The sequence below is a fragment of the Ursus americanus genome, chromosome 16 (genome assembly GCF_024610735.1).
Source record: "Ursus americanus isolate L20-20 chromosome 16, mUrsAme1.1.p, whole genome shotgun sequence".
NCBI lineage: Eukaryota > Metazoa > Chordata > Mammalia > Carnivora > Ursidae > Ursus > Ursus americanus.
In genome coordinates, this window is record NC_142142.1 from 22,752,892 (window position 1) to 23,041,249 (window position 288,358).

Consider the following 288,358-nt stretch of genomic DNA (forward strand, 5'->3'; position numbering starts at 1 on the left):
ATTGAGCTCCATGTGTGCCCCAAGGGGAGCTATGCAGTACCTGGCTCTGATAGAACCCTGTCATTTATCATTGGTAATAAATAGCCCATAATGAAAGTTAAATTAATCGTATAAAAGAGTACGTAGCTTTTATTCTTGTGTTTAGAAGAAAGGCATTCTCTAATTAGTCTTTTCAAAAATCTTTGTGTTGCGAAGTCCTAAGTTACAGACCTCCTCCATATTTGGGGCTGTGATAACTTCACCTTATTCTTGCTGACAAAATCCACTACCCAGAATGTACAAACCCATAGTAAGCTATACAAATAATGATAATAATAATAATAAAGATGTCCTAACTATTGAAACAGCCCAATACCTATGGAGGTAGCATAAACACCTATGCCACTTGCTTAATAATTCAAATTATTTTCCTGTGTGCAGAGGGTTTTTTTTTTTAAGATTTATTTATTTATTTATTTGAGAGAGAGAGCACAAGTGTGAGTAGAGGGAGGGAGAGGGGGTGAGAATCTTCAAGCAGACTCCCTGCTGAGTGCGGATGCGGAGCATCAAGTCCAAAGTGAGACTCAATGCAGGGCTCGATCTCACGACTCTGAGATCATGACCTGAGTTGAAACCAAGAGTTGAATGCTCAACTGACTGAGCCACCCAGGTGCCCCTCCTGTATGCAGAGTTTTAACTGAAAAATAGAATTTATCTGGGACGACGAAATCCAAGAAGGGGTCTTTCTGTCAATAACTTACTCCATCTTAATGAAAAGTCAGAAGTAAAAATGGGAAGGGAAAATGAATATTTATTAACTCAATTCCCCAAAGAGAAATAAAATAACTTAAAAATGAGAAAGTTATTTTGACCTTTTAAGAATCTTGGATTCACATCCTAATAAAGTTATGTTTCCCTTCCCCCTGCTTCCCATTTTACCCTATAATATAGCATATGTTGCCCTGGAGCTTCTGAATGAAGGGCATAACTCAGTTCTATTTCATATCTATAATAGTAAATATTCTGGTCTTGCAATGCCCAGGTGGCATTTGCGGGGGGGGGGGGGCTCCATGCCCAGTGTGGAGCCCAATATGGGGCTTGAACTAACGGCCCTGAGATCAAGACCTGAGCTGAGATCAAGAGCAGGATGCTTAACTGACTGATCCACCCAGGTGCTTCTTAGTGGGAACCAGACATCTAGCTTCCTAACCTTGACAAAAAATAAAGATAAATTAATAAAGGCAGACTCCTCTTCTATTGAGTTATTTGGCTTGGCTATAAAAATTGCAATATCTGTCCAAAATACTCACTACTTATGCCTAAGCACAAAACACAGTAATGATTGCATGTACACCACAGATAATTTTATTTATATTTTATTCTGTAACCAAAACAAATCTTATCATATATATCTACCCTCATAGTTCGTTGCTCACCTAACATTTCATTGATTTCCATCTGTCCGTGTAAACATTTATCACAGCCTCAGTCATATAGCAAATAAGAAATAACAGTTATGATTACATTGTTAAATCTTTTAAGTATATAAAATCACAGTTCTTGATTCCTGCCTTAGAGTTCTTTCCGTTAAACAGCAAAATCCATTGGAATATGAATAATATATGCTCATGAGAAAAAAATAAATTCCAAATATCCAGGTAGAAAAACAGATGGAATTGGGCAGCTTTCCCAAGAAACAGGAAGAAGAGTAGGTACAAGAGATGGGAATTATGGGGTGCCTGTGTGGCTCAGTCGTTAAGTGTCTGCCTTCAGCTCAGGGCGTGAGCCCAGAGTCCTGGGATAGAGCCCCACATCAGACTCCTCCACTGGGAGCCTGCTTCTTCCTCTCCCACTCCTCCTGCCTGTGTTCCCTCTTGCTGGCTGTCTCTCTCTCTCTGTCAAATAAATAAATAAAATCTTTAAAAAAGAGAGAGAGAGAGAGAGAGAGAGAAAGAGATGGGAATTAGCATTCTAAGCAGAGGCTAAACTACAAAAGAGTATCTTGGCAATCAATGGCAGAAATGCCTTTTCTTCTGGAATCTGAAACTACGTTACAACTCTCTCTTCGTCCTTGTCCAGAGGGTAAAGGTTTATTTTGCAGGGCAACTCCCAGTTTCCACTTCTTACCAACTTTCTTCTTACTGGGCTTTCCAAAGAGGATCCTCCCTCACTGGCTTGCCTCCTTAGGAATAAGCTGTTCCTCTATGTATTTAGGTCTGAGATCTGGAAATATTCCTTGTCCTGTCTGGTCAGCTAGGACAGAGCTAGAGTTCTTCTAAATTGTACTAAAAAAGATTTTTAAAGGAGAAAATTTTAAAAAACTAGAACAAAAAGACATATAGAAAGAAATTCTAGTCCGAATGTGTTTTGACTGGTTGACTAATTCTTCAGTCTTTCTGGAAAATATCACGTTGAAATCCTCACTCTCAGGGCTCTGTCACACTTCTCCCATAATTCTCTGTTCTCCTTTGACTTACCTGCTAAGGGGAGGAGCTGGAACAGAAGAACAGATCAAATTCCTCACCAGAAAGGGCAAGAAACAATGAAATGAATTGTCAAGCATATATCAATGTACGTCATCATATGATCGTGTCAGAATCACGGGTGGAGAAGTCAATCCTGAGGAACAGCATATTTTCCTGCCATTTCTGAAGGCAAAAGAGGTCTTTCTCCCACAAGGCTGTCCTAGCCAGTAACCTTATCCCATACAAAAAACTTATTTGCATATTATTGGTCAGTAGCTCAAAAAAACATTTAAGTTTAGCTCTTGGCAGAAGAAAAGGTGGACACATTAGGTGTTTCTTAACCAAGATACAGTACATACTAGAAAAGTACAGAATCATAAGATAGATATTTCTGAAGAAAATAGCAAAATATTTTTGCCTAAGAGGGCATCAAGGCCCCCAATATAAAAAGTGTGAAATAGCTCACGACCTTTTCTAAACCCTCAAAGGGTTGGTTAACAAACTCCTACTCCAACAACAGCAAACAGTCTTTATAAACCTAAATAAACGACTTGCACTAGAGCATATCTTTGGCAAGAGACCCTTTCTTTATACCCACTGGACTTGAAGGAATCCAAAATCTCAAACTGATAAATGAGCAGTGCTAAGTTAATTAAACCAGGAGACCTTTAGACTGATGTGGTTCTAATGCCATGGCAGCCTTTATAAGCAAACCCAAATCCAAGCCTCAAGGTTAAGAAATCAAAATCCTAAGGACAGGCGCACCTAGGTGTCTCAGGCTGGTAAGTATCTGCCTTCTGCTCAGATGATGATCTTAGGGTCCTGGGATCAAGCCCTGGGATCAAGTCCCATGTACCCTGAGTGCCCAGTAGAGGGCTCCCTGCTCAGCTGGGAGTCTGCTTCTCCCTCTGCCCCTCCCCCCACACACGCACACACGGAGCTCTCGTGCTCTCTCTCTCTCTAATAAATCAATAAAATCTTTAAAAAAAAAAAGCTAAGGACAACCAATCACAATCAGCCAACTGGTCTTTAAGTTATAGCCAATCAGTTATTTCCTCTGCCTTTTCTCTGTAAAAAGCCTCTCACTATGCTCCTGTCAGTGGAACATTTCTAACCACTTCCAGTTTGATGCTGCTTGATTTGAATTGGTTTTTCTTAAGTAAACTTAAAATTTTAATCTGCCTCAGTTTATCTTTTAATAAGTTCTGGTGTCATAAGAGGGGAACCTCACCCCGCAAAGGCTCCCAGGAGCAATGAGCAACCAGACAAAGGTCCCTGCTGAGCCTCTTGAGTGCTGTTTTCTGGCTGCCTCTGGAGGTGATGCCGGCGGAGAATGGGGAACTAGAGCTGAATGAATGATGAGACTGGAGAGCTTAATTATTCAGGATTCTAAGCAAGAGAAACCAACTCCAGTTAGTTTAAGCAAAAAAGAGACTGAATAAGGGAGCCGGGGTTTATTTAAAAGATTCAAGAGTATCTCCCAGAACTCAAGAGCAGGAAGGACACTGGGTCTCTAGAAACACTGGAACCAAGATCTTGAAGGTCAGGAATTAGGGCATTGACTCCATTTCTGATACTATCTCTGCTTTCTCTGGACACTTGCTTCCTTCTACTTTGTAGTTAATCCCCCTTTCTCTGTTATTGTATCCGTGTGATAGGCAGAAGCTGACTGGCCACCTATGTAACACTTCCAGCCACTTCAAACTCCAATCCAACACCTCAGCAAAAGATTTACCTCGAAGCTGAATCGAGTGTCTATTCTTCATTCAATTAACTGTGCCCAGGGACACAAGGTTTTCAAAGTTGATGTCCACTACAATGGATTTGGGTAAGGTTTTGGAAAAATGTGCAGATCTTGATGAAGAATTTAAATTTTATTTTGTAGGGGGAAAACAAGTAAAGGCAAAGATTTTCAAACAGAAGATTGAGATGATGGTATTTATTTTTTAGGAGACACTGGTGGTTGGTAATTGGGTAGGAGTAAAAGAGGTAATAGGAAACAAGTCTACTTCATTTATGGTTGTGTCTGCTGCACCTAGCATAGTCCCTGGCACATAGGAGACACTAAATAAATATTTCATGAGTGAATAGATGAAGAATGACTTAAAATTTCATCCTGAACATCAGTGGAGAGTGGTGTCATTTATTCAAATAGGACAGACAGGGAAGTCTAGCAGGGGGTGGGAGTGGTGTTGGGATGTGGTATTATAGTTAATTTTATGTCAGCATGACTATGCTAAGGAACACCCAGATAGCTGGTAAACATTATTTCTGATGTGTCTGTTAGGTTATCTCTGGAAGAGATTAACATTTGATTCAGTAGACTGAGTAAAAATGATCTTCCCTCACCAATGTGATCAGGGCCCGAATAAAACAAAAAGATTTGAAAATGGTAAATTCCTTTTCTTTCTTCTTGAACAGGGGCGTACATCTTTTCCTGCCCTCTGACTTCAAAGCAACTGCATTTTGGGCCTTCAGAATAGGGTCTTAAACCAGAGCTATCCTTTCCCACCCAACACCCCTTCTCAGGGCTTTTGACTTGGACTGAATTATACCACTGGCTTTCCTGGGTCTCCAGCTTGCAGACAGCAGATTAAGGGATTTTTCAGCCTCCGTAGCCATCTGAGCCAATTCCTATAATAAATCTTATCTTATATATAGTTGTGTGTATTTTTTTTAATCAAAAGGCAATTTTATTATTGTCATCATAAACCCAGAACCCTTAAAGAAGCCATGTGTTAGAAAAAGTAACTACGGGTCTCCTGTGGACGGAAGAATATCAGTAAGCACCGTTGTGTGGGTGAACTCTTTCCACAGAATGAAATTTTATAGGTTACATTTCCAGATTTTTTTGAAGGTTTTATTTATTTTTTTATTAACATACAATGTATTATTTGTTTCAGGGATACGGGTCTGTGATTCATGAGTCTTACACAATTCACAGTGCTTACCATAGCAAATACCCTCCCCAATGTCCAACACCCAGCCACCCCATCCCTCCCGCCCCCCTCTATTCCAGCAACCCCCAGTTTGTTTCCTGAGATTAAAAATCTTTTATGACTTGTCTCCCTTTCTGGTTTCATCTTGTTTCTTTTTTTCCTCTCTTCCCCTAAGATCCTCTGCCTTATTTCTCAAATTCCACATACCAGTGAGATCATATGATAATTGTCTTTCTCTGATTGACTTAGTTCACTTAGCATAATCTAGTTCCATCCACATCATTGCAAATGGCAAGATTTCATTTATTTTGATGGCTGCATAATATTCCATTGTATATCTTCTTTATCCATTCATCTGTTGATGGACATCTAGGCTCTTTCCATAGTTTGGCTATTGTGAACATTGCTGCTATAAACATTGGCTCTTTCCATAGTTTGGCTATTGTGGACATTGCTGCTATAAACATTGGGGTACACATGCCCCTTCAGATCACTACATTTGTATCTTTGGGGTAATACCCAGTAGTGCAATTGTTGGATCATAGGGTAGCTCTATTTTCAACTTTTTGAGGAAACTCCATACTGTTTTCCAGAGTGCCTACACCAGCTTGCATTCCCATCAACAGTGTAGGAGGGTTCCACTTTCTCTGCATCTTCACCAACATTTGTCATTTCCTGACATTAATTTTAGCCATTCTGACTGGTGTGAGGTGGTATCTCATTGTGGTTTTGATTTGTATTTCCCTGATGCCGAGTGATGTTGAACACTTTTTCATGTGTCTGTTGGCCATTTGGATGTCTCTGGAGAAATGTCTGTTCATGTCTTCTGCCTTTTTCTTGATTGGATTATTTGTTTTTTGGGTGTTGAGTTTGATAAGTTCTTTTTAGATTTTGGATACTAGCCCTTTATCTGATATGTTATTTGCAAATATCTTCTCCCATTCTGTCAGTTGTCTTTTGGTTTTGTTGACTGTTTTCTTTGCTGTGCAAAAGCTTTTTATCTTGATGAAGTCCCAATAGCTCATTATTGCCCTTGCTTCCCTTGCCTTTGACGATGTGTCTAGGAAGAAGTTGCTGCAGCTGAGGTCAAAGAGGATGCTGCCTGCGTTCTCCTCAAGGATTTTGATGGATTCCTGTCTCACATTTAGGTCTTTCATTCATTTTGAGTCTCTTTTTGTGTGTCGTGTAAGGAAATTGTCCAGTTTCATTCTTCTGCATGTAGTTGTCTAATTTTCCCAACATCATTTATTGAAGAAAAATTATTATTTTTCCATTGGACATTCTTTCCTGCTTTGTCGAAGATTAGTTGACCATAGAGTTGAGGGTCCATTTCTTGGCTCTCTATTCTGGCCCATTGATCTATGTGTCTGTTTTGTGCCAGTACCATACTGACTTGATTACAGCTTTGTAACAGAGCTTGAAGTCTGGAATTGTGATGCCACCAGCTTTGTTTTTCTTTTTTAACATTCCTCTGGCTATTTGGGGTCTTTTCTGGTTCCATGCACATTTTAGGATTATTTGTTCCATTTCTGTGAAAAAAGTTGATGATATTTTGGTAGGGATTTCATTAAATGTGCAGACTGCTCTAGGTAGCATAGACATTTTCACAATATTTGTTTTTCCAATCCATGAGCATGGAACATTTTCCATTTCTTTGTGTCTTCCTCAATTTCTTTCATGAGTATTCTATAGTTTCCTGAGTACAGATTCTTTGCCTCTTTGGTGGACTTATTCCTAGATATCTTACAGTTTTGGGTGCAATTGTAAATGGGATTGACGCCTTAATTTCTCTTTCTTCTGTCTTGTTGTTGGTGTATAGAAATGCAACTGATTTCTGTGCATTGATTTTATATCCTGCCACTTTATTGAATTCCTGCATGAGTTCTAGCAGTTTTGGGGTGGAGTCTTTTGGGTTTTCCACATAAAGTATCATATCATCTGCAAAGAGTGAGAACTTGACTTCTTTGCTGATTTGGATGCCTTTTATTTCTTTTTGTTGTCTGATTGTTGAGGCTAGGACTTCTAGTACTATGTTGAATAGCAGTGGTGATAGTGGACATCCCTGCCATGTTCCTGACTTATGGGAAAAGCTCTTAGTTTTCCCCACTGAGAATGATATTCGCTGTAGATTTTTCATAGATGGCTTTTATGATGTTGAAGTATGTACTCTCTATCCCTACACTGTGAAGAGTTTTAATCAAGAAAGATGTTGTACTTTGTCAAATGCTTTTTCTGAATCTATTGAGAGTATCATATGGTTCTTGTTCTTTCTTTTGTTAATGTAGTATATCACATTGATTGATTTATGGATGTTGAACCAACCTTGCAACCCACTTGGTCATGGTGAATAATCCTTTTAATGTACTGTTGGATCCTACTGGCTAGTATTTTGGTGAGAATTTTTGCATCCATGTTCATCAGGGATATTAGTCTGTAATTCTCCTTTTTGATAGGATCTTTGTCTGGTTTTGGGGTCAAGGTAATGCTGACCTCATAAAATGAGTTTGGGAGTTCTTCTTTTTCCATTTTGGAACATTTTCAGAAGAATAGGTATTAATTCTTCTTTAAATGTTAGGTAGAATTCCCCTGAGAAGCCATCTGGCCCTGGGCTCTTGTTCGTTGGGCCATTTTTGATACTGTTCAAGTTTTCTACTTCTTCCTGGTTCAGTTTTAGTAGTTTATACATCTCTAGGAATGCATCCATTTCTTCCAGATTGTCTAATTTGTTGGCATATAGTTGCTCATAATATGTTCTTATAATGTTTGTATTTCTTTGGTGTTGGTTGTCATCTCTCCTCTTTCATTCATGATTTTATTTATTTGCCCTTTCTCTTTTCTTTTTGATAAGTTTGGCGAGGGCTTTATCAATCTTAGTAATTCTTCAAAGAACCAGCTTCTAGTTTCGTTGATCTGTTCTACTGTTCTTTTGGTTTCTAGTTCATTGATTTCTGCTCTGATCTTTATTATTTCTCTTCTCCTGCTGGGTTTAGGATTTATTTGCTGTTCTTTCTCCAGCTCCTTTAAGTATAGGGTTAGGTTGTATATTTGAGACCGTTCTTGTTTCTTGAGAAAGGCTTGTATTGCTATATACTTTCCTCTTAAGACTACCTTTGCTGAATCCCAAAGATTTTGAACAGCTGTATTTTCATTTTCATTTGTTTCCATGAATTTTTTAAATTATTCTTTAATTTCCTGGTTGACCCATTCATTCTTTAGTAGGATGCTTTTTTGCCTCCATGTATTTTAGTTCTTTCCAACTTTCCTCTTGTGATTAAATTTAAGTTTCAAAGCATTGTGGTCTGAAAATATGCAGGGAATGATTCCAATCTTTTGGTACTGGTTGAGACCTGATTTGTGACCCAAGATGTGATCTATTCTGGAAAATGTTCCACGTGCATTAGAGAGGAATGTGTATTCTGTTGCTTTGGGATGGAATGCTCTGAATTATCTGTGAAGTCTATCTGGTCCAGCATATCATTTAAAGCCCTTATTTCCTTGTTGATCTTTTGTTTAGATGATCTGTCCATTTCAGTGAGGGGGTGTTAAAGTCCCCTACTATTTTTGTATTATTGTTGATGTCTTTCTTTGATTTTGTTATTAATTGGCTTATATACTTGGCTGCTCCTATGTTAGGAGCATAAATATTTCAACTGTTAGATCTTCTTGTTGGATAGACCCTTTAAGTATGATATAGTGTCTTTCCTCATCTCTTATTATAGTCTTTGGTTTAAAATCTAATTTTCTGATAAAAGGATTGCCACCCCAGCTTTCTTTTGATGTCCATTAGCACAGTAAATGGTTTTCTACCCCCTCACTTTAAATCTGGAGGTGTCTTTGGGTCTAAAATTAGTCTCTTGCAGACAGCATATCGATGGGTCTTGTTTTTGGTTTTTTTGGGTTTTTTTTTTTTTAATCCAATCTGATACCCTGTGTCTTTTGGTTGGGTCATTTAGCCCATTTACATTCAGGGTAACTATTGAAAGATATGAATTTAGTGCCATTTGTATTGCCTGGAAGGTGACTGTTACTGTATATTTTCTCTGTTCCTTTCAGCTCTATGTTACTTTTAGGCTCTCTCTTGGCTTAGAGGACCCCTTTCAATATTTTTTGTAGGGCTAGTTTGGTGATCACAAATTCTTTTAGTTTGTCCTGGAAGATTTTTATCTCTCTTTCTATTTTCAATGACAACCTAGATGGATATAGTATTCTGGGCTGCATATTTTTCTCCTTTAGTGCCTTGAATATATCATGCCAGTCTTTTCTGGCCTGCCAGGCCTCTGTGGATAAGTCTGCTGTCAATCTAATGTTTCTACCATTGTAGGTTACAGATCTCTTGTCCCGAGCTGCATTCAGGATTTTCTCTCTGTCTCTGAGGTTTGTAAGTTTTACTGTTAGATGTCAGGGTGTTGACCCATTTTCACTGATTTTGAGGGGGGTTCTCTGTGCCTCCTGGATTTTGATGCCCGTTTCCCTCCCCAAATTAGGGAAATTCTCCACTATAATTTGCTCCAATATACCTTCTGCCCCTCTCTCTGTTTCTTCCTCTTCTGGGATCCCAATTATTATAATATTGTTTCACTTTATGGTATCACTTATCTCCCGAATTCTCCCCTCGTGATCCAGTAGTTGTTTATCTCTCTTTTTCTCAGTTTCTTTATTCCCCATCATTTGATCTTCTATATCACTAATTCTCTCTTCTGCCTCATTTACCTAGCAGTTAGAGCTTTCATTTTTTATTGAACCTCATTAATAGCCTTTTTTATTTCAACTTGGTTAGATTTTATTTTTCCAGAAAGGGATTCTCTAGTATCTTCTATGCTTTTTTCAAGCCCAGCTAATATCTTTATAATCATCATTCTGAACTCTAGTTCTGACATCTTACTAATGTCCATGTTGATTACTGCCCTTGTTCAGTACTGCCCTTGTTCCTTTTTTTTGAGGTGAGTCTTTCTGTTTTGTCATTTTGTCCAGAGAAGAACAGATGAACAAGAGAACAAACTGCTAAAAGGATAACAATGATCCCAGAAAAATATACACTAAGCAAATCATAAGAGACCTGAAACTGGGGGGAAAAGGGGAAAAAAAAGAATATGATCAGGCTGGTGATTAGAACAGAGCCACATACTAGATTTTGGCTGTATTTTGGTCTGTTAGGACAAAATGCCTCCCAAAATTTTAAAGAAAGAAAAACTTATATATATACACAAAAATAAGGGTAAATACAATGTAGGGTTGGAATATGACTGTAAAAATGAAAATCAAAGATTTTAAAAAGGAATTGATAAGAAGTTGGTTGAAAAAGGAAAGAAGAAAAATTCAAAAAAAGAGAAATAGTAAAAGAAAAAAATAAAGAAAATTTAAAAAATTAACTTTGAAAGACTAAAGAATCATGGGGAAAAAGCCATGAATTCTATGTGCTGTATTCCTGTAGCGCTGGAGTTTTGCAGTTCTCATTGATCTGTAAACTCGGTTGTGGCTGCATGTTCTTGCTGATCTTCTGGGGGAGGGGCCTGTTGCAGTGATTCTCACATGTCTTTGCCCCAGGCAGTACTGCATGGCCCTTGCCAGGGGCCAGGCTAAGTAATCTGCTTGGGTTTGCTCTCAGTAGCTTTTGTTCCTTGAAGGCTTTCAGAGCAGCTTTTTAGAGGATAAGACTGAAAATGGCAGCCTCCCAATCTCTGGCCCTGGAGATGCCAAGAGCTCGGGGCCCACTCCTCAGTGAGCTCTCAGAGAAAAGCAGTCAGTCACTCCTCTCTCTTTGGTCTCTGTCCGCACTCCGCACTCACCGGGCCTGTGACCAAGCTTTTCTATCTCAGGCACAGGACCCCATTTGGAGTCTCCAAGCCCAGCAAGCTCCTGTGCCATGTTCCCATGCCACTTCTCCTAGGGGAGGAAGGAGAGTCTCCCCAGATCTGCTGCTTATTGGGCCCCTGTTCGAAGAGCAGTGGCCCAGCTGTGCCACAGTTTGCAGTTTATGGCAACCCCAAGCTGAGAGCCCCGTCCTCGGCTCACTCTTTGCAGCCAGCTTCCCCGCTCTGATACCTGGGAGCTCTGCTGCACTCAGGCACCCTCAGTCCTTCTGTGACCCCGAAGGTCCTGAGACTGCACTGTCCCAGCAAGGGTTCTACCCCCCTCCCCTTAGCTGCCTGAGTGACATCCCTCACCAGAGCAGACTTCTAAAAGTTCCGATTTTGTACTTCTCTGTTCTATCACTTGCCTGTAGCTGGCTGATGAAAGCTCCCTCACCCTGTGGTCTATCTTCCCACATATCACCTCAGATTCACTTCTCCGCACATCCTGCCTTCCAGAAAGTGGTCGCTTTTCTGTTCATAGAGTTGCTGCTATTCTTTTCTTCAATCTCCTGTTGAGTTCATGGGTGTTCAGAATGGTTTAATAACTATCTAGCTTTATTCCTGGGACCAGACAAAATTTAGGTCTCCTAGTCCTCTGCCATCTTGCTAGCCCTCAGTCGTGTGTATCCTACTGGTTCTGTTTCTCTGTTGAACCTTGACTAATACAGCTGGATAGTAGACCAACTTCTCTTTGATTATGTGAAGTTTGAGTGGCTGAATAGACTTTTAGGTAGAAATCTCAATTCAGCAATTAGATATTTAATTATGGATCTCAGGGGTGTGAAGTCTAGGCTGGCAAAAAACGTGAAAAAATGGAGGATTCTATCAATATCAGTAATATTTAGTGGCACCAGCTGTTGTAACAAAGAAATCCATTTGGTTCCAAAAAAATAGAAGTTTATTTTTCACTTCTTTGAAGTCCAATTGGACATTCTTGATTACTGGTCACTCCTCCAAGAAATGATTTAGGAATGGATGTTCTTTCCATCTTAAGGCTATACCATCCCGTAGAGCCTTGGATCCTCTCTTAAGATTGTGTGCATTCAGTCAAATGATTAATGTGAGGAGGGAGAGTGGAAGATTGTACAGGAGGTTTTTAAGGGCCAGGCCTGGCAGTGCCAGACATTACTTTCTCCTGTATTTTAGTAGCCTTACATAAGAAATTGGCTTAGCTAGTTTTAAGGGGTACTGAGACTTGCAGTCTAGCTATGCGCCTAGGAAACAGGGCAATGTTTGGTGAAACTCTAGCCAGTTTCTGCAAGAGCATACATCGTACTTGGAGTTTGAAATCACCTTAATGGCTACTATAGAAAGAAGATAACATAGGGCCAAAGGCAGACTTTTGAGACACTCCCACATTTAAAGGACTGGCAAAGGAGGACCTGGCAAAAGAAACTAAGGATTGCCAGTATGTTTGAAAGTGTCATCTAGTTTAAAAGTGAAAATGTTAATTGGGGAACTAGTAATTAACTTTGCTAGACACTGTGACACTTTTTTTTTTAATGTTCTCAAGGGCAGGTTTTATATAGAAAAAAAATATTCAGAGTTTTACTTTAACTTTTACAACCAGTATTTGGTTGATTGAAGTTAGAAATTTTTAAAAAACCTTATTCTTCCTTAGTGGCTTTACTTTCAGTGTATGTATCTCATTCTATTTATAAATCTAATAAATTTTAACAATAACTATGGGACTTTTTTAAATTTTAGTCTTATTTTACATACTTGATTAAACACTATTAAACATTTTAAATAGCATTTATACATTTAATGGATTCTATTAATTTTTAGGCACTTCAATCATTTAACAAAAATTTTCAAGTGCTTAAATGTAATTCTTATAAGTCTAATAAATTTAATTTATAATTATGGGGAATCTTAATTTCTTTTACATATTCCAGTAAAACTGCATATAAATATACTAAGTAATTTCAATTTAAAACCCAAAAGGTGAACTCAATTACTTGATTATACAGCTGAAATTTAGAATTAAGTTTAATTGAATAGTCCAAATTATCTCAAATATCTCACATTACATTTTTTGAAATACAAATTTCTTTTAATTAATGGGCTCAATTACCCATACATTTCTATGTTTAATTCTAAATATTCTGGGGTTAAAAAATATGCTTTTTCACAAAGGAAACACCGGGGTCATCACAAAGAGTCTTCAAGGATACTCTTTTAGATGTTTGGGATTTTCATAGTTATCTGAGATACTGACCAGGGGTTCTCACATCTGTGCCTGTGATGCCCTGTTGTAGTCCCTATATCAATTCACTAAATGGTTGTATAGATTTCAAAATCCATGCAGATTACATGCTTAGATCTGGATTTAACCTAATTCTTCTAGTAAGACTCTGCAAACCCATTTAGGTGGCTATATCGCTGGAACTAATTTTCTTTGGTTCTTATGTTATTTAAAATGTCTTCTTATGTAAATCAAAATACCTGTGATCTTGATGGAAAGCTACACTTTTGTCATGTTTTTCCTATTTGGCTGGAACAGATGTCTTTATGGGTCTAGATAACTCTCATAGCTATATAGTGCCCCAAGGTTCAGTCATTCCACTGAGAGGGCATGGGGGAAGAGGGAGAGAGCGAGGGGTGAGGTGGACAGAGAAAGAGAATTGAGGAGTAATTTGGTAACTTGGTAACTTTGAGGAGATGTACTTTGCATATTTGTATGTGGAAGTATTTGTGTCTTCTCAATAATATTTGTTGTTGTTTATTTATTTATTTTTTTAGATAAATACCCTAAATGAATCTAAGATTCAGCATTTTAGAAGCCGTATCTTTATTCATTTGTTCTTTTCTTTATAATCTGGGCCTTTTCGCATCCTTTAGTTTTTAGAATTGCTACCTAGTTTGTTTTTAAAATGGTGGTGAGAATATTTAATATGAAATCTATGCATTTAACAGATTATTTATTTATTTTGCTTTTTGTTTTTGTTTTTATTTTATTTTTTATTTTTTAATTCCAGTGTAATTAACATACAGTGTTATATTTACCTCAGGTCTACAACATCTGATACAACAATTCCATACATCACCCAGTGCTCTTAATCTCCTTCACCTACTTCATCCATGCTCCCTACCCTTCTCCCTTCTGGTAATCACCAGTTTGTTCTCCATAGTTAAGAGTCTAGGGATTTTATGTTTGTTTCTTTTTTACTTTGTTCATTTGTTTTGTTTCTTAAATTCCCCCATATGAGTGTGAGCATACCGTATTTGTTTATCTCTGACTTATTTCATTTAGCATTATACCCTGTAGATCCATCCATGTTGTTGCAAATGGCAGATTTCATTCTTTTTATGGCTGAGTAGTATTCCATTGTATATCTATACTTCCTCTTCTTCATCCAGTCATCTCCTGATGGACATTTGGGTTGCCTCCATATCTTGGTCCTCTTTTAACAGATTTCTAAGTGTGCAAAACAGTATTGTTATCTATACCGCACAAAGTTATCTATAGGTGCAATGTTGTGCACCATTTATCTAGATCTTTTTCATCTTGCACAACTGAAATTTTATAGCCCTTGATTAGCAACTCCCTGACAACCACTGTTCTAGTCTTTGCTTCTTCAAGTTTGACTCTTTTAGATATATAAGTGAAAGCATGCAGTATTTTCCTTTCTGTGACTGGTTATTATACTTAGCAGAATGTCTTCAAGGTTCATTGATGTTGTCACATATTGAAGGATTTCCTTCTTTTTCAAGGCTGAATAATATCTCACTGTATGTATATACCATATTTTTTTAACCCATTCATTGATTGGTGGACATTTAGGTTGTTTCCACATCCTGGCCATTGTGAATAGGGCTGCAATAAACATGACAGTGCTAATATCTCTTCAAGATTCTGCTTTCAATTTTTCTGGATGAATATCCAGAACTGGGATTGCTGGTAGTTCTTTTTAAATTTTTGAGGAAACTCCATACCATTTTTCATAGTGGCTGCGTCATTCTGCATTCCCACCAACAGTGTACAAGAGTTCCAATTATTTAAAACAAAACAAAATAAAACAAAAACAGAGATTCTAGCTTTTAGTTTCTAGTTTGGCATAAACAATGTAATATCCCTCCATTCCCTGTTCCTCCCATTTCCTAATAAAATTGCATTTTAATTGAATCTTCAGTTTCTTCTCCACCATATTCTTTTTTTTTCTTTTTAAGATTTTATTTATTTGAGGGAGAAAGAGAGAATGAGTGGGAGGGAGGGGCAGAGGGAGAGGGAGAAGTAGACTCCCCGCCAAGCAGGGAGACCAATGTGGGGATGCAGGGCTAGATCCCAGGACCTGGAGATCATGACCTGAGTTGATGGCAGATGTTTAACAGACTGAGCCACCCAGGCACCCCATTCTTTCCCCCATATTCTGTCAGAAGCTTTGAAGAAGATCTTTCTTCAGCCACACACTAACTCGATTCCCTTCAGTTTTGAACTCAATATATTTTTCTCTGAATTCCCATTACAGACTTTCAAAATGGTAAGTGCCTGGGTGGCTCAGTTGGTTTTGTCTGACCCCTGATTTTGGCTTAGATCATGAACTTTGCACTCAGAGAGTCTGCTAGAGAATTCTTTCTCTCCTGTCAGTCTGTCTCTCCACCCCCTGCCTTGCTCACACACACACTCTCTCTAGAATAAATAAATCTTAAGAACAAAAACAAGAACAACTGCAACCTTTGCCAAAATTTATTCCCAACAGCTTCTGGCTGAGTTCTCACTTTTATACTTTTATATTCCAAATAAATCTCAATAAGTTTTCACTTTGCTCTGTACAAATCACACACACCTTACTTCTTACCACACTGAAATCACTAACATTCTCTGATTATTCTGCTGTGTGTGGAATATGTCTACTTCATCTGTCTCGAGAATGCTTTCTCATATTTCGAGTTCTTCAAGGGCTACTCCCTCTTTTTAAATGTTTATTCATGACAAAATTTGTGGTGTTACTTTTCAGAACAGATTTTAGCTTTAATTCAATATATTAAGTTCTTATGTGAATCAGCTACACAGAAATTTTTGGTATGCTTAGAATGAAAATTGCATTCTTCAATCTATCCTTGAAAATATTATAACACTACTAAAAAACAATAAACAAGATAATTTATATATTGATATGAAAATCTTCATTATTGAGTAAAAAAATTTAAAAATTATAGGCATATATATGTTCAAAAATTCTTACAAAACAAAAAGAAAAAAGCAGGATACTCAATAGAAAATAGCTTCTTACTTTTTCAGAAAAACCACATTTGTCATATTTAAGTAAAATGCAGTATTTTTCTGTTAATGTTTATTACTACATAAAAACTTGTTTATTATTTTAAGAAATATGTATAGAAGTATAGGAAGTAAGAAGCTCAAGAAAATCTTTTACGCCCATCTCTTCCTGACCTCACCGTACCACCCTCCAGAGGTAAACACTGTAAATATTTCCGTACTAATCCTACCCAGACATTTTTCTATGCACACACACAAAATATTTCAAGAAATACAAAATGAGATCACGCTATGCCTTTATTTTTTTAAGAAGGTTTTAATTGTTGTATATACACATGCAAAAAAGTACACAAGCCACAATCTTACAGCTTCAGGATGCTGAATTATCAGAGTTTGCACTTCGTAAAACCTCCCGAAGCTGATTGGTTCAGAGTAAGCTACAACTATTCTAGGGCGGAGAAACGAGTCCCGCGCCAGGCGCGCCGCCTTCTAGCCCGCAGTAACTGATAAGCGCGGCGTAGGTGGGAGGAAGCCGCTGTCCCGCTGTCCCGCTGTCCCGCTGCCCCGCTGCAGGGGGGCCACAGCAGAGGCCCAGGTCCCAGGAGGCCCCGCCGGCCGCGCCGAGATGTGGAATCCCCTGCACGAAGCCGACTCGACCTTTGTCGCTTGGCGCCGCCCGCGCTTTGGGACGCTCGTGCTGGCCGCCGGCCTCTTGATCGTCGGCTTCCTCTTCGGTAGGGGGGCGCAGGACTCGCACATGCCGGAGCCTACCCCGCGGCCCCGCGGTTCCCGGGACTCGCGGGCCGCTGCCGAGTGCGGTCCTGTTGCGTGTTTACCCCAGGGACGGTGCTTTGGGTTGCGGGAAGGTGGGGAACGGGCTCCGGCGCCTTAGCTGGGGATCGCTGGAGGCGAGGGCACAGTAGGGTTCTGGACAGGCTATGGTAAGACAGTCACCCAGGGTAAGGAGTGGAACGCAGAGACCCTGAAACAGGACTTCAGCAGGTGCCACCCGCTCGAGCCCTTTGGGAAACTGGTACGTATTATGACCAGCGGGGCAGTTGAACTAGGTCGTCCAGGAAGCTTTGCGGGATAGGACTCTAACCTGTTTGGGGTCTTTCGTCGTGTGCCTGAGCTGCTTCATGTATACAGTAGGTGGACGTCAGGGCATTGTTGCACGGGGGCTCTTATCTCTCCTCATTCTTTCGTCCTTGGGAATTAAATAATTAGAGGAACATTTGAAAACTGGCTATTATTGTCAGCGCTCTGAGCAGATCTTTGCCGGTAGGTCTTTTGCGTTACTCTGTGTACTGATTCGCACACTTAACCCAACTTCCTAAAAATCCAGGGGCAGCACTGACAAGCTCAGACTCTTAAATTTTAATTTTGACTCTGCTACTTCTTCGTGGCTTTGAACAATTTACTGAGTCTTTCCTGGCTTCAGTTTTTCAATCCTTATGATAAGAATATCTGTAATTTATTCGGAATGGTAAATGAAAGAGCATCCGAAGCTCCTAGCACAGTGTTGGGTTGCTGGCACTTTTCTTTACTCCTTCTTGATGAGGAGATGCTTCTAATTGGACGTTGGTGCACAGGACTAGTTTAAGGTAGTTCACCCCTGCTCTGAATTCACTGCCCAGTGGATGACACAGAATAAGTTCTTTATTAATTGTAAATTTTTTCTTAGGATTCTCTGCTCTCCTTTCCCCCCACAGGCCTCCCACCTCTTCATTTTGTTCGTTTTTCATCTCTCAATTCAAGCATTTCATCCTCAGTGTGTCCTGCCCTGATCCCAGTCTAATCCAAGTCCTTTTGTTTTATGTACCAGTGGAATTGTATTTCCATTTGCTGCCACCTATTTATTTCAATATGCATGTATATATGCGTGTGTGTATGTTATGTATATGATTAATAACTGGAAATTTCCACAAAAGCTGGATGGGTGATTTTGGTAACTATTTTACGCCCAGATCATATCATTTCTCTAAATAAAGCCTGTAAAGATGCCTCATTTCCCCCAGAGTGAAAGCCAGCTACAAGAGCAAAGTGCTCCACGTGATCTGGCTACCCATTCCTTCTGGTCTCTGTGCACTGGGCATCTTGCAGAGCCTTTGGGTGAATTGTAGTTTTCTTTTTTCTTTTTTTTTAATTGTAGTTTTCTTCTAGCTTTCTAAAGTTCAAAATCTCAAGCCTGCTTCAATTGGAAACACAGAATCTCAATACATTTTGTTTTAGTTTCTGAAACAAATTGCAAGTCTGAGTTTCCTTCAACTCTGAAATAATTTATGTACTTGAAATAGATTCATCATTAATTCATTATAAACATTTACTAAATGCTTATTCTGCGTCAGCAGAGGAGCAGTCACTGGGGATAGAAGCTTTCAGGAGAAAATAGGTAGATCTCCTTTTTGCCTTAACCTTTAAGAGATCTTGTTTATCCCCATTAGTTGAAACGTATTTAATTTTATTGGTCCTTTGCTTATAAAACATTTCGTTTTTTAAAATCACAGCAACATCTGTCATTGAAATTATTTTAAAAAAGTATGTTGTGGGGCGCCTGGGTAGCGCAGTCGTTAAAGCGTCTGCCTTCAGCTCAGGGCGTGATCCCGGCGTACCGGGATCGAGTCCCACATCGGGCTCCTCTGCTATGAGCCTGCTTCTTCCTCTCCCACTCCCCCTGCTGTGTTCCCTCTCTCGCTGGCTGTCTCTCTGTCACATAAATAAATAAAATCTTTAAAAAAAAATAAAATAAAATAAAATAAAAAAGTATGTTGTGACTGATCTGTATTTGAAAAGTGTTTCCATGATTTTTTTTCTAGTGAAACTGGGCAAGAGAAATTAAATGTAAAATAATCTCAGTTAATACTGGAGGTCATTGATACTTTGTGTTTCATGCATGATAGATACAATAATAAGGAAAAATAGGTCCTGTTTGTGAACTCATGTCTTGTTCCTATCTTTGTATGTATTTTACAGGATGGTTTATAAAATCCTCCAATGAACCTACTAACATTGTTCCACAGCATAATGTGAAGAAGGTATTTTTGGATGAATTGAAAGCTGAGAACATCAAGAGGTTCTTATAGTAAGTATATACTTGATGGCTTATATGGGTAATTTGTTATTCTGTTCAGAAAGTTTTGATTAAATATTTCATATACAGGAACTGACTTTTAAAAAAAGTTTTATTTGTTGAAAACACTGTATCATATTTCATCTAGACAGGATTATACTTTAAGCTAAACTGTATCACTAGAGACAATTTTGGGCAGGAGTCAACAAACTATGTCTTATAAAGGACCAGCCCCTGTAGGCCAGCCGATCTCTGTTACAATTACTCAGCTCTGCTATTGTAGCACAGAAGAGGCCAGAGAAAATACATAAACATACAAGAGTAGCAGTTTCAGTAAAACTTTATTTATGGGCACTGAAATTTGAATGTCATATATGTCACAAAATATTTTTTTTTTGCTGTTTATAATGTAAAAACCATTTCAGCTTGTGGACTGTACAAAAATAAGGAAGTGGGCTGGATCTGGTCAGTGGAACAATTTGCTGACTCCTGTTTAGAAGACAACATTATATTTTAGGCAAAAAGAATAAACTTGGACTTTGCACTCAGATATACTTTTTTTTATAATAATTTTTTATTATGTTAGTCACCATACAGTACATCATTAGTTTTTGATGTAGTGTTCCATGATTCATTATTTGCATATAACACCCATGCAATACGTGCCCTCCTTACTACCCATCACCGGCCTACCCCAGTCCCCCACCCCCTCCCCTCTGAAGCCCTCAGTTTGTTTCCCAGAGTCCATAGTCTCTCACGGTTCATTCCGTGGACTCAGATATGCTTGAATTTAAATTACATCTTTGCCCATTGACAGTAAAATGACTTGGAGTGAATACTTAACCTTCCTGAGCTTTCATTTCCAAATCTGTAAAATGGGAACCATGATATCACTGTGACAAGGATGAATTAGAGAGCGCATATATGACATGGTTTGAAAACTAGCTCTCTGTTTCCTGAAATAGTTATTTGTAGTGTAGAGCAAAAGGTGTAAATTAGTAAATTTAAAGAGCATTTGCAAAGCAACTAAAAATAAAACACTTGTGTAGAATGACTGTATGTAACTGATTAGACTACTTAGCTTTTCCAAAGCAAAATACTTGGAGGTCCTGATAGTGATTGAAGCATTCCTTAGTGAATACAAGTTAGAATTTTATGTAAAAGACAGTTATACACACACACACACGCATAGATGTACACACACATGATCATACAAACACATATGTCTATTTTATTTATTTATTTTAAAGATTTTATTTATTTATTTGAAAGAGAGAGTGAGCTAGAGAGAAAACACAGCAGGGGTTGCGGCAGAGGGAGAGGGAGAAGCAGGCTCTCCACTGAGCAGGGAGCCGAGCCAAAGCAGGGCTGGATCCCAGGACCCCAGGATCAAGACCTGAGCCAAAGGCAGACATTAATGGACTGAGCCACCCAGGAGCTTCCTATTTCAATTACAATAGAATTAAAACTATGAATAAAAATTTGCTTGGGCACCTTCCAGTCTTTGGAAGGGCCATTTCAACTGAGAGACCTGGAAGCTTAAATTTTGTGGAAACCCCTCCTCTGCCTCTAGGACTTCTTTCACTATAATTCTGTATAATAGATAAAGTAAAAGTGGAGCTCTGGCAAGATATAATGTTCACTTCTAGACAGAGCTGCTGTCCCTGCTTCCTTTCCTAACCTGTGACATGGACTGACTGGCAGAGAACAAAAATGAATGCCTTCATTTCTCTTTCTAGACCCTGAGTAAAATTAAAGCAATCAGTTTCTTGCTTATTCTCCATGACCCCAGCAAAACGCCTCTCATTGTTTAGAACTCAAGGATTTTCACCATTAGCACACACAAAAAAAGAAATTAAGAGAACCCAACTCATCCCTCCAAGGACCACAGAATTACCAGAAACCTCCTGGACTCTCCAGATTTCCCATTTGCCATTCAGCCATTAGAGAGCTTTCAATCTAATTCTACCCATAGACCAGGGGTCGGTAAAGCCTCAGATCTTCCATCTTATCTTCCTTTGCTCTGCTTCTAAAGGTCCTCTCTACTTCCAAGTTGTCTGCCTCTCCATAGTGGCTGGGAGGATCAAAGTAGGGGCTGTTTTTTTCAGCCTCCTTTGGGATAGGGGTTGTCCTGTTTCCCTTCTGGTTTTTTTTTTTTTTATTATATTATGTTAGTCACCATACAGTACATCCCTGATTTTTGATGTAAAGTTCGATGATTCATTAGTTGCGTATAACACCCAGTGCACCTTACTACCCATCACCAGTCTATCCCATTCCCCCACCCCTTTCCCCTCCATTGAATTCTCAGCTCTGTTCACTACTTTGCATCTCCTTAAGGAAACTTTCCTTCTATTCTGGTCCGGTTTTGAAAGACAAGATTATTTTAGAAAACTCTTGTAGACCTGTGGGCTCAGAATTTCCCTGATAGGCCTTTGAGTACCACTTCTGCTTTTACTAGCTGCTTTCCAGGCATCTAGCTCCTGGAAGCACTGTTCCATCATTTGTAAGCCAGACAGCTCTCTTTATTAATTGAGATAATGTAATGATATGTGGCACTTTTCTAGCCAGACAGAGATATGTGAGCCCACTTTTAAATACAAGTTGTTGGCTATTTGGGATGGTTTGTAAATTATTATTTTTTAAGAAAACTTGATATTTTAGTAGGATTGACAAATTATTTGCAACACTCTTCGTAATTGAATAATACAAGAAAAATTAAGAGTTGCAGTTTAAGTTACCCAATTGAGCTACGGATCTTTGGAAAGTAGTGAGGTAGTAATATTCTCCGAGGGTGCAGATGAGAAACTAAAGATTTAGCCAGGATTACACAGGTTAGTGGCAAAGCCTCTACTATACCACTTATAAGATTTTATGCCAATTTATTTATCATTGGAAATGGATTTTTTCCTACTCTTCATTAGGATCAGCTTTGCTCCACATGAGTGGGTTCCAGCCCTAATTGTAGCACACTCTTGTATCCTCATTGGTAATGACAACACTGTTACAAGGAATTTCACTTGTAATAGCCAGGTTTGATAATTATCAATTCCTCCCTCCCTCGCTCGCTCCCTTCCTTCCTTCCTTTTTTGGTGGTAGGGAGAACAGGTTCAAGACTCCCTATTGGTAACTGTTCTTTTTTTCTTCCTTTCATTTTTATTTATTTATTTTTTTAAGTAAACTCTACCCCCTAAGTGGGGCTCAAACTCACAACCCTGAGATCAAAAGGCACATGCCTTATCAACTGAGCAAGCCAGGTGCCCTATTTCTTAACATGTAGGGACAGTTATCACTCTGACTTGAGGAAATATGCATAATCTGCATTCACTTTAGTTACAGTTTGTGATCTGTATTATATAGAAAAAAAATTGCAACGTGTTGGCTCTTTTTCTGTTATCTCTGCAGGTATTCATTGAAAAGATATAAAGAAACCTCAGCTGCCTCTTGTGTTATTTTTGTTATTACTTTTTGCAAATACACATTAGAAATTTTGTGTAAGTTGTTGTAAGGGAGCAAGAATGTCCTATCCCTTTCAAGGTCCTACTAGCAGGACTAAGAATTAAATTGACACAAGAGAGATTCACAGGAGAAAATCAGATTTAATAGTGTATGTGTGGGGAATCCGTATAGACATGGGAATTCCAAAGACAGGCAAAATGAGGTATATGAAAGGAATCCACTTTGCAGGGTGATTAAGAAGAGCAGATGTTTGGTAATTAGGTAGATATTTGTCCTGCCATACAGATGGATCACTCAGATAAAATTTATCTCTGCTAATAACCCTTATTTTGAGAAAGATCACCAATTTAGATTCTTCTATTTTGTTAAGGGAGTGGCAAAAGTTTCTTTTGATCCTGTAGGGTTTTGATGGCCTTCAGCTCAGAATAATGTTCGTGCCAAAGTGGCCCATCTTGGGCAGTCCACTTTGGCTTCTATAGTGTTAAGCCCTTAAGCATTTTTGAATAAGGATTTTGATACTATCTTTGTAAATACAATTTAAATTATTCCAATAGAATTATAAAAAAATAATCACAAGAACTCCATTTTTTTAAAAACTGAGAGTTATGCTTCTTGGCAGTTGATTTTCCAAGTCAAAAATTAAGATAAATTACCATAAAAGTAAACATTTGAAAATGGAATTATCATAATCATGTTGCCTATTTATTTGTTTTTTAAAAAATCCCTATAAGGATGGACATGTGTTGATTTTAGAAAAACCTACATATTCAGGAGCAGAAGTTTGTGAAGATCTAGAAGTAAATGTCTTTTTATGATACATGATGCTTTTTGGCATGTGGATTTTTTTTCTCTAAGTGATTTGAGACCAAAATACCAAAGAGCTGAATCTTCAGGGAAATAACACATTTCCAGGAGAGAGAGAGAAATTTAAACAAACAAAAGCACCAGTATCCAGACATATTAAATGAGAAAGTAGTAAACTCATGAAAATATTTTTAGTAGCTACCCTCATAGCTTATTCATTAGAGATATTCCTGGTCAGGCTAATTATAATCATTGATTTTTAAGTGTATTACTATGCACAATGAACGGAGTACAAGAGATTCAGTCTGAGCTTCTTGAAATATGTTTAGATTATTCCTTAATGAAGATACTTTATAAAGGTTGCTAATCAAAAGCTTTCTCACTTGGCCATAACTTGGAGTATTTAAAAATAAATGTAATTATCAATCATTCTTGGCTCGTCACAACTTGGTATTTTGTATGAAAATGTTTTTTACCTTCTAAATCTGTTTCACAAGTGAAATAAATAATTCCATGAAAATTCTAAGACGCATGAGTCTTAAGGAAAGAATAGGACACTTTCCTCATCTACTATATGGGGACACGCCCACAGGATTTCATATAACAATTCTCTACAAAGATCAGTTTCTCCAATTTTTCGTTTGAATGAGTACAAATTAGAGCATGAAAACTTCAAAATAAGCTTTGAAAATCTATTTGATGCAATAATAGTACCACTTTGCTTCTTTAACATATCACATTTCAAAGCACCTTTGAAATGTCAATCTGCCTTCCTTGGTTGTTCATTTGGGATAAAGGCAGACTAAACATTAATTTCTAACCACTTTCAATTTTTGTTCACCAGTAATTTTACACGGCTGCCACATTTAGCAGGAACAGAACAAAACTTTCAGCTTGCAAAGCAAATTCAATCCCAGTGGAAAGAATTTGGCCTGGATTCTGTTGAGTTAGCCCATTATGATGTCCTGTTGTCCTATCCAAATAAGACTCATCCCAACTACATCTCAATAATTGATGGAGACGGAAATGAGGTAAAACAGATAAGAAACTATCCTCATCTCTATTCTTTTCAAACAGCTTTTATGAAAGAATGTCCTATACATCTCTAATTATTGATAGAAATCAATGTTATTGAAACTTGTGAATGATGTCTTTAATATCTCATTACCAATGTCAACTCCTTTCCTATGATGTTTGAATTTAATGTGATGTTGGAAAAAGTCTGAGAAATTAATGCTTGATGACAGTTGTATTTTCTGTTTTTTAGTATTGTGTGCTAATACAAAATATGATATATTAATACTTCCAAGCAAGTAAAATATACACATTTTTGATAGGTTCAGACTATAAAAGATACTGTATGAGTCTGGGGATGTGAGGAAACTCAAGACATCTGGTGTGCAGTTTGAGTCTGCAGCTTTTTACTGGTACATAATGATATGACTCATATGATCATGTGTTCAGCTCTGTGCCCAAAACTTGGATGTGGGCATTTAAAGGGGAAGAGAATTTGGAGAGAATGTCTATAGAATGATTATCTAAACAATTTACAATCTTGTTTGCAAGTTAGGGTACATTCTTGAGGAAGAAAAGAATACAAGTAATTTGAGATATTTCTTATCATGATATGTATTCAATATGAAACTCATAAAATAAAACTCATTTGTTTAACCCTGTTTAGCATACCTTAGTTTTAGAGCTACTGTACTGAAATAGCCCCTTTCAGTAGAGATAGTTTCCTTCAGTCGTTTTGTTACTTGAGCCTTCTCAATTGTATATAGCTTTAGATATGTCCAGATTGATCAGTGAACTGAAAATGTCATGTGATTTAAATATATATAAATTTAAAATTTTTTTCCTAATATGTCAATCACATTCTATCAACTAATGAATCAGTCTTTTAATGGCAAATATGCTGTTATGTTTTGCTGTTAGTGATGTAATGCCATGCTAAATTTCCTAATATGATTTAAAACTTTCCATATTAACTACTATTTTAAATTATTGTAGTTAATAGTTAATCTTTTTAAAATATTAAACTACCTCAAAATTTAAAAAGTATTTTTTAAAAAAGGTTATGTGGAACAATATACAGCATATGGTCCCATAATATTTGTTAAATAAGTGGGGGCATATCTATATAATTAAGTACTAAGGAGTCTATAAAAGTATGTTTAGGAAAGTTATTTAATGATGAAATAAGATATTGATTATGTTAATATATATGTTCATATATGTGTATAAAATCTCTGTCTTGATCTGTCGGATTTGGGGATGATCTATCCAGTGAGGAAAATAACAAACTTGCGCTTCTTTTTCTTTTTTCTTTCACCTCCCAATTTTGACTGTGACTTTGCTTTTATTATTCCATTTCATTATTTGTTTTGTCATTATAAGCATTTATTAAATTCTTCAAGTCTGACACCTAATATAAAGGTATCATGTAGAAACATCATTCTGGAGATTTTCTGGAATGGTGTTAGCTGTTTCTTTTGGCTTCCTAGACTAATTTCTGTTGGAATGGGGAGTGTTTTCCCCACACATCCAACAAGCAATTCTCAAACACCAGTTGGGTGTCCTATGATTCAACTCAATTCTGACACTATTTCCCCAGAGAGAGCATCAGATTCCATCGGTAACAATTCAGTCTCATAAGACTGCCCTCTTCCCCACCCATTCAGATGCCAGTTGCAAGCCTAGGTTGTTAACCTGTGTTTCTGACCTACCAACTATAGACTGGAGGTTCCAATGACCCCATTCAACTCAGGATGCCAGTTTGTTCATTGTACTTCTGACAGATGGGCAGAAATTAGAGGTTCCTATGATCCCCTCCTCAGGATTGATTAATTTGCTTGAGCAAATTAACATTTGCAAAAAACATTTTACATTCCAAATTACTGATTTATTGTAAAAGGATGATAAATGATACAAATCAATAGCCAGATGAAGGATGCATAGGGCAAAGTATGTGGGAAAGAGCAGAGAGCTTCCACACCCGCTCTAGGAACCCCAGTCCCCCTCATCTCCAACCGAGAAGCTCTCTGAACCCTGTCCTTTGGGTTTTTATGGACGCTTCATTACATAGGTGTAATGATTAAATCTTGGCTCTTGTGATTGATTCAACTTCCAGCTCCTCTCTCCTGGCTGGGAGGTTAGCAGTGGGACTGAAAATTCCAACCCTCTAATCACTAAGTTTGTTCTCCTGGCAACCTGCGCCCATCCTTAAGTGGGGTCCAAAAGTTACCTCGTTAACATAACAATAGACAGCTTTGTTGCTCTTATCAGGAAATTCCTTTTAGAACATTTTAGGAGCTCAGTGCCAGAAACGTGATGAAGATCAAATATATATTTATCATAAATCTCAATATCACACTGCCTAAAACTTCCTAATTTTTAAAAAGCTGTATCATTAGTCCATTTTCCTTTTTTATTTTCATCCAAAGTACATCTGAACATAGTCACATACTTCTCCAAAGTGCCTTGTTTTCTCCCTATTTCTCCTTTTCCTGAAGCAAGCTGTGTCAACTGTTGACACAAAATGAACAAACCTTTTAAATTTTAAAGGAAAAGGAAAAGAGTTTTATTTGAGCCCAAGTTAAGACAGCTGCCCAAGATACATGATTTTCACGAAAGAAAAAAGGAGCATTGGGGGGGAAAGGAAGAGTAAAAATTACATAATAGGAAAGTAAAAGTGACTTAAGTGCTGTGTATCAGTAATTAGAAAAAAAAATTAAAGGAAAAAACTGATTTAAAACATAGCATGTCAAACTAAGTAAAATCAGCTGTGTACTATTTTATAAGGAGTAATTTGAACACAACATCACAACAAGTTTGAAATTAACTGAAAAACTGAAAAAGAAATACCAATTAAATATTGACTTAAAAAATGGTTTTATCTTATAAAGTAAGTTTTAGGACAAAGTTAAAAACCTCATTAAGAGATAAAGAGGGTCACTACCTAAGTTTTTCAATTCACCAACAATTCTAAATTTGTTTTTATCTGTAGAGGAAAAGTTACAAGAGGCCCCAAATGGAGTTACTTCTACTGAGCCCCCTTCAGCAACCCAAGACTTAATACCTAACCTAACAGTTTCAGCCTCTCCCAGGAATGTGACCTTTAACTAGTCAATCTGAAATTATCTGGTCAGCACTGATGAGGTAATCCACCCGATGACCCCTTTTGTCCCCTAAAGGACAAAGATCAATAAGGAAAAATACAAGGAAAGCATAAATAAATACGGAGTGAAAAACAGAGGCATATCTATTGATGCTGTGCAGATTCAAAGAGATAAGAAAATTCTAGGAAGAAGGATGCCAATAATTCACAGCTGAGACGAAATGGAAAAAACATGAAAATTGACACAAGAATGCTTTTTTTAAAAATCCAAATAGTTCTATAAGATTAATTAAATTGAATTAGTACTTCAGAAACTCTAACAACACAGAGCATCAAGACCAACTGGTTTTCCTTTAAGTTTGAAAGATTGAAGTTAAAGATCATTTAAATATAACACAACCTATTTCAGAGAATATTAAAAACTCAATTCATTTTTTAAAGCAAGTATAATCTAGAAATGATAACCCAACAAGCAAATTGCAAAAATACAGGCCAAATGTGTAATGTGTATATATATGGATAATATAATTATCGTTATGAAAAAGAAAAATTGCATACTCATCTCAAAACATATCCAGCCCCCCCCAAAAAAGTTGAAAAGTGAAAAATAAATTCACGATAAAAACTCTTAGTAAACTTGGAAAGGAAGTTAATTAACATCACCTGATAAAGGTCACAGCAACTATCAAAATTAATGGTGAGACATTAAAAACATTCCCTTTGAGTTTGGATATCTATCACTACTTTTCAACACTGTACATGGCCCTGGTCCTGGGCAGGGGTACAAACAGTGATGGGAGACCAAGAGTGAACCTGACATTATGTTATACCAACTAGAGCACTAAATATCTACCTTTTCTGAGGCACACAGAACCTAACGTGAAACCATATCAACTACTACCCTTCAGAAATGCCCACATCCTCCATATAGCCCATAATTTTTCTGTAAACCACATAGGGTATGAAACTCATCTGAATCATTGGGAAAGATTCTAAAAGAAACTGTAGTAAAGTACAATACAAATCCATCCAGAAACAAAGTCCTTGCATCAGCACGTCTTTCAGCCAAGGGAGTATTCAAGTTGGTGTCACTCAATTTGCCTATATGGATGGTAATCTACAATTTTACAGCCTCTCTGAACAAGGGGATTTTAGAGCAAGTTAATGAGTTATTCTAACAAGTAGGAAAAATTTGTAAGGTCAAGGAAACAACTTTTTTGGGTGACTTTATCAAAGGTAGACTATATAACAGAGAGCATTGCTCACTTTCCAGAATTCACTAATATAGCCTCAAATTATGTATCCTGAGTATAACTAAAACAGTTTAGTTTACAAATTTCTATTTACCTTTTGTGGCATAAAAAAAGGCAATATATAGTTCAATCTATATCATATGTTCCCTCTATGTGAACAAAGATAAGATAATGTGTCTGTATATATTTAAAATATTTCTGGTAGAATTTATAGAACAGTAGTCATATTTCTTGCCTGTGGAAGGAGGAACTTGTGCGTGTTGTGCAGGAGACTAAAAGTTTACAGTTTACCACAGAACTCAGCTCTGAATAGTCACAATAATTAAATTACACTGGGAGATGGTAATAGTACAAAAACATTCACAAGTGGGGCAGAGGGACAAAAACAGTTGAACTGTTGCAATATTCATAGATAACACCTAAATCTGAAACATAGCATGTTATTTAAAGAAACAGAGGTAAATATCCCCCAAATCAACTCCTGGTTGTGATAAAAGAAAGGGAATTTTCAACTTTTCATGTTTGTGGGTCCTACTCCTGGGCTCCCAGAGAAGCTATGCTTGAATGTTTACCAAGGTCAAAATGACTCCGCAAAACCTTGAAGTATGAATGGTCTCTGTTTTTGCCCTGAGCACACATTGTACATCTGCTTCATTAAAAAACCAAAGAGAAGCATTCCAAACATAAGGACAAGAAAAAGAAAGAAACCTCCCAGATTCCCATAAGATTAAAATCATGCAGACTTGCACATACTAAAAATATAAGATAAAGTCTATAATTTTCTGGAATGTCCTTTGTCATAATGATTTCTAATTCTTTTCCCCCCCTTCCCTTCTTCTTCTTCTTTTTTTTTTTTTTGGATGGTTAATCTTGCCAGTTTCATTTTTTAGTAGTTTGGAAACTAAAAAATCTGATCCCTACTTAACAATGTCATAATTGATCAATATTCCTATAATACAAACATACAAATATCTTAGAATATTTTCACTTTGGTCATACCCTACCAATTTATGCCCGTAATTCTAATCCAATCTTGTTCTTGTCAACTTGAACAATACTTGACTTTATTATTACATACAGTGCATATTTATTCATTTTTTCCACATATTCAGGACACCTTGCTTACCGGTCCTTCTTGAATCATCTTAGAGCTTCTTTTAGAGGCTTTATTTGTTTTGTTGAATGATGTCATTTAGAGATTTTCTTTAAGTGAATATCCATTGACTCCGAACTGTTAATTTTTCATAGGAGAATGTGTCTTTCATTTCATTTTTTCTTTTCATTTCCTCCCTCCCTTTCTTTTTCTTTTTCTTTCTTTCTTTCTTTCTTTCTTTCTTTCTTTCTTTCTTTCTTTCTTCTCTCTCTCTCTCTCTCTCTCTTTTCTTTCCTTCTTCTTTCTTTCTTTTATAGAGAGAGAGAGAGAGAGAGAAAACTCATGCCTGCGTGCAAGGGAGGGGAGGGGCAGAGGGAGAGAGAGAATCTTAATCAGGCTCCATGCCCAGCTGTGAGCCCAATGCGTGGCTTAATCTCATGACCTGATATCATGACCCGAGCCGAAATCAAGAGTCAGACGCTTAACCAATTGAGCCGTGCAGGTGCCCCCATTTCATTTTCAAAAGGAAGGATGTTTTTGTGGGACCTAGATTTGTAGTTTGACAGTTATTGTCCCTTTACACATGGAGAGAATATTTGACAGCATTTTGGCTTCCATTATTACTGTTGGGAAATTAGCTGCCAATCTAATTTTTATTCTGTTTGGGTTTCTTGTATAATCTCTCTTTTGTAACTTTTGACATTTAAATAGTATATTGAATATCATAATTTTACTATGATGGGTCTGGATGTAAGTTATTTTTTCGTTAGCTTGGTCAGTAGTCATTGGACCATCTGAATCTTAGAGTTCATAATTTTTATCAGAAATTTTATTTATCAAAATTTTATTGAAAAATTCTTATTATATATTTAAATTTAGCTCCTCCACATTCTTTCTATTCTCTTCTCTGTCTCTCTCTCTTTTTTTTTAAAGATTTATTTATTTTTTATTTTTTTAGAGAGAAAGAGAGCTAGTAGAGAGAGGGCAGAGGGAGAGAGAATCCCATGCAGACTCCGTGCTGAGTGCAGAGCCCGAGATGGGGCCCAATCCCACAACCCTTGAGACCACCACCTGAGCTGAAATCAAGTCAGATGGCCAACCAACTGCGCCACTCCAGCGCCCCTCTATTCTCTTTTACGAGTCCTCATATACACATCCAACGGGTTTGTCTCTAGTGTATCCTTAACCCTGAAGGATGTTGTTCTTTGGCAACCCAGCTTTATGTAGGGGTGTCTTGTTTAGACTCCATTATTTCCATTATTTGGACCATCTCAGAATTTCGTCAAACTCCTGTGCCTCTGTTTTGGCTCTGAGAGACCCAGTTAAGGCAAAGGCAGACTTTAGTGCAGCCTTTCAGGATTCCTGATTTCATGCCATTTTTTTGGCTTCTGAGTATTCCTCACGTTTTTTTCCCAATTTGATGATACATTTAAAAAGGTAATATTTTATATTTGGTTCAGCATCTTTAGTTATTTTCAGTGTGAATGTTGTTCAGTGTAGATACTATTAGATATGGATCCCCCCAAAATGTAATATTTTTATTGAAGCGAATTTGGTATTTAATTTGTTGTTAAATAATTATCTTAACAATGTTATAAAGGATTAAGATTACAATACAATGTTACTCTTTATTTGGGTGTTAACATTTTCCTCCTAAATCAAAACCTGGTGCTTGATAGATCCTCTCTGGGTCTGTGGTTTATTCTAGGACAGTGCTGGGTATTTGATTTTTGTATTTTCAAAATACAAAATAAAAATCCCTCTACTGACAAAAATGGTAATGTACATTTTTCCTTGTTTGCTTATAGTAATCAAACTTCACCTGACTTAGTTTTGACTATTCTATTTTGCTTTTCCAGATTTTCAACTCATCATTATTTGAACCACCTCCTCCAGGATATGAAAATGTTTCAGATGTTGTGCCACCTTTTAATGCCTTCTCTCCCCAGGGGATGCCAGAGGTAAAAATGCAATACGATAAAATATAAATAACAAACAGAACCCCTCATACATGCAGACAATAAATAAACAGTTATAAGGAGATATTTGATATAATCCAAATTTTTAAATAAGAGAGAAAATACTATTTTTTATTTTCAAATGTATTGGATTTATTAACTTATTTATAATTTAAAAATTCTTGCAAACTTTGAATGAAAGTGTATTTTCCATGGTTATATGAAATTTACTTCAAATGATTAGTTTACATCTTAATGGTATAATATTAGAAAAATTCTTTCTAATATTTAGCACATAAACAGAATGCTTGCAATCATAATTATTTCATAATTGATGGTTGAGCTAGGAATGAGGCATATAACTATTGGTAGTGAAGAGATAACATATTTTATATCTCAGGTGTACTGTGGTCACTTAGGCTTATTCCACAGGTTAAGGTGCCTTACCATCATGGACCCATGTATGATTCTTAATTTCCTTTCATTTCTTTTCGTTTTTTCTTTTCTTTCCTTTTTTTTTTCTTTAGAGAAGGAGAGAGCAGGGGAGGGGTAGAGGGAGAGGGAGAGAAAGAATCCTAGGCAGGCTCCATGCCCAGCAGGCCTAGATCTCACAATGCTGAGATCATGACCTGAGCCGAAAATCAAGAGTTGGACACTTAACCAACTGAGCCACCCAGATGCCCCAGCATTGTATATATTCTTGAAATTTTTTAATTTATGTAAATAGCATTTAAAATTAGGTCTTACTTGATCTCTTACTCTTTTCAATCAATGGCCTTTAAAAACTCTTTCCATGTTGCTTTATGTCATTACTTTTTACTGTTGCTTATTGTTCCACGTTATATGCACACCACATGTAACTTACCCATTCTTTTTGTGGTGAGTCAGCTTTACTCCTAAATCCTCATCACCACCGTGTTGCAGTGAATATCCTCATATGTGTCCCCTTCTGGGTTTTTAAGGGTTTCTCTATTTACAGTAAACCGGGGTGGTATTGCTGTTTTGTAGGAATATTTAATTTCACAGTGTCCAGACTGTAGCAGTTGATTGCTTCCATTGACACTCAATGAGTGTTCCTTTTTCCTCATATATTTTCATCAACACTTGAAACTATGTAACTTTATGACTTTTGCCCTTATTTTATTCTAATTCACATTTCTCTGATTACAACCGAGGTTGCTCATCTCTAAACATATTTATTTATTAGCCGTTCTGGTTTTTATTCTGTACAATGACTAAGTATAGCCTTGTCTTCTTTCTGTTGAATTTCCAGCCTTTTTCTTATTAAATTTAAGGGTTTCTTAAATATTTTAATTATTTATTCCATATTGGTTTAAATATTACAAATACCTTTTTCTCATTTTTTACTCATTTGCTCATGTTATCTAAGCTGCCCTTTATTTATTTTTTTAAATATATGAATATATATATATATATATATATATATTTGATTTGTGAAAGAGAGATCATGAACAGGGAGAGAGGCAGAGGGAGAGGGAGAGACAGATTCCTTGCAGAGCAGGGAGCCTGACATGGGGCTTGATTCCAGGACCCTGGGATCATGACCAGAGCCAAAGGCAGATGCTTAACCAACTGAGCCACCCAGGTACCCCAAGTTCCCCTTTATTGAAAAGATATCTTTAATTTTAATATTGCCCAATTGTTCTCCTTATGTTTTTATACTTTGGGTCTTTTTATTAATTCTTTTCATTATTTACAGTGATATCTGTATAACCAGAATATACAAAAAACACTAATACATCATTATTTAAAAATAGCATTAATATTATCAGATTAGAGTTAAGTATATATGGACAAATAGTGTATAATGACAGAAAATATAACAAAAAATTTAAAATAGCCATAAAATATAAAATACACTTTAAAAGTCTTCACTGAGTGTGATGTAGTTGAAGAACACTGTGAAATTTATTAAGCAGTGAAAATATTAAGTGTAAAGAAACAGATTATGTTTCCAGGTGATAAGAGAGAGTGCTATAAGGAGAAAATTGTTCCCACATGAGTTTGTGGGTTTAATGTATAATCAATTGAAATCTCCCAAGTAATTTTTGGACTTTGACAGAATTATTCTACTTAAACTCTTCTAGATTAACGGGAAGATAGAAAGAGTCTGTGATTCTGCATGAGATTCTTGTTTGTGTTCAAATATTAGATGAGTTTGTTGGCTGATGTGCTTCATTGGGTCACCTGTAACTCAGCCAGTGCGATGTTAATTTTTTTTAAAGTTAGATATGTCTGTGCTTAAGATATTTCACTATAAGTAATCTTTGGATCTGAATTCTCTGGAGTGTGAAATACTGGGCTCTGCTTTAGGCTATTTGAAATGAGCAATTCGATAATGTCTTATAAAAATATAATCTAGGGATGTCTGGGTGGCTCTGTCAGTTAAGTATCTGTCTTTAGCTCAGGTCATGATCCCAGGGTCCTTGCTCAGCAGGGAGCCTGCTTCTCCCTCTGCCTGCTGCTCTCCCTGCTTGTGCTCTTGCTCTCTCTCTCTGACAAATAAATAAATAAATCTTTAAAAAAATTAAAATAAAATAAAATAAAAAATCTAATCTAATTTAGTGGTTCTCAAACTTCGGCATGTACCATGATAATCCAGAAGACTTATAAAATACCAGTTCTTGTTCCCACCCCCTTGAGTTTTGGTAGGTCTTCATAGTTCATTTCCAACAAGGCCCTAGGTGACTGATTCTGAGGGCTTACGAACCATGCTTTGGGAGCCACTGGCCTTGTCTCCCGATTCTGTTTCAATTAACAAGAGCAAGAAGATGGAAGCTTGAAAGAAACGGAAAATTCTAGGCTAACAGTGCAAGATTGTATGTATTCCCAGTCATAGAACAATGGTACAGTGTAAACTTTACAAGAAGATCATTGTCTGAAAACAAAGCTTTTTTCTAACTGACAGTGACAACTTGCATTTGTGAAGTGCCCAGAGGATACATCTATCACCCTTGTTTTATTTTCAAAGTCACCCTTGTTTTATTTTCAAAGTGTACTGTCATTTTTCAACTAATGTCTCCTCCTATCTCTCATTTGTCTTGTGAGGATTGCAGATTATGAAAAGACAGCCACAGCTTGCAGACATTTAAGGAAGTAGTCTCCCCAAAATTAGTGATATTAAATAGGGATCAATTTCAAGTAGGACACTGACACTAAGACAAAATTCACTGAAATTAAATTCACTGAAATTGGTTAATAACTCTATATTCACAGAATAAGAGTGAGCTCCAGAGAGGGCTAACAATTATAAATGAGACATACAGTGCAGTCATTAATAGTGTGTTAATCCTGCATTGTCAGAGAAAAATATAAGAGCTAAAAGCAATCCCTTTACTGAAGCAAAGATTCAAATGTCACCTTCTCAGTAGACTTAACTTTTTTTCATTTAAAGTTGCACTCGCCCAAGTACTAGTTTACTATTTGCCTATCCTATTTAAACTTTGAAACAATTTTCTACAGCACCTGTCACTTTTTAATATACTATGTAATTTACTTAGTTATTATTTTTATTATCTTATCTTTCTGCATTTCAGGTGAATGTAAGTTCCTTCAAGGACAGGAATGTGCTGTATCCCTAGTTTGTAGAACACTGCTGGATCCATAATGATACATTTTCAACAAGTTTGTCAATTGAATCCTAGAATTAGCTTGCAAACCACTTAATTTTAGCATGTGTTATAAATTTATTGTGCGCAAGCTAGGAGAAATGTAGCAGAAGAGGGAAACAATAAAAATAAAATTATAGGATATGAGAAATTTTCCTGCCCAGGGAGTTCAAACTAGGATGTATGAAGACTTTACAGAGGCAGACATGAGATCATTTTAATGAAATTGGTTTCCACCACCAATTTCTCAGTGTACAATTACATTGGATTGAGAACTACCCCATGGTCAGGTCCTGCTGGTACTTTGTTCCCACTTCCTTATTTATAATAATTTTTCTCTTATTTTTACAAATGAAAGACATCTCTCACCCACCCTAAAACAATATGAAGCATATCTCCAAGTCGTAAAAATCTCTGAGGTTCTGGACTAAGAGACAATAGTGAAAGATTCTCATAAATGGATAACAAGAGATTTGGCAAGTCAAATGGTTTGCAGTTGAACAAAATTAGATGAGCCTAGTTGAGCATCTAGCTGACATCATTAGAATTAACTCAGATAATAGATCAGTGTGTGTGATTTGGGCATTGTAATTTGGAAGGAGTTTAAATAACTTCATGATAATTCTGTAACAAAACTTCTTTCCTTTCCATCTCAAAGTTTCTCGAAATTATGTAAAAACAAGACGTGTGAATAGAACTAATGTGGAGTCCTGTCTCATTCTAGCAATAATTTATTCATCCAGTGACCTGATGTTTTAACATCTAATAGCTTTAAGAGATATATTTCAAGTAAAATTTTATGCTTGGGTATCATTTATGTAAATTGGTAATATTATTAGACTTAGTCTGATACTACTAATAATTAGCTTACTCCTAAAGAATTTTCTTCGTGCATACATCCTGTCACAAGACATTTTAAAAAATTCTCTCTCTTTCTCTCTCTCTCTATATATATATTTATACACAGACATACATAAGTATATACACACTTACATATGCACATATACACACACACACACACACACACATACACATATATGTATATTCTTAATCAAGGGAAGTTTGGCAGTGATCAAGGAAAGACTTCCAAACTTTCCTGGATTCTAGGTGACAGAAACTGAGATGGAATGTAGCATCCTAGATGTTAATTAAGAAGTGTTCTCTTGGGATCAATAGTTGTGTCAGGGGAGGGAACCTGGATTGAGCAGAGGGAGCAGTGACCCTCAATGGTAGCTCAGGGACAGCCTCTGCTGATCTGAAGGGCATTTCTAGAGTCAGCAGCCCTTCAGAGCTGTCCTGGGTTGGACTAAAATGTCCAAGGCTTTATACTCCCCACTGATCAGTCATGGACTGTGTGACATCCCAGGAAGGGGCATGACTTTGAGCAGGGTGGTTGTCTGTAGCTGAGGAAATTCCTGAAGAGGCTTGAGAACTGAAGGCTGTCTGCAGAGAGCCTTTCTTGCAACTGGAGCAAGAACGTCTTCAGCGAAGGGGGATCTGGGCAGCACATCCCAGTGTCCAGCACAAATATATTCTACTCTAGAATAAAATTCTTTGGGGAAAGGGGGACAAGATAGAAGCTCGAGGAGAAAAGGCATGATAAAATTCTGACTGAAGAGTGTCTTCCTTTTTAAATGGATGATGTAAATCAGTATAGTGTGTATATTCTTTTGGGTTACATACAAAAAGTGATGTAAAATTGCTTGTCAAAATATTAATAGTTATAATATGTTGGAAATTGCATTTGTTGTAGCTCCTTAAAGGTATGATAAGCAATTTTAGATGTCAAGTAAATATATGAGGGGTGTGTTGTTTTTCAAAATTAATTTAGGGAGTAGGTGAGAAAAAAAAATGAAGGATACTGGTTTAACAGGTCATTTTGCAAATGAGAATACTGAGACTCAGATGTTATTAAGACTTGCACATAATCGTATTAATAATATGAAAGCAGACCCATAAGGCAGTTATACTACCTGACCATTCTTCCTTACCTGGTGTTAGAGGAGACCCATTAGGCTACTAGTTGTGAATGTACTTCTAAGAATAAAACTCTTGTCAAGTGTTTCTTAACCTAGGGTGCCTGGACTCCTTCAAACTGCATGCGGCAATGTGTATATTCATATACATTTTGGGGGGAACACTTCTATAACGTTATAACCACTGTAAAGGAGACATAAAAACAGAGCTTACTGTTAAATTCATATGTCTGTAAGTCAGCCAATTGCTATAATTCAGGCTCATTTCTCCCTTGCATCTCTTATGTGAGACTGATGCTTTTCTGGCCCTCTTGCATGCTCTTGCCTCTTTCCTCATTCAAAGATGTGAAACAGTCATGCAGAGGAACCTCCTTGTATTAAATCATACTTATATTAAATCATTCCGATCTCAACAGGGTGATCTCGTATATGTTAACTATGCACAGACTGAAGACTTCTTTAAACTAGAGAGGGACATGAAAATCAATTGCTCTGGGAAGATTGTGATTGCCAGATATGGGAAAATTTTCAGAGGAAATAAGGTAAAAATCATTTTTTTCCTTTTCTCCCAATATAAAAAATATATCATATCTTACATATGTAGAAACATATCCTTAAAACTTTCTGAGAACCATGATTCTCTCATATTCTGTAACACAGCCACCTTATGGGGAGGACACATTTACTGGCTTATAGACAGGGGTTTTAAATGGGGTCATTGGAGTTTGGACCAGTGTAGAAGTTCAAGGAGAACAGAGCAGATTTTTCCATACCTGCAAGTTATGCCTGTGGTATACATAGAAAGCATTCATTGGGTTTGTTGTTGCCATCAGTATCTTTGTTTTTTAATATTATCTTTGAAAATATTTACTAAATTCAATTTTAATGTGAATTGTTATTATAGGTAATCAGAGAAACCAAATTCTACATAGCAGTTTTAAAAAATTACTATCACTTGATCTGTTCATTTTTTTCTTTTTTGTGAGAAATTAAATTTCAAAAATATTCCCTTCCAGCCATAAAAGATATAGGAATCTGGTCTGTAGAGTCTGCTTTTTTTCTTGTACATCTAGACTAGTGAAAGAAACAGAAAGTACTTGCTATCACTACTATAGACATTTTCTAAAGCTACAGCTCTGAGGGATGATCCATTCCTAGAAACCCATTTTTATCTTTTTTTTCTCCTAGAAACCCATTTTTAGAACTTGAAGTAGGAAAAAGCAAAAGCTAGTTCTCTATGAAATGTCCTTATTGTAGGTCCAATGATAAGAGATTGAAAATAACATTTGACTGTTCATGTAAGTGTAATTTCAGAAAAGATTGATATTATCAAATCTGGAACAACCAAACTGAATTAAGAGAGACATTGTGCTTTCCAGGTTAAAAATGCCCAGCTGGCAGGGGCCAAAGGAGTCATTCTGTTCTCAGATCCTGCTGATTACTTTGCTCCTGGGGTGAAGTCCTATCCAGACGGTTGGAATCTTCCGGGTGGCAGTGTCCAGCGTGGAAATATCTTAAATCTTAATGGTGCAGGGGACCCTCTCACACCTGGTTACCCAGCAAATGGTGAGTGATTGGGCCTTAATCATCATGGGAAACTTAAAAACATTTTTAAGTGATTTTATTAAAGGTTTTCCAGATGAAGTATGTCTTTTTAAAATTCTCTTTCCATCTAAGAAGTACGTTAAAGAGTTTCAAATTCTGGAAATTATTGGCTTAGGTCCCTTATCTCTTATTTGGAACCCTTGGGCCTGATTCAGATATTTTCAGATATTTAAAAGTAATGTGAGTCATATCCCATATATTGGCTGACACTCAGGAGGCTAGGATAGAATACAGGAAGCAGGCATATAAATATTTTTTGCAACAAAATATATGAATAATCATACTAAGCAGAGGTAAATAATAAATAATAAAAATAAATAATATGGATAACCACATATTTACTCAAATTAGATTTTGCTGTCAAATGAGTTTGCATCAAATCAGGTTTTGATGCCAAGCAAATTCCCTCCAAATTTATGGTTTTTACAGTTTTTGGATTTCCTAGTTGTAGATTCAGGATAGCAGAAAAGAAGTTCTATAAACCCCCAAATTGGCACATTTAAAATTTAGTGTCCAGGGGTGCCTGAATGGCTCAGTCAGTTAAGCCTTTGACTCTTGATTGGGGCTGGGTGTTGTGAGATTGAGTCCCATATCCTGCTCCGTGCTCAGCACAGAATCTGCTTGAGGATTCTCTGTCTCCCTCTCCCTTTGCCCCTCTCCCTGCCTGCACTCTCTCTCTTAATAAATAAATAAAATCTTTTTTTAAATAAATAAAATAGAGAGTCCAGAAAATGCTTATTGCATCTTTGCTATGTAAATACAATAGTGATAACTTTCTAAATTGTTTCCTGAATTAACAGCTTTGTAGTTTTACTGCCTCTGCTTGACCAGAAGAAAGGGAGACAAGAGGGCGGTCTGCCCAGATCACCACACCACTGAGTGAGGGGTGGGATTCCACTTCAGGAAGCCTGGCTGGAGATGCATATGCTTGTATAAGGCTGAAATGCTCCCCTGTAAAACTGTGGATCATTAACAAAGGGAGCCACTTAATTTTAATGTACTCAGCTATTTGATAAAGTTTATAAAAATCTGTGATGGTTGAGTTTATGTGGGTTTTTTTTTAAGATTTTATTTATTTGAAAGAGAGAGATAGCAAAAGAGAACACAAGCAGGGGCAGAAGGAGAAGCAGACTCCCTTGAGCAAGACCCTGGGATTATGACCTGAGCGGACTGCAGATGCTTAACCAACTGAGCCACTCAGGCGCCCCTGGGTTTCTGTGGTTTAAAACTAGTTAAGGTGTATAACTTGGATAATGAAGATAATATTTATTCCTCATCTGATTTTTTTGTCAAATTGTAGACTCCTTTAAAGCTTATGTGTTTTGGCTTTATAAATCTTCTTGGAACATAGTACACTGTCATAGATTTTTTATACAACACATATTTTATTTTAAACATATTTTATTTTAAAATATGTATTTTTTAAACAATACATATTTTTAAACAACACATATTATCCTATAATAAAATTACATAAACACACCTGAACTTCACTTCTTTTTTCCCCCAGACTAAAAAAATATACTTCTCTTAATCTCTGTTTTACAAAGCTAAAATTATAAACATACAATGAACTTAACTAGAATATTTCTGTTAATTATTCTCAAATTTAAACAGTATTTGGGGGAGGAAAGTGGTATCCTTGGTATCCCTATGGGGCTTGCACTTATTAAATTCCCTTTTGTACCCTGTTAATTTTTTTTAATTTTATTTTCCTTTTAGTTTTGCTTTTTATTATGGAATAGTTCTAACATACACAAAAATAGAGATAATTATCAACATATTTTATCAATCTTGTTTCATCATCTCTTCATCCTCCCTTCTTTATTGTTACTTAGGAAAATTTATTTTTTTATTTTTTTAAATTTTTTAAAATGTTTTTTTATTATATTCTGTTAGTCACCATACAGTACATCCCTGGTTTCTGATGTAAAGCTCTATGATTCATTTGTTGCGAATAACACCCAGTGCACCATGCAATACATGCGCTCCTTACTACCCATCACCAGTCTATCCCATTCCCCCACTCCCCTCCCCTCTGAAGTCCTCAGTTTGTTTCTCAGAGTCCATAGTCTCTCATGCTTCATTCCCCCTTCTGATTACCCCCCATTTCGTTATCCTTTTCTTCCTGTACCTATATTCCTAGCTCTTATGTTCCACAGATGAGAGAAATCATATGATAATTGTCTTTCTCTGCTTCACTTATTTCATTTAGCATTATCTCCTCCAGTGCCGTCCATGTTGCAGCAAATGTTGAGAACTCGTTCTTTCTGATAGCTGAATAACATTCCATTGTATATATGGACCACAACTTCTTAATCTAGTCATCTGTTGAAGGGCATCTCGGTTCCTTCCACGATTTAGCTATTGTGGACAATGCTGCTATGAACATTGGGGTGCATATGGCCCTTCTCTTCACTACGTCTGTATCTTTGGGGTAAATACCCAGTAGTGCAATGGCTGGGTAATAGGGTAGCTCAATTTTTAACTTCTTAAGGGACCTCCACACTGTTTTCCATAGTGGCTGTACCAACTTGCATTCCCACCAACAATGTCGGAGGGATCCCCTTTCTCCACATCCTCTCCAGCAATTGCTGTTTCCTGCCTTGTTGATTTTTGCCATTCTAACTGGCGTAAGGTGGTATCTCAGTGTGGTTTTGATTTGAATTTCCCTGATGGCTAATGATTTTGAACATTTTTTTATATGTCTGTTAGCAATTTGTATGTCATCATTGGAGAAGTGTCTGTTCATATCTCCTGCCCATTTTATGATTTGTTTATTTGTTTCTCATGTATTGAGTTTGAGAAGTTCTTTGTAGATCTTGGATACCAGTCTTTTATCTGTAGCATCATTTGCAAATATATTCTCCCATTCTGTGGGCTGCCTCTTAGTTTTTTTGACTGTCTCTGTGGCTGTGCGGAAGATTTTTATCTTGATGAAGTCCCACATGTTCATTTTATCTTTTGTTTCTCTTGCCTTTGGAGATGTATCATGAAAAAGATTGCTTTGGCCGATGTCGTAGAGGGTGCTGCCTATGTTCTCCTCTAGGATTTTGATGGATTCCTGTCTCACATCGGGGTCTTTCATCCATTTGGAGTTTATCTTTGTGTATGGTGTGAGAGAGTGGTCAAGTTTCATTCTTTTGCATGTAGCTGTCCAATTTTCCCAGCACCATTTATTGAAGAGACTGTCTTTTTCCCACCGGATGTTTTTTCCTGCTTTATCAAAGATTAGTTGCCCAAAGAGCCGAGGGTCCATCTCTGGGCTCTCTATTCTGTTCCATTGGTCTATGTGTCTGTTTTTGTGCCAGTACCATGCTGTCTTTGTGATCACAGCTTTGTAGTACAGCTCGCAATCCAGCATTGTCATGCCCCCAGCATTGTTTTCCTTTTCAACAGTTCCATGGCGATTCGGGGCCTTTTCTGTTTCCATCCAAATTTAAGGACTCTTTGTTCCAGTTCTTTGAAAAATGTCCTCAGTATTTTGATCAGGATAGCATTGAAAGTGTAGATTGCTCTGGGAAGCATGGACATTTTAACTATGTTAATTCTTCCGATCCATGAGCATGGAATATTTTTCCATCTTTTTCTGTCTTCCTCAATGTCTTTCAAGAGTGATTTATAGTTTCTAGAATATAGACCCTTTACGTCTCTAGTTAAGTTAATTCCAAAGTAACGTATGGTTTTTGGTGCTATTGTAAATGGGATGGATTCCCTACTTTCTCTTTCTTCAGTCTCATTGCTCAGGTTTAGAAATGAAACTGATTTCTGAGCATTGATTTTGTATCCCACCACATTACTGAATTGCTCTATATCTTCTAATAGTTTGGGAGTGGCTTCTTTTGGGTTTTTCATATAGAGTATCATGTCATCTGCGAAGAGAGACATTTTGACTTCTTCTTTGCCAATTTGGATACCTTTGATCCCTTTTTGTCGTCTGATTGCTGTTGCAAGGACTTCTAGTACTATGTTGAATAATAGTGGCGAGAGTAGGCATCCTTGTCGTGTTTCTGATCTTAAGAGAAAGGCTTCCAGCTTTTCCCCATTGAGAATATTTGCTGTAGGCTTTCCATAGATGGTTTTTATGATATTGAGGAATGTACCTTCTATCCCTACAATCTGAAGGGTTTTAATCAGGAAAGGATGCTGTATTTTGTCAAATGCTTTTTCTGCATCTATTGAGAGAATCATATGATTTCTGAATATTTCTTTCTGGATAAAATCCAAGACCCCGATCGATTTGCGAATGTTGAACCACCCTTGCATCCCAGGAATTAATCCCACATGGTCATGATGGATAGTCCTTTTAATGTACTGTTGGATTCTATTAGCCAGGATCTTGTTGAGGATTTTGGCGTCCATATTCATTAGGGAAATCGGTCTGTAATTCTCTTTTTTGATGGGGTCTTTGCCTGGTTTGGGGATCAAGGTAATATTGGCCTCATAGAATGAGTTTGGTAGCTTTCCTTTGTTTCTATTTTTTAAAATAGCTTTAGGAGAATAGGTATTATTTCTTCTCTGAATGTTTGGTAGCATTCCCCAGGAAAACCATCTGGGCCTGGAGTTTTGTTTTTTGGAATGTCGTTTATCACTGACTCAATCTCTTCCTAATTAATTGGCCTGTTTAAAAAATCAATTTCTTCCTGCTTCAGTCTTGGTAGTTTATAGGTTTCCAGGAAGGATTCCATCTCTTCCAGATTGCTTAATTTATTGGCATAAAGCTTTTGGTAAAAGCTTCTAATAATCCTTCCAATTTCATTGGTGTTGTTTGTGACCTCTCCTTTTTCATTCATAATTTTATTAATTTGGGTCCTTTCTCTATTCTTTTGGATAAACCTTGCCCGTGGTCTGTCAATTTTATTGATTCTCTCAAAGAACCAGCATCTAGTTCTGTTGATCTGCTCCACTGTACTCCTGGTTTCTAATTCATTGATTTTTGCTCTAATCTTGGTCAACTGCTTCCTCGTGCGTGGATTAGGCCTGTCCCTCTTTTGCTGTTCCAGCTTCTTGAGGTGAGAATATAAAAACTGCATTTTAGATTTTTCTGTTCTTTTGAGTGAGGCTTGGATGGCTATGTATTTCCCCATTAGGACTGCCTTTGCAGTATCCCATAGGTTTTGGACCATTGTGTTTTCATTCTCGTTGGTCTCCATAAATTGTTGAAATTGATTTTTGATTTCGTGGTTTATCGAATCATTCCTGAACAGGAAGGTTCTTAGTCTCCAAAGTTTGAGTTTCTTCCAAATTTTTCTTCCTGGTTGAGTTCCAATTTCAGAGCATTGTGGTGTGAGAATATGCAGGGAATAATTTCAGTCTTTTGGTATCTGTTGAGACCTGTTTTGTGTCACAGAACATGGTCTATTCTTGAGAAAGTTCCATGGGAATTAGAATAGAATGAGTATTCTGTGGTTCTGGGGTGTAGTGTTCTATATATATCTATGAGGTCCAACTCATAAAGTATGGCATTCAAAGCCCTTGTTTCTTTGTCAATTTTTTGCATGGGTGTTCTGTCTATTTCTGATAGTGGAGTGTTGAGGTCACCTACAATTAACATATTTTTATGTATGTCTCTTTATTCTGGTTAAGAGTTGGCTTGTGTATCTTGCTGCTCCCTGTTGGGGGCGTATATATTTATAATTGTCATATCCACTTCTTGGATACATCCTTTAAGAATAATATTGTGCCCTTCTGTGTCTCTAACTATAGTCTTTAGTTTAAATTCCAATCTATCTGATATGAGAATTGCTACCCCAGTTTTCTTTTGAGATCCATTTGCATGAAAGATGGTACTCCATCCATTTACTTTCAGTCTGAATGTATCTTTAGGTTCAAAATGAGTCTCTTGTAGACAGCAAATGGATGGGTCATGTCCTTTTATCCAATCTGCAACCTTGTGGAGTTTATGGGAGCATTTATGCCATTTATATTGAGACTGATTATTGAGAGATATGATTTTAATGATGCCATGTTGCCAGTAAAGTCTTTGTTTCTATAGATTGTGACTTTCTGTTCTGTATCACTCTTGGGGCCTTTTTACCTTTATAGAACCCCCCTTAATATCTCCTGTAGGGCTGGTTTCGTGGTTACAAAATTGGTCAATGACTGGCGATTCTGGATGGTCTTTATTTCTCCATCAATTCTGAATGACAGCCTTGTTGGAGAAAGGATCCTTGGCTGCATGTTTTTCTCTGAAAGAGGTTTAAAAATGGCCCCCCAACCCTTTCTGTCATTCCAGGTCTGTGTAGACAGGTCTGACGTAATTCTGATACCCTTGGCTTGGTACATGAGAAATTTCTTTGCCCTGGCTGCTTTCAATACTGTATCCTTGGATCTAATATTTGCAAAATGCACTATGATGTGATGTGGTGTAGGTTTGTCATGGTTGAGCTTGGTAGGGGTCTTCTCTGCCTCTTGGACAAGAATGTTTGTTTCCCTTGCTTGATTAGGGAAGTTTTCAGCTACAATTTGTTCACATTTCTCTTCTAGATCTCTGTTTTTCTCCACCCTCTCGGGGATGCTGATGATTCTGACATTGGAACGTTTCACTGAGTCAGTTATCTCTCGTAACCTACGTTCCTGAGCATGGATTTTTTTGAGTCCATATTCTATTTTAGCTTTTTCTTATGCTAACCCATCCTCCAATTCACTTTCACGTTCTTCTGCCTCATTCACCCTGGTCGTCAGAGCCTCTAGTTTTGACTGCATTTGGCTCATAGAATTTTTAATTTCTGCCAGATTCACTCTCATTTCTGCCCTTAGAGATTCTATATTCTCATTAACATTTTCGTTAATACTTTGTTCAAGTCTACACATCATCTTGACCATTGTTACTCTGAATTCCATTTCTGATAATTTGGTTATACCCATAACCATTAGTTCTGTGGCAGAGGCCACAGACTCATTGTCTTTTCTTTGCTGCGGGTGATTTCTCCTTCTTGTCATTCTGATGAGGAGAGGTTGCGGGGTTGTCCAGAGCCCAAATTATTGACTGGGACACAGGCTGTGCACCCTTGTTTTATAGGGATCTTAGGGATGTGGGCTTCTTGATTTTTCAGCCTGCCTTCTGGGGGAGGGGCCTGCTGTGCCGATACTCAGGCAACCCTGTTTGGGTAGAGTCTCCTTGTCCCCTGCGAGGGGGGATGGATATGGGCACACTGTGAGATGGTATTTCCAGGCTTTTGTTCTCTGGAAGCTTTCCCTGGCGGTTTGCTCTTCCTCTTCTGAGAGTCAGATCAGCAGTGGCCGAATCTCAACCTCTGTTTCAGAACTGGGATCGCGGACCGTTCTCCACTGATGTTCTAGCCACTTTAACTCTGTTTCTGTTGGTGCTGCTCAACCCTGCGGCGTTTCGGGACGTGTGCCCCACACCCTGCGTCCCAGCCCTCACTTCCAGGGCTGGCTCTTTTCTGTCCTTTGTGTTTCTAACACCGCCAGCCACCAGCCACCAGCCACCCCCGCGCGCTCCCGGAACTGCTGGTCTCAGTCTGGTTCCAGTGAGTGCACCGGAGGTCCAGTTTTCAGACCGGTCGTGCATGTTCCCTGGCTCACGGTCTCTGTCTGCTGTCTCTCAGGTGCCGGTCTCCGAGTCCACCCACTCCCCTGTGCAGGTGGCTACCACTTCCCGGTCCCTCCCCCTTCCATTAATCTTCCAATATCTGTTGGCAGTTTCATGGCTCCCCTCTTTGTACCTCAATACTCAGTGCTGGAGATGTTCATTTGTAGAGATCCAGATGTATCTTCCTGCGTCTCAGGCTGATTCCGTGGATGTTCGTGCTGGTCTGGTACCTACCCAAGTCGACTCAGCGGACTGGCTGAAAAAGGGGTCCCCTACTCCTCCACCACTTAGGATACTTTTAAAATAAATTCCACATAACCTATCATTAATTCATTTTACCCATAAAAAGAATACACTTTTAAAATCACCTAAAGTTCTTATTAGATAATTTAAAATTTGGAGGAAAAGTGGAAAAATAACATATTTTTTAAATCTGAAGAAATTACAGTATGTTTTTATTTTTAAGTAGAGTTTACATATAATAAAATACACAGTTCAATAAAATTTTTTAATTGCATATATCTGTGTCACTCATAATAAAATACAGAACATTTTCATGACTCCAGAAAGTTCTCTTGTGCTCCTTTTTCTGATCAACTGCCTTCTGGTATTTCTCACTATTGATCAGTTTTGAATTTCATATACATGGAATCAACATACATTCTCTCTCTCTTTTTAAGATATTATTTATTTGAGAGAGAGAGAGAGCATGGAAGGGAGGGTAGAGGGAGGAGGAGAAGCAGGCTTCCCACTGAGCAGGGAGCCCCACATGGGGCTCAATCCCAGGACGCTGACATCATGACCTGAGCCCAAGACAGACGCTTAACCAACTGAGCCACCCAGGTCCTCTCAGTGTCTATTCTTTTGTACCTTGCTGCTTTTATTCAGTATGATGATTTGAGATTTATCCGTGTTATTGTGTGTACTAATCATTTGGTCATTTTAATTGCTGAGAAGAATTCTGTGTGACTATACTACAGATTGTTTTGTTTTTTTTTTTTTGTTTGTTTGTTTTTTTTTAAGATTTTATTTATTTATTTGACAGAGATAGAGATAGCCAGTGAGAGAGGGAACACAAGCAGGGGGAGTGGGAGAGGAAGAAGCAGGCTCATAGCAGAGGAGCCTGATGTGGGGCTCGATCCCAGAACGCCGGGATCACGCCCTGAGCCGAAGGCAATCGCTTAACCGCTGTGCCACCCAGGCGCCCCTGTTTTGTTTTTTTTTTAAACAGAACACTTCACAAATTTGCATGTCATCCTTGCACAGGGGCCAAGCTAATCTTCTCTGTATCATTCCTATTTTAGCATACGTGCTGCACCAGATCATTTATTCCTGCTGCTGTTGACAGACATCTGCACTGTGTCCTGTGTTTGGCTGCCCGAATGCAGCTGCTATGAACAATTTTTACAGGCCTTTTTGTGCACATATATTTTCCTCTTCCTTGGGGAAATACCTATGAAAGTAATTTTGTGTCCTCGTGCACAATTCCATATAACCTTATTTTCAAAAGAGTTATCCAAAGTGACTGTGTATTTTTACACTCTTGGAAGGAATGTGGGAGAGTTTCACTTGTTCCACATACTAACATTTGAGATTGTCTTTTTAGTATGACAGTTCTAGTAGATGCAATATAAGAATGTGTTTAAGATGATTTACAGAAAAAAACTTTTGAATGGGACTGAATTTTTACTAATGTGTGTTCCACTTTTTTTCAGAATATGCTTATAGACGTGGAATCACAGATGCTGTTGGTCTTCCAAGCATTCCTGTTCATCCAGTTGGATACTATGATGCACAGAAGCTCCTGGAGTAAGTTTGTGAGAAACAAACAGATGGCTGTTTGGATATTGCTCTTTATTGGCAGTCTTCAACTATCGGCAGTATTCAACACCTGAATATTTCTTCAATATTCAGAAATACGGAAATTCTCTTAAATGGTAGAACCTACAATTTTATCACCATTTTAAAGAACAGTTGATCTATTCTGGAATTTACTTTACGTAGTGGTATCCAGTGTGAGAGTCATGAAAATGAGACTTTCAGTTCTCCAACTGCAGGGGGCGTGATTGATCAATGGAACTAGCTACTGTGCTTTGAAGTCTGTCACTCTGTGTGTGTCAAGGCCATGCTTCCCACAGGCATTCCCCTCAGTGACTGGTTGCAGCAGGGTCACTAAAACAAGCCCATTACTGGGCGGCGCAGGGCTCCTGTCATGGGAGACTTTAGCTCAGGATTCCACAGCAGGCTTGCTCAACTAGATGCCGCCACCCACCACCCTTTTCTTCCTTCTCTTTCTCCTTCACTCCACATGAGACGTGCATTGTAGTCTGTTGGATTTTTCAGCTTTGTCCTACCCCCCACCTTACTATTTCTCTCACAGGCTTTTCCCCTAAGAAATCTCTTACTCATCTCATCCTCATATTGTCCACAACTTGAGCGACCTGGAATAACACAGTGTGAGAGCAATTCCATCTTATTTTCCTCTTTATGCCTCTTCCCCCTTTGCTTTTCTGACATTGGAGCCCTTTCCCCTTTCCTGCCATGCTTTCTCCCATCTGCATGTCCCTTCTTGTCCAGTCTCCTTTAGGAAGGAGAGAGCATGACTTCTCTGTAAGTAGAATTGTGAGAGAAGCATCTGGCCAGGTAGTACCGTTTCTCAAATAAGAAGGCATTCTTAATCATTTTATTCCAGTCTCCATAAGAAGACTTTTCATGACCTAAAGCAGTGCCCTTCTTTTACAGTTGAGGGGGCTGACATTCAGAGAAGTGGAAGGATCTGTCCCATTTAAGGGCAGACTAAGGAATAGCACCTTGGTCTTTTTTGCTTTTGAGCTCTTAGCTTTGCCACATGGGTTAGAATTCAAGATCCAGGCACAACTTTTGAGGGCACTATGGCTATGTGTTTATCTAAACATATTTATAAAGTCTCAATATTTGTGATATTTAAAAAGATGAACGTGATTGTAACTACTTATAATAGTTGAAAACTACAAATAACGCAAATCTTCAATAATTGGTAAGTAGTCAGATACATCACTGGCTATGATAGTGCATGGGGCCATTAATATATGTGTTGTGCAAGAATATTTAATGATATGGAAACACAAGTATGCTATACTACTAAGTGGAAATGGCAGGTTTATCTAGATATCTAGAAATCTATAGATATATTTATATATAGACATGCAGAGATATAAAGAGAATAATCTCAATTATGTAAACGTTTTTTAAAAAATGAACTTGTATTATCTTTGTAATTAAAAAAGAATGCATGGAAGGAAAGAAGGAAAGATTATATAGAATTGATTTTGAGGTGTACTTAACTATGTCTACTATTTGCTCCAATTAACTAGGTCAATGTCACCTATGACCTAAATGTGGACTAGAATTACTTGATCAGAAAAAAATCACAAATGCAGTTTGCCTCTAATGTATTTAGTTTAGCCTCTTTAAGCCATCTTATAAATGCAATCACCATTAATAACATAACTTCCATGGAAAAGTGCATTTTGTTTTGAAAACACCATAATTAAAAATGAACTTAGAAAGCACAATCTACTTGGATAAGGAGATGATCTTTATATATTAAAAGCAGGAAGACAGGTCCAATTTCTTTTCTTTTTTTTTTTTTAAGATTTTATATGTAAGTAACCTCTACAGCCAATGTGGGGCTCAAACTCACAAACCCAAGATCAACAGTCACACGCTCCACTGACTGAGCTAGTTGGGCCCCTCTCCTATTTCATCTTCCACACTTTCTAACATATAATGAAACATTCTACATGATTGGAATTTAGTCTTATACATTTTTTTCAAAGAACATATAATTTGTTTATGATTTTCACTGTGTTTATTTACTCCCTTTGCACACTTAGGTTAGGAGTATGCTCACTGTCCCTGACAGTCAATTCTCAGATGCCCACAAATGGTTAGCCATTTAACATTATGTATTAATTGGAAAAGATGTTTTACAAGTTGGATACATCATAAAATGAGAGTTTCTTAAATGTATGAGAAGATGAGGAGAGATATAAAATCATATTAATGGTCCAAGAATGCTGAGAATTTCATATCTGAGATGTGAGTTAAAGTAAAGCAAAAACACATTTACTTGGGTGGGAGGGATTCCCATCTATACTGAAGGGAATGTGATTAAATGGTTTTCATTTGCCTCCCTGAGTAACAACTAGGATTATGATAGCAACGCCAACAATAATGACAGCAATAATAATAGCATCTATCATGCTATTATTTGTCAATTTTGTTGATCTTATCAAAGAATCAACTTTTGGTGTCATGGGTTTTCTCTGTTTTTTTCCTCTGTTCTCTAATTATCTTTGTTACAATCTTTATTATTTCCTTTCTTATGCTTGATACAAGCTTCCTTTTTTTCTTTATTGTCCAGTTTTTTAAGGTGGAAGACTAGTTTATTGATTTGATGTCTTTCTACTTCTTAAATATAGATGTTTATGGCTATACATTTCTCTCCAAGCACGGCTTTAGGTGCATCCCATAAGTTTTGATATATTGTGTCTTCATTTCCATTCATCACCAAGTATTTGCTAAGTACTCTTGTGATTTTTTCTTTCAGCCATTGGGTATTTAGGAGTCAGTTGTTTGATTTCCATATTATTTGCATATTTCCCAAATTCCTGTCTGTTATTGATTGCTTAATTATTTCTTTTGTGGTTGGGTTAGTAAACAGATTACATAATTAATTAAAGCATTGCATAATCTCAGTCATTTAAATTTATTTAGACTTATTTCACAGCCTAATATATAGTCTATCCTGGTAATATGTTCCATATGCACTTGAGAAGAACGCGTATTCAGCTGTGGTCAGATAGAGTGTTCCAGATGTGCAACAGGACATTTCTGGCTTGCTAGCTTCTTCAGCTTCAAGTCTGGGGAAATAAGCCAAAAAGGAAACTGAAGGAATTCACCACTGTGTCTTTTCTTGTACTCTGAGATCCCAAGTTAGTTTGTTTTCTTCTCTCCACCCTTCAGAGCCTAATGTTTGTTTTCTGTATACTTATGGTCCAGAGAATTTAGTTGTACTTAGCAGGAAGAATAGGGTAAAGCACATCTCCATTTTTCCAGAAGCAAAGTTTTACTCCTTTTCAAGCTTCTGTCATGGTACCCTGGTTATCTTATACCACAGCCAAAACAATCACCATACCTTACATTTGCTCTATACTTTTCTGCATCTGTACCTCTTTATACCATATTTTGTACCTGGAACGCTCTTCATGTCATCTTCCCATGCCCAGATCTTAACTCATCCTTTAAAATTCAAACAAGTAAAACCTCTAGAAAGTGTTCATGATCCTACAAGCTAAATCAAGTTTCCTTTTGTCTATATTCTTTACCACTTTTTCTATCATTTGTCTTGCTTTGTTTTATACTATAGTTGGCTTTATACGTATTTTCTTCTGATTAACTTCTGACTATACTCTTTGGTAGAACCACGATGTCATGTACATATCTGTGTTCCTTAGTGAGTAGAACACATTGTCTTGAACATTGTAGACAATAAATCTTTGCCAAATGGACAAATAAAAATTAATTTGCTACAGGATATAGATTTTAAATGCAATGCTTTTTATACATATTTGTTGAGCATCCCTTATCTGATTAAATCTTTTCTGAGACATTTTCAACACTTACTTTTATTTCCTGAAGTTTTTATGGTCTGAAAGTTTAATATTCAACTTTTTAATGTTCTTGGAATTTATGTTTTATTTATAAAGTGAAGTAAGTACCTAAAGAAACTTATATCCTTAATTATATCAATAATATTTATTGACTAAAACTTCTATTCTCCATAGATGTATGATATTTCCTAAACTGATACATCAGATTCTTACATACAGCTGTTATATTCTGTTCCAATCATCTGTTTACTTGTCCTTGTGGGGCACTACAATTTTGGCTTTATATTTTATTATTTTGTGGGAATATGGACTATTCATTACCTTCCTTATGTTATAATACACAATTGACTGTTATTCTTCCTGATGAATGTACCTTCTTTTGTTTCTCATATTTTTATTTTGAAAAGGAAATAACATTTACACAGTTCAAAATTCAAAGGAGTATACAGTAAAAGGTTTCCATCTTACCCATTTACACCCCAAAAGCAATTAGTATTGTTAACTTACAATATCTCATTATAGAAATATTTTATGTATAATCAAGCATAGGTATATCTTTCTTCACTTATGTTCTACAACATTTTTGCGTACTTAATGCTCTGCTGTTTTGACTGATTATGCTTTCTACCCATGTAAAGTGTCTCTTCACGTTAGTTGATGCTCTTTGTGTGAAATTTTATTATAAATAGATAAACAAATTTTATAGTATGTTACTTGAATTTATGTTTATTAGCCAAACTCCTGAGTGAGATAGGGAAAAAAGTAAGCATTTACTCTCAGAGCATTTTAAAACAGAATATTACTTGTAATTAGTTTTTTATGAGAAGATAATTTAATAGATTAGTATTGTGTGTGCAGTAGATTCTAGGTCAGGTTGAACTGTTCACATGTCCTCGAAGAGGCAGACAGGGAACAGCTGCTGTGTGTAGGCACAGCACAAACGAGGGAGCTGCAGAGCGTGCTCCGCTGCGAAGCCTAGGGTGTATGGGGGTCTGTGAGGACAGATAAAGTCATAAAGTATAGATTGATCTTTTCCATGCTCTTAATTTTCCCCTGAACCACATTCTTCTGTTAGCTCCAGTTTAGCAAGGGGACATTTGGTTTCCGTGCCTAAATCAAGAATAAGTCAATCAGTGCTCTTAAAAGAGTCATCATCCTTCCAGATATGTTGAAGTAAAACCACAAGAACCCCTTCATTCCATACACATTATCATATTATCTTTCTCAGCCACCTGCTGAAAAATAACCAGGGCTAGTGGCATGTGCTGGCAAATCTGCCTGAATCTTTCTACCTTTTTACATTTTTTTAAAGATTTTTATTTTTTAATTTATTTGACAGACAGAGAGCACAGGCAGAGGGAGAAGCAGGCTCCCTGCTAAGCAGGGAGCCTGATGCAGGGCTTAATTCCAGAACCCTGAGATCATGACCTGAGCTGGAGGCACTTAAACTACTGAGCCACCCAGGCTCCCCTCTACCTTTTTAAATTAAAAAAAAATAGAATGAAGCTTTTAGGGCCTGATAATTGAAGTGTAATCCTTTCCTTTGCTCTTCTTCACTCCCTAATAGATGTGTGTGAAAGGACTTTGTAAAAGATGACCATATGCATATTTGGGGATATATTTATCAGTGAGAGAAATAATAAAATAGAAAATCCCAGAGTTTGATGTCAGAACTCTTCCCCCAGTGTGTGCCCTGGAAAGCACTTTTTGTAAACTAGCTTTCTGTTAGAAACTGGGAACGCAGAGTCTAAATTCTTACCAGATGTTTGACCCGCAGCTGTGCCACTTACCAGCTGCATGACCTCAAGCATGTTACCTGTCTCTCTAAGCTTCAGGCCTCTCATCTTTGAAGTGGGAGTAACAGTAGATGCCACCTCATAAGAGCCATAGTAAGGGGTAAATGGCATATCCCTGACTCATAGAAGCCATTATGAGCAGGCACTCCAGAAAGCAAGCTCACTGACATTTTAACTGTTAGCTCCAAAGTGTTCCTTCAGCTAATACTTTTTGCGTTCAACAGGAAAATGGGTGGGGCAGCACCGCCAGATAGCAGCTGGAAAGGAAATCTCCAAGTGCCCTACAATGTTGGACCTGGCTTTATTGGAAACTTTTCTACACAGTTAAGAGATTATTTCTATTGTAACTCTCTTTGGGGGGAGGAAACCTTTTTTCAAAAAAAAAAAAAAACAATTACGTAGGATAACAGAAAAAGTAAAATACATCTAGTACCAGCAGGAAACAAAACCACAGGTTGTACAGGGGGATACATTTAAATCGTATCAGACAACTGGACAATGGAATCCTTGCATGTGTACATTTAGAAATGAAGCATGGGAGACTATGGACTCTGAGAAACAAACTGAGGGCTTCAGAGGGGAGGGGGGTGGGGGAATGGGATAGACTGGTGATGGGTAGTAAGGAGGGCACGTACTGCATGGTGCATTGGGTATTATATGCAAATAATGAATCATCGAACTTTACATCAGAAACCAGGGATGTACTGTATGGTGACTAACATAATATAATAAAAAAACATTAAAATAAAAAAAAGAAATCTTTAGAATGATGTAAGAGTTAAAAAATTGTGGGTCTCAAAGCTTTAACCAGTATTTTCAGAATGTGTCCTTTATTTTTGCATTAGAAAAGTCAAGATGCACATCCATTCTAACAACAAAGTGACAAGAATATACAATGTGATTGGAACTCTCAGAGGAGCAGTAGAACCAGGTAAATTAATCATTTGCTCAGCAAATATCAATTGAGCAATTCTTCTGGGCCAGGTACTGTTCTGAGCTCTGGGAACACAGGGTGAACAGAGCACAGCAATTCTTTTTTTTTTTTAAGATTTTATTTATTTATTTATTTGACACAGAGAGAGAGATAGCCAGTGAGAGAGGGAACACAAGCAGGGGGAGTGGGAGAGGAAGAAGCAGGCTCCCAGAGGAGGAGCCTGATGTGGGGCTCGATCCCATAACACCGGGATCACGCCCTGAGCCAAAGGCAGACGCTTAACGACTGAGCCACCCAGGCGCCCCAGAGCACAGCAATTCTTTGCCCTAATGGAACTTACGTAAACACAGAATACATAAATATGAGGTAATTTTGTATTGTGATACATGTTGTAAAGAAGAGGAAATGTGGGGTTAGGTTGATTAGATGCCCAAATGTTAGTTAATGTTAAGCTGTGCATGCTTCAATTAAAGGATCAAGGGAGGAAGGGCAGGGAGAGGTCATTTTGAAGTATTTTCTCAGGATTTTCTGGATTTGCTTACCATGTATTTTGCCTGGGGAAATATCTTCATGATAGCTACAAGCATCTATATAAAAGATAACACTCTTAGAAAATTAAGGTAACCTTGGGGTGCCTGAGTGGCTCAGTCAGTTAAGCATCCAGCTCTTGACTTCGGCTCAGGTTCTGATCTTAGGGTCATGAGATCAAGGCCCGAGTCGGGCTCCATGCTCAGCTTAAGAGTCTCTCTTCCCCTCTTCCTCTGCCCCACCCCCTCAACCCTGCTCATGTGCACTCACTCTCTAAAAAATAAAAAAAGAAAGAAAATTAAGGTAACTTTGAATTAATTAATCCTTTACATAATTTTATTTTCCATTGAAGTTCGTGAGATATATAGACACATGATTTCCACAAAATTTCAGATGACCTACAGATTAATACATTTTATAAATAGTCTTCATTATGTTTCAGTTCCTTAGGAATTATGGTTATATATTGGTTACCAACAGGCATACAGTTAAATCACATATTTTTCTTAGAAGCAGCCAATGCTTTCTTTCAGGGGTAAAGAATATTGGTATGCTTTCAGTGAGTACTAAATAATATGTAATGGACAATTCATTGAATCTTCCTAAGTACCTGTTTTGTGCCAGCTCTGTATTAGGCATGAGGAATGGAGGGGTAAAATGAAGACATGAGCCATGGATAAGAAGCCATATATTCAAGTGTGGTAACTGCTTTGTCAGATATGATAGGATTGCTCTAGGAGCTGGATTGTGGGAGCAGTTTCTTCCCATTTGGAAGCTAGGAAAGAGTCACAGAGGGGGAGAATCGCTGAGCTGTACCTTGAAAATTGAGCAGAAGGAATAGGAAGTGGAGAACTTACTACGTGGCCACTGCGTTCTCTTACTCTGAAAATACTGGAAGCAAATTGATAAGTAGGTAAGAGAGGAGTATCAGAGAATTATAAAAGGAGGTGCATAGAATAATTTCTATACTTTTATACTTATCATTACTTCTATACTTATGATTACTATCATACATTGAAGTATATATTTGCTTATCACATTCATATTTTCTTCATACATCAAAATCAGAAAAAAATAGTATATTTACACAGGTCTTCAGGAACCTTGGTATCTTTCTTTGAGTCATGAGTGCTCTGTATTTGGTGCTCTTGAGTCATTTGCAGTTTGCTCCACTGTTGACCTGGTATGACAAATAATTTTGTAATGATGCTTTCTAGACAGATATGTCATTCTTGGAGGTCACCGTGACTCATGGGTGTTTGGTGGCATTGACCCTCAGAGCGGAGCAGCTGTTGTTCATGAAATTGTGAGGAGTTTTGGAACACTGAAAAAAGAAGGTAATATAAACAAAGTAAAAAGATCGGCCTCTCTGAATCTCAGTGTAGTCTTCTCTAAAGTGGGTAAAATTACCACCTTCTCACAGGATTGTATGAAGGGTCAACTGAGAGGATGTGTGCAAAGTATACCATCTTAGTAGCATCAAGTACTTAGTAATACCTATTAGCATAGAACAGCTTTCAATAACTAGTGGCTATATTACTCATCTGGGTTAGTTAATTATATTGTTTATTTATTTTTGCTTATTTATAGAATGTTTACATTATTGATATTCATAAAATTATAATCTGAAATAAAGGAATTCTGCTGTTAAGGGTTGCTCTTGACAACAAAGAAGGTGGAGATGGGTTTCTTCACAGGAGAGGACAAACCAAAACAGGTCATAAGCCAAATTGTACTGATCAGAGAACTGTCCTCGCACCCTTCTAACCTCACACGTCAGGTCAAGTGTCCCAAGTAAGGAGATGGAAGCTTTCTCAGAAAACTACTGGTCTCGCTGCCTAATAGGATTTCTCGAATCTTTGCTGTTTGCATTCCCACACCCCCAGCCTTGGTTTGCCCTCTCAAGATTTAGGTTTCTTCTCCTAGCACCAGTGCTTTAATTGTTTTAGAATCTTCCTATGAAAACAAAGATAAGATTGATTTCAAAAGGCTACTTTTTAAAACATATTACACCTTGAGAGCAGAAAATCTACTCTGTGTACTGACCCTGCAAATGAGGGTTCGGGGCTGGAAATGTGATCTATGATTTTTTAGCAGCAGTAAAAACAATGGCAAAAATATGTTAAGTGTGCATTGTACTCGTTTCCTCAGAGAACCAGTGTTTTCACGTGTTCTCTGTTTTGAACTCCTAGCAACCAGGGAGAAGTTTAGTTATTTCTGTTCTCACATCACCAATAAGCTAAACAAGGTTTATAGAATCCAGTTGTATAGCTAGTGAGTTGTGTAGCTGGTGTGTGGCAGAGTCAGAGAATCAGGGTTTCAACTCGAATTTCTGGCTACCAGTCCACAAAGCCACGTCTCTCTTTAAAACAAAATGGTAAAGAGCTATATTCTTTTTTCCGCACAGCCATCTTATATTTTAAAGACACAAAATTATGAAGGCTTGAATCTACATAGCTCATGAATTAGCTAGTGTTTAATAGCAGTGTAAAACAATGCCATGATTTTTCAATAAGATTCCCTATGATGAATACAAAACATCACAGTGACAATGATAGCATGCCAAAAGAATGCAATGATAAGGAATAACAATTCATAGGAAATTTGAATAATATCATGAACAAACTTGACAAAAATAAAACACTGGACTCAGCTGTAGGGATACACATTCTTAAGAAGCACAAATGAGCTATTTACTGAAATAATGACAAGTTTTTGGAGCATGCATGAAGTACTATATTTGTAAACATGACTCCATTCAATCTTCCCCCAAATCAAGTAATATCTTCATCTTTACCTTGCTATTCCTGGGGTACAGATGAGGAAAGGGAAACAGAGAAAGCTTGCGTAACTTCCCCTCAGTCCTACTGCTAGTAAGTGAAAGAACTGGGAATTGAAATAAGATCTTTCTTTAACTCCAAGGTCAGTGTTTATAACTCCCAGCCACATCACCTCCTTGTTGAGTGATGCTTAATTATTGTAGCAGCCACAGACATCAGTACTGCTAACTGAGCTTCTGTTGACAAATTCTGGCAGAGAATGGAGTGAAATCACACAACCAGCTGACACTGAACAATTGTTTGTGTGATGCCAGAATGTGGAAGAGTTGTAAGGAATTTTCTCTCAGTTCTATCTGCTCTCAGAACACAGACCACATCTAACACTTTCTTCTTTCTCTCCGGCAGCTGCAGAGCCAGATGGCTGCCTGTGTGTATCTAATCATTATATATCAGTTAGAATATTATGACTTCACAGAATTTTTGCTGTGTCTACATTTTCCCCCTTTTTAGTGCAAATGTGCTCTTTGTATTGACAAATCAGCTTTAAAATCTCACAAAAGGAAATTATATAAGTCAAAATTCTCACCAGAGTTCACCTTTCCTAAACAACCAATGAAGTTTTAGGGTTGTTTTTCTGTGGAGTTTTACAATGTTTTGGATATATTATGCATTTTCCCAGCATTTATATGTATTCACATATATTTTAGGATGGAGACCTAGAAGAACGATTTTGTTTGCAAGCTGGGATGCAGAAGAATTTGGTCTTCTTGGTTCTACTGAGTGGGCAGAGGTTAGTTGATAATTTGCTACAATATAAATTTTCATAATAGCAAAGCAGTTAATACTTAATTCTCAAAAATGTAAAAATAACAATTGAATTCAGTGAGGATATATTCAGACTTTTTTCTAAAATCTGAAATAACACATCCTTGTTTAAAAATAACAATTCTTTGTATTGAAGAACTGTTTTGTTTGAACTTTTGAAGCCACTTAATGTCAATTGTCAAAATGATTTATCTTCATTTTCTGGGAGTGTGATAGTAAATAAGTAATTCACTAGAAACCAAACATCAAAATAAGATATCACATTTCTATCGCCATTTCCAAATTAGCTCCTAAAGCTATCCACATTTAAATCCCCCCCTTGAGCCTGTACAGTAGTTGCCCCCAAACTGGACAACCTAGAAGAAATGGATAAATTCTTAGAAACATATAATTTTCTTGGGTCCATAGCCTCTCATGGTTTCAGAGGGGAAGGGGATTGGGGTGAGGGGGGTAGCAAGGTGATGGGTATTTATGTTCCTTATATGACTGACTCTGAATTAAGTCATGGTAAAAATGAGACAGGAAGTCTCACTGAAGAATATTTGATAGGCCCCTTTAGAAGTAATTTTACCTTTACACTGAAGATGTTATATACAAACCAAATGGTAACCACAGATCAGAAACCAGTAATGGATATGCAAAAAATAAAGACAGGAATCTAAGTATATCACTAGAGAAAGCCAACTAACCACGAGAGAAAAGAGCCAAAGAAGAAAGGAACAGAGAGGAACTACAAAAACAAACATAAAATGAGCAACAGAATGGCAATAAGTATATCCCTATCAATAATTACTTTGAATTTAAATGGACTAAACATTCCTATCAAAAGACAAAGGGACAGAATGGATAAAAAAAGCAAGACCCATCTACATACTACCTACAAGAGACTCATTTTAGAGTTAGAGACACATGCAGGCTGAAAGTGAAGGGATGGAGAAGCATTTATGCAAATGGCTGTGAAAAGATATCTGGGGTAGCAATACTTATATTGGACAAAATAGACTTTAAAACAAAGACTGCAACAAGAGACAAAAAAGGACACTATATAATCGTAAAAGAAACAATCCAACAAGAAGATATAACAATTTTAAATATTTATGCACCTGACATGGGAGCATCCAAATACATAAAGCAGTTAACAACAAACATAAAGGAACTAATTGATAGTAATACAATAATAGTAGGGGACTTTGACGTCCCATTTACATCAATGGATAGATTATCCAAACAGAAAATCAACAAGGAAATAGTGGCTTTGAATGACACTTTGGACCAGATGAATCTAACAGATATATTCAAAACATTCCATCCTAAAACAGCAGAATACACATTCTTTCCAAGTGTACATGGAACATTCTCCAGAATGATCATATCTTAGGTCACAAAATAAGCCTCAACAAATTCAAAAAGATTGAAGTCATACCATGCATCTTTTCTGACCACAGCACTGTGAAACTACAAGTCAATCACAAAAAAAAAAAAAAAATCTGAAAAGAACACAAATACATAGAGGTTAAGTAACACGCTACTAAATAATGAATGAGTCAACCAAGAAATGAAAGAGAAAATCGAAAAATACATGGAAACAAATGAGATTGAAAACACAATGGTCCAAAATCTTTTGGATGCAGCAAAAGCTGTTCTAAGAAGGAAGTTTATAGCAATACAAGCCTACTTCAGGAAGCAAGAAAAATCTCAGATAAACAACCTAACCTTACATCTAAAGAAGCTCGAAAAAGAAGAACAAACAAAACCCCAAATCAGTAGAAGGAAGTCACTATAAAGATTAGAGCAGAAATAAATGAAATAGAAACTAAAACAAAAAAAAAATAGATCATGAAACCAGGAGCTGGTTCTTTGAAAACATCAACAAAATTGATAAACCTTTAGCTAAACTACATCAAAAAAAAGAGAAGACTCAAATAAACAAAGTCAGAAATGAAAGAGAAGAAATAGCAACCAACACCACAGAAATACGGATTATAGGAGAATATTATGAAAAATTATATGTGCCCCAAAACTGGACAACCTAGAAGGAATGGATAAATTCTTAGAAACATATAAATTTCTGGGGTCCATAGCCTCTCATGGTTTCAGAGGGGAAGGGGATCGGGGTGAAGGGGTAGCAAGGTGATGGGTATTAAGGAGGGCACATGTTGTGATGAGCCCTGGGTGTTATACGCAACTAATGAATCATTGAATACTACATCAAAAACTAATAATACAGTGGCTAACTGAACTTAATAATAATAAAAAAAACAAACATATAATTTACCAAAACTGAATCAGGAAGAAATAAAAAATTTGAATAGACCAATTATCAGCAATGAAAGTGAATCAGTAATCAAAAAATTCCCAACAAACAAAAGTCCAGAAACAGGTGGCTTCACAAGTGAACTGTACCAAAAATTTTAAAAAGATTTATTAACTATTCTTTTCAGATTAACCCAAAAAATAGAAGAGGAAAGAAAGCTTCCAAATTTATTCTATGAGACCAACATTACCCTGATACCAAAACCAGAGAAAAACACTACATAAAAAGAGAACTACAAGCCAATACCACTGAGGAACATAGATGGAAAAATCCTCAACAAAGTATTAGCTAACTGAATCCAACAATACATTTAAAAAAAGTCATTCGCCACAATTAAATGGTATTTAATCCTGGGTGGTTCAATATTTGCAAGTCAACCAATGTGATCCACCACATTAGCGAGAGAAAGGATAAAAACCATATAATCATTTCAATAGATGTAGAAAAACCTTTTGACAAAGTACTACATCCATTCATGATGAAAACCCTCAACAAAGTAGTTTAGAGGGAACATACCTCAACATAATAAAGGCCATATATGAAACCCCACAGCTGACATCATGCTCAGTAGTGAAAAACTGAGAGCTTTTTTCCTAAGGTCAGGAACAAGGCAAGGATGTCCACTTTCACCACTTTTATTCAACATAGAACCAGAAGTCCTAGACACAGCAATCAGACAAGAGAAAGGAATAAAAGGCATATACATTGGTAAGAAGGAAGAAAAACTTTCACTATTTGCAGGTGACATGATACTATAGGAAACCCTAAATTCCACCAAAAAACTACTAGAACTTATACATGAATTCAGTAAAGTTGCAGAGTACAAAATCAGTAGGCAGAAATCTATTGCATTTCTATACACTAATAATGAAGAAGCAGAAAGAGAAATTAAGGAAAAGCAATCCCATTTACAGTTGTACCACAAATAATAAAATCCTAGGAATAAACTTAACCACAGAGGTGAAAGACCTTTACTTGGAAAACCTTAAAACATCGGTTAAAGAAATTGAAGATGACATAAACAAATGGAAAGAAATTCCATGCTCATGGATTCGGAGAATAAATATTGTTAAAATGTCCATACTACCCAAAGCAATAAACAGATTTAATGCAATTCCTCTCCAAATACCAGCAGCATTTTTCACAGAACTAAAACAAACAATCCTAAAATTTGTGTGGGACCTCCAACGGCCCCAGATGGCCAAAGCAGTCTTTATTTATTTATTTATTTTTTTAATAATGATTTTTTATTTTATTATGTTAGTCACCATACAGTACATCCCCGGTTTCCGATGTAAGGCTCAATGATTCATTAGTTGTGTATAACACCCACTGCACCATGAAATACGTGCCCTTCTTACTACCCATCACCGGCCTATCCCATTCCCCCACCCCCCTCCCCTCTGAAGCCCTCAGTTTGTTTCTCAGAGTCCATAGTCTCTCATGTTTCATTCCCCCTTCTATTTACCCCCCCTTTCTTTATCCCTTTCTTCCCCTACTGATCATCCTAGTTCTTATGTTCCATAGATGAGAGAAATCATATGATAGTTGTCTTTCTCTGCTTGACTTATTTCACGTAGCATTATCTCCTCCAGTGCCGTCCATGTTGTAGCAAATGTTGAGAACTCGTTCTTTCTGATAGCTGAGTAATATTCCATTGTATATATGGACCACAACTTCTTAATCCAGTCATCTGTTGAAGGGCATCTCGGCTCCTTCCACGATTTAGCTATTGTGGACATTGCTGCTATGAACATTGGGGTGCATATGGCCCTTCTCTTCACTACGTCTGTATCTTTGGGGTAAACACCCAGTAGTGCAATGGCTGGATCATAGGGTAGCTCAATTTTTAACTTTTTAAGGGACCTCCACACTGTTTTCCAGAGTGGCTGTACCAACTTGCATTCCCACCAACAATGTAGGAGGGATCCCCTTTCTCCACATCCTCTCCAACAATTGTTGTTTCTTGCCTTGTCTATTTTTGCCATTCTAACTGGCGTAAGGTGGTATCTCAGTGTGGTTTTGATTTGAATTTCCTTGATGGCTAATGATTTTGAACATTTTTTCATGTGTCTGTTAGCCATTTGTATGTCTTCATTGGAAAAGTGTCTGTTCATATCTTCTGCCCATTTTTTGATTTGTTTATTTGTTTCTCGTGTATTGAGTTTGAGAAGTTCTTTGTAGATCTTGGATACCAGTCCTTTATCTGTAGTGCCATTTGCAAATATATTCTCCCATTCCGTGGGCTGCCTCTTAGTTTTTCTGACTGTTTCCTTGGCTGTGCAGAAACTTTTAATCTTGATGAAGTCCCATAAATTCATTTTATCTTTTGTTTCTCTTGTCTTTGGGGATGTATCATGAAAAAGGTTGCTTTGGCTGATGTCGTAGAGGGTGCTGCCTATGTCCTCTTCTAGAATTTTGATGGATTCCTGTCTCACATCGAGGTCTTTCATCCATTTGGAGTTTATTTTTGTGTATGGTGTGAGAGAGTGATCAAGTTTCATTCTTTTGCATGTAGCTGTCCAATTTTCCCAGCACCATTTATTGAAGAGACTGTCTTTTTCCCACCGGATGTTTTTTCCTGCTTTATCAAATATTCGTTGCCCAAAGAGCCGAGGGTCCATCTCTGGGCTCTCTATTCTGTTCCATTGGTCTATGTGTCTGTTTTTGTGCCAGTACCATGCTGTCTTTGTGATCACAGCTTTGTAGTACAGCTCGAAATCCGGCATTGTGATGCCCCCAGCTTTGTTTTTCCTTTTCAACAGTTCCTTGGAGATTCGGGGCCTTTTCTGTTTCCATCCAAATTTAAGGACTATTTGTTCCAGTTGTTTGAAAAATGTCCTCGGTATTTTGATCGGGATAGCATTGAAAGTGTAGATTGCTCTGGGTAGCATGGACATTTTAACTATGTTAATTCTTCCGATCCATGAGCATGGAATATCTTTCCATCTTTTTATGTCTTCCTCAATGTCTTTCAAGAGTGATTTATAGTTTCTAAAATATAGGTCCTTTATGTCTCTGGTTAAGTTAATTCCAAAGTAACGTATGGTTTTTGGTGCTATTGTAAATGGGATGGATTCCCTAATTTCTCTTTCTTCGGTCTCGTTATTCGTGTACAGAAATGCAACTGATTTCTGAGCATTGATTTTGTATCCCGCCACGTTACTGAATTGCTCTATAACTTCTAATAGTTTGGGAGTGGCTTCTTTTGGGTTTTCCATATAGAGTATCATGTCATCTGCGACGAGAGACATTTTGACTTCTTCTTTGCCAATTTGAATACCTTTGATCCCTTTTTTGTCATCTGATTGCTGTTGCAAGGACTTCTAGTACTATGTTGAATAATAGTGGCGAGAGTGGGCATCCTTGTCGTGTTCCTGATCTTAAGGGAAAGGCTTCCAGCTTTTCCCCATTGAGAATAATATTTGCAGTAGGCTTTTCATAGATGCCTTTATGATATTGAGAAATGTACCCTCTATTCCTGCACTCTGAAGGGTTTTAATCAGGAAAGGATGCTGTATTTTGTCAAATGCTTTTTCAGCATCGATTGAGAGGATCATATGGTTCCTGAGTCTTTTCTTGTTGATCTGATGTATCACGCTGATTGATTTGCGAATATTGAACCACGCTTGCATCCCAGGTATGAATCCCACTTGATCGTGATGGATAATCCTATAATGAACTGTTGGATTCTATTAGCAAGTATCTTGTTGAGGATTTTGGCATCCATATTCATTAGGGAAATCGGTCTGTAATTCTCCTTTTTGAGGGGGTCTTTGCCTGGTTTGGGGATCAAGGTAATATTGGCCTCATAGAATGAGTTTGGTAGCTTTCCTTCTGTTTCTATTTTTTGAAATAGCTTTAGGAGAATAGGTATTATTTCTTCTTTGAATGTTTGGTAGAATTCCCCAGGAAAACAGTCTGGGCCTGGAGTTTTGTTATTTGGAAGGTTGTTTATCACTGACTCAATTTCTTCATAATTAATTGGCATGTTTAAGAAATCAATTTCTTCCTGTTTCAATCTTGGTAGTTTATAGGTTTCCAGGAAGGATTCCATCTCTTCCAGATTGCTTAGTTTATTGGCATATAGCTGTTGATAAAAATTTCTAATAATCCTTCCAATTTCAATGGTGTTCGTCATGACCTCTCCTTTTTCATTCATAATTTTAATAATCTGGGTCCTTTCTCTTTTCTTTTTGATAAATCTTGCAGAGGTCTGTCAATTTTATTGATTCTCTCAAAGAACCAGCTTCTAGTCCTGTTGATCTGCTCTACTGTACTTCTGGTTTCTGCTTGATTGATTTCAGCTCTAATTTTGGTCAACTGCTTCCTCGTGTGTGGATTAGGCCTGTCCCTCTGTTGCTGTTCCAGCTTCTTGAGGTGAGAATATAAAAACTGCATTTTAGGTTTTTCTATTCTTTTGAGTGAGGCTTGGATGGCTATGTATTTCCCCCTTAGCACTGCCTTTGCAGTATCCCATAGGTTTTGGACTGTTGTATTTTCATTCTCATTGATCTCCATAAATTGTTTAATTTGATTTTTGATTTCCTGGTTTATCGAGTCATTCCTGAGCAGGATGGTTCTTAGTCTCCAAGTGTTTGAGTTTCTTCCAAATTTTTCCTTGTGGTTGAGTTCCAATTTCAGAGCGTTGTGGTCTGAGAATATGCAGGGGATAATTTCAATCTTTTGGTATCGGTCGAGACCTGTTTTGTGTCCCAGAACATGGTCTATTCTTGAGAATGTTCCATGGGCATTAGAATAGAATGAGTATTCTTTGGTTCTGGGGTGTAGTGTTCTATATATATCTATGAGGTCCAACTTGTCGAGTATGGCATTCAAAGCCTTTGATTCTTTGCTTAGTTTATGCCAGGGTGTTCTGTCTATTTCTGATAGTGGAGTGTTGAGGTCCCCTACTGTTAATGTATTTTTATTTACATGTCTCTTTATTCTGGTTAAGAGTTGGCTTGTGTATCTTGCTGCTCCCCTGTTGGGGGCATATATATTTATAATTGTCATATCCACTTGTTGAATACTTCCTTTAAGAATAATATAGTGCCCTTCTGCGTCTCTAACTATAGTCTGTAGTTTAAAATCCAATTTATCTGATATGAGAATTGCTACCCCAGCTTTCTTTTGAGGTCCATTTGCGTGAAAGATGGTACTCCATCCCCTTACTCTCAGTCTGAATGCATCTTTGGGTTCGAAATGAGTCTCTTGTAGAAAGCAAATGGATGGGTCATTTCTTTTTATCCAATCTGCAACCCTGTGGCACTTTATGGGAGAATTTAAGCCATTCACATTAAGACTGAGTACTGAGAGGTATGCTTTTAATGATGCCATGTTGCCAGTAAAGTCTTTGTTTGTATTGGCTGTGACTTTCTGTTCTGTATCACTCTTGGGGCCTTTTTACCTTTATAGAACCCCCCGTAATATCTCCTGTAGAGCTAGTTTCGTGGTTACGAAATTGGTTAGTGACTGGCGATCTGAAATGCCTTTATTTCTCCATCAATTCTGAATGACAGCCTTGCTGGATAAAGGATCCTTGGCTGCATGTTTTCCTCTGAAAGAGCTTTAAATATGCTCCCCCAACCCTTTCACTCATTCCAGGTCTGTCTAGACAGGTCTGACGTAATTCTGATGCCTTTGCCTTGGTACGTGAGAAATTTCTTTGCCCTGGCCGCTTTTAACACTGTATCCTTGGATCTAATATTTGAGAAATGCACTATGACGTGACATGGCGTAGGTTTGTCGTGGTTGAGCTTGGGAAGGGTCCTCTCTGCCTCTTGGACACGAATGTTTGTTTCCCTTGCTAGATTAGGGAAGTTTTCAGCTATAATTTGTTCAAATATCTCTTCTAAACCTCTGTTTTTCTCCACCCCCACGGGGATGCCGATGATTCTAACATTGGATTGTTTCATTGAGTCAGTAATCTCCCGTAACCTACATTTGTGGGAGTGGATTTTTTTAAGACCATCTTCTATTTTCATTTTTTCCTCTATTAACCCATCCTCCAATTCACTAACCCTTTCCTCTGCTTTGGTGACCCTGGCCGTCAGGGCCTCTAGTTTTGCCTGCATTTGGCTCATAGAATTTTTAATTTCTGTCAGATTCGCTCTCATTTCTGTCCTTAGGGATTCTATATTCTCAGTAACCTTTTCGTTAATACTTTTTTCAATTCTGCTCATCATTTTGACCATCGTTACTCTGAATTCCATTTCTGATAATTTGGTTACATCCATATCCATTATTTCTGTGACAGAGGCCACAGACTCACTGTCTTTTCTTTGCTGGGGGGGTTGCTTCTCCTTCTTGTCATTCTGATGAGGAGAGGTTGTGGGGTTGTCCAGAGCCCAAATTATTGACTGGGTCCCAGGCCGTGCCCCTTGTTTTATAGGGATCTTAGGGATGTGGGCTTCTTCTTTAAAGATTTTATTTATTTATTTATCTGAGAGAGCGAGACAGACAGTCAGCAAGAACGGGAACAGAAACACTGGAGTAGGAGAGGAAGAAGCAGGCTCCCAGCAGAGGAGCCCGATGAGGGACTCCTTTCTGGAACGCTGGGATCACGCATTAAGCCAGAGACAGGCGCTCAATGACTGCACCACCCAGGCGCCCCGGGTTGTGGGCTTCTTGATTTTTCAGCCTGCCTTCTGTGTTCTGGGGGAGGGGCCTGCCGCACCGATACTCAGGCAACCCTGTTTGGGTAGAGTCTCCGTTTCCCCCGCGAGGAGGGATGGGGATGGGCACGCTGTGAGCCGGTATTTCCAGGCTTTTGTTCTCTGGTGGCTTTCCCTGGCGGTCAGCTCTGCCTCTTCTGAGAGTCAGAGCAGCAGAGGCTGCATTGTCACAGGACAGAGGGATTGCAGCCTGTTCTCCACTGATGTTCTGGCCACTTTAACTCTGTTACTGTTGGTGCTGCTCAACCCTGCAATGTCCCAGGATGTGCGCCCCACACCCGGTGTCCCTGCCCTCACTTCCAGGGCCGGTGCGTCTCTGTCCTTTGTGTTTCTAACGCCGCCAGCCACCGGCCGCCCCGCGCACTCCCGGGTCTCCCAGTCTCAGTCTATGCCAGGTGAGCACACTGCGATTCCGGAGTTCCGTGAGAAGCCTGGTGGCGCGCGCACCCGGTTCAGGGTCTCAGTCTGCTGTTCCGCGGGTGCCGACCACGAGTCTGCCCGCTCCCCTGTGCAGGTGGCCTGCCAGCCGCCAGCTGCCCCGCGCAGGCTCCGGGAGCTCCCGGTCTTAGTCTGGATCCCGTGAGCACACCGGGATTCCGGTGTTCCGCGAGAAGCCTGGTGGCGCGTGTTCACGGCTCACTGGTCTCAGTCCGCTCTCTCGCGGGTGCCATCCATGAGTCCGCCCGCTCCCCCGTGCAGGTGGCTGCCGCTTCCCGGCACCCAAACGCGGTGGCTCCCTCCCCCTTCCGTTTATCTTCTGATATCTGTGCCCAGTTTTATGGCTCCCCTCTTCGTACCTCAATACTCAGCGCTGGAGATGTTCATTTGTAGAGATCCAGATGTATCTTCCTGCGTCTCAGGCTGATTCCGTGGTTATTTAGGCTGGTCTGGTACCTATCCAGCTCGACTCAGGGGACCGGCTGAAAAAGGGGTCCCCTACTCCTCCGCCATCTTAACTCCCTCCAAAGCAGTCTTTAAAAAGAAAAAACGGGAGGTATCACTATTCCAGGTTTCGAGTTATACTACAAAGTTATAGTATGGCATTGGCACAAAAATAGACACATAGATCAATAGAATAGAATAGAGTGCCTGGAAATAAACACCACAATCATATGGTCAATTAATTTGACAATGCAGGAAAGAAGATGCAAAGGGGAAAAGACAGTCTCTTCAACAAATGGTATTGGAAACACTGGACAGCTACATGCAAAAGAATGAAATTGGGTCACTTTCTTATACCATAAACAAAAATAAACTCAAAATGGATTAAGGACCTGAATATGAGACCTGAGATCATAAAAATCCTAAAAGAGAGTACAGGCAGTACTTTTTCTGACGTTGGCCATCGCAACATTTTTCTAGATATGCCTGCTGATGCAGGGGATACAAAAGCAAAAATAAACTATTGAGATTATATCAAAATAAAAACCTGAACAGCAAAGGAAACAATGAACAATACTGAAAGCCTACTGAATAGGAGAAGATATTTGCAAACGACTTATCTGATAAAGGGTTAGTATCCAAAATATATAAAGAACTGAACAGCTCAACACAGAAAAAACAATCCAATTAAAAAGTGAGCAGAAAACATGAACAGATGTTTCCCCAAGAAGATATACAGATGACCAGTGGACACATGAAAAAAATGCTCAACATCACTCATCATCAGGGAAATGGAAATCAGAACCACAATGAGGTATCACCTCACACCTGCCAGAATGTCTGAAATCAAAAACAAAAGTGTTGGTTAGATGTGGAGAAAAAGGAACCTTGTGCACTGTTGGGGGGAATGCAAACTGGTGCAGCCACTGTGGAAACCAGTATGGAAGTTCCTCAAAAAACTAAAAATAGAATTACTATATGATCCAGTAATTCCATTACTGAGTAATTACTCAAATAATATGAAAAACAATAATTCAAAAAGGTATATGCACCCCTATGTTTATAGCTGCATTATTTACAATAATTATTTACAATAACTAAGTTATGGAAGCAGCCCGTGTCCATCAATAGATGAATTGATAAAGAAGATATCTATATCTATATCTATCTATCTATCTATCTATCTATCTATAAAGGAATATTATTCAGCCATAAAAAGAATGAAATCTTGTCATTTGCAATAACATGGGTGGACCTAGAGAATATAATGCTAAGCAAAATAACTCAGAGAAAGACAAATACCATATGTTGAATTTAAGAAACAATGAATGGGTGGGGGAGGGAAAGAGACAAACCAAGAAACAGGCTCTTAAGTATAGAGAACAAACTGATGGTTACCAGAGGGAAGGTGGGTGGGGTAATGGGTAAAATAGGTGAAGGGGATTAAGAGTACACTTATCATGATGAGCACTGGGTAATGTATAGAATTGTTGAATCACTGTATTGTACACCTGAAACTAATATAACAATATATGTTAACTATACTGGATTTAAAATTTAAATTGCATATATTTGAGCTTGCATATATTGTTGGCTTTGTGGAATGGAATAGCTGTAAATATATGCAAAGTTAATGTTTATCTCATTAATTTCCAGGCATGCTGTAAAACTTATTTGGCTTCTATTATATACTTTAGGAAGTAGGAGAAGCCATGTAAACTTCCATTTTCTTTGGGTGGGAAAGAAAGCAGTGCTCCTGAAGACAGGAAGGATTTATGGTGGCATCAGAAAGAGCCTAAATATTTTGAGGTTTGTCCCTTACAGATTATTTTCACCACCTAGAGTTGCAAGTTTTTTCCACTTCCTTTCTTACTGTTGGGACGCTTAGGAAATTACATGTTTGGAGATTCAAAATCCACTGGATAGCTTAAAAACCAAACAAACAAATAAAACAACTCTGCTACAATTTTTGTCAGCATTTTACTATTGTGCAATGATCAGTCTTGACCAGTGGGTGGCGCCATCCTACAGAAGAATGTCATGCTTCTGAGTATAGTATGGAAACTTCACATATTTTTTAACCCATAAATTTGAAATTATTCATTCCCTGAGAATCGGACGGGATTCTTGGCGCCTGGGTGGGTCAGTTGGTTAGGCGTCCACTCTTGAGCTCAGATCAGGTCTTGATCTCAGGGTCATGAATGAGTTTAAGCCCCATTGGGCTCCATGCTGGTCTGGAAGCCTACTTTAAAAAAAGAGAGAGAGGGAGAGAGGTTTCTTTCTTAAGTCATTCATGTTTGCTAAGAGAATTTCTTAAAGGATAAACCATGGCATGGTTAAGGAATCAACTCCTTCTCTATTTACCACATTAAGAATATGAGCAGTTTCGTCTTAAATTTTAATCTTAAAAATGTTTTGCTTGTTATTTCTTAGAATAATCTTTATTGGAATTCTTTCAAACAAACTCTGTTTGAGAATGTTATATATCAGTTTTGTGGTCAGCTCACTTCAGAAATCTGTACACAGTACATGTAGATGTACATTGTTTTAGGGGGCAGTTATGGTATATGTTTATGGTTTTCTTTCTTTTTTATTATAGGAGAATTCCAGACTCCTTCAAGAGCGTGGTGTGGCCTATGTTAATGCTGATTCTTCTATAGAAGGTAAATGATGTTGGTCTCATAAGAAAAGATGTGATCTTGGTAGTAGCAGCCACTTAGTTCATAAATGATGCTCCAGTAAGGAGGGCAAATACAGTAATGTGGTTAGGGACTCTGCTGCTGGTGGTTCCAGCTGTGCCCTTGCCTCACAGCAGCTGTGAGCCCAAGATACTAATTTGGGAGAACAACCCTTTCTGATTTGCTTCATCTGGCAAATTACCTTGTCCGTGCTAGGGATCATAAATACCTGTTAAATGGATAAATAAATCATAGAACTAAAGATTTCTAGTTAAGTGAATAAGTAAATCACAGAACTAAAGATTTCTATGGTTTTAGAATGGAATAGCAAAAAAAGTATAATTTAAATGTAATCTTAGTTTTATCATATCACGCATATAGATTTTGGAAAAAAATACTGATGTCCAAGTATTTTTTTTATTAATTTTTTTCCCAATTCACCAAATAGTTATTGAGCACTTCTCTATGTAATGTATTTTCCAGTATTTCAAAGGAATCAGAGGTTAGTAAAGAACAGTCTTGCACTCAGGACTTTGTTCCTCAGTACAAATGATAAATTAGTCCAGGATTTTAATATATGCAGGTACTATGAAAAGGCCATAAGGATGCCTGGGTGACTCAGTCGGTTAAATGTCTGCCTTCGGCTCAGTGTCTGCCTTTGGCTCAGGTCTCTCTCTCTCTCTCTCTCTCTCTCTCTCTCTCGAATAAGTGAAATCTTTTAAAAAATCATATTACTATATTTTTTAAAAAGGCTATAATCAGACTGATCTGGAAGTTCAGAGGAGAGAATAGTAGTAAGTTCGGGAAAGGCTTGAGAAATGACATTTGAGACTGGCCTTTAAGAACAGATTTGCTTTTGATAAGCAGAGATTTGAACAAAAGGGCATCGTCAGATCTATTTCCAAGATCAAGCAGTCCATTGCCACTACCCTCCACACCCACTCATCTTTCTGTTTTTGACCACATGCACCTTCCCGGCCAGTGCAGCTGCTGTTTCCAGTACTCAGATGACTGTTCAACACACTCTACCTGTTTAATTCTTATCATTACAGCCTCCCCTGAACTGTTGCTTTTTCAAGGAAGCCCTGTCTTTAGCACTCATCGCTGCCATGGCTAAACAACTATTTGCTTTACAAACTACTTCTGTTACTAGGCTGTATTCTTCAGCCAGGAGCAGACAGAATCTTGATAACTCGTGGCTTCCTTGCTAAAGAAACGTGTTGTACAGGTGCAGCAAATGAATGAGTCAATGAATGCAGGGTGGTCTTTTAGAATTTTCCCTTTAGTGTAGGAGTAAACTTTCATATCAGCAGTAATTGAGACAGTGCATTTTGCTGGAGGCAAGTTAACATGTACATTTCTTCTTCATCCACCTGTCTGAGTTACATCGTCCCAGAAGGTACTCATGCACTGCATGTCAGCCATGCTGCCTTCCTCCTCTGATGTTCCTGGTGAAGAGCCTGGCCTTTCTCGGGGCACTGCCACTTCTTAGTTGTGTGACCTCAGGTTGTGACTCACTTTCAGTGTCTCAGTTTTCTCACCTCAAATAGAGTTACCGGGCTGCCTGGGTGACTCGGTTAAGTGTCTGCCTTCAACTCAGGTCATAATCCTGGGGTCCTGGTATCAAGTCCCACATTGGGCTCCCTGCTCAGCGGGAAGTCTGCTTCTCCCTCTCCCTCTCCCCCTGCTTGTTCTTTCTCTCTCTCTCTTGCTCACTCTCTCTCTCAAATAAATAAATAAATAAATAAATAAATAAATAAATAAATAAATAAAATCTTTTTAGAAAAAGAAGAAAAACACTTAAAAAAATAGAGTTACCATAGCACGTATCTCCAAGGCTCTTGTCAGGCCATAGCAGTTAATATTTGCAAAACTCCCAGACCTGTCCCTCTCACAGAATGAAAGTTCAAAAATATTAGCTTTGGAACTATTACCTTACTTTGAAACACATAATCGGATGAAACACCTTTGGTATACAGAATAAGTTCTTACATGTATCTTTCAAAAGTAGAATAATGTTGTCTTTATTGCTAGTTTTGTTTGTAAGATTTGATTTTTAATGCTTTTAAATCATTGGAATTTGCTGATGATGTCACTCACTGCCTAAAATGCTGCATTGTCTCCCCATCATTTTCAGGATCAAGAGCACATGACACCATGTTACTCAATGCCTAGGCCATTTTTCTTACTTTGTTTTATATTTAAAATTTTGTTAAATATTTGTTTTTAAAATAACACAGTAAGTGATACATTGGCTTTCTCATGGTAAAATGCAAAATTTATAAATAAAGCAAAAATAGTATCACTCTCAAACTCAGCCCTCTCTCCAAAGGTGCTACTGTCCTCAATTTGGGATGTTTCTGTGACACTGACATTCATCTATAGAATTTAGCTCCACAAACCATCAGTGGTGTTGAAGGTGCTGTCTTAAATGCTTTACATGTAAACATTTATTTAATCCAATAATCCTGTAAGGTAGGTACTTCGTCTCCCTTGTATAGAAGAGGAAACCACCAATTCAGAGAGATTAAGTAATTTTCTAAGGTCATACAGCTAGTAAAGGATTGAGCTGAGACAAATCTAGCTAGTCAACTTCATCCTTTAAACCACTATATTGTGTTGCTCCTCACTACCTTATACAGGTTTTCATTACATATTACATATTACATGTTACATGTTACATGGTTCTGCATCTTCTCCTTTTCCATTCAACAGAATTTATGGAAAACTTTCCATGTCAGTATATATAGATCTATCACTTGAAAACAAAAACTTCTACAGTGATTTTGACAGAGCAGTTTATGTCTTAACTCTCCAGTGGATGGTCACAGATTGCTTCAATTTGTTGCAGTAAATATCTTGTTTATTTGCCTGCCTTGCCTTTTTCTATACAAGCAGAGAGTGGAGGGCTACATGGCTTGGTCATGATATATGTGCATTACGTGGTAATACATACTGCCAGACTACTTCTCTGACTCTCTGGTTTGCACTCCAGTAGCTCTTTATCACCTTTTAAAATGGCAGTGGCTAAAACTTGTACATACTTATTCTTCCAGTTGAATTTTAGAACCGGCCTTTCAAGTTCCATGAACAATTCTGCTGGGGTGTCTACTTATTGTTAAAGCCTCAACTTTTGCTGTTCCCAGACATGAAACTGAAGCTTTGAAATAAGAGTTGCTGGCCATTCTCTGAGTACATCATGTACTTTTATATTTCTGGGCATTTGTATAGACTATTCCTTGATGAAGTTGTCTTAACTTCCCCTTCCCCAGGCCACCATCCTGCTTTAGCCTCCCCTCCCTGTGCTCCCACAATTTCTTGAAGGCACCTTTCCTGGCTAGTTCACATGATTCTCAAACTCATCAGACAGAATTCCTGAGGAATGGGAATGCCATCTCTGCTCTCTATTCAGAACTAACTGGAGAGCATATGCCTTGTAAATGCATTTTTAAAAAGATTTAATTATTTTAATAGCATGTGTGTGTGCACACATACATGTGGGTTGAGGGGCAGGGGGTGAGGGGCAGAGGGAGAGGGAGAGAGAGAATCTCAAGCAGACTCCAAGCCGAGCATGGAACCTAATGCAGGGCTGGATTCCAGGACCCTGAGACCATGATCTGAGCTGAAATCAAGTCAGATACTTAACTGACTGAGCCATCTAGGTGCCCCCATAAATTCATTTTTACAACAAATATTTATTGGGTAAATGCTAAAGGCCAGGACTGTGCTAAGCCCTGAGGATAGGGCAACAAATAAAAGAGAATACCTGCTCCCATGGAACTTCTAGTCTGGTGGGAGGATAGAAAATAAAAAGGCAAATATTTAACATGTTTGAGAGATAACTAATGAGAAAAATAAGCCAAGGTCAAAAGAGAAAGAGTGGCTAGGATAAAGGGAAGAGATGATGTCCTCTAGGTAGGGTGTTCAGAAGAAAACTCTCAGAAGACATGACATTAGACTAAGGGGGAGGTTTAAGTCATGCAGACATAATGCAGAGACCTGTTCCAGGCTGAGGGAACTGTATATGCAAAGCCCCTGAGTAGGAGTCAGCTTGGGCAGAGTGGGAGGTGAAGATTTGAAGTGGTGACAGGGGTTGTTTCGTGCCTGGAACTGAGGACTGTGGTGAGCGTGATGGCTTTTATTGAGCAATAAGTTGGAGAATCTTTACTGGATCTAGGTTTTAAAAGGATCCTTCTGGCTAAAGAGTTAAGATTCATCTTTGATTGAAAGAATAAAGTAAATGAAATAAAAAACCACCCTCTCTTTATCTTTAAGGAAACTATACTCTGAGAGTTGATTGCACTCCACTGATGTACAGCTTGGTATACAACCTAACAAAGGAGGTAAAAGTAATTATGTATAATTTTAGAAAGTTCAAGTTCTACAAATGATGTTTTCTTGAGGTACCATTATTATGTTAAGCAGCTGCATGGTTTTATAACTTTTTCTCTCATATAGCAAATATTCTGTCTAATAAACTCCAGAGAACATAACATCTAATAAACTCTTCACACATTACCCCATTTTTCCCAACTACCCTGAAGCAGCTTTGGGGTGGCATTGTGTCCACCATCCCCATTTGAAATCGAGAAAATGGAGATTAAAAAGCATTAACCCCCATATGCACCCCAATGTTCATAGCAGCATTGTCTACAATAGCTAAATTGTGGAAGGAGCTGAGATGCTCTTCAACAGATGACTGGATTAAGAAGATGTGGTCCATATATACAATGGAATATTACTCAGCTATCAGAAAGAACGATTTCTCAACATTTGCTGCAACATGGACGGCACTGGAGGAGATAATGCTAAGTGAAATAAGTCAAGCAGAGAGAGACAATTATCATAAGATTTCTCTCATCTATGGAAAATAAGAACTAGGAAGATCGGTAGGGGAAGAAAGGGATAAAGAAAGGGGGGCAATTAGAAGGGGGGATGAAGCATGAGAGACTATGGACTCTGAGAAACAAACTGAGGGCTTAAGAGGGGAGGAGGGTGGGGGAATGGGATAGGCTGGTGATGGGTAGTAAGGAGGGCACGTATTGCATGGTGCACTGGGTGTTATATGCAACTAATGAATCATGGAACTTTACATCAAAAACCAGGGATGTACTGTATGGTGACTAACATAATATAATAAAAATATTATTATAATAAAAAAATAAAAATAAAAATAAAAAATAAAAAGCATTAACCCCCATAATCACACAACTCATGCAGTAGCTGAACTGGGACTTGGTCCTGTGATTTAACTCCTTAATTTTAAAACTGATTTATGCTCCTTCCTGTAATGATATCAATTAGCCCAGGACACAGAGAGAGTTAAAGTTTCTAAATGATTGAGAAGGAGTATGTGTAAAAACACCAAGCACTGATTCCAGGGTCAAATCAGTTTGGGGCAGAGGCTAGGTAAGACCATGTACCCCCCTTCCTGACTTCCAGCCTAGAGCTGCACTCCACTGAGCCCCCCTTGAGCTGGGCTGACAGCTGAGGTCCTCTTAATTCTTTTTTTTTAAATTTTATTTTTTAAAAAATTTTATTTATTTATTTGAGAGAGAAAGAGAGGGAAAGAGCATGTGGGGGTGGGGGTGCAGAGGGAGAGGAACAAGCAGATTCCATACTGAGTGCAGAGCCCCATGTAGGGCTCCATCCCATGACCCTGAAATCATGACCTGAGCTGAAATCAGGACTCAGGCACGTAATTGACTGAGCCACCCAGTTGACCCCATAATCTAAATTTTATTTTTTATTTATAATTTTTTAATTTTTAAAATTATATTATGTTAGTCACCATAGAGTACATTCCTAGTTTTTGATGTAAAGTTCCATGATTCATTAATTGCGTATAACACCCAGTGCACCATGCAATACGTGCCTTCCTTACTACCCATCACCAGCCTATCCCATTCCCCCACCCCCCTCCCCTCTGAAGCCCTCAGTTTGTTTCCCAGAGTCCATAGTCTCTCATGGTTCATTCCCCCTTCTGTTTACCCCCCTTTCTTCTCCCCTTTCTTCTCCTACTGATATTCCTACTTCTTATGTTCCATAAATGAGTGAAACCATATGATAATTGTCTTTCTCTGCTTGACTTATTTCGCTTAGCATTATCTCCTCCAGTCCCATCAATGTGGCAGCGAATGTTGAGAAATCATTCTTTTTGAGGGCTGAGTAATATTCCATTGTATATATAGACCACATCTTTTAATCCAGTCATCTGTTGAAGGGCATCTCGGTTCCTTCCATGATTTAGCTATTGTGGACAATGCTGCTATGAACATTGGGGTGCATAAGGCCCTTCTCTTCACTACATCTGTATCTTTGGGGTAAATCCCCAGTAGTGCAATGAATGGCTGGATCATAGGGAGCTCAATTTTTAACTTTTTAAGGGACCTCCACACTATTTTCCAGAGTGGCTGTACCAATTTGCATTCCAACCAACAATGTAAGAGGGATCCCATCTCTCCACATCCTCTCCAACAAATGTTGTTTCATCCCTTGTCAATTTTTGCCATTCTAACTGGTGTAAGGTGTTATCTCATTGTGGTTTTGATTTGAATTTCCCTGATGGCTAATGATTTTGAACATTTTTTTGTGTGTCTGTTAGTCGTTTGTATTGACTTCATTGGAAAAGTGTCTATTCATATCTTCTGCCCATTTTATGATTTGTTTATTTATTTCTTGTGTATTGAGTTTCAGAAGTTCTTTGTAGATCTTGGATACCAGGCCTTTATCTGTAGAGCCTTGCAAATATCTTCTCCCATTCCGTGGGCCACCTCTTAGTTTTTTTGACTGTTTCCTAGGCTGTGCAGAAGCTTTTTATTTTGATGAACTCCCACAAGTACACTTTTTCTTTTGTTTCTCTTGCCTTGGAAGATGTGTAATGAAAAAAGTTCCTGTAGCCGATGTCACAGAGGTTGTTGCCCATGTTCTCCTCTATGATTTTGATGGATTTCTGTCTCACATCGAGGTCTTTCATCCATTTGTTGTTTATCTTTGTGTATGGTGTGAGAGAGTGGTCAATTTTCATTCTCTTGCATGTAGCTGTCCAGTGTTCCAGCACCATTTATTGAAGAGACTGCCTTTTTTCCACTGGATGTTTTTTCCTGTTTAGTCAAAGATTAGTTGCCCAAAGAGCCGAGGGTCGATTTCTGGTTTCTCTATTCTGTTCTATTGGTCTATGTATCTGTTTTTGTGCCAGTATCATGCTGTCTTTGTGATCACAGCTTTGTAGTATAGCTTGAAATCTGGCATTGTGATGCCCCCAGCTTTGTTTTCCCTTTTCAACAATTCCTTGGCGATTCAGGGCCTTTTCTGGTTCCACACAAATTTAAGGGCTGTTTGTTCCAGTTCCTTGAAAAATGTCATTGGTATTTTGATCGGGATGGCATTGAAAATGTAGATTGCTCTGGGTAGCATGGTCATTTTAACTATGTTAATTCTTCCAATCCCTGAGCATGGATTATTTTTCCATCTTTTTGTGTCTTCTTCAATGTCTTCCAAGAGTGATTTGTAGTTTCTAGAATATAGATCTTTTACCTTTCTGGTTAAGTTAATTCTGAGATAACGTATAATTTCTGGTGCTATTGTAAATGGAATGGATTCCCTAATTTCTCTTTCTTCAGGCTCATTGTTCATGTATAGAAATGCAACTGATTTCTGGCATTGATTTTCTATCCCGCCACATTACTGAATTGTTCTATACCTTCTAGTAGTTTGGGGGTGGATTCTATTGGGTTTTCCATATAGAGTATCATGTCATCTGCGAAGTGAGACAGTTTGACTTCTTCTTTGCTGATTTGGATATCTTTTATCCGTTTTTGTTGTCTGATTGCTGTTGCAAGGACTTCTAGTACTATGTTGAATAATAATGGCAAGAGTGGACATCCTTGTCGTGTTCGTGATCTTAAGGTAAAGGCTTCCAGCTTTTCCCCATTGAGAATGATATTTGCTGTAGGCTTTTCATAGATGGTTTTTATGAAATTAAGGAATGTGCCCTCTATCCCTACACTCTGAAGTGCTTTAATCAGGAAAGGATACTGTACTTTGTCAAATGCTTTTTCTGCATCAATTGAGAGGATCACATGGTTCTTGACTCTTTTCTTGTTGATATGATGTATGACACTGATAGATTTGCGAATGTTGAACCACCCTTGCATCCCAGGGATGAATCCCACTTGGACATGATGGATAATCCTTTTAATGTACTGTTGGATTCTATTATCCAGGGTCTTGTTGAGGATTTTGGGGTCCATATTCATTAGGGAAATCAGTCTGTAATTGTCCTTTTTTGTTGGGGTCTTTGCCTGGTTTGGGGAATAAGGTAATATTCATCTCATAGAATGAGTTTGGTAGCTTTCCTTATGTTTCTATTTTTTGAAATAGCTTTAGGAGAATAGGTATTATTTCTTCTTTGAATGTTTGGTAAAATCCCCAGGAAAACCGTCCAGGCCTGGGGTTTTGTTTTTTGGAAGGTTGTTTATCACTGACTCAATCTATTCCTAATTAATTGGCCTGTTTAAAAAATCAATTTCTTCCTGTTTCAGTCTTGGTAGTTTATAGGTTTCCAGGAAGGCCTCCATCTCATCCAGATTGCTTAATTTATTGGCATAAAGCTGTTGGTAAAAGCTTCTAATAATCCTTCCAATTTCATTGGTGTTGGTTGTGACCTCTCCTTTTTCATTCATAATTTTATTAATTTGGGTCCTTTCTCTATTGTTTTGGATAAGTCTTGCCAGTGGTCTGTCAATTTTATTAATTCTCTCAAAGAACCAGCTTCTAGTTCTGTTGATCTGCTCTACTGTACTCCTGGTTTCTAATTCATTGATTTCTGCTCTAATCTTGTTCAACTGCTTCTTCGTGCATGGGTTAGGCCTGTCCCTCTTTTGCTGTTTTAGCTACTTGAGGTGAGAATATAAAAACTGCATTTTAGATTTTTCTGTTCTTTTGAGTGAGGCTTGGATGGCTATGTATTTCCCCCTAGGACTGTCTTTGCAGTATCCCCTAGGTTTTGGACTGTTTTGTTTTCATTCTCATTGGTCTCCATAAATTGTTGAAATTGATTTTAGATTTCCTGGTTCATCAAATCATTCCTGACTGGGAAGGTTCTTAGTCTCCAAAGTTTGAGTTTCTTCCAAATTTTTCTTTCTGGTTGAGTTCCAATTTCAGAGCATTGTGGTCTGAATATCCAGGGAATAATTTCCGTCCTTTGGTATCAGTCGAGACCTGTTTTGTGACCCAGAACATGGTCTATTCTTGAGAATAATCCATGGGCATTAGAATAGAATGAGTGTTCTTTGGTTCTGATGTGTAGTGTTCTATATATATCTATGAGGTCCAGCTTGTTGATTATGGCATTCAAAGCTCTTGTTTCTTTGCTGATTTCTTGCTTTGGTGATCTGTCTATTGCTGATAGTGGAGTGTTGAGGTCCCCTACTATTAGCGTATTTTTATCTATATGTCTCTTTATTCTGGTTAAGAGTTGGCTTGTGTATCTTGCTGTTCCCCTGTTGGGGGCATATATATTTATAATTGTCATATCCACTTTTTGGATACATCCTTTAAGAATAATATAGTGCCCTTCTATGTCTCTAACTATGGTCTTTAGTTTAAAATCCAATCTGTCTGATGTGAGAATTGCTACCCCAGTTCTCTTTTTAGGTCCATTTGCGTGAAAGATGGATTTCCATCCCTTTACTTTCAGTCTGAATGTATCTTTAGGTTCAAAATGAGTCTCTTGTAGACAGCAAATGGATGGGTCATGTCTTTTTATCCCACCTGCAACCCTGTGGCACTTTATGGGAGCATTTAGGCCATTTACATTGAGAGTGATTATTGAGAGATAGAATTTTAACTATGCCATGTTGCCAGTAAAGTCTTTGTTTCTATAGATTGTGACTTTCTGTTCTGTATCACTCTTGGGGTCTTTTTACTTTTATAGAACCCCCCGTAATATCTCCTGTAGTGCTGGTTTCGTGGTTACAAAATTGGTCAATGACTGGCGATTCTGGAAGGTCTTTATTTCTCCATCAATTCTGAATGACAGCCTTGCTGGATAAAGGATCCTTGGTTGCATGTTTTTCTCTGAAAGAGCTGTAAAAATGCCCCCCTTCTCTCATTCCAGGTCTGTGTAGACAGGTCTGACGTAATTCTGAAACCCTTGCGTTGGTAAGTGAGAGATTTCTTTGCCCTGGCTGCTTTCAATACTGTATCCTTGGATGTAATATTTGCGAATATGCACTATGACGTGATGTGGTGTAGGTTTGCCGTGGTTGAGCATGGGAGGGGCCCTCTCTGCCTGTTGGATATGAATGTTTGTTTCCCTCACTAGATTAGGGAAATTTTCAGCTATAATTTGTTCAAATATCTCTTCTAGACCTCTGTTTTTCTCCACCCCCTTGGGGATGCCAATGATTCTGACATTGGAACGTTTCATGGAGTCAGTAATCTCCTGTAACCTACATTCCTGTGTGTGGATTTTTTTGAGTCCCGATTCTATTCTAGCTTTCTCTTCTAGTAACCCATCCTTCAATTCGCTGATACGTACTTCTTCCTCATTCACCCTGGCCGTCAGAGCCTCTAGTTTTGACAGCATTTGGCTCAGAATTTTTAATTTCTGCCAGGTTCACTCTCATTTCTTCCTTTAGAGATTCTACATTCTCATTAACATTTTCGTTAATACTTTTTTCAAGTCTACACATCATCTTGACCATTATTACTCTGAACTCCATTTCTGATAATTTGGTTATCTCCATATCCATTAGTTCTGTGGCATAGGCCACAGACTCATTGTCTTGTCTTTGCTGGGGGGGACTTCTCCTTCTCGTCATTTTGATGAGGAGAGGTTGCGGGGTTGTCCAGAGCCCAAATTATTGACCGGGACCCAGGCCATGTGGCCTTGTTTTATAGGGATCTTAGGGATGTGGGCTTCTTGATATTTCAGCCTGCCTTCTGGGGGAGGGGCCTGCCACGCTGATACTCAGGCAACCCTTTTTGGGTAGAGTCTCCATGTCCCCTGCGAGGAGTGATGGGGATGGGCACACTGTGAGCCGGTATTTCCAGGCTTTTGTTCTCTGGCGGCTTTCCCTGGTGGTTTGATGTGCCTCTTCTGAGAATCAGAGCAGCAGTGGCTTAATCTCAGCCTCTGTCTCATAACAGAGGGATCACGGACCGTTCTCCACTGATATTCTGGCCACTTTAACTCTGATTCTGTTGGTGCTGCTCAATCCTGCAGCATCCCGGGATGTGCGCCCCATACCCGGTGTCCCAGCCCTCACTTCCAGAGCTGGCGTGTCTCTGTCCCTTGTGTTTCTCACACTGCCAGTCGCCAGCCACCAGCTGCCAGCCGCCAGCCATCCCCACGTGCTCCTGGAGCTCCCGGTCTCATTCTTGTTCCAGTGAGTGCATGGGAGCTCCAATTTTCAGACTGGTCTTGCACCCGTTTCCTGGTTCACGGTCTCAGTCTGCTCCCTCACGGGTGCCGGTCCGTGAGTCCGCCCGCTCCCCCGTGCAGTTGGCTCCTGCTTCCTGGTGCCCAAATGTGGCGGCTCCCTCCGCCTTCCCTTTATCTTCTGATATCTGTGCGAGGTTTCATGGCTCCCCGCTTCATACCTCAATACTCAGCTCTGGAGATGTTCATTTGTAGAGATCCAGACGTATCTTCCTGCGTCTCATGCTGATTCCATGGATGTTCAGGCTGGTCTGGTACCTATCCAAGTCAACTCAGGGGACTGGCTGAAAAAGGGGTCCCCTACTCCTCTGCCATCTTAACTCCCCTCCTCAGATTGGATTTTTTTGAGCCAAGTTTCTGTTTTAGCTTTCTCTTCTACCATCCCATCTTCCAATTCACTAATTCGTTCTTCTGCCTCATTTATCCTGGCCGTCAGAGTGTCTAGGTTTGACTGCATTTGATTCATAGCATTTTTAATTTCTGCCAGATTCACTTTCATTTCCACCCTTAGAGATTCTATATTCTTATTAATATTTTCATTAATATTTTTTCAAGTCTACACATCATCTTGACCATTGTTACTCTGATCTCCATTTCTGATAATTTGGTTATATCCATTTCCACCAGTTCTGTGGCTCAGGCCACAGGTTCATTATCTTTTCTTTGCTTGGGGGGGATTTCTCCTTCTTGTCATTCTGATGAGGAGAGTTTGCAGGGTTGCCCAGAGCCCAAATTATTCACCAGGATCCAGGCAGTGTGCACTTGTTTTATAGGGACCTTAGGGATGTGGGCTTCTTGATTTTTCAGCCTGCCTTCTGGGGAGGGGCCTGCCATGCTGATATTCAGGCAACCCTGTTTGGATGGAGTCTCCCTGTCCCCTGCAAGGGGGGATGGGAATGGGCACAATATGAGCTGGTTTTTCCAGGCTTTTGTTCTCTGGCAGCTTTCCCTGGCAGTTTTCTGTGACTCTTCTGAGAGTCAGAGCAGCAGTGGCTGTATCCTAGCCTCTGTCTCAGAACATACAGATCTCAGTCTGCTCTCCACTGAGCTCTCCTGGCCTCTTTGACTCTCTTTGTTTTGGTGCTGCTAAAAACCCTGCAGCCAGCATCCCAGCCCTCCTTCCAGGGCCGGCATGTCTCTATTCTTTGTGTTTCTAACACTGCCAGCTGCCAGCCGCCCCCACACACGCTCCCGAGCTCCCTGTTTCAGTGTCGTTCGCGCACACTCTGGAGCACAGGTTTTCAGTTTGGACGCACCCATGTTCCCAGGTTCAAGGTCTCAGTCTGTTCTCTTGCCAGTGCCCGTCTGTGAGTCCGGCCGCTCCCCAGTGCAGGTGGCTACCGCTTCCTGGCACCCAAGTGCAGAGGCTCCCTCCCCCTTCCATTTCTCTTCTGTTATCTGTGCGCGGATTCACGGCTCCCCACTTCGTACCTCAATACTCAGTGCTGGAGATGTTCACTTGTAGAGATCCAGATGTATCTTCCTGGGTCTCAGGCTGATTCCATGGGTGTTCAGGATGGTCTGATATATATCCAGCTCCATTCAGGGGACCAGCTGAAAAAGGGGACCCCCTACTCTTTCTCCATCTCTCATCCCTCCCTCCCCCTGACATCCTCTTTTAATTCTGACAGCAGCAGAAGATCCCAAACCTGCTGGAGAGATTGTGCCCGAATTCCTCTGGGACTGTCAGGCAACTCTTCACTTCCCTTGTCCTTATCCTCAGTCCACCAGGCCTAGGGTTCATCATAATGAAGTTGTTGCTTGGCAGATCTTTGTTTTACTGCTAATTACCTGATTTGAAGTGGAAAGGAAAAAAAGACTTGCCTGTTTAATAGAATTACCAGTTGAAGTATAATTACCAAAGAAGACACAACTATTCCCCTTCAGAAAAGGATTTTAAGTAAGACTTAAATGTTATTAACCTTTGGTTTCAAAAGCATGGAATGTAATCTTATAACTTAGCTTCTCCTCTAGGATTAGAAAAAAAATAATTTGAAAAAAATCTATTCATGTCATTACTCAAGAGCTGAATCATTTGTCTGCAGTTTTATCAATTTCCATGAAGTGTGTAAAAATCTAAGTATCTGCAACAGGGTGTTTCTGAGAATTTTCACCATTCATGTAATTTAAGGTAAGTGCTAAGGAAGCTCGGCAGTTATATTTGTTTACTGGCTGGTTTGGTGGCACCCGGGGACATTTGCAAAAACACTACTCTCTAGGTCAGATTTGAAATTTTGTGATGTTTGACTGTTTTGGAGTTTGTTTTATTATGTTTTATTTATTTGGGGAGAGTGATTCCTAGCATTTTACATTTGCAGGATAAACTGAGAATTTAGTTCTATATTTCTACACTGTTCTAAATGTGCATTTCTTAGAATAAATGGAACAGTGCTGTCCCTTATATCAAAATTTTGTGTCAATTTATAAACTTGAGTGAAATTCTTCTGTTCCTTATTTATTCATATTTTGTAAATTAAGATGTAAATAATATAATTTTTGTTAACCTAAGTTCTGACTCTCTTCTCATGCTTATGCAAATTTATGTGTGTTCCCATAGACCTTTGCACCTAGCACATTAAATTCCACATTTTTACTTGCAGTTCCTACTCATAGAGAGTATCTAATGTGTCTTATTAAGCTTCGTATCCCTGGCATTCACACAAAGTCTTAAATGACATAAGTACTCTATAAACTTTTAAAAATTGAATTTTTGGAAAATAGAACGTAGGGCTTTTATTAAGTATAAAATAAAAACATTGTATACATATAATGTATAGTGAATAACCTGTAAATAGTTGATGGAACATTAACTAAATTTAGTTTGTGAAATGTTTGCAGCATAACATCTAATTTCAGGAATAGTCTAGAACTCAATAATAGATCATGTTTTTTTCCTTGGTTTTCTCATCTGTAAAATCAGAAAATGTATTTAAAGTCCAATATTTAACACAATTACAATAAACACTCAATTAAATAAAATATTAATTCATTTGTTTTTAATATATATTATTTAATGATTTATGCAACCTCACTGGCAAGACGCAATATTAAAAGAAATACATTCTGTTAATCATCTTGCTTCCTTTCATTTTTTTTTATAAGAGGAGAGAAATGTGTTTTTGAGAACAGCCTCCATCAAGTCAGAAAAAATAGACTAAAAAATCTTACAATATGACCATTCATTTACATACACTGGCTTGGTAATAATTTGGCCTTCTTTTCCATACACTGCATGTATTTTTTATGATTGTCACATTTAAATATAATAGCATGAACATTTTCCCCTATTGTCAGAAACTCATTATTGTAATTCTTAATTACAGCTTATGTGTAAATTGTATCACGTGCTTTGCTGAATATAGTTATTCATTCCCTGGTTAATGGACATTTAAATTTTAAAATATCTGATTTATAAGTATTTTCTTTTTTTCCCTTTTAATTTGTGTAGCTCCAAAGCCCTGATGAAGGGTTTGAAGGTAAATCTCTCTATGAGAGCTGGAATGGAAAAAGTCCTTCACAGGAGTTCAGTGGCATGCCCAGGTAAATAACCAAGACTCTCTACTAGATATAGTATGGGATTGGGTTGAATCAAAGTGTATTTTCTTTCAATGATAAAGAGAAGGCAACGCTTTGGTTCACGAATAAAATATTACTATGTGTCTTGAAGTTAAATCTATAGGCTATGGTTCTTTTTTGAGCAGACAATATATATGCATGGTCCATAAATCAAAAGTTATAATGGTGGAAAGTAGTTCCCCTCTCACTTCTGTCCCCTTGTTACTCAATACATTTTCTTTTTTCTGAATATCATACAGTTAAAAAATATTTTGGTTACTGTAAAAAAAATACAGGCATCATTTCAATATTGGTTGGGTTAGAGGAATAAATATCTCAGAGACATAGATTGATTATAGATAAGATTATACCTATCTAGAGTATGAATAATTAAAAATTATTAAGATAGGATTTATATCTGAATTATCTAATCAAACTTGTGCTTCTTTTAACTTTATCATGAACAACAAATACAGATGATAAAATAAATTGAGGGCAAATATTTTACAACTTAATCTTTAAAAAAAGTAACTTATGTAATTGTGATTAAATGATTTATAGTAGGAAGTATATATTCAATTTTTGGCCCCTTTCATGTCACAGAGAGCTCCTAAAATCTTTAGAATGTTCTAAGTGATGAAAGAGACAGCATGTCTCTTGTTATGTTAGCAGGGTGACCTTTGGACCGCACGTAAGGATGGGGACTGATGGCCAGGAGAACCAACCATATACTTAGAGGGTTAGGACTTTCAGTCCCACCCCATGAGCAGAGGTTGAATCAATCTTCATTACATGCCTTTGTAATGAAGCCTCCATACAAACCCATGGAGACAGGATTCAGAGACCTTCCACGTTGGTGGATACATGGAATTTAAAGCAGAGTGGTGTGGCACCCCTGGGGAGGGCATGGATAGCTCTGTACCTTTTCCCACACCTTGCCCTCTGCACCTCCTCCATCTGGCTTCTCCCAAGTTATATCCTTTTATAGTAAACCAGTGATCTAGTAAGTAAAATGATTCTCTGGATTCTGGAAACAGCTCTAGCAAATTAGTTGAATGCAAGAAAGGGAACTTGGGAATCTCCAATCTGTAGCCTGTTGGTCAGAAACATAAATAAAAACCTGGGTTTGTTATCTTCTTTGTTGTTGGCTTCTGAAATCAGTGGAGGGACAGTTTTGTGGGACTGAGTCCTTCACCTGTGGAATCTGGTGCTACCTTCAGTCTCAGAATTGAGTTGAATTGGAGGACACCACCCAGCTGGTGTCCCAGAGCTTTGCTTGTCGTTGGTATGGGGAAACACCAAACATCCCCATCCACATGTTGGAATTGGGTCCAGGAACCCAAAAAAGCAATGGTCGTTACTACCCAAAACACTCTTATGGAAGTAGATATTTTGTGATCAGGACTGATATTCTTGTCAATCAGTTTTTGTTGTTGTTGCTTGTCTGACATGACTTTTATAAAGAAAAATTATATTTATAAGAACAAGAATGGAGTTTAATTAATCTTTAATTTATACTCACTGAAGAAACTACTCAGATAATCTCTTATTTTATCCCTAAAAGGATTAGTAAATTGGGATCTGGTAATGACTTTGAAGTGTTCTTCCAAAGACTTGGAATTGCTTCAGGCAGAGCACGGTACACTAAAAATTGGGTAAGTCTGTCAGTACGTTTTTCAAGATTACTTATGAATATATTTTATCTTAAACAAATAATTCTGAATTTAAAAGGGGGAGTGACATAAGCCCTAGAGAAATAGAGGAATTTGAAACAGAAGTAAAAACCCTCAAAAAATATCCTCAGAATTCTGAACTCATCCCTCAGTGTGTTCCAGCCTTCAGGATTGCTGTTGAGAAATTTGGTGCTATTTGATCCCTGATCCCTTGGCTCTGATTTTTTCCTTTTATTGAAATATAATTGGCATTCAATATCTTATTAGTTTCAGGTGTGCATCATAGTGATTCAGGATTTTTATAGATTACAAAATGATCCCCACAATATCTAGTAACCATCTATTGATATGCAAAGTTATTACAATATTATTGACTATATTTCTAGTGCTGTACTTTACACCTCCAGGACTTAATTATTTTATCACTGAAAGTTTGTACCTCTTAACCCCCTTCACCTATTTTCCCTACCCTTTAACCCCTCCCCTCTCTGGTAAACAACAGCAGTTTGTTTTTTGTATCTGTAGTCTGTTCTTGTTTTATGTGTTCATTTGTTTTTGTTTTTTTTAGATCCCACGTATAAGGAATTGTGTGGTATTCATCTTTCTCTGACTTATGTCACTTGGCAAGTTACTCTCTAGGTCCATCCATATTGCAAATGGCAAGATTTCATTCTTTCTTATGGCTGAGTAATATTCCTCTGTGTGTGTGCTTATACATATACATATATGCGTGTGTGTGTGTGTGTGTTCACCTATTAATGGACAATTAGGCTACTTCCATATCTTGGCTATTGTAAATAATGCAGTGAACATAGGGGTGCTTGTATCTCTTTGAATTGATGTTTTCATTGTCTTCAGATAAATACCCAGCAGTGGAACTGCTGGATTGTATGGTAGTTCTATTTTTAAATTTTTGAGGAATCTCCTTACTGTTTTCCACAGCAGCTTCAGCAGTTTGCATTCCCACCAAGGGTGCATGAGGGTTCCTTTTCTCCACAACCTCCACAACACTTGTTATATTTTGCCTCTTTGATAATAGCCAATCTTCCAGGTGTGATGTGATATCTCATTGTGATTTTGATTTGCATTTCTCTGATGGTTAGTGATGTTGAACATTTTTTATGTACCTGTTGGCCATCTGTGTGTCTTCTTTGTAAAAATGTCTATTCAAATCATCTGCCCAGTTTTTTTTTTTACCTCTGCCCAGTTTTTAATCAGATTTTTTTGTATTTTTGATACAGAGTTGTGCAAGTTCTTTAACTATTTGGGAAAATAAATCCTTAATGAATGTATGATTATCTTGCTCAGTAGGTTGCCTTTTCCTTTTGTTGATGTTTTCTTTGCTGTGCAGAAGCTTTTTATTTTGATGTAGTCCCATGTGTATATTTTAGCTTTTGCTGCCCTTGCTGGAGGAGGCTGGTTCAAGAGAATATTGCTAAGGCCATGTCAAAGAGCTTAGTGCTCATGTTTTCTTCCAAGAGTTTTAATATTTCAGGTCTTCAGTTCAAGTCTTTCATCAATTTTGAATTTATTTTTTGTATATGGGGTAAGAAACTGGTCCAGTTTCATTCTTCTGCATGTAGCAGTCCAGTTTTCCCAGCACTATTTATTGAAGAGGCTGTCATTTCCCCACTGTGTCATTCTTGCTTCCTTTGTCATAGATTAAATGACCACATATGTATGGATTTATTTCTGGGCTCTGTATTCTATTTCATTCATTGATCTATGTATCTGTATCCATACCAGTACCATGTTTTTTTTAAAGGAAAGTTTTAGTATGTTCCATGTGGTCCTTGGTGTATGTCTGTGCCTTGGTTATGCCATTTTTCCTTACAGTGGGCTGGGTACAGAGTGGGCCCTTTGGTCTGGAAACATGTCTTACAGTTGGAGGGAATGCTTTTCCCTTTGATCACTTCTTCCTATTTTGTCTTTTTTGAGCTATTTTTTAAAAGATTTTATTTATTTGTTAGAGAGAGAGAAAGAGCACAGCAGGGGGAGCTGCAGAGTGGAGGGAGAATTATTACTGTTATTAAAGTTTCCCTTCATTCCATGCAGTACATCCTTACTGTTGAGTGATTTTCTTTTAGTTTGTGTGTTTGGTCTGTACCTTTCAAGTCATAGGCTGTTTTCAAATGCTTGGTCATCTTTGGCAACCTGTCTTATTTAGGAATTAGTCCATAAAAAGCTGACCAAAGCCCTGTATGCAAGGGTGGCCCTTGTCAAGTGGGAAGCTTCAGAGAAGAATGATTGAGAGTGCCTGTTCTAGATGCTTCATGGGGAAGTGACAACTGAGAATCTATAGGTCTTTTCTCTTGGACTAGTTATTCTCTCCAGACAGGAAATCTTTAATCCTACCACTGGGGTAGGACTCAGGCAGGCTTAGATGGGGGTGGGGTGAGGGTAGATATTAATATTATCTATGCTTTACTCATGAGAATACTACAGTAAAGAAAAGCTAATAATCTTTGGGTTAATAACCACTCAAAGTTATTTGGTAATAAATCCTAAAGCCTGAATTCAAACTCTAGCTGTCTAATTTTAGAATCCCAGCCTCTTCAACACACCACTATATAGTGTTCTTCTATATTAATAAAAAAGTAAACAACTAACTAAGGCAGGCAAAAGGCATAAATCAGCAATTCATTGTTTGAAAACTCCTTGTCTCTTGCCTTTTGTGTATGTTCTTGGTGTCTTCATATGTCTGAGCATTCCTTCTCTCTCCTTCGTGAGATTTTGGATCCACTACTGAATTCCTCACTGCATGGACTCTTCATGTTTCCGCATGCTGTTTGCCAGAGAATCATCCATTTGTGGAATTTTAATCATTAACAATTTGCAGCATTACCCTATATAATATTGTGTAATGTTCATTTACAATTGCCTCCAACAATTCCTTGTCTTCTTAAATTGTTTGTACTGAAATGCAACATTATCTTGTCTTTGTTTCAGAAACGTTTTCACATCTCCTGTATCCTTGAAGGCAAAACTGTTAGGTCTTTCCAGATAATTTTTATACTATCATTTATGTTATGTACACATATTTTTAAATTACAAATCTGGGGTATATTTTAATATTATAATATTAACCCCTTATTAAGTGGCTTATTGAGGTTCTTAAATACATTCCTTTATTCATTACTGACCAAAACAGTTTTACTAGTATTAATAGTAAATATTGTACTATACATTTTATTATAAGCTATCTTACAAGAAATATATTTTGGTTTTTGTGTGTTTTGTTTGTTTGTTTTTTGTAGGCAACAAACAAATTCAGGAGCTATCCATTGTATCACAGTGTCTATGAAACATATGAATTGGTGGAAAAGTTTTATGATCCAACTTTTAAGTATCACCTCACTGTGGCCCAGGTTCGAGGAGGGATGGTATTTGAACTAGCCAATTCCATAGTGCTCCCATTTGACTGTCGAGATTATGCTATAGTTTTGAGAAAGTATGCTGACAAAATCTACAATATTTCAATGAAACATCCACAAGAAATGAAAACATACAGTGTGTCATTTGGTATGCTACACTTCCTCTTTCAAAATTCATTATCTGTGTGTTTCAATTAATCTCTGAAATGTTATGATCTGCCTTAGTGCCCTTATTATTTATTGCCAGTCCATGTGATCAGATACTTTGTTTACATCTATAAAGGTATGTGCCATTTCACTGATGCTTCTCTTGTAATATATAAAATATAAATACTGTGTAAATGCAGAAGAGGACAAACAGCTTCCTATATTGTTCCCTTTGCATAAGCCATAGGACAATGCCATTAGGCCCCAATTTCTATTTCAGATTCACTTTTCTCTGCCGTGAAGAACTTTACAGAAATTGCTTCTAAGTTCAGTGAGAGACTTCAAGACTTGGACAAAAACAAGTATGTTCTACATTTTTAAGTTATGCCTGTGATAGATACAATGAAAAAGAGATACTAATTACATCTTTGTTGCTGAAATATCTTTGGAAAATGTTTTGCTCCCTTCTGTCTCTCCACTGTAAGGCATCCTGTACAGGGCTGCCATATCTCTCTAAGACCCATCTCTAACTTTCTGAGTGGCAGCCATGTATTGAGAAATGCCAGTGTCTCCTTAACTACCAGCTATTAGTTACAAAATTCCCACCTTAGCACTGAAGGTCCTCCGCTGTGTGACCCCAGCTTTTTCTAGCTTTGTCTCTTGTTCTTTCATTGTCCATCATACTTCAACTAATTCTCCCATTTTCAGAGCACACCTTCTTTTCTTTGTCTTCTTAATGTCATTACCTCCAGAGTTCCTCCAATATTTCCACTTCCACCTGGTAAAATTCTTTCTCCAGAATAACAAGTATTGAGAAGCCAGTTTTCTCCCAAAATTAAGCATTTAGGATAAATCCTGTGTGAAATCACCAAAGTAAACATAATTGGAATAGAACTTTAAGATGGGAGAAACATAATGTGAGGGTATTAAGGAACTTCTTTTAAAGTGGAATTTTGAGAGGGAACATCAATTGTATATGAAGCCTGCTATGATGATAAAAATATAAACTCCTTGGGGAGTGATGCAAAAATACATAGAAAGATAAGAGCAGACAGTCCATATTCAACAATAATGTTGTTTAAGCTCTTCTAGGAACTGATAAGAAAGTGAGTTCAGAATCTCACTTGACATTGCTTGCAAACGTAAGCAATGGTTGTAGAAGAATTCTTTACTAAAAGTTGAAATTTCTTGGAAGTCAAATTCCAAGTTTAAAAGCAATAGGGAAATGACAAAACAGTCAGGTTTGAGAACACTGAAATGGCTAATAATATGAAAGTTAATCATCAATAGCAAAGATAGAAGACTGGGAAACCTCTTTTCCAGCATAATAATGTTTATTTATAATCATGTTTATAATATAAACATTATAAAAATATTTTTTGAAAATTGGAAAGAAAATCCAAAAGAACAAGCTGAAAATGTTGGCAATTGGCAAGACAATTAAAAAAGAAGACACTACCTGTATAGAAACAGTTAAAAAAAAAATCAAATTCACTACTGTTTAAAAAATACAGATGAAAATAACATCATACTATTTTCAAAATAACCTTATGCTGTCTTCATATCAACTTACTAATGATTTAAAACCTGCTTGTACACATTGCACCAGATGGTGCCCTGGAGCAGATGCTCTCACACTTTTTTTTTTTTAATGATTTTTTATTATATTATGTTAGTCACCATACAGTACATCCCCGGTTTCCGATGTAAGGCTCGATGATTCATTAGTTGTGTATAACACCCAGTGCACCATGCAATACGTGCCCTCCTTACTACCCATCACCGGTCTATCCCATTCCCCCATCCCCCTCCCCTCTGAGGCTTTCAGTTTGTTTCTCATAGTCCATAGTCTCTCATGTTTCATTCCCCCTTCTGATTACCCCCCCTTTATCCCTTTCTTCTCCCACAGATCTTCCTAGTTTTTATGTTCCATAGATGAGAGAAATCATATGATAGTTGTCTTTCTCTGCTTGACTTATTTCACTTAGCATTATCTCCTCCAGTGCTGTCCATGTTGTAGCAAATGTTGAGAACTCGTTCTTTCTGATAGCTGAGTAATATTCCATTGTATATATGGACCACAACTTCTTAATCCAGTCATCTGTTGAAGGGCATCTCGGTTCCTTCCACGATTTAGCTATTGTGGATAATGCTGCTATGGACATTGGAGTGCATATGGCCCTTCTCTTTACTACGTCTGTATCTTTGGGGTAAACACCCAGTAGTGCAATGGCTGGATCATAGGGTAGCTCAATTTTTAACTTTTTAAGGGACCTCCACACTGTTTTCCAGAGTGGCTGTACCAACTTGCATTCCCACCAACAATGTAGGAGGGATCCCCTTTCTCCACATCCTCTCCAACAATTGTTGTTTCTTGCCTTGTCTATTTTTGCCATTCTAACTGGTGTAAGGTGGTATCTCAGTGTGGTTTTGATTTGAATTTCCCTGATGGCTAATGATTTTGAACATTTTTTCATGTGTCTGTTAGCCATTTGTATGTCTTCATTGGAAAAGTGTCTGTTCATATCTTCTGCCCATTTTTTGATTTGTTTATTTGTTTCTCATGTATTGAGTTTGGGAAGTTTTTTGTAGATCTTGGATACCAGTCCTTTATCTGTAGTGTCATTTGCAAATATATTCTCCCATTCCGTGGGCTGCCTCTTAGTTTTTCTGACTGTTTCCTTGGCTGTGCAGAAACTTTTACTCTTGATGAAGTCCCATAAATTCATTTTATCTTTTGTTTCTCTTGTCTTTGGGGATGTATCATGAAAAAGGTTGCTTTGGCCGAAGTCGTAGAGGTTGCTGCCTATGTTCTCCTCTAGAATTTTGATGGATTCCTGTCTCACATCGAGGTCTTTCATCCATTTGGAGTTTATTTTTGTGTATGGTGTGAGAGAGTGGTCAAGTTTCATTCTTTTGCATGTAGCTGTCCAATTTTCCCAGCACCAATTATTGAAGAGACTGTCTTTTTCCCACCGGATGTTTTTTCCTGCTTTATCAAAGATTAGTTGCCTAAAGAGCCGAGGGTCCATCTCTGGGCTCTCTATTCTGTTCCATTGGTTTATGTGTCTGTTTTTGTGCCAGTACCATGCTGTCTTTGTGGTCACAGCTTTGTAGTACAGCTCGAAATCCGGCATTGTGATGCCCCCAGCTTTGCTTTTTCCTTTTCAACAGTTCCTTGGAGATTCGGGGCCTTTTCTGGTTCCATACAAATTTAAGGACTATTTGTTCCAGATCTTTGCAAAATGTCCTCGGTATTTTGATCGGGATAGCATTGAAAGTGTAGATTGCACTGGGTAGCATGGACATTTTAACTATGCTAATTCTTCCGATCCATGAGCATGGAATATCTTTCCATCTTTTTATGTCTTCCTCTCGAACACGGCGGCTCCCTCCACCTTCCGTTTATCTTCCGATATCTGTGTGCGGTTCATGGCTCCCCTCTTCGTACATCAATACTCAGTGCTGGAGATGTTCATTTGTAGAGATCCAGATGTATCTTCCTGCATCTCAGGCTGATTCTGTGGTTATTTAGGCTGGTATGGTACCTATTCAGCTCGACTCAGGGGACCGGCTGAAAAAGGGGTCCCCTACTCCTCCGCCATCTTAACTATCCCCCTGCTCTCACACTTTTCTGATAGCATTGTGAATTGTTTTAAAAACCTTTTTGAAAAAAATTAATAAAAAATAAAAGCTTTTTTGAAAAGCATAAATACATACTGTTAAAGTTTCAAGAGCCATATATAGGTTCTTAGACTTGGCCGTACTATTTCCATTTCTTGGCCATTTTCGTCAGGACAGAGTTTCAAGTTTGGAGAGAAAAAAGGGCTTCTCAGAGAAAGATATGAATTATAATACCAAACAATTCAAGGGGCTAAACATCCAAATGATTTTGGCTCAGGTCATGATCTCAGGGTCGTGAGAGGGACGGATCCACGTGTCAGGTTCCATGCTGGGCTTGGAGCCTGCTGAAGATTCTCTCTCTTTCTGCCCCTATTCAACTCTTCCCCTGCTCCTGCTATCTCTTTTAAAAAGTTTTTAATTAAAAAATAAAAATAGTTTATTTAAAAAATACCAAATAATTCAAAATGGTTAATACCTAAGAGGAGAGAAATTACTAAAAAATCAGATGTCTGCCAATTTGAACATTTTAGAAGCATAAAATAGTTGATTATAAAGAAAATATAATGTAAGATATTTACAATAAAATGTGAAGTAAACAAAAAATATTTAAAATTGTAAATAAAGTTTGATTACATTTTTATTGAACAAATGTAGAGAAAAACTCAAAGTAAACCAGGTAGTATAATAACTGTCATCCTGGGGTGAATATGGGATTTTTTTCCCTTATACTTTACAGTACTCTCCAAATTTTTGTGTGGGTAAAAAAATAAAAGTAAATCAACAATGAGAAATAAATCTTAAGGAGATTCAAAACACCATGTATTCTCTGAATTTGATTTTCTGTCCTTAAAAACTATGATGTTTCCTCCCTCTGGAAAAGGACCTTATGGACATAGATTATGATTTTCTAGGACATTTGGCTTTAATAATAATAAAATAAAATAAAAACATTGGCTATCATTTGGTAAATTAGTATAATTTTCCAGGAACCCTACTAAGCATTAATAGACTATCCCACTCAATATCAAAATCACTTCTTTAAGTAGATTATTAGGATCCTTAGATAAAAAATGTCTTGCCTATATTTAAATACCTAGGTTTGTCAATTAATTAGTTCAATATAAATAAAAAGTATTGTTGACTTTTTCAACTGGCACATATAACTTTCTGTGGTATTATAAGCCTCAGCAGAATAGTATTTTATAGGATTTTAAAAATGTAACTGTGTGGGCTAGTTTCTTAATTTGCATATCATAGGGACTTAAGATGTATTACTTATGTTTAGTTTTTTTGTGAATTTTTACTTTGCTGTGCAGTGCATGCTTTCTCATGAAGTGACATCTGTATTTGTTTTCTTACTTAGCCCAATATTATTGAGAATTATGAATGATCAGCTGATGTTTTTGGAACGAGCATTTATTGATCCTTTAGGATTACCAGACAGGCCTTTCTATAGGTAAGAATACAAATATGACTCCTCATTATATCCTTTTTTCTTATTTTTTGCACTGCAGAAAAAATATAGTTGATTTTTTGTAAGCAAATAGAAATTTCAAAATATATATAACAAATGATGTATTATTTCTTCATATAATGTAATATGATTGCTACATTTTCTTTTTATATTGTTTTTTATTTCAGATTATAATTTAATATATGTTCATTGTAGGAAACTTAGATCAACAAAGTCACAAGTAGAAAATAAAAATCACCCCAATTCCGTTGGTTAGTTATAAAATCATGCTTATATATGGTTTATATAATTTTAGCCCCGCTCTCATTTTAAATATATTTGACTTATGTATGTATACACATAAGACATAATAAATATATGTAAAATGTAAAAAATGTGAGGAAGAAAAAAGATGGCAGAGGAGTAGGGGACCTTTTTTCAGCTAGTCCCCTGAATCGAGCTGGGTATCTACCAGATCATCCTGAACACCCATGAAATCAGCCTGAGACGTAGGAAGATACATCAGGATCTCTAAAAATGAACATCTCCGGCACTGAGTATTAAGGTACCAAGCGGGGAGCCGTGAATCCGTGCACAGGTATTGGAAGATAAATGGAAGGGGAAGGACACTTCCACCATGTTCAGGCACTGGGAAGCAGTAGGCACTTGCACTGGGGAGCAGGTGGATTCGTGGACTGGTACCCACGAGAAAGCAGATTAAGACCGGGAGCCGTGGAACGCCTGTGTGACCAGACTGAAAACCGGAGTTCTGGAGTGCTCACTGGAACCAGACTGAAAACCAGAGCTCAGGAGTGCACACTTGAGTTAGACTGAAATCTGGTGATCAGGAGCATGTGCATCCAGATTGAGACAAGGAGCTCAGGAGCGCATGCAGGAACTGGGGACAGCTGGTGGTGTTAGAAGCAAAAAGGACAGAAACTTGCCAGCACTCCCAGGGACTCTCCCTAGGAGAGTGGCTGTGGGGCGCACAACCCAGGACGCTGTGGGGCTTTTAGCAGCACTGACATAAACAGAATTAAAGTGGCCATGAGAGCTCAGTGGAGAGCAGACTGTGATCTCTCTGTTCTGAGACAGAAACTAGGATATGGCCACTGCTGCTCTGACTCTCAGAAGAGTCACAGAAAACTGCCAACAAAAGCCTCCAGAGAACAAAACCCTGGAAATACCAGTTCACATTGTGCCCATCCCCACCCCACCCCCCCACAGGGGACAGGGCAACTCTACCCAAACAGGGTTGCCTGAATATCAGCATGGCAGGCTCCTCCCCCCCCCAGAAGGCAAGCTGAAAAATCAGGAAGCCCACATCCTTAAGTCCCTATAAAACAAGTGCACATTGCCTGGTTCCTGGTCAATAACTTGGGCTCTGGGCATCCCTCAACCTCTCCTAATCTGAATGACCAGGAGGAGGAATCCACAGCAAAAAAGGAGACAGAAACTGTAGCCTGTGCCACAGAACTGATGGATATGGATATAACCAAATTGTCAGAAATGGAGTTCAGAGTAACAATGGTCAAGATGATGTGTAGGCTTGAAAAAATATTAACAAAAATACTAACAAGGATATAGAATCCCCATGGGCGGAAATGAGAGCAAATCTGGCAGAAATTAAAAATGCTATGAATCAGGGGTTGGGTTAAGATGGCGGAGGAGTAGGGGACCCCTTTTTCAACCCTGAGTTGAGCTGGATAGGTACCAGACCTGCCTAAACATCCACGGAATCAGCCTGAGACGCAGGAAGATACATCTGGATCTCTACAAATGAACATCTCCAGCACTGAGTATTGAGGTACGAAGCAGGGAGCCATGAAACTGCCCACAGATATCAGAAGATAAACGGAAGGGAGCAGGAGACGCCATGTTTGGGCGCCAGAAAGTGGTAGCCACCTGCACAGGGGAGTGGGCAGACTCGTGGACCAGCACCCGCGAGAGAGCAGACTGAGACCGTGAGCAGGGGAATGCGTGCCACCAGACTTTTCACAGACCTCCAGTGCACTCACTGGAACCAAACTGAGACCGGGAGCTCCGGGAAGCACGGGGGCAACAGGCAGCTGGTGGTATTAGAAACACAAAGGACAGAGACGCGCCGGCCCTGGAAGTGAGGGCTAGGATGCTGGGTGTGGGGCGCACATCCCGGGACGCTGCAGGGTTGAGCAGCAGCAGCAGAAACAGAGTTAAAGTGGTCAGAACATCAGTGGAGAATGGCCCGTGAACCCTCTGTTCTGAGACAGAGGCTGAGATTCGGCCACTGCTACTCTGACTCTCAGAAGAGGCATAGCAAAATGCCAGGGAAAGCTGCCAAAGAACCAAAGCCTGGAAATACCGGCTCACAGTGTGCCCATCCCCATCCCCCCTCGCAGGGGACAAGGAGATTCGGCCACTGCTACTCTGACTCTCAGAAGAGGCATAGCAAAATGCCAGGGAAAGCTGCCAAAGAACCAAAGCCTGGAAATACCGGCTCACAGTGTGCCCATCCCCATCCCCCCTCGCAGGGGACAAGGAGACTCTACCCAAAAAGGGTTGCCTGACTATCAGAGCGGCAGGCCCCTCCCCCAGAAGGCAGGCTGAAAAATTAAGCAGCCCACATCCCTAAGATCCCTATAAAACAAGGGCGCATGGTCTGGGTCCCAGTCAATAATTTGGGCTCTGGACAACCCCGCAACCTCTCCTCATCAAAATGACGAGAAGGAGAAGTCCTCCCCCAGCAAAGACAAGACAATGAGTCTGTGGCCTATGCCACAGAACTAATGGATATGGAGATAACCAAATTATCAGAAATGGAGTTCAGAGTAATAATGGTCAAGATGATGTGTAGACTTGAAAAAAGTATTAACGAAAATGTTAATGAGAATGTAGAATCTCTAAGGGAAGAAATGAGAGTGAACCTGGCAGAAATTAAAAATTCTGAGCCAAATGCTGTCAAAACTAGAGGCTCTGATGGCCAGGGTGAATGAGGAAGAAGTACGTATCAGTGAATTGAAGGATGGGTTACTAGAAGAGAAAGCTAGAATAGAATCGGGACTCAAAAAATCCACACACAGGAATGTAGGTTACAGGAGATTACTGACTCCATGAAATGTTCCAATGTCAGAATCATCGGCATCCCCAAGGGGGTGGAGAAAAACAGAGGTCTAGAAGAGATATTTGAACAAATTGTAGCTGAAAACTTCCCTAATCTAGCGAGGGAAACAGACATTCTTTTTTTTTTTTTTAAAGATTTTATTTATTTATTTGACAGAGATAGAGACAGCCAGCGAGAGAGGGAACACAAGCAGGGGGAGTGGGAGAGGAAGAAGCAGGCTCATAGTGGAGGAGCCTGACGTGGGGCTCGATCCCGTAACGCCAGGATCACGCCCTGAGCCGGAGGCAGACACTTAACCGCTGTGCCACCCAGGCCCCCCGAAACAGACATTCTTGTCCAACAGACAGAGAGGACCCCTCCCAAGCTCAACCACTGCAAACCTACAGCACATCACGTCATAGTGCATATTCGCAAATATTACATCCAAGGATACAGTATTGAAAGTGGCCAGGGCAAAGAAATCTCTCACTTACCAACGCAAGGGTTTCAGAATTACGTCAGACCTGTCTACACAGACCTGGAATGACAGAAAGGGTGGGGGGGGGCATTTTTAAATCTCTTTCATAGAAAAACATGCAGCCAAGGATCCTTTATCCAGCAAGGCTGTCATTCAGAATTGATGGAGAAATAAAGACCTTCCAGAATCGCCAGTCATTAACCAATTTTGTAACCATGAAACAAGCTCTACAGGAGATATTAAGGGGGGGGTTCTATAAAGGTAAAAAGGCCCCAAGGGTGATACAGAACAGAAAGTCACAACCGATACAAACAAAGACTTTACTGGCAACATGGCATCATTAAAATCATTTCTCTCAGTATTCAGTCTCAATGTGAATGGCTTAAAATTTCCCATAATGCTACAGGGTTGCAGATTGAATAATAAGAACTGACCCAACCATTTGCTGTCTACAAGAGACTCATTTTGAACCCAAAGATACATTTAGACTGAAAGTTAAGGGATGGAGTACCATCTTTCACGCAAATGGACCTCAAAAGAAAGCTGAGGTAGCAATTCTCATCTCAGACAGATTGGATTTTAAACTAAAGACTATAGTTAAAGACACAGAAGGGCACTATATTATTCTTAAAAGATGTATCCAGCGAGTGGCTATGACAATTATAAATATATATGCCCCCAACAGGGGAGCAGCAAGATACACAAGCCAACTCTTAACCAGAATAAAGAGACATATAGATAAAAATATGGTAATAGTAAGGGACCTCAACAGTCCACTATCAGGAATAGATAGATCACCTACGCAGAAAATGAACAAAGAAACAAGAGCTTTGAATGCCATACTCAATGAGTTGGACCTCATAGATATATACAGAACACTACAACCCAGAACCAAAGAATACTCATCATATTCTAATGCCCATGGAACATTCTCAAGAATAGACCATGTTCTGGGACACAAAACAGGTCTCAACAGATACCAAAAGACTGAAATTATTCCCTGCATGTTTCAAACCACAAAGCTTTGAAATTGGAACTCAACCACAAGGAAAAATTTGGAAGAAACTCAAACACTTGGAGACTAAGAACATTCCTGCCCAGGAATGACTCGATAAACCAGGAAATCAAAAATCAAATTAAACAATTTATGAAGACCAACAAGAATGAAAACACAACGGTCCAAAACCTATGGGATACTGCAAAGGCAGTCCTAGGGGGAAATACATAGCCATCCAAGCCTCACTCAAAAGAACAGAAAAATCTAAAATGCAGTTTTTATATTCTCACCTCAAGTAGCTAAAACAGCAAAAGAGGGACAGGCCTAACCCATGCACGAAGAAGCAGTTGAACAAGATTAGAGCAGAAATCAATGAATTAGAAACCAGGAGTACAGTAGAGCAGATCAACAGAACTAGAAGCTGGTTCTTTGAGAGAATTAATAAAATTGACAGACCACTGGCAAGACTTATCCAAAAGAAGAGAGAAAGGACCCAAATTAATAAAATTATGAATGAAAAAGGCAAGGTCACAACCAACACCAATGAAATTGGAAGGATTATTAGAAACTTTTATCAACAGCTTTATGCCAATAAATTAAGCAATCTGGACAAGATGGAGGCCTTCCTGGAAACCCATAAACTACCAAGACTGAAACATGAAGAAATTGATTTTTTAAACAGGCCAATTAATTAGGAAGAGATTGAGTCAGTGATCAACAATCTTCCAGAAAATAAAACCCCAGGCCTGGATGGTTTTCCTGGGGAATTCAACCAGACAGTCAAAGAAGAAATAATACCTATTCTTCTAAAACTATTTCAAAAAATAAAAACAGAAGGAAAGCTACCAAATGCATTCTATAAGGCCAATATTACCTTGATCCCCAAATCAGGCAAAGATCCCATCGAAAAGGAGAATTACAGACCGATTTCCCTAATGAATATGGATGCCAAAATCCTCAACGAGATCCGGGCAAATAGAATCCAACTGTACATTAAAAGGATTATCCATCATAACCAAGTGGGAATCATCCCTGGGATGCAGGGGTGGTACAACATTCACAAATCTAAGAGTGTCTTAGATTTTATTCAGAAACAATAATTCAGAAATCATACGATTCTCTCAATAGACACAGAAAAAGCATTGGACAAAATACAGCATCTTTTTCTGATTAAAACCCTTCAGAGTGTAGGAATAGAGGGTTCATTTCTCAAGCTCATAAAAGCCATCTAAGAAAAGCCTACAATAAATATTATTCTCAACGGGGAAAAGCTGGAAGCCTTCCCCTTAAGATCAGGAACACGACAAGGATGCCCACTCTCACCACTGTTATTCAACATTGTAATAGAAGTCCTTGCAACATCAATCAGACAACAAAAGGGATAAAAGGTATCCAAATCGGCAAAGAAGAAGTCAAAATGTCTCTCTTCGCAGATGACATGATACTCTATATGGAAAACCCATAAGAATCCACTCCCAAACAATTAGAAGTTATAGAGCAATTCAGTAATGTGGCGGGACACAAAATCAATGCTCAGAAATCAGTTGCATTTCTATACACGAATAATGAGACTGAAGAAAGATAAATTAGGGAATCCATCCCATTTACAATAGCACCAAAAACCATACGTTACCTTGGAATTAACCAGAGACGTAAAGGTTCTATATTCTAGAAACTACAGATCACTCTTGAAAGACATTGAGGAAGACACAAAAAGATGGAAAAACATTCCATGCTCATGGATCGGAAGAATTAGCATAGTTAAAATGTCCATGCTACCCAGAGCAATCTACACTTTCAATGCTATCCCGATCAAAATACCGAGGACATTTTTCAAGGAACTAGAACAAATAGTCCTGAAATTTGTATGGAACCAGAAAAGGCCCTGAATCGCCAAGGAACTATTGAAAAGGAATAACGAAGCTGGGCGCATCACAATGCCAGATTTCGAGGTATACTACAAAGCTTTGATCACAAAGACAGCATGGTACTGGCACAAAAACAGACACATAGACCAATGGAACAGAATAGAGAACCCAGAAATGGACCCTCAGCTCTTTGGGCAACTAATCTTTGATAAAGCAGGAAAAAACATCCGGTGGGAAAAGGACAGTCTCTTCAATAATTGGTGCTGGGAAAATTGGACAGCTACATGCAAAAGAAACTTGACCACTCTCTCACACCATACACAAAGATAAACTCCAAATGGATGACAGACCTCGATGTGAGACAGGTATCCATCAAAATCCTAGAGGAGAACATAGGCAGTAACTTCTACGACATCAGCCAAAGCAACCTTTTACATGACACATCTCCAAAGGCAAGAGAAACAAAAGATAAAATGAAGATGTTGGAATTCATCAAAATTAAAATCTTCTGCACAGCCAAGGAAACAATCAAAAAAACTAAGACGCAGCCCACGGAATGGGAGAATATATTTGCAAATGATGCTACAGATAAAAGACTGGTATCCAAGATCTACAAAAAACTTCTCAAATCAATACGTGAGAAAAAAATAAACAAATCAAAAAATGGGCAGAAGATATGAACAGACACTTTTCCAATGAAGACATACAAATGGCTAACAGACACATGAAAAAATGTTCAAAATCATTAGCCATCAAGGAAATTCATATCAAAACCATACTAAGATACCATCTTACGCCAGTTAGTGGCAAAAATCAACAAGGCAGGAAACAGCAATTGCTGGAGAGGATGTGGAGAAAGGGGATCCCTCCTACATTGTTGGTGGGAATGCAAGTTGGTACAACCACTCTGGAAAACAGTGTGGAAGTCCCTTAAAAAGTTAAAAATTGAGCTACTCTATGACCCAGCCATTGCACTACGGGGTATTTACTTGAAAGATACAGGCGTAATGAAGAGAAGGGCCATATGCACTCCAATGTCCATAGCAGCATTGTCCACAATAGCTAAATCGTGGAAGGAGCCGAGATGCCCTTCAACAGATGACTGGATTAAGAAGTTGTGGTCCATAAATACAATGGAATATTACTCAGCCATCAGAAAGAACGAGTTCTCAACATTTGCTACAACATGGACAGCACTGGAGGAGATAATACCAAGTGAAATAAGTGAAGCAGAAAGACAATTATCATATGATTTCTCTCATCTATGGAACATAAGAACTAGGAAGATCGGTAAGGGAAGAAATGGATAAAGAAAGGGGGGGTAATCAGAAGGGGGAGTGAAGCATGGGAGACTATGGACTCTGAGAAACAAACTGAGGGCTTCAGAGGGGAGGCTGTAGGGGAATGGGATAGACTGGTGATGGGTAGTAAGGAGGGCCATATTGCATGTTGCACTGGGTGTTATACGCAGCTAATGAATCATCGAACCTTGCATCAGAAACCAGGGATGTACTGTATGATGACTAACATAATGTAATAAAAAAACATTAAAAAATAATAATAAAATAAAAAAGAAACTATTCTCAACACCTATATGCCAATAAATTAAACAACCTGGAAGAAATGGATGCCTTCCTGGAAACCTATAAACTACCAAGTTTGACACAAGAAGAAATTGATTATCTAAACAGACTGATTAATTATGAAGCGATTTAAGCAGTGATCAAACCCCCTCCCAATTCAAACTGAGGGCTTCTGAGGGGAGGGGGCGTGGGGGAATGGGATGGGCTGGTGATGGGTATTAAGGAGGGCTCGTATTATATGGTGCACTGGGTGTTATACGCAACTAATGAATCATCGAACTTTACATCAAACCTAGGGATGTACTGTATGGTGACTAACATAGTATAATAAAAAAATATTATATTTTAAAAAAAAACCTTCCCACAATACAAGAGTCCAGGGCCCAGCGGATTCCCCTGGCAGTTCTACCAAACATTCAAAGAAGAAATAATACCTATTCTCCTGATGCTGTTTCAAAAAACAGAAACAGAAGGAAAACTACCAAAGTCATTCTATAAGGCCAATATTACCTTGATCCCCAAACCAAGCAAAGACCCCATCAAAAAGGAGAATTACAGACTGCTATCCCTGATGAATATGGATGCCAAAATTTTCAACAAGATCCTAGCTAATAGGATCCAACAGTACATTAAAAGGATTATCCATCACGACCAAGTGGAATTCATCCTTGGGATGCAAGGTTGGATCAACATTTGCAAATCGATCAGTGTGCTAGATCACATCAACAAGAAAAGCGTCAAGACCATATGATCATCTCAATTGATGCAGAAAAAGCATTTGACAAAATACAGCATCCTTTCCTGATTAAAACCCTTCAGAGTATAGGGATAAGAGGGCACATTCCTCAATTTCATAAAAACCGTCTATGAAAAGCCTATAGTGAATATCATTCTCAATGGGGAAAAGCTGGAAGCCTTTCCCTTAAGATCAAGAACATTACAAGAATGCCCATTCTCACCATTATTATTCAACATAGTACTAAAAGTCCTTGCAACAGCAATCAGACAACAAAAAGGGATAAAAGGTATTCAAATTGGCGAAGAAGAAGTCAAGCTGTCTCTCTTCGCAGATGACATGATACTCTATATGGAAAACCCAAAAGACTCCACCCCCAAATTACTATAACTTATAGAGCAATTAAGTAATGTGGCAGGATACAAAATTAATGCTCAGAAATCAGTTGAATTTCTGTACCTGAACAATGAGACTGAAGAAAGAAAATTAGGGAATTGATTCCATTTACAATACCACCAAATCATACGATATCTCAGAATTAACTTAACCAGAGAGGTAAAGGATCTATATTCTAGAAACTATAAATCACTCTTGAAAGACATTGAAGAAGACACAAAAAGATTGAAAAATATTCTATGCCCATGAATCGGGAGAATAAACATAGTTAAAATGTGCATGCTACCCAGAGCAGTCTACATTTTCAATGCCATCCCGATAAAAATACTAATGATACTTTTCAAAGAGCTGGAACAAACAGCCCTTAAATTTGTGTGGAACCAGAAATGACCCTGAATCGCCAAGAAAATGTTAAAAAGGAAAAACAAAGCTGAGGGCATCGCGTTGCCTGATTTCAAGCTATACTACAAAGCTGTGATCACAAAGACAGCATGGTACTGGCACAAAAACAGACACATAGACCAATGGAAGAGAATAGAGAACCCAGACATGGACCCTCGGCTCTATGGGCTACTAATCTTTGACAAAGCAGGAAAAAAACAGTCTCTTCAATAAATGGTACTGGGAACATTGGACAGCTATATGCAAAAGAATGAAACTTGAGCACTCTCTCACACCATACACAAAGATAAACTCCAAATGGATGACAGACCTCGATGTGAGACAGGAATCCATCAAAATTCTAGAGGAGAACATAGGCAGCAACCTCTATGATATTGGCCAAAGCAACCTTTTACATGACACATATCCAAAGGCAAGAGAAACAAAAGAAAAAATGAACTCGTGGGACTACATCAAGATAAAAATTTTCTGCACAGCCAAGGAAACATTCAAAAAAACTAAGAGGCAGCCCATGGAATGGGAGAAGGTTTTTGCAAATGACACTACAGATAAAAGACTAGTATCCAAGATCTATAAAGAACCTCTCAAACCCAATACACGAGAAAAAAAAATTAATCAAATCAAAAAATGGGCAGAAGATATGAACAGACACTTTTCCAATGAAGTCATACAAATGGCTAACAAACACATGAAAAAATGTTTAAAATCATTAGGCATCAGGGAAATTCAAATCAAAACCACCTTGAGATACCACTTTATGCCAGTTAGAATTTCAAAAATTGACAAGGCAAGAAACAACAAATGTTGTAGAGGATGTGGAGAAAGGGGATCCCTCTTACATTGTTGGTGGGAATGCAAGTTGGTACAGCCACTTTGGAAAACCGTGTAGACGGCTCTCAAAAAGTTAAAAATAGGGGCGCCTGTGTGGCTCAGTTGTTAAGCATCTGCCTTCAACTCAGGGCGTGATCCTGGTGTTATGGGATCGAGCCCCACATCGGGCTCCTCTGCTGGGAGCCTGCTTCTTCTTCTCCCACTCCCCCTGCTTGTGTTCCCTCTCTTGCTGGCTGGCTCTCTCTCTCTCTCTCTCAAATAAATAAATAAAATCTTTTAAAAAAAAAGTTAAAATTAGAGCTACCCTATGATCCAGCAATTGCACTACTGGGTATTTACCCCAAATGTATGGACGTAGTGAGGAGAAGGGCCATATGCACCACAATGTTCATAGCAGGATTGTCCACAATAGCTAAATGGTGGAAGAAGGCAAGATGCCCTTCAACAGACAAATGGATTAAGAAGATGTGGTCCATATATACCATGGACTATTACTCAGCCATCAGAAAGCATGATTACCCAACATTTGCAGCAACATGGACAGGACTGGAGGAGATTACGCTAAGTGAAATAAGTCAAGCAGAGAAAGACAATTATCACATGGTTTCACTAGTTTATGGAACATTAGAAATAGCAGGGAGATTGGTAGGAGAAGGAAGGGTAGAATGAAGGGGGAGGTAAACAGAAGGGGGAGTGAACCACAAGAGACTATGGACTCTGGGAAACAAACTGAGGGCTTCAGAGGGAAGGCAGGTGGGGGATTGGGATAGGCTGGTGATGAGTATTAAGGAGGGCACATATTGCATGGAGCACTGGTGTTATACACAAATAATGAATCATGGAATACTACATCAAAAACTAAGGATCTACTGTATGGTGACTAACATAACAATAAAAAATTTTAAAAAAATATATAAAATGTATATTTATATACTCTCCTAACGTTCACATTTTTTTCTAATTTTTGACAATTATAAATATTTCTGATAAACATCAATGATGAACAGTAAGTTGATCTTACTAAGAATTGCAGAACAAATTAGATCAGTGACTACTGAGAAATGTCCCTGTCTTTCTGTTTATGGATTATCAAAGGATCAGAATTAGGAGTAAGGGCATCATCCAAACATGGTGAGTGGTTTCTCAATGGTGGCATGATTGTGCTTCTTTCCTTCTTTACCTCTTTGGGAACTTATCTTTCCCTTCATGGGTTATGACATGAACTGACATAGGTCTTTCAATAAAATATCACCTTCTACCTAGGTCATGTTACACTTTCAAAATGTTTTTAATGATTGTTCATGCTTTAAGCTAGGCATTCTAACATGTTAGTGTGTCTTCTTTTTTAAAGAGAAAAACACAATAGTATGTTGGCAGGTCACAAAGAGGACTTTAATAATCACAACTGTGCTACATTTCAGAGGGTAAAGTGGGAGAGTGAAAAGTCAGTGCTTATTTGCAGTCTAGCTTGAGACTAGTCACTTAAATCTCTCAAATCTCAATTTCCTCCTTTTGAAATGCTAGTAGCAACTTTGTAGAGTTTTTTTTTAAGATTTATTTATGTATTTTAGAGAGAGAGAGGTTGCACATGTGCGTGCAAGTGGGAGGAGGGGCAGAAAGGGAGAGAGGGACCGAGAAGCAGACTCCCCACTGAGTGGGGAGCCTGATGAGGTACTGGATCCCAAGATACTTAGATCATGATATGAGCTGAAACCAAGAGTCAGAGACTTAACCAACTCAGTTACCCTGGTGGTAGCATTTATTTTTAAGAAATAGAAAAATTATAGGCAAATCATTTAATTGCAAGCATGATCCATAGTAGGTGACAAGGTATTGGGGCTATCATTACTTTTGTTGCTCTGAACCACATTAAGTCCTCTGTTTAAAGTTAAAACATAATTAACACATACTTCATAGACTGGTTTTTGGAGATGATTAAACTTGGAAGTTTAGCTGACAAGTGGCTTATTCGAATTATAAAATTAGAATTGTGCAGTTCAGGATTTGTAGAGTGCTCCTGTTTTTCTCTTGTTATATATCATTTGGGCACCTGATAGACACCAAACTGTTTTTATCAACAGGCACATCATATATGCTCCCAGCAGCCACAACAAGTATGCAGGGGAGTCATTCCCAGGAATTTATGATGCTCTGTTTGATATTGAAAGCAAGGTGGATCCTTCCAAGGCCTGGGGAGAAGTGAAGAGACAGATCTCCATTGCAGCCTTTACAGTACAGGCTGCAGCTGGGACCCTGAGAGAAGTAGCCTGAGGTGGTTCTTCAGAGAACCCGTTTTGAATAGGTATGGTCTATCACTCAGAAAAAATCATGAAAGGTGTATTCCAAATTAGGAGTAAGGGCATCATCCAAACATGGTGACTGGTTTCTAAAAAAATAAAGTTAATACACACACACATCTTAGCATTTGTTTTTCTTCTCCTTGTGAATCAAAAAAGAAAGAGGGACAATTTTTATTCTATAATTATAGAAGGTTATTCCAAATTTGAACTGTTAAAATTAACTTTTTCTCCTCCAGTCCCATCCATGTTGCTGCAAATGTTGTGAAATTTTTCTTTTCGATGGCGAGTAATATTCCATTTTATATATGCACCACATTATCTTAATTCAGTCATCCGCTGAAGGGCATCTCGGGTCCCTCCACAATTTTGCTATTGTGGACAATGCTGCTAAATTAAGGCAAACACCTACTATATTAAAACTCCTATGTGGCATTATAGGGGATAGAGTCTAATTCAGCACTGGTGTCAACCCTACTGGCCACCCAGGGCTGACAGATTGCTATCTTAGCAAATTAGTTGAGCTACTCTGATCTATTCACACTGCTGGTAATTATAGTCACTCTATACAATAAATGATAATTACTTTTATTTAATTAGCAAATATCCTATTTCTATCAAAGGATATATATAACATATGTACAGTAAAAAATAATAAAGAAATGAACATTGGTAGAACTGCCCTCCCACAAATAACCAGATTAAGAAAAGGAATGTTACCAATATATTTGAATCCCCCATCTACCACTGACCAGTGTGCCTTCATCTTCTGCCAGAGATACTCACTTTCTTGAATCTTATGTGAATCTTTCTATTATTTATCATTATACCACACAGGCCTATATTCCTTATGTGTTTTTGGCTTTGTGTATTTTTTTAACTGTTTATAAATAAAATCATACTGTGTATCTATTTTCTAAGACTTGATTTTTTCAGTCACCTTTGAAGGTGCATCCATGTGTCATTGGGGCTGGAGTTCATAAGGGTTCACTGACGTGGAACAATTCACTTGCATGAATATAACATTTATCTGTCAGGGTCCAGTTAAGACAGAGAAACCACATGGCAACATAAGCAGGTGAAGTTAATATAAAGAATGATTGGTTATGGTAGCATTGCAGTAATGAGATACTATCTAGTTAAAGGTAAAGAGAACTCTAAAGAATGTAGGTATAACAGGTCCAAGGAGCAGTCACTATCCCAAGGGCTGAGATGGAACAGCCAGTGAAGAATTTCCCCCATGCCATGGGCCTTACTGAACAGCAGAAAGATACTGTGGTGCTGTGCAGAATTTGCAACCCCCCCAGAAACCTGTACTCTAGGCCACCGTAGAAAACTGATTCAGGGGAATTGCCTTGCCAGAAGCTCTTTACCACCAAACCAACCAAGGGCAGTGTTAGAAGAAGCTCCTGGCTACTGAGTTCTGGCCACCATGAACTGCAAGAAGCAAGTGTTATGGCAGCAGCCTACACTGCAGGACAGGGACACTGCAGGATGGGAGTGCTGCAGGATGGGGGCGCTGCAGGACGGGGTTACTCCAGGATGGGAGCAATGGTGAAGCCATGTATGCTATATGACCCAGATGCTGAAATCATTTGCATGCAGAAGCCTGCCAGCTGAGCCTTTGGGAACCAGGAAGGAAAACCCCTTCCTGCAATGTGTCTACAATGCCTTCTACTCACAAAGTTTAACACCATGTCTCTTGTCAAAGAAGAAGTTTTTAAAGAACCCATATATATTTACAAAGAGCAGACAATGAAGACTAAGTCTGGAGCAAAGAAGCAATACATTGAATAGCTGACACATAATAGAACACATTTATTCATTTTTCTGCTGGTGGGAGTTTGGAATGTTCTCTGTCTTTTGCTCCTAACAACACATCTCCCAATACAAATATTCAAGTTATTCTCTTTTCTGACACCATCTACCCATAAATGAAATGTCTGGGTAGTAAAATGTGTACATCTTTAATTTTATTGGGCAATGTGAAACTGTTACACTTATTTTATTCACTTATATTCCCAATGAAAAGTAATCATCTTATACAAAAGAATAGAAATAAGAAAAAATTGGCAGATTAGAGAAATATGAAGAATTTAATGTTGCTAGAATCCAAGGAGAATATAGGAGAACAATCTATATATTTAGCAACAGATCATGTAAGGTTTGTGAAGATACACTAAGGAGTGTGATTCTTTTCCTGTATAAAAAGCCATGCAGGGTAGACAAATGTGAGATTTACATTTTAGGAAGCACTCTGGCCTAGGCATAGATGATTTGGAAAGGCATTAATCCAGCAAGAGATCACAACCTGAATTTTTTCTCATAACACCTGTGTCACGCAGACCTTCACCCTCAGAAAACACAAGACTTCCCTCTCATCCTTCACATTTCATCTCTTCTGCAAAGACTTACAGGATATTTACCAATTCCCTATATCTTAACCCCTACCAATTTTTAGGAACAAGTCTGGATCATGACTGCGGCTCCAGTGTCTCTCTACCAGGATGCAGAGTCCTCAGCGTCCACTTATCTTTGAATAGCCAGTAGTGTGCACATGGAACTGTGTCTGGGAGACAATATGTTTGGCAAATGGTGTGTCTGGGAAGTGATGTGCTCAGCACTAAGATTTCAGCAATGCCTTGTAATGGGATTTGACTGAGCATGCTAACAGGCTTTTATTGACGTCAGTGTTAGACATTTGGACAATACTGTGGGTGACGCAAGGGACTGGAGAAAGGTGAACATTACCATTCTAAAAAATGGATAAAAACCCACACAATACTGGAAAGTATTGTGAACTTTCAGTCAAATTGTAAACATGCAAAAAGCATCCCCACAAAACATTTTGTGTAATCCCAGGGCTTAATAACATATTTTAGCAATACATTTATTGTAACTGTCATTCACAAGAGGTCATATGGTGACGGGGAACCTGGGTGGCTTGGTTGGTTAAGTGTCTGCCTTCGGCTCAAGTCATGATCCCAGAGTCCTGGGATCGAGCCCCACATCAGACTCCCTGCTCAGCAGGGAGTCTGCTTCTCCCTCTCCTCTGCCCCCCAAATCTCCCCGCTTGCACACATGTTTTCTCTCTCTCTCTCTCTCTCAAATAAATAAAATATTTTAAAAAAAAACCAAAAAGGTGCATACAAGAGGTCGTGCAGTGATGGTCAGAAGCACAGCTTTGGGAGACAGACTGCCAGTTCAAACCCTGCTCCTTTCACTTGGAATATGACTATAGGCAAATTATTGAGGCTCTCTTAAGTTTCTTAATCTATAAAATGGGTGTTAAACAGTATTTCATAGGGTTGCTGTAAGGAATAAAAGAGCTAGTACATGCAAAGCACTTAGAACAGTGTCCAGCATATAATTACTAATCAATATATGTTTAATATTGTCATTTGAGTGGTAGGGTATTTCTTAATATGGTAATGAGTACCATTTTTTCTCTTCTCTTCTGCATGATGATATAGTTGAATTAAGTAACTACTATAGCTTCCAGTCCTACAATTCTGAATTATTGTTTATTCTTTTATATGCATCTTTTTATTTGGTTATTGTTTTTTTCTATGTCATATAGTTGTAAGATGTGTTTCACCAATTGCAGTTACATGTTTGTTGTTGAGTGTGGCTTAAAAACGAGGTGAATTAACTAATTATGTGCACAATAAATACACCAAATAAATTTTACATTGATCTGGATATTTAGTAATGATTAAGTAAAATCACTTATCAAACTGCAATGGCAAGAAAATGATAAAGATGCTGTATACATTTTGAACAGCAATTTTGTGATTATACTAAGGCCAAGTTTAACTGGTTTATGAAATTGGAAAGACAATGCATGAACTTTTAAGATGAACCGAGTTCTATGGAATTCCTGAAGACTTTTGTTTCTCATTAATCCCTTGGGATAATCTCAGAACCGTAATGGGTTCCATATTGCTGAAGGCTAGATTTTATAGGCTGTCTGCTGCGCAGTTAGAGGAGAAAGATGTATGGGTAAGTAGTCCATAGAGTGGTTTTATAGCTCAAAAATAGAATATCAAATTGGAATAATAAATAGAAAAATAAGTCAACATGTATACTAACCACTTTTCTAGTCTCAGGGACAGTACTATATATCTCTGTCTTACTCTATGAGCTACATTGATCCACAGGTTTAATGCCTTATATGTTCATCTGATATGAAAGTTTATAAAACATACATTGCTTTGGAAAACTGAAAAGATTATGAAGTCCAATAGAGATGGAATTTTATCTCTGATTTTTAAGGCCTATTATTATGATTTCTCATATTTCAATTCATACACTCTCCACTGCACTTATTTGAGTAAATCAAATCCTTCAGTAAATAACTTGGGGCTATTAATAAAGAAATCAAATTCAATGCCAAATAGTGAAATTTTCAAATAATTTAAACTCAATTTGTATTCAGTCAAAAAAATTATTTTTTAATCAAATAATTTAAATTCAGTTCAATCCCAAATATATTCAATCCCAAATATATTCAAATTCCAAAATAAATTCAGATGAAATAAGCAATTAAATATGGAGAATACAACCATAAAATCAGAATGAAATGAGAGTATGTGTTAATGTCTAGATGGATTGGATCTACTAAACCTAAAAATTGGGAGGAAAAAAGCAAATGATCTGTAAACAAAATGAAAATGCTATATTGGGAAAAATATTTGCTTTGAATATAACAGTGTTACCATAACTAACTTACAAGCTCTTTTAAATCAGTAAGTTCAGTATTAATAATTAATCTCCACTCTTCTCCCTGAAGGCTGTGTATGTTTGTGTGCGTGTGCTCAAGTTAAGAGAAAAAGAAAATAAAAGAATAAGGATAAGGACATAAAATCAAGGCACAAAGTAATATGAATATGCACAGTTAAACAGCAGGACTCTTAACCTCTACCCTTCTTAAAGGTCAGCCACAACCTTAAGATAAACATAAATCTATTGCTCAGGAGAAGCAAACAAGGAGGGTGATAAAATGGCAAGCTGAAATGCAGAGTCAAGGGGATTACTGAACAAAAATAAATTAAGGGAACATGAGGAGGAGATCACAGAAAAAGTTAATCTGCATAATGTATTGAGTCAGAGTAGAAAGGATCCCTAAACCAGTAGACATACCTCTCAATGGAACTATTTCATCAAAAATGTTTTGAGTCTTTCTTGTTTTTCATAGTAATAGGAATTGTAGATAACGCTTCAGAGAAGTTTGTTAGATCACTACAAACTTTTGATCTATAAATTCATTTTGCTCAGTGATTTGGGAATTTATCTAAGACACTACCACTAATTTCTATTTCAGAATACTGATCCAGTAATCTACAGCCTTTTTTACAGTTTCATACCTACAACTCAGTCCCCATAGGTGGTTCTGCTGTTGAGTAATAAATTTATCTTCAAAGTCACTCAAACTGTTCCTTGGTTTGTAAAATATTTTTAACTTTAAAAAAGCTCACAAACAGAAAAAAAGTAGTTCTTTATAATAAAACATACATAACAAATACCTATAAACCCCTCCAATCTAAAGGACATATTTTTTAAAAGATTTTATTTATTTATTTGACAGAGAGAGACAGAGAGCAAGAGAGCACAAGCAGGGGGAGGGGCAGAAGGAGAAGGAAAAGGGAGAGAGCCTGAAGGGATCCAGGGCTCCATCCCAGGAACAGAAGGCAGACGCCTAACTGACTGAGCCACCCAGGCACCCCTAAAGGACACATTTCTGATAGACTTCACAGGGGTTTTTTTGTTAATATCAGAGAATATTTATTTTTAATTGCCTTTTCAGTAAAACATCCTCCACTTAAAAGATTCATGATCAACATAGAGGATTCTTGGTGGAGCACAGAAGATGTTTAGGGCAGGGAGACTACTCTGTGTGATACTATAATGAAGGATACATTTTATTATAAATTATCCAAACCCATAGGACGTACAATACCAAGAGTGAGTAAAGAATGGACTCTGGCTGACAATAATATATCATTGTAAGTTCATCAATTGTAGCAAATGCACCACTCCGGTGAGGGTTGTTAATAATGGGGGAGGTTATGCATGTGTAAGGGCAAAGAGTATATGGAAAATTTCTGCACCTTCCCCTCAATTTTGCTGTGGACCTAAAATTGCTCTAAAAAGTAGTTTATTTTTATGCAAGTGTCGTATTGTAGTTAATATATTTAGATGTAGAAAGGTCACTGAAAATTTCAGCATATGTGAAGTCACCTTATGTGGGCTTGAAAATGTAAAATCAAATAATGACATCAGACACACTGATGTAATTATCTACCACCAGGTGAATTATCTACCACCAGAGGTAGATCTGTTGATGTTTCCTTAAATGATTAGGTGATTATGTAAATCCCAAAAGAATGACTTGAACTTATGTTTACAGCTACAATAATCTAATCTTCTATTAAGAATGTAATACATCTATTGAAAGAAAGAGAGATGGGGAGGTGCAGAGGAAGAGGGAGAGAATCTCAAGTAGGCTCCATGCTCGGCATTAAGCCCAGGGCTTAATCTCACAAACCTGAGATCATGACCTGAGCTGAAACCAAGAGTTGGTTGAGCCACCCAGGTGCCCCCTAACTGATTTATTTTAAATCAGTTAGCAGTACTAGTTAGCAGTCCCTGCATCCCAGACATATTAGAAAATCACTATACTACACTATGTTCTGAAGTTAGCTATGCTATAAAATACTTTCAAATGTTCAATTGAGATCCAGTTCAGTTGAGGTGCTTGTAGCTGCTGCATTTGTGTTCTTGCTATGCAGCATTACTGACCATGCCGGGCTGATACCTGGCTTTATGGTCTGGGTCTGTCCTAAATTTTCTGGCCAAAAGTTGTTCATATTGGTTGAAAAGAAGATGACCAGGTTAGCCTAATTTGGGCTGTTTTTCCTATTGAAGTGTTCCCATCTATTTATAATTGCCCAAGGAATACTGACAACAATTTTATTTTATTTCATTTTATTTATTTTTTATTTTTTTATTATATTATGTTAGTCACCAAACAGTACATCCTTGGTTTTTGATGTAAAGTTCAATGATTCATTAGTTGTGTATAACACCCACTGCACCATGCAATACGTGCCCTCCTTACTACCCATCACCAGCCTATCCCATTTCCCCAACCCCCTCCCCTCTGAAGCCCTCAGTTTGTTTCTCATAGTCCATAGTCTCTCATGCTTCATTCCCCCTTCTGATTACCCCCTTTCTTTATCCCTTTCTTCCCCTACCGATCTTCCAGTTCTTATGTTCCATAGATGAGAGAAATCATATGAAAATTGTCTTTCTCTGCTTGACTTATTTCACTTAGCATTATCTCCTCCAGTGCCATCCATGTTGCAGCAAATGAGGAGAACTTGTTCTTTTTGATAGCTGAGTAATATTCCATTGTATATATGGACCACAACTTCTTAACCCAGTCATCTGTTGAAAGGCATCTCGGTTCCTTCCACGATTTAGCTATTGTGGACAATGCTGCTATGAACATTAGAGTGCATATGGCCCTTTTCTTCACTACATCTGTATCTTTGGGGTAAATACCCAGTAGTGCAATGGCTGGGTCAAAGGTATCCAAATCAGCAAAGAAGAAGTCAAACTGTCTCTCTTCGCAGATACTTGATACTCTATATGGAAAACCCAAGAGAATCCACTCCCAAACTATTAGAAGTTATAGAGCAATTCAGTAATGTGGCAGGATACAAAATCAATGCTCAGAAATCAGTTGCACTTCTGTACACAAACAATGAGGCTGAAGAAAGAGAAATTAGGGAATACATTCCATTTACAATAGCCCCAAAAACCATACGTTACCTTGGAATTAACTAGAGACGTAAAGGATCTATATTCTAGAAACTATAAATCACTCTTGAAAGACATTGAGGAAGACAGAAAAAGATGGAAAAATATTCCATGCTCATGGATCGGAAGAATTAACATAGTTAAAATGTCCATGCTACCCAGAGCAATCTACACTTTCAAGGCTCTCGTGATCAAAGTACCAATGACATTTTCCAAAGAACTGGAACAAATAGTCCTTAAATTTTATGGAACCAGAAAAGGCCCCTAATCACCAAGAAACTGTTGAAAAGGAAAAACAAAGCTGGGGGCATCACAATGCCGGATTTCAAGGTATACTACAAAGCTGTGATCACAAAGACAGCATGGTACTGGCACAAAAACAGACACATAGACCAATGGAACAGAATAGAGAACCCAGAAATGGATCCTCAGCTCTTTGGGCAACTAATATTTGATAAAGCAGGAAAAAACATCCAGTGGAAAAAAGGCAGTCTCTTCAATAAATGGTGCTGGGAAAATTGGACAGCTACATGCAAAAGAATGAAACTTGACCACTCTCTCACACCATACACAAAGATAAACTCCAAATGGATGACAGACCTCGATGTGAGACAGGAATCCATCAAAATTCTAGAGGAGAACATAGGCAGCAACCTCTACGACATTGGCCAAAGCAACCTTTTACATGACACATCTCCAAAGGCAAGAGAAACAAAAGATAAAATGAACTTGTGGAACTTCATCAAGATAAAAATCTTCTGCACAGCCAAGGAAACAGTCAAAGAAAATAAGAGGCAGCCCACGGAATGGGGGAATGTATTTGCAAATGATACTACAGATAAAAGATTGATATCCAAGATCTACAAAGAACTTCTCAAATCAATACACGAGAAACAAATAAATCAAAAAATGGGCAGAAGATATGAACAGACACTTTTCCAATGAAGACATACAAATGGCTAACAGACACATGAAAAAATGTTCAAAATCATTAGCCATCAGGGAAATTCAAATCAAAACCACACTAAGATACCACCTTATGCCAGTTGACAACAATTTTATAACTTCCTGATCACCATCTGGTAAAAAGACTCACCAACTCTTCCCACCAACCACATTGATGTCAACTTTGCAATTCATCAGCGTTTTGCCAGTAGCAACTTTGGGCTGCACCACCCAGGATTTTCAGGTGCCAAAATTTGGTGGGAGCCTGGCAGTGGTCATGTTATAATCCATGTTGCAGTCCAGATGGATGTGTTACTGCCTGGTCCCTGGCATCTCACAGTATCCTCCCCCTGTCCTTGGCCTGCCATGTAAGATGAATGAACTAAAAGTCCTTTTTAACCTACACAGTACAAACTATTCTTCATGGGAATCTCAAGGCATCATAAATTTTTAATGTTCTTTTGAAATTATTATTTGGTCTATCTGTTTTCTATTTCCTCAGGGCTTGATATTTATGAGATTAGCATTTCCGTTAGCCTAACAGAAGATAACTTTTTCAACTATCCATTTTTAGATTTATGTTCATATTAGGTTTTTTATCAAGCTAAGACCATAAATCTTAGTGAATCTACATCTGGCAAATGTTCAAGAATTAGTCCATGGCAGGGAGTAGATATTTTCTAACTTTTGGCAGGCTCAGTGTTGACCATGGCAAGGGACTCAACCTTTTTAATCAATGTTTTTCAGGAGGCTCTTCCCACAGAAAGATGAGGGAGAAAGAGTGCCAGCTTCAATCACCTGCTCTTTGTTTTCTTCTCCAGTTGTACACAGCAGTTTTCTCTTTCTTATTTGAGATGTTATGGATTCCTTATTTCTCTACACACGCATTCACCTTCCCTATTAGCTTATAGTCTAAAGATTCTAGGAGTTTTGTCTATTTTACCTTTGAAAACTGGGTTTGGGGGGAGGAAATTGAGAAGTTGCTATGGTACTCAGTAAAACTTAGTAAGAATAGCAACTGTCTAATTACTATATTTTTTATTTGAGGCAGGGATGAGATCACAGAGCCTGGTTTATAGGACTTTTATATAAAGAAATCACAAATCCAGGAAATGGTGTAAGCAAATGTTGAACAAATCCCTGTAAATTGAACAGCACTATTGGGGGTATCCTGCACACATAACCAGTTAATTTTTTAAAATATTTTATTTCTTTATTTGACAGAGAGAGAGAAAGAAAGAGAGAAAACAAGTAGGCAGAGGGAGAGGGAAAAGCAGGCTCCCTGCTGAGGAGAGAGCCCAATGTGGGGGCTCAATCCCAGGGCCCTGGGATCATGACCTGAGCCGAAGGCAGAGGCTTAACCAACTGAGCCACCCAGGTACCCCATAACCATTTAATTTTTACTGAAAAATGAAAATACTAAAAGCTCCTTCCTCTATATGCTTATGTAGATGATATACAACCTGCTAAGAAATGTTTGAGGCAATTTTCCCAGAATTAAAATTTCTGGAAAAGTCCTCATATACATATGTATATATACTTTACTAGTATATACCCTAATAGTATATAATAGTATATATTAAGTATATACTTAATCTCTTTAGAATACATTTTGAAGCATAATTACAGGTCAAATGATACTTCTGAAGCTTATATTAATTTACAATCCAATGTATTCAGTGAGAGGACAACTACTTTACCTCTTTCTAGGATATAATAGCTTTTATGGTTTTTCTTTCTTTTTTCAATTTGATAATTTTTAAAAGGTGACTTTTTTTAGGTTTTCAATTTCTAGCAAGGTTAGATTATTTTCATATGCTTATAAAAATAGAACCCAAATTCCCAAGCATTAAATAATTTAGCGAGACAACCTATATGTAAGCAGTGGTGACTTGTTGAATTGTGATAGGTGTCAACAAAATACAGGTAGTATTGTACTTATGCTAAAAATAATTTTCTACAGCATGCACAGCATGGTGACTATAGTTAATAATACTGTATTGTGTAATTGAAATAAGTCAAGCAGAGAAAGACAATTATCATAGGTTTCACTCATTTATGGAATATAAGGAATAGCACAGAGGACCATAGGGGAAGGGAGGGAAAACTGAGTTGGAAGAAATCGGAGAGGGAGACAAACCATAAGAGACTCTCAACTCCAGGAAACAAAGTGAGGGTTACAGAGGGGAGGTGGGTGGAGGGATGGGGTAACCCAGGTGATGGGTACTAAGGAGGGCACATGATGTGATGAGTGCTGGATGTTATAGGCAACTAATGAATCACTGAACACTACATCAAAAATTAATGATGTACTATATGTTAACTAACTGAACTTAATCAAAAAAATGAATGAAAAAAAAGAAAGTTGGTAAAAGGATCTTAAAAGTTCTCATCATGAAATGGATAAAGAAGATGTGCTATAAATATACAATGGGACACTACTCAGCCATCAAAAAGAATGAAAGCTTGCCATTTGCAGTGCCATGGGTGGAGCTAGAGGTTATTATGCTAAGCCAAATAAGTCAGTCAAAGAAGGACAAGTACCATACGATCTCACTCATATGTGGAATTTAAGAAACAAAAGAGATGAACATATGGGAAGAAAAGAAAGAGAGACAGTGAAACAAACCATAAGAGATTCTTAACTATAGAGAATAAACTGAGGGTTGCTGGAGGAAGGTGGGTGGTGATGGGGATTAAGGAGACCACTTGTGATGTGCACTAGGTATTATACGTAAGTGATGAATCAGTAAATTCTACTCTTGAAACCAATATTACACTAGATGTTAACCAACTAAAATTTAAATAGAAATTTGAAATTTGAATTTGAAATTTGAAACAAAAAAAAAGTAACTATGTATGGTGATAGCTGTTAGCTAGACTTATAGTGGCATTCATTTTGTAATATATATAAATATCAAATTATGTTGTAACACTTGAAACTAATATAATGTTATATGTCAATTATACCCGATTAAAAAATAATTTTCCATATGCATTTTATTAAAGATAATTGTGCACATAATTTTTGTGTAAATAAGTATTATCATCTTATATAATATTTTAATACAAGTACATACATTGAGATATATCATATATACATATATATGTATATACATATATATAAAGCATTTGGTTTAAAACTATTTACCAAGATACAAGAGTCTGCAAAATAGTTTTTATTTTTACATGAACCAGTCATTACAAAATAGTCATCAAATATTGAAGGTAAGAAAAAAACTAGCAAGTTTATATATACAATTATATAAAACTAGCAGAGTTATACATACAATTATTTAAAACCCAACTGAGTGCCTAGGTACACTTTTAATTCTTTACTTTATTTTTTAAATATTTTATTTATTTATTTTAGAGAGAGAGGGGTGTGTGCATGAGTGGGGGGAGAAGCAAAGGGTGAGGGGAAGAGGGGGAGAGAGAGAGAATCCCAAGCAGACTCAGTGCTGAGTGTGGAGCTCTGTTGGGGCCTGATCCCATGACCCTGAGATCATGACCTGAGCTGAAATCAAGAGTCAGACATGCAGATTTGTTGGTTTTTCCATTTAATGTTTTATTGTTTTTATATAATCAGATAAACAATAGCTAGAGCTTAATTAGCAATTATAAATTTAAAAAGTAGAGTAATGGGGTGCTTGGGTGGTTCAGTCCATTAAGCGTCTCATCTGCCTTTGGCTCAGGTCATGATCTCAGGGTCCTGGGATTGAGTCCTGCTTCAAGCTCCCTCCTCTGTGGGGAGCCTGCTTCTCTCTCTCCCTACCCCTCACTCATGCTCTCTCTCGCTGTCTCTCTTTCTCTCAAATAAATAAATAAAATCTTTTTAAAAAATAAAATAAAAAGTAGAGTAAGAAAACAAATTTTAAAAATTGTGAAGTCAAATAGAAAATCATTTAATGAAGTAATTGCTTCAGTTAAAATGTCTTTTTTTTTAAAATGTCTTTTTGAACAACTTGTGTGAGGTCAACTTCTTCCATCACACTCCAAAACAAATCCAGATTATTAAAGCATTAGCCCTCCAGTGTTCTTCTCTGTATGCTATAAACTCTAAGTAACCACTTTTAAATCTTTCTGTATAACCTAATAAGCCATTTCCACTTCTTTCTGAAGACAACAGCCAATTTCAAGAAGTAGCTGTGACCTTAGGTGAGCTTAATTATATAAAAAGCACATTTGTCCAGAGAGGACTTCTCTGGGGTAGACTGACTGAATTTGCAGCTGCCAGGCTTTGGAGAACAGAGAATCCCAGCTGACCCTGCTATCGACAGACCTTCCAGACCTCCCAGAGCTTCCACAGGGGAGGCCACTCAGTAGACTCTGTTGAGTATGGAATTTACAGTAAATATCTTCATGCCTACTTTCTCTTCTACAAATACTTTTAGTTTAGCTGTGGTGCTGCTTGGGTCTTGTCCAAGCAAACAAATAGCTTTCCTAGTTATTTAAAATGCATCAATATTTAAAATATCTGTAATTAGAACATTTTTAATATATAATATTTGTTATATTAAGATGACTACTTTTTATTCTATTCCCTTATGTGTTACTAAATTTTTTTAGGTCCTAGAGATTTCTGCAGGTTTTTTTTAAAGTTATTTATTTATTTATTTATTTATTTATTTATTTATTTATTTAAAAGAGAAAGAGAGCGAGAGAGAACAGGGGGAGGAACAGAGGGAGAGGGACAAGCAGACCCCATGCTGAGCTTGGAGCCTGACTCAGAGCTTGATCCCACGACCCTGAGATCATAACCTGAGCCAAAATCAAGAGTAGAAGGTTTAACCGATTGAGCCACCCAGGCCCCCTGAGATTTCTGCAGTTTTTATGCAATTATGGACCCTATAAAGCACCTGAAATATTCAACATAATGTATGCATGTAATAGTATTTATACACAACAACCTAAAAGTTTAGTGTGCTGAATTAATTAGAAAGCCCTTGTTGTGAAAGTCCTATTTGCTATCCTTCTAAAACCTTCAGTGTGCAGTCCAGATTTGAAAAGTTTTCAAAATTGATCCAACCAACTGGTAAGGACTCCCAAGAAGTGCTATTGGTTACCATGGGGAAATACCAAAATAAAGATGAATAGACCATGCTTCCTTTAACTGCAGCTCTGTATTTTCTAGTGCAGAAAAGAAATCCCAGTGCTTATTCTCTTTTTTGTTTGTTTAAAAAAATGATTAATTGTTGCTGATTAACACTGTAGCTTGAACATTCACCAGTTCAATATGTGAAGATTCTCCGATGATCTGAACCAACTCTGGAAAAAATTATTTTCTGAACTAGAAACAAAAGATGATTTTTATACTTTATTTCCTAAAAGGAACAGTTTTGCTAAACTAGTCAAAGTTGAAGTCAACACTGATTTGAATTAAACAAGCTTAAATTAAACCTAATCAATTTTATTTGTCTTTAGAAAAATACACTTGTCAGTTTGGAGACAGGGTACATGGAGGCTATTAGCATAGAGATGAAGTGTGTGTGTGTGTGTGTGTGTGTGTGTGTGTGTGTGTGTGTGTGTGTTACAGTCGTGGAGTCATGGAGAAAGACACACATAAAGAGAGAGAGGGAGAGATTGAGATTCTATACATGTTTCTGGACCAATCAGCTAAGAAATGTAATTCTGGAACCATCCTAACTTTTATTCCCTGCCCCAATCTTTAAGCTTGTCCACATAGTTTAATTCTGATTGAGAACACTGTCTATTTGAAACAAAAAGGATGGCGAGGACACTCTTGTTCCATTTTCTTATTTGTTTCATAGCACAGACCCAACCTGTCTATACTTAACAATGCCTATGTTTGTACTGGGATTAAATTAATAGGTTGATTAGATAGAGTTCAAGCAGACAAGCTTTTTTGTCTAAAGGCTTCCCCCCTGCCTTTATCAGGGTGGAGGAATGACTTTCTCTCTGTCTCTTTTCTTTTTGTAAATTTATGGAGACATGGATCTGGACACCTTGCAATCCTTTCAGAATGAAACCATCTGCTCCACCTGTATGAACCACTACTTAGACCCTGTCACCATTGACTGTGGGCACACCGTTGCAGTCCCTGCCTGTGCCTCTGCTGGGAAGAATCCCAAACCCAATGTGCTGCCCTGAATGCAGGGGAGTTTCAGAGAAGTCAGACTTCAAAACAAATATTGCACTCAAGAAGCTGGCTTCCCTTGCCAGACTGGCCCGATCTTACCATGTCAGCAGCTCCAAGGAGCAGATCTGTGTGCTGCACAAAAAAGTGAAGGGGCTATTCTGTGAGGCTGACAAGAACTTGCTCTCCAGGCCCTGTCCTGAATCAGCAGAGCATGTGGCTCATAGCCACAGTCCAGTGCAGTGGGCTGCTGAGGAATACAGGGTAAGCGATGCCTCTAAAACCATTTGGAATCCTATGGGCTTCTAAATCAGAGAGAAAGATGAAGAAAATGATAAGGAGGATGAGTTGAGTGGAGATAGTGGTGGCGATGAATTTTCAATAGAAATACCAAGATGTACATGCATCCTTTCAATGCTGTTGACCAATGTTGATGCTATAATCATAGCTACATTGAGCCTCTAGCAAGAGAAATGTCCTTAGAAACATTGTCCAAATATGTGCGGTGGATGCTATTGTGGGACAGATAGCTAGTACCAGGATCACTGGCTTCTAATGCAAGCTTGATGCCTTCACAGTCAAATTATATAAAAATCTGATTTCTCAGGAAATGGATTATATTATCTACAGAGTAATCTCAAATCTCTATTACATTTGTCACCTCTGATATCCCAAATATTAGAATCAAATTAGGTTAATGGGGAGAAATCTGATCTCTCCATGCTAACTCAAGATTATGGTTTTCTCAGCCACTGCCTTTTCCTAGAGATAAGGGGATAAAATCTACAATATCATCTTCTGTGTTGCTCAAGATCATGGTTATTTTGCAGGAAAAACTTCTGAAGAGAATGGGTTCTTTATGGAACATGACTCAAGAAATGCAAAATGAGCTGAATCAAGAAACTAGCAAACTCCAGTCATTTGAGGTAAGAATGAAAATGTTCTGTTTTTATGCAGATTGACATAATACTGGTTGAGACTTGTAGCTAAATTTAAGTTACCAACTAAAGGATAACTTTTTTCCAAGAAAAAAAATTATGGTTTCAAATGATATATCAGTAAACACAAATATGCAAGCACATGAAAGCTAGTGCAAAGAATGCTAGTATATGGGATAACTAAGGCATGAAAGGTATTCCTAGTCCAAACTTGAAGGTTTGGATGAATCTTCTCAGACACTGAGTTTAAGAAAACATCACAATAAACTTGAGGAGAAAGAGAGGAGAGCAATAGAGTAGCACCTGGAGAAAAATCAGATAATTTAATTTAAAAATCTATAAAATATGATGTATACATAAATATTTTTAAATAGGAAAATCAAGCAAAAGAACAAGAGAAAAAAGTGGTTCCAGTGAGAAAGGAAATAATTTATGGAGTATCACAGAGAAAGAGCCTAAAACCGTTAGGGGGCTTGATTCAAACAGGGAAGGAGTCTGAGAACCTAGAGAAAGTGTGGACAAAAAGGACCAGTAAATATTCAAGACACGTGAAGATTTGGGCACAAAGTTTGTCAAGTACTTCCTTGATGACACGAAGGAAGTAGAATTCTCTGTTAAGAGTGAGAATATGTAACCCTTTGCATCTACTATCTCTTCAGGACTATGCGGCCTTAAGGAAGGTAATGATCAAAGTGCAGCATCAGCAGATGCATCTGTTTCTCCATGAAAGGGAGCATCTCTGTCTGGAGACACTGGAGAAAGAAGCAAAGGAGACTGTCCAACAACTCAAGGAAAGTGAAGTCAGAATGACCCATCAGAAAGAAAGCCTGACAGAAATGTATAGAGAGCTGACTGAGATGTGCCACAAGCCTGATGTGGAGTTACTCCAGGTGAGAAAAGAGGGTCCATCCTCAGAGGCAGGAATCCCTTTTTGGGCAATGTTGCCATGACATTGAAATGTTACCCACATATACCATTATTCTCATCCAAGTGATAATACTCATTGACTCCCATCATTATGTCTGTCCAACCACTTATTTCCTCATATACTAGTAATCCTTGGGAGATTTTTACCCTCTTAGTAGCTCACCTAGGACAAAATTATCACTGTGTAATCAGGAGTACTAACTACACAGATAAATTATCCAAATCAGAAAAAACCTGTGACCAGAGGAAGGTTAAGTTGGGGTAATTCTCAATTTATGTTGCCCTAATCCATTGTCATTCTCTGTTCTCCAACCGCCGTGCCCCCTCCAGCCCCAGAAGTAACTTGCTGAAGATGCTGAGGTTTTGCCCTTTGCTTAGGCAAGAGTTAAAGAATTTAGTAATCAATTTCAATGCATTCTATATATATTTTTTTGTATCTAAGTTCGCTGTTTTGCTCTAATTGTTATTGTAAATGGTCAGATCTCTTCTTGGGAATAAGACTGGGTGCCGAGTGACAGTGGAAACCTAAATCATAATGCATCACTATACAGCCTCTTCTTGACCTCCTTCCTTACTTAATACATCCCAAGGAAGCCTGTCATTCTTTATTGTAGGTTCTATTATGAAAGTAGTTTCTGATTGTTCCTTAGAGCAGACTAAGAGAAAAAACACATTTAAACAAACAAGGATACTAGAGAAGATGCAAAAGAACAAAACTCTCATGATTAATATTACTTTTTTTTCTTGTAGGACTTGGGAAATGTATTGCAAAGGTGAGTTTACACTAATGATTTCTGATTGCTGAGGAAGTCTCTTGTTCTTGTTGATAAAGTGGATGTACATGTTTTGAGTTCTTAACGTCATCCTCTGTGGCTATTATCTATTTTAAAATATTTATGTATTTATTTTAGAGAGAGAGAGCAGGGGAGAGGGGCAGAGGGAGAGAGAGAATCTTTTTTTTTATAATAACATTTTATTATTATATTATGTTAGTCACCATACAGTACATCCCTGGTTTCTGATGCAGGGTACGATGATTCATTAGTTGCGTATACTACCCAGTGCACCATGAAATACGTGCCCTCCTTACTACCCATCACCAGTCTATCTCATTGCCCCACGCTCCTCCCATCTGAAGCCCTCAGTTTGTTTCTCAGAGTCCATAGTCTCCCATGCTTCACTCCCCCTTCTGATTACCCCCCTTTCTTTATCCCTTTCTTCCCCTACCGATCATCCTAGTTCTTATGTTCCATAGATGAGAGAAATCATATGATAATTGTCTTTCTCTGCATGACTTATTTCACTTAGCAGTTTCTCCTCCAGTGCCATCCATGTTGCAGCAAATGTTGAGAATTCGTTCTTTCTGATAGCTGAGTAATATTCCATTGTATATATGGACCACATTTTCTTAATCCAGTCATCTGTTGAAGGGCATCTTGGCTCCTTCCACGATTTAGCTATTGTGGATAATGCTGCTATGAACATTGGGGTGCATATGGCCCTTCTCTTCACTACGTCTGTATCTTTGGGGTAAACACCCAGTACAGCAATGGCTGGGTCATAGGGTAGCTCAATTTTTAACCTTTTAAGGGACCTACACACTGTTTTCCAGAGTGGCTGCACCAACCTGCATTCCCACCAACAATGTAGGGTGGATCCTCTTCCTCCCATCCTCTCCAGCAATTGCTGTTTCCTGCCTTGTTGATTTTTGCCATTCTAACTGGCGTAAGGTGGTATTTTAGTGTGGTTTTGATTTGAATTTCCCTGATGGCTAATGATTTTGAACATTTTTTCATGTGTCTGTTAGTCATTTGTATGTCCTCATTGGAAAAGTGTCTGTTCATATCTTCTGCCCATTTAATGATTTGTTTGTTTCTCACATATTGAGTTTGAGAAGTTCTTTGTAGATCTTGGACACAAGTCTTTTACCTGTAGTATCACTTGCAAATATATTCTCCCATTCTGTGGGCTGCCTCTAGTTTTTTTTTTTTGACTGTTTCCTTGGCTATGCAGAAGATTTTTATCGTGATGAAGTCCCACAAGTTCATTTATCTTTTGTTTCTCTTGCCTTTGGAGATGTATCATGAAAAATGTTGCTTTGGTCAATGTCGTAGAGGTTGCCGCCTATGTTCTCCTCTAGGATTTTGATGGATTCCTGTCTCACATCGAGGTCTTTCATCCATTTGGAGTTTATCTTTGTGTATGGTGTGAGAGAGTGGTCAAGTTTCATTCTTTTGCATGTAGCTGTCCAATGTTCCCAGCACTATTTATTGAAGAGACTGTCTTTTTCCCACCGGATGTTTTTTCCTGCTTTATCAAAGATTAGTTGCCCAAAGAACTGAGGTTCCATTTCTGGGTTCTCCATTCTGATCCATTGGTCTATGTGTCTGTTTTTGTGCCAATACCATGCTGTCTTTGTGATCACAGCTTTGTAGTATACCTCGAAATCCGGCATTGTGATGCCCCCAGCTTTGTTTTTCCTTTTCAACAGTTCCTTGGCAATTCAGGGCCTTTTCTAGTTCCATACAAATTTAAGGACTATTTATTCCAGTTCCTTGAAAAATGTCCTCGGTATTTTGATCGGGATAGCACTGAAAGTATAGATTGCTCTGGGTAGCATGGACATTTTAACTATGTTAATTCTTCCGATCCATGAGCATGGAATATTTTTCCATCTTTTTGTGTCTTCTTCAAAGTCCTTCAAGAGTGATTTATAATTTCTAGAATATAGATCTTTTACATCCCTGGTTAATTCCAAGGTAACGTATGGTTTTGGGTGCTATTGTAAATGGGATGGATTCCCTAAATTCTCTTTCTTCAGTCTCATTATTCGTGTATAGAAATGCAACTGATTTCTGAACATTGATTTTGTACCCCGCCACATTACTGAATTGCTCTATAACTTCTAATACTTTGGGAGTGGATTCCTATGGGTTATCCATATAGAGTATCATGTCATCTGCGAAGAGAGACATCTTGACTTCTTCTTTGCCGATTTGGATACCTTTTATCCCTTTTTATTGTCTGATTGCTGTTGCAAGGACTTCTAGTACTATGTTGAATAATAGTGGCGAGAGTGGGCATCCTTGTCGTGTTCCTGATCTTAAGGGAAAGGCTTCCAGCTTTTCCCCATTGAGAATGATATATGCTGTAGGCTTTTCATAGATAGTTTTTATGAAATTGAGGAATGTACCCTCTATCCCTACAATCTGAAGGGTTTTAATCAGGAAAGGATGCTGTATTTTGTCAAATGCTTTTTCTGTATCTATTGAGAGAATCATATGATTTTTGAATTTTTTCTTCTGGATAAAATCTAAGACACTGATAGATTAGCGAATGTTGTACCACCCTTGCATCGCAGGGATGAATCCCACTTGTCATGATGGCTGATCCTTTTAATGTACCGTTGGATTCTATTAGCCAGGATCTTGTTGAAGATTTTGGTGTCCATATTCATTAGGGAAATTGATCTGTAATTCTCCTTTTTGATGGGGTCTTTGCCTGGTTTGGGGATCAAGGTAATATTGGCCTCATAGAATGAGTTTGGTAGCTTTCCTTCTGTTTCTATTTTTTGAAATAGCTTTAGGAGAATAGGTATTATTTTTGTTTAACTGTTTGGTAGAATTCCCCAGGAAAACCATCCAGGCCTGGAGTTTTGTTTTTTGGAAGGTTGTTTATCACTGACTCAATCTCTTCCCAATTAATTGGCCTGTTTAAAAAATCAATTTCTTCCTGTTTCAGTCTTGGTAGTTTATAGGTTTCCAGGAAGGCCTCCATCTCATCCAGGTTGCTTAATTTATTGGCATAAAGCTGTTGATAAAAGCTTCTAATAATCCTTCCAATTTCATTGGTGTTGGTTGTGACCTCTCCCTTTTCATTCATAATTTTATTAATTTGGGTCCTTTCTCTATTGTTTTGGATAAGTCTTGCCAGTGGTCTGTCAATTTTATTAATTCTCTCAAAGAACCAGCTTCTAGTTCTGTTGATCTGCTCTACTGTACTCCTGGTTTTTAATTCATTGATTTCTGCTCTAATCTTGTTCAACTGCTTCTTCGTGCGTGGGTTAGGCCTGTTCCTCTGTTGCTGTTCCAGCTCCTTGAGGTGAGAATATAAAAACTGCATTTTAGATTTTTCTGTCCTTTTGAGTGAGGCTTGGATTGCTATGTATTTCCTCCTTAGGACTGCCTTTGCTGTATCCCATATTTTTTAGACTGTTGTGTTTTCATTCTCGTTGGTCTCCATAAATTGTTTAATTTGATTTTTGATTTCCCAGTTCATCGAATCATTCCTGAGCAGGAAGGTTCTTAGTCTCCAAGTGTTTGAGTTTCTTCCAAATTTTTCCTTGTGGTTGAGTTCCAATTTCAAAACGTTGTGGTCTGAGAATATGCAGGGAATAATTTCAGTCTTTTGGTATCGGTTGAGACCTGTTTTGTGTCACAGAACCTGGTCTATTCTTGAGAATGTTCCATAGGCATTAGAATAGAATAGTATTCTTTGGTTCTGGGGTGTAGTGTTCTATATATACCTATGAGGTCCAACTCGCCAAGTATGGCATTCAAACCCTTTTTGTCAATTTTCTGCATGGGTGCTCTGTGTATTTTTGATAGTGGAGTGTTGCGGTCCCCTACTATTAACTATTTTTATCTATATGTTTCTTTTTCTGATTAAGAGTTGGCTTGTGTATCTTGCTGCTCCCCTGTTGGGAGCATATATATATATTTATACTTGTCATATCCACTTGTTGGATACATCCTTTAAGAATAATATTGTGCCCTTCTGTGTCTCTGACTATAGTCTTTAGTGTAAAATCCTATCTGTCTGATACGAGAATTGCTACCGCAGTTTTCTTTTGAGGTCCATTGGCGTGAAAGATGGTATTCCATCCCTTTACTTTCAGTCTGAATGTATCTTTAGGTTCAAAATGAGTCTCTTGTAGACAGCAAATGGATGGGTCATGTCTTTTTATCCCACCTGCAACCCTGTGGCACTTTATGGGAGCATTTAGGCCATTTACATTGAGAGTGATTATTGAGAGATAGAATTTTAATGATGCCATGTTGCCAGTAAAGTCTTTGTTTCTATAGATTGTGTCTTTCTGTTCTTTTTTACTCTTGGGGATGTTTTACTTTTATAGAAACCCCCCCCCTTAATATCTCCTGTAGGGCTGGTTTCATGGTTACAAAATTGGTTAATGACTGGCAATTCTGGAAGGTCTTTATTTCTCTCTCAATTCTGAATGACAGCCTTGCTGGATAAAGGATCCTTGGCTGCATGTTTTTCTTTGAAAGAGCTTTAAAAATGCCCCCCCAACCCTTTCTTTCATTCCAGGTCTGTGTAGACAGGTCTAACGTAATTCTGATACCTTTGCCTTGGTACGTGAGAAATTTCTTTCCCTTTGCCGCTTTCAATACTGTATCCTTGGATCTAATATTTGCAAAATGCACTATGACGTGACGTGGCATAGGTTTGTCATGGTTGAGCTTGGAAGGGGTCCTCTCTGCCTCTTGGACATGAATGTTTGTTTCCCTTGCTAGATTAGGGAAGTTTTCAGCTACAATTTGTTCAAATATCCCTTCTAGACCTCGGTTTTTTTCCACCCCCTTGGGGATGCTGGTGATTCTGACATTGGAACGTTTCATTGAGTCAGTAATCTCCTGTAACCTACATTCCTGAGCGTGGATTTTTTTGAGTCCATATTCTATTTTAGCTTTTTCTTATGCTAACCCATCCTCCAATTCGCTGATACGTTCTTTTGCCTCATTCACCCTGGCCATCAGAGCCTCTAGTTTTGACTGCATTTGGCTCATAGAATTTTTAATTTCTGCCAGATTTGCTCTCATTTCTGCCCTTAGAGATTCTATATTCTCATTAATATTTTCGTTAATACTTTTTTCAAGTCTACACATCATCTTGATCATTGTTACTCTGAATTCCATTTCTGATAATTTGGTTATCTCCATATCCATTAGTTCTGTGGCAGAGTCCACAGACTCATTGTCTTTTTTGCTGGGGGGGATTTCTCCTTCTCGTCATTCTGATGAGGAGAGGTTGTGGGGTTGTCCGGAGCCCAAATTATTGACCGGGACCCAGGCCGTGCGCCCTTGTTTTATAAGGATCTTAGGGATGTGGGCTTCTTGAGTTTTCTGCCTGTCTTCTGGGGCAGGGGCCTGCCACACTGATACTCAGGCAACCCTGTTTGAGTAGAGTCTCCATGTCCCCTGTTACAAGAGCTGCTTTTTTTATTGAGATCTCAACGTTATAGTAAATGCATCCCTCAAAATGTGGGTGGCAGGAGTATCATTTTTCTTCATGTGATCCTGTGATCCAGCAATCCCACTTTTGGGTGTTTATTTAATTGAAATTAAACCACTATTCCGAAGTGTTATCTGCACCTTCATGTTCACTGCAGCACTATTTCCCATTGCCAAGATATGGAAGCAAACTACATCCGCCCATATATGAATGGTGTTTAAGAGAGAAGCTTCCAGATGGAGGGACTTGTGTGAAGGCACCAGGGCCCCCACTGCTGTGCTGGCTGTGGCGCAAACTCAGAGACAATGCTCTGAGGCTGTTCTTCAGAGGAAATTCACAAAGAACAGTCAGTGATGTTCTCCTACAACGAATTCTAGACACCTCACAGCTGCTGGGAGTAGCTCGCCCCAAGGCTAACGTGGTATGCTGGGGTCGCTGTGACCTTAGGCCTTGGTAGAGGTAAGATCAGCAATCAGCACCCCATGCCAGAAGCCTGACTTGCTCTGCCTGAGGCCTTCCGCTCGGTAGTGACAACTCTTGGTCTTCATAGATAAGCCAGTCTGAACTCTCTTTAGTGTTTGTTTTGCATTGCCTCAGAGGAGGGAAAATGAAGAGGGTAGTTGTGGACAGAGAGCCCCTGCCCCTCAGGACATGGAAATCCCATTCGCTAATGTTCTGAGTCAGGATGCATCCAGTAGCTACAGGCACCTTTCTAAGGATGCTGGAAGTATGATGCTTGGAGTCGCCCACCAAAGCATATCCGGAGAGTCCCAGGGTGCCAAGAGCTTTGCAGCCTGGGGACCTCAGGTCTTCACCTCTGATAGGCATTACTAGGAGGAGGATGTCATGTGCTCCCCAAATTCGATTCTGGGAGTCTGTAAAGATTCCTTGACCAATGGTCATTCCTATGACCATCAATACTGATGGCATTATTCATCCTGCAGAAGCATTTCTTCTGTTTTCTTTGAAGATAAACAATCATTATGGTCTCTCCACCAACTCCTCACCCCTAATTCAGTACGTGAAAAGGCCTCTGCGTCAGACTGGAGTGTTTGTGGATTACAATAATGGAACTGTGAGCTTCTATGATGTTTTCAAAGTTTCCCTCATATATAGTTTCCCCCTTTGCTTTGGTGCCCCCTGAAAAATCAAGTTTTATGAGCATTTATTTGATGAACCCCCATGTCTGAGGGAATTCCTGTCCTGAAACCTTTTCACGTGAGGCAACAGAATAATAGTGACCTTTGAGCACACTGTGACTTAAGGCAACAGAACTATCGTATGTTTATAAAATGGTATAACCACATTGAATGTATAAATTTGTTTATTAAATTTTCCTTTAATAAAAATTTTTTTGAACATTTTCTGGAATATAATCAATACCTTTTCCTCTTTTTTAATAATAGTTTAGTGAGATGAAATTTGCATGCCATCAAAGTCAGTCTTTTAAAGTACATAATTCAGTGGTTTTTGGTAGTATCCAAAGAGTTGTGCAGCTATCATAACTATTTAATCCCAGGACATTTCCACCATCCCCCCAAAAAACAAGAACCCATTAATATTTACTCCCTAACCTCCTTCCCATCCCTCCTCATCCCTAACTCTCTTTGCAGTCTTTATGGATATTTGTTTATTATTTACACTTTATGCAAATTGAGTCACACAATGTGGCTTTTTGTATTTGGTTTCTCTCACTTAGCACAGTATTTCCAAGGCTCCTCTGCATTGTGAGAAATGTGTTTTACTTTCAGATTTGAACCAGACTGGGGTAGAAGAAATGCAGTGGTATATATCTCAGTTTAATAAGCCAAGGGAGAGGTGCTTAGTCTCCTCTTCAAGTCTGACCTAGTTGGATAAATCCAAGTATCTGACAGACACTATCATTTCTCTAAACTCTAGTAACTCATCATCTCTTGGCTGAAACAAGAGCTTGTTAACATCAACCTCTGATCAAAGTGCAGTATCTGAACACTCAGACCCTTGTTTTTCTTCATAAACTTCAACAAGGGCCAAATTTTAGTATCATGATATGGCAATGTTTCAAGTAAACTTTTTCAGAACTAGCATAGAAAATGAATAGTTAACTCACAGGGATTCATATAAAGAAGCAAATGTTCATTTAGCATGTTGTACTGCTTCCTGTAAGTTCTGTCTATAAGGGATCCCACACATTGAGCCTGTGATAAAGAGAACATGAGGATCCATTTGCATATTTCTCGTGTCAATGCAATGCAGCCTGGTATTTTTTTCTCCTCAGTAAAGATAGTCTTGAGCATGGGGCTATAATCTATAACCCTTTTACCAAAATTCCTTCCTTCTCAGGAATCATTTTTATGGGCACTTCTAAGATTTGCAATTTTCTGTATGTTTTGTAAAATACAAGCCTTCATTGACAAAGCAAAAAGTTTACAGAGGTAATGAGAAAATAACAGTAGATAGAAAATAATATAATGCAAATCAATAGATAAATATTAATTACCTATTAGAAAAAATAGGCAAATATGATGAATGAATTCATAAATAAAGAATCCCGAGTAAATCCACACCACCAAAGTAATGGGAAAATGCATTACTAGGCACTTATGGCATTTCTATATTCCCCTGTTAGTTTGGCAAATAAAATGTTTATGTATTAAATTTAAAAAATAAAAAATGTTGATAATATTTAGGGTTAACTACAGTGTAAAATAAAGAGCATTTCCACAAACTGGTATGCTATTTTAGCACACAATTTAGTATCTCTCCTGTGAAGCAACTCTCAATTCCTTTCCAACTACTTTTAATAAGCACTAAATAACACAAGGAAATGTAAGAGATATTCACTAAAGCATTATAATTCCGATTATTGGAAAGCCTATAAAAGTCTGCTCCGTATTTGGTAACTTAATTATAAAGAACAAAATAGGGAAGGAGAGAATTAGTAACTTTACAGGAAGAAATCAGGCAAACAGTACCTTAACTAAGTGATCAAATTTAATCACTACTGATGTCATGTGGATACCATGACTTGTTGTGATGGGTTGGGCACTTTATCTCCGTGGTCTTCCTAGCTAACAATGGACACTTTATCTACAAGGAAAAGACCAATGCACAAAGAAAAAGATAGTTTTCCCCAAGAAATAGAAGTAGTGACAGTAGGAAAACATACTTCTAGAAAATATAAGACAAACTTTGTACCAAAGAATTTCCATCAAAATGACTAAGTCAGAAAGTATTTCTGAGATGATGAAATACTTATTTCTTCCTCATGTTTGGGAGGAGATAATTTTCTCGGTTTTATTATCAGAGAAAAGCAAAGGTCTCTGGATGGGACCATATTATATAAATGTATGTGTGTATATTAAGGACTCTGTGTGTGTGTGTGTGTGTGTGTGTGTGTGTGTGTGTGTGTGTCCGTGTGTCTGCATGTAATCAATCTAAGGAGATGCCAAGCTTTAGGTCAATGATCCTCAAACTGTAGCAAAGTATCAGAATAATCTGATATAGAGGAATTGTTAAAACGGATATTCCTGGGTCCCATTCCATAGGTTCTGATTCAGGAATTCTGCAACAAGATCCAGAATTTAACTTTTCTAACAGATCCTTATTTGGTGCTGATGTTGCTATGCTGGGCATGCACTGTACAAAATTCAAAAGTGGCATTAATTCAGAAAGTGAGCAGCCTTCTCATGGCATCAAAAACCAATGAACAGTTTTAACACTTTCTGAAGAAAGCATTTTTCTAACTTTAGGAAAAAAATATTTTATTCATCAGTAAGACTATAAAAAGATCATTCTTAAGATACATTTTTTTCTTCTTTTATTACCCTTTGAAGATTCTTTTCAGGATATCAGTGTAAAGCACAGCAAGATATTATGCTTTGGAAAGTACTGGCGAAGTCCTGAGAGGCATAGCCCTAATGTAAACAATGGTCCTTCCAAAACAAGTCTTGCTTGTTTTCAAAATCGTCTGATGAGAACCAAATTTCAATAAAAAGATCACTACATGCCATGGCTTTATTTTTATTTTTATTTTATTAAAATTTTTTATTATGTTACATTAGTCACCATACTTAATTTTTGATGTACTGTCCATGATTCATTGTTTGCATATAACACCCAGTGCTCCACGCAATATGTGCCCTCCTTAATATCCATCACCAGCCTATCCCAATGCACCACCCCCTTCCCCTCTGAAACCCTCAGTTTGTTTCCCAGATTCCATAGTCTCTCATGGTTCATTCCCCCTTCTGTTTACCACCCCTTCATTCTTACCTTCCTTCTACTGATCTCCCTGCTATTTCTTATGCTCCATAAATGAGCGAACCATATGATAATTGTCTTTCTCTGCTTGACTTATTTCACTTAGCATAATCTCTTCCAGTCCCATCCATGTTGCTGCAAATGTTGGGTAATTGTTCTTTCTGATGGCTGAGTAATATTCCATTGTATATATGGACCACATCTTCTTAATCCAGTCATCTGTTGAAGGGCATCTCACCTCCTTCTACAATTTAGCTATTGTGCACAATGCTGCTATAAACACTGGGGTGCATATGGCCCTTCTCTTCACTATGTCAGTACCTTTGGGGTAAATACCCAGTAGTGCAATTGCTGAGTCATAGAGTTCTATTTTTAACTTTTTGAGGGACCTCCACACTGTTTTCCAAAGTGGCTGTACCAACTTGCATTCCCACCAAGAGTGTAAGAGGCATCCCCTTTCTCCACATCCTCTCCAACATTTATTGTTTCTTGCCTTTTCAATTTTTGCCATTCTAACTGGCATAAGGTGGTATCTCAAGGTGGTTTTGATTTGAATTTCCCTGATGCCTAATGATTTTGAACATTTTTTCATGTGTCTGTTAGCCATTTGTATTGACTTCATTGGAAAAGTGTATGTTTATATCTTTTGCCCACTTTTTGATTTAATTATTTGTTTCTTGTGTATAGAGTTTGAGAAGTTCTTTATAGATCTTCGATACTAGTCTTTTATCTGTAGTGTCATTTGCAAAAACCTTCTCCCATTCCATGGGCTGCCTCTTAGTTTTTTTTTTTAATGTTTCCTTGGCTGTGCAGAAGCTTTTAATCTTGATGAAGTCCCACATGTTCATTTTTTCTTTTGTTTCTCTTGCCTTTGGAAATGTGTCATGAAAAAAGTTGCTGTGGCCGATGTCAAAGAGGTTGTAGCCTATGTTCTCCTCTAGGATTTTGATGGGTTCCTGTCTCACATCGAGGTCTTTCATCCATTTAGAGTTTATCTTTGTGTATGGTGTGAGAGAGTGCTCAAGTTTCATTCTTTTGCATATAGCTGTCCAATGATCCCAGCACCATTTATTGAACTGTCTTTTTTTCCACTGGATGTTTTGTCCTGCTTTGTCAAAGAATGTTGCCCATAGAGCTGAGGGTCCATTTCTGGGGTCTCTATTCTGTTCCATTGATCTATGCATCTGTTTTTGTGCCAGTACCATGCTGTCTTTGTGATCACAGCTTTGTAGTATAGCTTGAAATCAGGCAACGTGATGCCACCAGCTTTGAAAGCCTTTCCCTTAAGATCAGGAACACAACAAGATTGCAAACTCTTGCCATTATTATTCAACATAGTACTAAAAGTCCTTGCAACAACAATCAGACAACAAAAAGGGATAAAAAGTATTCAAATCAGCAAAGAAGTCAAACTGTTTCTCTTCACAGATGACATGATACACTATATGTAAAACCCAAAAGACTCCACCCCCAAATTACTAGAAGTTATAGAGCAATTCAGTAATGTGGCAGGATACAAAATCAATGCTCAGAAATCAGTCGCATTTCTATACATGAACAATGAGACTGAAGAAAGAGAAATTAGGAAATCGATTACATTTACATTAGCACCAAAAATCATATGATATCTCGGAATTAACTTAACCAGAGAGGTAAAGGATCTATATTCTAGAAACTACAGATCACTCTTGAAAGACATTGAAGAAGGCACAAAAAGATGGAAAAACATCCCATGCTCATGGATCGGAAGAATAAACATAGTTAAAATGTCTATGCTACCCAGAGCAATCTACACTTTCAATGCCATCCCAATCAAAATACCAATAACATTTTTCAAAGAGCTGGAACAAACAGCCCTTAAATTTGTGTAGAACCACAAACCCCTACTCACCAAGGAAATGTTGAAAAGGAAAAACATGCCACCACTTTAAAAATTTCTGTCAGTCAGCATCAATATCTGCTACATTTCTTAAGTGAATTAGAAGTTTGATGGTATATCCGTGGTTTTATTAAGATCACATTTTAGGGGCTCCTGGGTTACTCAGTCGATGAAGCATCCACCTTTGGCTCTGGTCTTGATCTCAGGGTCCTGGGACCAACCCCTGCCTTGGGCTCCCTGCTCAATGGGGAGTTTGCGTCCCCCTCTTTCTCTGCCCCTCCCCCCTCTGTCCTTCCCCTGCTTGTGCATTCTCTCTCTCTCTCTCAAATAAATAAAATCTTTTTTTAAAAAAAGTATTAAGGAGGGGATGTATTGCATGGAGCACTGGCTATTGTATGCAAACAATGAAACATGGAACATGACATCAAAAACTTGGAATTAACTTAACCAGAGATGTAAAGGACCTATATTCTAGAAACTATAAATCACCCTTGATGGACATTGAGGAAGACATAAAAAGATGGAAAGATATTCCATGCTCATGGATCGGAAGAATTAACATAGTTAAAATGTCCATGCTACCCAGAGCAATCTACACTTTCAATGCTATCCCGATCAAAATACCAAGGACATTTTTCAAAGATCTGGAACAAATAGTCCTTAAATTTGTATGGAAACAGAAAAGGTCCCGAATCTCCAAGGAACTGTTGAAAAGGAAAAAACAAAGCTGGGGGCATCACAATGCCGGATTTTGAGCTGTACTACAAAGCTGTGATCACAAAGACAGCATGGTACTGGCACAAAAACAGACACATAGACCAATGGAGCAGAATAGAGAGCCCAGAAATGGACCTTCGGCTCTTTGGGCAACTAATATTTGATAAAGCAGGAAAAAACATCCGGTGGGAAAAAGACAGTCTCTTCAATAAATGGTGCTGGGAAAATTGGACAGCTACATGCAAAAGAATGAAACTTGACCACTCTCTCACACCATACACAAAAATAAACTCCAAATGGATGAAAGACCTCGATGTGAGACAGGAATCCATCAAAATTCTAGAGGAGAACATAGGCAACAACCTCTACGACATCGGCCAAAGCAACCTTTTTCATGATACATCCCCAAAGGCAAGAGAAACAAAAGATAAAATGAATTTATGGGACTTCATCAAGAGTAAAAGTTTCTGCACAGCCAAGGAAACAGTCAGAAAAACTAAGAGGCAGCCCACGGAATGGGAGAATATATTTGCAAATGACACTACAGATAAAGGACTGGTATCCAATATCTACAAAAAACTTCCCAAACTCAATACATGAGAAACAAATAAACAAATCAAAAAATGGGCAGAAGATATGAACAGACTCTTTTCCAATGAAGACATACAAATGGCTAACAGACACATGAAAAAATGTTCAAAATCATTAGCCATCAGGGAAATTCAAATCAAAACCACACTGAGATACCACCTTATGCCAGTTAGAATGGCAAAAAATAGACAAGGCAAGAAACAACAATTGTTGGAGAGGATGTGGAGAAAGGGGATCCCTCCTACATTGTTGGTGGGAATGCAAGTTGGTACAGCCACTCTGGAAAACCGTGTGGAGGTCCCTTAAAAAGTTAAAAATTGAGCTACCCTATGATCCAGCCATTGCACTACTGGGTGTTTACCCCAAAGATACAGACGTAGTGAAGAGAAGGGCCATATGCACCCCAATGTTCATAGCAGCAATGTCCACAATAGCTAAATCGTGGAAGGAGCCGAGATGCCCTTCAACAGATGACTGGATTAAGAAGTTGTGGTCCATATATACAATGGAATATTACTCAGCTATCAGAAAGAACGAGTTCTCAACATTTGCTACAACATGGACGGCACTGGAGGAGATAATGCTAAGTGAAATAAGTCAAGCAGAGAAAGACAATTATCATATGATTTCTCTCATCTATGGAACATAAGAACTAGGATGATCGGTAGGGGAAGAAAGGGATAAAGAAAGGAGGGGTAATCAGAAGGGGGAATGAAACATGAGAGACTATGGACTCTGAGGAACAAACTGAGGGCCTCAGAGGGGAGGGGGGTGGGGGAATGGGATAGACCGGTGATGGGTAGTAAGGAGGGCACGTATTGCATGGTGCACTGGGTGTTATACACAACTAATGAATCAGCGAGCCTTACATCGGAAATGGGGATGTACTGTATGGTGACTAACATAATATAATAAAAAATCATTTAAAAAAAAAGAATAAAAGGGCTAAAAAAAAACCAATGATGTACTGTATGGTGACTAACATAACATAAAAAAACCACATTTTAAACTATACTTTTTGTGTGTTTTACTAATTCTTAGCATTGATGTTCATATTGCTCACTTACTGCTTACCATATGCTCTATTTACTCCATTAGGTTGTGAGGTTTTGGAAAGGAGTCTAGCATCAAAACATTTGATTTTTTATAAGCATGCCATATATCCTCTTCTTAAGCACAAAATATTGCCTACTGTGGCATGTCCTGTCTTACTCAATTTTCTACTTTGAAACAAGGTTTTAAAATGTATTTAGCAGGAGTGCTAAGGGATTACAATTTTATTAATGCTCATGGTCTGAAAAGAAACACAACTGGGCTATATGCATATGGAATTTATTATTTATTTATTTATTTATTTATTTATTTATTTATTTATTTATTACTGTGGACTATTGTATTGCTTATCTTTATTCGGGTGCTTCTGGACAAAAAGAAGATTTGTGGGTTCTTTGAGAGAAGCCCATTTCACATCCAAAAATATGACCATTTTCCTCAACCCCGATGGACACACTTCTGACTCCCTAATTTGGCCCATGTGATCCCATGCCAACAGACCTTAAAGTACTGGGATTTGGTACATTGGAGGGACAGCAGGCACCATTCCCAGGTTCCTGGGAATCTGGTGTCTGGAGCTCCACCATGCCCAAGAACCCTTCCTTGAGGCTGCACACTGAGGAACACTAAGCCCACCCAACTGGTGATGGCCCTGCTAACTCCAATGCCCAGTCCACTGCATCCTCACAAATACACATGAATTTCTCTTGGATGGAAGGTTTCATTGGAAGTAGGCTGTTCCAACTTGGGAACCTAAACCCAGGAAACACACTTCTGCCAGTTCTGGAACTGCCCTGGTTAGAGTTTGAGTTCTCCTGATCCTCCTTCTAATCCACTCTCTGCGCAACACCCTCCTCATTCCTACAGAGCAAGATCTACCCCAGACATCCTCTCACCTCCATGGGTTTTTTTCACCAGTAATGAATAGTCAAAACCAAATCTTTTGGCCTTTCGCTCCCTCTCTTCACAGTTCTCCAGTGGCTGCTTTACTTCAGTCATTGCCTGAGTCCCAAAGCTTGCACTTCACATCGCTGGTGAGATGCTGGAGCTGCCCTGTTGTTCCCAGTCCCACAGCTTAGTCCTTCATAGCTTATTCTGCGTGTAACAACTGCTAAATCCTGAAGAAAATTGAATTAGCCATGATAATTTAGGAAAATTCCACTAGAGCTTGTCAGGCCTTCTGGAACTCTCATTTACAATTGGGTGTTGAGAGGGTGGATCCCTTTCTCTGTGCTGGTGGAGATGAGGCAGAGGAACACCAATGAGTGTAGAATGGGAAGGTTTTGGGCAATTGGGTGATTGGTGGGATCATTGCTCAAGAAAGACACACATTTGGGATTTGGGATGAATTCTGGTTTTGACACTTCAAGAATGGTGTTCCAGAGGAAAACTGTAGTGAAGATGTCAATGAGATCACTACTTTGTGATAGGAGTTTTGCAGACATATGTGGACTTAGTGTAAGAATGGCAGATAAAAGGAAGGGTTTAAGCTGGAAAGGTATATAGGTTACAAGGAGAATATGCAGATCCCCAAGGCAGAGAAAGCAGTGAAGGGGACTGGGAGGAAAACAGGAGTTTATGGTACTTGAAGAAAAGGAATGCCCAATAAATGGATAATGTAGGAACCAATTCTATATTCTCCTTTCCTCCCTCTGACTTGCTACCTCCCTGAGACTCAGTTCAAGCATCCTTGACATGAAGAGATACCTATCCTTCCGCTGGTGTTTCAGATACCACACGCATGACAGCACATGGAGGACTCCTTGACATTTCCCAGTCAATTTTTGTTCAGTTTCTGCAGAATGCAAGAGCCTAAGTGCTAATCTAGTCCAGTCTATGTATCTGGAAGTTCTGAGAGAGATTTTCCTCCCTGGTCCTTCTCCCTAACTACATTATCTTTTAGTTTTCTAGGGAAGAGCCCAGGGAAGTCCTTCAGCTTTAATGTAATAATTAGCAAGAGTCCTGTTTCCCTCACCCTGCTGGCCTCACTCAGGTCTTACTATCTGGAACAACAATGCATTCAATTCTAGATCATGAAAAAGAGTTAGTGAAGTTAATAGCCAGAAGTTTTGTGTATCTGTTATATTTCCAGCATATAAAAGGCTGGAAAGTTTGCCCAAACTCTACTCATCTTTTCAATACAGCTTAGTAAGTGGGTTTATTTCTGGAATATGATGTGAGCTTGATATCAGGTAATTCAACAATCCAATTCCCAGTAATAATATAGCTAAGGAAACATAACATTCATACATGAGAGAAGTTATTTTTTAAAAAGATTTATTTATTTAATGGAGAGAGAGAGAGACAGAGAGCAAGAGTGAGCACTAGATGGAGGGAGGGGCAGAGGGAGAAGCAGACTCACCACTGAGCAGGAAGCCTGAGGTGGGGTTTGATCCCAGGATCCTGGGATCATAACCTGAGCTGAGATAGACAACTGCCTGAGCCATCCAGGTGCCCTGAGAAGTGATTTTTTAAATAAAAAATAGGCAGGATAGGTTAAAAATAACAATATGATAAGTAAGTAGCTATTTTTTGAATAGTGTAAAATTTATTTCAAATGCATATTGATCAGCATAATTAAAGCCATTGCAAATCCTACTAACTTCAAAGACAAAAGTAAGACAAGCATATTACTATGACTTAACATTGTTCCGGATATTCCAAACCAACATATTTAGAAAGAGAAAGGAATCAAAGGTATAAAAGTTATAAATATTGCCATTATTTTTGAAACATTATTTACCTAGAAAATAACTTAATAATAATTCATTAAGATATCTAATTATCTAAACACTCAAACCTTAATTATTTTCAGATAAAAATGATATAACTACTTCTATGATACTAATATTCATAAGAATACAATATGGAAATAGGCAGTAATATTCAGAGAAAAAAGAGTATAATTAGAAAACACTAGCCTTAGATAGATTTCCAAAAATGCTGATAAAATAGATAAAGAAACCAATGTGGTATTGGGACAAGAATTCATGGAAAGGCCAATAGAAGAGAAGAGCGTATTCATCTGTCTTTCTGTGTATCTATGTATCTTTTTAAAAATTTATTTATTTGAGAGAGAGAAAGAGGGAGAGGAGTGGGAAGAGGGGCAGAGGGAGAGAATCCCCAAGCAGACTACCCACTGAGCATGAAGGCTATTCTGGGCTCTATCTCACTACCTGTGAGATCATGATCCAAGCCTAGACCAACAGTATGATGCTTAACCGACTGTGCCACCTAGCATCTCTATCATATCTATCTATCTATCTATCTATCTATCTATCTATCTATCTATCTATCATCTATCTATCATCTATCTATATCTATCTGTCATCTATCATCAATCTATCACCTATCTTTCATCTATCTATCATCTATCTATTTATCTATCATCTATTATTTATCTATGTATCAAGGATCATCTATCTATTTTCTATCTATCTCTCTAATTCATCTGTCAATCTATCTGTCCTTTCATCTATCTATCCTGGAAGTTAAAGCTGAGAATCACTTGTACTGGGAGCAGCAGGAAGGAGTTGAGGCTTCTGCCAGGAATAAATGCAGACACCACCTAGAGCAGCAGTGTCCCAAGTCATAATCCCTTGATGCTATGGAGGCACTCAAATAAAACTATGAATTTTTCAAAAATTAAAAAATGAATACCATTCTTTTGTGTTTTCAATATTTTATTCATAGAAAAAAATTACCCATTCACAAAAGTAGAAAGAATAGAAAAATGAAAACTGATCATCAAACCATTATAATGATCAACTCATGGCTACTCTTAGAGAATACCTTTTTAAACTTCTTCAACTAGCTTTTTTTAAAAAAAAAAAAAGGATTTTATTTATTTATGTGACAGAGAGACAGCCAGCGAGAGAGGGAACAGAGCAGGGGAGTGGGAGAGGAAGAAGCAAGCTCCCAGTGTAGGAGCCTGATGTGGGACTCAAACCCAGAACACCAGGATCATGCCCTGAGCAGAAGCCAGACACTTAACAACTGTGCTACCCAGGCGCCCCTTCAACTAGGTTTTAAAACCGAAATTATAGCAGCAAAATCATGAAGTTATATTAGTGGCTAAAATAAAATATGTCACTAACATTGACCATATTAAGGGTTTTAGACTCCTTGCCATTATCTGGAAATAGAGTGTCCATATCCATCACAGCCAGTGACATGCTTCCCTTAATAAAAACAATTATTTTAAGCAATACTTCTGTCTCGACTTCACTATTTTTAATCTCTTGATATGAGTAAGACTCACAGAGATCTAAGAATTAAATGTACATAAAAAGGAGGGAAATGAACAGGGATAGGGAGAAGAGCTCTTCCACTTCACAAGGATGCCCTGGATGTCTGCTGGAAAGTTCTCTGTCCCACAAAACTCAGTTGCAGTCTGAGTCAGAGGAGTCGCCTGAGGAAGAAGAGCTGCATCCACTGTCCCCAGACTCACAATCTCCATCTTTATCCCCACTGCTGGAGTCTGAGGAGTCACTGCCTTTCTCCCCTTCCTCCCCTTCCTCATTTTCTCCTGATCCCCATGAGGCATGTGAATTTCCCCCTAGTAGTCTCTGACGATTCGGTCTCTGGAGTCTGCCGCCTGGACTCCTGTCCAAGCCCTTCCTGCAGACTCCTTGGTGACAGGCACTGCAGCTCTGTCTGTCTGATCTTAGGGTCTGGGTTTCCCCTCATGCTCCTGTTTTTATGCTTGGTATGTGTGACCTCTCTGTACGCAGCATATTCTTCAGAAGACAGGCTCTTGAGCCAGTGATCCAGATCCATCCTGTACTGTTTCTGCAGCTCCTCAGCCTGCTACTTATAAAGCTCCTTCTGGTTCTGGGCGACTCACTGCCAGCCTCTGCCAATCTCCACCATGCACTCCCTCAGGGGCACATCTTTCAGGTCCCAATTTGACCATAAATCTTGGTGGAATTTCTCATATCTCTTCATGGGGGGCTTCTTGAGTTCTTTGTGGAATTTCATCCTCTTGGAAAAATGGGTTTCAGGGGAGACTTCACTTCCTGCCCATGATTCTGAAACTTCTCTTGGCCTCTTTGGGGTCCTCTTGGTTACATCTGATTTCTTGGAGCTCTGGAATAGATCAGAGTTCTCTGTCTTAAACTGACCCAGTTTCTCCTCAAACTCCTGTTTCTCATTCTGAAAATCATGAAAATATTTGAGCTTTATCTGCTCTGGCAGCTCCTTGTATTCCTCAGACAAGAGGTTGGTCAGCTAAAGGTTGCTCAGCTTGAGATATTTTTGGGAGTACAGGGACCAGTTCTCTTTGAAGAAGCAAAGGAAAGCAGTCAGGAGCTTCTTGGGCAAGTCTGGGTGTTTCTTGTGTCTTTTGCTTCTGTAGGGCTTTTCAACATGTTCCTTAGCTTCCAGAACTAATTCTTTCAAAGTGCGAAATTTTCTCATGTGGTAAGAAGTCTCCAACCGTTCGAGCTTGTGCATTTCTCCAGAACAATCCTCAAAAGCTACTTTTTCCCAGTCCATCTGACTGGGTTGTTCTGAATATGTGGCTGTCATTGCATGGAAGGTTAGTCTCCATGAGTTCCAGTAACTTCAAAATATCTTCTTTGGACAAGTCATCTTGGCCCCTAGGCAATGACATATCTAGACCTTGGACCACTTATATGGTCCTAGCAGTTGCGACACCTCAGCAGGAGCTCCAAATTCTTCACTCTCCAGACTCAGTACGTGAGTTATTCTTGGAAGTCCTACAGTGTTTATGTTTTTGAGGAGAAAGAGAAGAAATGAATGAGGAAATCACAACCCACTTAGGATATGTCCCCTGTATAATTTGACCACCATTAACAACGTAAATAAAAAAGTGCCTACTTCTGAGTTGAAATTTATGTTTACTTTTTAAAAAAGATTTATTTATTTGAGAGAGAGAGGGAAAGGGAGAGAGAAATTGAGTGGGGAAGGGGCAGAGGGAGAGAATCCTTCAAACAGGCTCCCCACACAGTGGGGAGCCTGCTGTAGGGCTCACCATCCTGAGATATGACCTTTGCAGAAACCAAGAGTCGAATGATTAACCACCTGAGCCACCCCGGTGCCCCTATGTTTATGTTTTATATGTTTACATTTGTACTTTGCAAAGTCATCTTCTTTTTTTTTAAAGATTTTATTTATTTATTTATTTGACAGAGAGACACAGCCAGCGAAAGAGTGAACACAAGCATGGGGAGTGAGAGAGGAAGAAGCAGGCTCCCAGCAGAGGAGCCCGGATGTGGGGTTCGATCCCAGAACACCTGGATCATGCCCTGAGCCGAAGGCAGATGCTTAACAACTAAGCCACCCAGGCGCCCCTCAAAGTCATCTTCTTAACTCCAGCCTGACTTCTCACCAGAGCCAGTCTAAAATGGTGCTGAGTGAGACCAACAAGTGGCCAGTGTCTCAGGAAACTCAAGATAAGAAACAAATCCTAGACAGGAAGGTAAAAAATTAAAACAAAAACGAAATGAGTGAAAGTGAAAGGACCACTGCTCCCTAGTGCCTTGAATGTGGCTACCTTCCAAGTGCAGTTTGGCGGTCCATGACCCAAGGTGAGAGCTGGAAACAAGAGTGAGACAAGCTGCAGAGCTTCTCCAGACACACATTGCACTGTGGTCTTTTATGAATGAGACCTGAACCTGTGGTAAATCCCTGATTTGCTTGAATTCTCCTGGACCCTGTGCAATGGAATGAATGCTTTCTAATGAGCCATACTGTTTGTCCCTTCAAGTGCCAAAGATCAAGTGGGAATATCAGAACATTTATGATTTCATTTGGGTTACTGTTCCTCATCTTTAAGCCTCAGTCCCTTTTACCATACTACATACAATAAGGTTTTCCAATTAAGTTTTAGGGCCAGGCCAAATATAAAACTACACAAAATCTAGAATATTCCCTCTAGCTATACCAATTTGCATACACAAGGGACATAAAATAAACACATACATTTAAAGTTCAAAACAGTAACAGATCAAAATTTAACAGCTCAAGAGTAAACGGGAAGGACTTACATAATTATTATTAACTGGTATAATATAGCTGCTTAGGAAAGTCTTAAGTCTGCCTACAGTTATTTATTTTTTTAAAAAAGAAAAAAAGAAGAACTCTTTTACCTACAAGTGTGTGCTCACCTGATGAATGTGTAATTGGTCTCACTGATGCTTATAGGAAGATCTGCCCAATTGGGTCAGGGGTTCTGCATTCTCTGGATTCTCTGTACAAGAAGGCAGCTGGACCTTCTGACTTCCCACAGTCCAGCCAATTCAAAGGCCTCCATATAGGGGCATCTAGGTGGCTCAGTCATTAAGCATCTGCCTTCAGCTCAGGGCGTCTGCCTTCAGCTCAGGGCATGATCCTGGAGTCCTGGGATCGAGCCCCACGTCAGGCTCCTCCACTGGGAGCCTGCTTCTCCCTCTCCCACTCCCCCTGCCTGTGTTCCCTCTCCTTGGCTGTCTCTCTCTGTCAAATAAATAAAAATTAAAAATCTTTTAAAAAACCAAAAAACAAAACAAACAAACAAAAAAACAAAACAAAGGCCTCCATACAAAGCAAACTTTGCCTTTGCAAAGCCTTTATATTGGGATCCCGAAGCCCCACCCTGATTAGGTTTCTGCAAGAGGCAGTACCAGAGGAAGATGTACCTTTCTGTCCTTGAATAGAATAATCCCATTCTCAATCTCCAGAAGCAATATAATGCAATCACCCCTCTGTTTTTCATTCATCCTGGTGTTATTTTTACACAACATGCAGGGAAAATTTTTGTGTGAGTTTCTCGGTTCCCACACTCTACTCCCATTCCCACTCCAACATCTGACTATATTTCAAAATGATATTTGAATATAGGTCCTTCCCTTTGGTGTTAATTTCAGTCCTGCCCTGTGGCCTAGGATCTGATACTCTCTCCTCTTTAGGATGGCCATTAAAATCTTTTCAGTCTTGTTCCTTTTCCCTTAGTCTTCAGAGGTTAAGGAGATGTTTGAAATAAAAATGTGAATGATCATATTCAGTTCTGCATTTAGGGGGATGTGATATATAAAAATGATTTGATGAAAGCAATGTGATCAAAGCCAAATCGGCTCTCAGGAGATCACAACTGAAATGATGACTTAGTTTGACAATATGAGGCTTCTTGACATTGTTTTTAAAAATCTGTTTTCTGGGACTCCTGGGTGGCTCAGTCAGTTAAGCATCTGCCTTCGGTTCAGGCCATGATCCCAGGGTCCTGGGATCAAGCCCTGAGTCTGGGCTCTCTGCTCAGTAGAGGGTCTGTTTCTCCTTGTCCTTCTCCCTCTGCCTGCTGTGCTCTTTCACTCTCTCTGTCAAATAAATTAATAAAATCTTTAAAAACTTAAAAAAGAAATCTGCTTTCTGGGGTGGCTCAGTTGATTTAGTGTCTGCCTTCCCCTCGGGTCAAAATCCCAGGGTCCTGGGATCTAGCCCTGCCTAGGGCTCCCTGCTCAGTAGGGAGCCTGCTTATTCCTGCCCCTCCGCCCACCTTATGCTTTCTACCTGGCTTGCTCACTTTCTCTCTCTCTATCAAATAAATAAATAAATAAATAAATAAACAAATAAATAAATAAATAAATAAAATTTTTTAAAAAAATAGAAAAAAATCTACTTTCCACCTCTATTTAAGATGTTTATTGCTAAGTAATTTCCAATGACTAATTTATTCTCTGAATATATCCAACAATGGGCCATTATCAATGAACCATAAATTAATGAGATTTTTCAGTCATTAGATTTCCAATAAAGTACGTAAATATGAATTAATTTTGGATTATTCAACTTACACATATACATAGACACAGCCAAAATTGTACTTATTACTTCTTTCTTATTATTTCTACAGCAAGCATTGATGAGACCATAGCTCTATTTCTTCAATGAACACACAGTTTACCTAAGAGGAGTTCCTGCTACTTTCCTAAATTGAAACAAACACAGTATCATAACTTTATCAGCAAACTGAGGTTGTTTCCATGAAATCATCTCATTTGCCAAACTTAAAATTGACTCTATTACTTCCACCTTTTCATAGTTTAAGCTATTGTGTCATCTGATCTTACTATTATATTTTTGGGATAATTTAATGATTTATTTTTGGTCTGATGTTTTATTCATTCTTTAGCTATTTCTGGAGATTATAAAGACTCAGAAAGTAGTTTCCAGGTGTCATAATTTTTACTTTGTGTAGATTATAAAAATGACTTATGAGAATCTTATTTTTTTGTATGAATATATTACATTCTATTCTACAAGTGGCACTATGTGAGTATGTCAGAGGAAATATTTGGCAATTTATATGTAGATAATGCATTGAATAATTTGGAAAAGAACTTGTATTTGAGTGTTGGGAAATGATTTCAGAAACGTCAGTTTCCTGACAGAGAGTTAGAGATAGCAACAGTGAATGGGCTTGCAGAAAGCAACACTGGTAACTGTGGAGAAATGTCAGAAATTAGAGGGACAGTGCATTTCCAGACTAATGAGTCTAGAAATGAGGACCAAAAGAATGTGTTTTACACAACAAAATTTCAAAAACACAGGGTGTTTTCTGGTGCTGATTGTTATTCCGTGATAGTTAAATCATTTCACCATGGAAACGAAGGCTTGATAATAGTTCCAAAGGACCTGAGAACGTGCTGCTATTCTCTTCTCCTTAATGGTTGTTTTTAAATGCAGGTGTGTCTATAATAAAGATAGGACGACAAATTAAAAAGCTTAGTATATTCATGTAAGAAGATTCTGGTTATAATCTTGTCCAATTTTACAAAGTTTAAGTCCATTAATTCTCATATATTCAGAAATTGATTTCAGTGATGGATTCTGTTTGAAATAAAGAACATCAAAGGAGAAAATTTATAGTTTCATGACTGTGTCGTATGTGTGCACGTTTTTGTGCATTTTAATGAACGTGTTGCAATAAAGGCATTTTCCAGGATCGTGGATGAGGGAGAGAAGACATACACATCAGTGGCATTATATATATTTCTTAATTTTATCAATTTTTAAAAACTTTTTATTCTCTCCTTTAAAAATGTTGTTTTACTAACCATTAGCTGACAGACTGTTCCTGGAAACTGTAAGTTCACCGGAAAATGCTTGTTGATGGAATTAAGATAGTTGCTTAGAAAGCAAGAGGTTCTTTTTGCCTCTTGTACTCTTGGAGAGTAATCGCTTGCTGATTTTAATTGGGTCAAAGATGGGAGTTCTGGCTCCAACATTAAGTAGCAGAGTGATTTTGTACACGAAATCATGATGGGATGGTCTTGACACTTAAATGAAATAATGAAGGTAGAAGAGCTTAGTGAACTGCACTTTGTCAAACCAATCGCTGGCTAGTCACAATACTGATTGATTTTTCAGACCAATCATGACTCACTCCCGCAGCTACAGATTGGATCACACTCCTGAAGTCCAAGCTTTTTGGAGGAAATGAACACCTCAACAAAACTGAGTTTCTTTTATACAGGAGGAAGAGAGTTGGAAACGCTGATGCCTGGTTGGGTAGGTAACCAATGAAGTTTTCTTATAGCAATTTTTTATTTATTTATTGCAAGTAAAGAAATATATTTAGCAACTGGATATCATATCACTAGTGAGCATGGATTTAACTAGCAAGGTAATTAATGCGGTGATAAGGTTACTATTTGGTCATATGTATCAGCAGCCACAATAGCGGCTAGGTTTTAACTGCCTAGTATATATTTAGTTATGGGAATTGCTTTTAAATTTATCTTCAAAAACTTTAATAACATTAAAATGAATCATTTTTATCAATATGCTCAAGACTATGGAATTCTTATGGCCTGTGCCTCTCTGATTAAGGTATCTTGTTACTAGAATAACTTTCAGAGTAGAGGAGATGTTCTCTTTTTATCTATATAAGGCTAGTTTGCACATGGCAGAAGTGTTTTCTTGAACAGGGTTTTGGAATGAATTGCTGAACCACGTGGCAAACCCTCACCTCTCCTTTTTGGGAAATGAATATGTTCCTTAAAATATTCTTGCCTTATCTCAAAGAGCTACTCTTTACAAAGTGACATAAACGGTCCACAGATGTTATTAGCAAAATGTGCACAGAAATCTATTGTGTATAAAAATATTTGTTCATGCCTCTATCTACAATAGCTTATTTTTTTGGTCCTATATCTTAGTTATCCTTTATCCATTTTATTCTTTTTACTATCAACTGATTTTAAACAAAGCTGATACTGACTTCATTTGAGTCAATGAACTTATTAGCATGTTCACAATATAAAAATGAAAATTTGCAAGTAAAACTCGGGAGTGTTAAAGTTAGGATTACAAGTGATCAAAAATTGAGACCTATCTCAGTAACAGACCCAGTTTAGTCAATTCCAAAACACAATGCACTTTTATATGTCAAAATAACATATGACTTCACCATGAAGCAAGACAAACAATCTTCTGTTCTCAATCATTTAGATTGATTTGTAGAACATGCAAGGGGGGGAATTATCTTTGTTTAAATTTGGGCAGGGAGAATTTTAGTAACAGACACGTTATTCTACCGTTGGCAAGCACAGGAATTGCTTAGTATTTTCCTCTGGCTCTTCAAAGAATCGTTCTTAGAATTTTTCTTCAAGCTATGAAGTGGAGTCACCTAGGCCTGGGCACTCTTGAAAGTAAAATCACTTAGAAAGTAATATTTTGTGTGAAGAGAAGAAATATTTCTTTTTTTAACAATTCTTTAAAAAAAAATTTTTTTGTATTATGTTAGTCACCATACAGTACATCCCTGGTTTCTGATGTAAAGTTCCATGATTCATTAGTTGCGTATAACACCCAGTGCACCATGCAATACGTGCCCTCCTTACTACCCAACACCAGTCTATCCCATTCCCCCACCCCCTCCCCTCTGAAGCCCTCAGTTTGTTTCTCAGAGTCCATAGTCTCTCCTGCTTCATTCCCCGTCCTGATTAACCCCCTTTCTTTATCCCTTTCTTCACCTACTGATCTTCCGAGTTTTTATGTTCCATAGATGAGAGAAATCATATGATGATTGTCTTTCTCTGCTGGACTTATTTCACTTAGCATTATCTCCTCCAGTGCCATCCATGTTGCAGCAAATATTGAGAACTCGTTCTTTCTGATGGCTGAGTAATATTTCATTGTATATGGACCACGACTTCTTAATCCAGTCATCTGTTGAAGGGCATCTCAGCTCCTTCCACGATTTAGCTATTGTGGACAATGCTGCTATGAACATTGGGGTGCATATGGCCTTTCTCTTCAGTACGTCTTTATCTTTGGGGTAAATACCCGGCAGTGCAATGGCTGGGTAATAGGGTAGCTCCATTTTTAACGTTTTAAGGGACCTCCACACTGTTTTCCAGAGTGGCTGTACAAACTTGCATTCCGACCAACAATATAGGAGGGATCCCCTTTCTCCACAGCCTCTCCAGCAATTGTTGTTTCATCCCTTGTCAATTTTTACCATTCTAACTGGTGTAAGGTGGTATCTCAGTGTGGTTTTGATTTGAATTTCCTTGATGGCTAATGATTTTGAACATTTTTTCATGTGTCTGTTAGCCATTTGTATGTCTTCATTGGAAAAGTGTCTGTTCATATCTTCTGCCCATTTTATGATTTGTTTATTTGTTTCTCCCGTATTGACTTTGAGAAGTTCTTTGTAGATCTTGGATACCAGTCTTTTATCTGTAGTGTCATTTGCAAATATCTTCTCCCATTCCGTGGGTTGCCTCTTAGTTTTTTTGACTGTTTCTTTGGCTGTGCAGAAGCTTTTTATCCTGATAAAGTCCCACAAGTTCATTTCTTCTTTTGTTTTTCTTGCCTTTGGAGATGTGTCATGAGAAAGGTTGCTGTGGCTGATGTCGTAGAGGTTGCTGCCTATGTTCTCCTCTAGGATTTTGATGGATTCCTGTCTCACATGGAGGTCTTTCATCCATTTGGAATTTATCTTTGTGTATGGTGTGAGAGAGTGCTCAAATTTCATTCTTTTACATGCAGCTGTCCAATTTTCCCAGCACCATTTATTGAAGAGACTGTCTTTTTTCCACCGGATGTTTTTTCCTGCTTTATCAAAGATTGGTTGCCCAAAGAGCTGAGGTTCCATTTCTGGGTTCTCTATTCTGTTCCATTGGTCTATGTGTCCTTTTTTGGGCCAGTACCATGCTGTCTTTGTGATCACAGCTTTGTAGTACAGCTCGAAATCCATTATTGTGATGCCCCCAGCTTTGTTTTTCCTTTTCAACAATTCCTTGGTGATTCGGGGCCTTTTCTGTTTCCATACAAATTTAAGGACTATTTGTTCCTGTTCTTTGAAAAATGTTATCGGTATTTTGATCGGGACTGCATTGAAAGTATAGATTGCTCTGGGTAGCATGGATATTTTCACTCTGTTAATTCTTCTGATCCATGAGCATGGAATATTTTTCCATTTTTTTCTGTCTTCCTCAATGTCTCTCAAGAATGATTTATAGTTTGTAGAATATAGGTCCTTTACATCTCTGGTTAAGTTAATTCCAAGGTAAAATATGGTTTTTGGTGCTAATTGTAAATGGGATAGATTCCCTAATTTCTCTTTCTTCAGTCTCATTATTCGTGTATAGAAATGCAACTGATTTCTGAGCATTGATTTTGTGTCCCGCCACATTACTGAATTGCTCTATAGCTTCTAGTAGTTTGGGAGTGTATTCTTTTGGGTTTTCCATATAGATGACATGATAATGTCATCTGTGAAGAGCGACATTTTGACTTCTTCTTTGCTGACTTGGATACCTTTTATCCCTTTTTCTTTTCTGATTGCTGTTGCAAGGACTTCTAGTACTATGGAATAATAGTGGTGAGAGTGGGCATCCTTGTCGTGTTCCTGATCTTAAGGGAAAGGCTTCCAGCTTTTCCCCATTGAGAATGATATTTGCTGTAGGCTTTTCATAGATGGTTTTTATGAGATTGAGAAATATACCCTCTATCCCTACACTCTGAAGGGTTTTATTCAGGAAAGAATGCTTTATTTTGTCAAATGCTTTTTCTGTATTTATTGAGAGAATCATATGATTTTTTAATTTTTCCTTCTGTGCAAAATCTTAGACCCCGATCCATTTGCGAATGTTGAACGACCCTTGCATCCCAGGGATGAATTCCACTTTTTTATGATGGATAATCCTTTTAATGTACCGTTGGATTCTATTAGCCAGGATCCTGTTGAGATTATGGCATCCATATTCATTAGGGAAATCGGTGTGTAATTTTCCTTTTTGATGGGGTGTTTGCCTGGTTTGGGGATCAAGGTAATATTGGCCTCATAGAATGAGTTTGGTAGCTTTCCTTTTGTTTCTATTTTTTGAAATTGCTTTAGGAGAATAGGTATTATTTTTTCCTTGACTGTTTGGTAGAATTCCCCAGGAAAACCGTCCGGGCCTGGAGTTTTGTTATTTGGAAGGTTGTTTATCGCTGACTCAATCTCTTCCCAATTAATTGGCCTGTTTAAAAAATCAATTTCTTCCTGTTTCAGTCTTGGTAGTTTATAGGTTTCCAGGAAGGCCTCCATCTCTTCCAGATTGCTTAATTTATTGGTAAAAAGGTGTTAATAAAAGCTTCTAATAATCCTTCCAATTTCATTGGTGTTTGTTGTGACCGCTCCCTTTTTTTTTTAAATAGAGTTCTTTTTTTTTTTAAGATTTTTTTTTATTTATTTATGTGACAGAGAGACAGCCAGTGAGAGAGGGAACACAAGCAGGGAGAGTGGGAGAGGAAGAAGCAGGCTCCTAGCCAAGGAGCCTGATGTGGGACTCGATCCCGGAACGCCGGGAACACGCCCTGAGCCGAAGGCAGACGCTTAACGACTGCGCTACCCAGGCGCCCCGTGACCGCTCCCATTTCATTCATAATTTTATTAATTTGGGTCCTTTCTCTATTCTTTTAGATAAGTCTTGCCAGTGGTCTATCAATTTTATTGATTCTCTCAAAGAACCACCTTCTAGTTCTGTTGATCTGCTCTACTGTCCTCCTGGTTTCTAATTCATTGATTTCTGCTCTAATCTTGGTCAACTGCTTCTTCGTGCGTGGATTAGGTTGTCCCTCTGTTGTTGTTCCAGCTCCTAGAGGTGAGAATATAAAAACTGCATTTTAGATTTTTCTATTCTTTTGAGTGAGGCTTGGATAGCTATGTATTTCCCCCTAGGGCTGCCTTTGCAGTATCCCATAGGTTTTGGACCATTGTGTTTTCATTCTCATTGGTCTCCATAGAATTTTTAAATAGATTTTTGATTTCCTGGTTTATCAAATCATTCCTGAGCAGGAAGGTTCTTAGTCTCCAAGTGTTTGAGTTTCTTCCAAATTTTTCCTTGTGGTTGAGTTCCAATTTCAAAGCGTTGTGGTCTGAGAATATGCAGGGAATAATTTCAGTCCTTTGGTATCGGTTGAGAACTGTTTTGTGTCTGAGAAAATGGTCTATTCTTGAGAATGTTCCATGGGCATTGGAATACAATGAGTATTCATTGGTTCTGGGGTGTAGTGTTCTATATATATCTATGTGGTCCAACTTGTCAAGTATGGCATTCAAAGCCCTTGTTTCTTTGTCGATTTTTTGCATGGGTGTTCTGTCTATTGCTGATATAGGAGTGTTGAGGTCTCCTACTATTAATGTATTTTTATCTATATAACTCTTTATTCTGCTTAAGAATTGCCTTGTGTAACATGCTGCTCCCCTGTTCGGTGCATATATATAATTGTCATATCCATTTGCTGGATACATCTTTTAAGAATAATATAGTGCCCTACTGTGTCTCTAACTATAGTCTTTAGTTTAAAATCCAATCTGTCTGATGTGAGAATTGCTACCCCAGCTTTCTTTTGAGGTCCATTGGCATGAACAATGGTATTCCATCACCTTACTTTCAGTCTGAATGTATTTAGGTTCAAAATGAGTCTCTTGTAGACAGCAAATGGATGGGTCATGTCTTTTTATCCAATCTGCAACCCTGTGGTATTTAATGGGAGCATTTAGGCTATTTACATTGAGACGGAATATTGAGAGATATGATTTTAATGATGGCATGTTGCCAGTATAGTCTTTGTTTCTATCGATTGTGACTTCCCGTTCTGTATCACTCTTGGGGCATTTTACCTTTATAAAACCCCCATTAATATCTCATGTAGGGCTGGTTTCGTGGTTATGAAATTGGTCAATGACTGGCGATTCTGGAAGGTCTTTATCTCTCCATCAATTCCGAATGACAGCCTTGCTGGATAAAGGATCCTTGGCTGCATGTTTTTCTCTGAAAGAACTTTAAAAATCCCCCCCACCCTTTCTCTCATTCCAGGTCTGTGTAGACAGGTCTGACGTAATTCTGATACCTTTGCCTTGGTACATGAGAAATTTCTTTTCCCTGGCCACTTTCAGTACTGTATCCTTGGTTCTAATGTTTGTGAATTACATTATGACCTGACGTGGCGTAGGTTTGTCGTGGTTGAGCTTGGGAGGGGTCCTCTCTGCCTCTTGGACACGAATATTTGTTTCCCTTGCTAGAGTAGGGAAGTTTTCAGCTACAATTTGTTCAAATATCTCTTCCAGACCTCTGTTTTACTCCACCCCCTTGGGGATGCCTATGATTCTGACATTGGAACGTTTCATTGAGTCAGTAATCTCCTGTAACCTACATTCTTGAGTGTGGACTTTTTTATATCCAGCTCCTATTTTAGTTTTGTCTTGTGCTAAGCCATCCTCCAATTCGCTGATACGTTTTCTACCTCATTCACCCTGGCCGTCAGAGCCTCTAGTTTTGACTGCATTTGGCTCCTAGAATTTTTAATTTCTGCCAGATTCGCTCTCATTCCCACCCTTAGAGATTCTATATTCTCATTAACATTTTCATTAATACTTTTTTCAAGTTTACACATCATCTTGACCATTGATACTCTGAACTCCATTTCTGATAATTTGGTTATATCCATATCCATTAGTTCTGTGGCAGAGGCCACAGACTCATTGTCTTTTCTTTGCTGGGGGAGGGATTTCTCCTTCTCGTCATTCTGATGAGGAGAGGTTGCGGGGTTGTCCAGAGCCCAAATTATTGACCGGGATCCTGGCCGTGCGCCCTCGTTTTATAGGGACCTTGGGATGTGGGCTTCTTGATTTTTCAACCTGCCTTCTCGGGGAGGGGCCTGCCATGCCGATACTCAGGCAACCCTGTTTGGGTAGAGTCTCCATGTCCCCTGCGAGGGGGCTTGGGGGTGGGCACACTGTAAGCCAGTATTTCCAGGCTTTTCTTCTCTGGCAGCTTTCTCTGGTGGCTTGCTGTTCCTCTTCTGAGAGTCAGATCAGCAGTGGCCGAATCTCAGCCTCTGTCTCAGAACAGGGATCACGGACCATTCTCCACTGATGTTCTAGCCACTTTAATTCTGTTTCAGTTGGTACTGCTCAACCCTGCAGTGTCCTGGGATTGCACCCCACAGCCGCCATCCCAGCCTTCACTTCCAGGGCCAGCGCGTCTCTGTTCTTTGTGTTTCTAACACCGCCAGCCACCAGCTGCCAGCTGCCAGCTGCCCCTGGGAGCTCTGGAGCTCCCGTTCTCAGTCTGGTTCCAGAGAGCACACTGGAGCTCCGTTTCATTCTGGTGGCGCGTGTTCCCCGGCTCACGGTCTCAGTCTGCTGTCTCACGGGTCCATCCGTGAGTCTGCCGGCTCCCCCATGCAGGTTGCTACCGCTCCCTGGCACCAGAATGCGGTGGCTCCCCCCCCTTCCGTTTATCTTCCGATATCTGTGCGCGGTTTCACGGTTCCCTGCTTCGTATCTCAATACTCATCACTGGAGATGTTCATTTGTAGAGATCCAGATGTATTTTCCTGTGTTTGAGGCTGACTCCATGGATGTTCAGGTTGGTCTGGTACCTATCCTACTTGAGCCAGTTGACTGGCTGAAAAAGGGGTCCCCTACTCCTCAACCATCTTAACTCCTCTTTCAAGAGAAGAAATATTTCATAAGAACAAAAAGCTTGAATGTTTCCTTTCTAAAATTTTGAAGTCACTGATAGTTTGTATCACTTCAGATATTAAGTCAACTCAGAAACTGGTTGAGACTATGCTAAGTGAAATATGTCAAGCAGAGAAAGACAATTATCATATGGCTTCACTCATTTATGAAACATAAGAAAAAGCAGGAAGATCGGTAGGAGAAGGAAGGGAAGAATGAAGGGGGGATAACAGAAGGTGGATGAACCATGAGAGACTATGGAATCTGGGAAACAAACTGAGGCTTCAAGGGGAGGGGGCTGGGGGATTGGGATAGGCCAGTGATGGGTATTAAGGAGGGCTCATATTGCATGGAGCACTGGGTGTTATACACAAAAAAATGAATCATGGAAGACTACGTCAAAAACTAAGGATGTACTGTATGGTGACTAACATAATGTAATAAAAAATTATTAAAAAAAAGAAATTGGATGAGAATTTTATTTTTATTTCTTATTTTTTTTTTGATTTTTTAATACTTTTTATTTTGTTATATTAGTCACCATACAGTACATCCCCAGTTTTTGATGCAATGTTCCATGATTCATTATTTGTGTATAACACCCAGGGGACCATGCAATATGTGCCCTCCTTAATACCCATCACCAGCCTTTCACAAACCCCACCCACCTCCCCTCTGAAGCCCTCAATTTTTTTCCCAGAGTCCATAGTCTCTCACGGTTCATTCACCCTTCTGTTTATCCCCTTTCATTCTTCCCTTCCTTCTCCTACCAACCTTATATCTTATGTTGCATAAATGAGTGAAACCATATGATAATTGACATTCTCTGCCTGACTTATTTCACTTAGCATAACCTCCTCCAGTCCCATCCATGTTTCAGCAAACGCTGGGTAATCATTCTTTCTGAAGGCTGAGTAATATTCCATTGTAGATATGGACCGCATCTTCTTAATCAAGTCATCTATTGAAGGGCATCTTGGCTCCTTCCACGATTTAGCTATTGTGGACAATGCTGCTATGAACATTGGGGTGCATATGGACCTTCTCTTCACTACGTCTGTATCTTTGGGGTAAATACCCAGTACTGCAATGGCTGGATCATAGGGTAGCACAATTTTTAAATTTTAAGGGACCGCCACACTGTTTTCCAGAGTGGCTGTACCAAATTGCATTCGCTCCAAAAATGTAGGAGGGATCCCCTTTCTCCACATCCTCTCCAACAATTGCTGTTTCTTGCCTTGTGAATTTTTACCATTCTAACTGGCGTAAGGTAGTATCTTAGTGTGGTTTTGATTTAAATTTCCCTGATTGCTAATGATTTTGAACATTTTTTCATGTGTCTGTTAGCCATTTGTATGTCTTCATTGGAAAAGTGTCTGTTCATATCTTCTGCCCATTTTATGATTTGTTTATTTGTTTCTCGCGTATTGACTTTGAGAAGTTCTTTGTAGATCTTGGATACCAGTTTTTATCTGTAGTGTCATTTGCAAATATCTTCTCCCATTCCATGGGCTGCCTCTTAGTTTCTTTGACTGTTTCCTTGGCTGTGTAGAAGCTTTTTATCTTGATGAAGTCCCACAAGTTCATTTTATCTTTTGTTTCTCTTGCTTTGGGAGATGTGTCATGAAAAAGGTTGCTGTGGCTGATGTCGTAGAGGTTGCTGCCTATGTTCTCTTCTAGGATTTTGATGGATTCCTGTCTCACATCGAGGTCTTTCATCCATTTGGAGTTTATCTTTGTGTATGGTGTGAGGGAGTGGTCAAGCTTCATTCTTTTGCATGTAGCTGTCCAATGTTCCCAGCACCATTTATTGAAGGGACTCTCTTTTATCCACTGGATGTTTTTTCCTGCTTTATCAAAGATTAGCTGCCCAAAGAGCCAAGGGTCCATTTCTGGGTTCTCTATTCTGTTCTATTGTTCTATGTATCTGTTTTTCTGCCAGTACCACGCTGTCTTTGTGATAACAGCTTTGTAGTACAGCTTGAAATCTGGCAACGTGATGCCCCCAGCTTTGTTTTTCCTTTTCAACAATTCCTTGGCGATTCCAGGCATTTTCTGCTTCCACAGAAATGTAAGGGCTGTTTGTTCCAGTTCCTCGGAAAACGTCATCGTTATTTTGATCGGCATAGCATTGAACGTGCAGATTGCTCTGGGTATCATGGACATTTTCACTATCTCAATTCTTCCGATCCATGAACATGGAATATTTTTCCATCTTTTTGTATCTTACTCAATGTCTTTCAAGAGTGATTTATAGTTTCTAGAATATAGATCCTTTACGTCTCCGGTTAAGTTAATTCTAAGATAATGTATGATTTTTGGTGTTATTGTAAGTGGGATGGATTCCCTAATTTCTCTTACTTCAGTCTCATTGTTCATGTATAGAAATGCAACTGATTTCCGAGCATTGATTTTGTATCCCGCCACATTACTGAATTGCTCTATAACTTCTAGTAATTTGGGAGTGGCTTCTTTTGGGTTTTCCATATAAAGAATCATGTCATCTCCGAAGAGAGACATTTTGACTTCTTCTTTGTGATTTGGATATATTTTATCCCTTTTTCTTGTCTGATTGCTATTGCAAGGACTTCTAGTACTATGTTGAATAATAGTGGTGAGAGTGGGCATCTTTGTCGTGTTCCTGATCTTAAGGGAAAGGCTCCCAGCTTTTCCCTACTGAGAATGATATTTGCGGTAGGCTTTTCATAGATGGTTTTTATGAGATTGAGGAATGGACCCTCCATCCCTACACTCTGAAGGGTTTTAATTAGGAAATGATGCTGTATTTTGTCAAATGCTTTTTCTGCATCTATTGAGAGAATCATATGATTTTTGGCTTGTTCCTTCTGGATAAAATCTATGACACTGATAGATTTGCGAATGTTGAACCAAGCTTGCATCCCAGGGATGAATCCCACTTGGACATGATGGATAATCCTTTTAATGTAAAGTTGGATTCTATTAGCCAGGATCTTGTTGAGGATTTTGGCATCCATATTCATTTGGGAAATCGGTCTGTAATTCTCCCTTTTGATGGGGTCTTTGCCTGGTTTGGGGATCAAAGTAATATTGGCCTCATAGCATCAGTTTGGTAGCTTTCCTTCTGTTTCTATTTTTTGAAATAACTTTAGAAGAGTAAGTATTCTTTCTTCTTTGATTGTTTGGTAGAATTCCCTGGGAAAAACGTCCAGTCTTGGTGTTTTGTTTTTTGGAAGGCTTCTTTTTTTTTTATCACTGACTCAATATCTTCCTAATTAATTGTCCTGTTTAAAAAAATCAATTTCTTCCTCTTTCAGTCTTGGTAGTTTATAGGATTCTAGGAAGGCCTCCATCTCGTCCAGATTGCTTAATTTATTGGCATAAAGCTGTTGATAAACGTTTCTAATAGTCCTTCCACTTTCATTGGCGTTTGTTGTGACCTCTCCCTTTTCATTAACAATTTTATTAATTTGGGTCCTTTCTCTATTCTTTTGGATAAGTATTGACAGCGGTTTCTCAATTTTATTTACTTTTCAAAGAACTAGCTTCTAGTTCTGTTGATCGGCTCTACTGTGCTCCTGGTTTCTACTTCATTGTTTTCTGCTCTAATCTTGATCTGCTTTCTCATGTGTGGATTAGGCTTGTTCCTCTGTTGCTGTTCCAGCTTTTGAGGTGAGAATATAAACTGCATTTTTGATATTTCCATTCTTTTGAGTGAGGCTTGGATGGCTACGTATTTTCCCCTTAGGACTGCCTTTGCAGTATCCCATAGGTTTTTGGACTGTTATGTTTTTAATCTCATTGGTCTCCATAATTGTTTAAATTGATTTTTGATTTTTGGTTTATCAAATCATTCTTGAGCAGGATGGTTCTTAGTCCCCAAGTGTTTGAGTTTCTTCTAAATTTTTCCTTGTGGTTGAGTCCCAATTTCAAAGCGCTGTGGTCTCAGAATATGCAGGGAATAATTTCCGTCTTTTGGTATCGGTTGAGACCTGTTTTGTGACCCAGAACATGATCTATTCTGGAGAATGTTCCATGTGCATTAGAATACAATGAGTATTCTTTGGTTCTGGGCTGTAGTGTTCTATATATATCTATGAGGTCCATCTGGTTTAGTATGGCATTCAAAGCCCTTGTTTCTTTGCTGGTTTTCTGCTCCGGTGCTCTTTCTATTGTTGATAGTGCAGTGTTGAGGTCCCCTACTCTTAACGTATTTTTATCTATATGTCTCTTTATTCTGGTTAAGAGTTGCCTTGTGTATCTTGCTGGTCCCCTGTTGGGGGCATAGATATTTATGATTGTCATATCCACTTGTTGGATACATCCTTTAAGAATAACATCTGTGTCTCTAACTATAGTCTTTAGTTTAAAATCCAATCTGTCTGATATGAGAATTGCTACCTCAGTTTTCTTTTGAGGTCCATTGGCATGAAAGATGGTATTCCATCCCTTTACTTTCAGTCTGAATGTATCTTTAGGTTCAAAATGAGTCTATTGTAGACAGCAAATGGATGGGTCATGTCTTTTTATCCCACCTGCAACCCTGTGGCACTTTATGGGAGCATTTAGGCCATTTACATTGAGAGTGATTATTGAGAGATATGATTTTAATGATGCCATGTTGCCAGTAAAGTCTTTGTTTCTATCGATTGTGACTTTCTGTTCTGTATCACTCTTGGGACCTTTTTACCTTTATAGAACCCCCTTTAATAACTCCTGTAGGTCTGGTTTCATGGTTACGAAGTTGGTCAATGGCGATTCTGGAAGTCTTTATTTTTCCATCAATTCTGAATGACAGCCTTGCTGGATAAAGGATCCTTGGCTGCATGTTTTCCTCTGAAAGAGCTATTAAAATGCCCCTCAACCCTTTCTCTCATTCCAGGTCTGTGTAGACAGGTCTGACTTAATTGCGATACCTTTGCCTTGGTATGTGAGAAATTTCTTTCCCCTGGCCACTTTCAAAACTCTATCCTTGGATCTAATATTTGTGAATTGCACTATGACATGACATGGCGTAGGTTTGTCGTGGTTGAGCTTGGGAGGGGTCCTCTCTGCCTCTTGGACACGAATGTTTGTTTCCCTTGCCATATTAGGGAAGTTTTCTGCTACAGTTTTTTCAAATAAGTCTTCTAGACATCTGTTTTTCTCTACCCCATGGGGATGCCGATGATTCTGACATTGGAATGTTTCATTGAGGCAGTAACGTCCCGTAACCTACATTCTTGAGTTTGGATTTTTTTGAGCCAATATTCCATTTTAGCTTTCTCTTCTACTAACCCATCCTCCAATTAGCCGATACGTCTTCTGCCTCATTCACCCTGGCCGTCAGAGCTTCTAGTTTTGACTGCATTTGGCTCATAGAATTTTTAATTTCTGCCAGATTCGCTCTCCTTTCTGCTCTTAGAGATTCTATATTCTCATTAATATTTTCATTAATACCTTTTTCAAGCCTACACATCATCTTGACCATTGTTACTCTGAACTCCATTTCTGACAATTTGGTCATATCCATATGCATCAGTTCTGTGGCAGAGGCCACAGACTCATTGTCTTTTCTTTGCTGGGGGGGATTTCTCCTCCTTGTTATTCTGATGAGGAGAGGTTGGGGCATTGTTCAGAGCCCAAATCATTGACCAGGACCCAGGCATTGTGCACTAGTTTTATAGGGACCTTAGGGATGTGGGCTTCTTGATTTTTCAGCCTGCCTTCTGGGGGAGGGGCCTGCTGCACTGTTACTCAGGCAACCCTGTTTGGGTAGAGTCTCTGTGTCCCCTGCAAGGGGGGATGGGTTGGGCACAATGTGAGCTGGTATTTCCGGGCTTTTATTCCCTGGCATCTTTCCCCGGAGGTTTTCTGTGACTCTTCTGAGTGTCAGAGCATCAGTGGCCATATCCTAGCCTCTGTCTCAGAACAGAGAGATTGCAGTCCACTCTCCACTGAGCTCTCTTGGCCACGTTAACTCTATTTCTGTCAGTGCTGCTAAAAACCCTGCAGTCTCCCAGATTGTCGCCCCAAAGTCACTCTGCCAGCCCTCACTTCTGGGGCCGGCACATCTCTGTCCTTTGTGCTTCTTCTTTTTTTTTTTTTAAAGATTTTTTATTTATTTATTCGACAGAGAGAGACAGCCAGCGAGAGAGGGAACACAAGCAGGGGGAGTGGGAGAGGAAGAAGCAGGCTCATAGCGGAAGAGCCTGATGTGGGACTCGATCCCGTAACGCCGGGATCACGCCCTGAGCCGAAGGCAGACAATTAACCGCTGTGCCACCCAGGCGCCCCTGTCCTTTGTGCTTCTAACACAGCCAGCCCCCCCCCTCCGGTTACCGTGTGGTAAGTGGTAACTGAGCTCCCTGAGCTCCCTGTTTTAGTGTGGTTCGCATGTGGTCCGGAGCACTGGTTTTCAGTTTGGTCGCGCGGGCGCTCCCAAGCTCCTGGTATCAGTGCGATTCCAGTGAGTGCTCCGGAGCTCTGGTTTTCAGTCTGGCCACAGGTATGCTCCCGAGCTCCTGGTTTTAGTCTGGTTCCAGTGAGTGCTCCGGAGCTCCGGTTTTCAGTCTGGTCACACGCGCATTCCCAGGCTCATGGTTTCAGTTTGCTTTCTTGCGGGTGCTGGTCCACGAGTCCAGCCCGCTCTGCAGTGCAAGTGGCTATTGCTTCCCAGCGCCCGAGCTCATGGGTTCCCTTCCCCTTCCGTTTGTCTTACAAAATCTGTGTGGGGATTCACAGCTCCCCGCTTCGTACCTCAATATTCAGCACTGGAGTTGTTTGTTTGTAGAGATCCAGATGTATCTTTCTCATCTCAGGCTTATTTCGTGGGTTTTCAGGATGGTCTGGTAGATATCCAGCCTGACTCAGGGGACCAGCTGACAAAGTGATCCCCTACTCCTCCGCCATCTTTTCTTCTCCTTGCAGAAAGTGGTCGCTTTTCTGTTCGTAGAGTTTCTGCTACTCTTTTCTTTGTTCTCCAGTTGCGTTCATAGGTATTCAGAATGGTTTGGTAGCTCTAGCTGAATTCCTGGGACCAGACAAACTTTAGGTCTCCTGATCCTCCGCCATCTTGGACCCGGCATCCTGCTTGAGAATTTTAAAACTGATTTTGACTGGAATAGTCTTTTTTTTCCACAGTGGAGATTTCCTTCAAAAAAGAAATAACCAATCTCAATATCAAATTGTTGGACAGTGTGAGAAGTTTGAGATGTAGACAAGACAGTCTAGATGCATCTTTGGGTTCTGAAGGATTAACTATTTTGCTGTGTGGAGGAGATCAAGACACATTACTGGTGATGACTTCACATCTGGAAAACAGTACTGGGAGCTGGATGTGGGCGACTCTTGGGAATGGGCTCTAGGAGTCTGTAAGGATCCTTGGATAAGGAAGAATGGCCCACTGATGGAATCTGAGGATAGGTTTCTTCTTCTATGTGTGAAGGAGGGCAATTGCTACAGTACCCGATCCACTTTCCCACTGTTTGTCAGTAAGGAAACCTCTGGGCCAAGTGGTCTATTCTTTCATTTTTGATTCCATCTTTTTTTCCATCTTCTTTAAATTAAAATAATCTCTGTAACCCACTTCTAGAATACATGCTGTGGTTGCTCACCTGGCTTGGGAGTATGCTGGAGTTACAAAAATTTGTGAGTGTGTGATTCCCACTTAATGGTCTAGTGTAGGAACACAGAGTTTGCTCAGAATAGACAGACTTGGTTATCTACAATGCCCATGTCAATCTGAACTTTTCTTCTCCCACCTCTTAATCTAGTGTATCTTACACATCAATTCACCCTCAGAAGAAAAAAATATCTGTGTTTCAGGGAAATCTCCACTGACTCTCAGGGCCAAGATAGGCCTTTCTTTATATGAACTCCAAATATTTGGCCTATTTCTTTTACGATAGTGTAAATTGCAAGAGATAAAGAAATTGTTCACTGATGTATCGCCAACAGGTAACAGAGTGTCTAGGAGACAATGTGCCTTTAACAAATATTTCATGGGTGAAGCAATTAATAAATGAGTGAGATGGTTGCCTTATTGGCAGTAGGGTTTGATTGCAGTATGCTACTCAATAATCTTTGCTACAGTTTACGTAATATATACTCTGTTTGCCATGTTCCATTTCTGAAAGGGAGATAGTTTTGAAATACATGTGATTCCACACATTTGTGATTAAAAATTGAGGATAACCATTAGAAGAAATGCTATCAACCACTGAAAATGCCACAGATGAACCAATGGGGATAGGAAATGTTGAGGATGATAGAGGATGAAAAAGACCTTGGCCCATGGTTTTCAAAGTTTCATTCAGTTTCCCCAGCATCATAATCACCTGAGTTTTGTTTGAAATGCCAATTCTTGGCTCAAACCCAAGACCTACGGAATCAAAAATGTTGCATGTGGGGTGCCTGGGTGGCTCAGTAGGTTAAGCGTCTGCCTTCAGCTCAGTTCATGGTCCGAGAGTCCTGGGACTGAGTCCTGTGTCAGGCTCCCTGCTCAGTGGGGAGTCTGCTTTTCTGCCCCTCCCTTGGCTTGTGCGCTCTCTCTCAAATAAAATCTTAAGAAAGAAATTTTGCATGTGGGGGGCTGAAATCCATGGTTTATCAGTCATTCCAGGTAATTCAGATGAATGCTCAGGTTTGAGAAACACTAAATGAGGCCGGTTTACAGATACGAAGCCTGAGTAAATTTCTTACACCTGAGAATTAGGGTATCACTAGACACGATTTGATTCAGTAGCATTGGTTAAATATTTTTCAATGAAAAAAGTCTAAAAGGGATTAAGATCTTAAAGGGAATGTTCAGGATTTCAAAAATAAAATGGATAATAGATTATTTTCATGGAATATATACAGTCATATTTCTTGAATTGTGGACTACTTAAACAGAAGGAAAACTTCCCTTCTTTATTTTGAAAAATACAGGAAACAGACAATACTGAAAGAAATCACTCCATATATAGGTAGGTGAAAAAGTAGCAAGCTTAATTTACTTTCTTGAAGATTATTCAGAAAAGGCATTGCAATCAGATTTTTAGGTGTTTTTTTTTGAGGGGGTGTAGTTCAAATTCTGGAAGTATGATGAGAAGATTCTAACTTGTTACATGCAAATATGTGCTAGATATTTATCCATATAAATTTTGCATACATATAAATTTTGTCCTAGATATGAATGTTAGCAATATTCGAGGAGCATCATTTTATGGGTCAAAACATCATTAGGCATTCTGAGATATCAGTGGCAGATGTTATAGTCTCATGGCCTTAGCAATTAAGAGGTGGGACATCAGTAGGGGGAAAGACAAAAAACCCACAGAAAAAAAACAGAAAGCCTAAGACTGACTTAATGTATGGATACCTGATTGTTGACTGAATGGGCAGGCATTGTCAATGGATTAAAAAAGAGAAACTTTCCAGTGAATATGCTGTGAGAGTTCACAAAAATTAATTCCAGGTACGTTCAAGATGAAAAAGCAACTTCATCATTTTAAAAGAAGCAAATATAAGAAAATCTTTTTGATTCTGCATTCGAGATGGATTTTCTAATGAAGAAAATAAAGGCACAATTTAAATAGGGTAAATGCTGATCAATTTAACTGCAAAAATTTTAAGGATTTCTGTTCTCAAAAGACATTCTAATGGAAGTGAAATACTGAGAGAAAAATACTATGAGGGATAATGCTAGTAAAGGAGGAGCACCCAAAACATGTAAAGAATGCTTCCAATTTGGAAGTGAAATAGAGACAGGGCTTTCCCCCTAAGAAAAACGTCTGAAACCATTACTTCAGAGAAAGAGAAGTAAGCAATAATTGTGAAGATATTCTCAACCTCATTCATAGTTAGAGACATAAAATTAAAATGACAATCACTGCCATTGGATGAGCATTTAAATATTAATATATTAAGTTTTGGTGATGACGTGGAGCAACTCTCCTGGCTGAGCAGAGAAATTTGGGGGAGGAGGAGGGAATGGTATGAGAGGCTGTAAGGGGCGGTTTTCTAGCCGGGTTTGGGTGCTCTGGGTCCAATCTTCCAAGTTCATCTGGAGGCTGAAGGGTGAGCAAGAAGCCAGGGGGTGGCAGTGCCAGAGCCTGGAGACCAGGGATGTCTGTTGTGCCAGCACTTGCACCACGGGGAGCCACGCTCACCACAGAGGGCATCAGGGGCGCTGCAGTTGAGCGGGTCAGGCGCAGAGGCTCTTGGAAGTTCTACCGTGACTCTCCCAACAATTCTGGAAGCTACAGAGGGGAGACTGGAAGAAATGCTTGCAGCTCCCGCCACACCTTGTTATTGTGTATTTTTAAAGTTCATTTTTCCTCCTGTTCTGGCCTCAGTGGCTCTAAATCCTGCATCTTCTAGACACACGTGGGACCATGGATGACACCTTCCTGGAGCCGAGGCTGCCCCGCTTTAGCCAAGTGCTGTGCAGGACTCTGGGACAAAACCGGGATCCCTACTGCGCCACATGGCTGATAGTGACTGTGGAGACAGAAGGTGTTTGGCGCTTTGACGGTTTTGAAGGCTTAGGTCACCTTTGTTTCCAGAATGAATTCTCCCTCAGGGATCTTGTCCCAGGCTCTTGGGGTGCAGTGTGGGATGCTCCCACCTTGGACAGAACCCAGGAATCCCTAGGAATGGACAGCACTCAAAAGAATCAGAGAACTCTTATCCGAAGTTACTGGTCAGTACCTGCCTGACAGGTCTGATTTGGAAGTTCCTCATGCACTGGACAAGGGAGAGGGAGGCTGACATTGCACCAGGGTTCAGCATCCCCTGCATGGGAGGATCTCACGCTTGGGGGACACTAGATGAGACAGTGTAGTGATGGACCTTTTTGGCCAAGATCCATAAAACAGTAGAAGGATAGCTCTGCCAGAGGAGTAGCAGGAATTTTTGGGCAGGGGCTTGATTACACCGGGCTGATAAATGAAATGTGCATAACTTTCAGTCTGAAGAAATATCAAGAAAGAAATGCATGCAGGAGCACCTGGGTGGCTCAGTCAGTTATGCAGCTGACTCCTGATTTCAGCTCAGGTCATGATCTCAGGATCATGAGCTTGAGCCCCACATTGGGCTCCTTGGTCAGTGAGGAGTCCGCTTGAGGTCCTCTCTCTCCCTCTGCCTTTCCCCTCACTCATGGGTGTGCACACACTTTCTCTCTCTCTAAAATAAGTAAATAAATCTTAAAAAAAGAAAGGAATGAATGAATGAATGCACATCCAGATAGATAACCAAATATAGTATGTAGTAATGGGTTGATGCAATTAGGGTTGGAAACATACTACTACTTTCCTCTTTTGGTCTAAAGCCGCACACCCAATAGCTTGCTGGTCTTTCCCTAAGGCTTTGCTCCTTTTCTCACTACCCCATATATTCTCTCCCTCCCTCTCCTTTTATTATTCAATACATGCACATAATTGAAAGATTTGTGATATTTTGTGGATTTAATTATCACATGATATTGGGTTGTAATGTAGTTAATTAAAAGCAGATAAAAAGTTTATATTTGGGGGTTTATTTATTTATTTATTTAGGAGGGTCATTTATTTAGAAACAACAGGTCCATGGATCACATAGGTTAGCTCAAGCCATGGCTTCCCAGTAGAGTTTAGATGTGGCAGTTTGCTTAAGTAGGTTTAAGAAGGTTTCCAATCAGTCATCTGCATCAGGGTGTGTCTTCCACTCCACAAAAATCTAATCATGTACCCAACACCTTTCCCAAGGTTTGACAACTTAATCACTTTGGGAGAATGGGCATGGTGTTCAGGGACTATAAAACATCAGGCAAAGAGCCAACTTCATTCCCCTCCATATTCCTTGTGTTTGGAGTCAGCTGGGCTGGGGAGACTTTAGAAATCTACTGCTATTGAAAGGTGAGCATCCATTTACTCCTTGAATCGATTTTAACAGCATCACTTTACTGATAAAGAATGCAAAACTCCATTAATAGTATCCACAGGTGAGTATTCCATATTCATGAAAGCAACTCCTGCTGTTTTCTCTTAAAAATAGGAAATTTAATCCATATGTGTTTAAGTTGCTCCCAAAGAATTTAATAGTAGAAACGATTTCATTACTTTAAATTTACTCCATTATATAGATGCAATCTCTTTTGTTTGTATTTATTTTATGAATTAATATGATTATTTTTCTTCTGTTATTTTTGTGTACATTGATTTGTTCATACGTAATTGTGAGTTACAGAAAACAAATGCCATTGGATAGCTTGCAGTTTTATAGGTAATGCAATAAATAGATGCTAATTGTATTAGTTGTCCATGACAGTAATTCATCTATCCATGTCTACCAATGTACTCATGTTATGCTATCTGTATGTACATATTTCAGTACATGTTTGTATAACAGGTCTGTATAGAATGCTAGTCTCTTCAATATGCTCAATTATTCCAGAAACACTCATTGTTAGGTTGGGTATTTAAAATGCCTCCTCAGTTTTCAGTTTCAGACTTGGATTTCAGTTTTCAGAGTTAGATTGTCAGGTTTAGAAAGACCTATGGGAAACTGATACTTTTCCATAGGAGAAAGTTTAGATAGGGGAAGGCTCTCGGCATCCATGGAACATGAAAATAAGGACCCGTTACTGTTAGTACAGCCAAATGAATTTATGGACAGTCCCGGACTTAAAATAGTGGGACTCAATGATATTTTGACTTTATAATGATGAGAAAGGGATTCATACCCAGCAGAAACCATTTTTAATTTTGTGTTTTGGTTTTTTCATGGGCCAGCAATATGCTCTAAGACTCTGTGGCAATGCTGGGCAGCAGCAGCAGCAGCCACAGCTCCCAGTCAGCCAGTTAGCCAGTGACCATGACCACTAATGCACTTACAACCACCTGCACCCACACAACCTTTCTGTTTCTTACCTTCACTATAGTATTCAATACATTACATGAGATATTCAACACTTTATTTTTATTTTATTTATTTGAGAGAGATAGAGTGTGTGTGTGTGTGTGTGTGAGAGAGAGAGAGAGAGAGAGAGACAGAGAGATCATGAGCAGGGGGAAGGGGTAGAGGGGGAAGCAGACTCCCTGCTGAGCAGGTACCCCCCCCCCGAAGTGGGACTCAATCCCAGGACCCTGGGATCATGACCTGAGCCGAAGGCAGACACTTAACCAACTGATCCACCCAGGTGCCACTATTCAATACTCTATTATACAATGGACTTTGCGTGTTGATTTGGCCCAATTGTAGATGTAAGCGTTCTGAGTACTTTTAAGGTAGGCGAGGCTAAGCTATGATGTTCAGTAGGTTAGTTGTATTAAATGTGCTTTCAACTTACAATATTTTCAAATTACAATGGATTTATTCAGATGTAGCCTCATCGTAAGTCAAGAAAAAGTATATATTTTATTTTTTTAATTTTTTTTTATTATATTATGTTAGTCACCATACAGTACATCCCTGGTTTTTGATGTAAAGTTCGATGATTCATTAGTTGCGTATAACACCCAGTGCACCATGCAATACATGCCCTCCTTACTACCCATCACCAGCCTATCCCGTTCCCCCACCCCCCTCCCCTCTGAAGCCCTCAGTTTGGTTCTCAGAGTCCATAGTCTCTCATGCTTCATTCCTCCTTCTGATTACCCCCCTTTCTTTATCCCTTTCTTCCCCATGAATTTTAAAACAAAATCATCATTTACTGCTGACAAACATTTTGACTTCCATTCAATAGAGAACTGGAATTCTAGATAATGAGTCTGATTGAATCATGAGTATATTACTAGTCTCTTTTTTATCATTAATTACTTGAATGCATCAGGATTGATAGAAGAGATAAATTGAATTGCTTTGAAATTTTCAAAATGAAGGTAGTAGATAAGATCTGAAAAAGTATGCAGTATTTAGTTTAAAGTAGGTCAACTTTTTGTTTTTAAAAAAAGTAGAGTGTGAGAAGGGAATCTTCTTAAAGAAATATGCTAGGCATTGAGATAAGTAAATTTGGTTGTGTGCATTGAGCATGTATACATGTCGCATGGTTGTGTAACCAAAGGTAAACTATCATATGGTTCTCTTTTTGGAGCGCCTGGGTGGCTCAGTTGGTTAAGCATCTGCCTTAGGCTCAGGTCATGACCCTGGAGTCCCAGGATCCAGCCCCCTAGGTGGACTCCTTGCTCAGCAGGGAGTCTGCTTCCCCCTCTCCTTCTGTCCATTCTCTCTCCCTCTGCCCCTGCCCCTGCTCCTGCTCTCTCTCTCTCTCAAATAAATAAAATCATTAAGAAATACACAAACTTATAAAAAAAATGGTTCTCTCTTCTCTTTCCAAATTACACATTGGCACATCATACATTTCTCATTATAACAACTTCCTTTTTTAGAAAAACTTGTTTTATATCATCCTTCAAACTCTGATCTACTGAGTACCCAATATATGGTCTTTTTTACCATGAAATCTTATAATAGATTATTCTCAATACAGTTCAGAGATCCTTAAATGTTGTTTAATTTAATGTTAATCTTGGACACTAAAATTTAGTTTTTCTTTTTCTTTTTTTGTCTTTCCTTTCATTTTCTGTCAGTAGGATCTGCATTTGAATACGGGATCAATCGTTTTATTCAATACGTGACTTTGAGATAAGTAACTTATTTTAGTCACACTGTGTCAAGCTTCCTTGTTATAAAATGTTGGTAAAGATAGAAAAAAGTTACTACCATTGTTGAGAAGACTAAAACAGATAATCCAGATAAGGGGAGTTGAAAAACAGTATTAGCTTCTACTATTATCATTTTCATGGTATTATTTTCATTAATGTTATCAATCTAGAAATGATTATATTCCTACTGAATTCTTGATAGGTTCTAGCCCATTCTACACAGGGCTGATCTAAACTTTCTCCCTGTCCCTCAAACTATCTCCTCATGATGGACAGGTTTGAGTAGAAGGCTTTACGTCCCATGTCACTGAAAATGGTGTGTTCATCACACAGAAGTCCATAAATATCCTCTCACAAACTGTTATTCATAAATATATCTGTAGGCATCATCACTTTATTGTTACCCATTTTTCAAAGAGTTATCCTAAAGCTTGATTTTATAACCATTTGGTAAAGCAGTTTTTACTTTGTGGCTATTTTGGACCCAAGATAAGTTTTAAGCCTTCCCAATATGCAGCTTCTCCCACTCAAGTTCTCAAAGATGGGAAACATAACAGCAACTAACTAATTAAAAAATATTTAGTCACAATTTATGGTAACTAAAAGTATGCGTTTTTAAAATTGAAATAAATAATTTAATATATTAGTTGGTAATAAAGTGAGGCACTTATTACAAACAATCTTTGGAGTAATACTGTTTTTAGACAATGATTTTCATATCCATTGGTGATTCTTGCCAGAAAATGTGATTCATGATGATGATTGTAGGAGGATTTTTGTATTTCCTCAATTTCTCTTACATGTGTTGGTGGTCAGTCCCAGAGCTGCTTAATTTAATGCCTTGATGACATTGTCAAACACCCAGCTGTTCTGTTTTTCTGTCATGCTCAGGGTGTATGTTTTAGTCTCTAGGTAAATGCACATTGTGGTCACAAAATGACAGTCCCATGCCTCACATTCAAACACTGTCCAGAGGAACATGAAACAGTTAACTTGACTCTTCCTTACGTGTTTTTTTTTTTTTTCAGGAGCCAGCAGCCACTTCACAAAATCCTCCTAATAGTATTTCCTTCAAATCTCATTGGCTAAATAGGGTCAAGTGACCTCTAACCAATTACTGGCAAAGTGATAAGGATGATTGCATTTGGGGAAATATGACGCACACTCCATGGCTGGCAATTGGATCTGTACTACATTCCCAGGTCTGTTTAGAAGAAAGGACATAAGTGAACAAAATTGGAATTGTACAAGGGAGCTGGAACTCTGACAGGAAGGCCATGTTCAACAAATCACTATGCTGGCTGAAGAACATGAGGACTCTCTTCTTCAACATTGTCTTTCTGTTGCATGAAAAAACATAGCATGTCCTGCTGTATATGCTAGGATATCCATACATACAGGAAGGAAATGATGCTCATACCTCTCAGTATTTATAATGCTTTTGAATATGTGCTTCTTTCAAGACTCATGCCAAACTCATTTCCTCTTTCTTCACTTCTTTTCTTTCCTTAGAGACATGGCTTCCAACATTGACCATAATGAGATCATTTGCTCCATATGTGTGAATTATTTAATAGACCCAGTCACTATAGGTGACTTTACAACCAACATTGTTTTGGAGACACGGGTATTCCTTGCCAGGCAGGCAAGACCTTACCACTTACTGAGCTCTATAGAAAAGATGTGTGAGATGCACATGAAAACAAAGAACTTCTGTGAGGTTAGAAAGGATCTGCTCTGTTTGCTCTGCTGTAAATCTAAGGAGCATGTGGCCCATAGACATTGTTCCATTGATTGGACTGCTGAGGAATACCGGGTAAGCAATGGCTGAGAGACAAGTTTGAATCTGGAGGATCTGATATTTGAGAGATTTGAGAGATTATCAGGAAGCAAAAGTAATTTTTATTCATCCATGCATCATATAGAACAGATATTAACTGACATTATGTGCCAGACACTTGGGTCAGCTATTGCAAAAAAGATAGTCTCAATCCTATAGCACTTACATTTTCACAGTTAAAATCTTACAACTCAAGTCGATGGTGATGATGTTGATCACAGTTGGAACTGTGACAATTCAGCGTAAGACCAAGGTGAACAAATCTGTTATTTTTAGGAATGGTTACTGTCCACTATGACCACTATTGCAAGAAGCCTAATCTAACAGAGTCTACTTAGAAACACTATCTCTTTGCTAACATAATAGGATACTAGGAGATAATAACTAGCAACAGGACAATTAAAAGCTGAGACAATTTCCATTTAATGAATATGGTTTGGTGACATTAAGTTTGAGGGCCAGTTTCCTCCATAGTGAGACAACGTTTCCAACTGTAGGTTTACTCCGTGGTTATAAAAGTCCTCCATATTTGACATTGGGCTTAACAATAAAATGCGCTGGCACTTTGCCCTCTTTAGTAATCATTTATCTTGCATTCCCTGCCCCTCTTCATGTTAGGATATGACAGTTTCAATAACAGCTTTTCTGATGCTCACATTCTTGGTTCTTTTGTAGCAAAAGCTCCTGAAACAAATAAGATCTCTGTGGGAAAAGATGCAAGAAAAACCAGAGAAATAAAAAAAAGAGAGACCAGCAAAATCAGAACATGGGAGGTAAGCAAGGGATTCTGTTTTCTTCAGCACCAGCCTTGAATACAGTGATCATACTTGAGATAAAATGTTCATAGTCTTCAATGAGTGGGCAACCAATAGCAAATCTAATCATCTATAAGGAAGTATGCCAATTTGTTATGATTTCTTCCTAAAATCAAAACAACCAGCTGATGGATGTTATTTCTGGTAAGATAATATCAAACCAACAGGTATTGAAGAATAACTATCATCAAGGGAGACAATAATTAGTAGATGAGGTAAACGTAGGTTTTCTTAGAAGTAAAGAAATTATTGAATGTGTAGAGGATATTTTTTGATTATTTTAGTGATTGGACAATATGAAGTAACAAACTCATGGGGATATCAAGCAGGTAAATACACTCAAGTTGAAACCTAATAACTAGAGCAATCCTAAAGTTAGTTGAAATCCTATAAAATTCATATTGGTCAACACATGTATTATAAGAGATGAAATGTTGAGAGATGTGGCTAGTAATGTAGCATTGGTTATTTCAAAGTGTGACCTAAATGAATGACTGAGGAATGTGGATCTATCACTTCTGGATTAAAAAATATGGATTGAACACCACTAATGAGAGGTGAAACAAAAGTTTAGCTACATTTTTGAAGAAGTAAAGATTTCCTGATAGAAACATAGAAACAGAGTATTAAAGAACCTTGTCACCACTAATAAAGGAATCAAAATTGGGCTGTGTGAATAACAAGATGATATAACAAAACTATTTTCATTAAAGGTGATATCCTTAAGGGCATAACTTACAATATTTTTTCCTTGAAATATCCAGTACCTACAGTGTCTCAGTAACTGTTCAAAGCCAACCTAGAAATAGACAACAGCAACAGATTTCCTTGCACTCAAGGAGCTCAGGAGGTAGTTGGGCAAGGTATTTAACTAGTCAAAATATAAAACTTAGAGTATGAATCACCATGCTAAGTGATTTTGAGAAAAATACAGTAGGAAAGTAAATAAGGAAAGTAGCTTTGACAAACTGAATTTCAATATGGTTATCAGAAAAGCCTTACTCTGAGAGATCACATTTTAGGCAGACATCTGCATGAGGTCAGAAATTAAGGCATGTGGCTATTTGGGGAAATACCTTTTTAGGAAGAGTAATTAAACACATCTCAAACTGAACTTATTATTTTCCCCCACGCCTGCCTTTGTTTCTCCATTGTGAAGACAATAAAGGAAAATAAATGAGAGTAGAGACATTTGAAGTCAGATCTAAAAATCAAGCATGACCTATTTATGAGAAGTACAGTTGAAGTAAGCATGCTAAGTGGCTGGACTGCATTTAAGATGAACTAAAGGAGGAGGAAAGAAGATGGCGGAGGAGTAGGGACCTTTTTTCAGCTGGTACCCTGAATGGAGATGGATATCTACCAGATCATCCTGAACACCCACTAAATCAGCTCGAGATGTAGGAAGATACATCAGGTTCTCTATAAACGAACATCTCCGGGGCTGAGTATTGAGGTACAAAGTGGGGAGCTGTGAATCTGTGCACAGATATCAGAAGATAAAAAGAAAGGGGAGGGAGCTGTGGCACTCTGGCGCCAGGAAGCAGTAGCCTCCTGCATTGGGGAGCGGGCTGGACTTGCGGACTGGCACCCGGGAGAAAGCAGACTGAGACCGGGAGCCCGGCAATGCGTGCGCGCGACCAGACTGAAAACCGGAGCTCCCGAGTGCGTGCGAACCACACTGAAACAGGGAGCTGGGGAGCGCATGTGGGAACCGGTGTTGGAAGCACAAAGGACAGAGACGTGCCAGCCCTGGGAGCGAGGGCTCGGAGAGTGGCTGTGGGGCGCACAACCCGCGACAATGTAGGGTTTTTAGCAGCACGTACAGAAGCAGAGTTAAAGTGGCCAGGAGAGCTCAGTGGAGAGCTGACTGCCTCTGTTCTGAGACAGAGGCTAGGATACAGCCACTGCTGCTCTGACTCTCAGAAGAGTCACAGAAAACCGCCAGGGAAAGCAGCCAGAGGACAAAAGCCCAGAAATACCGGTTCACATTGTGCCCATCCCCACACCCCCTCGCAGGGGACCGGGCAACTCTACCCAAACAGGGTTGCCTGAGTATCAGCGTGGCAGTCCCCTCCTCCCCAGAAGGCAGGCTGAAAAGTCAAAAAGCCCACATACCTAAGGACCCTATGAAACAAGTGCACACTGCCTGGGTCCTGGTCAATAATTAGGGCTCTGTGCATCCCCGCAACCTCTCCTCATCAGAATGACCAGGAGGAGGAATCCCCAGAAAAGAAAGGAGACAGAGACTGTGGCCTGTGCCACAGAACTGATGGATATGGATATAACCAAATTGTCAGAAATGGAGTTCAGAGTAACAATGGTCAAGATGATGTGTAGGCTTGAAAAAAATATTAATGAAAATATTAACGAGAATATAGAATCTCTAAGGGCAAAAATGAGAGCGAATCTGGCAGAAATTAAAAATGCTATGAATCAAATGCAGTCTAAACTGGATGCTCTGATGGCCAGGGTAAATGAGGCAGAAGAATTAGTGAATTGGAAGATGGGATGATAGAAAGAAGGAAAAAATGGGAACTTGGCTCCAAAAAATCCAATCTCAAAAATGTAGATTATGGAAGATCACGGCCTCAATGAAACATTCCAATGTCAGAATCATCAGCATCCCCAAGGGGGTGGAGAAAGAGAGAGGTCTAGATGAGATATTTGAACAAATTATAGCCGAAAACTTCCCTAATCTAGCGAGGGAAACAAGCATTCGTGTCCAGGAGGCAGAGAGGACCCCTCCCAAAATCAGTGAGAACACACCTACACCACTTCACATAATAGTGAAATTCACAAATATTAGATCCAAGGATACAATCTTGAAAGCAACCAGGGGGAGGAGAATCCTCACATACAGAGGGAGGAACGTCAGAATAACGTCAGACCTGTCTACACAGACCTGGCAAGCCAGGAAAACCTGGCAAGGCATATTCAGAGCACTAAGTGAGAAGAACATGCAGCCAAGGATCCTTTATCCGGCAAGGCTGCCATTCAGAGTGGATGTTAGAGACAAGGACCTTCCAAGACAGGCAGAAACCGAAAGAATATGTGACCACCACGCCAACCCTACAAGAAATATTAAGGGGGTTCTATAAAAGACCCCAAGAGTGACACAGAACAGAAATTTACAATCTATACAAACAAAGACTTCACAGACAACATGACATCATTAAAATCATATCTCTCAATAATCACTCTCAATGTGTATGTCCTAAATGCTCCCATAAAATGCCACAGGGTTGCAGGTGGGATTAACAAGACATGACCCATCCATATGCTGTCTACAAGAGACTCATTTTGAACCTAAAGATACATCCAGACTGAAAGTGAAGGGATGGAGAACCATTTTTCATGCCAACAGACCTCAAAGGAAAACTGGGGTAGCAAGTCTCCTATAAGACAAATTAGATTTTAGGCTGAAGACTGTAGTTAGAGATACAGAAGACCATATCATTCTCAAAGGGTCTAACCAACAAGAGGATCAAACTATAAATATCTGTGCCCCCAATATGGGAGCAGCCAACTACATAAGCCAAGTGTTAACCAAAATAAAGAGACATACAGATAATAATAAGTCAACAGTAGGGGACCTCAAAACTCTGCTCTCAGCAATAGACAGATCACCTAAGCAGAAAAGTAACAAAGAAACAAGAGCTTTGAATGACATCCTGGACCAGATGGACCTCATAGATATATACAGAACACTATACCCCAGAACAACAGTATACTCATTCTTTTCCAATGCACATGGAACTTTCTCCAGAATAGACCATATACTGGGTCACAAGACAGGTCTCAACCGATACCCAAAGACAGAGATTATTCCCTTCATATTCTTGGACCACAATGCTTTATTAAAAACTATTATCAACGACTATATGCCAATAAATTAAACAACCTGGAAGAAATGGGTGCCTTCCTGGAAAACTATAAACTACAAAGTCTGAAACTTGAAGAAATTGGTTATCTAAACAGATCGATTAATCATGAAAAGATTGAAGCAGTGATCAAAAACCTCCCCAAAAACAAGAGTCCAGGGCCCGACGGATTCCCCCAGGAATTCTAGAGAACATTCAAAGAAGAAAAAATACCTATTCTCCTGAAGCTGTTTCAAAAAATAGAAATGAAGGAAAACTACCAAACTCATTCTATGAGGCCAGTATTACCTTGATCCCCAACCCAGGCAAAGAGCCCAACAAAAAGGAAAATTACAGACTGATATTCCAGGTGAATAAGGATGCCAAAATTCTCAATGAGATCTTAGGTAATAGGATCCAACAGTACATTAAAATGATTATGCATCACGACCAAGTGGGATTCATCCCTGGGGTGCAAGTGTGGTTCAACATTTGCAAATCTATCAGTGTGATACATCATATCAACAAGAAAAGAGTCAAGAACCACATGACCCTCTCAATAGAGGCAGAGAAAGCATTAGACAAAATACAGCATCCTTTCCTGATTAAAACACTTCAGAGTGTAGGGATAGAGGGCACATTCCTCCATTTCATAAAAACCATCTATGAAAAGCCTACAGCAAATATCATTCTCAATGGGGAAAAGCTGGAAGCCTTTCCCTTAAGATCAGGAACACGATAAGGATGCCCACTCTCGCCATTATTCTTCGACATAATACTAGAAGTCCTTGCAACAGCAATCAGACAACAAAAAGGGATAAAAAGTATCCAAATCAGCAAAGAAGAAGTTAAACTCTCTCTTCGCAGATGACAGGATACTCTATATGGAAAACCCAAAATACCCCCCCCCCCAAATTACTAGAACTCATAGAACAATTCAGGAATGTGGCAGGATACAAAATCAATGCTCAGAAATCAGTTGCATTTCTATACACAAGCAATGAGACTGAAGAAAGAGAAATTAGGGAATCGATTCCATTTACAATAGCACCAAAAATCATACAATATCTCAGAACTAACTTAATCAGAGCGGTAAAGTACCCATATTCTAGAAACTAGAGACGACTCTTGAAAGACATTGAAGAAGGCACAAAAAGATGGAGAAACAGTCCATGCTCATGGATCGGAAGATAAAGATAGTTAAAATGTCTATGCTTCCCAGAGCAATCTCTACTTTCAATGCCATCCTGATCAAAATACCAGTGAAATTTTTCAAAGACCTGGAACTAACAGCCCTTAACTTTGTGTGGAACCAGAAAAGGCCCCGAATCACCAAGGAAATGTTGAAAAGGAAAAACAAAGCTGGGGGCATCATGTTGCCTGATTGCAAACTATACTACAAGGCTATGATCACAAAGACAGCATGGTACTGGCACAAAAACAGACACATAGACCAATGGAACAGAACAGAGACCCCAGAAATGGACCCTCGGCTCTGTGGGCAACTAATCTTTGACAAAGCAGGAAAAAACATCCAGTGTAAAAAAAAAGACAGTCTCTTCAATAAATGGTGCTGGGAACATTGGACAGCTATATGCAAAAGAATGAAACCTGACCATTCCCTCACACCATACACAAAGATAAACTCCAAATGGATGAAAGACCTCGATGTGATACAGGAATGCATCAAAATCATAGAGGAGAACATAGGCTGTAACCTCTTTGACATTGGCCACAGGAACTTCTTTCATGACATGTCTCAAAGGCAGGAGAAACAAAATGAACTTGTGGCACTGCATCAAGATAAAAAGCTTCTGCACAGCCAAGGAACCAGTCAAAAAATCTAAGAGGCAACCCACAGAATGGCAGAAGGTATTTGCAAATGACACTACAGATAAAAGACTAGTATCCAGGATCTATAAAGAACTTCACAAACTCAATACACGAGAAAAAATTAATCAAATCAAAAAATGGGCAGATGTGAACAGATACTTTTCCAATGAAGTCATACAAATGGCTAACAGACACACGAAAAAATGTTCAAAATCATTAGGCATCAGGGAAATTCAAATCAAAACCGCCTTGAAAAAAAAAAACCGCCTTGAGATACCACCTTATGCCAGTTAGAACGGCAAAAATTGGCAAGGCAAGAAACAACAAACGTTGGAGAGGATATGGAGAAAGGGGAACCCTCTTACACTGTTGGTGGGAATTCAATTTGGTACAGCCCCTTTGGAAAACAGTGTGGAGGTCCCTCAAAAAGTTAAAAATAGAGCTACCTTATGACCCAGGAAATGCATTATTGGTTATTTACCCCAAAGATACGGGCATAGTGAAGAGAAGGGCCATATGCACCCCAGTGTTCACAGCAGCATTGTGCACAATAGCTAAATTGTGGAAGGAGGTGAGAGGCCTTTCAACAGATGACTGGATTAAGAAGATGTGGTCCGTATATACAATGGAATATTACTCAACCATCAGAAAGAACTATTACCCAACATTTGCAGCAACATGGACGGGGCTGGAGAAGATTATGCTAAGTGAAATAAGTAAGGCAGAGAAAGTCAATTATATGGTTTCACTCATTTGTGGAACATAAGGAATAGCAGGGAGATCGGTAGGAGAAGGAAAGGAAGAATGAAGGGTGGGTAAACAGAAGGGGGAATGAACCACGAGAAACTATGGACACTGGGAAACAAACTGGGGGCTTCAGAGGGGAGGGCGGTGAGGGATTGGGGTAGGCCAGTGATGGGTATTAAGGAGGGCACATATTGCATGGAGCAATGGGTGTTATACTCAATCAAGGAATCATGGAAAACTACATCAAAAACTAATGATGTACTGTATGGTGACTAACACAACATAATAAAAAATTTAAAAATAAAAGATGAACTAAAAGCTCGGAAGGAGCTGAGATGCCTTTCATTAGACGACTGGATTAAGAAGTTGTGGTCCATATATACAATGCAATATTACTCAGCTATCAAAAAAGAACGATTTCTCAACATTTGCTGCAACATGGATGGCACTGGAGGAGATAATGCTAAGGGAAATAAGTCAAGCAGAGAAAGACAATTATCATACGGTTTCTCTCATCTATGGAACATAAGAACTAGGAAGATCGGTAGGGGAAGAAAGGGATAAAGAAAGGGGGGGTAATCAGAATGGGGAATGAAGCATGAGAGACTATGGACCCTGAGAAACAAACTGAGGGCTTCAGAGGGGAGGAAGGTGGGGGAATGGGATAGGCTGGTGACGGGTGGTGGGGAGGGCACGTATTGCATGGTGCACTGGGTGTTATATGCAACTAATGAATCATCGAACTTTACATAAAAAACCAGAGATGTACTGTATGGTGACTAACATAATATAATAAAAATATTTTAAAAAATTCAAAATATAAAAAATAAAAAATAAATATTTGCATTACAAAAAAAAGAGTGAGAAATTCTTATCTATATAAAACGTTTTTTCTTACTGACCAATCTCATCTGAGGTCAATTTGTTTTGACTCTTCAAGCAGAGATCATTATTCTCACAGCATAAACAAATATTAGTTGGAAACTACTTAAATATTCCACATTAAGAAAAAATGAAAATCTAATTAATGTAAAAATAAATAAATAAATAAATAAATAAATAAATAAATAAAGTACTGAAATGTAGTAAGACTGGTGTAATGAGGAGAATGATCCAAGTGGGGCCCACAGCACACAGATAAGTAGCTGCAATTTTACTGAAGGTTTATCTAAGATATGATAAGAAGTTGAACCATATTGAATAAAATTAAAAGCGTCTGAAGTAGTTTAAGCAAGGAAGAGATATTATCACAATTCTTTTTTTGGCAAATTCATTCAGATTGCAGTTGAGGGAGAATACTGATTGGAAGACTTCAAAATGAAAGTCAAGGAAGCAAGTAGGAGAGAATTGAGATGAGGAATAACTGATCAGGAATAACTGACCACACATCATGGGAAGTGGAAGGATTCAAGGGATAGTCCTTAGGGTAGAGAAATGTCAGAAAATATGATTTGTTTGAGTGTAGAATGTTAAAGGGGTGAGACAGGTTTTGATTCACATTGGAACATCACCTAGGTTAGAAATGGAGGTGACATGGATGGTTTGGTCTAAGATAATGTTAGTTTGAGAAATGTGACCCTTCCAGTTCCTGTGAAATATCCTAATAAAATATGCAGTAGGCAGTTGGATGTATGAGGTTGGAGCCCATGTGAAAGATGTGCCTCAAGAGGGTCATTTCCAATTGTTAGGGTATTCTAGGCATTGGAGCCGAGGGATCTCACACAGGAGTTTTTAGAAAGAAAAGAATAAAGTTTTCACATAGAAAGATAACTTGAGGAATGCCTATATTGGTAAGTCCAGCTGGGAAAGAGGAGCTGGAAAAAGTAAATTGTTAGAGAGAAACCAAGAGACAGTGATTTGTTTGAAGCCCAGGGTATGCAGGTTTTATAGAAGGAAGGGAGGATGACATAAAGAACTTAGTGACATGCATGTAAAAAACCATGTGGATTCAGCAAAGAAGGTTCTTGGTTAAAAGGAGAATGAAAAGGAGAATTCACTGATTTCATGAAAGACTGAGAGTTCCATAAATGAGTCTAGTGAATGTTTACCTGTGATCCAGAAATATATTTTGTTGGAGGTAAAAAAGACAGCACAAAAATCAAGACATTGGGTCAATCGAGTATGTTTTGTTTTAATTTCAAAACCATGTGAGTGAATAAACGATGTTTACCAGTTGGGGGGAAAGTAGGGTAAGATAAAGTGAAAAGAGATCAGAAGGGGGAATTAATACTAGAAGGTGGCTGTCTGCTGATCAATGTCTCTGAGGACAGCTAATGTCTCTGAATGTCAGCTAAGAAAGGGGGAATATAACCTTGGGCAGGAAGAGTTAAGCTGTACTCATACACACAAGGTTCTTGTCTGCATGCAGTTTGTGGATGTGGAAGGAAACATTTTAGGAATTATTATTTGTTATTATTTTCTCAAAGCAGAGTCAGTCTGTAGCTAAAGTATCTGGGCATAAAAGAGACTAAATGGATTTAGTAATGAAGGTTCTTAGCATATCATGCAAGACAATTATTGAAACACAAGTACCTTTTATTTATGCAAATGTAAATATTTGGGGGAAGGAGTTAGAGCCAAGGTTTTGGCTTCTAGTGTAATAAAATTACCAGATGAGTAGAAAAAAGGGTGGGGGTAGAAACACGTCCCTAAATTTGTTTTCAAGGAATATACCAAGTTGCTAAATGTTGGAAGACAAATAGATGATAAGACATGGATAAAACCAGCCTGGCTGTATGGATCTAACTAATCCTCTCCCTTCAGGGTTATGTGACCTGTGGAGGGAGATGATCCGGGCTATCAGAAGGTGTATCACTTGCTTTACGAGGAAGAGAGAGACGTTATTTAGAGCGAATAGAAAAGGAGAGCAAAGAGATTTTTCAACAACTCAGAGAAAGTGAGGACAGCATGGCCTTCACGGGAAAACTCCTTAGACGAATGTATGAGGACCTCAAGAAAATGTGCCGTAAACCAGGCATGGAGCTGCTCTGGGTAAAGACTGAGAAATGGAGAGTCACGGTGCTGCCTGGATCGTGTCCATATTCTCTTTGCCCTCCCTCAGGACTGTGCAATGATGCTTTCTGATACTGTGGTAAGGGTGTCACCTGTCACAGTGATGCTGATGACCAGGCTAAAATCTGTAAAAGTCTGTGAAAAAGCAAGCTAAAAAACTTCCAGAGAATACCTCCTTCTCAAATTCTAATATATATTCAATTACTGACCAACCACGACCAGGAAACTTGTTGAAGATGTATGGATTTGTATGGAGACCCAGTAGAAATGAAAAATTTGGGAATCTATACAATTAATTTTCCCTTTCTGTTTTCATATACATGATACAATCTGCTGGAATTGGGGTTTACCCACCCTTAGGGATAAGTAATGAAGTTTCTACTGTGAATCTTGTGGTGTATACTAAAACTTTCTCTGTGTTACTCTTTATAGCATTTTAAGACACATTAAAAAGATAAGTTTGCCTCTATACTAAAGGTTTGAGAATTGTTTAATAGTTTCAGACTGTTGATGTTGAAATAGGAGCATAATTTGTTATGATAATAAAACGTATTTCATAACATCTATTTTTCTACGTCTCCAAAGATAGAAAAGGGTTTGTTGTTTTTGTGTCAGGTGGGGTTGGACAGGGGTCTGTGGAGGCCTGTTCAGTTGCCAGGATTCTGTGCATGACTTGCATGAAGACAAATGCCATTCCTGATTTTAATTCTTAGAAATGTAAGAACACATTAAGGATATGGCCTGAAACCATGAGAGGGTTCTGTGGCAGAAATAGGTATTTCCACGAAGCATAAAGTGGGAGGAGGGAGAGAAGAGGCATGGGGGAGGATAATCTAGGGTTTGGGGCTCCCACACGTAGCATGTGACCTGAGCTGAAATCAAGAGTAGGTCACTTAACCAACTGAGCCACCAAACTTTCTACTTCTAAAAAAATGTGAATTTTTCTTTCAGTTTATTTTACCTTGGCATATTTTGGTAAAAAATACTTAAATATGAGGCAAAATGATCACTCTTTAGGAGTTATTATTATTAGGAGGTATTATTATTTTCTGAGAAGATGAGCTGGCTACTTCTCTTACTGTGAATTGCTAATGACCTCCAATTTCAAATGTTTCAGAGGAAAAAAAAACAGAGTTTAGCGATATCCCTCTTCTTCATATATATTAAGAAAATTCATAAATTTCTTCTATTTTTGTATGGTTAAAGATTTGCCCATTAGGAAGACAGTCCAGTAGACCTTGGCCTACAGTGGATTTCTAGAGCTATCTCATTGCCCTGGCCCTCATTTCCAGGGATAAGCTAGAAACCCAGACACTATTATATAGTGTCTATCAGGACTCAACACTGTATGTTAACATGATTGTTTCCTTCCTCCTGCAGTGCCCCCCCTTTTGAAAATGAAATAACCACCTGTCATATCCCCCTGTGTGAAGATCTGAGACATTTCCTCTTCAGTCCTGATCATCCTGATGTTTTCTCTAATACAACAAGATCTAAATATTTTCTCACCTGGCGAGCCCAGACATTTGCTTGTGGTCAACTTTACTGGGAGGTGGATGTGGGGAACTGTTGGAACTGAGTCCTTGGATTTTGTGATGATTCTTGGGCAATGAGGAATGATATGGTGCTTGACTTGGAAGGAATTTTTCTCCTTTTTTGTATCAAAGAAGACAATCAATGCAGTCTCTTTACCTCCTCCCCGCTGTTGCCTCAGTATGTGGAAAGGCCTCTGGGCCATGTGGAGGTGTTCCTGGATTATGAGTGTGGTGTAGTGACCTTTGTGCATGTGGCCAATAGCGCCCTCATTTGCAGTTTCCTCTCCTGTTCCTTCTCTTGCCCTCTCCAACCTTTTCTCTGCTCTACACCCTCATAATGAGGGATATGTTAGAATCTGACCCCAAGTGTCAGGAAGGCCTTATCCAAGGTATCTCGGGGAAATGCCTGCTTGATTTTCTTTCCCTTCCTCCTTTATCAAACACAGTGATTACTTTTAAAAGGTTGGTAGTTGTGTCTACATTTGTTTCCATTTTCTTTAAATAAAAACAACCTCTCTTAGAAAACAATGATCTTATTCTATGTCTTGTGTTTTCACTTGCTTTTTAAGGTAACTGGAGGCAAAGAATATCTGAGTGGGTTTCTCAGCTAACCGGACTTAAGCAGGAGCACAGGTTTCTTCTCACTGACGGACTTGGAATTCTCTTCTCTCTGCTCTGCATCTGCTTAGGCATGTTTCTTTACCACGGCTCGGTTTTAAAATCTCTTCTTTGTGGAACAGTTTTTAAAGCCTCTGGGCTAATTGAGGTCTCCTGATTATGTGGACTCAGAAGACCTTATAGTCTTTGTAAAGTCCACAAGCTAATATTGTCCTTCTCCTCTAGTTTACCTATTATAGGAGAAGAAGGATATGCCAGCCTTATGTACAGATATATTTCAAGTAGGTGGCATAGAGGTTAAGATATAATCGACATTCAATAAGTGTTTGCGTAAGTTCATAGATGTTACAAGATAACAAATAAGGACATGCTCTACCACTGTTAAAAAGCATACCAAATGCAACCAAAATTAAATGGAGTATTATTTTAAAAAGATGTGCATTAGACTCCTTTCAAAATTTATAGGCTCAGGAAATTATAACAGAGACACAAAAGAGATACTTATCTAAACAGAATGACATCAATATAGATAATAATTCTACATCTGGGAATTTTCAGTAATTTTAATGAAGGTACCTGTGGTCAGAGATAGCTTAAATTTTCATGTACCAGACTGGACAGTGAAAGTTTTTGCTATAGAAAATAATGAATACTCAAGAGACAAATTACATTTAAAATGGTTCTAAAGTTAATCAATCTTAAAAGTTTCAAAGAGATGGTACATTAAAATATTATAACAGCAAGTATACTTATACTACATTTCTTTTTTTATCAAGAATCATATGCATAATGCTAAATATTCTTGTGTTTATTTCACTTACTGGAAGGTCTGGCATACAATAAATACAAACAGAGTTTCAAATGTGGCTCAGGGATTTGTAGAAGTCTGGTAATGTCTCCTTTAGTGAGAGGATACCTACAAAAGTCTGAGAATGTCTGAGCCAACACCTAGGAGTTTAATGGCAGACGAGTTGCATGATGGATTGCTTAACAGAAGCAATATGAACATATAATTCTGTGGTACTAATGTTTTAATGACATCATACACTTAATCATCCTTATATTTCATTTAGTTTAATTGTATATTAGAATAAAAATTGAGATGAACAAATACAACAATAAGGGAGAGTAGCAAACTTTCACTGCAGAAATATAAATAAAAACAGCAAAGTTGAAGTGAAGTTTAAGTAATTTGTGTTTCATTTCCTTCCATTGTAGAAGATCAGTATCATACAACGTGTTTTTGAGCATGAATTACTTTATGACATACCCTTAAAAAGAATTGACATTAATTCTTAATATTTAACAATAATTCATGAAAATACTAGTGAGAATATGTCATAAAAAACAACTAGCATTTGTAGAAAGCATGCCATGTGTAGGCAGTGAATGGTGGGAGTTTAAATTAATTAGTCTTTCAGTCCTCACAATAATTATAAGCAGAATAGAAAGACAAATAATTTATATTCTCCAGATAAGGATAATAAGGAAAGAGTTAAGAAATGAATTTAATTTGCCATATACTTAACTCTGTAAAATTACACTGTGTTGAAAGCATCTTTCAACCAGTTTCTTCTTTCATTAAGATAGAAGTGTTTGCAAATAAATGTGTGGAAGCACTTGGGAAGTGCCATATACTTTGTGAAACTACAGTGGTAGAAAGCGTCTGTCAACTAGCACCTTCTGTCATTAAGATAGAAGTGTTTGGGATAGGAGTTAAGATGGTAGAGGAATAGGGTGACCCTAAGCTTGCCTCCTCCCTTGAATACAGCTAGGTAATTATCAAATCATTCTAAACACCCAATAAATTGATCACAGGACTGAGAGAGCAAAGCTGCATTTCTACAAGCAGAAACCATGACCACCCTGTGGAAGATAGGAACCGGGGAGAGTTGATTTGGGGGAGAAAAGAGCCACCGGCATTGCAGGGGGAGAGAGGCCTGACCTCGGAGAGAGGAGGGGGAGAGAGAGAGAGGGCGAAAAGAGTGAAAACATGTGCAGGGGATTGCCTAGGTAATACTTTTCCCCAAAACCATTTACTGGGGAAAAGGAGAGGGTTTAAATATCACAATTTTTTAAAATAAATAGTGAGGCACAGAGTTTGAAGTTTCCGAGGTCAGTGCCATTGCCAGGGTCATGCGTGGCAAGCTGAGTGGTGCTCCAGCAAGGAAGGAGGGCAGAGTCCCGGGAGCAGGCAGTGTGGTATGAGGATCCTCTGGGTTGCATGGGGAGAGAAGCAGTTCCCCTGCTTGGAGTGTATTTGGTAGAGGTCATACAGCCTCTCAGTGGGCAAAAGACCCAGCGGGTACCATTGAGCAGCCTCACAGACCAGCATAGGAACAAAGACAGGGTAGTAAACATTAGCGCTGGCTTTGTGCTATGATTTACTATAAACTCTGAACCATTGTGCCATCTCGTGACTGTTTTCTGAGACAAGCCATCACTGGCCACGGTGCTGCAGACGCTCCCCCAGAGGATCATCATGGGGTTGTGCCACCAGGGTCTCTGAAGTTTAGAGTTTTGAAACACAGCCATACCTGAGATAAAACACAGAAGTGCTCATTTATGGAACATAAGAAGTAGGAAGATCAGTAGGAGAAGAAGGGGAAGAAGAAAGGAGGGAGTAAACAGAAGGGGGAATGAACCATGAGAGACTATGGACTCTGGGAAACAAACTGAGGGCTTCAGAGGGGAGGGGGGTGGGGGAATGGGATAGGCTGGTGATGGGTAGTAAGGAGGGCACGTATTGCATGGTGCACTGCGTGTTATACGCAAGTAATGAATCATGGAACGTTACATCAAAAACTAGGGATGTACTGTATGGTGACTAACATAATATAATAACAATAAAAAACAAAAACAAAAACACAGGAGTGCTGTACTGCCTGGCAAGCAGACAGCATAGACACAGACAGTGTGAAGGCGGGGATCTGACAGAGCTGGGGACACAGGAGGGGTGATTGCTCAACTGTGAGGGCTTTCTGTAGAGTGGCAGGCACCATCTCCTGGCTCCAGAGACAAGAGAGCAGAGTGGACCAAGCCATTTTTACAGCCGGCCCACCGGGACTGACCAACCTCAGTGAGCTGAACACCGCCACCAGGCGGAGACCAGAGCTGCTACACCAACCTCTGTCCCCCCTGCATCCTGGAGGTGCATTTGCACTGGGGCAAGTTGGCCTGAGAATCAGCACAAAAGGCCTTTCCCCCAGGAGACCAGTACAAACCGCTCAACATGTGCCAAGTGTACTGATCATAGAGTGCTCCAAAGCTTCAGCTCTAGGGGAAATAGGACCAAGCTTACTTTTTATCTTTTAATTTTTATTTTTTTATATATATATTGTATAATACAATATAAAATACTATTTTTATATATGTATTAACTTTTATTTTTTGGATCTAGCTTCTTTTAACAAGCAGACCAAAACACACCTAGGATCTAGGTTTTTTTTTTTTTTTTTCTGGACAATATAACAAGATGGGAATTTGCCCCACAAAAAAAGAAGAAGTAGAAATAATGGTCAAGGACTTATTCAATAGAGATATAAGTAAGATATCTGAATTAGATTTTAAAACAACAATTATAAGAATCCTATCTGGGCTTTGAAAAGCATAGAAGACACTAGAGAATCCCTTACTGCAGAAATAAAGAAACTAAAATCTAGTCAGGCTGAAATTAAAAATGCTATAACTGAGATGCAAACCCAATTGGATGCCATAACAATGAGGATAGATGAAGCAAAGGAGTAAATCAGTGACATAGAAAATAAAATTATGGAAAACAATGAAGCTGAAAAGAAGAGGGAAAGAAAGGTATTGGATCACAGAGGTAGACTTAGGGAACTCAGCAACTTCTTAAAACATAATAACATTCATATCATAGGAGTCCCAGAAGACGAAGAGAGAGAAAAGGGGGTAGAAGGTTTATTTGAACAAATTATGGGAGAAAACTTCCCCAATCTGGGGAAGGACAGAGACATTGGAATCCAAAAAGCACAGAGAACTCCTATTAAATTCAACAAAAGCCAGCCATTGCCAAGACATATCATAGTCAAATTCACAAGATACACAGACAAGGAAAGAATCCTGAAAGTGGCAAGGGGGAAAAAAAAGGTCCTTATCCTACATGAAAAGACAGATCAGATTTGCCACAGATATGCCCACAGAAATCTGGCAGGCCAGAAGAGAATGGCAGGATATATTCAATGTGCTGAATGGGAAAAATATGCAGCAAAGGATACTTTATCCAGCAAGGCTGTCATTCAGAATAGAAAAAGAGAGAAAGAGACTCACAGAAAAACAAAATAATAAAGGTGCTCATGACCATTAAACCAGCCCTGCAAGAAATATTAAAGGGGACTCTCTGAGTCCAAAAAAAAAGACCAAAAGCAGCAAAGACTAGAAAGGAACAGAGAACATCACCAGAAACACCAACTTCACTGATAACACAGTGGCACTAAATTCATATCTTTCAATAATCACTCTGAATATAAATGGACTAAATACTCCAATCAAAAGATGTAGGGTATCGGAATGAATAAAAAACAAGACCCATCTATATGTTGCCATAAGAGACTCATTTTAGACCTGAAGATACCTGTAGATTGAAAGTGAGGGGATGGAGAACCATCTATCATGCTAGTAGATATCAAAAGAAATCCAGAGTAGGATACTTATATCAGACAAACCAGATTTTAAAACAAAGACTGTAACAAGAAATGAAGGGGCACTGTGGCATAATTAAGGGGTCTATCCATCAAGATCTAACAATTGTAAGTATGTATGCCCCCAACTTGGGAGCACACAAATATATGAATATGTTATTAATTAATAACAAATATAAACAAACTCATTGACAATAATACAATAATAGTAGGGAACATTAACACCCCACTTACAGCAGATCATCTAAGCAGAAAATCAACAAGGAAACAATGGCTTTGAATGACACAGTGGACCAGATGTACTAAACAGATATGTTCAGAACATTTCACCCTAAAGCAGCAGAATACACATTCTTTTCAAGTGTACATGGAATATTTTCCAGGATAGATGACATACTGGCTCACAAATCAGCCTTCAACAAGTATGAAAAGCTCAAGATCACACCATGCATAATTTTAGTCCAAATGCTATGAAACCACAAGAAAAAAAAAAAAAAACCACAAGAAAGTCGACCACAAGAAAAAAATTGATAAAGACCACAAACTCATGGAGGTTAAAGAACATCCTATCAAAGAATGAATGGGTTAACCAGGAAGTTAAAGAAGAATTTAAAAAAGTACATGGAAGTAAATGAAAATGAAAACATGGCAGTCCAAAACCTTTGGGATGTAGCAAAGGCAGTCCTAAGAGGGAAGTATATTGCAATACAGGGCTACCTCAAGAAGCAAGAAAAGTCTCAAATATGCAATCTAACTTCACACTTAAAGGAACTAAGAAAGGAACAGCAAATAAAGCCTAAAGCCAGCAGGAGAAGGGAAATAATAAAGATTAGAGCAGAAGTAAATGATATAGAAAGCCATCAAAACAACAGAACAGATCAATGAAACTAAGAGCTGGCCCTTTGAAAGAATCAATAAGATTGATAAGCCCTTATCCAGACTTATCAAAAAGAAAAGAGAAAGGACCCAAATAAATAGAGAATGAAAGAGGAGAGTTCACAATCAATACCACAGAAATACAAATAATCATAAGAGAATATTAGGGAAAATTATATGCCAACAAACTGGGTGATCTGGAAGAAATGGACAAATTCCTAGAAATATACCAACTACAAAAACTGAATCAGGAAGACATAGAAAATTTGAACAGATCCATAACCAGCAAAGAAATCGAATCAGTAATAAAAAATCTCCCAACAAACAAAAGTCCAGAGCCAGATGGCTTCCCAGGGGAATACTACCAGACATTTAAAGAAGAGTTAATACATATTCTTCTCAAATTGTTCCAAAAAATAGAAATGGAAAGAAAACGTCCAAACTCCTATGAGGCCAGCATTACCTTGATTCCAAAACCAGACAATGACCCCATTAGAAAGGAGAATTACAGGGGCACCTGGGTGGCTCAGTCAGTTAAGCATCTGCAGGTCATGATCCCAAGGTCCTGCGATTGAGCTCCAAGTCGGGCTTCCTTCATCAGCGAGGAGTTGGCTTCTCCCTCTCCCTCTGCTCCTCCCCCAGCTCATGCTCTCTTTCTCTCACCCTCTCTCTCTCTGTCTCAAATAAATAAATAAATAAATAAATAAATAAATAAATAAATAAAATCTTAAATAAATTAAAAAGGAGAATTACAGGCTAATATTCATGATGAACATGGATGCAAAAATTCTCATAAAATACTAGCAAATTGAATTCAACAGTACATTAAAATAATTACTCAATATGATCAAGTGGGGTTTATTCCTTGGATACAGGGGTGATTCAATATTCACAAATCAATGTGATATTCCATATTAATAAAAGAAAGTATAAGAACCATATGATCCTGTCAATAGATGCAGAAAAAGCATCTGACAAAATACAGCATCCTTTCATGATAGAAACCCTCAACAAAGTAGGGATATGACATCATAAAGGTCATATATGAAACCCACAGCTAACATACTCAATGGGGAAAAACAGAGAGCCTCTCCATTATGGTCAGGAATAAGACAAGGATGTCCACTCTCACCATTACATTTAACATGGTACTGGAGGTCTTAGCCTCAACAATCAGATAACAAAAAGAAATAAATGCGCCCAACGTGGCAAGGAAAAAGTCAAACTTTCACTATTTGCAGACAACATGATACTCTATGTAGGAAACCCAAAAGACTCCACCAAAGAAACTGCTAGAACTCAAACATGAATTCAGCGAAGTCACAGATATAAAATCAATGTGCAGAAATTGGTTGCATTTCTGTACACCAATAATGAAGCAGCAGAAAAAGAAATCAAGGAATTGATCCCATTTGCAATTGCACCAAAAACGATGATACCTAGGAATGAATCTAAAGAAGTAAAAGATCTATACTCTGAAAACTATAGACATTTATGAAAGAAATTGAAGAGGACATGAAGAAATGGAAAAGCATTCCATGTTCATGGATTGGAAGAGTAAACATTGTCAAAATGTTTATACTACCCGGGGTCCCTGGGTGGCTCAGTCGGTTGAGCATCTGCCTTCGGCTCAGGTCATGATCCCAGAGTCCCAGGATGGAGCTCCATGTTGGGCTCCCTGCTCAGCAGGGAGTCTGCTTCTTCCTCTCTCCCCCTGCTCCTTTTCTCTCTAGCTCACACACACAATCTCTCTCTCAAATAATGAAAATCTTTAAAAAATGTTTATACTACCCAAAGCAATCTACACATTTAATGCAATCCCCATCAAAATACCACCAGTATTTTTCACAGAGCTAGAACAAACAATCCTAAAATTTGTACAGAACCACAAAAGGCCCCCAATAGCCAAAGCAATTCTGAAAAAGAAAAACAAAACTGGAGGAATCATGATTCTGGATTTCAAGCTGTATTACAAAGCTGTAGTCCTCAAGACAGTATGGTACTGGCACAAAAACAGACACATAGATCAATGGAACAGAATAGAGAACCCAGAAATGGACCCACAACTTTATGGTCAACTAATCTTTGACAAAGCAGGAAAGAATATCCAATGGGAAAAAAGACAGTTTTTTCAACAAATGGTGTTGGGAAAACTGGACAGCAACATGCAGAAGAATGAAACTGGACCACTTTCTTACACTATACACACAAAACATAATAAATTCAAAATGGATGAAAGACCCTAATGTGAGACAGCAAACCATAAAAATCCTAGAGGAGAACACAGGTAGCAACCTCTTTGACCTTGGCCAGAGCAACTTCTTACTAGACACATCTCCAGAGGCAAGGGAAACAGAAGCAAAAATGAACTGTTAGGACTTCATCAAGATAAAAAGCTTCTGAACAGTGAAGGAAACCACCAACAAAACTAAAAGGAAACCTATGGAATGGGAGAAGATATTTGCAAATGACGTATCTGATAAAGGGTTAGTATCAAAAATCAACAAAGAACCTACCAAACTCAACATCCAAAAACCAAATAACCCAGTTAAGAAATGGGAAGAAGATGTGAATAGACACTTTTCCAAAAAGATATCTAGATGGCTAATGGACACGTGAAAAGATGCTCAACATCACTCATTCTCAGGGAAATACAAATCAAAACCATGATGAAATACCATCTCGCACCTGTCTGGATGGTTAAAATTAACAACACAAGAAACAACAGGTGGTGGCGAGGATGCAGAGAAAGGGGAACACACTTACACTGTTGGTGGGAATGCAAACTGGTACAGCTACTCTGGAGAACAGTACAGAGATTCCTCAAAATGTTAACAACAGAACTACTCTACGATCCAGCAATTGCACTACTAGGTATTTACTTGATTCCCTTTTTAAAAACACTTCCTCCCATTCTAGTCTCAGTTTCTCTTAGTACAGCCTGACTCCCTTGGGACCAGAAATTTCACCTCCCTGAAACCCTAGACATCCAGAGTAGCCCAGCACTGTGCTGGATTGGGGGCCATGGAAATGGGTCCCTCTGCCCATCGCAGTGAAGAAAGGAATGCTTAGCAGTCATAGCAGAGAGGTAAGGTGGCTGACACTGAGAGTTTTGAAGGCTTTGGCTGTATTTATTTTCAAAGTGACAATGCCTAGGGGCATCTGGCTTCTGGTATTTGGGGCATGGTGGAGAGAGGCTGGTGATATTGGGGAAGGGCATTCAAGGTTCTTCCTGCAGAGGGGAGGACTTAGGCATCACCAAGGATGGGTAGGGCTCTGAAGAATCAGGAAGGCTCTTATCCAAAGGCATTAGACAATGCCTGGCAGTCCTGGTTGGCCACTTCTAAAATAGTGGACACACAAAGAGGAGACGTGCATCCACTGCCAGAGGTCCTCAGCCCCTAACTTCTTGCCATGGGGATGTGATGGAGGGGCACTCATCCCATACCACCCGTTAGCGGGGCCCACTCCTTGTTGTGCAACAAAGGCCGAGAGTCTTGTCTCTAGAAACTCAGGTGGAAGCCTCCAACCCAACACCACCCAAACCCGGCTTACATAGATTATTCTGTGAAGTAAATATCCATCAAAGGCCAATGTTAACAAGTCTGACGGCCGAGATGAAATGGTAAATTCATTGAAAGATGGACACTACTGAAGCTCACTGGAAATAAAAGTAAACAAAATTAATAGTTCTATATCTATTGAAGAAAGTGAATCTTTAGTTTAATAAATTCCCCCTCTGACTTGGGTTTTAAGCAAAGATGGAGTAGCAGGGATGGGATTTGTTCTTCCATCTCAAATAAGAAAAGCCCATAAATGTGGTATAAAACAACGGTTTTCAGACATTTGATGATAAGTAGCAGAGGAAACTGAGAGAGAGAGAGAGAGAGAGAGAGAGAACAAAGTAGGGGACTCCAAAGATGGTCCCATTTCACCCCCTGGAGATTTCCAGACATAGCACAAAGAGGAGTTTCCCAGACAGCCCACTGGTCTCCCTGAGCTGAGGAGACAGGGTTGGAAGGTTGGGAAAGTCAAGGTGGCTGGAGTTCCCAGGACTGGGTACTGCTGAAGGGAGAGCTGCACAGAGGCAATACTCTAGAGAGCTACAGAGGGCCCACAGCTGGAGTCTACAGGTGGGTGCAGATCAGTGAATGCTTGCAGGTCAGGGAAAGAACCTCCCCAAGGAGAAGATGGAGTAATACCTGCAGGGCACACAGGGCTAGCGATAGTTCCCACCATGCTGAGTGGACAATCCTCACACTACAGGGAATACCGGGTAGAGTACACAGGAGGGCACTGCCCCGGTTGTGGGGAAATCCAGCCCCCATTAGAAGTTTCTGGCTCCTTCCTATACAGTTTAAAAGAAAGCCTTGAAAGCCAGAGACTCACCCAGAGTTAACCCTACTGCCAAGGCTGAACGCTACTGCCCAGAACACTGAACTGGATGAATGAGGTGATGTAATTGGGCACTAATCCAGCCTTGAATCCTGATCATCATGGCAGTCCCATCGATGATTATTGCCCCCATGGTGGCCTGGGTAGACTTCCCATTGCTGCACTGTCCCCACCTGTCTTTTCCTTCCCATGGCAGCACCCACACTGGCACAGCTCGTCATCCCCTCTCCTGACCCACCCCCATGCATGTTTTCATGTCAAAGTAACAACATTGAACAGTAAAGGAGATTTCACCCCCACATGGGGACAACAGGGGCCCCTTTCCCTAGTTCCGCTGGCCAAAAAGAAAGGACTCTTTCTTGGGGCAAAGGTGCCCATGTCCCCTGCTGCCATGTCTGCCCTTTCCCTGTTGGCACCCTTTTGCAGCTTTGTGACTGGGGCTGACCTCAGGGCACCTCTGGTTGAAGAAAAGGAAAACGAAAAGGATTTTCTCCCACACTTTATGTTTACAGAGGCCTCTTTTCCTGGTCCTTTGGCTAGAAAGTGGGTGTTTGTGTTGGGGCTTTTGCCGTATATACCTGCTGTGCAGTTCAGAGAAATGTTCTTCCTTCCATCCAGTCAATGCCAGGAAAGAGAAGAAGAACAAGAATCCCACAAAAATCGGTCCCAATATGGGTAAATACGCAAGTGTTAATCTGTCTCCTCATTTCACAATCTATTTTCAACTTCTCAGAGTCCTCATATAGAGAGTCTTTACTTTCGGTGGTCCGTTCAGAGTTTCTAGCTGTCATCTGTGGGGATAGACTGTAGAGGATTTATTCCATTTTGGCCAGTGCCAGGAGTCAACACAAAACTGTTAAGTATGCAGCAGTTCTTGGAACCTTCCAAGAGATGAGGAGATCATCAGATTGCTTCAAAGAATCCCTAGGAAAACTGAGGGTTTTAGAGGGGAGGGCGGTGGGGGATAGGCTAGCCCAGTGATGGGTATTAAGGAGGGCACCTATTGCATAGAACACTGGGTGTTATATGCAAACAATGAATCATGGAACACTATATCAAAAACTAATGCTGTACTGTATGGTGGCTAACATAATATAATAAAATATTATTATAATAAATAAATAAATAAATAAATAAATAAATAAATAAATAAATAGTATCCTTGTCCTTTCCAGGACCAGTCACTTCAAAAACAAAACAAAACAAAAAACAAAAGAACCCCCAAAGACTCCCTAGGCAAACTGAGGGTTTTAAAGGGAAGGGGGGCAGGGGATGGGTTAGCCCAGTGATGGGTGTTAAAGGGGGCAAGTATTTTTTGATATTTATACATATATATATATTTTTTAATAATAATATTTTTTATTATATTATGTTAGTCACCATACAGTACAGCCCTGATTTTTGATGTAAAGTTCCATGATTCATTAGTTGCGTGTAACACCCAGTGCACCATGCAATACATGCCCTCCTTACTACCCATCACCAGCCTATCCCATTCCCCCACCCCCCTCCCCTCTGAAGCCCTCAGTTTGTTTCCCAGAGTCCATAGTCTCTCATGCTTCATTCCCCCTTCTGATTACCCCCCTTTCTTTATCCCTTTCTTCTCCTACCTATCTTCTTACTTCTTATGTTCCATAAATGAGTGAAATCATATGATAGTTGTCTTTCTCTGCTTGACTTATTTCACTTAGCATTATTTTAAGGAGAGCATGTATTGCATGGAACACTGGGTGTTATATGCAAACAATGAATCATGGAGCACTACATCAAAAACTAATGATGTATTGTATGGTGACTAACATATCATAAATAAATAAGAATCCCTAGGCAACACTCTGAAAATCTAGGTGTAGTTTCTTTGCTACTACATTTTCACAGAAGTGAATTTAATTGTGAGAATATTCACTACTCAAGATTCTTTTAGAAGAGAAAGAGAGCAGAAGAGGAAGGGATGGAAGGAGAAAGAGAGGGTGAGAGACAGATTGATTTTTCTTTACACAAAGGAAAAGAAAAAAAACATTTTCCTTGTGATGAGAACTCTTGGGATTTACTCTCTTAACTATCTTTCTGTATATCATATTGCAGTGCTAGCACTAGTTGTCATTTTGTACCTCATATCCCTAGAGAGAATGACTTTAATGTCTGATTACTTTGTGAACTTCTGAGATCTAAGTCTGGAGCATTTTTTGAAGTGAAATTTGAATGTTGGCTATTCGATATTTTGTGTGGTTGAGAACTGAGGTTTACACATCCTCCAAAATGTGTGTGTGTGTGTGTGTGTGTGTGTGTGTGTGTGTGTATTTTAAAAAAATTTTCGTTATGTTATGTTAGTCACCATACAGTACATCATTAGTTTTTGATGTAGTGTTCCATGATTCATTTTTTGCATATAACATCCAGTGCTCCACGCAATATGTGCCCTCCTTAATACCCATCACCAGCTTATCCCAATCCCCCACCCCATCCCCTCTGAAACCCTCAGTTTGTTTCCCAGAGTCCATAGTCTCTTGTGGTTCATTCCCCCTTCTGTTTACTCCCCCCTTCATTCCTCCCTTCCTTCTCCTACCGATCTCCCTGCTATTCCAGATGTAGTGAAGAGAAGGGCCATATGCACCCCAATGTTCATAGCAGCATTGTCCACAATAGCTAAACTGTGGAAGGAGCCGAGATGCCTTTCAACAGACGAATGGATAAAGAAGATGTGGTCCATATACACAATGGAATATTACTCAGCCATCAGAAAGAACAATTACCCATCATTTGCAGCAACATGAATGGGACTGGAGGAGATTATGCTAAGTGAAATAAGTCAAGCAGAGAAAGACACGTGTCACGTGTGTATTTTTTTTTTTTACTATTTATGTAATTTCCTTAAAAATATTTCAGTATCCAAGCACCAAGATCTTATTATCTGTAACCACTATCACTCTGGTAAAATTTGACAGGACTACTGTGCTCATTACTGAGAATACTTACAGCAACACCAATGAGTCAAATTATGCACTATGTATATTTTTCTTTTCAGTTAAAAGGAATTTCTGACCTGTGAATCTGAACATTAACATAATTCATTTCTCTACTCAATAATATTTCCCAGCACTTCCTATCCTACTGTGTCTGCATCATCATAACTTTTTGGTTCTGGAGTCTTTGCTTTTAATATTTTTTATGCATTCCTTTATTTATTTATCCAAATATTTTGCTGTATCTCTCGTGTCCCCAGGCCGCTGACTCATTCTAGGAGTGTGCTACGATGAAGGCTGACATTGGCCATCCATCTTGTGATTTGCAAACTAGAAAAGAGCTGAATTCTGTTGTGAGTTTTACAAAGGGAAGAGAATAAGCTGTTCTTGAGGTCTTGTTACAATGCGACCTAATCTAGTCCAGTAGAGGGAGAGCTGTTGGAGGAGGGACTTAGCCAGATAAATGGAGGAAGAAGATTATTCCATAGTGACACTGGGTTTTTGATGAGAACTGTCTGGAAGGAGAATTCTCTGTGCTTTGCATTCATCCATTTAGCTAGCTTCCACACCCATGCATTCTTTCACCTCTAGGAAGCTCAGATAGCAAATGAAAAGAGCACATATCCCACACAATATAGATTACTTTTATTTAAATAAGATAGAAAAGACAAATGTGCATCCTTCACATTGTCACCACTTTAAAAAAAAACAATATAAATATATCTCCTGAAGGCAAGGTGAAGTTCAAGTCCATGAGGTATAAATGATTTTTCCCATTCAAGAAGTCACCAGGATAGGACCCTCCCCAACTATTAAAATTCCCAAGACCTTGGTCAGGTTTGTGAGCTGTTCCTGATCATTTGGGTCCATGGCAAATGAAGGGTCTGAGAGGGCAAGAAAAGGAGCATGAGAGGAAATTACAAATGAGGGAGCTTTGGGCAACATTAACAAAGCTTACTATACCACATTCATAATCTAGAAACACCCCTATCCAGCCCTGGGGTCTTTGGATATAGTGGCGCAATGGTGGGGAGGCAGAGAAGAGGTGGCAGATGTCATCCACTTGGATGCACAGAAGTAGAAAGATACCCTCAGAGTTGAGCAGCATATCATTGCGATTTATCCAGGTTTCCTTGCAAAGTCCTATAATCCAGTTATGAGAGTTTCCCACATCTACCTCCCAGTAATGTTTGCCAGAGGTGAAGGTCTGAGCTCCCCACAAAGGCATGTACTGTGGACTTGCTGGACTGTGAGGCATGTCTTGATGGTCGGGACCGCATTGCAAATGTCTCAGGTCTTCAAACAGAGCCACACGATAATTGCTTATGTTATGGTCCAATGTAAGATACACTTCAGCAAAAAGAAAATAACGAAGTCAAAGAACAGAATTTAAAAGTTCTGTTGGACAAGTGCAGTAGCCTTCTGGCAAATGCCAAACAAGCACATCTCTAAAACCAAACAAAACTAGTTTGTTTTGTTTCTTGAGAACACTCCCAACCCACCATGGCCAGTTTCAAGGTACTTACCATTTAGTAATTCCTCATAAAATTCTGGAACACGTAACAGTTAGCTTTCATGACAGAGTCCATACTAACTGCTCCAGAACACTCCTTTATCACAAGTGACTATACAGAGTGTGTCACTGGAAATCCAGAGACATCAGCAAGGGCTTCTTGCCTATTTACAGAGCAAGTAAATGTCTATTCATAGAACTAGATGAAAGGCAATTTTGAGAATACAGAAACATGTAGGATGTCAGCCTCTGGCTTTATTTTCACTAGCTCATTGAAAACTTAGGAGCCTGCTCATACATGTCAAGTAAATACCAATATGGCCCTTCACTTGCTTAAGTCTTCTCATTAATCAACTAGCACAAAATAAGATAAATATAATAACAGTAATAAATATATTACATATCACTTTAAAATATGATATTGTTATTCTTGTTAGTCCTAAATAGTGATCACCTTGCTCAAACATGTGAACAAGCAAAGATAAAATAAACTGAAAATCCATATTTGCCTTCTTTTTTTTCTTAAGAAGTGTTTTCTTCTCTCTGAATTTCTTCTCCTTTTTTTTAAATGATTTTATTTATTTCTTTGACAGAGAGAGACAGCGAGAGAGGGAACAGAAGCAGGGGGAATGGGAGAAGGAGAAGCCGGCTTCCCGCTGAGCAGGGAGCCTGAAGCGGGGCTCGATCCCAGGACCCTGGGATCATGACCTGAGCTGAAGGCAGATGCTTAACAACTGAGCCACCCAGGTGCCGCTCTCTCTGAATTTCTAACTCATACACCATGGAATCCAAATCCAACCTATCCCATCCCAGGTCTGCTTCTCCTGTCTGCCAGGCTCACCACCTACATCTGTCCCTCCACACACAAATCATATGTTCCATTTGTTTTCTGGTTGTACCTATTGTTTATAAATATACTTTTATCCCTTTTTTAAATCTTGTGATGTTTCTAATACATTCTTTAAATTTTTAAATAAATATTTAAATAACAACTAAGGGTGCATCTAAGAATCTGAACAACCACATATAACCATAGTTAACAACTACAGGTTGAAAGACACTGAATTAATGTGTAGTTTTAATGCCATGTGCTTTCATTGTTTTAAACTCACTGCAAATTATCATAAGAAAATTGTCATATTCAATTGCTTTTGACTGACTTCAGATAGCTTTTACTTGTTAACTAACAATAAAATACGGTTAGTTATAAGGGTATTCATATTTACCCACTTCCCTGTTCTCTGAAAAGACTGATAGAGCAATGAGGAGAAGTCCTCCAGGTGTATCTCCTCCTGGAGGAAATAGTGAGGTCTCACCAGGGTGCCCCTTCTCACCTCGGAAGTTGTTAAGCCTTTCAGACATCCCTGTGATGGTCCATGAGCTCAGCTGAGGGTTCACAGGCTGGGGAATGTGCAGCTGCATTAACTGACTCCTGCAAAGAAGAAGAGCCACTTACTAACATGTCCAGAGGTATCATAAGCAATCCCTTGAAGTTGCTCCATCAGAATCCTCTCAGTTAGGTGCAAATGGTATGAATTCAACTCCACAAATCGAGGAATACTGCAGTTGTTCTTGTATTTTATAATTAGCTACCCTGCTCTTACCACTTCAATCTCAGTAAGATATGTCACTTCACTCACAATTGTATCTCTTTTCTACCTTTGCCTTCCCTAGGGGAGCCACATGGCCGCTCTCTTTTAGTTCTCGAAATCCAATAGGTGCCAAAATTTTGGAACTTGCTGCCTGGTACATATGGAGCCTAAGCTCTCTAGGATGCTTTTTCCTGGGGACTTTCCCTGTCCCCTCTTCCCACCATCCTTCCACCTTCTGCCCCTCTGATCTTATTTGCCTTCCTATAGAAGACCTGGAATAATCCTCAAATAATTAGGATTTTGAAAATTAGAGACAGGAAAAATAATTGTCTTTTGGCAACTTCTGCTTTAAGCCTTGCAGCCAAAACCACATCCTTCCCAACCCCCACTTTTATGAAAGGGTGGTCTATATAAAACCTAGAAGTGTTTAGATAAGACTGCATTTATTTCTAAATGCAGACAGAAAGAAACTTGTCACAAAAAGGTGTGTGTCCATCTCAGCAGAAATAGCCTGACCACTGTCACCATAAACCAACTTGAATAGAGGGGCAAACTTACCTTTTCACGATGTCTCCCAAATCCTGTGAAGACAAAGAGTGGAAGGCTTAGCTTTGAGCTCAAGATACGTTTACTCTAGTTTGAGACTATGAGACTGGACTGGAAAATTCTGTATCTACACTTTTCTTTCTTGGGTAAAACAATTTGCTCTTTTACTTATCCTTATAAAGATGAAACTCAGTCTTACATTTGCATACAGTTGATAAAGTCATGATCATGATAAAATTTAAAACAGAAGATGTTCTTAGAAGAAACAGTTGGCTGTGTTTGTTCTAATCTACGGTGAGATTCACAGAGGTTTCCCCAAAGTTCTTATGAGGATGCATGGGCTCCAAATCTACAATTTCAAAATAGAAAGAATGGATACATCCCACATTTCTGTGTATTGACAAGTCCAGATACAGAATTGAATGATCTATTCATAAGCTGCTCTGTTGCAGTTGGTTAGAAACTGAAATCTTAGTAGAAGAATTGAGAAGGACTTTTTTTTCCCTGGATCTGTTCCATGAAATTTTCTACATAGTTTTCCTTCTGTATAAGGTGAATGTGACCCTGAGCTTCGAGGTTAAAGTGGAGGAGCAAAGCCTGCCATCACGAAGTTAAAGGAGGCAGAATTTTCCTGGAAACAGGAAAATAATGGAGGTCCAAGAAGATACAGACTTCAGTGGACCTAAATGATTTCTGAGCAGGCTGGTATTCAACATCCTGATATCTTTCCTCCGTCCTTACCTGGAACAGGTCCACATCTGTTTTGCAGCACATTTCCTTTAGCTCCTCATACATCTTTCTCAGGAGTTTCCCCATATGACACATTCTAGCTACATTTCTCCAGAGCTGATTAAAAATTATCTTGCCTTCAACTGCCAGGCTCTCTAAATGTTTTTGCTTTTCTTCGTGGAGATACTGGTATACCTTGGGATATTCAGCCCTGATCATCATCATCCGTAGATTTACAAAACCCTGAAATGACATTGGTTTAATTAGGTCATATATCTGGATGGTTTTATTCTTCTTTCATTATCTTTGGTCTGTGTGCTATGTACAGTGTTCTTATCTTAGTCTGTTTGGACTGCTTTAACAAAAACGCCATAGACCGGGTAGGAAATAAACATAGAAAGTAATTTCTCACCATTCTATATGCTGGGAAGTCTACGATTGGTGCTGGCAGGTGTGGTGTCTGGTGAGAGCCCACTTCCTACATAGCCATCTTTTCATTGTATCCTCAAATGGCAGATGGAGCAAGGGACATTTCCAGGATCTCTTTTAGAAGGACACTTGCCCCATTCCTGAGGACTCTGGCTTCATGACCTAATCACCACTCAAAGCCCCCACTCCTATTAACATCACCTTGGGGGCTAGAATTTGAACATACAAATTATGGTCTGGAGCAAATACTCAGATCATAGAAGTGCTTCCAGCTACTTACCCTCAAACTTCCACATTTTCATGTAAAATAGAAATTTAAGATCAATTTTTTATTGTTCCATATAATTCATAATATCAAAATCATAATCCCTTTTTTTCAGTGCTCATACTCATAAACTGACTATCTGCTCTCAGCAAAAAGCAACACTTGACTTCCTCAGGCAAACAGAGGACATCACACACGATCTTTCTAAATTACTTTCATTTCCAAAACACTCTTGTTTCACCAGAGCCTGGCTCTGCCTGCCTCAGGACCACACCTACCTCCTCTTGACTGGTCCACCCTGTCTTGTCTCCTTAGAGACATTATCGTCTAGATTACAACCCTACATACTTGTTCTTGCCTCTCCTCTGTCTCCTACATCTCCGTGTCTCTGTCCCCCTTGTTCTGTGGGTCTGTCTCCAGTTCACTCATTCGGCCACTTTTTCTCACTCTCTCGCCTTCTTTTCACACAGCCTTTAAACATATGCAGAGTTACCAAATTATTTTGGAAGTACCAACACTAAACATCCTTGTTAAAATTATTTTTATCTATCTTCTATGCTAGCACTTTTATTGCCATAAAAGCCAGACTTATTGACCAAATGTGATCAAACCCACTGTACCCATGGGTGAAATTTTCAGTTATTCATCCAAGCAATGACTCCTTGCTTCTGTTCCCCACTCTTTCCTGAACTACACATTCCAACATGCCAAGGGCCGATTTTTACTAAATCCAAATGATATGATTCATCCTTATACTACTGCACCCTCTTTCCACATTTGACATTATTTCCTACTCATTTCTGTTACTAATCCTTTCTGTCTCCTGCTCCAGAAAGCTGTGTTCTCAGAGAGGTGCTCATCCCCCATCTCCCCCACCCCTGACCAGCTCCTTCAGATCTCTGCCCAGATATAACCTTGGCCATGAGTCTTCCATCACCAGCATACGTTCCCCAAGCCTGCACTCTTTATATCCATTTTCTGCTTTCATTTTACCCAAGCACTTCATAAATGTGATATATCATAAATTTTACTTCTTAAATATCTGGATCAAGTTCTTTTACTGATTATAAACTCCTGGGGTCAGTGATTTGTTTCTCTTTTTACCCATTCCTGCATCTTTTTGTTGGCCTAGAACAGTGAGCAGCACATCACAGGTCCTCATATGAATGAATGATTCATTAGAAATCCACCCTAGGGGTTCTTGGGTGGCTCCGTCAGTTGAGTGTGGGACTCTTGATTTTGGCTCAGGTCATGATCTCAGAGTTATGAGATCAAGCCCTGTCTCAGGCTGTGTGCTCAGCATGAAGTCTGCTTGAGATTCTCTCTCTCCCTCTGCCCTTCCCTACCACTCCCCAACCCTGCCCCCGTGCTCTCTCTCTCTCTAAAATAAATAAATCTTTAAAAAAATAAAAGAAATCCATCCTAAATGATCAACATAATGTTCTTCTTCCCCTTTGGCATTTTCATAGCACCATGCACAGATAACTGTTTAATGACTTTTTATTCTCTAATATTATCTTTTTATATGTCTCCTTCAGTATTGCTCCAGTTCTTTGAAAAGAAAGGTGTAGTTTTCATCTTCAGATTCAGGTTTTCAGTTCCTCTTCATGAATCAACAAATGACACAATCCAAAATCCATAGCTAGGCATTTGTATTCTTGACCTGGGCATAATGACATTTCTAGCCACACCTCTAATCACCATCTGCCTCGTACCCCATGCCCTAATCAGTAGGAGCGGCGAGCAGGTCTTGAACAATTTCATGGGTTGTCTGGTTTGTCTCATCTTTACTTTTCTTGTCCCTCAGATCTCTCTGCCATCAATACCCAGGAAATTACAAATTCTACTAACATACAAGCATCACATTCAGTTTTACTTGTTTGAGAAGCTTTTCTTAACATTCAAAGTTTGCTAAGTTCCTACAGAACTCTGTATTTACCTCCATCCCCGTGATCACTGCATTCTGTCATGGGATAGTGCAGTTTCTTATCCCTGATGATGTATTAGTGGTAGATATTGCTTTATCCAGAAAAATCAGGAAAAGTCTTTTAGTTACATGATGGGCTCAGTGTGAAATCCTGCACTGAAGGTGATGTTTTCCTGTAGAGAAACATATGTAGCTCTTTTTCTGTTACCTGCTCAGGGTACATTATGATTTAATTTAAATTCTTCCACTGTCAGTTACCATGGTATCTGCCCCAAGATGGCTCCAAGGGAAACAGGGCCTACCGCTTACCTGCCATACTCTAAATAAGTTGTACTCTTTGTTTAGATTTTTCTGATTTCTCTGTCTGCTTTTCCAAATAGACTTCATTTGCATCAGAAGTTTCTCCTGTAAAAGAACTACAAATTTGAGCACTAGAAAACCAAATACAGCATATTTCAGATACCTTGAAAAGTGATAAGGGGATAGACATGAGAAAAATAAAAAGTAAAGAAAGCAGATACGTCAATGGTTTTTCCTGGGAACACTAATAGTCAACTCTGGGAGATTGACCCAAAATGGAGTTCCTAAATTTGGAAAATGCAATCGATTATCTGAGGAATCTAGTACTTACATTACATGTAACATGGACAATTTTCAGAAGTGAATCTTGATTCATATATAATTTTGAAATGATGGCCTTCACTTTTTCTATGGCATGATTAGAATACATTGTTTCTAAATCTGCTATGACTAGAAGATGCTCATTGTCATCATGGTAGAAGTAGCCAATGACTGTCCCTGCCTCTAGAGATTACCCACCCTGTTAGTTACACTGAAATACTGACACCCTCCTCAACTCATCATCATTCCTCTCCCTCAGCCCAAAAGAATTTAAACTTTAGGGGAGCAAAGATGTTTGTCTAGTTTCTTCAGTGTTGTATCCCTAGTTTTCAGAACAGTGCCTTGGCACATGGTATTCTGAAATTCTATTTGCTTGAAGCATAAGAGAAGAAAAATAAAAATCAACTTTTGCTCATTGCCTGATAAGACACAGAGTCTTCCACATTTCACAGTGGCAGTACTTACCCTGCACTGCTCAGCAGCCTGCAATATTGGTGAGTGTCTGTGAGTGGCATGCCTTTGGGAATTGGAGCAGTGCAAACACAGCGGGCTCTTGTCACTTGGACAGAAGAGGTCCTTTACTACTAGGTGTATCCTACAGACTCGCTTGGCAGAGTTTGGTAACTGACAGGCAACTGATTCTTTGGAAGCATGAACTTGTTTCACAGCAAAAATAATGCTTTCGAAGTCTATTTGTGGAGATACTGCCCTGCACACAGGGCAGCGAGTAGGATGCTGAGCATCGTCCCACAAGAGGCAGAGACAAGGAGTGCAAAAGTTGTGCCCACAGCTAAGGGTGAGAGGGTCTGTGAAATAGTCCTTGCAGATGTAGCAGATAAGCTCACTGGGGACATTCTGCACAAAAGTAGAATCCATGTTTCTGAGGAAATAAAAGGAAAAGGAAAGTGAATTGAGTTAAGCCATCTCTCATTAATACACACATGCACAATAGTAGCATAGGTGGTGCTGGGAATAAGATGGTGAGGCAGAAGGAGAGTCCTCCAGACTGATAGCCTGGCATGGTTGTATTCCAGCCATGCCCTGTAGCCCTGCTTCTCAGTTCCCATTAGAAATTCAGGATTTGTCAACCATGTTGTCTTTTCTACATCAGAGGTTCTGGCTCACCCCTAGCCATAAGCAGGGGGCCGTATTTGATCCAAAATTATCACAGCTTTCCTTTCTTTTCCTCTCTCTGATTGGCTAGCATAAGGTATGTTCTCCAATTCTGACCAGTGGAATAAGAAACAAAGACTCCTAGGAGAGTCTATAAAAATATTTCTTGCTGTAGAAGAAAGATGGAAGAGAAATCTGTTTTGTGTTTGTTGTTGTTGTTGTTCTTGTTATTTCTGGACATTACTTGGATACAGTGCCCATTTGCATAGCTATTTTATGATCTCAAAGCCTCAGGATAGTAGCCAATACTCTGAGGCTAACAAGGGGATGGGAAAAACCTTCTAGATTCGCAAGAATGCCATTAAACATGACTTACCTTTCCTGGAGAGACCTAAAAGGGAAGGTAGAAAATAACCACTTTAAAAGACACCGTCACACTAACTGAATCAAGCAATAATCATCAATAGATGCTAAAATAACTAAGATAAAAACTTTTGGGAAGAGAGTATTCATATACCAACAAAGTTGTACCCCACATACTGGTTCCTAAATGTGAAAGAGAAAAAAGTACCTTTACAAGGCAATTATTTGGCTGACACATTAACCAAGTAACCAAACTGTGGCCATGGATCTCATACATTCATAGATGTAGACCACTTAAGGACAAAACAGCACATCTGTAGCATCCCTCCCAGAAACATTTAATTGGCAAGTAAACATGAAGGAATGTTAGACAAATACATTTAGGAGATATTATGTGAAACAATAATCCTGGGCTATTCAGATAATCCTAGCTTCTTAGGAGAAAATGGTTTGAAATGATTATACATGATAGGTGAGTAAAGTATGAAAATTCACCAGAATGGGCCATCCTTGACCCACCCCCAGACTGAAAAAAATTAACAGCCAATAAGGATATTTGGGGGATATGTAGGGACATGATAAAGATAATGGGGTCTTCCCATTTCAGTTCAGAAATGTGGAAAGCTGGAAAGATTGTTGCTGCCCCCCTACTGCAAGAAAAATGCTAGACAAACTAAACATTAATGACGTGTGTTGAAACCATTAGAGAATTGAGGTAGCAAGTCAAACAACTAAGATAGATTCTGCATAGAGGCAGGTACACTTTACAGAGGAAAAAGGACCTGTGCATGTGTATCTAGAGCAGATTCTACTACACGCCATGTATGTTGGTATGAAGATAAAGTCATTTTAATTAGCCACTAAAAAACCAAACGTGACCGAAAATAAGTGTGCAAAGGCACCTTAGGATCATAGATGTAGAAGGCAATACAGATGGAGAGATGAAAGAGATAGAGTCTCTTTGGAAAGCGGCACAAAGAGAGGATCCAGAGCCAATATCTTTAAAGTAGTGCTTCTCAACTGAGGGCTACCCAGAGTCAACCAGGGAAATTTGGTACTCTAAATATAGAGACAATTTTGGTTGTCACAATTTGAGGGATATTATTGGCATCTAGTGGGTAGAGGCCAGAGTTGCCTTTAAATAGCCCACAGTGAGGAGTGCAAGAAAGAATTTACAACAAAAAGTTATCAAGCCCAACTTGCTAACTGTGTGAGGTAGAGAAAACCTCTAGCAGAGGTATTGGAAGTCTCTGGAACCCATAACATTAACATACTCTAACTTTGGTAACCAGAGCAATAAGAAACCCATGTCAAATCCTGACTGGATTAACACAAATCCCCATAGTAAAGGCCTAACAGAAGAAAGTGTGTGCTTACCAAGAAACATGAAAAGGACAGTTAGTATCTACTTATCATAGTGCAGTATCTATTGTCATATAAAATGTCAGGGAGTCAACAAAAAACGATAAGGCATATCAAAAGGCATTAAAAAAAAAAACCAACCCGAACTGACAAAGTACTCATCACAGCCAGACTTAGAAACAAAACAAATGTTAGAGCTTTCAGACAAGGACTTTAGAATAGCTGTGATTAGTATATTAAAGGCTTTGATAAAAAAATGTCAAAAACATGCAAGATACATGTGTCATTTCAGGAGAGATGAAAACTGTAGGACAGACCCAGATAACTAGAAACAGAGTCTACAGAAAATGTCATTGTTGGGCTTCATAGTACATGTGATACAGCCAAGGAAAGTCAGTGACCACAAAAATAGGTCAATACAAAACACGCAATCCAAACACAAAGAGGACAAACAAAGAGTGGAAAATAAAAACAGAATAGAGCATCAAAGAGCGATAAGGCAACATTAAATGATATGACATATGCATAATTGGATTCCCAGAAAGAAAACAAAGAGAACAGGGCAGAGGAAACATCTGAAGAAATAATTTTAGAAAGTTCTCTGAAATTAGTGATATATACCAAAAGGGGATTCATGATGTTCAGAAAATATCAAACAGAAAAAAAATACAAAACAAACCAATGAACCAACAAAACCCCCAACACCTTGGCAAGTCATATTCAAACTGAATGAAAACAATAACAAGGAGACAGTCTTGAAGGCAGCCACAGTAATTGGGGAGGGGGGAGATTATAGACAGAGGAATAAAGATAAGAATTATACCAATAACCTTGCCAGAAACTGTGCAACCAGGAAGACAATGGATGATATTTTTAAAGCGTTGAAAAAAAAAAAAAAAACAACTGTCAAGCCACAATTCTATATCCACTGAAAACATCCTTCAAAGGTAGGAGATATTTTAATTTTCTAAAGGAAGAAAAACTAAGGGAATCGGTATCAGTCCATCAAAATGTACAAAAAATACATGCACAAAGTTGTACAAACTTCTTCAGAGAAAAGAATGTCATGCTGGGTGGAAACTTGAATCTACAGAAAGAAATGAAGGACACTAGAAATGAAATAAATAAGACGAAATGTGAGGTATTATAATATTTTCTTTAATAATAACTATTTAAAGCAAAGATAGTCACAATGTACTATGTGTTTATGACATATGTAAAAGTGAAATGACAACAACGACCCCAGACATAGGAAAGAGGAATTAGGACTATGATCAGGTTTTGATATCACATGTAAAGAGGCATAGAATTACTGAAGGTGGACAAAATTACATAAGGAAGTCTACAGGAATGCCTTGGAGATATTGCAGGTTAGGATCTGAACAACTGCCATAAAACCAATATTGCAATAAAGTGAGTCAAATGAATTTTTTGGTTCCCTCACAGCTATAAAAGTTAGATTTACTTTCTACTGTAGTCTTCTAAGTGTGCGATAGCTTTATGTCTAAAAAAATTTGTATATTTTAATAAAAGATTATTTCATTGCTGAAAAATGCTAACCATCATCTAAGCTTTCAGCAAGTCATAATCTGTCATCACAGAGCACCATAACAAATATAATAGTGATGGTAAAGTTAGAAACACTGTGAGACTGATGGTCCCCTGAATTGAGATGGATATCTAGCAGACCATCCTAAACACCCACAAAATCAGCCTGAGACATAGGAAGATACATGTGGATCTCTACAAACAAACATCTCCGGCACTTGGTATTGAGGTATGAAGCAGGGAGCTGTGAATCTGCGCAGATATTGGAAGATAAACAGAAGGGGGAGGGTACCGGGAAGCAGTAGCCTCGGGTACCGGGAAGCAGTAGCCTCCTGTGCTGGGGAGCCGGCCGGCTTGAGGACCGGTAGCAGTGGCGAAACCAGACTAAAACTGGGAGTTCTGAGCACACACCCGAACAAGTCTGAAACCGGGAGCTGGGGAGCACACGCACGACCAGACTGAAAACCAAAGCTCTGGAGTGCGCACACTCAAACCAGACTGAAACCGGGAGCTTGGGAGCGCGCACGGGAACCGGGGGGAGGCTGGTGGTGTTAGAAGCACAAAGAGCAGAGACATGCTGGTGCTGGAAGCGAGGACTGGGAGAATGGCTGTGGGACGGACAACCCGGGATGCTGCGGAGTTTTTAGCAACACTGACAGAGATGGAGTTGGAGTGGCCAGGAGAGCTCAGTGAAGAGCAGACTGCGATCTCTCTCTTCTGAGACAGAGGCTAGGATACTGGCCACTGCTGCTCTGACTCTCAGAAGAGTCACAGAAAGCCACCAGGGAAAGCCACCAGAGAACAAAAGCCCAGAAAAACCAATTTGCACTGTGCCTATTCCCACCACCCCCCAACAGGGGACAGGGCAATTCTACCCAAACAGTGTTGCCTGAGTATCAGTGCAGCAGGCCCCTCCCCCAGAAGGCAGGCTGAAGAGTCAAGAAGCCCACATCCCTAAGGCCCTTATAGAACAAGTGCACCTTGCTTGGGTCCTGGTCAATAATTTGGGCTCTGTACATTGCTGCAACCACACTTCATCAAAATGACAAGGAGGAGGCACCCCCAACAAAGAAAAGAAACAGAGACTATGGCCTGTGCCACAGAACTGAATGGATATGGATATAACCAAATTGTCAGAAATGGAGTTCAGAGTAACAATGGTCAAGATGATGTGTAGGCTTGAAAAAAAAATTAACAAAAATATTAACAAGAATATAGAATCTCTAAGGGCGGAAATGAGGGCTAATCTGGTGGAAATTAAGAATGCTATGAATCAAATGCAGACTAAAATGGATGCTCTGATGGCCAGGGTAAATGAGGCAGAAGAAGGAATTAGTGAGTTGCAAGATGAGATGATAGAAAAGAAGAACAAAGAGGGAACATGGCTTAAAAAACTCCAATTTCAAGAAATAAGAATATGGGAGATTACTGACTCAATTAGACCTTCCCATGTTAGAATCACCCACGTCCCCGAGGGGGTGGAGAAAGAGAGAGGTCTAGAAGAGATATTTGAACAAATTCTACCAGGGAACTTCCCTAATCTAGCGAAGGAAACAAGCTTTCGCAACCAAGAGGCAGAGAGGACCCCTCCCAAGATCAATGAGAACAGACCAACACCACGTCACATAATAGTACAATTCTCAAATCTTAGGTCCAAGGAAAAAGTCTTGAAAGAGGCCGGGGGGAGAGAATCCTCACGTACAGAGGGAGGAACATCAGAATAACATCAGCCTACCTACAGAGACCTGGCAAGCCAGGTAAACTTGGCAAGGCATATTCAGAGCACTAAGTGAGAAGAACATGCAGCCAAGGATCCTTTTTCCAGCAAGGCTGTCATTCAGAATGGATGGAGAGACAAGGACCTTCCAAGACACGCAGAAACTGAAAGAATACGTGACCACCAAGCCAGCCCTATGAGACATATTAAGGGGTGCTCTATAAAAGTAAAAAGACCCCAAGAGTGATACGGAACAGAAATTTACAACCTAAACAAACAGAGACTTCACAGGCAGCATGACATCATTAAAATCATATCTCTTAATAATCACTCTCAACATGAATGTCCTAAATGCTCCCATAAAATGCCACAGGGTTGCAGGTGGGATAAAAAGACATGATCCATCTATATGCTGTCTACAAGAGACTCATTTTGAACCTAAAGATACATCCAGACTGAAAGTGAAGGGATAGAAAACCATTTTCCATGCCGATGGACCTCAAAGGAAAGCTGGGGTAGCAATTCTCATATCAGACAGATTAGACTTTAAGCTAAAGACTGTACTTAGAGATACAGAAGGACACTATATTATTCTTAAAGGGTGTATCCAACAGGAGGATATGACAATTATAAATATCTATGCCCCCAACAGGGGAGCAGCTTGATACACAAGCCAACTCTTAACCAGAATAAAGAGACATACAGATAATAATACGTTAATAGTAGGGGACCTCAACACCGCTCTCAGCAATAGACAGATCATCTAAGCAGTAAATCAACAAAGAAACAAGAGTTTTGAATGACATCCTGGACCAGATGGACCTCATAGATATATACAGAACACTACACCCCAGAACAACAGAATATGCATTCTTTTTGAATGCACATGGAACTTCCTCTAGAAGAGACCATATACTGGGTCACAAAACAGGTCTCAACAGATACCAAAAGACTGAGATTATTCCCTGCATATTCTCAGACCACAATGCTTTGAAACTGGAACTCAATCACAAGGAAAGAAGAAGAAACTCATTTTTAAGAAACCCAAGCACCTGGAAACTAAGAACTATCCTGCTTAAGAATGATTGGGTAAAACAGGAAATTAAAGAAGAATTTAAGCAATTTATGGAAACCAATGATGATGAAAACACATCAGTCCAAAACCTATGGGCGGTCTGCAAAGGTGGTCCTAAGGGGAAAATACATAGCCATCCAAGCCTCACTCAAAAGAATAGAACCATCTAAAATGCAGTCCTTATCTTCTCACCTTAAGAAGCTGAGTTGGAACAGAAGAACAGGCCTAACCCACACACGAGAAGGCAATTGATCAAGATTAGAGCAGAGATCAATGAATTAGAAACCAGGAGCACAGTAGAGCAGATCAACAACACTAGAAGCAGGTTCTTTGAAAGAACAAAGAAGATCGATAAGCCGCTTAAGATGGTGGAGGATTAGGGGTCCCCTTTTTCAGCTGGTCCCCTGAGCTGAGCTGGATAGGTACCAGACCATCCAGAAAACCCACGGAATCAGCCTGAGACGCAGAAAGATACATCTGGATCTCTACAACTGAACATCTTCAGCACTGATTATTGAGGTAGAAAGCGGGGAGCCGTGAATCTGCGCACAGATATCGGAAGAGAAACAGAAGGGGGAGGGAGCCTCTGCGCTCGGGCGCTGGGAAGCGACAGCCACCTGCACTGGGGAGCAGCCGGACTTGTGGACAGGCACGCACGAGAGAACAGGAGACTGTGAACCTGGGAAAGCGTGCGCGTCCAAACTGAAAACCGGCGCTCTAGTGTGCTCACTGGAATCGGACTGAGACCAAGAGCTCAGGAGTGCACCAGCGACCAGACTAAAAACCTGTGCTCCAGAGTGCCTGTGAACCAAACTGAAACAGCAGGCTCCGGAGCCCGTGCAGGGGTGGCTGGTAGCTGGCGGTGTTAGAAACACAAAGCAGAGACTTGCCGGCCCTGGAAGTGAGGTCTGGGAAGCCGGCTGCAGGGTTTTTAGCAGCACCAACAGAAACAGAGTTAAAGAGGCCAGATGAGTTCAGTGGAGAGTGGACTGCAATCTCTCTGTTCTGAGACAGACGCTAAGATACGGCCATTGCTGCTCTGACTCTCAGTACAGTCACAGAAAACCGCCAGGGAAAGCTGCCAGAGAACAAAAGCCCGGAAATACCAGCTCACATTGTGCCCATCCCCATCCCCCCTCGCAGGGGACAGGGAGACTCTACCCAAACAGGGTTGCCTGAGTACCAGCATGGCAGGCCCCTCCCCCAGAAGGCAGGCTGAAAAATCAAGAAGCCCACATCCCTAACATCCCTAAAAAACAAGTGCACACTGCCTGGGTCCTGGTCAATAATTTGGGCTCTGGGTATCCCTGTAACCTCTCCTCATCAGGATGACAAGAAGGAGAAATCCCCCCCAGCAAGAAAAGATAATAAGTCTGTGGCCTGTGCCACAGAACTGATGGATATGGATATGGATATAACCAAAAGGTCAGAAATGGAGTGCAGAGTAACAATGGTCAAGATGATGTGTAGGCTTGAAAAAGGTATTAACGAAAATATTAAGGAGAATATAGAATCTCTAAGGGTGGAAATGAGAGCGAATCTGGCAGAAATTAAAAATGCTATGAATCAAATGCAGTCAAAACTAGACGTTCTGACGGCCAGGTAAATGAGGCAGAAGAACAAATTAGTGAATTGGAAGATGGGATGGTAGAAGAGAAAGGTAAAACAGAAACTTGGCTCAAAAAAATCCAATCTCAAGAATGTAGGTTACGGGAGATTACTGACTCAATGAAATGTTACAATGTCAGAATCATCGGCATCCCTGAGGGGGTGGAGAAAGAGAGAGGTTTAGAAGAGATATTTGAACAAATTGTAGCTGAAAACTTCCCCATTCTAGCAAAGGAAACAAGCATTCGTGTCCAAGAGGCAGAGAGGACCCCTCCCAAATTCAACCATGACAAACCTACACCACGTCACGTCACGTCATAGTGCAAGTCACAAATATTAGATCCAAGAATACAGTATTGAAATTGGCCAGGGCAAGGAAATTTCTCACGTACAAAGGCAAAAATATTAGGATTACGTCAGACCTGTCTACACAGACCTGGAATGAGAGAAAGGGTTGGGGGGCATTTTTAATGCTCTTTCAGAGAAAAACATGCAGCCAAGGATCCTTTATCCAGCAAGGCTGTCATTCAGAATTGATGGAGAGATAAGGACCTGCCAGAATCACCAGTCACTGACCAATTTTGTAACCACGAAACCAGCCTTACAGGAGATATTCAGGGGGGGTTCCATAAAAGTAAGAAGGCCCCAAGAGTGATACAGAACAGAAAGTTACAATCTATAGAAACAAAGACTTTACAGGCAACATGACATCATTAAAATCATATTTTTCAATAATCAGTCTCAATGTGAATAGCCTAAATGCTCCCATAAGATGCCACAGGGTTGTAGGTGGGATAAAAAGACATGACCCATCCATATGCTGTCTACAAGAGACTCATTTTGAACCTAAAGATACATCCAGACTGAAAGTGAAGGGATGGTAAACCATTTTTCATGCCAACGGACCTCAAAAGAAAGCTGGGGTAGCAATTCTCATATCAGACAGATTGGATTTTAAACTAAAGACTATAGTTAGAGGTGCAGAAGGACACTATATTATTCTTAAAGGATGTATCCAACAAGTGGATATGACAATTATAAATATCTGCGCCCCTAACAGGGGAGCAGCAAGATACACGAGACAGCTCTTAACCGGAATAAAGAGACAAATAGATAAAAATACGTTAATAGTAGGGGACCTCAACACTCCACTAGCAGCAATAGACAGATCACCTATGCAGAAAAGCGACAAAGAAACAAGAGCGTGGATGCCATACTAGACCAGATGGACTTCATAGATATATATAGAACACTACACCCCAGAACAAAAGAATACTCATTCTATTCGAATGCACATGGAACGTTCTCCAGAATAGATCACATGGTGGGCCACAAAACAGGTCTCGACTGATACCAAAAGACTGAAATCATTCCCTGCATATTCTCAGACCACAATGCATTGAAATTGGAACTCAATCACAAGGAAAAATTTGGAAGAAACTCAAACACTTGGAAACTGAGAACCATACTGCTCAAGAATGATTCGATAAACCAGGAAATCAAAAATTATTTTAAACAATTTATGGAGACCAACGAGAATGAAAACACAATGGTCCAAACCCTAAGGGACACTACAAAGGCAGTCCTAAGGGGAAAATACATAGCCCTCCAAGGCTCCCTCAAAAGAATAGAAAAATCTAAAATGCAGTTTTTATATTCTCACCTCAAGAAGCTGGAACAGGAATAGAAGATTAGGCCTAATCCATGCACGATAAAGCAGTTGATTAAGATTAGAGCAGAGATCAATGAATAAGAAACCAGGAGCACAGTAGAGCAGATCAACAGAACCAGAAGCTGGTTCTTTGAAAGATTAGATAAGATCGATAAGCCACTGGCAAGACTTATTCAAAAGAATAGAGAAAGAGAAACGACCGCAATTAACAAACTTATGAATGAAAAAGGAGAGGTCACAACCAACACCAATGAAATAGGAAGGATCATTAGAAGCTTTTATCAACAGCTTTATGCCAATAAATTAAATAATCTGAAAGAAAAGGATGCCTTCCTGGAAACCTATAAACTACCAAAACTGAAACAGGAAGAAATTGATGATTTAAACAGACCAATTAATTATGAAGAAATTGAAGCAGTGATCAAAAACCTCCCGAAAAACAAGACTCCAGGGCCTGATGGATTCCCTGGGGAATTCTACCAAACATTCAAAGAAGAAATAATACCTATTCTACTGAAGCTGTTTCAAAAAATAGAAACAGAAGGACAACTACAAAACTCATTCTATGAGGCCAGTATTACCTTGATCCCCAAACCAGGCAAAGACCCCCTCAAAAAGGAGAATTACAGACCGATTTCCCTAATGAATATGGACGCCAAAATCCTCGACAAGATCCTGGCTAATAGAATCCAACAGCACATTAAAAGGATTATCCGTCAGAACCAAGTGGGATTCATCCTTGGGATGCAAGGATGGTTCAACATTCACAAATCTATCAGTGTGATACATCATACCAACAAGAAAAGTGTCAAGAACCATAGGATCCTCTCAATAGTTGCAGAAAAAGCATTCGACAAAATACAGCATCCTTTCCTGATTAAAAGCCTTCAGAGTGTAGGGATAGAGGGGACATTCCTCAATCTCATAAAAACCATCTATGAAAAGCCTAGAGTGAATACCATTCTCAAAGGGGAAAAGCTGGAAGCCTTTCCCTTAAGATCAGGAACACGACAAGGATGCCCACTCTCTCCATTATCATTTAACATAGTACTAGAAGTCCTTGCAACAGCAATCAGACAAGAAAAAGGGACAAAAGGTCTCCAAATTGGCAAAGAAGAAGTCAAACTGTCTCTCCTCACAGATGACATGATACTTTATATGGAAAACCCAAAAGGATCCACCCCAAACTACTAGAAGTTATAGAGCAATTCAGTAATGTGGCGGGATACAAATCCAATGCTCAGAAATCAGTGGCATTTCTATACATGAACAATGAGGCTGAAGAAAGAGAGATTAGGGAATCCATTCCATTTAGAGTAGCACCAAAAATCATATGTTATCTCCGAATTAACTTAACCAGAGAGGTAAAGGACCTATATTCTAGAAACTACAGATCACTCTTGAAAGACATTGAAGAAGACACAAAAAGATGGAAAAATATTCCGTGCTCATGGATCAGAAGAATTAACATAGTTAAAATGTCTATGCTACCCAGAGCAATCTACACTTTCAATGCCATCCTGATCAAAATACCAAGGACATTTTTCAAGGAACTGGAACAAACAGCCCTTAAATTTGTGTGGAACCAGAAAAGGCCCCGAATTACCAAGGAATTGTTGAAAAGGAAAAACAAAGCTGGGGGCATCATGTTGCCAGATTTCAAGCTATACTACAAAGCTGTGATCACAAAGACAGCATGGTACTGGCACAAAAACAGACACATAGACCAATGGAACAGAATAGGAAACCCAGAAATGGACCCTCGGCTCTTTGGACAACTAATCTTTGACGAAACAGAAAAAAAAAATCCAGTGGAAAAAAGAGAGTTTCTTCAATAAATGGTGCTGGGAACATTGGGCAGCTACATGCAAAAGAATGAAACTTGAGCACTCTCTCACACCATACACAAAGATAAACGCCAAATGGATGAAAGACCCTGATGTGAGACAGGAATCCATCAAAATCCTAGAGGAGAACATAGGCAGCAACCTCTACGACATCGGCCACAGCAACTTCTTTCATGACACATCTCCAAAGGCAAGAGAAACAAAAGAAAAAATGCACTGTGGGACTTCATCAAGATAAAAATCTTCTGCACAGCCAAGGAAACCGTCAAAAAAAACTAAGAGGCAGCCCATGGAATGGGAGAAGATATTTGCAAATGACACTACAGATAAAACACTGGTATCCAAGATCTACAAAGAACTTCTCAAAGTCAATACACAAGAAACAAATAAACAAATCATAAAATGGGCAGAAGATATGAACAGACACTTTTGCAATGAGGACATACAAATGGCTAACAGACACATGAAAAAATGTTCAAAATCTTTAGCCATCAGGGAAATTCAAATCAAAACCACAATGAGATAACACCTTACACCAGTTAGAATGGCAAAAATGGACAAGGCAGGAAACAGCAAATGTTGGAGAGGCTGTGGAGAAAGGGGATCCCTCTTACATTGTTGGTGGGAATGCAAGTTGGTACAGCCACTTTGGAAAACAGTGTGGAGGTCCCCTAAAAAAGTTAAAAATTGAGCTACCCTATGATCCAGCAATTGCACTACTAGGGATTTAACCTAAGGATACAGACATAGGGAAGAGAAGGGCGTTATGCACCTCAGTGTTCACAGCAGCATTGTCCACAATAGCTAAATCGTGGAAGGAGCTGAGATGCCCTTCAACAGATGACTGGATTAAGAAGATGTGGTCCATATATAGAATGGAATATTACTCATCTATCAAAAAGAACGATTTCTCAACATTTGCTGAAACATGGACGGGACTGGAGGAGATAATGCTTAGCGAAATAAGTCAAGCAGAGAAGGACAATTACCATAGGTTTCATTCATTTGTGGTATATAAGAAGTAGGAAGATCAGTAGGAGAAGAAGGGGCAGAAGAAAGGGGGGGTAATCAGAAGGGGGAATGAACCATGAGAGACTATGGACTCTGGGAAACAAACTCTGAGGGCTTCAGAGGGGAGAGGGTGGGGGAATGGGATAGGGTGGAGATGGGTAGTAAGGAGGGCATGTATTGCATGTTGCATTGGGTGTTATACGCAAGTAATGAATTATGGAACTTTACATCAAAAACTAGGGATGTACTGTATGGTGACTAACATAATATATATATATTAAAGATTGATAAGCCACTGTCCATACTTATTCAAAAGAATAGAAAAGGGACCCAAATAAATAAAATTATGATTAAAATGGGAGAGAACACGACCAACACCAAGGAAATAGAAACAATCATTAGAAACTATTATCAACAACTACACGCCAATAAATTAAACAACCTGGATGAAATGGATGCCTTCCTAGAAACCTATAAACTACCAAGACTGAAACAGGAAGACATTGATTATCTAAACAGACCGATTCATCATGAAGAGAATGAAGCAGTGATCAAAAACGAGTGTCCAGGGACTGACGGATTCCCCTGGGAGTTCTAGCAAACATTCAAAGAACAAATAATACCTATTCTCCTGAAGCTGTTTCAAAAAATAGAAACAGATGGAAAACTAACAAACTCATTTTATGAGGCCACTATTACCTTGATCCCAAAACCAGACAAAGACCCCATGAAAAAGGAGAATTACAGATCGATATCCCTGAGGAATATGGATGCCAAAATTCTCAAGAAGATCCTAGCTAATAGGATCCAACAGTACATTAAAAGATTTATCCATCGAGACCAAGTGGGATTCATCCCTGGGATGCAAGGGTGGTTCAACATTCACAAATCAATCAGTGTGATAGATCACACTAAGAAGAGAAGAGACAAGAACCATATGATCCGTTCAACTGATGCAGAAAAAGCATTTGACAAAATACAGCATCCTTTCCTGATTAAAACCCTTCAGGGTGTAGGGATAGAGGGTACATTCCTCAATTTCATAAAAACATCTATGAAAAGCCTACAGCAAATATCGTTCTCAATGGGGAAAAGTTGAAAGCATTTCCTTTAAGAGCAGGAGCACGACAAGGATGCCCACTCTCGCCATTTTTGTTCAACATAGTACTAGAAGTCCTGGCAACAGCAATCAGACCACAAAAAAGAATAAAATGTATTCCAATTAGCAAAGAAGAAGTCAAACGCTCTTTCTTCACAGATGACATGATACTTTATGTGGAAAACCCAAAAGACTCCACCCCCAAATTACTAGAACTCATAGAACAATTCAGTAATGTGGCAGGATACAAAAATCAATGTTCAGAAATCAGTTGCATTTCTATACACGAACAATGAGACTGAAGAAAGAGAAAGTAGGGAATTGATTCCATTTACAATAGCACCAAAAATCATAAGATATCTCAGAATAAACTTAACCAGAGAGATGAAGGATCTATACTCCAGAAACTACAGAACACTGCTGAAAGACATGGAAGAAGACACGAAAAGATGGAAAAACAGTCCATGCTCATGGGTCGGAAGAATAAAGATAGTTAAAATGTCTATGCTGCCCAGAGCAAACTATACTTTCAATGCCATCCCATTCAAAATACCAATGACATTTTTCAAAGCGCTGGAACAAACAATCCTAAAATCGTGTGGAACCAGAAAAGACCCCGCATCACCAAGGAAATGTTGGAAAAGAAAAACAAAGCTGGGGGCATCACGTTGCCTGATTGCAAGCTATACTACAAAGCTGTGATCACAAAGACAGCATGGTGCTGGCCCAAAAACAGACACATAGACCAATGGAACAGAATAGAGACTCCAGAAATGGGCCCTCGGCCCTATGGTCAACTCATCTTTGACAAAGCAGGAAAAAACATCCAGGGGAAAAAAGATAGTCTCTTCAATAACTGGTGCTGGGAAAATTGGACAGCTATTTACAAAAGAGTGAAACTTTTCCACTCTCACACAAAGATAAACTCCAAGTGGAAGAAAGACCTCGATGTGAGACAGGAATGCATCAAAATCATAGAGGAGAACATAGGCTGTAACCTCTTTGACATCAGCCACAGCATCTTCTTTCATGACATGTCTCAAAGGCAAGAGAAACAAAAGAAAAAATGAACTTGTGGGACTTCATCAAGATTAAAATTTTCTGCACAGCCAAGGAAACAGTCAAAGGAAAGACAAAGGAAAACAAAGAGACAACCCAGAGAGTGGGAGAAGATATTTGCAAATGAAACTAGAGATAAAAGGCTGATATCCAAGATGTATAAAGAACTTCTCAAACTCAATACATGAGAAACAAATAATCAAGTCAAAAAATGGGCAGAAGATATGAACAGACACTTTTCCAATGAAGACATATCAATGGCTAACAGACACATGAAAAAAATGTTCAAAATCATTAGCCATCAGGGAAATTCAAATCAAAACCACCTTGAGATTCCACCTTATGCCAGTTAGAATGACAAAAATTGGCAAGGCAAGAAACAATAAATGTTGGAGAGGATGTGCAGAAAGGGGAACCCTCTTATACTGTTGGTGGGAATGCAAGTTGGTACAGCCACTTTGGAAAACAGTGTGGAGGTCCCTCAAAAAGTTAAAAATAGAGCTACCCTATGACCCAGCAATTGCACTACTGGGTATTTACCCCAACGGTACGGACGTAGTGAAGAGAAGGGCCATATGCACCCCAATGTTCACAGCAGCATTGTGCACAATAGCTAAATTGTGGAAGGAGGTGAGATGCCCTTCCACAGACGAATGGATTAAGAAGATGTGGTCCATATATGCAATGGAATATTACTCAGCCGTCAGAAAGAACGATTACCCAACATTTTCACCAATATGGATGTGACTGGAGGAGATTATGCTAAGTGAAATAAGTCAGGCAGAGAAAGACAATTATCATATGGTTTCACTCATTTGTGGAACATAAGGAATAGCAGGGAGATCGGTAGGAGAAGGAAGGGAAGAATGAAGGGTGGGTAAACAGAAGGGGGAATGAACCTCGAGAGACTATAGACTCTGGGAAACAAACTGAGGGTTTCAGAGGGGAGGGGGTGGGGAATTGGGCTAGGCTGGTGATGGGTATTAAGGAGGGCACGTATTGCATGGAGCACTGGGTGTTATACGCAAACAATGGATCATGGAACACTACATCAAAAACTAAGGATGTACTGTATGGTGACTAACATAACATTAAAAAAAAGAAAAACTCTGTGAGAATGACTAAAATGTTGACACACAGACATGAAATGAGCAGATGTTATTGGAAAAAATAGTGCTGATAGACTTGCTGGACAAAAGGCTGCCACATCTTCAATTTGTAAATATCTCAGTATCTGTGCTCTGCAAGAAAATGAGGATGCCTGTATTTTAAACTCTAAGGCAGACACTAAAAATAATTAAAATAGAGGTATAAATAATGAGTGAGTCACATGAAGCAGTAAAATGAAACTTGAAAAGTACAGGCATAGACTTCCAGTTTCTGGTACAACATGTGAGAAGCTCTGAAATCACACTGCATCCCAAGAAGTAAAAAGCCAAAACACTGAAAAATCAACCAGTCTTCTTAGGTTCATTAGAGAGTGAGATCACTCTTCTTAGGTACAATTGGAGAGTCACATAGGCAGATACAGAGAGTGTCAGTTTACCAGAGAAGAAATTCACCAGCAGAACTGTCCATGGGACATGGTGCTGGGGTAAGAAAACCTGCACTGCAGTTGATGAATGGCTAGAGGCTTGGTGTGCAGAAGCCCAAGAGTTAAAAACTCTAGGGGGACCCACTCATAGGAAGAACCCACACTTTTGTGAGTTTTACCTCTAGGAATTTCACCAGGTCCTCACAGTGAATATTGGGGGAAAAAACTGCTGCTGCTTTGGCAGGGGGGCGGGGGGAAAGTAACCATTTGGAAGTATATCAGAACATTCTGTTCTTCTTAGAGAGGACTGTCCTCCTTAAAAGGAGAAACTATTTAACCAGAGCCAACCTCCCTGGGAGAAAGGATGACCGAAGTCCAGCCACCTCTAGACATCAATCTGTTTCAAACAAAGAGGGGAACAGAGAAGCACTGCTGACCTCTACTGCCCATGGACACAGGATCACTAAGTGACCGACCTACTCAGAAGTTTACAGAATGCATCTCCTCCCCCCCCACCCCCTTACTAGCACGTTGCTAAAGGCCTATTTACTACAATTCCTTTTACCTAGTATATCATGTCAGCCTTTCATCAAGAAATTACAAGGCACACTAACTAGAAAAAAACAGTTTGAAGAGATTGAAGAGGCATTGGAATCAGAGTCAGATATCGCAAGAATGGTGGACATATAAGGTGAGAAATTTAAATTTTATTTGTATGTATTTATTTCTTATTTTTTTATTTTTAACATTGATTATTTATTTATTTATTTATTTATTTATTTATTTATTTATTTATTTTTAAAGTTCCATGACTTATTACTTGTGTAAAACACCCAGTGCACCATGAAATATGTGCCCTCCTTAATACCCATCACCAGCCTATCCCATTTCCCCCCCTCCCATCTGAAGCCCTCAGTTTGTTTCCCAGAATCCATAGTCTCTCATGGTTCATCCCTCTTCTGTTTATCCCACCTTGCTTCTTCCCTTTTCTCTCCTACCGATCCTCCAACTTCTTATGTTCCATAAATGAGTGAAACCATATGATAATTGTCTTTCTCTGCTTGACTTATCCGTATCACCAAGGAATTGTTGAAAAGGAAAAACAAAGCTGGGGGCATCACGTTGCCTGATTTCAAGCTGTACTACAAAGCTGTGATCACAAAGACAGCATGGTACTGGCATGGAAACAGACACATAGACCAATGGAACAGAATAGAGAACCCAGAAAGGGACCCTTGGCTCTTTGGGCAACTAATCTTTGACAAAGCAAGAAAAAACATCCAGTGGAAAAAAAGACAGTCTCTTCAATAAATGGTGCTGGGATCATTGGACAGCTATATGGAAAAGAATGAAACTTGACCACTCTCTCACACCATACACAAAAATAAACTCCAAATGGATGAAAGACCTCGATGTGAGACAGGAATCCATCAAAATCCTAGAGGAGAACATAGGCAGCAACCTCTTTGACATTGGCCACAGCAACTTCCTTCATGACACATCTCCAAAGGCAAGAGAAACAAAAGAAAAAATGCACTTGTGGGACTTCATCAAGATAAAAAGCTTTTGCACAGCCAAGGAAACAGTCAAAGAAACTAAGAGGCAGCCCACGGAATGGGAGAAGATATTTGCAAATGACACTACAGATGAAACACTGGTGTCCAAGATCTACAAAGAACTTCTCAAAGTCAATACACGAGAAACAAATAAACAAATCATAAAATGGGCAGAAGATATGAACAGACACTTTTCCAATGAAGACATACAAATGGCTAACAGACACATGAAAAAATGTTCAAAATCTTTAGCCATCAGGGAAATTCAAATAAAAACCACAATGAGATATCACCTTACACCAGTTAGAATGGCAAAAATGGACAAGGCAGGAAACAGCAAATGTTAGAGAGGATGTGGAGAAAGGGGATCCCTCTTACATTGTTGGTGGGAATGCAAGATGGTACAGCCACTTTGGAAAACAGTGTGGAGGTCCCCTAAAAAGTTAAAAATTGAGCTACCCTGTGATCCAGCAATTGCACTACTGGGGATTTACCCCAAAGATACAGATGTAGTGAAGAGAATGGCCATATGCACCCCAATGTTCATAGCAGCATTGTTCACAATAGCTAAATCGTGGAAGGAGCCGAGAGGCCCTTCAACGGATGACCGGATTAGGAAGAAGTGGTCCATATATACAATGGAATATTACTCAGCCATCAAAAAGAACGATTTCTCAACATTTGCTGCAACATGGATGGGACTGGAGGAGATAATGCTAAGCGAGAAATTTATATTTTAAAACATATGATTAATATGCTAAGGGCTTTAATGGAAACAGTAGACAATATACAAGAACAGATAATGAAGCAGGGAGACAAAAGTGCTAAGAAAGTATTTCAAAGAATGTTAGAGGTGAAAATAATGTAACATAAATGAAGAATGCTTTTGATGGGCTCATTAGTATACTAGACATTCTTGAGGAATTGGAACTTGAGGATATATCGATAGAAATACCTAAATTTAGAAGCAAAGAGGAAAAGGAAAGCAAATAACCCCAAGAATACCCAATAACTGTAGGACAACTACAAAACCATAACATACCTGTGATGGGAATACCAGAAGGAGAAGAAAGGAACAAGCAATATCTGAAGTAATACTGATGGAGAATTCTCCAAAATTAATGTTAGGCACCAAACTACACATCAGGAAGCTCAGAGAACACCAAGCAGAATAAATTACAAAAATGTAATATTTAAACTAAAAAAATCCAATATAAAGAATAAATCTTGAAATCAGTCAGGAGAAAAAAAAATGTCTTACTGACATAGAATCAAAGTATATCTGACTTTTCTTCAGGAGCCATGCAGGCAAGAAGAGAGTAGAGTGAAATATTTAAAACACTGACAGAAAATAAACACAAACCTAGAAATATGTATACTGCCCAATCATCACTTAAAAGTGAAGGAGAAATAAAGACTTTCTCAGATTCAAATTAAAAAAAGGAAGAATGAGGGGCACCTGGGTGGCTTAGTTGGTTAAGCATCTGCCTCTGGCTCATGGCATGATCTCAGGGTCCTGAGATTGGGCCCTAGGTTGGGCTCCCTGCTTAGCGGGGAGTCTGCTTCTCCTTCTACCTCTGCCCCCCACCCCCATTCGTGCTCACACACAAACACACACACACACACACACACACACACACACACACACACACACACTCTCTCTCTCTCTCTCTCTCCCTCTCTCTCTCTCCAATAAAAAAATAAATAAAATCTTTTTTTAAAAAGGACAGAATGAAAAAAAAAAAAAACTAAGGGGATATATAGCCAGGATCTCCACCTTGTAAGGAATGTTAAAAGAAGTTCTTTTAGACAGATGGAAGGTGAAATAAACCAGAAACTAAGGTCTGGATAAAGAAGAGACTCAGTAATAAGAAAACAACTTAAAAATGGACAAAACCTCTGACAGACACCTCCCTACAGAAGATATGTGTATAGCAAATTCAACATTGTGTGTCATTAGGGATTTGCAAATTAAAACAATTAAGGGGCCCAACATGGAATACTGACAACATCGAATGTTGATAAAGATGTGGAGCAACAGGAACTCTCATTCACTGATGTTGGGAAATGCAGAATGGTATAAGCAGTTTGGAAGAGTTTGAGAGTACTCTTCCAGCAATTGTGCTCCTTGGTATTTACCCAAATAAATAAAAATCTTATGTCTGCACAAAACTCTGCACATGTTTATAGTAGCTTTATTAATAACTGCCAAAACTTGGAAGCAATCAAGATGTCCTTAGGTAAGTGAATGGATAAATACACTTTAGGATATCCGGACAGTGGAATAGTACTCAACACTGTAGAGAAGGAGCTGTCAATCCATGAAAAGATAAGGAGAGAACTTAAATGTATATTACTAAGTGAAGGAGGCCACTATGAAAAAACTACGTGCTATGTGAATCCAACTATATGCCATTCTGGGAAAGGCAAAACTATGGAGACAGCAAGAAAAAAAAATATCAGTGTTTTCCAGGGGTTGTGGTGAGGAAAGTGATGAATAGGTGAAGTACAGAGGATTTCTAGGGCAGTAATACTATTCTGTATGATACTACAATAGGGGATACATGTCATTATGTATTTGTTATAACCCATAGAATGTACAACACTAAGAGTGACTCCTCATGTAAATTACAGACTTTGGGTGCTAATGATGTGTCCACGTAGATTAATCAATTGTAACAAGTGCGCCACTCTGGCTGGGCTCTCTATAGTAGAAAAGGTTGTAAGTGTGTGGTATACAGGAACTCTTTGTACTTTGTCCTGAAAATTTTTTTTTGTGAACTTAAAACTTCTCTGAAAATAGTTTATTTTAAAAAATGAAAAAGGTGGAAATTTGATCTCTTCTAAACAGTTTTATATTTTAGAATGTCCACTTAATTTGCTCAGCATAATATTCTCTATCTCCATCCATGTAACGAACTGGAATTTAAATAAAAACGTATAAAAAAATATGCCCACTTAATCTCAAGAAGGCAGAAAAGAGTAAGTGGGAAAGAGAGAAAAATGGAAAACAGACATCAAATGTTACATTTTAATTTAATTATGTCAATAACTATGATAAATATGAATGCTTTCAGCTCACCAGTTAAAAAACAAAGATTGTCAGAATGCATAAAACATAATCTGGTGGGGCGCCTGGGTGGCTCAGTCGTTAAGCGTCTGCCTTCGGCTCAGGGCATCATCCCAGGGTCCTGGGATCGAGCCCTGCATCTGGCTCCCTGCTCCGCTGGGAGCCTGCTTCTTCCTCTCCCACTCCCCCTGCTTGTGTTCCCTCTCTCACTGGCTGTCTCTCTCTCTGTGTCAAATGAATAAATAAAATCTTTTTTAAAAAATCATAATCTGAAATTCTGTGCAGTCTACAATAAACCTACTCTAAGTGTAAAGCCCTAGGTTGAAAGTAAAAGGATAAGAAAGAGACACAGGAACCCTAATCTAAAGAAAGCTGGAGTAGCTCTGTTAATTTTAAAGAAGACATAGGAACAAGGGAGAAAGTTTAGGATTAAGAAAGTATTACACAGTGATATGGAGGTCAACTATCTAAGAATACATAGAAATCCTAAGTGTGTATGAATGAAACAAAAGAATTTCATGATGCATGAAGCAAAAACTGATATACACAAAAAGAGAAAAAGAGAAATTCTCTAATATCTTTGGAGATTTCAACATTCCTCTTTCAGTAATTAATAAAATAAGTTGGTAGAAAATTATAAGGATACGGACACCCTAAAGAGCACTACCAACTGACTGGGCTTAACAAATATTTATAAATCAGTCCACCCAACAACACAGACTATATGTTTTCCCAAATGTACATGAAACATGAATCAAGATAGATTGCATGGTGCACTGGGTGTTATACGCAACTAATGAAGCATCAAACTTTACATCAAAAACCAGGAATGTACTGTATGGTGACTAACATAATATAATAAAAAACATTTTAAAAAAAAGATAGATCATATTCTGGGCAAAGCCCAGACAAAGCCTTACATGTTTAAAACAATAGAAATCTTACAAAGTATGTTCTTAGACCAGAATGGGAATTAGCTATATAAAAGATATCAGGAAAATCTCAAGATACTGAAAATTAAAAAAAAAAAAAAGCATACTAATCCATTGGTCAAAGAAAGAACCATAAAATACAAGGAGCTCCCATAGGCATAATCTGGGATCATTTGAGAATGGAATAAGTAATACTATTAATGAAGTATAACCCACTGAATAGAATAGGAACCCATATACATCCATGCTACTAGAATGCCAACTAATAAACAGAAACGAAGGGCAGTGGGTGGGGGATGGGTTAAATAGGTGATGGGGATTAAGGAGGGCACTTGTGATGAGCACTGGGTGTTATATGTAAGTGATGAATCACCAAATTCTATTCCTGAAACTAATACTATACTATATGTTAACTGACTAGAATTTAAATAAAAATTTTGAAAGAAAGAAAGAAAGAAAGAAAGAAAGAAAGAAAGAAAGAAAGAAGAAAGAAGAATCACAAGAGAAATTTTAAAATATGTTAACTTCAATGAAAAATGTCAAAATTTTGGGATACAGATAAATTAGTTCTTAGTGGAAAAATTATAGCATTAGATGCACATATGCGTGTGCATATGTGGAAAGGAAAGATCTAAAACCAATAATGTAAGGTTCAATTTAAACTAGAGAAATAAAAGCAGGTTATACATAGAGCAAACAGAAATGAGAAACTAATAAAAGTTACAGCAGAAATGAGTGAAGTTGAAAACAGAAAGACAATTGAGAAAACAATTGATTCCAAAATCAAACAAAAACTGTACAAGAAAGCATATTCCTTTTTTTTTCTCTCTCTCTGCCAGCTCAACTTCAAGCACTTTACTTTTTTAAAAAATTTTATTTTATTATGTTATGTTAGTGGCCATACAGTACATCATTAGTTTTTGATGTAGTGTTCCATGATTCATTGTTTGAGTATAACACCCAATGCTCCATGCAATATGTGCCTGGCTAACCCATCCCCCCCCTCCTCTCCTCTGAAACCCTCAGTTTGTTTCCCGGAGTCCATAGTCTCTCATGGTCCATCTCCCCTTCTGATTCCCACCCACCCTTCATTTTTCCTTCCCTTCTCCTGATTTCCTCCATGCTATTCCTTATGTTCCACATGTAAGTGAAACAATATGATAATCGTCTTTCTCTGCTTGACTTATTTCACTTAGTATAATCCCCTCCAGTTCCATCCATGTCGATGCAAATGGTGGGTATTCAACCTTTCTGATGGCTTGAGTATATATGAACCACAACTTCTTTATCCATTTCTCTGTTGAAGGGCATCTTGGCTCCTTCCACAGTTTGGCTATTGTGGACATTGCTGCTGTGACCATTGGGATGCATGTGGCCCTTCTTTTCACTACATCTGTATCTTTGAGGTAAATACCCAGTAGGGCAATTGCTGGGTCATAGGGTAGCTCTATTTTTAACTTTTTGAGGAACCTCCACACTGTTTTCCAAAGTGGCTGTAATAACTCCACATCCTCTCCAACATTTGTTGTTTCTTGCCTTGTCAGTTTTGCCCACTCTCACCTCTATTTTTCAGCATAGTACTAGAAGTCCTAGCAACAGCAATAAGACAACAAAAAGAAATAAAAGGTATCCAAATTGGCAAGGAAGAAGTCAAATTCTCCCTCTTCACAGATGACATGATACTTTATGTGGAAAACACAAAAGACTCCACCCCAAAATTACTAGAACTCATATAGCAATTCAGGAATGGCCAGGATACAAAATCAATGCACAGAAATCAGTTGCTTTCCAATACACTAACAATGTAACTGTAGAAAGAGAAGTTAGGGAGTCAATTCCATTTAAATAGCTCCAAACACCACAAGAATCCTTGGACTAAACCTAACCAAAGAGGTAGAGGATCTATACTCTAGAAACTACAGAACACTTGTGAAAGAAACTGAAGAAGACACAAAAAGTTGGAAAAACATTCCATGCTCATGGATCGGAAGACTAAGCATTGTTAAAATGTCTATGCTCCCCAGAGCAATCTATACTTTCAACGCCTGTCGCAATCAAAATACCGATGGCATTTTCCAAAGTGCTGGAACAAACAATCCTAAAATTCGTGTGGAACCAGAAAAGACCTCGAGTCGCCAAGGAAATGTTTAAAAAGAAAAACAAAGCTGCGGGCATCACTTTGCCTCATTTCAAGCTATATTGCAAAGCTGTGATCAGCAGGACAGCATGGTACTGGCACAAAAACAGACACATAGATCAACGGAACAGAATAGAGAGCCCAGATATGGACCCTCAACTCCATGGTCAACTAATCTTCAACAAAGCAGGAAAGAACATCCAATGGAAAAAAGACAGTCTCTTCAATAAATGGTGCTGGGAAAATTGGACAGCTATATACAGAAGAATGAAACTCGACCATTCTCTTACACCATACACAAAGATAAACTCTAAATGGATGAAAGACCTCAATGTGTGACAGGAATCCATCAAAATCATAGAGTCGAATATAGGCAGTAACCTCTTCGACATCAGCTACAGCAACTTCTTTCATGACACATCTCCAAAGGCAAGGGAAACAAAAGCAAAAATGAACTTGTGGGACTTCATCAAGAAAAAAAAGCTTCTGCACAGCAAAGGAAACAGTCAACAAAACAAAGAGGCAACCCACAGAATGGGAGAAGATATTTGTAAATGACACTACGGATAAAGGGCTGGTATCCAAGATCTATAAAGAACTTCTCAAACTCAACACCCAAAAAACAAATAATCAAGTCAAAAACCGGGCAGAAGACACAAACAGACACTTCTCTAAAGAAGACTTATGAATGGCTAACAGACACATGAAAAAATGTTCAACATCTTTAGCCATCATGGCAATTCAAATCAAAACCACATTGAGATACCACCTTACACCAGTTAGAATGGCAAGAAAGCATATTCCTAAATGCCCCTTGAATATAAAGGCAAAAATCCTTAATAAAATATTTGCAAAAAAAAATCCCCAACAATATTTTAAAAGGTAATATAGCATGACGAAGTTTGTTTATTCACGAAAACATGAGGGTGCTTTAACATTTCAAATATAATCCATGTACATTACCTTATTAAATTGCTACAGAACAAAAACCATATCATAACAATATAAGCAGAAAACACACTCAACAAAGTACAACCTCCATTCATGATAGAAAGTCTCAGCAACCAGGAAAAGAAAGGTGCTTTCTTGACTGAATGAAGGGTTTCTATGAAAAAAACTAAAGCTGAGAGAACATTCTTAATAGTGAGAATCCAAATTCTTCTCTTGTAATTTCAGCATGATAATCGATGTCCTCTCTCACCACTTCTATTCAACATTGTACTGGAAGTCATAGGTAGTGCAGCAAAACAAGAAAGAAAAGAAAGAAAGAAAGAAAGAAAGAAAGAAAGAAAGAAAGAAAGAAAGAAAGAAAGAAAGAAAGAAAGAAAGAAAGAAAGAAAGAAAGAAAGAAAGAAAGAAAGAAAGAAAACTTTGGACGTGTTGTGGGATCCCAGACCAGGTGGACAGTGGATGGAATGGAGGCAACCTTGGAGCAGCACTTGGAGGACACAATGAAGAATCCTTCCACTGTTGGAATCTTGCACACAGATTCACAAGGACTTAATTTGGGCTGCTGTGAGACCCTGTCAGATGAGCATGCTGGAGTCCACTGTTCTAGACTACCAAGCAGCAAGCTAACCTCAGATCCCACTGATACTCCTGTGGTGTGTCTAGAATCAGATATTGGGAGCACTATGATCCAGAAACATGACAGCATCACAGTGGCAGTGTGCAAAATGACCTCTTAACATGTCATATCAGTTCTCCAGCAGCCTGTCATAGGGGCTGCCTCCTACCTATGGTAATTATCTTGTAGAACTATTCAAGTTCCAGTAGGTAGGCCATTCATTTGGCGTGCATTGGGCACTTTTCTATTAATTTTGGAATAAGCTTCTTTTTGACACTCAATAGACCGAGTTATCAAGATATTAGTAAGAAAGGATCGTGTTTTGAAGTAGCAAGTCCAAGTCACTTTGTATATATAATTTTCATATGTTCAATAAATCTGGTTGGAGGGAAAGAAAGACAAACATTGGGAAGGAAGAAATAAAATGTATGTGCTTACAGAAGACATGATTGTGAGTGTAGAAAATCCCAAAGACTTTACTAAAAAAAAAAAATCCTGGAATTAATGAATGAGTTTAGCAAGGTCACAGGACAAAGGTCAATATATAAAAGTCATCTTGATTCCTACATATTTGCAGTGAAAAAGTTGTATCTGTTGCTAGTGGGAATATAAAGTGATATAGCCACTTGGAAAACGGTTTGTCAGTTTCTCAAAAAACTAAACATGCAACTACTCTGTGATCCAGTAATCACATTCTTGGGCTTCCATGTCAGAAAAATGAAAGCTTATATTCACACGAATCCTATACACAAATGTTCATAGCAGTTTTATTTGTAATAGCCCAAAACTGGCAAAAACCCAAATGTCTTTCGATGGAGTGAATGAATAAACAATCTGTGGTACTTCCACACCCAGAATATTATTCAGCAATAAAAAGAAACAAAGTATTGATACATGAAATAAACTGGATGAACATCCAGAGAACTATGCCTAGTGAAAAAATCCAATTCTGGAGGTTACATGCTGTAAGATTCCATTTACATATTCTTGAAATGACAAAATTATATAAATGAAAAGTAGATTGGTGGTTGTCTGGAATTATGGAAGCTGGGTGGGAGGAAGTAGCAGGAGGAAAGTAGGTGTGCCAATAAAAGGGCAACATAAGGAATCCTTGCGGTGACAGAAATATTCTATATCTTGTCTGTATCAATGTCAATATCCTGCAATATTGTACTATAGCTTTTCAAAATGTTACCATTACAGGAAACTGGAAAAAATGTAATTTAGATCTCTCTGTATTGTTTCTTATAGCTCCATGATAATCTACAATTTTCTCAAAATAAAAAGTTTAATTAAAAAAAAGAAAGAAAAAGTTGTATCTGAAATTTTTAAAAACCCCACATGTATAGTTTCAAAATTTGTATTTGAAATTTTTTAAAAGCCCACATTTGCAAAAACTTCAAGAAGTGAATTAACTTGATTCATAAACTCTAGAGATCTGATATACAACATTGTTACCAGTACTATCTTGTATACTTAAAAATGTGTTAAAATGGTACATTTCATGTTAAGGGTTCTTACCAGAATAAAAAAGTCAAAAACAAAAACAAGGGTCAAAAGAAACTTTCACAGGTGATGGATGGACAAGTTCATTATCATGATTTTGTTGGAAGTTTCCTATGTGAACCTATGTTGAAAATTTCCAAATTGTGCATTTTTAGTGTGTGCAGGTTACTGTATGTCAAATATATCACAGTAAATTTGTTAATTTTTTCTTATTATTTGTTCCAGTTAATATTAGTGTAATATTAGTTTCAGATGTACAATTTAGTGATTCAGCACTTCCATAAACACCCGGTGCTCAGCACAATATGTGCACTCCTTAATGGTGATCACCTACTTGATCTAGCTTACAACCACCTCCCCTCTGAGAACTATAGAGAACAAACTGATGGTTAAGAGTCTGTTTCGTGGTTTGCCTCTCTTTTTTCCCCTATGCTCCTTTGCTTTGTTTCTTAAATCCCACATGAGTGAAATCATGTGCTATACACCATACACAAAAATAAATTCAAAATGGATTAAAGACATGTGAGACACGAAACCATTAAAATCCTAGAGGAGAAACCAGCTGTAACCTCTTTGACATCACCTGTAGCAAGTTCTTTTAAGATAGGTCTCCTCAGGCAAGAAAACAAAAGGAAAAAAATGAACTATTGGGACTTCATCAAAACAAAAAGCTTCTGTACAGTGAAGGAAACAAGCGACAAAACCAAAAGGCAACCAGTGGAATGGGGGGAGATATTTGCAAATGACATATGTGATAAAGGATTAGTACTCAAAATATATAAAGAACTTATAAAAACATTCAAAAAAATGAGTAATTCAATTAAAAAATTGGGAAGACCTGAATAGACGTTTTTCCAAAGAAGACATCCAGATAGCTAACAGACACATGAAAAGATGCTCAACATCACTCATCATCAGGGAAATACAAATCAAAACAATAACAAGATATCACCTCACACCTGTCAGAATGGCTAAAATCAAAAACACAAGAAACAATAGGTGTTGGCGAGGATGTGGGGAAAGAGGAACCCTCTTGCAAGGTTGGTGTTAATGCAAACTGGTGCAGCCACTCTGGAAAACATTATGGAGTTGCCTCAAAAAGTTAAAAATAGGACTACCTTACAATCCAGCAATTGTACTACTAGGTATTTACCCAAAGGATACAAAAATACAGATTTGAAAGGATACAGACTTCCTGATGTTTATAGCGGCATTATCAACAATAGGCGAATTATGGAAACAGCCCAATTGTCCATCAACTAATGAATAGGATAAAGAAGAAGTGGTACACACACACACACACACACACACACACACACACACACACAGGAATATTGCTCAGCCATAAAAAAAAGAATGAAATCTTACCATTTGCAATGATATGGATAGAGACAGAGAGTATTATACTAAGTGAAATAAGTCAGTCAGATAAAGACAAATTGTTAACTTTTAAGAAAGTAAATTAACTAGGTATAAACTTCACAAAATATGTGCGGATCAGGACAGTGGAAGGTATAATGCAATGATGAAAGGAATAAGATCCAAATTAATGGAGAAATAAACCATGTGCATAGAATGACAATTATCTCAATTTGATCTATAAATTCAGTGTAATCTCTAAGAAAATTATAGAAAATATTTTGTAGTTACAAACGAGCTGGCTCTAAAGTGTATTGTAGTACACCAAAGCAAATTGAATAGCCACAACAATCCTAAAACAACAACAACAACAAAATCACAATATTCACATTGTTGGATTTCAAAACTTACTAGAATCACCCAGAATCAAGACAATGTAGTATTGACAAAACGATAGATACATGGATCATTAGAGCCAGACAGAAGGTGGAGCAGAGACCTGCCCAGTCATGTCAGCTGATTTTTCACCAAATCGTAAAGACACTTTAATAGAGAAAGGACAACCTTCGATAAAACATCAAAAGCTCACTTCATGAAAGGAAAATTGTTAAATTTGACTTTATCTTTGATAAATAAATGAGAACTTTTGCTTTCTGGAAAGATAACATTATAAGAATATAAACCAAGCCATATTCCACGAGAAAATATATGTAGTCAAATAACTGATAAAAAATTTTATATTCAGAAGATATATACAAAAACATTTAAAACCTCAAAAATAAGAAAGCAAACTATTCAATTTTTATTTTTTAATAGTATTTTTATTATATTATGTTAGTCACCATACAGTACATCCCTGGTTTTTGATGCAAAGTTCGGTGATTCATTAGTTGTGCACGACACCCAGTGCACCATGCAATACGTGCCCTCCTTACTACCCATCACCAGCCTATCCCATTCCCCCACCCCCTCCCCTCTGAAGCCCTCAGTTTGTTTCTCAGAGTCCATAGTCTCTCATGTTTCATTCCCCCTTCTGATTTTTAAAATGGGCAAAAGATACAGACATTTCACCAAGGCAGATATCTGGATGGCAAATAAGCATATGTAAATATTCTGAATCATTGGTCATCAGAGACACTGGAATTAAAACCATAATTACACACTACTATATACCTAGTACAATGGCTAAAATAAAATAAAATAAAACTGACAACACCAAATGCTGGTAAGGATGCCGAGCAACAGGAACTCTCATTTAGTGCTGGTGGGAATGAATAGCACCAGTTACTTTGGATGACAATTTGGCATTTCTCTCTCCCCCCCTTTCACTCTCTCCCTTTAATAAAGTTAAACATAGACTTACAATATAGCCAGTATTTCACTCACAGGTATTTTCCCAAAGGAACTTAAAACTTATGTCCACACAAAAACCAGTATGTGAATGTTTATAAAGTTTTGCTCATATTCAAAACACCTGTAAGGAAACAAAATGTCCTTCAGCAGGTAAATGGATAAACAGTATGTGGTTCATCCATAAAAGAAAATGCTATTCCGTGATAACAAGGAATGAGTTACTCATGTACATAACAACCTGGATGAATGTTAAATGCATTTTGCTGAGTGAAAGGAGCCAGAACCAAAGGGATACATATTTTATGATGCCACTAGGGGAAATCCTCAAAAAAAAAAAAAAAACCTTAACTATAGGGATGAAAAACAGAATATTGGTGTCTCAGGGTTATAGGAATGGGGGGACTGGTTGACAGCAAGGGGTAATGGAACCGTTCTGCTCTTTTGGTTAGGACTGAGTGACGGATTCATGCTTCTCTGCATCTCTCCAAAGCCATAGAATTCCACATCACCAAGAGTCATCTCTAATATATGCAAATTAACAAAGCCAAATAGGATATCCAAGGAACCTAGGATGGAATGCCAACTGCCACAATTATCTCATTGTATTACAAATGAATGGCATGACTTCTTTGAGGGAGTGGAGGAAAATCGATCTAAGTAAATTTGGAAAACAGTATTTTGATTGGAAATTCTAAAGTGAAGACAAAAAATAATTATGCATAAACACTAGGCTCTAGTTTGTAAATCTGTTTCTCACAGGGATGTATATTAACATTTCTGAAGGAACTTATATCTGTGTCAGGATTGAACATACAAGTAAACAAAAGGTAGATAATAAAAGCCTGGTTTTTCATGTCAGGGAAGGAAGTGACAAATAAGGGATGGTGGAAGGCTGGAATAACCACTGTGGTTCTCAGTAAGACTCTGCAATATACTATTATTTCATGTTTAGTTTAACACATATACAGATGGTCAAAGAAATTGTTATATTATGCATACATCTAGATATAAATGGATTCATATATAGACATATATTTCCTAGTTCTACTTGCTAAGAGGGTTGAAGCAGTAACATACTGATAACAACAAACACATATGACCCTGATCTTGGTTGGGTTAAATATCATTCTCCAATAAACACGACCAGAGCAACTTGGAGAAATGGCTGATTCTAGGGCTTGAGGAAGGAAAATACATAAGGAACTGTCAACCCTTCACAGTACCAGCAGGTAAGGCATGGCCCAAAGAAAAAACAAAAGTGGAAGCATGCCAAAAACATAAAGGAGCCAACAACCTGAACATAAGGAATAGCAGGGAGATCGGTAGGAGAAGGAGGGGAAGAATGAAGAGGGGGGGTAAACAGAAGGGGGAATGAACCATGAGAGACAGTGGACTCTGGGAAACAAACTGAGGGCTTCAGAGGGGAGGGGGGTGGGGGATTGGAATAGGCCAGTGATGGGTATTAAGGAGGGCACATATTGCATGGTGCACTGGGTGTTATACACAAATAATGAATCATGGAACACTACATCAGAAACTAAGAATATACTGTATGGTGACTAACATAACATAATAAAAAATTATTATTAACAAAAAAAGTCCTCCGCGGCCAAGGCTGGAATAATTTTAGCAAGAAAATAAATAATCTAATATAGGATTATAATCCAAAGTATGAAATAAATACACGTGAGTTCATATTGATATAAATTAAATCACTGAATACATGCATATATGCAAATATATATGAGAGAAGAGATCAAGTCTTCCTTCTAGAGTATTTCAATAATACACGTACACACTACACTCCTTACCAGGAGATCGAACTTAATTCCCACCATCATTACTCCATATACCTTTGAGATGGGGATAGACAGTGATTTACTTACAAAGAATAGAGTAGAGAAAGAGAAAAACTACTTTTACAGTACATAAAAAATACCTTCACCAAGTAATGAAAGTGAACTCATCAATGATAAATCCTGTTATGGTCGTATAAGGCCTCACGTAGAGCCTTATATGATGACATGAAAAGGATACTTCAGATCTGTAGTATTCTTTCCCCAAACCCATAACCACAGTCTAATCATGAAATAAAAGAATCAGTCAAACCCCAGTTTGAAGACATTCTTACAGCACACCTGGCCATTGCACCTCAAGATTGCCAGGATCATGAAAAACAAGGAAAGACAGACAATGTCACAGATCAGAGGACACCGGGGACACCTAACATTTCGATTCAGTATGACACTCTGGATTGGATCCTAAAATAAATAGAGCATATGAGTGGAAAAATTGATGAAAGCCAAGTCAAGTCTGAGTCTAATTGACAGTAATGTGCCAGTGTCAATTTTTTAGTTTTTGACATGTACACCATGGTAACATAAGATGTTATTAAGGGAGACACCTGAGTGAGGGGTTGTTATGGGTTGAAGTGTGTCCTCGAAAGAAGATATGTTGAAATCTTATCCCCAGGACCTCATAATGTGATCTTGTTTGGAAATAGGGTCTTTGCAGAGAAAATCAAATTAAGAAGAGGTCATTAGGGTAACTCCTCATCCCACATTATACTAGCCCTACAAAAAGGGAAAAGTTGACACAGAGACAGGCATGCACAGAGGGAGGTCCGCTATGTGAAGACCAAGGATTGGAGGGAAGGATCTATGTACCGAGGAACGTCAAAGATTGCCAGCAAACAGCAGAAGCTAGGAGGATGTAGTCAATAATTGTTCCCTGTAGGTTTCAGAAGAAGTGTGGTCCTGTCAACGCTTTGAATTTGGTTGCTCCAAGAGTATAAGACAATACATTTCTTTTGTTCTAAGCCCCTCAGTTGGTGATACTTTGCTATGGCAGCTCTAGAAAAGCAAATGTAAGGGTATAAAGGAACTCTCTGAAGTATTCATGCAATTGTTTTCAAGTCCAAAATAACAAGTTTATATGAAAGAAACAACAACAAAAACCCCCATCATGTTTCTATATACTGGCAATGTATTACGTGAAAACCAAAGTAAAGATACCATTTGCAAAATGTTAAAGAAAAAGAAAGAAAGAAAGAAAGAAAGAAAGAAAGAAAGAAAGAAAGAAAGAAAGAAAGAAAGAAAAAAGAAAGGGAGAGAGAGAAAGAAAGAAAGAAAAAAGAAAAGAAAGAAAAAGAAAAAGAGAGAAGAGAAAGAAAAGGAAAAGAGAAAGTAAATGAAAAATATAAGGAAATTTATCAAAACGTGTACAAAATCTGTATGCTGTAATCTATAAAGTCCTGAAAATCAAAAAGACCAAATAAGTGGAGAGAGACATCATTTTTATGGTTTGGAAGACAACATAGGAAACATGACAATTCCTTCCACTTTGATTGATAGATATAATGCAATTCCTACAGAAATCTCAGGAGGAATGTTTGTAGATTTAGACAAGCTAATATTAAAATTTATGTGTAAAGGCAAAGAAACTAGGAGAATCAACAATTTTTGAAAATGAAGAATAAAGTTAGAATCATACTTCCTAATTTTATTTTTCCCATACTTTCTAATTTTAAAACTGACTATAAAGCTATGGTAATCAAGGCAGTGTAGTGTTGGTAAAGAGACACATACATAGATCAATTGGCACAGAATAGAGCCCATAAATTGACTTACGTAGGTATGGATAGTTGATTTTTGAAGAAAGGTGTAAAATCGATTAAAGGGAGAGAGGTTTTTGCAACAATTGGGCATGCAAATGCAAGAAAAACTTAACCTCCAGGACCGGACTGCTTTCCTGGGGAATTCTACCAAACATTCAAAGAAGAAATAATACCTATTCTCCTAAAGCTATTTCAAAAAATAGAAACGGAAGGAGAGCTACCAAACTCATTCTATTAGGCCAACATTACCTTGATCCCCAAACCAGGCAAAGACCCCAGCTTTGGGGGAGAGAGAATTACTCTCTCTAGATTACAGGAGAATTACAGACCAATTTCCCTAATGAATATGGACGCCAAAATCCTCAACAAGATCCTGGCTAATAGAACCCAACAGTACATTGAAAGGATTATCCATCATGTCCAAGTGGGATTCATCTCTGGGATGCAAGCGTGGTTCAACATTCACAAATTGAGCAGTGTCATAGATTTTATCCAGAAGGAAAAAGCCAAAAATCACATGATTCTCTCAATAGATTCAGAAAAAGCATTTGACAAAATACAACACCCTTTCCTGATTAAAAGCCTTCATAGTGTAGGGATAGAGGGTACATTCCTCAATCTCATAAAATCCATCTATGAAAAGCCTACAGCAAATATCATTCTCAATGGGGAAAAGCTGGAAGCCTTTCCCTTAAGATCAGGAACACGACAAGGACGCCCACTCTCGCCACTATTATTCAACATAGTACTAGAAGTCCTTGCAACAGCAATCAGACAAGAAAAAGGGATAAAAGGTATCCACATCAGCAAAGAAGAAGTCAAGATGTCTCTCTTCACAGATGACATGATACTCTATATGGAAAACCCAAAAGAAGCCACTCCCAAACTACTAGAAGCTATAGAGCAATTCAGTAATGTGGCGGGATACAAAATCAATGCTCAGAAATCAGTTGCATTTCTATACACGAATAATGAGACTGAAGAAAGAGAAATTAGGGAATCCATCCCATTTACAATAGCACCGAAAACCATACGTTACCTTGGAATTAACTTTACCGGAGACGTAAAGGATCTATTTTCTAGACACTATAAATCACTCTTGAAAGACATTGAGGAAGACACAAAAAGATGGAAAAATATTCCAGGCTCATGGATGGGAAGAATTGAGATAGTTAAAATGTCCATGCTACCCAGAGCAATCTACACTTTCAATGCTATCCCGATCAAAATACCAAGGACATTTTTCAAAGAACTGGAACAAATAGTCTTTAAATTTATATGGAACCAGAAAAGGCCCCAAATCGCCAAGGAATTGTTGAAAAGGAAAAACAAAGCTGGGGGCATCACAATGCCGGATTTCGAGCTGTACTACAAAGCTGTGATCACAAAGACAGCATGGTCCTGGCACAAAAACAGACACATAGACCAATGGAACAGAATAGAGAGCCCAGAAATGGACCCTCGGCTCTGGGCAACTAATCTTTGATAAAGCAGGAAAAAACATCCGGTGGGAAAAAGACAGTCTCTTCAATAAATGGTGCTGGGAACATTGGACAGCTGCATGCAAAAGAATGAAGCTTGACCACTCTCTCACACCATACACAAAGATAAACTCCAAATGGATGAAAGACCTCCATGTGAGACAGGAATCCATCAAAATCCTAGAGGAGAACATAGGCAACAACCTCTACAACATCGGCCACAGCAACCTTTTTCATGACACATCTCCAAAGGCAAGAGAAACAAAAGATAAAATGAACTTGTGGGACTTCATCAAGATAAAAAGCTTCTGCACAGCCAAGGAAACAGTCAAAGAAACTAAGAGGCAGCCCACGGAATGGGAGAAGATATTTGCAAATGACACTACAGATAAAAGACTGGTATCCAGGATCTACAAAGAACTTCTCAAACTCAATACGCGAGAAACAAATAAACAAATCATAAAATGGGCAGAAGATATGAACAGACACTTTTCCAATGATGACATGCAAATGGCTAACAGACACATGAAAAAATGTTCAAAATCATTAGCCACCAGGGAAATTCAAATCAAAACCACACTAAGACACCACCTTACACCAGTTAGAATGGCAAAAAATGACAAGGCAAGAAACAACAATTGCTGGAGAGGATGTGGAGAAAGGGGATCCCTCCTACAGTGTTGGTGGGAATGCAAGTTGGTACAACCACTCTGGAAAACAGTCTGGAGGTCCCTTAAAAAGTTAAAAATTGAGCTACCCTATGACCCAGCCATTGCACTCCTGGGTATTTACCCCAAAGTTACAGACGTAGCGAAGTGAAGGGCCATATGCACCCCAATGTTCATAGCAGCAATGTCCACAATAGCTAAATCATGGAAGGAGCTGAGATGCCCTTCAACAGATGACTGGATTAAGAAGTTGTGGTCCATATACACAATGGAATATTACTCAGCTATAAGAAAAACGAGCTCTCAACATTTGCTGCAACATGGACGGCACTGGAGGAGATAATGCTAAGTGATATAAGTCAAGCAGAGAAAGACAATTATCATATGGTTTCTCTCATCTATGGAACATAAGAACTAGGAAGATTGGTAGGGGAAGAAAGCGATAAAGAAGGGGGTGTAATTAGAAGGGGGAATGAAGCATGAGAGACTATGGACTCTGAGAAACAAACTGAGGGCTTCAGAGGGGAAGGGGGTGGGGGAATGGGATAGGCTGGTGATGGGTAGTAAGGAGGGCATGTATTGCATGGTGCACTGCGTGTTCTACGCAACTAATGAATCATCGAACTTTACATCAGAAATCAGGGATGTACTTTATGGTGACTAACATAATATAATAAAAAAACATTTTAAAAAACTTACCCTCCAACTAAGCTTCACTCCTTATGCAAAAATTAATTCAAGATCACTCATAGATATAAATGCAAAATGTAAAATTACTTTAAAAACTTTTAGAAGATATAGATTAAAAATCCTTGTGTCTCTGGTTTACGCAAAGATTTCTTTTTTTTTCTTTTTTTTTAATTAATTTATTTTTTTAATGATTTTTTATTATATTATGTTAGTCACCATACAGTACATCCCCGGTTTCCGATGTAAGGCTCGATGATTCATTAGTTGTGTATAACACCCAGTGCACCATGCAATACGTGCCCTCCTTACTACCCATCACCGGTCTATCCCATTCCCCCACCCCCCTCCCCTCTGAAGTCCTCAGTTTGTTTCTCATAGTCCATAGTCTCTCATGTTTCATTCCCCCTTCTGATTACCCCCCCTTTCTTTATCCCTTTCTTCCCCTACCGATCATCCTAGTTCTTATGTTCCATAGATGAGAGAAATCATATGATAATTGTCTTTCTCTGCTTGACTTATATCACTTAGCATTATCTCCTCCAGTGCCGTCCATGTTGTAGCAAATGTTGAGAACTCGTTCTTTCTGATAGCTGAGTAATATTCCATTGTATATATGGACCACAACTTCTTAATCCAGTCATCTGTTGAAGGGCATCTCGGCTCCTTCCACAATTTAGCTATTGTGGACATTGCTGCTATGAACATTGGGGTGCATATGGCCCTTCTCTTCACTACGTCTGTATCTTTGGGGTAAATACCCAGTAGTGCAATAGCTGGATCATAGGGTAGCTCAATTTTTAACTTTTTAAGGGACCTCCACACTGTTTTCCAGAGTGGCTGTACCAACTTGCATTCCCACCAACAATGTAGGAGGGATCCCCTTTCTCCACATCCTCTCCAACAATTGTTGTTTCTTGCCTTGTCTATTTTTGCCATTCTAACTGGCGTAAGGTGGTATCTCAGTGTGGTTTTGATTTGAATTTCCTTGATGGCTAGTGATTTTGAACATTTTTTCATGTGTCTGTTAGCCATTTGTATGTCTTCATTGGAAAAGTGTCTGTTCATATATTCTGCCCATTTTTTGATTTGTTTATTTGTTTCTTGTGTATTGAGTTTGAGAAGTTCTTTGTAGATCTTGGATACCAGTCCTTTATCTGTAGTGTCATTTGCAAATACATTCTCCCATTCCGTGGGCTGCCTCTTAGTTTTTCTGACTGTTTCCTTGGCTGTGCAGAAGCTTTTAATCTTGACGAAGTCCCATAAGTTCATTTTATCTTTTGTTTCTCTTGCCTTTGGGGATGTGTCATGAAAAAGGTTGCCTTGGCCGATGTCGTAGAGGTTGTTGCCTATGTTCTCCTCTAGAATTTTGATGGATTCCTGTCTCACATCGAGGTCTTTCATCCATTTGGAGTTTATTTTTGTGTATGGTGTGAGAGAGTGGTCAAGTTTCATTCTCTTGCATGTAGCTGTCCAATTTTCCCAGCACCATTTATTGAAGAGACTGCCTTTTTCCCACCGGATGTTTTTTCCTGCTTTATCAAAGATTAGTTGCCCAAAGAGCCGAGGGTCCATTTCTGGGCTCTCTATTCTGTTCCATTGGTCTATGTGTCTGTTTTTGTGCCAGGACCATGCTGTCTTTGTGATCACAGCTTTGTAGTACAGCTCGAAATCCGGCATTGTGATGCCCCCAGCTTTGTTTTTCCTTTTCAACAGTTCCTTGGAGATTCGGGGCCTTTTCTGGTTCCATACAAATTTAAGGACTGTTTGTTCCAGTTCTTTGAAAAATGTCCTCGGTATTTTGATCGGGATAGCATTGAAAGTGTAGATTGCTCTGGGTAGCATGGACATTTTAACTATGTTAATTCTTCCGATCCATGAGCATGGAATATCTTTCCATCTTTTTATGTCTTCCTCAATGTCTTTCAAGAGTGATTTATAGTTTCTAGAATATAAGTCCTTTACGTCTCTGGTTAAGTTAATTGCAAGGTAACGGATGTTTTTTGGTGCTATTGTAAATGGGATGGATTCCCTAATTTCTCTTTCTTCGGTCTCGTTATTCGTGTATAGAAATGCAACTGATTTCTGAGCATTGATTTTGTATCCCGCCACGTTACTGAATTGCTCTATAACTTCTAATAGTTTGGGAGTGGCTTCTTTTGGGTTTTCCATATAGAGTATCATGTCATCTATGCAAAGATTTCTTAGCTACAACACCAAAATCATGGTCCAATAAAAATAAATATTAATAAATTGGACATCATCAAAATGAAAGACAACTGCTCTTTAAAAGATACTATTTAGACTGTGAAAAGACAGCCACCAGATAAAAAGAAGATGTTTGTAAATCATATACCTGATAAAGGATCTCTGTCCAAAACCTGTTAAAAATTTTCAAACACAAATGAACAGGCCACAAACCAACTAAAAATGTAGGCAAAACTTCAACAGACACTTCACCCCCAGAAAATATACAACAGGCCGGTAAGCATAAGAAAAGATGCTAAACATCATTAGTTATTAAGGAAACACAAATTAAAACCACAATGAGATCCAACTACACACCCAATAGAATAGCTAACATTAAAATCAAACCAAAACAACAAAACAGACCACGCCAGGCCCTGGTAACGATATGGAGGAACAATGGCACTACTGGAATCTGGACCTTACCAGGAAGTGTGGCCTGAAGAGAGAGAAGCCTCAGCCCCACCTTCAGACAGTGCTTGTTCTATTCTCATGGTCCCTGTGTTGCCCATCCTCTGAAGGGACAGTCAGGCTAGTTCCTGTGACCTCCCACTCTCCTGCGTCATGAATGTTTCTGATGCTGGCTCAGAGGCATATCATCTATTTGCTAAAATCTAGTGTTTATATTAACACTCTGCACTCAAGGGGGAGGCCCTGTCCTTGCCACAGTCCTCTGACTGTCCCTATATGCACCTATACTCAGTAGAACCACGAGGTCTGATAGAATCATTCCGAAGTCCTTCTCCTTCTTCAGTCCAGATCCCAGTACAAAGGTCTAGAGTGTCTCTACCCACATTCCAGGGCTCTGTTCTTCCTCTTCATGTTCACCACATGAGACAAGATGATCATCTAAATATCACAGAATGAGAAAGGGGGGCTGCTGTTCTTACCTGTCTTAATCCCATAAACATGCGAGGAGATCATGTCTAATAGGACAGGAGGTATTTGGGTTATGGAAACAGGAAGAGAGGAAGAGAAAAGTAATGTCCAGGTAAAGAAGTAGAAAGGAGAGTGGGACAAGAGAAGCACCAGGACTAGAGAGGAACTTGGGGAAAGCGGTACAAAAAGAGAAATGTAGTTCGAGCCAAAAAAGCTTCCAGTGGTGCTGTGGGCAGATATAGAGAGGGCACAAAGTAAATTGCCCTTACTTTAACTGAATGCACCCATGAATCCAAGAGGAAGATAATCCTTGGAGAACAGCAGCCAAGTTGTAGGGAATATGGGATGCTGATAGAGGAGGTGACAGGCAACATTTCCTGTATGTTTCAAAGCTACTCTCAGGTGGTATAAAATTCCATTTCATGGAATTGACACAAAGCTGCTGTTCATTAAGACCCAAAGGGGACAACACAGCTGAGAGTAATATGGCGTCACAGTTAAGAGTGTGGTTTCTGAAGCCAAACTACTGGGTGAGAGCCCCAGCCCCACTGCTTACCAGCCCAGACACCTTGAGACACCTGTTTCTCATTTGCAAACAAAGTGTCTGTCTCTCAGGGGGAGACTGGACCAGGGCCTTGAACAACTGTCCACCATTACTGTTGTTAAGTATATAAACAGAATGACAATAAAGGAGAGAGGGAGCACGCTCGAGAGAAGGGCAAAAAGAGAGGGATGAAAGAAAAAGTAGAGAGACAAGTAGCAAGTGGTAAAAACCCAGCAACAGACTGAGAGAAAACCTACATTTGAGTCAGAAATAGGTAAAAGAGCCACAAAAAACCCTAAAAGGTTTTTAAAACTTTAAAATTGGTAAGGGAAAAATGATGTTGGGACATCGACACATTGGATATAATCCAGGGTGGAGATTGCATCTGTTTCTCGCACTCAGGGTTTCAAGACCCCACCCCCACCCTCATGGTCATGCCCCACAGTAGTAACAGATCTCAACTATCACTTCTTGCAGCTCCCCGACCTGGCTAAAAGTCACAGCAGAGAATGGCCAAAGTTCTCAACTAAGGAGCTCAAATCTAACAGTTGGCCTTTAGACAGTCTGACCTTCTTTCATTTAGCTCTCAATTTGTATGATGCTACCTTTGGGCTCCCACAACCCCCAGAATGGATCTATAGATTGCTCCCTCATGATATCGAGCCTTTCCATAGCTATTAATAAGAGTTTCTCAGAGCCACAGAGGGTCTCAGCTGCCTTTAGACATAGGTAAGATCAGGAAACCCCTGTAGGTTCATTGTGGAGCCACAAAGGGATGGGAGAATTGATAGAGTGTATGAGGACTCTAGGCATGGTAAAGCATGAGAATTGAGTTCATGAGTTCTGGGAACTTGTTTCTCACCAAGCACCCAGCGAAGCTCACATCCAGGACTCAACGTTCCTTTTGCTTAATGAAGCTGTAGCTTGTCAGGTGTCCTTGAATAGAGTTCCCTAGATTAGGGAGGTTTGGATGTAGATCAGTCCCCATTCTAGCTTTGAGAGCAAGCACCTAACTGGCACAGAGAACAGAGCTCCTCATAGCTTTCCCCCATTCTTCATTCTCTGGGAGACATGGCCCCAGCAGCATGAATATAATATTCCTAAGTGGGACACTAATCACACACCCCCAAGCCCCATCCTAGTTCTCCTGAAAATAGGCATGTAAGCAGCCTCCTGGGGTCAGAGGTTCTAGGGAGGACACCCCTCTCCTCTGATCCTCAGAGGGAAGTAATAGCCAGGGGAGGAAAAGTGAAACAGGGAAGGAACAGAGACAAAAACAAATGGGATGAATTGCTTCCTTTATGCCAACTCATTTATACAAATCAAAGCCACAAAAGATAACAATCAAAATAACCATCTGTACTGTTCCTCTCGAATCCACTAAGTGAAACCTTTCTTTAATATTCACCTCCGCTTAGCCCAGCCCTTACTTCAGATCAGCTTCTCAAAGGGCAGAAAAGAATGAGAAAGAGTGATAGAAAGGAAGGAAGGAAGGAAGGAAGGAAGGAAGGAAGGAAGGAAGGAAGGGAGGAAGGATGGAAGGAAGGAAGGAAGGAATGGGAGGAAGGAAGGAATGGAAGGAAGGAAGGAAGGAAGGAAGGAAGGAAGGAAGGAAGGAAGGATGGATGGAAGGAAGGAAGGAATGGAAGGAAGGAAGGAAGGTGAGACAGAGAGAGAGAAGGAGAAAGAAAGAGAGAAAGAAAGAACGAAAGAGAGAAAGAAAGAAAGAAAGAAAGAAAGAAAGAAAGAAAGAAAGAAAGAGGAAAAAGGAGAAAAGGAAGAAAGAGGAAAAGGAAGAAAGAGGAAAAGGAAGAAAGAGGAAAAGGAAGAAAGAGGAAAAGGAAGAAAGAGGAAAAGGAAGAAAGAGGAGGGGCGCCTGGGTGGCTCAGTTGTTAAGCGTCTGCTTTCAGCCCAGGGCCTGATCCCAGGGTCCCTGCTTCTTCCTCTCCCACTCCCCCTGCTTGTGTTCCCTCTCTTGCTGGCTCTCTCTCTCTCTCTCTCTCTCTCTCTCTCTCTCTCTCTCTGTCACATAAATAAATTAAGTTTTAAAAAAAGGAAGAAAGAGGAAAAGGAAGGAAGGAAGGCTCCTAGATCTCATTCAGGCTTGAAAAACATGACGTCTGTTTATTGCTACTTTTCTCCAGAGAGGCAGAGAGAGAGAGAGAGAAAGGGAGAGAAAGAGAAAGAGAAAGAGAAAGAGAAAGAGAAAGAGAAAGAGAAAGAGAAAGAGAAAGAGGGAGAGAGAGAGAAGGGGAGAAGGGGAGAAGGGGAGAAGAGTAGAAAGGGAAAAAGAGAGAAAGAGAGAGACAAAGATAAATCCTGGATCTCATTCAGCCTTGAAAACCATGACCTCTTTTTCTTGCTATTTTTCTCCAGACACAAGAGCACCTCAAAAATTACAAAACCTTTGGGGTGCCTGGGTAACTCAGTTGGTTAAGCATCTGACTCTTGGTTTTGGCTCTGGTCATGATCTCCGATTCATGAGATCGAGCCCTGCACCCAGGGCAGAGTCTGCTCGAGATTCTCTCTCTCCCTCTCTCCTCTGCTCTCTCTCTCTCTAAAATAAATAAAATCTTTAAAAAATATTACAAAGCTCTCTGGAGGGATGGGAATATCTGCCTTTCTTCTCTCCCCTTCTCATGTGCACATGCATGCTCACACACACTCAGATTCAGACTTCTTCAAAAGGATACAGACATTGTTGTGATTAGGGATTAGTGAAATACATCTCAAATTATTTATTCTGTAGAAGTTTTGCTAATCCTGCATTTTCCCAAGAAGGATATCAAAAGTGCACCTGATTTCACACCATGGAGATCTCTCTCTCTCACCGCCCCCCCCCCCAATCCCTCTCTCAGTACATATGAAAGCAACCTTAGCAGTCAGTTCCAATTTTTTGGCTAATTTTCTTAATATCATTTCCTTTCAATGAATTACAAAATTTTTAAAAATGTAACCAGAAGTATTAGCAAATATTAACAATATCACTGAGAAAAACTCTTTCTGTATTATGGGTTACAATGATTTAATGTAACTTCCTTCCATTATATAGCATTTTACAAACATACTGCAAGTAGCAAAATTGTGTGTGCACAGTTGTGTTAGGAGAGCAGAGGCAGACTGCTATCCCTACGGCATTTACAGACCTTTGCATGAAGAGCATGAAGCCTCTTTCAGTAACAGAAATGAAACTCAGAACCTGCCAAGGGGCTCTGGAGGCATGTCTCCAGGCGTAGAAGGGGGTTCTCCAGTTCCACTTCTTTGAAGGCTTTCTGGATAACCACTGTCACCATCGAGGTGATGATGGGTTAGTGTGTGTGTGTGTGTGTGTGTGTGTGTGTGTGCGTGTGTGTGTGTGTGTTCCACAGGCATATGCTGCTTGAAGCTGGTCCCACCTCCAAACGGGGGGCAGAGATGAGGCTGGCACTTTGATTAAAGCCTTCAGGAAAACTACAAGGAAAGAAAAGCAAATAGTAACCAGAAGCAGGGCAATCTTGTTTTAGACAACCTACTTTGCTCACCTTCCAGTTGGTACTTCTCCTCAGGGAACCTCCCTCGCCTGTTCCCGTCTGCCCCCACCATGCGGAACTGATTCTCTGTATCTCTACCTAGACTGTCTAGGTTCAGAGAGGGGAGGATTTGAGGGGGAGAAGACAAAAGAAGCTTCCCTTTCTGTGTTTCCTTTCTGTGCTGTGTTTCCTTTCTGAGAAAGCATCCTTCTCAGAGATTAACCTTAAGACTGCATTAACTTAGGAGGTGCATCTGAATCACCTGCAGGGCTTGTTAGAACACAGACCACCAGGCCTCAATCACAGAGATTCTTGATTCAGCAGGGCCAGGGTGTGGCTGGAGAGTTTGCACATCTAACAAGTTCTAAGGTGCTGGTGCTGGTCCTGATGCCTGGACCATCCTCTGAGGACCTCTGACTTAGGCCACTGTTCATGAATGATGATGCTTTTAGGTTGTATGCTGGAAAGCACAAGGATGGAAGTTCAGGCTGCGGACTTGCTGCTGTGGCTTTTTGTGGTGTGTGGTGGGAGAAGGGAGTGGTGGGAAATGCAGGCGCTTCTGCCCCTGCAGCCCCAGTGCTTTGGGAAGGGGGCAGGATGGAACCTATGCAGCACCCTTGGCAAAGGCAATCTGCACGTTCTTAAAATATTAACATAAATTGACCAGAGAACCCAGAAATCCCACACCTAGGTGTGTACCCAAGAGAAATAAAAGCATGTCTGTACAAAGACCTGAACTCAAATATTCATAATAGCCTTAATTTTGACAGCTAAAAATGGGAGCCCTCAGATTTAAGAATAGCTCTTCATAATGTGATTTTGCTAAAAAAAAAAAAAAAAACCAAAAAAAAACTTTTAAAAATTATTTTGGCTAGATTTTTTTTATAGAAATGATTCTGCTGATAATATGTACATATTCACATTTGCATTATGTGAATAACATATGTTATGTTTTAATAAAACTACTTTTAATAAAGCTAGTAATACAAAGAAGAACCACCAGCCCTAGTAAAATATTTACCACCTGAAATCCATTCCTAGCTGCTAACAATTAAATATACTGAATAAATGTATAAGTTTTATGGAACATTAAATGATTTACCTTAAATCTCACCATTGCTCCAGTCACTTCCATTTTTGATTTTTTATGTCATTCTTTTTACCTATTAAGCAACTGACTCATTGGGAGCCTGGGTCATATTTCATTTTTCCACTATCATTCACTCTTCATCTTGCAAATATCATTACAAGGAAATATTCAGTTATGAAAGGTTTTCATGGTCAAATAATGCACTTGTTTCTGAAAATAATTGTAATAATGAGCAAAAGGGGAACGAGTACCCACATGATCCCAACAAAAAGTAATAGATCACATACACACTGCTAATGTGTGTCTTATTAATAACAGGTCTTATTCCCAAATATGTTGGGGATGAAAGAACATAAAGGGACAAATCAAGAGGTATAAATTAAAGGGAAAATAGAGGTCAAATTGCTATGACCAAAAATTAAACTAAATGTTATTTTGTAGATTTTCAGAGGCCAAAACAGGTAATTATTCACTTTTAGATAGGCAATTTGCCTTTTGGCTTTTACATTCATCATTTCACCAATTTGTTTGCTATTAACAAGGTATGAGTGAAGGGTAAAAATTCTAGAGTAACCCTCCCAATAAAGCAGGTGTAGTGATGGAAATATATTCTGGGAAAACAAACTGAGGGCTTCAGAGGGGAGGGAGGTGGGGGATTGGGATAGGCCAGTGATGGGTATTAAAGAGGGCACATATTGCACGGAGCACTGGGTGTTATATGCAAATGATGAATCATGGAACATTACATCAAAAACTAAGGATAAGCTGTATGGTGACTAACATAACAAAATAAAAATTATTATGAAATAAGAAATATATTTTTGGAAACAAATGATGTAAGTTTAAGGGAATATAGATTTCAGTTGAGAGAAAGAATTTCCATGCAGCTGCCCTAATACACCATTCCTCAATTTTTAGCTGCAGGAGTTCCATATCCAGCTTATGGCAAATTTTCTTCTTAAGAGTTCCCTCTCATGAGCCATTCTGGCTGTATATTCCTGGAGTTACTGACAAATATGCTTGTCCTCCCTTTCAGGTCTCTCTGTATGATTCTATTCCTCACGGAGACATGGAGGCATCTTCTAATAACCGGCTCTGATTGCTTCTCTCCTTAAATTCATAACCCAGCCAAGACATTGGGTCACTCAGAATATAAACCCATTTTTATTTCTTCTATTGAATCTCACTGATTCTCTGCCTCATGACAGATCAATCTGTTACGCCTAGGGCTTAGCCTTGCCAATTCACAGAGGCCTCAGAACTTTCTCCCTCCCCCCTCCTTTTCTGTACCAGGATCGAAATTCTTTCAATCAACCAATTTCACCCACTTATTAAGTTCTTGATGAAGTGCACATTGAGAGCCTCCCTGACAAGTGAATTCCTGACTCTTCTCTTCCAGCTCACATGTTTGCAAAGTAACCCCGCTGGGTGCTCAAGAGGTGGGTTTTGGAGCTATATGGGCTGGACTGCAATCCATTATTTAGCCCTACTTCTGAGATCTGGGGCATCCTTCATTCTCATCCCCACTCCCTGCTCCTCCTTTCCTCTTCCCTTCCTTACTGTTCTACAGAGTACTACCAGACTCTAACACATCATATGTTCTACTTAATTAATGTCAGATATATCTCATTCCCTGAATGAGATTTTTGGTTTTATAGTAAAGGGATTTCATGTGTCTTGTTTGCAGCTCTGTTTCCATTAACTAGAGTACACAAAATATAGATACAAATAAATGTGACATAGCTAATCCCATCCCTCTCTATTCCTCATCTTATTTCTTTCATTTTACTTGTCACATCTAACACTATATCATCTATTTTTATTTATTTTTTATTTTTTTAATGATTTTTTATTATATTATGTTAGTCCCCATACAGTACATCCCCGGTTTCCGATGTAAGGCTCGATGATTCATTAGTTGTGTATAACACCCAGTGCACCATGCAATACGTGCCCTCCTTACTACCCATCACCGGTCTATCCCATTCCCCCACCCCCCTCCCCTCTGAAGTCCTCAGTTTGTTTCTCATAGTCCATAGTCTCTCATGTTACATTCCCCCTTCTGATTACCCCCCTTTCTTTATCCCTTTCTTCCCCTACCAATCATCTTAGTTCTTATGTTCCATAGATGAGAGAAATCATATGATAGTTGTCTTTCTCCGCTTGACTTATTTCACTTAGCATTATCTCCTCCAGTGCTGTCCATGTTGTAGCAAATGTTGAGAACTCGTTCTTTCTGATAGCTGAGTAATATTCCATTGTATATATGGACCACAACTTCTTAATCCAGTCATCTGTTGAAGGGCATCTCGGCTCCTTCCACAATTTAGCTATTGTGGACATTGCTGCTATGAACATTGGGGTGCATATGGCCCTTCTCTTCACTACGTCTGTATCTTTGGGGTAAATACCCAGTAGTGCAATGGCTGGATCATAGGGTAGCTTAATTTTTAACTTTTTAAGCGACCTCCACACTGTTTTCCAGAGTGGCTGTACCAACTTGCATTCCCACCAACAATGTAGGAGGGATCCCCTTTCTCCACATCCTCTCCAACAATTGTTGTTTCTTGCCTTGTCTATTTTTGCCATTCTAACTGGCGTAAGGTGGTATCTCAGTGTGGTTTTGATTTGAATTTCCCTGATGGCTAGTGATTTTGAACATTTTTTCATGTGTCTGTTAGCCATTTGTATGTCTTCATTGGAAAAGTGTCTGTTCATATCTTCTGCCCATTTTTTGATTTGTTTATTTGTTTCTCGTGTATTGAGTTTGAGAAGTTCTTTGTAGATCTTGGATACCAGTCCTTTATCTGTAGTGTCATTTGCAAATACATTCTCCCATTCCGTGGGCTGCCTCTTAGTTTTTCTGACTGTTTCCTTGGCTGTGCAGAAACTTTTAATCTTGATGAAGTCCCATAAATTCATTTTATCTTTTGTTTCTCTTGCCTTTGGGGATGTGTCATGAAAAAGGTTGCCTTGGCCGATGTCGTAGAGGTTGTTGCCTATGTTCTCCTCTAGAATTTTGATGGATTCCTGTCTCACATCGAGGTCTTTCATCCATTTGGAGTTTATTTTTGTGTATGGTGTGAGATAGTGGTCAAGTTTCATTCTCTTGCATGTAGCTGTCCAATTTTCCCAGCACCATTTATTGAAGAGACTGCCTTTTTCCCACCGGATGTTTTTTCCTGCTTTATCAAAGATTAGTTGCCCAAAGAGCCGAGGGTCCATTTCTGGGCTCTCTATTCTGTTCCATTGGTCTATGTGTCTGTTTTTGTGCCAGGACCATGCTGTCTTTGTGATCACAGCTTTGTAGTACAGCTCGAAATCCGGCATTGTGATGCCCCCAGCTTTGTTTTTCCTTTTCAACAGTTCCTTGGAGATTCGGAGCCTTTTCTGGTTCCATACAAATTTAAGGACTGTTTGTTCCAGTTCTTTGAAAAATGTCCTCGGTATTTTGATCGGGATAGCATTGAAAGTGTAGATTGCTCTGGGTAGCATGGACATTTTAACTATGTTAATTCTTCCGATCCATGAGCATGGAATATCTTTCCATCTTTTTATGTCTTCCTCAATGTCTTTCAAGAGTGATTTATAGTTTCTAGAATATAGGTCCTTTACGTCTCTGGTTAAGTTAATTCCAAGGTAACGTATGTTTTTTGGTGCTATTGTAAATGGGATGGATTCCCTAATTTCTCTTTCTTCGGTCTCGTTATTCGTGTATAGAAATGCAACTGATTTCTGAGCATTGATTTTGTATCCCGCCACGTTACTGAATTGCTCTATAACTTCTAATAGTTTGGGAGTGGCTTCTTTTGGGTTTTCCATATAGAGTATCATGTCATCTGCAAAGAGAGACATTTTGACTTCTTCTTTGCCGATTTGAATACCTTTGATCCCTTTTTGTCGTCTGATTGCTGTTGCAAGGACTTCTAGTACTATGTTGAATAATAGTGGTGAGAGTGGGCATCCTTGTCGAGTTCCTGATCTTAAGGGAAAGGCTTCCAGCTTTTCCCCATTGAGAATAATATTTGCAGTAGGCTTTTCATAGATGGCTTTTATGAGATTGAGAAATGTACCTTCTATTCCTACACTCTGAAGGGTTTTAATCAGGAAAGGATGCTGTATTTTGTCAAATGCTTTTTCGGCATCGATTGAGAGGATCATATGGTTCCTGAGTCTTTTCTTGTTGATATGATGTATCACGCTGATTGATTTGCGAATATTGAACCACGCTTGCATCCCAGGTATGAATCCCACTTGATCGTGATGGATAATCCTTTTAATGTACTGTTGGATTCTATTAGCAAGTATCTTGTTGAGGATTTTGGCGTCCATATTCATTAGGGAAATCAGTCTGTAATTCTCCTTTTTGAGGGGGTCTTTGCCTGGTTTGGGGATCAAGGTAATATTGGCCTCATAGAATGAGTTTGGTAGCTTTCCTTCTGTTTCTATTTTTTGAAATAGCTTTAGGAGAATAGGTATTATTTCTTCTTTGAATGTTTGGTAGAATTCCCCAGGAAAACCGTCCAGGCCTGGAGTTTTGTTATTTGGAAGGTTGTTTATCACTGACTCAATTTCTTCATAATTAATTGGCCTGTTTAAGGAATCAATTTCTTCCGGTTTCAATCTTGGTAGTTTATAGGTTTCCAGGAAGGATTCCATCTCTTCCAGATTGCTTAGTTTATTGGCATATAGCTGTTGATAAAAATTTCTAATAATCCTTCCAATTTCAATGGTGCTCGTCATGACCTCTCCTTTTTCATTCATAATTTTAATAATCTGGGTCCTTTCTCTTTTCTTTTGGATAAGTCTTGCCAGTGGTCTGTCAATTTTATTGATTCTCTCCAAGAACCAGCTTCTAGTCCTGTTGATCTGCTCTACTGTACTTCTGGTTTCTGCTTGATTGATTTCAGCTCTAATTTTGGTCAGCTGCTTCCTCGTGCGTGGATTAGGCCTGTCCCTCTGTTGCTGTTCCAGCTTCTTGAGGTGAGAATATAAAAACTGCATTTTAGATTTTTCTATTCTTTTGAGTGAGGCTTGGATGGCTATGTATTTCCCCCTTAGGACTGCCTTTGCAGTATCCCATAGGTTTTGGACTGTTGTATTTTCATTCTCATTGGTCTCCATAAATTGTTTAATTTGATTTTTGATTTCCTGGTTTATCGAGTCATTCCTGAGCAGGATGGTTCTTAGTCTCCAAGTGTTTGAGTTTCTTCCAAATTTTTCCTTGTGGTTGAGTTCCAATTTCAGAGCGTTGTGGTCTGAGAATATGCAGGGGATAATTTCAATCTTTTGGTATCGGTTGAGACCTGTTTTGTGTCCCAGAACATGGTCTATTCTTGAGAATGTTCCATGGGCATTAGAATAGAATGAGTATTCTTTGGTTCTGGGGTGTAGTGTTCTATATATATCTATGAGGTCCAACTCATCGAGTATGGCATTCAAAGCCTTTGATTCTTTGCTTAGTTTTTGCCAGGGTGTTCTGTCTATTTCTGATAGTGGAGTGTTGAGGTCCTCCACTATTAATGTATTTTTATTTATATGTCTCTTTATTCTGGTTAAGAGTTGGCTTGTGTATCTTGCGGCTCCCCTGTTGGGGGCATATATATTTATAATTGTCATATCCACTTGTTGAATACTTCCCTTAAGAATAATATAGTGCCCTTCTGCATCTCTAACTATAGTCTGTAGTTTAAAATCCAATTTATCTGCTATGAGAATTGCTACCCCAGCTTTCTTTTGAGGTCCATTTGCGTGAAAGATGGTACTCCATCCCCTTACTCTCAGTCTGAATGCATCTTTGGGTTCGAAATGAGTCTCTTGTAGACAGCAAATGGATGGGTCATTTCTTTTTATCCAATCTGCAACCCTGTGGTGTTTTATGGGATGGTTCAAACCATTTACATTAAGACTGATTACTGAGAGATATGATTTTAAAAATGCCATGTTGCCAGTAAAGTCTTTGTTTGTATTGGCTGTGACTTTCTGTTCTGTATCACTCTTGGGGCCTTTTTACTTTTATAGAACCCCCCGTAATATCTCCTGTAGGGCTGGTTTCGTGGTTACAAAATTGGTTAGTGACTGGCGATTCTGAAATGTCTTTATTTCTCCGTCAATTCTGAATGACAGCCTTGCTGGATAAAGGATCCTTGGCTGCATGTTTTCCTCTGAAAGAGCTTTAAATATGCTCCCCCAACCCTTTCTCTCATTCCAGGTCTGTGTAGACAGGTCTGACGTAATTCTGATGCTTTTGCCTTGGTACGTGAGAAATTTCTTTGCCCTGGCCGCTTTCAATACTGTATCCTTGCATCTAATATTTGCGAATTGCACTATGACGTGACGTGGCGTAGGTTTGTCATGGTTGAGCTTGGGAGGGGTCCTCTCTGCCTCTTGGACACGAATGTTTGTTTCCCTCGCTAGATTAGGGAAGTTTTCAGCTACAATTTGTTCAAATATCTCTTCTAGACCTCTGTTTTTCTCCACCCCCTCGGGGATGCCGATGATTCTAACATTGGATCGTTTCATTGAGTCAGTAATCTCCCGTAACCTACATTCGTGGGCGTGGATTTTTTTAAGACCGTCTTCTATTTTCATTTTTTCCTCTATTAACCCATCCTCCAATTCACTAACCCGTTCCTCTGCTTCTGCGACCCTGGCCGTCAGAGCCTCTAGTTTTGCCTGCATTTGGCTCATAGAATTTTTAATTTCTGTCAGATTTGCTCTCATTTCTGTCCTTAGGGATTCTATATTCTCAGTAACCTTTTCGTTAATAGTTTTTTCAATTCTACTCATCATTTTGACCATCGTTACTCTGAATTCCATTTCTGATAATTTGGTTACATCCATGTCCATTATTTCTGTGGCAGAGGCCACAGACTCACTGTCTTTTCTTTGCTGGGGGGGGGGCTTCTCCTTCTTGTCATTCTGATGAGAAGAGGTTGCGGGGTTTCCAGAGCCCAAATTATTGACTGGGTGCCAGGCCGTGCCCCTTGTTTTATAGGGATCTTAGGGATGTGGGCTTCTTCTTTAAAGATTTTATTTATTTATTTATGTGGCAGCCAACCAGCGAGAGAGGGAACAGAAGCAGGGAAGTGGGAGAGGAAGAAGCAGGCTCCCAGCGGAGGAGCCCGATGAAGGACTCCTTTCCGGAACGGCGGGATCACTCCCTAAGCCGAAGACAGGCGCTCAATGACTGCGCCACCCAGGCGCCCGGGTTGTGGGCTTCTTGATTTTTCAGCCTGCCTTCTGTGTTCTGGGGGAGGGGCCTGCCGCGCCGATACTCAGGCAACCCTGTTTGGGTAGAGTCTCCGTGTCCCCTGCGAGGGGGGATGGCGATGGGCACTCCCTGAGCCGGTATTTCCAGGCTTTTGTTCTCTGGCGGCTTTCCCTGGCGGTTTGCTGTGCCTCTTCTGAGAGTTGGAGCAGCAGCGGCCGAATTTCAGCCTCTGTCACAGAACAGAGGGATTGCGGCCCATTCTCTACTAATGTTCTGGCCACTTTAACTCTGTTACTGTTGGTGCTGCTCAACCCTGCAGCGTCCCGGGATGTGCGCCCCACACCCGGCGTCCCAGCCCTCACTTCCAGGGCCGGCGTGTCTCTGTCCTTTGTGTTTCTAATGCCGCCAGCGGCCAGCCGCCCCGCACGCGCTCCGGGAAGCTCCCGGTCTCAGTCTGGATCCAGTGAGTGCACCGGGATTCCGGTGTTCCGCGAGATGCCTGGTGGCGCGCGCACCCAGCTCACGGTCTCAGTCTGCTGTTTTACAGGTGCCGTCCGCGAGCCCCGCCCGCTCTCCCGTGCAAGTGGCTACCGCTTCCTGGTGCCCCAAACGCGGCGGCTCCCTCCCCCTTCCGTTTATCTTCCGATATCTGTGCACAGTTTCATGGCTCCCCGCTTCGTACCTCAATACTCAGCGCTGGAGATGTTCATTTGTAGAGATCCAGATGCGTCTTCCTGCGTCTCAGGCTGGTTCCGTGGTTGTTTAGGCTGGTCTGGTACCTATCCAGCTTGACTCGGAGGACCGGCTGAAAACGGTGTCTCCTACTCCTCTGCCATCTTAACTCCTCCTCCATATCATCTATTTTTAGTTATCAATTTCTGTGCCTTCCACTGATATGTGGAATTGGTGATAGCAATGGCACTACTGCATCATCAGCACCTGCAGGAATATCTACACTTAGGATGAACTCATTACATGTTATTCAATGAATGATTAGATCTCAATGAGTACATGTAAGTCTATCTGGTGATGTGTTTCAGATGTATTATTTAGAGAGCATGTTTTAGAAACCATTTGTGAGCCAAGTCGACTAGCAGAGATAATTGGAGGAATTCATAGGAGATACTAAAGGCTTGAGTTAAGGAATTAGGAACGTGGAGGACAAGATACACCTGAGAGATACAGGGGCTGACATGATATGGGAACTGAGGAAGAAAACAGTGTCTAGACCAAATCTCGGTTTTCCAGTATGAGTAAGGGAGTGGGTGGCAGTCCCAATAACTGAAATTAGGAAGACAAGATGAGGAGAACCTCTCAAGGAGGAAACCTAATGGACCCTTTTAGATGGGGTACTTAGATGGAGGGAGAGAGAATTTACATCTGCCTGCGATGCAGATGGCTGCATGGATCTGCATCTCAGAAACAAAAATAATGAAACAAGAAACAGGATTTGGGAGTCCTGAGCATTGCTTCTTAAAATCAGGGGGCATATAGGAAGAGAAATGAAAACAGAATATTTAATGAAGTGAAATAATTTGTTTTTATTTTTGCCTATTGACGATCACTCTCTCTGAGATATCATTCTGCGATAGTATCTACTGCTGACTAAAAAGGAGAATGTTTGAAAGAGGCTCATAAAATACAAATTCTGCTGAGGTAGAAAACCTTATAATCGTGCTTGCCTGAGCTTGTTGGAAATTGCCTAACATGTCTTCTTACCATAACTTTCATGATTTTCCCTTGACCAAATGTATATATTGACTCTAGGATATTTAAATCTTTCAAATATCTAGCATTTGCTGACTATGCGGATATTGATTATAATAATGGGAGTAGCTCAGTATGCCATGGAAAGATATGCGGAATAACTATGAAAGTATACAAGGCTTTACACAAGAGACAGGAAAATCTACTGTGTCTACAATTTTCTATACACCAGGGGAACCAACATGTGCGTACCACAAAAACTAAGAGAGGGGTCATTTTCACAAAAAGAAAACAAAAGGGGGTGGGGGAGGTAGAATGTCAAATGTCTTAATAGAGAAGATAAATCTGTCAGGCTTGTATTAGTCAGGCATCAACCTTAATGGGGGAGTGGGGGTCAGAATGGGCAGGAGAAGGAAGGGGAGAGGAAGAGGATGAAGGAGAGCTGGAGGGAGAGAGAATTTACAAGGATTGACTTCTACAAGAACTATAGAATTAGCTAAGCAAATCTGAGAACGGAGGGGCAATCTTTCAGGGAGGGAAAGCAGGAGCAGTTTAGAACCTTCCATAGGCAGTCTGGAGCAATTGGAGCAATGTAGACCCCCAATTGCTCTTTGGAATTTTATTCAGGGAATTCCCAAACCTTTCCTTGAAAGGCCTTTGTTGGGGGTGCCTGGGTGGCTCCATTGGTTAAGTGTCTGCCTTAAGTGTCAGCTCAGGTCATGATCCTGGGTCCTGGAATGGAGGCCCATGTCGGGCTCCCTGCTTGGTGGGGAGCCTGCTTTACCCTCTGCTGCTCCCCCTGCTTATGCTCCCTTGCTCGCTCGCTCTCTGTCAAAGAAATTAAATAAATAAATAAATAAATAAATAAATAAATAAATAAATAAAAGTAAATAAAGACTTCTGTTGATTCAGTCAGATCCACCTGGATAATCACCCTGGTTTGGAGTCTTTTAGGGACTTTCATTACATCTGCCAAATCCCTTCACAGCAGCACCTAGATTAGGATCTGCTTCGATAACTGCAAGAGATTTGAAGATGCTAAGAAGTCCTTAAACCCCTCCCTTATATCCCTGTAGTTTAGCCTAACCAGACTGACACATCAAGAAACATCACAAGGCTTTATGCTGTTAAATATAAGAAAGTATAAGGAGTGCCTGGGTGGCTCAGCCGGTTAAGCATCCAACTCTTGATTTCTGCTCAGGTCATGATCTCAGGGTCCTGAGATGGAGCTTCAGCTCCACATTGAGCTCCTTGCTGAGCATGGAGCCTGCTTGAGATTCCCTCTTTCTCCCTCTGCCCCTCCCCGCTGCTGGCACTCTCAAGCAGTCTCTCTCTCTCTTAAAACAAACAAAAATAAAGGAAAGTGTTTCAATCGACACTTAACTATGTAGAACCATCTACCAAAAGAACGTCCTGATACAATCTGTGACTGAATAATTGCATTGCTTTAGTCAACGTTTCTTATGTCATGCTCATAATATTGTAACACAAATAATGCGATTGAAATCCTGGTTTCATAAATCACCCACTTGGAGCTTGATTGATATCGGTGTATTGTTATTTTCAATTTTATATCCTTCAGAGTACGCATTGCTTTGTAATTGTGGTTGCCATGTGGATGCAGTGGTTTTTAAAGCATTAATAAATCACTTCGTTAAAACACACATCCACAAGATATCATGCACTAAACCTCCATTTATCAATATCTTCCTTTATATAATGTGTTAATTATTATATAATATTTTAAAGTTATTCTCCATATTGTAGACTTTTCAAGTTATTTAGTTATTCGGCTATTGAAAGTAGGAAATTGCCTCTTGATTTTCTGAGAAAAATTTTAAGAACAAGGTGCATAATAAATAGGGGACCAGAGAATGGGCCTATAAGCAAGTGCAGCAGAACCACCCAGCAGTTAGGGAGGGCATAAGGAACCTGGGTGGGTGAGGAAGACCAGAAGCACATTTAAAAAAGGAACCAGGGGTGCCCGGGTGGCTCAGTCGGTTAAGCATTTTTTAATACGTTGGGTTGTGGGTGGGGAGGTTTTCATCAGTTTTTCTAAGTTTTTATTTAAATTCCAGCTAGACAGTTGTATTTTCGAGAGCAACCAATGGCAAAGTTAAGAGCACAGACATTGGAGGCTGATACCTTAGTTCAAAAGTCATTGAAATATCTCATGGCTCAGTTTTTTTTCATTGGAAATACTGGATTATTAAAGTTTCTGTATGTAAAGAAGAGAGAACTCATTTATATGGAAATCACGCTCGCAGTAAGGGCTCAGTAACTGTAAACTCTTAGGACTAGCACTGACAAATGAAAAGACTGGCAAAGTGACATTTAGGTGACATGTTCCAGGCCACACAGCAACACTGGATCCCAAGTATGGTAGACTGCAATGTCCCCAGCATTAATCCTTTTCTAGTCCAGAACACCAACTTGATTCAATCAACAAGGTTACTTTATTGGTTTCTCACAATACGTCCAGCAAGTATATTTGGTGGTGGAAAGACAATGGAGACTCTGCAATCCAGCGTGGGACAAGAACAGCTGAAACAGAAAGCAGCGCAATCTTGTGTGATGATGAAATGGGGACAGACAGACGGTAAGGGGCATGTGTTCACATACTGTTCTTCTGTCCTCCTGACAAGGAGAACAAAGGCAAGAGAAATGTAGCCCTATTTAAGTCTCCTTCCAACTTGCAGCCCACTGATAAGTCCCTGAGTCATGCAAGCGTGTCATTGCTCAAGAAACTCATGGCTGCCTTAATGTTATGTTTTGTTGGAGACTGAAAGCAACCATATCTTAATAGCTAGCCCTCCAATTCCTGGAGACTTTGCTTTTAACAGGCACCTATGACCTAGAAACTTACTTGAGCCCTAACCTCCACTAACTAAAAAGTATATAATCAGTCACTCCTCACAATCACAGTGCGGCTCCTCCTGCCCACAGGTCCTGTCCCAACAGGTATTTAAAAAAAAAAAAGCATCCTTTGGCCTTGAAAAGGTCTTAAGAATTCTTTCTTGACCCTTTGCTTGGCAGCCCCATATCACTGCCATCCCATCCAATCCCATCCTTCAAGGCCCAAGTGGTGATCTTAAATGCAAATAAGTGTATGACCACCCCGAGTATAACCACACACGCAGGTCCCTTGCCAAACAGTCTCTTCACTTCCCGCCTCCCCACCCAGATGCACTTTCCTGAAGACAAAACTCCATGGTGTCAGCTCAACCTGTATAATCTGTTTTGGACCCCCGCCTTCAAATCCTGGAAATGTGAACTTTGGATTCCCTCGCTGTCCCTGACTATTACAGCAAACTTCCCTTCAGATAAGATCATGGTCTCATGATCGTTAGATTTCTTCATTCGCATGTTTGGTGAACTTATCCCTGATATGCAGCCAACCTGTTACCCTCTGAGAATACAGTGGTGGGCATATGAGGCACTTCCTTTCTCCATCCCTTGTCATTTATACTACAGGAAAGCCGAAAGGCCCAGCTATACTGGGCTCACTAAAGCAATGTCCTGTCCTTGTGCAGAGGGTCAGGATGATTCCTGTCAAATTGGGTTTTTGCCCCTGAGGCAAATCGATCCATGTGTGGGATAAACTACATCAAGAGGAAGAAACTGGGTTGCAGACCACATGGGAGTCTCAGATAACCAGGCCCATGTCTGATGTACAAACCCCCTGTTCCTGTGTTTGGACCATGAGGTTCCAATCACACTCATCTGTTTTGGCAATCTCAAAATGGGTAACCAATGATGGCACACATATTCTAGGTGAAAGGCCCACAAGAGATTCTGATGTCTAAGAAGATGGAATGAATGAAGTGACAAAATTCTGGGTTTCAAGACATCTTTATTTGAACAGCAGGTTACATCCAAGTAGAAAAAGCAGAAAAGGCAATCAGCTAACATTCATTGGCTTTGATGGACTGGCACTCCCTCAGGTACCAGGTTCCTGGGTGTCCCAGGTCAGGCTCTTGACTTAGCCCTCAACTGTGGCCAGAGCACATGAAAGGCCTGACAGGAGATTTCAAGCAGCCCTCGTGGTGCCTCCAAATGATCCAATGCTTTGCCACATCCACAAAAATCAAACTTCCAGCGTCAAAATCAAGGAACACACCAACCTTGCCCTGAGGTTTCTCTGTGAACACAGGAGACAGAGGGCTGGTGGCCCAGAGCCTGTAACCACCATCCTCCTTTACACACGTAAGGAGGAATGTGCCACTCAATTCTTCCAATGGGCCAATGTTCCTCATCCAGGAATTGTCACTGAAGCCTTCACAGACACCCACAGCGCAGTCCCAGGAGTCACCTCTAATTCCCAGTAATGTTTGCCGCTACTAAAGCACTGGTTTCCCCATGATGCAAAGTAGTCAGATGTTCCAGGAACCAAGGATGCATACAAATGGTCACAGTCATACCTCAATCTTCTCGCGTCTTCAAATAGCTTCATATCGTGATTGGTCACATTGACTGTCAAAAGGAAAATTCCAGTCGAAATCAATGGGAACAATACAATGGTTCCAGAGAGAAGAAAGAAAGTCTATCTACAGTCTCACTGGAAAAAAAAAACATTCCAACATTAGAAGGGCAATTCTGACTGCAGAATTTTGGATCCAGATGTTGCCAGCACATCTCTCAGACAAATACCTCCTTAAAATGGGGGGAAAAACCAAAACCAAAACCAAAAACACCTTCCTAAAAATTCAGAGATCATGAAGAAGGTCCTATGGACTTCTGGCTGCTTATTTTGCCCAACACGGGAAAGTCTGGACACCTAAGCCTTGTCTTCAAGCCCACAGCAATATAACTTAGCTCGACCACCCCTTAGGCTGGATAAATGGTGGTATCCCTTCATCAGGATATCACTACATTCCAGTTAAGCACGTTGACACTGAAGAGGAAAATCTTAAGATGACTTCCTAGATGTGGCTTCTTACAATGTTCTGCCTATGATATCTTCTTCTATCTGAGGTCTCCTCTTCCTCTCTGCTAAATTAAACCTCTGGGCACTCTCTTACTTTTAATTCAGGAGAGAAGGATAGGGAGCTGGGAGTAATGGTGTTGGCTAGGCAGCTAGGACAATTTTCTACATATCTTAGAGATCTGTTGTGACTTGGCTTTCCATTTTGTTTCCTCTGTAAAATCAAGCCTATTCTGCTCAAGATCTAGTGTATTATGGAGTCACACCCTGAATCACATTTTGCTTTGGCCTCTGTATTTCCCCAGGACAGTGGAATAAACACATCTTCTTCTCTTCCCTCAGAAGCTTGGACACAGCCTTGCCAGAACCCATCCAGAAAGAATTCATCTGCCCTGTCTGCCTGAATACCTTTACAGACCCAGTGACTATATGCTGGGGGCACAGGTTCTGTAGATCCTGTCTCTACCTTTTCTGGGAGGCAGCTGAAATCCCCTTACCAATGTCCTGTATGCTGTGAACCATCCTAGGAGAGAGAGTTCAAAATCAACATTGTTCTTAAGAATCTAGTGTACATTGCCAGGAAAGGCAATCTGAGGGAATTCTTGTGCTCTGAGGAACAGATGTGTGGGACCCACAAAGAGACAAAGATGATCTTCTGTAGAGAGGAGGAGAGCCTGCTCTGTCAGCTCTGTTCTGACTCCCCAGAGCAAAGGCTCACAGATACTACTCTATTAAAGAGGCTGTTGAAGAACAACAGGTAAGTGATGGCTCTGGGAGCACTTTGAAAGGTGGAGACAAGATGGCTAAGGGATTGTAAGGACATGAGGGGCATGAGGGCTCCTCAGTCCTCTCATGAATGCCAGGTATTAGGTAAGCACGATGAGGCTGTGAAGACACCAGTCTACTACTCTTTATGGGAGGGTGATTAAGTTAATGGTCATGATTTAATTGACAGGACAGAAGGCATCATGCTCAAGGCAGTGCAAAGTCCTCTTCTTGAGAAAGAGCCACTGGCTATGAAAACTTCAAAAGTACAGAAAGGTTTTTTATAGGCTATGTATTTCCCAGCAGCAGACACAGATGGGATAAAGTGCATTGGAATGAGCAAGGGACAAACATCACTAGGAGCATATTGGGCTGCAAGATGCCACATGTTCTGAAAAGTGGCTGTGCTAAGTAAAATGCTGACCATTTTCCCAGGTAGATGACATGACATTGTGTGGTTCTACAGTTCAATCTAAAATTTGATCACTACAGGGGGCAAATGGGCAAATGATGATCCTTCTGCTCTCCCTGAAGTACATTTATCTAACATCCCTCGGTTATTCTCTCCACAATTGGAGTTCTGAAACCAAAATGCTGCTCTGGTGCTAAAGTCCATAGTTCTTTTACAGGAAAAGCTCTCTGATGAGATGAGATCTTTATGGAAAAACATCCAAGGAATCCAGGAGAGTCTCAATAAATATGGCAGAATGACTGTGCCTTCGATGGTAAGTATGAGAGTGCATTTCCCCCTCAATCAGGTTGAGACAGAGGATGTAGGAACTTAGCCATTAGGAACTTGAGCTAAATCATCATGTGTCATGAAATTCTGTGAATGGGTTGAGCAGTGGGAGGAATGATCAATCCACCGATTCAATGGAAGGCGGCATGCCTCTTAGGATTCTTAGAATCTGCTATGCCAGTAACTACCAAAAAACCATGAGGAGAATGTGCAACAAGTGCTAAGCTGGGAGGCACAGAGCATGATCTGGACCAATTCAGTAGCCATCATTCAGGCTCTGAGGACAAATTCCTCAGGGCGAAGGCCAATCTAAGTTCTCAAGGTCAAGTACATGTGAAAAATCCACAGATATTTCAGGCAGAGATTTCTGTATGTCAAACCCTCTAGGTATTAAAGAGCATATCCTTGGGGACTGCGGGTATTTCCATCTGATTTCTCCAGTGAGTCTGGGGATAGAAAGAAAACCTGAACAGCAATTTAATAAGTGTGCCCCTCATGGTGAAAATTGATAGTACTGGAGATAGAGAACGACACATGTTCAAGTAGGAGAAAATGTAACACGTTTAAAAAATAAAATAAACCAAGGAAAAGGAGCAATGGAAAAGCTGAAGCAGAGAGTGACCCCATAAATCCTGGGTGGAAAGGTGCAAAGGAGTAAGGACTAGTGTCCTTGAAAAGAATATGGAGGATGCCCTCCTAACAGAAGATAGGGCTATGAGGACGGACATCCATTTTGAGGGCAGGTGGTGAGGATTTTAGGAAGATCCTTTCTGGGAGCTTCTAATCCTGCAACATTGCCATGAAGGAAGAGAGAAATGTCAGGCTGTGGAGGAGGGAGGTTTGAGACTGGAAATACATTTCCTAAGGTAACCCAGAAAGCAGAATATTGCATATAATGATTTGAGTCACCCATACGTCTCAGTGGCTTGCCTGTAGTCTTTCAGATTGGAGAGGATGGTATGAAAGATATCAATGACAAGCTTTTCTCTAATTTCAGGAACTCATGAAGTGGATGCAAGTGGTTTGAGGGAATGTGTGGGTTTGGCTTTTGGAATAATTTTGAAAGAATGGAAAACAAATGGAGGGGGGAATGAATGGTTTCTGAGAAGGGAGAGTTCATGAATTTAGGATGTATGGAGCCCAGTGGTAGAGCAAACTGGATGCCATTTAAGCGGCCAGGGATGAGACTGACCTAAGTATTCAATCTACTTAACCCATGTCCTTGCAGCATTTTGTGACTCAACATGAAAACGTCATTCCTGCTCATGAGACACCATGTCCAGTTCTCATAGAAGAAAGTGAAACTTTAGAATGCCTCTGAGAAGAGGGCAATGAGATATGTGACCAATTCTGGAGGAATCAAGGTCATCTGACCAATTGTATGAGGTACCTATAAGAAATGTACATGGAGCTGGTGGCTATGTGCCAAAAGCCAGATGGGAAGCTCCTCCAGGTAAGAACTGTGGCTCACCTTTGACTTCCATGCTTTACTGCTTAGCAAAGTTGTATTCTTCCATGTCTTGCACCTCTGGTGGGTGTCTCTCCTGATTGGGAATAGTCTATATCAACTGCAATTCCTATCCTAGTCATGAACAAGGAAGCCTCATGGGACTCATTAGGGAGATTTCCCCAGGGAATAATCCCTTCTCAAATTCTTCTTGTGGAGCTTGCTTCTCCAAGACCCGAAAGACGCAACTTACTCAATAGATGTCAAATTTCCTGTCTCCAATTGGGAAGTGTGGGGAAATTTGGGAAAAGCTCACCTACTTCCTGCTTCAGTAGGGAAGTCCTAGGTTTAAATTGCTCTTAATTTGGGACATACTACCCTTGGGGGACAAGCCCAGGAAAGGCTACTTTGCAGACAGCTGAGGGTTGCAGCACTGCACAGTCAGTACTTTTGTCCTCTCTTTACACTGAGGGTTCTAAATTCATCAAGAATTTCCATTCTGTCTATCTGTTACAGTGGGATTATCTTTAGGGAGGAAAAGGAGAAAGGAAAAGGGGTTAACAGAACAGTGTGTGGGTGGTGGGGGTGGTGATTATTACTTTTTCTGATGTTTCCCAAACCCAAAGACTGGCAGAAGAATGTCCTATGCCTGAAGTATTAAGTTTCTCTTTTTTCTTGACAGGAATTAGGAGACCCTTTGGCAAGGTGAGTTTGGACATCCGTGCTACCTAGGGCAGGGTGAGGCTGTGGAAGAGCTCAAGCTCTGCACTTCTGTCCAAGCAAAGACATCATTGCTGGACTATACCCAGTTGCTTATGTACGCCCATGTTTGTGCATGTTTTGCTGAGTGTGATTTCTTGTGCTCCTTTATCAGAAGTTAGACTTCCTTTCTCCTTGTGGCTGAGGAAAGTACTCAATACAGAAGTTTCTAGAACCAGCTATGTGGTTTTAGATTCACAGTTGTATACCTATTGGAAGCAGAAAGACTAATTTTCCCAGTGATTTGGTGAGACAGGCAAGAGCACCTCGGAGAGATGAGGGTGGGCAGAAGCAGGCAAAGAAGAAAAATGGTTCCCCAAGAATGGTACAGTCTTATCCCATGATTGTGGAGGAAAGGATGCTGATGAAGAATGGTTGGCTGAAGGGCGATGACTTTGTCAACCACTGTGTTTCTAAGAAGTCTCAGACACCAGAAAGACTAAGCTCATCGACCTCCTTACAGGATTAAGAGAAATCAGCCAAACCTGCCTCCACATGTGCAGCCACAACTCAGGGCACGAGGGACTGGTGGACAGGCTAAGCAGCTTCCTAGGTGAGTGTCAGCCCAACAGCCCCACTGGCAAGGCCACCATGCCAGGCCCTTCAATCATGGTTTTCTGTGGACAGTCTTTTAAAGAGGAACCAGAGTAGGTGTGTGTATATTGATATGTGGTTCAGGCCCTACTAGGTTATACATTTGATAAATTACTTATATAATGGGAAAGCAAGTGTGTTCCAGAAGAGGGCACCTTGAGCCCTAGAAACTATCACATGCAGTCTCACTTGCTCACCCAGTCATAGAAAAGTAGATGTGAATTCAAGACATTTCAATTTCAAAGAAAGTACAGTTAGTCTTTGAAAATCTTTTTGCTTTAAAAAGTTTCCTAGTAATTGCATTAGTTTCCATTTATGCAGTGAGGAAAAGTGCATAAGCATAAAATCATGCTTCAGTGCAGAAACAAAGAATTTATGAAATATAACAATAAAGCAAAAAGGTGGTTGATGATGTCATATCATACAGATATCCATGGAAAACTTAAACCCAGAGATTTAATTTAGCAGAGAGGAAGAGAAGACCTCAGATGGAAGTAGATATCATAGGCAAAACATTGTAGGAAGCCACATCTAGGAAGTCATCTTAAGGTTTTCCTCTTCAGTGTCAACGTGCTTAACTGGAATGTAGTGATATCCTGATGAAGGGATACCACCATTTATCCAGCCTAAGGGGTGGTCGAGCTAAGTTATATTGCTGTGGGCTTGAAGACAAGGCTTAGGTGTCCAGACTTTCCCGTGTTGGGCAAAATAAGCAGCCAGAAGTCCATAGGACCTTCTTCATGATCTCTGAATTTTTAGGAAGGTGTTTTTGGTTTTGGTTTTGGTTTTTCCCCCCATTTTAAGGAGGTATTTGTCTGAGAGATGTGCTGGCAACATCTGGATCCAAAATTCTGCAGTCAGAATTGCCCTTCTAATGTTGGAATGTTTTTTTTTTTTTCCAGTGAGACTGTAGATAGACTTTCTTTCTTCTCTCTGGAACCATTGTATTGTTCCCATTGATTTCGACTGGAATTTTCCTTTTGACAGTCAATGTGACATTCAGCAGGGTGATAACCAATCACGATATGAAGCTATTTGAAGACGCGAGAAGATTGAGGTATGACTGTGACCATTTGTATGCATCCTTGGTTCCTGGAACATCTGACTACTTTGCATCATGGGGAAACCAGTGCTTTAGTAGCGGCAAACATTACTGGGAATTAGAGGTGACTCCTGGGACTGCGCTGTGGGTGTCTGTGAAGGCTTCAGTGACAATTCCTGGATGAGGAACATTGGCCCATTGGAAGAATTGAGTGGCACATTCCTCCTTACGTGTGTAAAGGAGGATGGTGGTTACAGGCTCTGGGCCACCAGCCCTCTGTCTCCTGTGTTCACAGAGAAACCTCAGGGCAAGGTTGGTGTGTTCCTTGATTTTGACGCTGGAAGTTTGATTTTTGTGGATGTGGCAAAGCATTGGATCATTTGGAGGCACCACGAGGGCTGCTTGAAATCTCCTGTCAGGCCTTTCATGTGCTCTGGCCACAGTTGAGGGCTAAGTCAAGAGCCTGACCTGGGACACCCAGGAACCTGGTACCTGAGGGAGTGCCAGTCCATCAAAGCCAATGAATGTTAGCTGATTGCCTTTTCTGCTTTTTCTACTTGGATGTAACCTGCTGTTCAAATAAAGATGTCTTGAAACCCAGAATTTTGTCACTTCATTCATTCCATCTTCTTAGACATCAGAATCTCTTGTGGGCCTTTCACCTAGAATATGTGTGCCATCATTGGTTACCCATTTTGAGATTGCCAAAACAGATGAGTGTGATTGGAACCTCATGGTCCAAACACAGGAACAGGGGGTTTGTACATCAGACATGGGCCTGGTTATCTGAGACTCCCATGTGGTCTGCAACCCAGTTTCTTCCTCTTGATGTAGTTTATCCCACACATGGATCGATTTGCCTCAGGGGCAAAAACCCAATTTGACAGGAATCATCCTGACCCTCTGCACAAGGACAGGACATTGCTTTAGTGAGCCCAGTATAGCTGGGCCTTTCGGCTTTCCTGTAGTATAAATGACAAGGGATGGAGAAAGGAAGTGCCTCATATGCCCACCACTGTATTCTCAGAGGGTAACAGGTTGGCTGCATATCAGGGATAAGTTCACCAAACATGCGAATGAAGAAATCTAACGATCATGAGACCATGATCTTATCTGAAGGGAAGTTTGCTGTAATAGTCAGGGACAGCGAGGGAATCCAAAGTTCACATTTCCAGGATTTGAAGGCGGGGGTCCAAAACAGATTATACAGGTTGAGCTGACACCATGGAGTTTTGTCTTCAGGAAAGTGCATCTGGGTGGGGAGGCGGGAAGTGAAGAGACTGTTTGGCAAGGGACCTGCGTGTGTGGTTATACTCGGGGTGGTCATACACTTATTTGCATTTAAGATCACCACTTGGGCCTTGAAGGATGGGATTGGATGGGATGGCAGTGATATGGGGCTGCCAAGCAAAGGGTCAAGAAAGAATTCTTAAGACCTTTTCAAGGCCAAAGGATGCTTTTTTTTTTTTAAATACCTGTTGGGACAGGACCTGTGGGCAGGAGGAGCCGCACTGTGATTGTGAGGAGTGACTGATTATATACTTTTTAGTTAGTGGAGGTTAGGGCTCAAGTAAGTTTCTAGGTCATAGGTGCCTGTTAAAAGCAAAGTCTCCAGGAATTGGAGGGCTAGCTATTAAGATATGGTTGCTTTCAGTCTCCAACAAAACATAACATTAAGGCAGCCATGAGTTTCTTGAGCAATGACACGCTTGCATGACTCAGGGACTTATCAGTGGGCTGCAAGTTGGAAGGAGACTTAAATAGGGCTACATTTCTCTTGCCTTTGTTCTCCTTGTCAGGAGGACAGAAGAACAGTATGTGAACACATGCCCCTTACCGTCTGTCTGTCCCCATTTCATCATCACACAAGATTGCGCTGCTTTCTGTTTCAGCTGTTCTTGTCCCACGCTGGATTGCAGAGTCTCCATTGTCTTTCCACCACCAAATATACTTGCTGGACGTATTGTGAGAAACCAATAAAGTAACCTTGTTGATTGAATCAAGTTGGTGTTCTGGACTAGAAAAGGATTAATGCTGGGGACATTGCAGTCTACCATACTTGGGATCCAGTGTTGCTGTGTGGCCTGGAACATGTCACCTAAATGTCACTTTGCCAGTCTTTTCATTTGTCAGTGCTAGTCCTAAGAGTTTACAGTTACTGAGCCCTTACTGCGAGCGTGATTTCCATATAAATGAGTTCTCTCTTCTTTACATACAGAAACTTTAATAATCCAGTATTTCCAATGAAAAAAAACTGAGCCATGAGATATTTCAATGACTTTTGAACTAAGGTATCAGCCTCCAATGTCTGTGCTCTTAACTTTGCCATTGGTTGCTCTCGAAAATACAACTGTCTAGCTGGAATTTAAATAAAAACTTAGAAAAACTGATGAAAACCTCCCCACCCACAACCCAACGTATTAAAAAATGCTTAACCGACTGAGCCACCCGGGCACCCCTGGTTCCTTTTTTAAATGTGCTTCTGGTCTTCCTCACCCACCCAGGTTCCTTATGCCCTCCCTAACTGCTGGGTGGTTCTGCTGCACTTGCTTATAGGCCCATTCTCTGGTCCCCTATTTATTATGCACCTTGTTCTTAAAATTTTTCTCAGAAAATCAAGAGGCAATTTCCTACTTTCAATAGCCGAATAACTAAATAACTTGAAAAGTCTACAATATGGAGAATAACTTTAAAATATTATATAATAATTAACACATTATATAAAGGAAGATATTGATAAATGGAGGTTTAGTGCATGATATCTTGTGGATGTGTGTTTTAACGAAGTGATTTATTAATGCTTTAAAAACCACTGCATCCACATGGCAACCACAATTACAAAGCAATGCGTACTCTGAAGGATATAAAATTGAAAATAACAATACACCGATATCAATCAAGCTCCAAGTGGGTGATTTATGAAACCAGGATTTCAATCGCATTATTTGTGTTACAATATTATGAGCATGACATAAGAAACGTTGACTAAAGCAATGCAATTATTCAGTCACAGATTGTATCAGGACGTTCTTTTGGTAGATGGTTCTACATAGTTAAGTGTCGATTGAAACACTTTCCTTTATTTTTGTTTGTTTTAAGAGAGAGAGAGACTGCTTGAGAGTGCCAGCAGCGGGGAGGGGCAGAGGGAGAAAGAGGGAATCTCAAGCAGGCTCCATGCTCAGCAAGGAGCTCAATGTGGAGCTGAAGCTCCATCTCAGGACCCTGAGATCATGACCTGAGCAGAAATCAAGAGTTGGATGCTTAACCGGCTGAGCCACCCAGGCACTCCTTATACTTTCTTATATTTAACAGCATAAAGCCTTGTGATGTTTCTTGATGTGTCAGTCTGGTTAGGCTAAACTACAGGGATATAAGGGAGGGGTTTAAGGACTTCTTAGCATCTTCAAATCTCTTGCAGTTATCGAAGCAGATCCTAATCTAGGTGCTGCTGTGAAGGGATTTGGCAGATGTAATGAAAGTCCCTAAAAGACTCCAAACCAGGGTGATTATCCAGGTGGATCTGACTGAATCAACAGAAGTCTTTATTTACTTTTATTTATTTATTTATTTATTTATTTATTTATTTATTTATTTAATTTCTTTGACAGAGAGCGAGCGAGCAAGGGAGCATAAGCAGGGGGAGCAGCAGAGGGTAAAGCAGGCTCCCCACCAAGCAGGGAGCCCGACATGGGCCTCCATTCCAGGACCCAGGATCATGACCTGAGCTGACACTTAAGGCAGACACTTAACCAATGGAGCCACCCAGGCACCCCCAACAAAGGCCTTTCAAGGAAAGGTTTGGGAATTCCCTGAATAAAATTCCAAAGAGCAATTGGGGGTCTACATTGCTCCAATTGCTCCAGACTGCCTATGGAAGGTTCTAAACTGCTCCTGCTTTCCCTCCCTGAAAGATTGCCCCTCCGTTCTCAGATTTGCTTAGCTAATTCTATAGTTCTTGTAGAAGTCAATCCTTGTAAATTCTCTCTCCCTCCAGCTCTCCTTCATCCTCTTCCTCTCCCCTTCCTTCTCCTGCCCATTCTGACCCCCACTCCCCCATTAAGGTTGATGCCTGACTAATACAAGCCTGACAGATTTATCTTCTCTATTAAGACATTTGACATTCTACCTCCCCCACCCCCTTTTGTTTTCTTTTTGTGAAAATGACCCCTCTCTTAGTTTTTGTGGTACGCACATGTTGGTTCCCCTGGTGTATAGAAAATTGTAGACACAGTAGATTTTCCTGTCTCTTGTGTAAAGCCTTGTATACTTTCATAGTTATTCCGCATATCTTTCCATGGCATACTGAGCTACTCCCATTATTATAATCAATATCCGCATAGTCAGCAAATGCTAGATATTTGAAAGATTTAAATATCCTAGAGTCAATATATACATTTGGTCAAGGGAAAATCATGAAAGTTATGGTAAGAAGACATGTTAGGCAATTTCCAACAAGCTCAGGCAAGCACGATTATAAGGTTTTCTACCTCAGCAGAATTTGTATTTTATGAGCCTCTTTCAAACATTCTCCTTTTTAGTCAGCAGTAGATACTATCGCAGAATGATATCTCAGAGAGAGTGATCGTCAATAGGCAAAAATAAAAACAAATTATTTCACTTCATTAAATATTCTGTTTTCATTTCTCTTCCTATATGCCCCCTGATTTTAAGAAGCAATGCTCAGGACTCCCAAATCCTGTTTCTTGTTTCATTATTTTTGTTTCTGAGATGCAGATCCATGCAGCCATCTGCATCGCAGGCAGATGTAAATTCTCTCTCCCTCCATCTAAGTACCCCATCTAAAAGGGTCCATTAGGTTTCCTCCTTGAGAGGTTCTCCTCATCTTGTCTTCCTAATTTCAGTTATTGGGACTGCCACCCACTCCCTTACTCATACTGGAAAACCGAGATTTGGTCTAGACACTGTTTTCTTCCTCAGTTCCCATATCATGTCAGCCCCTGTATCTCTCAGGTGTATCTTGTCCTCCACGTTCCTAATTCCTTAACTCAAGCCTTTAGTATCTCCTATGAATTCCTCCAATTATCTCTGCTAGTCGACTTGGCTCACAAATGGTTTCTAAAACATGCTCTATAAATAATACATCTGAAACACATCACCAGATAGACTTACATGTACTCATTGAGATCTAATCATTCATTGAATAACATGTAATGAGTTCATCCTAAGTGTAGATATTCCTGCAGGTGCTGATGATGCAGTAGTGCCATTGCTATCACCAATTCCACATATCAGTGGAAGGCACAGAAATTGATAACTAAAAATAGATGATATGGAGGAGGAGTTAAGATGGCAGAGGAGTAGGAGACACCGTTTTCAGCCGGTCCTCCGAGTCAAGCTGGATAGGTACCAGACCAGCCTAAACAACCACGGAACCAGCCTGAGACGCAGGAAGACGCATCTGGATCTCTACAAATGAACATCTCCAGCGCTGAGTATTGAGGTACGAAGCGGGGAGCCATGAAACTGTGCACAGATATCGGAAGATAAACGGAAGGGGGAGGGAGCCGCCGCGTTTGGGGCACCAGGAAGCGGTAGCCACTTGCACGGGAGAGCGGGCGGGGCTCGCGGACGGCACCTGTAAAACAGCAGACTGAGACCGTGAGCTGGGTGCGCGCGCCACCAGGCATCTCGCGGAACACCGGAATCCCGGTGCACTCACTGGATCCAGACTGAGACCGGGAGCTTCCCGGAGCGCGTGCGGGGCGGCTGGCCGCTGGCGGCATTAGAAACACAAAGGACAGAGACACGCCGGCCCTGGAAGTGAGGGCTGGGACGCCGGGTGTGGGGCGCACATCCCGGGACGCTGCAGGGTTGAGCAGCACCAACAGTAACAGAGTTAAAGTGGCCAGAACATTAGTAGAGAATGGGCCGCAATCCCTCTGTTCTGTGACAGAGGCTGAAATTCGGCCGCTGCTGCTCCAACTCTCAGAAGAGGCACAGCAAACCGCCAGGGAAAGCCGCCAGAGAACAAAAGCCTGGAAATACCGGCTCAGGGAGTGCCCATCGCCATCCCCCCTCGCAGGGGACACGGAGACTCTACCCAAACAGGGTTGCCTGAGTATCGGCGCGGCAGGCCCCTCCCCCAGAACACAGAAGGCAGGCTGAAAAATCAAGAAGCCCACAACCCGGGCGCCTGGGTGGCGCAGTCATTGAGCGCCTGTCTTCGGCTTAGGGAGTGATCCCGCCGTTCCGGAAAGGAGTCCTTCATCGGGCTCCTCCGCTGGGAGCCTGCTTCTTCCTCTCCCACTTCCCTGCTTCTGTTCCCTCTCTCGCTGGTTGGCTGCCACATAAATAAATAAATAAAATCTTTAAAGAAGAAGCCCACATCCCTAAGATCCCTATAAAACAAGGGGCACGGCCTGGCACCCAGTCAATAATTTGGGCTCTGGAAACCCCGCAACCTCTTCTCATCAGAATGACAAGAAGGAGAAGCCCCCCCCCCAGCAAAGAAAAGACAGTGAGTCTGTGGCCTCTGCCACAGAAATAATGGACATGGATGTAACCAAATTATCAGAAATGGAATTCAGAGTAACGATGGTCAAAATGATGAGTAGAATTGAAAAAACTATTAACGAAAAGGTTACTGAGAATATAGAATCCCTAAGGACAGAAATGAGAGCAAATCTGACAGAAATTAAAAATTCTATGAGCCAAATGCAGGCAAAACTAGAGGCTCTGACGGCCAGGGTCGCAGAAGCAGAGGAACGGGTTAGTGAATTGGAGGATGGGTTAATAGAGGAAAAAATGAAAATAGAAGACGGTCTTAAAAAAATCCACGCCCACGAATGTAGGTTACGGGAGATTACTGACTCAATGAAACGATCCAATGTTAGAATCATCGGCATCCCCGAGGGGGTGGAGAAAAACAGAGGTCTAGAAGAGATATTTGAACAAATTGTAGCTGAAAACTTCCCTAATCTAGCGAGGGAAACAAACATTCGTGTCCAAGAGGCAGAGAGGACCCCTCCCAAGCTCAACCATGACAAACCTACGCCACGTCACGTCATAGTGCAATTCGCAAATATTAGATGCAAGGATACAGTATTGAAAGCGGCCAGGGCAAAGAAATTTCTCACGTACCAAGGCAAAAGCATCAGAATTACGTCAGACCTGTCTACACAGACCTGGAATGAGAGAAAGGGTTGGGGGAGCATATTTAAAGCTCTTTCAGAGGAAAACATGCAGCCAAGGATCCTTTATCCAGCAAGGCTGTCATTCAGAATTGACGGAGAAATAAAGACATTTCAGAATCGCCAGTCACTAACCAATTTTGTAACCACGAAACCAGCCCTACAGGAGATATTACGGGGGGTTCTATAAAAGTAAAAAGGCCCCAAGAGTGATACAGAACAGAAAGTCACAGCCAATACAAACAAAGACTTTACTGGCAACATGGCATTTTTAAAATCATATCTCTCAGTAATCAGTCTTAATGTAAATGGTTTGAACCATCCCATAAAACACCACAGGGTTGCAGATTGGATAAAAAGAAATGACCCATCCATTTGCTGTCTACAAGAGACTCATTTCGAACCCAAAGATGCATTCAGACTGAGAGTAAGGGGATGGAGTACCATCTTTCACGCAAATGGACCTCAAAAGAAAGCTGGGGTAGCAATTCTCATAGCAGATAAATTGGATTTTAAACTACAGACTATAGTTAGAGATGCAGAAGGGCACTATATTATTCTTAAGGGAAGTATTCAACAAGTGGATATGACAATTATAAATATATATGCCCCCAACAGGGGAGCCGCAAGATACACAAGCCAACTCTTAACCAGAATAAAGAGACATATAAATAAAAATACATTAATAGTGGAGGACCTCAACACTCCACTATCAGAAATAGACAGAACACCCTGGCAAAAACTAAGCAAAGAATCAAAGGCTTTGAATGCCATACTCGATGAGTTGGACCTCATAGATATATATAGAACACTACACCCCAGAACCAAAGAATACTCATTCTATTCTAATGCCCATGGAACATTCTCAAGAATAGACCATGTTCTGGGACACAAAACAGGTCTCAACCGATACCAAAAGATTGAAATTATCCCCTGCATATTCTCAGACCACAACGCTCTGAAATTGGAACTCAACCACAAGGAAAAATTTGGAAGAAACTCAAACACTTGGAGACTAAGAACCATCCTGCTCAGGAATGACTCGATAAACCAGGAAATCAAAAATCAAATTAAACAATTTATGGAGACCAATGAGAATGAAAATACAACAGTCCAAAACCTATGGGATACTGCAAAGGCAGTCCTAAGGGGGAAATACATAGCCATCCAAGCCTCACTCAAAAGAATAGAAAAATCTAAAATGCAGTTTTTATATTCTCACCTCAAGAAGCTGGAACAGCAACAGAGGGACAGGCCTAATCCACGCACGAGGAAGCAGCTGACCAAAATTAGAGCTGAAATCAATCAAGCAGAAACCAGAAGTACAGTAGAGCAGATCAACAGGACTAGAAGCTGGTTCTTGGAGAGAATCAATAAAATTGACAGACCACTGGCAAGACTTATCCAAAAGAAAAGAGAAAGGACCCAGATTATTAAAATTATGAATGAAAAAGGAGAGGTCATGACGAGCACCATTGAAATTGGAAGGATTATTAGAAATTTTTATCAACAGCTATATGCCAATAAACTAAGCAATCTGGAAGAGATGGAATCCTTCCTGGAAACCTATAAACTACCAAGATTGAAACCGGAAGAAATTGATTCCTTAAACAGGCCAATTAATTATGAAGAAATTGAGTCAGTGATAAACAACCTTCCAAATAACAAAACTCCAGGCCTGGACGGTTTTCCTGGGGAATTCTACCAAACATTCAAAGAAGAAATAATACCTATTCTCCTAAAGCTATTTCAAAAAATAGAAACAGAAGGAAAGCTACCAAACTCATTCTATGAGGCCAATATTACCTTGATCCCCAAACCAGGCAAAGACCCCCTCAAAAAGGAGAATTACAGACTGATTTCCCTAATGAATATGGACGCCAAAATCCTCAACAAGATACTTGCTAATAGAATCCAACAGTACATTAAAAGGATTATCCATCACGATCAAGTGGGATTCATACCTGGGATGCAAGCGTGGTTCAATATTCGCAAATCAATCAGCGTGATACATCATATCAACAAGAAAAGACTCAGGAACCATATGATCCTCTCAATCGATGCCGAAAAAGCATTTGACAAAATACAGCATCCTTTCCTGATTAAAACCCTTCAGAGTGTAGGAATAGAAGGTACATTTCTCAATCTCATAAAAGCCATCTATGAAAAGCCTACTGCAAATATTATTCTCAATGGGGAAAAGCTGGAAGCCTTTCCCTTAAGATCAGGAACTCGACAAGGATGCCCACTCTCACCACTATTATTCAACATAGTACTAGAAGTCCTTGCAACAGCAATCAGACGACAAAAAGGGATCAAAGGTATTCAAATCGGCAAAGAAGAAGTCAAAATGTCTCTCTTTGCAGATGACATGATACTCTATATGGAAAACCCAAAAGAAGCCACTCCCAAACTATTAGAAGTTATAGAGCAATTCAGTAACGTGGCGGGATACAAAATCAATGCTCAGAAATCAGTTGCATTTCTATACACGAATAACGAGACCGAAGAAAGAGAAATTAGGGAATCCATCCCATTTACAATAGCACCAAAAAACATACGTTACCTTGGAATTAACTTAACCAGAGACGTAAAGGACCTATATTCTAGAAACTATAAATCACTCTTGAAAGACATTGAGGAAGACATAAAAAGATGGAAAGATATTCCATGCTCATGGATCGGAAGAATTAACATAGTTAAAATGTCCATGCTACCCAGAGCAATCTACACTTTCAATGCTATCCCGATCAAAATACCGAGGACATTTTTCAAAGAACTGGAACAAACAGTCCTTAAATTTGTATGGAACCAGAAAAGGCTCCGAATCTCCAAGGAACTGTTGAAAAGGAAAAACAAAGCTGGGGGCATCACAATGCCGGATTTCGAGCTGTACTACAAAGCTGTGATCACAAAGACAGCATGGTCCTGGCACAAAAACAGACACATAGACCAATGGAACAGAATAGAGAGCCCAGAAATGGACCCTCGGCTCTTTGGGCAACTAATCTTTGATAAAGCAGGAAAAAACATCCGGTGGGAAAAAGGCAGTCTCTTCAATAAATGGTGCTGGGAAAATTGGACAGCTACATGCAAGAGAATGAAACTTGACCACTATCTCACACCATACACAAAAATAAACTCCAAATGGATGAAAGACCTCGATGTGAGACAGGAATCCATCAAAATTCTAGAGGAGAACATAGGCAACAACCTCTACGACATCGGCCAAAGCAACCTTTTTCATGACACATCCCCAAAGGCAAGAGAAACAAAAGATAAAATGAATTTATGGGACTTCATCAAGATTAAAAGTTTCTGCACAGCCAAGGAAACAGTCAGAAAAACTAAGAGGCAGCCCACGGAATGGGAGAATGTATTTGCAAATGACACTACAGATAAAGGACTGGTATCCAAGATCTACAAAGAACTTCTCAAACTCAATACACGAGAAACAAATAAACAAATCAAAAAATGGGCAGAAGATATGAACAGACACTTTTCCAATGAAGACATACAAATGGCTAACAGACACATGAAAAAATGTTCAAAATCACTAGCCATCAGGGAAATTCAAATCAAAACCACACTGAGATACCACCTTACGCCAGTTAGAATGGCAAAAATAGACAAGGCAAGAAACAACAATTGTTGGAGAGGATGTGGAGAAAGGGGATCCCTCCTACATTGTTGGTGGGAATGCAAGTTGGTACAGCCACTCTGGAAAACAGTGTGGAGGTCGCTTAAAAAGTTAAAAATTAAGCTACCCTATGATCCAGCCATTGCACTACTGGGTATTTACCCCAAAGATACAGACGTAGTGAAGAGAAGGGCCATATGCACCCCAATGTTCATAGCAGCAATGTCCACAATAGCTAAATTGTGGAAGGAGCCGAGATGCCCTTCAACAGATGACTGGATTAAGAAGTTGTGGTCCATATATACAATGGAATATTACTCAGCTATCAGAAAGAACGAGTTCTCAACATTTGCTACAACATGGACAGCACTGGAGGAGATAATGCTAAGTGAAATAAGTCAAGCGGAGAAAGACAACTATCATATGATTTCTCTCATCTATGGAACATAAGAACTAAGATGATTGGTAGGGGAAGAAAGGGATAAAGAAAGGGGGGTAATCAGAAGGGGGAATGTAACATGAGAGACTATGGACTATGAGAAACAAACTGAGGACTTCAGAGGGGAGGGGGGTGGGGGAATGGGATAGACCGGTGATGGGTAGTAAGGAGGGCACGTATTGCATGGTGCACTGGGTGTTATACACAACTAATGAATCATCGAGCCTTACATCGGAAACCGGGGATGTACTGTATGGGGACTAACATAATATAATAAAAAATCATTAAAAAAATAAAAAATAAATAAAAATAGATGATATAGTGTTAGATGTGACAAGTAAAATGAAAGAAATAAGATGAGGAATAGAGAGGGATGGGATTAGCTATGTCACATTTATTTGTATCTATATTTTGTGTACTCTAGTTAATGGAAACAGAGCTGCAAACAAGACACATGAAATCCCTTTACTATAAAACCAAAAATCTCATTCAGGGAATGAGATATATCTGACATTAATTAAGTAGAACATATGATGTGTTAGAGTCTGGTAGTACTCTGTAGAACAGTAAGGAAGGGAAGAGGAAAGGAGGAGCAGGGAGTGGGGATGAGAATGAAGGATGCCCCAGATCTCAGAAGTAGGGCTAAATAATGGATTGCAGTCCAGCCCATATAGCTCCAAAACCCACCTCTTGAGCACCCAGCGGGGTTACTTTGCAAACATGTGAGCTGGAAGAGAAGAGTCAGGAATTCACTTGTCAGGGAGGCTCTCAATGTGCACTTCATCAAGAACTTAATAAGTGGGTGAAATTGGTTGATTGAAAGAATTTCGATCCTGGTACAGAAAAGGAGGGGGGAGGGAGAAAGTTCTGAGGCCTCTGTGAATTGGCAAGGCTAAGCCCTAGGCGTAACAGATTGATCTGTCATGAGGCAGAGAATCAGTGAGATTCAATAGAAGAAATAAAAATGGGTTTATATTCTGAGTGACCCAATGTCTTGGCTGGGTTATGAATTTAAGGAGAGAAGCAATCAGAGCCGGTTATTAGAAGATGCCTCCATGTCTCCGTGAGGAATAGAATCATACAGAGAGACCTGAAAGGGAGGACAAGCATATTTGTCAGTAACTCCAGGAATATACAGCCAGAATGGCTCATGAGAGGGAACTCTTAAGAAGAAAATTTGCCATAAGCTGGATATGGAACTCCTGCAGCTAAAAATTGAGGAATGGTGTATTAGGGCAGCTGCATGGAAATTCTTTCTCTCAACTGAAATCTATATTCCCTTAAACTTACATCATTTGTTTCCAAAAATATATTTCTTATTTCATAATAATTTTTATTTTGTTATGTTAGTCACCATACAGCTTATCCTTAGTTTTTGATGTAATGTTCCATGATTCATCATTTGCATATAACACCCAGTGCTCCGTGCAATATGTGCCCTCTTTAATACCCATCACTGGCCTATCCCAATCCCCCACCTCCCTCCCCTCTGAAGCCCTCAGTTTGTTTTCCCAGAATATATTTCCATCACTACACCTGCTTTATTGGGAGGGTTACTCTAGAATTTTTACCCTTCACTCATACCTTGTTAATAGCAAACAAATTGGTGAAATGATGAATGTAAAAGCCAAAAGGCAAATTGCCTATCTAAAAGTGAATAATTACCTGTTTTGGCCTCTGAAAATCTACAAAATAACATTTAGTTTAATTTTTGGTCATAGCAATTTGACCTCTATTTTCCCTTTAATTTATACCTCTTGATTTGTCCCTTTATGTTCTTTCATCCCCAACATATTTGGGAATAAGACCTGTTATTAATAAGACACACATTAGCAGTGTGTATGTGATCTATTACTTTTTGTTGGGATCATGTGGGTACTCGTTCCCCTTTTGCTCATTATTACAATTATTTTCAGAAACAAGTGCATTATTTGACCATGAAAACCTTTCATAACTGAATATTTCCTTGTAATGATATTTGCAAGATGAAGAGTGAATGATAGTGGAAAAATGAAATATGACCCAGGCTCCCAATGAGTCAGTTGCTTAATAGGTAAAAAGAATGACATAAAAAATCAAAAATGGAAGTGACTGGAGCAATGGTGAGATTTAAGGTAAATCATTTAATGTTCCATAAAACTTATACATTTATTCAGTATATTTAATTGTTAGCAGCTAGGAATGGATTTCAGGTGGTAAATATTTTACTAGGGCTGGTGGTTCTTCTTTGTATTACTAGCTTTATTAAAAGTAGTTTTATTAAAACATAACATATGTTATTCACATAATGCAAATGTGAATATGTACATATTATCAGCAGAATCATTTCTATAAAAAAAATCTAGCCAAAATAATTTTTAAAAGTTTTTTTTTGGTTTTTTTTTTTTTTTTTAGCAAAATCACATTATGAAGAGCTATTCTTAAATCTGAGGGCTCCCATTTTTAGCTGTCAAAATTAAGGCTATTATGAATATTTGAGTTCAGGTCTTTGTACAGACATGCTTTTATTTCTCTTGGGTACACACCTAGGTGTGGGATTTCTGGGTTCTCTGGTCAATTTATGTTAATATTTTAAGAACGTGCAGATTGCCTTTGCCAAGGGTGCTGCATAGGTTCCATCCTGCCCCCTTCCCAAAGCACTGGGGCTGCAGGGGCAGAAGCGCCTGCATTTCCCACCACTCCCTTCTCCCACCACACACCACAAAAAGCCACAGCAGCAAGTCCGCAGCCTGAACTTCCATCCTTGTGCTTTCCAGCATACAACCTAAAAGCATCATCATTCATGAACAGTGGCCTAAGTCAGAGGTCCTCAGAGGATGGTCCAGGCATCAGGACCAGCACCAGCACCTTAGAACTTGTTAGATGTGCAAACTCTCCAGCCACACCCTGGCCCTGCTGAATCAAGAATCTCTGTGATTGAGGCCTGGTGGTCTGTGTTCTAACAAGCCCTGCAGGTGATTCAGATGCACCTCCTAAGTTAATGCAGTCTTAAGGTTAATCTCTGAGAAGGATGCTTTCTCAGAAAGGAAACACAGCACAGCTGGGAAGGGAAGCTTCTTTTGTCTTCTCCCCCTCAAATCCTCCCCTCTCTGAACCTAGACAGTCTAGGTAGAGATACAGAGAATCAGTTCCGCATGGTGGGGGCAGACGGGAACAGGCGAGGGAGGTTCCCTGAGGAGAAGTACCAACTGGAAGGTGAGCAAAGTAGGTTGTCTAAAACAAGATTGCCCTGCTTCTGGTTACTATTTGCTTTTCTTTCCTTGTAGTTTTCCTGAAGGCTTTAATCAAAGTGCCAGCCTCATCTCTGCCCCCCGTTTGGAGGTGGGACCAGCTTCAAGCAGCATATGCCTGTGGAACACACACACACACACGCACACACACACACACACACACTAACCCATCATCACCTCGATGGTGACAGTGGTTATCCAGAAAGCCTTCAAAGAAGTGGAACTGGAGAACCCCCTTCTACGCCTGGAGACATGCCTCCAGAGCCCCTTGGCAGGTTCTGAGTTTCATTTCTGTTACTGAAAGAGGCTTCATGCTCTTCATGCAAAGGTCTGTAAATGCCGTAGGGATAGCAGTCTGCCTCTGCTCTCCTAACACAACTGTGCACACACAATTTTGCTACTTGCAGTATGTTTGTAAAATGCTATATAATGGAAGGAAGTTACATTAAATCATTGTAACCCATAATACAGAAAGAGTTTTTCTCAGTGATATTGTTAATATTTGCTAATACTTCTGGTTACATTTTTAAAAATTTTGTAATTCATTGAAAGGAAATGATATTAAGAAAATTAGCCAAAAAATTGGAACTGACTGCTAAGGTTGCTTTCATATGTACTGAGAGAGGGATTGGGGGGGGGGGGCGGTGAGAGAGAGAGATCTCCATGGTGTGAAATCAGGTGCACTTTTGATATCCTTCTTGGGAAAATGCAGGATTAGCAAA

General features: G+C 39.2%; 3 protein-coding genes, 1 non-coding gene and 2 pseudogenes across 9 annotated transcripts; 3 read left to right on the forward strand and 3 right to left on the reverse strand.

Moving 5' to 3' along the window:
- The first annotated feature begins 4,247 nt into the window (after window positions 1-4,247).
- Window positions 4,248-125,732, forward strand: LOC123803814 (glutamate carboxypeptidase 2). 6 transcript variants are annotated; one of them, XM_045815525.2, is made up of 20 exons: window positions 16,950-17,193; window positions 19,433-19,541; window positions 24,637-24,823; window positions 32,115-32,216; window positions 38,235-38,360; window positions 39,198-39,384; window positions 48,694-48,787; window positions 54,653-54,751; window positions 55,274-55,359; window positions 57,108-57,227; window positions 59,378-59,460; window positions 71,968-72,031; window positions 76,322-76,389; window positions 86,941-87,032; window positions 88,612-88,702; window positions 91,978-92,242; window positions 92,522-92,603; window positions 97,229-97,321; window positions 109,770-109,990; window positions 125,682-125,732. In XM_045815525.2, exons 1-19 carry the CDS (start codon window positions 17,085-17,087, stop codon window positions 109,957-109,959), a joined length of 2,247 nt encoding a protein of 748 aa, XP_045671481.2. In that variant the 5' UTR covers window positions 16,950-17,084; the 3' UTR covers window positions 109,960-109,990; window positions 125,682-125,732. The 6 variants fall into 6 exon arrangements, with proteins under 6 accessions (XP_045671482.2, XP_045671481.2, XP_045671480.2 ...); XM_045815526.2 differs by lacking the exons at window positions 16,950-17,193; window positions 125,682-125,732 and adding an exon at window positions 4,248-4,272 and having other exon boundaries at window positions 109,770-110,897; XM_045815524.2 differs by lacking the exon at window positions 125,682-125,732 and having other exon boundaries at window positions 109,770-110,897.
- LOC148108778 (U6 spliceosomal RNA) lies at window positions 48,200-48,304 on the reverse strand. Its single transcript, XR_015727051.1, has one exon. It is a non-coding gene; the product is annotated as a U6 spliceosomal RNA (small nuclear RNA).
- Window positions 97,257-186,667, forward strand: LOC123803816 (tripartite motif-containing protein 64C-like). Its single transcript, XM_087868220.1, is given in 11 exon segments — window positions 97,257-97,321; window positions 124,705-124,803; window positions 124,806-124,844; window positions 124,847-125,115; window positions 125,682-125,777; window positions 126,449-126,679; window positions 127,467-127,489; window positions 151,819-151,959; window positions 175,026-175,199; window positions 176,513-176,610; window positions 185,859-186,667. Coding segments are annotated over 7 exon segments (828 nt in total). The 5' UTR covers window positions 97,257-97,321; window positions 124,705-124,706; the 3' UTR covers window positions 151,892-151,959; window positions 175,026-175,199; window positions 176,513-176,610; window positions 185,859-186,667.
- On the reverse strand, window positions 145,833-147,064 carry LOC148108779 (upstream-binding factor 1-like protein 1; annotated as a pseudogene).
- Window positions 186,668-201,785: 15,118 nt separating the features above from the next.
- Window positions 201,786-209,653, reverse strand: LOC148108780 (tripartite motif-containing protein 77-like). The gene is made up of 6 exons (XM_087868221.1): window positions 209,243-209,653; window positions 208,466-208,561; window positions 205,548-205,778; window positions 204,819-204,841; window positions 204,003-204,100; window positions 201,786-202,505 (listed from the first exon to the last, which is right to left on the reverse strand). Exons 1-6 carry the CDS (start codon window positions 209,651-209,653, stop codon window positions 202,012-202,014), a joined length of 1,353 nt encoding a protein of 450 aa, XP_087724347.1. The 3' UTR covers window positions 201,786-202,011.
- Window positions 209,654-234,895: 25,242 nt separating this feature from the next.
- LOC148108781 (ragulator complex protein LAMTOR5 pseudogene) lies at window positions 234,896-235,168 on the forward strand (annotated as a pseudogene).
- The last annotated feature ends 53,190 nt before the right edge of the window (window positions 235,169-288,358 follow it).

Excerpts from the sequence above, each read along its gene's own strand:
- LOC123803814 (XM_045815525.2), top strand. The coding sequence starts at position 17,085 with ATGTGGAATCCCCTGCACGAAGCCGACTCGACCTTTGTCGCTTGGCGC. Across the intron at positions 39,385-48,693 it reads ACCTGGTTACCCAGCAAATG|AATATGCTTATAGACGTGGA; the intron begins GTGAGTGATTGG and ends ACTTTTTTTCAG. Across the intron at positions 88,703-91,977 it reads CACGGTACACTAAAAATTGG|GCAACAAACAAATTCAGGAG; the intron begins GTAAGTCTGTCA and ends TGTTTTTTGTAG.
- LOC148108780 (XM_087868221.1), bottom strand. The coding sequence starts at position 209,653 with ATGGATTCTACTTTTGTGCAGAATGTCCCCAGTGAGCTTATCTGCTAC. Across the intron at positions 205,779-208,465 it reads ACTTATTTAGAGTATGGCAG|GGTTTTGTAAATCTACGGAT; the intron begins GTAAGCGGTAGG and ends ATGTCATTTCAG. Across the intron at positions 202,506-204,002 it reads AAGGCTTAACAACTTCCGAG|TGTATCTTACATTGGACCAT; the intron begins GTGAGAAGGGGC and ends TTTTTGCTGAAG.